The sequence below is a fragment of the Talpa europaea genome, assembly GCF_964194135.1.
Source record: "Talpa europaea genome assembly, chromosome: 1".
Lineage (NCBI taxonomy): Eukaryota > Metazoa > Chordata > Mammalia > Eulipotyphla > Talpidae > Talpa > Talpa europaea.
In genome coordinates this window covers 53,328,181-53,616,538 of record NC_140073.1, presented here as the reverse complement: position 1 = coordinate 53,616,538, position 288,358 = coordinate 53,328,181, and positions in this window count along the sequence as shown.

Sequence of the window (288,358 nt, the reverse complement as noted above, 5' to 3'; positions counted from 1 at the left end):
CCTCAGCAGTGCATTTCAATCAGTCTGTCTGTTCTGTTCCCAACTCTGTTTCTGGTGAATCCTCTCACCCCCCACACCTCTGGCCTGTACCCCAGTTCTTGTATGCATAAATAAATAAATCTTTAAAAAAATTTTTTTTCAGGTCACGTCCAAGTAGTAATTCACAAGAAGAGATAAATCTGAAATAGAAGTAACCGGTAGGTTCTTGGATTATTTGGTAATCCATTTATTGAGGAGGTGTGAGTTACTGAGGTGTGAACACATCATAAAATGTTCAATGATTTTTCTGATTTGACACAAAATTCTGACATTGGAGATTAACATGAAATTCACAATATACCACTACAGCCAGAATGTTGACAACAAACTGTTTAATGAGTATAATCAATTCAAGAATGGCTTAAAACTGAGTCACTGCAGAATGGATTTCAAAATATAAGCTCACATGTGGATGAAAATTAATAGAGGCTTCCCTGAATTTGACAGCATTGATAGCAGTTCTAAAATTTTACATGATATTGTCAATAACAAGCTTTATAAAGATGAAACATACTTTCCAAAAATTTAGGGGAAAAAAATCCACCCATGCTAGAAGAAAGATTGAATTGTCTATTTTCTCCATGAAGGTAATTTTACAAAATCATTACCATATAAATGGGCAATTAAAGAAAACACAGCTAAACATGCAGGCTCAAGGAATTATAAAAGCAGTTAATAAAAATGTTAATTTATGTTTCAGAGTTTTATGATGTTTGTAATATTTGATAGTTTTTATAAATTTGCAATTGGTTGTATTTTTTTCTCTTTGAAATAAATATTTGCTTTGGTAGTTAATTTTGTAATTTTGGATTCTTTTCTTGACAGGGCCCCTAAACTTGATTAACTTTCATTTCCCACAAAATCCAAATTCACCCTTGGGCTTGGAACACAATAGCACCTTCTGGGGTGGGGGGTAGGGGAGCCTGACATGCCTGGGAGGTTGACTTCAGGCTACCAATGTCCTGGCCCATGGCACACCCTGAGCGGGTGCTGATTTCCTTGCCTCCCCCATTCTGGTCTCTGGGTCAGCCCGCAGCTGTGTTCCTCTCTGGCTGCATATAGTTTTCTATTGTTGCCTTAACAAATAACTATTTAGTACCTTAAAACAGCACTTGTTTATCAGTAGTACCAGTAGGGTCACTGCATTCATTTCCTGCTTCAAGTTTCAAGGATTCAGTTCTTATCTGGAGGCTCAGGGTAGACGTTTGGACATCTACTTCCCAGCTCATTCAGACAGGCAGAAGCCAGTTCTGGCGCTGTAGGATTGTAGGACATTGTAGGATCCCATTTCCTGGCTGGCTGTCAGCCAGAGCCGGCCCTGCTGTCTGCATCCTTCTCCTGTGAGCCCTCCGCTTGCAGGCCAGCAGCGGCATGGACATTGTGCACAATTTGAATCCTTCTAGCTTATCCTCTCTCCCCACCCCTACCGCTTTCCTCTCTTATTACCCGCTAGAGAAAATTCTCTGCCTTTTTTTTTTTTTTTCAAGGAAGCCCAATATATTTTGTCATTTTTTCAGAGAGATTTCCAAATTGTTAGGTTTTACTATACTAGTTACAGTAAGAAAATACATTGCACAAATCAGAAAAAATTAAGAACAAAGTTGAGCTTTATTCAAGAAAAAAAATACAGTATATATACTGTGTTTTATATCCAGGAATCTGATGCTAGAACACATGAAATTTGCCTTGTAGATAGTAGACAAGTAAAAGAAGTTTGCCAAAATGTCAAAATATACTAACAACCCCTCCCTTTTTTTCATCTACTGTGGCTTTCTGCTAGAAATACACAGCACATTTAACAATCTCTATTACAACTTTACCTGTAATTCAAATAAGCCCTACAAAATCGATTTGTTTCATAAAGATGCCTCATCAAAATACCCTGTTTCCATTTGTTTTTTGCCCTGTTTATGGACGCACCTTACTCTCCTAAAAATCTATTGTCCTTCTAAGTTCATCACTTTTCAACTCTCCATTAATTTTTCTGCTTTTAAATGATGGTGTGGTTAGATTAGACCCACCTGCATAATCTCCCTCTTTAAGGGTCAACGGTGCCCTGTGACACAACACAGTGGGTGACTTATTATCTTGCCATATTCAGGGGTTCTGGGGATTAGGGAACATATAGAATCACGAGGCCACTCCTAGAAATTCTGCCCCCACAGGCTGCCTTTTCTGTTCAATGGCCTTGCTTGGTGGCTCCAGCTTTGTTCAGGCTCTGCTGTGTCTTCTCCTGGCCCTTCGTGCCTAGGGGTGGCGAAGGCGTCCCACAGTGGCTAGTTCCTGCTGTTTGTCCTCATTGGTTTTCTACCACGTACACATCCGTAGACAGGACGTTTGTGAAACCCCCTTTATTTTCTCCCTTTGAGCATATGAACTGTTCTCTGGGGAGACTCCGACTGATAGAGCTGGGAAAACACTGATGAAATGCCATAATTCTTTTTTTTTTTTTTAAAGATTTGTTTATTTATGCAGACAAGAACTGGGGTACAGGCCAGTGTGATGGGGGGGGGGTGAGAGGATTCACCAGAGACCAAGCGGGGAACAGAACAGGCAGACTGACTGAAATACACTGCTGTGGGGAGCAGCGGGCAAGGCAGGAGAGGTCTGCCGCGCCATGTGGGTAGTTCCTTGGCTGGTCAGGGATTGAACCCATCCTGCAGAGACTGTGCTTACCTTGCGCCACCAGGGAGGCCAGAGATGCCATAATTCTTGTTTATTCCTCTTACAATGAGAGGAGATTATATCTTAGGTCTGCAGGGATCCAAAGGAGAGGAAGGGATTTTGCTACTGCAGATGATAAGAGTAAAAATATATGTTCTGCAGGGCTGAGGATGGAATCTGGTGTTATATCTGTGTGATTTAAGTAGAGAACCAGGCCTAGGCTCGTATTTTTTACATTCAAAACCTGACGGCTTTACTTACTAGCAGCGCAAAAGTGGATAAGATGCTTAACTTTTCTCAGCTTTAGTTTCTTCATTTGAAAAATTGGGGTGATGAGAATATTGGGAGAATGAGTCAGTCTATACCAAGTGCTTGACAGTGCTGCAGGCTGTAAACATCACTGTAGTTGCTATTGAGATGATTTGATCTTGAGTTGGCCTTGATACTAGGCCCCTCTCCAACTGATTTGACTGTACCAAACTCAGTGAGAACAAAAAAGTCGTGCCTGATTTAGTGTTTCATTTCTCTGCTGTTTGTTCTCCTTTGTTCTTTCTCCTCCTATGTTTTCATCTTAATATCTAGAGTCTGAAATCCCAGAGGGCACAGATACAGTCTTCCTTTTCCTCTCACCTGCCAAAGGGTGAGGCATGTTATGGAATTCCCAGTTATTTTGCAGGAGCTGAGATTCTGCACATACATGTGGAAGTTGGAAAGAGCGGAAGTTGGGTTTTGACATTTACTGTGACCCAACCTAACTCACAGGCAGAGTTTGAAGCTGGGGGCAATGTGGGATCCATGCACAGAAATTGAAGCCCTTTCAAGTCTGTTCTGCCATTGCCAGGAGCAGTTGTGGGCTCTGGGATACATCCAATATACCGACACTGGCTTGGTGTTCACATTATGTGACACAATTTGTGCCCTGCTCACAATCTAGGGATATATGGCATTCCAGGCCATGTCTAACTAGGAATATGGATTTTTTTTAGGCAACCCAAGCCCCAGTGACTTCACAGTTTTGCCATTCTGGGAGGAGGAGTTGAGATTGATAATATTGAAATGGTTTAATCATGGCAAGAAAAAAAATCAATGAAAATTACTCTCATATTCTTGGACCTGAAGTGATTAAGAAATGAATCACTGCAACCATCTGCCCATTAAAAAGGACAGAGGACTCTTGGCATTCATTGCCCCCCCACCCCCAGGGACATAGCTCTCCCTGTAGTGTTGACAGAAACAATTCCATCCTGGAATATTCTTCAAAAAGATTTTAATCCCCTAATTAAATCACTCTTCTGGATTATCTAAATACATGTTCTGGGATAAAATATTTTACAAGATTTTTCTTTAATGAATCCCACTGTGGTCTAACTGAGGTCTAATTAGTTCCCCTAATTGTTGTGTTCTATACAAGGCAGCTCAAGCCAACTGATGATACCAGGGTGCTCTTACTCGGCTATGAGCTTCAACCCCAGGTTCTTGGCAGTTATTACTTACCTAGACAGCTGGTGAATAGGCTCATCATCCCAAAGATTTGTGTACTGGAAGGAGAGGAAAAATATATGCTGAAGTCAGGAATATTAATTATCTCTCCATAAAATGACTTTATGCTTTAAATAGATTTTGCTTCCAATTTTGTGGCCACCATGATATGACTCTGGGTCACTTACACAAAGCTTAATTTGCTTACATGTGCTATCACTGGGGTACCTTGAGCTGTCTCCTGAGACACTCACTGTCTCAGGCCTGATCAAATACCAGCCTTCATCATGCTGTCTTTGACTCATGAGAAGGGTAACATAGTGTCCTGGAAAGACTATGAATTTTGAAATGGCACTTAAATTTATATCCTGTTTTCTCTAATAGTTAGCTTTGTGATGTTGTGCAAATTTCTTAGCTTTTTAAAGCTCAGTCTCCTGTGCTATACAAAAGAGTTAAAATATGCTCATCCGTGTTATTGTGAAGATGAAATATAATATGTGAGGTTATATGTGAGGTTATATAAGTAGAAAATACTGTTTCTTGGGTCTCCTTGGTGGCTTAGGGGTTAAGTCTCATCACTATCAACCCTGTGGCCTGAGTTCAATCCCTGGCCAGCGAGGTAACCCACCTATGGCACAGCAGACCTCCCACATCTTGCCTGCTGCTCCCCTCAGCAGTGTATTTCAGTAGATCCCCCTGTTCTGCTCCCCACTCTGTCTCTGGTGAATCCTCTCACCCTAGTTCTGTCCTATGCCCCAGTTCTTCTATGCAAAAATAAATATTTAAAAAAATATATTGTTTCTTCCCCTGTGCTTGTCTGTGTACATGAAGCTTCACTTAACATTTACTTCACTCTGCCTTGTATCACAGTCAATTGCGTAAGCTAGACTCTGGTAATTAAAAAAACCCACATACATAATGGTTCAATGCAATAGAAGTTTATTTCTTACTCTTCTAACCGTCCAGAGTTCTGGAAGGGCATCTGTTTTAGTTCTATGTAACAAAAGACAATATGACTGGGAAAATTTGGAGTATAAGTTACGTAAAGATTAAATACAAGGACCATTAAGCAAATACCAGATTAAGGGCGATATTTTCCTATTCACGACTTTTCTTTCAAATGGTCTCAAGGCAGCTACCTTCATGTTGAAAGAGAGAAAGAAGCATGGGTGGGTGGGGAAGGGGAATAAAATAGCTGCAGAACCATGTCTAGGAGACATTCAGTTACGGCAGGCAGGTGCATGTCTGTCTCTTTTGTTAGAAGGTTTGTCAAGAGCAGTGATTTTGCCCAATATTCTCAGCATCTCTTTTTACAATGCCTGGCACTTTATACATGTGAAATTGAAATCAATTGTGGCTGTTGTGCCCTTTGAGAGTGGGTTAGGCCAATATTGGAGACTTAAATGTCAGCATTCGGACCTTGCCAGGCACGAAGGGCCTGGTGTCTGGTGATGAGAGCTGACTCAGAGTAGGATCCCGGGGTCGTGAAGCCAATGAGGGTAACTTTATTAAATGTGCTCAAGGAGGCTACTTTGCTTTATTATTTATTCACATATACTCCATAAGGCACACAGGTCATATTCAATGGCAGCAGTAGAGGGGAATAATATGGAGTTTCTGGTGGGGGGGCAGCTAGCAGAGAGGTGAGGGGCAAAGAAGGAAGGAGGGAAGTTTGCTCATAGAAGCTGGGAGCAGGTGGGTTGAATGTCACGGAGGCCCTGAGGTGCAGAGCCTGAAGGGGGAGGTGACAGGGTGCCAGCCACGCTGCTAGACGCTGCTTCCAGGATGTGCGGGGGAGCCTCCCCCCAATCTTCAGCCAAGGTTGGCAGCTTGCATGGGCACACTCAGGGAGGAATCCCTCTGAGCTTAAAGAGGACGGGTTTCCACATGAGAAAACGTAAACCAGAGAGAAATACAGAAGAGCAGGTGCTTAGAGGCAGAGAGACTGGGAGGTAAAGTCCTTTTCTCTTCCCAATATTTGTACACTCCCCCCCCCCCCTTCCTAGCATTTGGCATTGAATTCCTGTGTACCTAGATCTTCAAGACCTGGAGGCTCAGCGGGCATCTCTTCCTCTGAAGAAGGTGTCCAGGATTTGAATCAGGTGCTTGTAGCGACTGTCCTCACTCCTATGTCCCAGAAGGGGAAGGGGCAGTTTTAGTTATGACAGGACTTCGAGTCCCTAAATTCCATTTTTTATCTTACATTACTCAGGCCAGAGTACCTAAGCCGGAGGCCTCCTACTGTCCAGACTAGAGCCAGAGCTGAGCAGCCCGCCCTGGGCCCTGTGTTCCCATTCCTGTGCTCTACACCCCACCCCCACCCCCTATGTTGCCATCTTTAATTGCCCTAACTTAGGAACTGGGCCCCTCCTGTATATATTTTTAATGTAAAATAAGTTTATTTTTTAATTTTCTTACATAGTTGTTCATTTTTGTACACTATTTGATTTCTCCCCTCGGGTATAGTCCCTATAATTCTCCCACCTCCTCAACACCTGTGATCTGTCACCACAGTTCCTGGTGCTCTTCCCTCGCCTGTCTTGACTCCTCCTCCCCCTCCCCATGTTATGCCTCAGATCTATGGTCTGCCTGCAATTTTTCTCTTTGTCCTGTGGGTACCTCACACTGAGACAGATTCTAGTTAGGCAGACAGGGTAAAGGCCCCACAGAGAGTGAATGGAAACGTACTGCCCTGCACCTGGCAGCAGGAGACAGCCTACAATGTTCTATAAGAAGATAGCAGTGGTACAGATGCACAATGGAATATTATTCAGCAATCAAGAAAGATAACACATGCAGTTTGCAGCAACATGGATGGAGCTGGAACGGATCATGCTCAGCGAAATAAGCCAGAAAGAAAAAGAAAAATACCGGATGGTCTCACTCATAGCAGGAATCTAGAAAACCTAAATAAGGGAGCAGGAAAAAGACTAATTATAATAAAGTAAAAATCAAAATCAACAAGCAACTGTAGACCAGAGACACACTACAGTGGGGGGCAGGGAGAGAAGAGGGTTTAGGGTCGGAAAAAGGGGGTGGGAATTGTATGGGGAATATCGCCAAGATGAAAATGCATACATTGTGCAAAAATGAAAAATGATGTAAGAATTATATAAAATAAAATAATTTATTAAAAAAAAAGAGAGCAGGAGGGAGGGGCTGGTGATACTGGCATTTTGGGTTGTGAGTGTTAATCTCTAGGATTTCCCACATTTCTAGCTGAGTGGATGCCAATCATTTAAACTCCCTCCCTACATGAGCATCCAACAGATAGAGGCCCCCTAGTGAGCTATTGCTAGATTTGGTATGAAAGACCCCAGACATGACTATTTTGGGGGTAACCTGCTTTGGTACCCTCCTCCCTGTCATCTCAGGGAACTACCCTGCTTTCCTATTGCTGAATAAACTTTCTAAAACTCATTCCTTATGTCCTCAGTTTTTATGGCATGAAACAAAAACTCCAGAGACATCTTGCAGTAATATCACACCAGCTGCCCAAGGAATTGGGGGGAAGAGAGAACCCCAAATATAAAGAGAGAGGTAAGATGTCAACAAAAAATTCGTCTGGTCTCACTAGACACTATTTTTATCTTGGTATCTTGGTGTTTTAATGTCCTCAAGTTTCAATTCTGCCCTGGTCCCCATTTGGGAACTCTTGTTTTCCCTCTCAGTTTATTTAAAAAAAGTTTTTTAAACATCCTTGTTTATTTTTTCACAATATAGGATTTCTCCACTCAGTGTCACCACATGGGAACTCTTTCTTCACTTTAAGAGATGGTTTGCAGAGAGAAAACCTCAGGTTACTTTGTTAACTTGTAGTCATTCAGTCAATAATCCATGGGCTCAGGGACACAAGTGAATTTGGAAAGTAAATTTGTAATTGTGTGGCTCTGTTTTGGCCCATTTTGAGCATAGTTTTCTGTGCCTTCGGTCCCTGTGATCCTACTTATTTCTGCATTTAAGCAATAAATTCACGCTAAAAATAGAAATGTAGAATTTATGTAATGTTGGTGTTACTGAGGCTGGCCTTGAGTGAAGATTCTTTCATGCTCTCATGTTGAAATGAATGATGCAAAATGAGAAGGGCTCACTTTTCATAGTTAGGCGGGGAGCTCCCTGGACCCGTGTTTCTGAACTAGGGGTCAGGGTTCTAGTTATAACAGATTCTCCCTAGAATGTGCTTAATTATTCTGGGTCTGGAAAAGGGCTAAAGACACAATGGGGTGTCTTGAAATGCTGCCACAGCTGAAGTCTTCTTTCCTGTCTAACTTAAATAAATGTGTTCAAAATATGCTCTTTGAATTCCTGTGGGAAGTATCCATCCTCCGCACCCCCCCACCCCATGAGAGGTACACATAGATAAAATAGATAAAATACAAAATAGATAAATATAATACAGTACAACCTTGATAAAATAAAAGATCAGGTGGCCCTGATGTTCTCTTTCTTTAAGGACCTCAAAGAAGAATCTCAAAGAAGGTATTGCCTCTATTAACTGACTCTCCCACTGTATTTGTTGTCTGACTTGTCTATATATTAGCCGGCAGAATCAAGAGCTGCCTTTAGACTAGTTTGAGCTTCAGATTAGAGAAATGAAGAATTTAATCTTCTATTTAATTCATTCCTTACTACATGCAGGTTCAGTAAAAGCTTCTTGAATAGATGAATAGGCAGGGATACCTGCTCATTTCAGAGGCAGTGTCACAAGGACAGTTTCAGTGATGGGGCTTAGTTTACAGGATGTTTATTTAAAGTGTGCTGTTTGCATGGACGCCTTTGGAAGAAAGGAATGGAAGTGGCATAGCAGAGGAGTGAGTTGCCATGCAGGCTCAGTGATAGCTTCAGCCAAGCTTTGGGGAGTTCTGCAGTGAGGATGGCCCTTCAGAGGTGTCTCCAGTTGGGACAAGAGCACCAGACCTTTATACTGCTGTGTTGATTGGCTGTTGCATGTCAATGTATGTTAGTTGCATGTCAGCGTATGTCATTATATGTGGGTCAACCAGGGGAGGGCATGACCTTGGGTGAAGCAACTTTATGCAGCAGAGGCAATTCCTGGGGTTAGCATCTGAAGGTTGTCCACAGCTGTATGCTCCTAACAGATGGACAAGTGCTTTGCTGAAGGGGGTTGTAAGCACAGCTGAATAAACTCTCTCTCTGTGTGTGTGTGTGTGTGTGTGTGTGTGGAGGTTGAGGGAGAGGGAGGAGGAGAGAAATCATTAAATGCATCAGATGTGAATAGGAGATTTTCCTGTTTACAGGGTGCATCCGGGTGACATGGTGGCCTTTAAACACAAGGTGGTGCTGCAGTGTCAGTTCTGAGGACCTTTGCTACAGCCAGGAATTCCGGAACAAAGAAACTAGGACCTTCCTGGACTCTTTATGAAGAAAAAGCATAGGACAGAGGCTGAGATGTTGTTCTCCCCTCCTGACAACTGGCACAGAAGCGGGGAGACCCACGATGTGTGTGTGCCTGCATTGTGTGCACATTGGTAGTGCTGAAGGAAGCAGAGAGCCAAAGAGCCTTCCCTTCCTTCTTGCTTTACTTCCTTTCTAGGTGCTCACTCACCTAGTCCCAGCGCCTGGGTTCTAGTCTCTGGGTTTATCACTAGAAGAGCAAAAATGAACACTATCTGGTTTCCCCTTTGGGAGCTTTGATGGAGAAAGGGAGTGGCGTCTACACGTGCCGATAAAATAATAAGCTTCAAAGATGTTACATTCGGAAATCAGAGCTTGCTGAGTGATGGGTACAGGGAGGCTAGAAAGGAGCTGCAACTAAGCCTGGAAATAGAATATTTAGCTCTTCATTCAGGCGGTGGCTGTTGCACACGGATTAAGTCCCTAATTCTGGGATCACATGCCTGGGTTGGTCTCTGACCCCGCCCACTTTCCAGCTGTGTGAACAGGAAGCAGATGACATGATCACTGTATGCCTTACATGATCTCTTGCCTGGAGTTATAATTATAGTTTCTTCGTCAGAGGACTTGGTGAGGATGAATTGAGACCTAATACATGCAAACAGTTAAGATTAGTGCCTAGCATGATAGGACTAGCTATTATATTTGGTATTTTTATTATTTATAGAATAAATAAGCGTGCCAACTCCTAGGCTAATTGCTTGGGGAGTGACGATGAACACAAATCCCTCATGGAGCCCGACGGGGATAGGTGTACTTATCTACCAGGAGATTAAAATGAAGGTGTGAGCAATGGAATACTATTCAGCAATCAAAAAGATAAACTCATGCCATTTGCAGCAACATGGATGGAACTAGAAGGAATTATGATCAGTGAAATAAGCCAGAAGGAAAAAGAAAAATATCAGATGGTTTTATTTGTAGCAGGAATATAGGGGAACCTAATAAGACATCAATGTAAAAAAAATAGTAACAGTACAAAACACAACAAAGCAAAAATGGACAATTATAAATCCGAGACATCCTGCAGGGGAGGGGGCAGGAGAGGGATCTGAGGGACGGAGGGAGGAGCACAGGGGACTGAGGTGATGGTGCACGGGTGCCTTGGGGAAGGAAACTCTATGGGGACTACACCTGAGGAGGGGGGAAAAAGTAAACATTGTTTAAAAATGAACAATGATGTAAAATATATATAAATAAAAAATAAATAAAATCAAGGTGTGAAGTCCTGATATTGAGGCACACACAGAGGTTGTGCTAGCAGGGATGGTAGCCAGCTCATTTTTGGTGGAGAGAAGGAGGGTGAGGAGCGTGGGGAAAGTTACCTGGCTGAGGTGCTTCTTGGAGTGAATTGTTCAAAGATGAGTAAGAGTTCAGCATGTGAGGGCAGGAGTGGACGGCTGCATAAGAGCCATCCAGGGCGAAGGCATAGAGGAAACTAGTGGCAGATATTGATGAGCAGGGAATGGCTAACAGTTTAGTGCTGTCGGGTATTCACGTTGAGTAGGAAGAGCCAAGGGTCTCTGCTGAGGGGGACCTGCATTGCAGACTTTGTCTCAGCTGGTGAGAAGTCATCAAAAGCTCTAAGCCATACTGTGCCTGAGTGGTCGCCTGGCAGCCAGAGGAAATTCGGTGTTAATGAGGAATGAATAAAAGCTGAGTAGGATTTTAGCAAGTTAGTGTAGGGAGTCTCAGTTGGATTAGACCTAGGCTAGGTAATGGTTTCAGTCCAAGTCTAAAGACTCGATGCATTTGCGCTTTGTACATTTGTATGTATATAAGTGGATATGCATGGATATGTGTGTATGTATATTATAAATAATGGATGCTCATTATAAAAGCAGTGAAGTAGTACAGAAATTCATATTTAGTGAAAAGGTAAAATTTCTTCTGTTCCTAATCCAGACTCTTGAAGTGACTGGTGTTACTTACCTGCACCCCTATGTTTATTGCAGCACTATATACAATAGGTAAGCTATGGAAACAACCAAAATGCCTCAAAATAGATGACTAGAAGATGTGGTGTATATACACAATGGGATACTATTCAGCAATCAAAAAAGATAAACCCATGCCATCTGCAGCAACATGGATGGAGCTAGAAGGAATTATGCTCAGTGAAATAAGCCAGAAGGAAAAAGAAAAATATCGGTAGATCTGCCTGTTCTGCTCCCCACTCTGTCTCTGGTGAATCCTCTCACCCACTGCATCTCTGGCCTGCACCCCACTTATTGTATGAATAAATAAATAAATCTTAAAAAAATGTTTTCTTGGGTATCTTTCCAGACAAACATAGGCATACTCAGAAAAATGCAGAATTGCATGATGCTGAGATGCTGGACTATGCAGCCATCCTGCCTGGGTTACAATTACATTTCTTAGTCCCTGCCAACTTCATCTTTTCTTACTTACATAACCTCCCTATGCCTCAGTTTTCCTGTATATAAAATGGATGCCTACCCCTTGGAGTTGTCATGGGTATTAAAGGAGTTAATATTTGTAGGGCAGCTAGAGTGCCTTCAAATAGTGTATGTTATTTTCATAGAGAACCTTTTAAAAATGATAAAGGATATTATAATACTGCTTTGCACTATGCTTTTTCTCATTAAAGAATCTTGTACATATTTCCACATCAGTAAACATAAATCTACCTCATTCCTTTTAATGTTATGACACTCTGTGATATGGAGATGCTAGACTTTAGTGAGCTGCTCTCACATCTGTGGATATTTGCATTATTTCCAATTTTTCACTCCTACAAACAATAATACAATGACTATCTTTTTACACTTGTTCAAGCATTTCTGAAAAGTAAATTCCTGTAGATCACAGTGCTGGTATAAAGGGCAGCCCTGCCAGAGGGGAACTGATTGTTTCTTTTTCAGTGATGGCAGCTGCTTGTTGCTCTTATTTGGAGGCACATCTCAAAGGACACATCTGAAATCTGCACCTGTTTGGGAGCCCATCCTGGGCAGGTGGTAGAGTGGAGGCAATGGGAGTTCTGGGAGGTTTTAAGGCTGGGATCCAAGAGGTCTGTGAGAAGAGAAGTTTCTGTTACTCTTCCCTTTTCTTCCCACATTCATCTATCTTCTCCCTGATATTCAGAGTTAGGGAGAATTGTCAGCACTAACTGTGACCTCGCGAGGGGGCGACTAACAAGCACCCTGAGCTCAGCACCCCTGCACTCCCTCGCTCTCCCAGGAAGTGGCCGAGATTGCTCAGGGAACAGCAGAGCCTGGCACTTGCCTGGCCTGGCGAGGAGATCACAAAGTTTCAAATAACCACTGGCACAGTTTTCCCCACTATCTGAAAGTAGAACTCTCCTGTGAAAACTCTTGCCAGCTGAAATGGTCAAAAAAGAAGCAATTATCACTCATTTATTTGGAAAAATTTGGAGCATTCTCAGAACCCAGCAACACCAAATCATACCAAATAACATATCACACTGAAGCCATGCTAGTACATAGGAAAAGCAGGAATATGGTAAATATGAGCCTATACAAAGGCGTTCCCAGGGAGGAGATTGGCAGGTCTCTCTTGCTGCTCTGCTCCGGTGTCCTTGCTTCTAGAAGAGCTGCTGCAAAACAAATGCCGAAGGCTAATTTTGTTTCCTACTTTTTTTCTTGTAAAGGTGGAAATTCCATTTGAATTTCTTTCTGTTAGGTACTAATGTAGGTCTTTTGTAAAAATGACACGGAGCAACTTGCGTTTTCAAAAAGTGGAACCTAGCTGTGTCTGCTGGAGGCCCCACACTGGACACTCTGGTAGGAACCAGATCTCTCACTACATTCAGGACACTGTCTCCTTCACCCCCAAACTCTCTGGGAAATGTTTCCTGGTGCCACAAACTCTACCGCTCCCAGCTCATGAAGGATAGCGCCCGGACCCGGACATTTTCAAAGATGGAGCCGTCTCTTGTCCTGGAATTGACCTGTGAGGAAATCCTAAGAGCTTTGATCTTGAGGGTTCAGGGTGACAAGGAGCCTTCTTTCGCAAGTTGCCGCTTAGATGTGGACACTTCACACTCTTAAAGAATCCCAGTGACTGAGATAGAGATCATAAGAGCAACAGAAGCAGTGGGTGACAATTCTCTGAGGAACATTCTGGAACTACCTTTCAATAGTGATTCAGAGCTGAATGAGAAGCAACAGTAGGAACAAACATATTCAGTTTTCCAGTTTTATTTCTGCTGGAAGTAGTGGCCAGGGCTACACCTACTCTGTCTTTCTGATGGGGGAACCCTTGAAGTTTTAACAAATTGGGTCAGGACCTCGGGAAGGACATTCTGGACCTCCACAAGAGAGCATTTGTGTATAAGAACCAAAAGATGCTGGTTTTGCAATGTGTGTTGGGGGAGTAGATGTTCCTAAACTGCTCTGAAATCTTGGACCAGTTCTATTCCCACAGGTGTATGAAAATGCCTGCTTCACCTCATCTTTGACAAGAGCGAGTATTATTAATTTTAAATACTTTGCTAAAATAATAAGGATGTGAAATGGTAGTCCACTGTTGATATCTTTTGTATTTTCTTAATTATAAGTGTAATTGAGCCTTTGAAGAGCTATTTATTGGACATTAGGATTTCTGTTGGGTTGTGTCCTTTTCTTTATTGATTTGTAACAACTTATTTTATAGGAAGGAAATTGGTCTGTTGTCTAACAAGTGTATGGTAAATATTTGCTGAAGATTTTTGTGTTCTTTTAACTTTGTTTCCTTGTGCAGAAGTATAAACATTTTATGTAGTCAAGAAATGACTTCCTTCAGGGCTTCTACTGCCAAATTGTAAAACTATTAACCCATTATTTTCTGTCATATCTATGACTTTATTCCTTTAATTTTTTTATGTTTTAAAAAGTTGCTCTGTATTTTATTACAGTATAGAAAACAAGGCAGCGCTTTAACTTTATATTCTCATATAAAATATCCTGCCCATCATATTACAACAACAAATCCTGGCAAATCCAGAGAAAAAGGAACCCTCTTACTTTGCTGGTGGGAATGCAAACTGGTACTAACCACTATGGAAAGCTGCATGGAGGTTACTCAAATTACTAAAAAGACTATAAAAACCAGTGATTCCACTGCTAGGAATCTACCCAGAGAACACAAAAACATTAATTCGAAAGGAAACCTGCACTCCTATGTTTACTGCAGCACTATTTACAATAGCTAAGATATGGAAACAACCTAAATGCTCAAAAAACAGATGACTGGATCAAGAAGATGTGGTACATATACACAATGGAATATTACTCAGCATTCAAAAAAGATACACTCATGCCATTCGCAGCAACATGGATGGAGCGAGAAGGGATTATGCTCAGTGAAATAAGCCAGAAGGAAAAAGAAAAATACCGGATGGTTTCACTTATAGGAGGAATACAAGGAATCTGAAAAAAGTGTCAAAAAAAAAGAGAGGAGACAAAACTTGCAGGTAAACTATAGATTTGAGTCATACAGCAGAGAGAGGGGAAGAAAATGAGTCAAAATAGGGGAGGGACGAGCATAAAGGACGCGGTGACGGTTCCCAGGTGATGTGGTGATAGGAGATTTGTGGGGACTACACACGAGCAGAGAAATCAACTATTGCACTAAAATAACACTGTAAGAAAAATAAATAAATAAGTAAAACGGCCCACCACTTATCCCAGTGCTAGAAACTGGTGCACTTTCCCCCGGTGGTTTGAAGTGTTTCCCTTTTCATGTATCAATATCTCACTCTCTCTGCCTGGGGGACCTGGGCTTTGTCCTCAGTTCTGCCACCAGTGTTCATGTGATCTTTGCAAAGCCCCATCTTCTCTTAACCTTAGTGTACTCTTGTGTAAAATGAAAGGCTGGGAGAGATATTTAATTCTCTTCTAATTTTTAACAATGGCACCAATTTCATAATTCTATTGTGACATCATATTCTCCTCCATTTGGGTCTTTTTCAACCCATTGCAGGGACAGACACCCAGTGCAGGAGCTTTATCAGTTGTGTCACTTTTATTGTTACCGCCTTCTTCACGAAATCATTATGTTTAAAACTCTGAAACCGTAAGCCCTCTCTTAAATAAATCCTTGGGTGGCTTGTTGTCAGTGAGACAGAGGAAATAAAAAGATCTTAATAAGTATTCTTAACATGGGTGTCTGGGCCTCTGAGAAGACAGTGATGAGAAAGTGCTATTTAAACACTCTAAAAGCTTTATGAAAATCTGGACCCACGGATTAATTCTGACCTCAACTTTCCTTGGTTTGGGTAAGAAGTTTATCTGCGTAATGAGCACACTTTTGGCTGGTTGGGGTTGGGGTCATGAACAAACATTTATTGAATCCCAGGTATTCTACAGACAGTAATGATTTAATGATCCTTCACATTCTGTCAGATAAGTACAACTCATCTCCATGTTCAAGATACAGAAGCTAAGTACTAACTTGCCCCAAGTTACCTGCAGGTCAGTAGCTTTTGAACCTTAGGATTTGAACTCAGGTCCTCCTAACAAATACACTTTTTGCTCTGTACTTCTTATACTATAGCTCCCCAGTGGGGAAGGTCTGCTTGGCATTTAAGAAAGTTCTTGATTACTTAAAAGGGTACTATACCTGTTCCTTTTGGTATATTATCGTAGAAGAAGCCTGTTTACCTTGTCTCTGGTGAATTACTGGTTTCCAGAACCTGATGATTTTGATCCTGGGATTAAGGCAGCGCTGGTAGCACAGGATGCCCAGCAGGTGGCAGTAAAAACTCAGCAATGGAGCGGGCCTCCTGCAGCAACCACCCAGAGCTCCTGGTGCCGCTGGGGACCTGCGTGCAGACTCAGCATCCTCTGACAGATGGGGTTTCCCGTTCTGTTTACTCGGAACTTTGCCTGCTGGGGCACAGCTGTGTTGGTTTTGTTTTGGGTTAAAGAGTGTCCTGGGGAATCCTTCTACCTTTCACGACCTGGAGGATGCAGGATCTTGACTCCTTGGAAATTAGGCGGCCCAGAAATGGGTTCCTGTTCTGTTGGGTGGCCACACTCCCAGTTATAGTATATTTGGCAGATTTCAGGTGGGGGAGAGCTTTCTGCCATTTCTTTTGCTACAGTGCAGGCAGGAGCATTTGCTAAATGTGAGGTGGAAGGTCCTGCTGGGAAGGCAAGGAGTTGTGTCTAGGGTTGAAGCAGCAAGGAGGAAGCGCATAAGGCAAGGGGATTATTATTTATTGAGTGCCTGCTCTGTGCCAGGCGCCAAGAGGGGAACTTAGTCCACGCGTCTTTGCTAGTCCTCACAATAATCCTATGACTCAGCTACTCTTTTCATCCACGTGTTATAGATGAAGGAGCTAAGCTTGGAAAGAGGAAGGGACTTGCTCAAAGTCACTAGCAGGTCAGGTATCAGTCAGCATTTGGTCCCAGCTCATGCTCCCAGGACCAGACGCCAATGACCGAAAGATGGAGTCCGGACGTGTCATTTTAGCCCTTTTCACGAAGATGGTGCTGAAAATCAAGAGGAAAACCCTGCCCTTCCCAAGCTGAAGCCAAAGCAAAAAACTTGAAGGCCAAGAAAGCAGTGCTGGAAGGCATTCACAACCACGAGAAAAAGAAGATCCACACACATCCACCTTTTGGAGGCCCAAGACCCTGTGACTCCAAAGACACTCCCGGGAGAATCAAGCTTGAGCACCACACATCAGCACGTTCCCTCTGACCGCCGAGTCAGCCATGAAGTAGACAGAAGACAACACCACACTTGTGTCCACTGTGGAGGTTGAGGCCAACAAGCACCAGACCAAACAGGCTGTGAAGAAGCTCTACGACATTGACATGGCCAAGGTCAACACCCTGGTCAGGCCTCATGGCGAAAACAAGGCGTATGTTCCATTGGCTCCTGGCTGGTACTTTGGATGTTGCCAACAAAATAGGGATCCACTAAATTGAGACCAATTGGTTATTTCTAACTGTATATTTTTTTCACCATAAAAAATACCTTTTTATCAGATGATTTCAGTCCTATGTGCAATTTAAAAAACAAAAGAGCAGACCAAAACAGACCTGAGAAATGTGACTTGAGGCTACCAGAAATGGTGGGTGGGGCTTGGGAGCAAATTTGGGAGAAGGGTCCATGGGCTCTGCTGGAAGACCATTGGAGCTTTGAGGTGGGTATGGTGTGGTGACCTACATTTGTAGAGGTGTGAGCCTGTGTCCCTAAATATACATAGTGCAAATCAATGTTAACTCAATAAACATAAAGAAAAATAAATTAGTTTGTAGTACAGCCAACACCAGATTCTTTCACTTTCTCAAAACCTTGGTTCCTATAGTATTCAAGAGACTATTTATAAAGAAAAAAAGGGGGGGGCATGCATTCAGTGTCATCACCATATTACAGATGAGGACACTGACACTCAGAAGGACAACACACTCGACCCAGGGACAGCAACGGTAAGCTGCGTGGCCAAGAGTCAGATAAAAGTCTGTGTGACTCAACACCCATTTTAAAAATGCAAATATAATTGAAATATGAGAACTCATTCATTCATTCAACAAGCACTGGTAAAGCAGCAGCTAAGTGCTGGGCTTGGTAGCTGCTGATTTCATTTAAGAGTAGTCCCGCAGGTTCATCATTGTATCATTCATCCTAGTGCAGAAGCCTGCCATTGTAGGCAGCCAGTAAAGGCTTATTGCATAGAAGGGAATTGAATTGAGCTGATTAGTAACTGCTGGAGCACTTGAGGTGGTCCAGGTCTTCGGACTTTATGAAACTATTTCTTTCCTTTTTTTTTTTAATATTTATTTATTTATAGAAGAACTGGGTGGGGTACAGGCCAGATGTGCGGGAGGGTGAGAGGATTCACCAGAGACAGAGTGGGGAACAGAACAGGCAGACTGACGAAATACACTGCTGAGGGGAGCAGCAGGCAGTCAGGAGAGAGGTCTGCTGCACCTTGTGGGACCCTCGAACCAGCGCTGCAGAGGCTGTGGTAGCTTCACAGTGTGGTGTTCAATCGCCTGCACCACCAGCGAGGCCCTCTTTTTTTTTTTTTAATTGAGATTTTTTTTTTTACAATGCTGTATGTGATTCAGAAGCATATGGTCTCTCCTCTCAGATGCCTGTCACCACACCCACCTCCAGTGCACAGAGTCCTCACCCTAGTCCGCTGAGGGCCCTCTCCTCTTTGCTCTCACCCCTCCTCCTTCCTGTCTTGTAGCCTTAATCCCACAGTCATATTTGTAGGATTTGTTGTGGATTGGAAGTTTGATTAAATACATTAAATCAAATCTAGTTTGATTTAATGTGGTCAGCATTTGTTGAGTGCTGGCCATTCTGTTTCTTTACTAGTTAGCCAACTTTGGCCATACCACCCCCACACTGAACTATAAAGCTACACAGAAGTCTAATCAAGGACCAGAACACCTGAGTCTCATACTGGAGGTGCTGGAATGGGTTGAATGAAATTCTAGGCTATGGGAAGGTAGCATTGTGTTTAGAACAGAACTTCATTATCCTGTTAGTTGAGCAAATATGGGCAGAATGTGTCTTTCTGAGCATTGACTTCCCCTCTTTCTGAGCATTGACTTCCCCATACATTCCTCATCTCATTGGATCACCATCAGTATCAGTTCTTTGAGGGCACAGTCTGAGTGCTAAGTGTTATATTTTCAGTCCCTGGCAGGAGTCTGGCACCTAGTAGGTGCTCAATTAATGGTGAAAAGAGGAAAACTCTTTTTGCAGTAGGTAAGGCAAATTCAATTATTCCATAGTTTATATGGATTCAGGGGTTGTATTCTTTCATTGTTGAATGAGAGGATGTAGGGTAAATAAGAAGTATCAGGCTTCTCTGCCCTCCTGCCATTAGCACTGATGATGGGTCCCTGTGGTCCTGAATGCATGCCTGATGGTGGGCACCAGGAGTGGGGTGTGGGCATGCGTAAGAGGGTACACCTGGGCTGAGAGAATGGGCTTATAAGGGCGGCCTCACGGGGACGCCAGCAGAATGAATGGAAGAGCAGAGAACAGAAGAGAGAATGAGAGCGAAAGAAAGGAGCAAAAGAGAAGCAGAACCACAAGAGGAGCAGAGAACAAGGCCATGAGAGAAGGCCATAGAGCCCAGACAGAGTGAAGACTTGCTGGGGGCTGGGAGGCCTGCCAGCCTCCCGGCCACCCAGAACCCCTGCCTGCCGTGTACCTGGTAAATCCCAATAAAAGCCTGAAGAGCCACTGAGGGCTCCAGGACTTTTCCTTTACTCCGGCTGCTTGGGTCATAGAGATCCTGCACTTTGCCCTATCCTGCCTTTACAGAGAATTAATTTGAGCTTTGTTCAAGTTTATTTACCTAGAAGTGCTAGCAGCCCACCATGTATAATACCGGGTCTGAGTTTCCCTATCTGTGAAAATGACCTCCTAAGGGATCTCTGCTCTCTTTTCTGTTCTGCTGATGCCCCCATGACGCCGCCCTTACAAGCCCAGTCTCAGCCCAGGTGTGCCCACCTATGCATGTCCACACCCTGCTCCAAGTGCCTGCCATCAGGCATGCATGTAGGTCTGCAGGGATCCATCATTAATGATAATGGCGGGAGGGTGGAAAAGCCTGATACTTTTCCACTTACACTACAGAGTGGCAGTGATTATAGGTGTAGATGAGCTCAGAGTCACTGAGGTCAATACGGGCAAGAGTGATCGTGGATGGCCCTGGAGAAGATGTGGATACAGCCTCTTAATAAATGGGCAGGATATAGGCAAAAAATAGTTGAAATGATGCTGCATTAGTTTGTAGTGCTTTGTCATCCTGTTACATCTTCAGTGGGCCATTCGGATATTCAAAGTCAGTTTGAGTAAAATCAAACCACAAGTGCTGCAAACAATCAACATGTGTGAGCTGGTCCTCCAGAGGCTGGCTCTGTGGTCAGATACATGTCACACATGACTTTTCTCTGTACAGACCTAAAGCTTTCTGCCTCTTTCTTGGCTGTTCTCACCTACTGACTCGGTCTTGATTGCTGCCTGTAGGGTAAATGAATTAATCAGCCTCTGTGGCTATTGTCCATGACCTTGATCGTGTAGATGCAGAAGGCCATGGGCGCGGGGCACTGGCTTCTGATTGAGGACACCTGGAGTATGGGTGTGCGTATGGGTAAGTGTGCACACCTGAGCCTAGAGTTGGCGCTAAAAGCCACGGCAGTGGTGGAAGTGAGAGGATGAGTAGCACGACGACAGAAGAGGTGAGGCCATGAGATGATGCTCAAGAGAGAACACCAGAGAGAGCCCAGAGAAAGAGTGTAAGGATTTGGGGGTGGGGGCTGGGAGAATCGGTGGCCTGCCTGCTTCCCAGCCCCCCTGCCTGGCCCATGCCTGCCTCCTTGCATGCCAGCTTCCCTGCCTGGTGTACATGTGGGCCTGCTTCCCTGAGAGAGCATTGAAGCCTGTAAAATCCACTGAGGGCTCTGGGACTCGTATTTATCCATCTGCCTGAATCCATAGTGAACCTGTCCTGTGCATGCTGCCACTAGGCTGCCTGTGGAATAGATATGAGCAGATTCATAGGAGTCTACTCTATGAGTAGGAACAATATCGTGTGAAGGGATTGTAGGGTAAGGAAAAATGTCAGGCTTTTCTGCCCTCCTGCCATCAGGATAGATGATGGATCCTTGCGGTCCTGAATGCATGCCTGATGGTGGGCACCTGGAATAGGGTGTGGGCATAGGTAGATGGGATTCACCTGGGCTGAGAATGGGCTTTTAAGGGCGGCGTCATGAGGACGCCAGTAGAAGCCGAAAGAGAAGCCAAGAGAGAAGCAAGAGAAGCAGAAGCTGAGAGAAGGCTTGAGAGCCCAGATAGAGTGAAGACCTGCTGGGGGCCGGGAGGCTGGCAGGCCCCCAGCACCCCTGCCTGCCATATGCCTGGGGAACCCCAATAAAAGACCTGCAAAACCCCTGAGGGCTCCAGAACTTCTCCTTTACCTGGTCTGCTTGGGATCAGAAAACCTGCACTGTGTCCTTTCCTGCCTTTACAGGGTGACCAACTGTATGGTCAAACCAGGCCCAGGGTGGGCAGGTTCACAGTTGAATTGAGCAAAAGGATAAGGAATCTTGGAGCCCTTGGTATATTCAACAGGCCCTTAATGCTGAATCAGTGGACCACGTACATAGGCAGACCAGCAGGCAGGGAGCCTCCCAGCCCCTTCGATCTTTGGCTTCCCTCTCCAGCTTCTCTTCTCTCTTGTAATAATCTCTGGCTTTGGAGTCTGTATTTATAGGTATATATGCCCCATGACCACTGGCTTCTTGGCCCAGGTGCCCATAATCATAGGTGCTTCTCGGCCCCGGGTGTCCATGTGTGACCTGTGTTCGTGCTCCCAAGTACTTTTTTGCACCAACATGATATCACAAATGGGCAATGAAACCTTGGAGGCAAGCAAGAGCGCAGGTGGTAGCCATAGACTAGTAATGAGAGGCGAAAAAAGCCTGATTAACTCCATTTTCCCTACACTAACCATCCTGGTTTGCCTGGAACTGCTATTTAGGTTTTAGCACAAAAATCCTATGTCTGGGAAACTTCTTTTTTTAAAATTTTTTTAAAATTTTTTTAATTTTTTAAATAAATTTTATTTTTATATTCCCCATACAATTGCAATCCCCTTATTTTGACCCCAATCCCTCCCCTCCCCACCCCCCCACCCCCCATAGAGTGTCTCTGGTTCATAGTTTTTAGTTGATTTTGATTTTCACTTTCTTATAGTTATTCATTTTCCTGGTCCCTTATTTAGGTTTTCTAAATTCCTGCTATGAGTGAGACCATCCGGTATTTTTCTTTTTCTTTCTGGCTTATTTCGCTGAGCATGATCCCTTCCAGCGCCATTCATGTTGCTGCAAATTGCATGTGTTTATCTTTTTTGAATGCTGAGTAATATTCCCATGGTGTATATGGACCACATCTTCTTGATCCAGTCATCTATTTTTGGGCATCTGGGCTGTTTCCAAAGCTTAGCTATTGTAAACAGTGCTGCTATAAACATAGGGGTGCAGGTGTTCTCTGGAATTGATGTTTCTGTGTCCTTTGGGTAAATACCTAGGAGTGGAATTGCTGGATCATATGGAAGCTCTATGTTTAGTAGGTCCAGAAATCTCCACACAGCTCTCCATAGTGGTTGGACCAGTTTGCACTCCCACCAGCAGTGCAGAAGAGTTCCTTTTTCTCCACACCCTCGCCAACATTTGTTGTTGCTAGTTTTTTTAATATGTGCCATTCTCACTGGTGTAAGATGGTATCTCATGGTAGTTTTTTTTTTTTAATAGAGGCATGTTTTATTTATTTGTTTGTTTATACATGCACTGGGCACAGTCAGAAGCGCGGGCGGGTGAGAGAATTCACCAGAGCCAGAGCGGGGAGCAGAACAGGCAGAAGGACCGAAGTACACTGCTGAGGGGAGCAGCGGGCGGCAGGAGAGGTCCGCGCGCCATGTGGGACCCTCCTCCGGTGGCCGGGGAGCAGCCGGGGATCGAACCGGCACTGCAGAGGCCGCGGGCAGCTTCGCAACCCAGCGCTCAACTGCTGCGCCACCAGGGAGGCCCACTCTCATGGTAGTTTTGATTTGCATTTTGCCTGGGAAACTTCTTAGTCTCATGCAAACTGGGATAGTTGAATAAGTGGCCTTGTTAGAGGAAAGTAGCCTGCAGAAGGGCTCAAACTCTATTAAGTTCAGCTGTTTCTAAGGCAATGCTCAGTAGTGGGGTAAATAAGGATTTTGGTGGGTTTGATAAAGATTTATATTTTCAACATAGTGCTGAATTTGCATTCCATGCCAGTGCCTGGGATTCTCAGCGAGAGTTCTCTGGGGTACTTTGACCTGTTCTAGGTGGTTTAACTGCAGATACTTCACTGCTAGCAGTTTTGCTGCAAACATGCTCACTTCCCAACTGGCCACTAGGTAATTTTGTTGTAAAAAAAAGCAACTAACTGGTTGACAGTTCAGTTTCATTTTTCCATCGATTAATCAATCTATCAGCCCCCTTTGGTGGGCATTATTTAATGTATATTAATTAGTGGTCAGTTTAGTTTGATTTCTCCTTTGGCAAAAAAAGAAACTGACTCTTGACAAACTGACATGTTATTATTTTCTTGTCTACTATTGTAGTATGTGATTAGGATCTCTGATTTTACACTTCCAGGAATTTTGAATACTGAAAAATACAAAAAAGTTGTACAATACTTTGAAAAAAGGGATGACTTGGAAGACAAGTGCTCAGGTAACATCCACAAAAGATCAATTCTTTGCACAGTGTCACCGTAAATGTACATGAATGGAAAAGTCACGCTGCATTTATGTCCTTTTGAACCTCCCTCTTTTATTTTTCATTCTTTTCTCTTTTATGGCAGAATTGCCTTATAGCCAATGCAGTGGAAATGCTGTGGAGAAAATGATGTGGAGAAAATGATTGTAGTGAAACTATCACACACACCTTTGATGATGTCTCTAACAAGAATGAAGGCAAATATTCACCTTCTGACTCACCAGTGGGGTGGGTCTACTATTGCTCTTTGAGGATGAAACAGACTCTTTATCCCTTTCCTCCAGAACACAGGAGCACATTCAATATCATGATCGGTTTGTCCAGTTTGGGGGAGGGATCTAAATGAAATCATCCTACATTCCCTGGAAAAAGCCATATTTCCTGGAGTTCTCTTTAATGCTCCGGAGTCTCCTGCAATCATGCGGGTAGAGCCAGCTATCCCAGAGTGGCTACACAGTTGCATTCTCTCATTATATTCACAACTTCCGAGAAATTTCCTTTCCCCAGGATAGGGTTTGTATGAAGTCCCACCAGGTACCCAGTTCAAGACAGAAATGCTTTCACCATTATTCTCAGTCAACCCAGATAATATATTTACTGCCCCTCTTCCCCAGCAGGCCATTCAACTGAGCAATGCTGATTGCCTACTTCTTCATGCAAATTGACTTTCAAACCACTTAAGATATCTCTGGCTTGGAGACTTATGAACGCCTTCTGGAGAAAATCTAATTCTAGTTTTGTGCACTAACAGTTGTTTCTGCTGATGTTTTCCTTGGTATTTGTTGGATGTGCCACACAGTAACTCTTTCATATCTAAAGATCTTGGCTGCTTTGGCTCTAACAGAATTATAAAGGGGGTCTGTTCTGCTTTTCCGTCAACAGACAATTACCCATGTTAGCTGTGTCAAAGTCCGGTAGGGGGTGGGAGGTCCTGCTGCTCTACACCCAGGATCAATTACTTATGCTTCTCCTTATGGCTCAAAACATTTCCAAGTTAGTAAAAATGCTTAAATTTTGAGCATTCTTATACCTTTAAAAAAAAAATATTTACACATACAAGAACTGGGGTACAGGCCAGGGTGAGAGGATTCATCAGAGACAGAGTGGGGAACAGAACAGGCAGACTGACTGAAATACACTGCTGAGGGGAACAGCAGGTTAGTAAGGAGAGGTCTGCTGCGCCATGTGGGTAGCTCTCTGGCAGGCCGGGGATCAAACTCATGCTATAGTGGCTGCGGACAGCTTCACAGTGCTGTGCTTAACCCCTTGTATCACCAGGGAAGCCCCTCTTATACCTTTTCAACATAGGTATAAGCTCTACTGCTCTACTGCTCTCCAACTTCCATTTCTGAGGGTGGAAATTTACCATCCATCCAGTTCATGACCATCTAATTGGAGACCTGCTGGTGCCTCAGCGCTGAGGCTTTCCCACTGCAGTCCAGCTAAATTCTTTCTCTACTTCTAAAATTATAAACCACTGGAAGGAAGGAAACTACATTGGATGCCATTTTGTATGTGCTATATGGCAATCTGCACCACCAATGACTAATGACATGTGATGTTAACTATGACATTTACTGAGAATAACCAAGCAGAAGAGTAGCAGATTACACAGGATCACTTGGGGCCTCACAGTTGTACAGTAAAATGTGATTGGCCTAAAGAGCTGGGCAGTGCATTGGAAATCACTCTGGTAGGAGGATGACATTAACTGCTTTATACATTTAGAGGGAAGGTGAAGAAAAAAAGGGGGGGCACTTAATTTTCCTTGTAACAAAGGGGTTTGGGTCAAGAAGAATTCCTGAGAATGCTTCTCAGTAGAACTAGGGAGTCCGTGATCCAACTTGTTACCATGGCAGTAAGAGTTAGCGGTGTAGTTGAATTAGCTCATTGTGAAGACCTTGTGAGCTAGGGAGGAAATGCATGTCCTCATGGCCATTGGAAACCAAATGTTTTTTTACCCCTAAAAACATCATGTCTAGGTTCTTGTTCAGCAGTAATAAATTCCTCTCAGTGGCTTACAACTTCCAGTATCTCCATATTGAAAATCCTCTCTAATTTCTTTACATGAGACTTAAATCCTAAACTATTCGCACTTAGTGTCTTTGGTTGACAACAGAGAAATTACTATTAGAAGACATGACTTTGATTGCGCTTGACCATTTGCTAGTCGTGTGGTCATGGAAAAGTCACTAAACTTTCTGAATCTGCTTTCTCATCAGTGAGATATCTTAACTCTTGAGATTGCTCCAAGAATCAAATAAAATGGCAATGTCAGTGCTATTTTCAGACTCCAAGGCACTCTACACAAGTTTCTATGATTATTGTTGTTACCTGAAAAATTCTAGGGCACCTGATAGTATATAAATGGCACAGCAGCTGTTCTGATTTTGTTTACTGCACATGGGTGAACAGTTTACTCCAAGGGAATAGTTTACTCATTACAGAGTTGTTACTGCTACAAATAGCACAGGGTGCCTCCCATGTAATGTAGAACATGGCCTACACCATCCCAAGAGCCAGCCAGATGCCAGATGCCACACTATAAGTGCAACAGAGAGTAGCAGGGCCTGCTGTTTTATAAAAATGTAATGGCAGGTATCTAATGTGATTAAGGCTCGGGTGAATGAGCCTGATTCAATGACATGTTGTTGTGAATCCCACTACAGACATTCTTGGACAACAAACTCCATTTTCACCTGATTGCCCATTGAGTTTTCCTAAATTTGGCTGAGACTTCAACTTGTTCTTCTTTTTAAGCAATATGTTTTGGTGAAATGATAGAGGATAGAGAGATGAGTTCAAGTCCCAACTGTTTCTTAAATATTGAATGGCTTTTGGTGAGTTCTTATCACTCCCCTAGTCTTGGTTTTATCATCTGTAAAGTGGGGATAATAACATCCATCTTGAAAGGTTGTTGTGAGGAGTAGGTAAGATGATGTACATAAAGCACTCAACCGATTCATATAAAAATGCCAGCTGTCCTACAAATGGCCAGTGAGCCATCTGCAGCCAACTTGACCCCTGAGTAGGTTCCACTTAGGATTTGTTGTTAAGTATGTTTCATTGCATTCAAGCTTGATGGTGCCTCTGGACCAGCTAGTAATCTTGTTAAAAAACAAGCTCAGATTCAGTCGGTCTGGAGTGGGGCTTGAAAGTCTGTGTTTCTAAAAGCTCCCAGGGGCTGATGCTGCTGTGACTCCTGGGCTGTATTTTACATAGTGACACTTTCTAACCTCAGCTGCTCATCTAATCTTGTAAGCTTATAGGACCGAACCACCTGTCCTGTGATGCTCTTGCTGAACTCAGAAGATGTCAAGCACCATTTGACCTGACCAGTGCCTATACGACTCAGAAGAGTCAACTGCAGAAGAATCAGTTGTAAAAATACAGATTTCTGGATTCACCCAAGAGACTCTGTAGGTGAGGGTCAGGGCTTGCAATCTGTATTTTAAAAATATGTATTTTTTTTATTGTGGTAATGTTGGTTTCAACACTGTACATGATTTAGGGATATAGGTCACACCTCTTAAGATGTATGTTACCACACCACACCCACCACCAAGGCACCCACAATCCTCTAGCAATCTGTATTTTTAAAAGGCATCTCAGATGGGAACCAGCCATATAACAACTGCTGCCAGGTGTTGTGCCAGCAAGTTGTGCTTCATTGGGTATTTGATCCACATCATGACTGGTATTAGAAACCCCTTTGCATTTACCACTGTTATCAAAAAAATATATGTTGAGACAGTTGTGGGATTCTGATCATGTAGCCACTAATGGCAAAATTTGGATGCTTCTGGCTTTCATTTTGCAAAGTGGCAATATGCAGTATGGACAAGTGCTTAGACTTTGGGGTCGGATAGAACAAGGCTTAACTCCTGAACTTCGGTTCTCAAAAGTTGTATGACATTGGGTAAGTTACTTAATCATTTCAGTAAGAGTTTTGTTTTGTGGTTTTTTTTTTTTACTTTTTAAATTTTTAAAATGTAATTCTTACATCATTTTTCATTTTTGTACAATGTAAGCATTTTCATTAGTAAGAGTTTTTTTTAATTGTTTAAAAGACAAAAAAATTCCCTATATCGGAGGTTTATGGTGAGGCTTAGCAAGTCCAACAATTCCATTCTTAGTGGTTCTCACATCAAATGATGGCAAATTGATTCTTCCAGCCTCTCAGACCAGAAATTATGCAGCCATTCTTGATGTCTGTCTTTCTCTTATATCCTACATCCAACACATCAGCTAATTCTGTTTTCTATTTCTTGTTTTTATGGCAGCAAATTGCATTATAACATGATATAAGTTCCAGGTGTGCCTCATTTAAAGCCACATGTGTATATTCTACATGAATTTCGTCACTGAAAGTCCTATTCTATCCTTCACCTCACAATCGGCCCCTTTCACCTGATTGACTCCAACTGACCTGCCCCTCCCTCCCTTCCATTCTGGTAACCACAAATTAGTCTTATCTTCTAAAAGTTTATTTTTGCTTAGTTCATTTATTTTTTCCTGTTTCTTCACACGTTCTTCATGTGCTTCTTTATTTTAAAAATAAACAGTCTGACCACTCCTCACTAGTCCCTCTGCTGCTCTCTGTTTCAGGCCACCATTGCCGTTTGTGTAACACCTTCCTCACTGTTTGCACTCTTGCCTCACTTTATTCTTCATGTGTTAACCAGAGTGATTGTATTAAAAATGCAAGTAGATCATATGACTCCTCTCACAAAGACTTGTAACAAGGGTAAATGTGTTCAGACTCCTCATTATTTTTTTTTCCAATCACCTTATTTTTTTTTCAATTTAAACAGTTCAAATTTAATAAAAATCTATAGAAATTTGGGAGAACCTAACAAAATGAAACTAAAACTTATTTATTTATTATTATTATTTTAATTTTTAAACAATATTTGCTTCCCCCTATCCCCTCAAATTGAGTCCCCATAGAATTTCCTTCCCCAAGGCACCCATGACCTTATTTCCAACTATTCTCTCTCCCCTGCACGCTACTCCAGTCACAAAACCCCCCTTAGTTTTTGACAAACATGTCAAGCAAGTTCCAGCCTTTGTTTCTCTGTCTGGGATGCCCTGCTCTCCGATGCTGCACGACCTCCTGTTTTGGGTCATTGCTCAGTTGTCATGACGATGTAAACCCCAGACCACCCCACTAAAAATCTCTTTTGCCCACCACCTCCATACTTAGGCCCTTATTTGCACAATTCTATCTTTATTTTTTTCCTACCCTCTTGTAACATGCCATATAAAGTACCTTTGAAGATAATTTTGCTGTTCATTGTCTGTCTTGTGTCACAGAAGTGTCAGTTCCCTGGGGCAGGAAATTGTTTTCTATTCCCTATACCTAACATATACCATCATCTGCTACATAGTGGGTGCTCACCAGGTACTTTTAGAATAAATGAATGATGCATGCAAAGTCCTGATCACAGAGCCTGGTGTGCAAACAGCATTCAGTAAATGGACCTTTTCATTATTTGAGCAACACCTGGAAAACTATTCCTGCTCAGAGCTTTGCAGAGCAGGTGTTTGCTCCTCAGGGAATCTCTGTGACCTCACAGCCCTGTGACATCAGTGGAGCCTGGTTCCCACTTTAAGAGATGGGATGAGCCACGTGATTCCAGAGATAAGCACCCAGGCACACGGGGTTAAATGGTTCAGGAAGACACTGATCAGAACCAGGGCTTAGTAGATTCTTGGTCTCTCAATTTTGAGTCCAGAACTCTAGGCTTCTATGTAAGTTACAAGAATGGGGACATGACTTTTTTGTTTTTTTGAAATTTAAGAGTGGATTTTCTTTATTTTACTATATATTTTTTGGGGGGGTGTTTCTATTTCTTTTATTTCCATAATGAGAAGAAATCTTCAGGAAAACTCCTTGATGAATTAAAATTTGCTCCAAATTGACACGTGTGGTCATCCAACAGAAAAATAACTTGCAACTTCTTCCAGAAAACAAGAAACAAATAAAAACAATTTTTAGGGTACTGTTAGAAGAGTAATTCTGTGCTCAATGGTCTAATTGTCTACTGTATTATACCTTTCAAGTTGGTGCCACATTTTCTTATATCTCTAATAATTATGTGCTGTATATTTTCTCTTCTATGAGCATATAGGAGGATACCTGATAAAATGTTTTACTTTTTAAAATTTTTTTTTATTTTTTACATCATTGTTTATTTTTAAATAATATTTGCTCTCCCCAGCCCCAGGGGTAGTCCCCGCAGAGAGGGGACATGACTTTTTATACCAAGTTTTTTGCTTTCCTAAGCCTGGTTTGTGTGTTCATCAAACATCCAAATTGCTTATGTGCTCAGGTGCCAAGAGAATGTCAGTAGTCTAACGTGAGCCTCATTTATCTACATTACTTTGGAACAAAGATCTGTAAATTTAGGCAGCATTGAATTGAATGACAAAAATCAATCACAAGTACTTTTATACAGTGTATTAAAAAAAAACTGAATCCCTAAAGAAATTGTGAATGTCTTATCTTTTTCTGTTATTTATCTAAAAGAAAATCAGTTTGAAATAATGCTGAACTCTACTTAAAATAAGTTATAATATATGTATTAAAATTAAAAAAAATGAAGACCAGAAATACGTAATCCTGCTACCCTTACAAATAAATAGTTGTTATTTTAATGTTTTCTTTTGTTCTTTGCTTATATGCATATATCATTTTTGCATGGCATAATAAGTTTTTCTTCTTAAAATACTAAGTATCCTACACATTTTACCTTTAACTATTTAGTGCTTAGAAATACTATAATTAGCAGTACATAAAATGCCATCTGCTTGGTGTACCACAGTTCATTTAACAATTCCCCTACTGATGGATTTGGAGGTGGTTTCCAATGTTTCATTGTTTTTCACTGTTTATATTGCATTGCTGTGAAATGTCTTTGCATGTGCAGCTTCTCTTTTAGGGACTTTTCCTTCCTGGAAAAGAGGGTCTCACTTGATTAAAAAGCATTTCACCAGTAAATAAATACAGTTTATTTTTTGCTCCTCTTTTATGGCTTGGGGTGGTTTCAGCAAGTAGCTAATACACATTTTATAGACAGGATCTTAGAAACAATAGATCATTATTCCTGGCTTGTTAATTTTGGCACAGAAACACCAGCTTCTACAATGACCCCATCCTGGAGATGATGCTGTTGGAATTGTTTTCTTCCCTGGAAATTTCTCAATAAATAAGGAGACTTCTCTTTTTAGATGGTTACATTGTCATCCAGACTTCAGGTCTCTGAACTCTGGGTTAGATTCCCTCAAGATATGCTCTGGTGGGAAAAGTTTGTCTCACTGCCATTCATAAAAAAATGACTTGTAAGTTTCTTTACATAGCAAGAAGTTATTTTTTTATTATAGAGAAAGAAAAAAAATGTCCAATTATCCAAATGAACTCCTAAACTCCCCAAGAATTTTCTGAGCCTTTAGCTCTCTGTATTGGCTTTTGAATTGACTTATTAAAAAGGATTGTTCTATGGTGAGTGTAAGAATGCATGTGTTCTAGAGGGTTGATTGTAGTAGAGAGATAGACCTGGATTTGACCAGGAAAATTTGACAGCTTCTCTGAAGTGGGGAGAGTAATAGGGCTAAAGGGAGAATTAAATGAGACAGTTTAAGTCAAATGTCTGGCAGAATTCTTGGCACTCAGGCATCTGTGGTGTTAGTTCTTCCTCCCAACCACCGTTTTCATGAGAGGTTAGTATGTATTTTAGCAGATTTTTTTTCCCAGAAACTTTTATAGAGTAAGACTTTACTGAAGCATCAGTGGATTTTATTTTGGTATCCATAAAATATTTAGAAGTATTTTAAGTAGTGTTTTCTTATTTCAAGGGCATCTTGAATTATTTCTGGAGATAAGCTGGCTCAGTTGGCTATATTCAGCAATTGATAGCCAACACTGCTGCTATTTATTTCAGTATATTTGCTATGCACTGTCTTTCCTGTTGGTCTAGATAGAGTGGATTTATTTTCAAGTCAAGATGAATGCTTATGTCCAAGACTCAGAGTTTGGATGCAGAATTGCAAGCATTGGTAGTTTAAGAGTATAAATTGTGCTACAATCTTTCCATGAGGTGGAAAGTAATAATTTCTCTTATCCATCACAATACTATCTAAAAAGGTCTTTGTTTTACTATTGAAAAATAAAACAATTCTTTCCATTTATATGATGCCCCATATTTTATACAATATGCTTCCATGATTTACTTCAACCAAATCTTGCTACACTCTCTTGAGATTCTTTTTCTTTTTTTTTCTTTTTGGTAACTTTTTATATTTTCTTGTAACATTGGCTAATAACACTGCATATAACTTAGAGGTATAGATGTACATCAATTCAGTTGCATGTTATCACACCACACCCACCACCCAAATACCTGTAATTTACCTGACAGTCCCTTGGACCCCTCCCCCTTTACTCCTTACTTTCACCTGCCCCCCTCCAATAACCTCAATGCTGCAGTTGCATTTCTAGTGTGTGTTTTGGTTTATTGATGTCTGCTCCTTTGTTTTGCTTAACTATATTACACAGATGAATGAAATAATCCATTATTTGTTTTTTTCTTTTTGATTTTATTTCATGTCGTATAATGCCCTCCATTTCCATCCCTATTATTGCCAATGGAAAGATTCCTTTCTTTTTCTTTTCTTTTTACCTCTGAGCAGTATTCCATTATGTATACATTACCACATTATCTTTGTCCACTCAACTGTCCTTGGGCACATAGGTTGTTTCCATAATTTGGCTGTTGCATATAGCACTGCAATGAATGTAACAGTGTATGTAGCCTTGTAATTGTTTCTGAATAGATTCTAAAAGCATTTAATATTAAACACCTACTGGGTTTTCATACTAGATACTTTAACAAAACTTTCTCAGCTAAACTTCACTTCCAGCAATTGATGAAGGACAGGTAATTGGAAAGTGTAATAACCAGGAATCAAACCAAGATCTTGGATTTCCAGTCTATGACTTTTTTGGCTACAATGTTGCAATGTTGTTGTTCAAAGATGCTGAGGGAGTGAACACTAGTGTGAGTTTGGGTTCTGGAGCTCTCATCTTGGAATAGTGTTCCTGGTGGGATCTTGAGGGAGTCACTTCCCCCGTCTGGGCCTAAATTCCTAGCTAATTTTCTATCTGCTTGATCTGTGGGGTATTGAAGTCCGTTACTGTTATTGTGTTTCTGTTGATGTTTCCATTTAGGTCTGTTAGATGCTTTAGATATTTTGGTGCTCCTTTGTTTGATGGATATAAGTTGATGAGAGTTATGTCTTTCTGATGGGTTGATTCTTTTATCACTATGTAATGTCTATCCCTGTCTCTCTTGTTACTTTTTTAGTTGGAAGTGTATTTTATCTTACATCAGTAGGACTCTCACTGTCTTTTTAGGGTATTATTGGCTTGTAGTATTGTTTGCCAACCTTTGACTTTGAGTCTATATTTAATTTGGAGCTCAGATGCGTCTTCTAGAGCCAGCAGAAAGCTGGATTTTGTTTTCTGAATGAGCTGGCCACTTCATGATTTTAATTGTGAGTACAATCATTTATGTCTAGAGAAGTTATTGATATATATTTATTAATTGCCATTTTGTTTATTGCCTGGATGCTTTCGCCGTTTGTATCCAACCTTTTATTCTTCTCTTGTTTTTTTTTCCCATTGTATTTTGAAAACTGCCTTTTATGTAGCAATTGTACTCCATTTTTATCCTCCTTTTTTCCTCTCGATTCTTTTTTCCTAAGTTTAACATGTGATTTATATATAAGGTTTATATTTATACTCTATCTTAAATTGAAAGCAATTTAATCCTAGGTTCATTCCACAAGATGCCATTTTTACTTTTCTCCCTTATAAATTAACCACGTTGGAGACATTGCTTCTAAGTGAGGTTGCTTTATGTTTTATTACAGACCCTTTAATACATCTTGCAAGGCTGTTTAGAGAGATAAATTCCTTTAACTCCTCTTTGAAAAGCTTTATATCACTCCTTACATTTTAAGTGTTAACCTAGCTGAGTAGAGGATTCTCAGTTTGAGAGTTTTTTTCATTCAGAACTTTGAATACGTCATACCCCACCCTTCTGACTTGAAAGGTTTCTGTGAAGAAATCTGATAATCTTATGAGGATCCCCTCATATGTGACTCTTTGCTTCTCTCTAGCTGCCTTTAGGATTCTCTTCTTATCTTTAATTTTTGCCATTTAATTATGTCTTGGTATGCATCTGTTTGGTTTATTTTGTATAGTATTTTTTGAACTTTCTGGGACCGAATGCCTGTTTCTTCCCTAGTTTGGCAAAGTTCTCAGCCACAATTTCCTTAATCAAGATTTCTGCCCCTTTGATCTCTTTTCTCCTGGAATCCTTTGGATGTGAATGTAGTTTCTCTTCATGCTGTCCCAATAGTCTCTTATGTGGTCTCCATTTTCCTTAATTTTTTTTTTGCTGGTCTTTTAAGATGATTTCCACTTCTTTATCTTCCATTTCACTAATTCATTCATTAACTTCATTGAGTCTACTGGTGAACCCTGCTGTTGTACTTTTCATTTAATCTATTGCTTTCCTTATCTCTGTAACTTCTTTTTGGGACTTTTTCATATTTTCTCTGTTCTTGTTGTATTTGTCAATGTGCTCATTCATTGTCCTCCTAATTTCAATAAGCATGAGTAAGACTGTTGTTCCAAATTCTTCTTCTAGAAGTTTGATTAAATCTGTTGAAGCATTTCCCCCTTCTCTATACCCTCCCCCACCCCAGGACTTTGTCTTGATCCAATGACTGGTGTAAAATTCTTCTGCTTCCTTATAAAATTTGGTGCTCTGAGACTGTCTCTATGGAAAAAGCGATGCTGCTTTCCTTCTAGTCCTACTGTGGTTGTCTTGAGTTAGAATTGCCAACACCTAGCGGGGTATTGACTAGGGTGTTGGTTTTGAATGCTATGACTTCTGTTGATGTTTAGGTTGAAACTTTATCCTTAATCAAGATGCAGCTTGGGCTGGAGGTCAAGTGTGCAACATTCACTGTATATGATGAAGATGCAGGTGTGTGGAGGTTGTTGAAGATTTTCAAGGGCATAAGACTCCTTTGATGCCATCACTGGTTGAGTGGAGAGAGTGATCTGCAATCATTCTCTGGTCAGTGTGGGTCAGGGTAGACTACCCCAGCAGTGCTGTCCCAGAACCCCCAACCTCCAACTATCCCTTTGACTACAGCCTATTTCTAAATTATGTTGCTTTAGTGTTTAGTACCTTTCCCCTGAGACTCAATTATGCAGGGAAGAGTAACCTGGGGTGGGTAGAGAACAAATTGTGGGCTGTAGTGCAGGAAGGTACTATAAGAAGCGGCAGATTATGTTCAGTCTGTCCAGGGGACTGCTCAAACCAAAAAGGGGGACTATCTGGTGCCTCTTGGACTGCTAGTTCTAGCCTCCTGCAAGGTCACACAGGGGAGTGGTGGGTGATTCTCCTGGTCCCTGAAGTCAGCTCAGGCAGTTCTGGCTCAGCAGGCTGTTATCTTCCTGGGAGTTTCAGAAAAACCTGACAAAATAAGCTTGGGAAAATGCACGTACCACTCCTGAATCCCCACACTTGCCACAAGCAACTAGGATGCCCTTTGTTCTACAGTTGTGCTTTCAGGGAAAACTCATACTTTCTGGTCACCTCAGCTGGGAGCAGCCTGGAGGTAACTCCCAGGGAGAAAGGAAGGTGTCTTTGCTGTCCACTGAAATGAATCCAAGAGCCCCTTGTTCAGAGGACTGTGTTTTGTCCAGTAGACCTACATTCCCCTGCTCTAGTAGGGATGCACTAGAGATTGTGTTGGGGCTAGAAAGGGGCCTCTCATCTCTCCAAACTAGGTACAAACAACTGTGTGTGGAATTGGTAGGTTCTTCTTCCTACTGCTGAAACCAGTCACAGGACACCAGGTTGCCCTTTCCGGGTGCCAAGCTAACCTCTCACCAAGAAGTCTGTATCTGCTCAGGGCCAGGGCTGTGGGCTCCAAGAGACTCAGTGTCTGAAGGGGGGTGACTCTCCTGGTGTCCTGGAACAATTCCTGACTCACTCTGTCTTAGTTTTTCCTACTCTCTTCAATGATCTCTCCTTCTTCCCTGTAGCGACACTGATCCTTACTTCCCAGCTCAGATCCTGAGGTAGTTGTTGGCTAATCCTCTATGTCCCTCAAGGAAGCAGTGATTCAAGGATCCTTTCTTTCCAGTCCGCCATCTTACCAGAAGTCCTTTATAGACTGAGATTTTGTTTTTTAGTCCATTTTAGTATGAGGGTAAAAAAACATAGGCAGATTTCCATGGATCCATCTCTCCTGTGAATGAGGAACTTCCATCTTTACCTTTTTATTTTTCCAATTTTTTCTTGATGCTTCTAGGGTAGATTTTTTGTGTACTTTCTGCCATTGTTTGGAGTCCAGCATCCTTCCCCACCCTATCCCCAGTGTATTTGAAGACTGAGTTTTGTGCTCATTATGCAGATGTGGAAATTGAAGTTTAGGAGTATTTTTAATTTGTTGAAAGCCATGCAACTATGAAGTAGTAGAGTCTGAAATGGAACCGGGTCCAATTTTAGAACCCAAGATCAAATCCATTGAATTACTGCATTGTATTAGTCAGCTGGTTTCTCTTTAACACCTTCATTTCATTCCTCATGCTTTTGTTACAGTTGCTAGTATATTTCTAGGGACTGTAGATGATTTTAATTTCCTTTTTTTCCTAGAAACAACAACTTTACCAAATTGAAACCCTCAAGACAAAAGAGCCCAGGAAAGAAATCTCATCATAAAAATAGAAGAAGTTTTCATGAAGTTGCTATGTGTCAGAAACTTTTAATGAATCCAGTTGTATTGTTTACCAAGTTAAAATCCTCTCAGATGTCAGGAGATAGATGCTGGATGTCAGTTCATAAAGTATAGCTCTGGTGTGATAGCAGAAATACGAGAAGCTGGAATCCCTCCGTGCTAAGAGATAATGAAGGAGGCCAAAGATAAGTTGGAAGACACACTGGTTACCAAGAGGGATAACAATTGTTTTTGCTAAAGCAAATATTTATGAGACTGGGATTTGATTATACATTGTTTAACAATTTAAGGAAAAGGTAATTTTCTAGAGATGCCCATGCTGTTGCAGTAATTCAGATAACTGTACCTGGCATGAAAAGAATTAATCATTAACATTTGGAATGCATGCAAATTGTGATGGGGGGACAGAAGATATTTTGCAATGTGAAAGTCTGATGGTATAACATATTGGGAGGATTTTATATATCCTATTGCCACAGGCACTCTCCAGTCCCATGTCAATGTACATGAGTGGTTTTTTTGATTTCACTAACATTTATTGAATGTCTAGTATGTGTCAATTTTATATTGGTATGAACTTTTAAACAACCATAAAACCATTAAAGCATATATTATATTTCATTTGTACATTATGTATAATTTATAGATTATATTTAATTATATTATTATTTCACATTTTGGAAGCAGAAACTGACATTTAGAAAAATTAAGTGGTGCTTAAAGACACAGAATCAGCTAAGGACAAGTTTGGCACAGTACTCAGGTGTGTATGACACTAAAAAATCCACAATCTTTCCCTTACACCACTCTGCCATACATTCACTCCTAAGCTATAATTTCTGGGCCAAAAGGGGGTTATGGAGACTTGGTCTGAGGTATGTATTCTTGGTGGAGCAAGAAAAGCCATACATTATTTTGAGTGAGGATGAAATAAGGGAGGTTAATACCATTCATCAAGGGTGCCTACTGATTCATTGCTGGAAAAGTCCTGCTCATTACCTTTGGTGAGAAATGAACCAAGATCTGTTAAGAGCTGAGGAACCCAGCACTCATGTGATTTCAGCTCCTCATTTTATGGATGAGTACCTTGCAGTCCATAGCAGGGGAAGTGATTTGTCCACGGTTGTTCTATGATGAATCAGTGTCAGAGCTTGCTCACCAGAGTCCTAACTCTCTGCTGCACAATCTTGGGTCTGTTCTCTGGAATGACTACATGAAAAAAGGCTGATTCTCCATCTACACGAGAGCCCTTTAAATATTTGGAGATGGTGCTCCTCTGCCCTACAGTCTCCTCTTCTTCAGGTGATGCAGCCTTTTTCTGGGCATGCATTTCTATCACAGTAGAATATCCAATTTCCAGATTCCTCATCATGCTTGATCTTTTTTCAGAGCTGCATCATATTGTCAATTTATATCTCAAATTTTTGTGCCAAAAATGAATATATCACCTCAGGTTATAACAGTAAAAGACTTAAGGAGAGTGGATACATTTTCTTACAACTTGCACAATTAAGATTGAGATTACAAATGTTGGTTTCAGAATGGTGGAGTCACAAATAAGGCAAATTGAAATGAAATAGAGTGACTACTACCTATTTCAAATTTATGAAAATATTGGATAAAAGACAATAAAAGAATATTGCCTATGTTGCTAAAGAGTAAGCCAAGAAAAGACTAAGTGCTGAAACTAAGAGGAAGCTCAAAGTTTGAGTGGAAAACTGAAAAAAAAAAAAAAAACATGTATGGAGACATTAACAGCACAACAAATTTAAAGTCTGGTTACTGGGAACTGGTATTAGTATGGTCTCAGATTCAAGCTCATTTTATGCATGAACTACTTGCCTGAAGGTAAGAGCCAAGAGTATCTGTCCAGTCTGGAATAAGGGCCAAAAAAACTGGCCTGCCTCTCCAGCGAGGCAGCAGGAAGTTTATAACCCTTTTGGGACTGTGTCTGGTAAGTGAATACGAATGACAACTCAGACCCCCGGAATTGCACTCCATGTGGTTGTGGGATATTAGTCAAAGTAGTACCAATGTAGTATGAGTGCCAAATCCAAAAGTTGAGAAAAACTAGTCTAGAGTCAACAAAGACAATGCAGAATGTCAGACGTAGACGTAACATATTCTGTACTTCCAGAGTGCACTCCCAGAACACCAAGGCTCCCAAATGCAGTTAAAATGAGTATACAATCAAGTATCAAAAATCACACAATTGAATAAATGAGAGAAATCAACAGGTGAAACTATTATCAGATGAACTTAATAGACACGAATAAAACAATCTGAAAGATATAGTGACATAGATTTAAAATTATCTAAGCACTACAAAATCAAAGAAAAATAAAACTAAGGCATAAATCAGCTAATTTGAAAAATAATGGATAAATGTTGAAGTAGAACTAAAGTAAAATCCTATAAAGGACTGATCACAAAAATCTGCAAAGAGCTGATGAGACTCAACAACAACAAAGAAAATTATCCAGTCAAAAAATGGGCAGAAGAGCTAAAAAGAAACTTCTCTGAAGAGGAAATGCAAATGGCCAACAGGCATATGAAAAAATGTTCAACATCACTTGTCATCAGGGAAATGCAAATCAAAACTACCATGAGATACCATCTTACACCAGTGAGAATGGCATATATTAAAAAAACTAGCAACAACAAATGCTGGCGAGGGTGTGGAGAAAAAGGAACTCTTCTGCACTGTTGGTGGGAGTGCAAACTGGTCCAACCACTGTGGAGAGCTGTGTGGAGATTTCTGGACCTACTAAACATAGAGCTTCCATATGATCCAGCAATTCCACTCCTAGGTATTTACCCAAAGGACACAGAAACATCAATTCCAAAGAACACCTGCACCCCTATGTTTATAGCAGCAGTGTTTACAATAGCTAACCTTTGGAAACAACCCAAATGCCCAAAAATAGATGACTGGATCAAGAAGATGTGGTACATATATACCATGGAATATTACTCAGCATTCAAAAAAGATAAACACATGCAATTTGCAGCAACATGGATGGCGCTGGAAGGGATCATGCTCAGCGAAATAAGCCAGAAAGAAAAAGAAAAATACCGGATGGTCTCACTCATAGCAGGAATCTAGAAAACTTAAATAAGGGACCAGGAAAATGAATAACTAAAAGAAAGTGAAAATCAAAATCAACAAAAAACTATGAACCAGAGACACTTTTAGGGGGGCGGGGGCGGGAGGGGAGGGATTGGGGTCAGAATGGGGGGGGCTGCAATTGTATGGGGAATATAAAAATAAAATTTATTATTTATAAAAAAAAATAAAGTTCTATTGTTTTTCCACTGGGGGAAAAAAAAAGAACTAAAGTAAAATCCTAGAAAATGAAAAAAAAAAATTCATTAAATGAAAGCTCTCAGTTGACAGATGAAGAGAGAAATAATGATTTTAAAGCTAGAATTGAGCAAATTATATAGAATGTAGCAACAGAGAAGCCAAGAGTTAAGAAATATATAAAAGAAATTGAGACAGAAACACAGAGATTCCAACATAATATAAATAACAGATGGAGGTAATAGAGGCAATATCGAAAGAAATAATAGCTGAGAATTTCCAGATTTAAATGCATAATCTAGTATTATAAACCAATGGTACCTCCATAAAAACAAAATTCCTCAGCATTAAGTGAAAAAAAAAAAGATAGTGGAAATAGCTATAGCTAAATGCTTATAGCTATTAAGCTGGGAGATGAGTAAATGAATGTTAAGAATAAAGCCTCAAAACAATCAACCAATAAGATCCAAATTGATTTTAATTGATGGATAATTGTTTTACTGGAATTAAATTGAATAATAAAATGAAAAGGTGCTTGCATGCTAAAAAATACATGAATCTACAAACTGAAAGAGTATGCATATTCTTACCATTAATTAGTTCATTAACTCAGTAAATACCTAATAAGCACCTATTAGATGCCAATGAGGTTAAATGTTAAACCAAATAGAGAAAACTTTTGTCCTCATAGAGCTAACATTCTAGTTGAGGGTGTGCCAGAGGCCAGCACCGGCAAACTGTTGTGTCAGGGGTTCCTGTAAGGATGAGTCAGCGGGGACGAATCTGAGGGATTAAGGAGGGGGAGTGAGGAGAGGCCAACACCTGATCATCCTGCTGAGGGTCTCAGCAGCCCTTTATTTATACATTACAAGCTAACGTGAGAGTACACAAGCATATGTATTAGAGTAGGAAGATAACAATTATCACACCTTTCGTAACAACAGCCAAGGGTCTATTTGCCCTCCTGCTGGAGGTCGTAACATTTATTATTCTTTGTTTTATTTTTTAATTTTTAATTTTTTTGTACTTTTTTTTTTTAAGATTTATTTATTTATTTATACAAGCACTGGGTACAGCCAGAAGCGCGGGAGGGTGAGAGAATTCACCAGAGCCAGAGCTGGGAGCAGAACAGGCAGACTGATGAAATACACTGCTGAGGGGAGCAGCACGTGCAACAGGAGAGGTCTGCTGTGCCATGTGGGACACTCGCCAGTGGCCGGGGATTGAACCGGTGCTGCAGAGGCTGCGGGGAGCTTCGCAGCCCAGCGCTCAACTGCTGTGCCACAAAGGGAGGCCCTATTATTCTTTGTTTTAAAGAAGGCACAGCTGCTAAACAAAAGTGTTCTTAGAATAGTCATTTACCTTAAACAACCAGTCATTCTATTACTAGAAAAAACTTAATGTGACTGAAACTAACCTTTCTATGTGTACCAAGGTGAACGATTAAGGGCTGGGGGAAACAAAGGACAGGAAGTTACCTGGGGGAAGGAAGATGCATTGACTTTTCCCTAGCTCCAAGCTCTAAATTAAGGGAGGAATTTTCCTAATCTAACAAAAGAGTTTTCTACCTATTACTCCTCTACTTACCTAGTCAGCCTAGTTTCCGTATCTGACTTTAAGATCAAGGGAAAATTCCTTTTTCTGTAAGATTGCTGATGGTTGTTTTAAGGAACTACAAACATTTCATCCCAGGCAGGCCCGGAGATGGTTATAGCTTTTGGTTTACAGAATAGTTAATAGGTGACATATCAGTAGTTGAAATACTATTTCCAAGTGCATTATTTGTGCTGCCATGGTTATTAGCTCGACCAGCCACAAAATTGTTGTTGACTTATTCTTGAATGCACACTCTAACAGCTACCATACCAATTGTCACCTCCAGGGGAGTCAGCCCTAAACAAACAGGAAGAATTTAGCAGGAGGCAGCTATGGCGCCTCCTGGCTTATTAGGAATTTTCTTACACTTGGAGCATGGCACACGTCTGCCACCCAACTGCTATCTTTAACTTTAAAGTAAAATAATTTATTTTTCTATTTAGCCCTTGCTTCAAATGCCTTTTGGCAGGGAATTACTAATTTTACAAAAAATGTAATATTTGTATCACGGAGTGCCATTTGCCATCAAATTGGTTATTCAATAATTGATCAAACAGCATTTGCAATTTTACTTTTAAATGCATATTTTAACAATGGTAGAAACCAGCCATAAACAAATGAGGAGAATCTAGCAGGAGTCAGCTAACGAGATTCCCGACTTTTCAGGACTGTGCCCCATGCCTGGACCTTTGTCAGAAAACATGAGTAGCATGGCTCCCAGCAAGGGTGGAGAAAGTAAACGCAATTGATTAGAAAAGTAAAGTATGGAGACAACTTTATAGGAGAATTGTCCCTCCTTTCTGGCCCTCTGGGTCCTGTACAGTTGTAGTCTGTCCTTGCTCTGTGGCATCTGATGCTGCTCATCTCTGAACAGGTTCATCTCTGTATATAGGACAAGGCATTAGGTATCATGGTTCCTGACACACCTGGAGCCCCAGGAAATGCACCATCTTATCTCACCATCATTTTTGCTCTGGTTACTCTTGATCTTACTGATTTCCAAGGCTGTCCTCATTCGTTCTTGGGAATAAATAACCAAAGACTTCATTATCTGCTGGCTCACAGTTATGCTTTAAAATTGTCATCCCCATTTTATGCCTGTCATTCATCTATATCCTTACTGCTATAATCTCAGGTTAGCCCTCATGGTGTCTTTAACTATTCCAACTGCTCCCTAGTTTGTCATTCTTCTTCAGGTTTCTCTCCCCTCTAACTCATTGTCCACAATGGCAATCAGGATGATTTCTTAAATATGTGTGAATATGTCATTTTCCTGCTTTAAGTTCATCAATGACCTATAACTTTCTTAAACTACACAAGACTATGCTTTAGCTTCTTCAATCTGTTACAGGGCAGGGAGAGGGGCAGCCCAGACCCTGCAAACCTGCCTGCTCTAAATGGGTTCTGCCATCCGCTGCATCAACACAAAACATATGAGATTTTAATGGGAAGGAACTTTAATACAACTAGGAAACAATACAGGAAAGGCAAAGAATCTAGTTTCTAAATCAAGCACCCAAAGTTACCCGTCCCCTCGTGGGTAAAACTCCATCCAAATGGGATTGGCTCAGAGCAAGGCCCCAAAGCCTGCCCCAAGTCTAAAGCATCTTCCAGTGGGGACCCACAGAAAAGGGTCAGAAACAACCAGACAAGCCCGGAAGGAAAGAGCAAAATCAAAATCAAGATAAAGCTGCCATTGTCACCTCCCCATGGGTCTCACCCACATCTGTGTCACCTCGTCCACGACCAAAAGACAAGTGCAGTTTCTTCACGTGTCTCTAGGATCCATGTTGCCTCCTCCAGTTCTCCTTCTGGCTCCATCCTGCTTCCTTCCTTCCTCAGTCTCCTCTTCAGCTTCTTCTCTTCCTGCTCAGCTCCATCCTCCCTTGGGTGGGACAGGGAAACTGGAACCTCCCCCTTTCCTGGGGACCACCCTGTTACACTACCTCCTTAGTCTCCCTTCTCTCCCTGCCCTGACTCCTTGCTACTCTATGTGCCATTCATACCTAATGACTTACAGTCCCCTAATTGGTCATATGCTTTTGACTTTGTTCTGTTCTGTTCCTTTATTTTTTCTGCTATAGTTGTGTGATAATTTTTATTTCCTTAATTTTAATTTATGACTATTGGATAAATACATATTCATCTTGAGATTAAGTTTAAGTTTCATATCCTTATGGTCTTTCTCCAAAAACTCATATGTAGTAGGGTCACTTTTCCATATTTTGAGCATCTCTGTGCTGATTGGAATTTTGTTACAATGCTGTGCTCTTGCTTTGAACTTTTTCACATTTGCTTCCTCTGCTGATCTTTCTTTTTTTTTTTTAATTGAGGTTACATTAGTTTATAATATTGTATATGATTTAGAGGAATAGGTTCACATCTCTTAAGATGTGTATTACTGTATCAGGGTGGTCCACAGGAAAGGGGGAGGTTCCAGGTTCCCTGCCCCACCCAAATGGAGGGTGGAGCTGAACAGGGAGAGAAGAAGCTGAAGAGGACACTGAGGAAGAAGGAAGCAGGACGGAGCCAGAAGGAGACCTGGAGGAGGCACATGGAGCTGAGAGACACGTGAAGAAACTGCTCTTGCCTTTTGGTCGTGGACGGAGTGACACAGATGTGGGTGAGACCCATGGGGAGGTGACAATGGCAGCTTTATCTTGATTTTTGATTTTGCTCTTTTCCTTCCGGGCTTGTCTGGTTGTTTCTGACCCTTTTCTGTGGGTCCCCACTGGAAGATGCTTTAGACTTGGGGCAGACTTTGTGGCCTTGCTCTGGGCCAATCCCATTTGGATGGAGTTTTACCCACGAGGGGACGGGTAACTTTGGGTGCTTGATTTAGAAACTAGATTCTTTGCCTTTTCTGTTTTGTTTCCTAATTATATTAAAGTTTCTTCCCATTAAAATCTCATATGTTTTGTGTTGACGCGGCGGATGGCAGAACCCATTTAGAATAGGCAGGTTTGCATGGTTTGGGCTGCCCCTCTCCCTGTCCTGTAACATTACCACATCAGATTCATCATCCAAACACCCATAATCCTTCTCTATAGATCATTTCGCCCCCTTTTCCTTTGCTCACACCTTCAAATATCCTTAATTATGCAGTCATATTTCCAGGGTTTGTTTTGATTTAGCTTTATTTATTCCTTATTTTGGTTCTCTATAGTTTGCATGTAAGTAAATCATCTGGGATTTGTCTTTATCCATCTGACTTAGCATAATCGTCACCAGGTCTTCTAATCGTGAAGGTAGATGGCATTTCATTTTCTCCTTTTTCATTTTTTTTTTAAAGATTTATTTATTTATACAAACACTGGTTACATTCAGAAACACAGGAGAGTGAGACAATTCACCAGAGACAGAGTGGGGAACAGAACAGGCAGACTGACGAAATACACTGCTGAGGGGAGCAGCGGGTGGCAGGAGAGGTCTGTGCACCATGCGGGACCCTCCTCAGGTGGCCGGGGAGCAGCCGGGGACCGAACCGGCGCTGCAAAGGCTGCTGGCAGCTTCGCAGCCCAGCGCTCAACCGCTGTGCCACCAGGGGAGGCCCTCCTTTTTCATTTTTATCTATTTACTTTACAAATATCTGACACACCTCTCATGCAAAGAAAATGCTTTCTGAAAAGGGAAATGAGTAAAGAAATGCTGTTAGGTGTGAACGAGTGCATATATTGATAGAGAATTTATTATCTGTCTCTACTTAACCCTGGAAGTCTGGTTTGTTACTCTTTGGTCATGGAGAACTAACAAACGTGTGGAATTATTTGAATGCAACTTCAAGTTTTAAAACTATGGTGTTATTTACTCTGACTTTATGGGATATCTCCAGCTGCTTGGAGACCTTGAAATTCCACCTCAAAGGTAAAGAGTGACCACATTTGCTTTAACCACAGAAGCAATTAACTCTCCAGCAGTGTGGAAAACAGCTTTTGAGCTCTATTTATTGATGCATAGATTTCACAGAGCTGTGATATCTGAAGACAAATGGCTGTGTCTATAATTAAGAGTGCTGAGGAATTGGCAAGTGTGATATGATGATGGAAGACCCAGAGAAAGGGCAAGGGAGTGAGACTGGTCAGGATGATACAGTCATTGTGACCTTCGTGCCTTCTTCCTACTCACTGATTTCCCAATTATACATAACTTTTCATTTAGTCATTTCCCATATGCTGCAAGTTATTGATGTCTCCTGTATGAAGAACAGGTGACCTACAGATAAAACTGCAGAAGAGAATGATGTCCCTTTATTTTTTCATTCAGCATAGTGAATAATGAAGACAACATTCTGTTAATAATCTTGCCCATGAATACCTTTCTTATGTTGTAAAACCTATCAAATATGTAGCAGTCACAACTGGCAAGTCTTGTTTTTATAAGGGTTTGAATTCTGACTCCACCACCTTTATTTATTTATTTATTTTAAAAAATATTTATTTATTTATTTACACAAGCACTGGGTATAGTGAGAAGCACGGGAGGGTGAGAAATTCACCAGAACTAGAGCGGCGAGCAGAACAGGCAGACTGACGAAATACACTGCTGAGGGGAGCAGCGGGCACAGCAGGAGAGGTCTATCGTACATGTGGGACCCTCGCCAGCGGCCGGGGATCAAACTGGTGCTGTAGAGGCTGTGGGCAGTCTCGCAGCCCAGTGCTCAACTGCTGCACCACCAGGGGAGGCCTGACTCCACCACATTTAAATGTATTATCTCATGGAACCCTCTAAAATGAAAGTTAAATGAGTTCTTAGAGAACTGAGTTGATTTTTCTAAATCATATAGTAAATGATGGAGTCATTGAGTGTCAAAACTTATTCCAGAGAAATGAGTGCATATACTTATGTGTTTTGAGTATGTATCTTACTAGCTACGCTAATAACTAGAGACCATAATGGCTGTTAGATTGCCCCAGTTAGAGTCCAAGATCACTGGCATGGCATCTAAGCACTTTTGTTCTGACTTCCACCTGCCACTCTGGCTTTATTGCCTCTCCTTTTCTCCCATGCTCTGTTGAAGCAACGTGGAATTGCTGGTAGTTTCTAGTACACAGAGCTTTGTTTTCTGCTTTTGTTTATGACACACTGTCTTTCTAGAATGCCCATTTCTCACACTTCTCATTAACTCCTATTCAACATTACGTGTTAAGTCAGCATAGTCAAATAAAATATTCACATCAAATAAAAAAAAGTATACTTGACCTACTTCACGTTGACTTCCTTGAACTCCCCAAGTTGGGCTAAGCACCTATCTAATATGTAAATATAATATTTTGCATATCCAAAATATTACATTCATTATAGTGTATAATTTTTTTCTCTGTATTTCCAAGTAATCTGTGAACTCTGGAGGGATTGTGTATTTGTAACTTGAGGGCTTAGTGCAGTATCTGCCACGTTGTGTGTATTCAGTGCATATTTTCTGAATGCATGTGCATTAGAGTTATCCAGAGAAGCAGGAGAAATAGGATATTAACACACATAAGAGGTGATTTATTATAGGAATTTGCTCACATGACTGTGGAGGCTAATAAGTCCCACAAACTGCCATCTGCAAACTGGAGCATGTGGTAAGTCAGTGGTATAATTCAATTTGAGCCCAAAGGTCTGAAAGTAAGGAGTTTTTATATTGAAGGGTGGGAAAACATAGATACTCCAGCCCAAGAAGAGAGAATCCACCCTTCCTTAACATTTTTCTTCTATTCAGATGCCCAAGATGTTGGATGATTCCCACTCACATTGGTGAGGGGTAGGTCTCCTTAGTCAGTTTATGGAATCAAATTTAATCTTGTTCACAGACACATCTACCAATAATGTTTTATTAGCTGTCTGAGCATCCCTTAACCCAATAAAATTGACACGTAAAACTCACCATCACAGAAGATACTGTAACATATTCACTTAATCAATTTATGATACCATTTTGACAAATTCTGTTGGGAGGATTATTAGATTTGCCAGCCAGAGGGGACTGAGGTGGAGATAGAAACTAGGAGGCCAGAATTTTACAGCTCTAGAATGCAGGTATTGAAACCATTCAGTCACTAAGCTCAGCACCTCTTGGATATGAAGTGATGAATGCCAAGTTGGGTGACATGCTGAAAATCCCTCATTAAATACCAGTGGCATTTTGACTTGGTCTTAATATATATATTGTACTTCGAATAAGAGTTGGTAATAGACATGCCTTTTGAGTGTTTGCTTTTTCTCCAACACCCTTTTACGTCACTCAGACTTTATGACTGACCATACTTTGAAACTTTCTCTCCTTAAACATATTTATTTTCCATGAAGTTCCTTGAAATCTTAAGAAAGTAAGCCCCCAAATTTCTAACACTTGAAAATTCCTATGGCCTGGGACTTGAATCAACTCACAAACCTACTACTGTCCAGCTTCAACCCAAATATAATCAGATAAACAGAGTAAGTAAATATCATTAGCATAGGTTCCTGCTGCTGCAGGATTTCTGATGACATCAGACTCTTACCTACTGACGCTTGTCTGGATTAAACTTGAATTTTCTAAGCCCCTTTGAACAGAGAGTACTTTGGACTTTTTAAGATTTTCTCCATTTTTCTTCTTGAACCATATAAGCTGTAGCATGTCTAATGACTAAGAACTTTTGGATCATGACAGAGGAAGAGGGAGATGGAAGGGAGATGGAAGTTTTCAAGGATGAAGTAGCTCCATCTGGATGAAACCAAAGCAAAAAAAAATTCTGATCAAAAGGGTAATGCTTTATGCTTTTCAGGAGATGGACATGGTCATGCAATAGTGAAGAAGAACTTAAACCATTTGAAAAATTGAGATACACAGTATTTGTGAGTATTTTGGCTATTCTTATTGTTCTTTTGGGATAGCTACAGGCAGGGATGTTAGAGCTCTGAGAACTCACTTAGTGGACAGGATTTTATCAGACTGCAGCAACTACCTGCTCTGTTTTCCTGTCATGGGTGTGGGTTTGGTCAGATGCCATTTCTCCATCACATAAGTCGTAGGCAGGTTTTTAAGCATGGCCTGAACATGCAGGTAATAGATGGTTCCTGAGATGCTTGAGAAGATTGCCTTATGACTTTGCTCTCAACAGACTGTCCTCCACAAACAGGAGACATCACCTTCAGAAAGGCGGTTTCAGTGTTGCCTTTGAAAAAGTAATTTTGTTTTGTGAGTAACATGCTCTATCATGGTTTATAACAATGGGAAGAACTGAAAGCTATAGAACCCAGGAGGCAAAAAAGGACTGTCTAAGGAATAACAAGAACTGATTTTATTCTCTGCCATGCAATGATGAAAAGGTATTTTGTAAAAGCTTTTAGTTGGTTTCCTTTCCTCCTAATCATGTTCAGAAACACATATAAAGCATTTTGTGACTTTGAAAGAAAAAAGGAGGACCATTTTAGAGGAGAATTTCCTTCACTTAAAAAGATTATATCTGACAAGAGTTGGAGACAAGAGTGCCTTATGAAGTGTACAAGTCAATCCTCTGCTATAGGAACAGAAAAGTTTGTCTGAACTCTGCTGAGGAGAATCTGGGAAGGTTTCACAGAGAGGTAATATTTGAGCTGGTCATTAAAGGGTGAACAGGAGTTTTCTAGGGGATAGAGAAGAAGAAGAGACATACTAAAAAATGGGAAAAGTGTAGGCAAAGGCAAAATAGCATTCTAAAAATCTCTACAATTTTTTGTAAGAAAACAGAATGCTTTTTCTCTTGGACTCAGTATCAGAAAAGCTGCTTAGGTTTCCAGAGATTCCAAATATTCTGTATTAGTAATAATATATGTAAATATTGAATTAGCACTGCAGTTTCAGCTGTGTTCTTTCATTCAACAAGTATTTATTGAGTACCTGACACTGTTCTAGCTGTCCAACAGCCAGGTGACACAGCACTGAATGAAATGGACAAAACCCCCTGTCCTCATTGTGGGCAGAGCTTCTTGATGCTCCTTATAACATTTTTGAAAGTTTTCCTTTGAGGATGCTGGATAAAACTCTTTCATCTCTCTCTCTCTCTCTCTCTCTCCCCTGTATCTTAGTGCAAATATGTGGCTATGTATGTCTGTGTTTCTGTAACAGAAAGTAACCCTATGTCAGGGATGGTAAAAAAGGCATATGTGCTCTTATTCTTTGTTCTTAAAGCTTTCTCAGACACAGTTAATTAACTGACTTTGTTTCTTTAAAACACTTTTTATTAATATTTTTATTAACATAATGTTGACTTATGTCATTGTTTTTTAGAAGTATAGGGCATCTCCCCTTTAGGTGTTGTTGCCACAGTGCATCCACCACCAAAGAACCTATCCTGTCCCAGAATCCTCCTCCCTAGAGCACTCTAAGCCATTTCCAACTCATCAGGACTGACTTGCAAAATGAAAGTTCTAGGTCAATTATTCTGTGTAGTTTTCAATTTGGGGGAAGAAGTTCAGTGAGCTCTGCCCTGGATGTAGGAGTAGGTATATACTCGCTAGTGATAGCAATGATAAGCATTTAGCCTTGTACTTAATTGAGTTCAACATAAGCCTCTTGGGTACATACTATGGGCATAAATTATGGTTCTTGTTATTAAGGAGGTTAAAGGCAAGTCAGCGATGTTAACCAGTCTTTGTTGTATGGCGTGAATGAGCACATGCTGTTGGGATAAGACATTCAGGCCAACAGAAGAGGAGATGACATGTCACTGTAGTGAAGGGGAATGGGTCATGGAAGAGTCTCAGGAGATGATACTTTATGTTTTAAAAACTAGAATCCATCAGGCGGGTGGGTAGTTGGAGTGAGGTAAGAGCATGGAGGAATAAAATCATGTAGGTTATCATACAAATTCTAGACTTCTGCTCGATACTTTGTCCCTGAGAGAAGAAACATTAAAGTAAGCATGGCACTGAGTTCAATATAGGGATTCAATACATACTTGTGGAAAGAATGAAAGCTGCCTAGTCTTACCTATGTCTCGCTGAGAGTGCCACATCTATTATTAATTCATATCTTGAGGTTTTCTAAGTGTTTTAAGTTCAGTGGCTTTGAGAAACTAATTTGATTCAGCTCAATTAATCAGCACTGAACACACATTCCCTGTAAGACCTTACCTTAGAGGATCAGACAAGGACCCAGAAAAGGTGACTTTTGAAATAAACCTCTTTTGAATATCTACAACAAGGGAGGCTCTATAATTTATCATCCAAGAAAAATATCAGATGGCTTCACTTATAGGAGGAATGTAGAAGAAACAAATAAGGGATCAGGGGAAAAAGTAATTATAATAAATTAAAAATCAAAATCAACAGGCAATTATAAATCAGAGACATTGTGCATGGGAGGAGGAAGGAGAAGGACTGGTTAAAGTTTCCCTAGAAGAAAATCTTCCTACCTTTGGAAAAAAGATGTTATAATTTAGGTTCTTTGGGAAGCAGAGAGTAGCATGCAGTAATTTTATTAGAGAATACCCTTGGGATCAACACTTATGCAAGTGAAGAGGGAAAAATCAGATTGTACAAAAAGAATTAGGGTTATGATGATACATTCACAATGAAACCTCTGCTGACTCTATGGGAACTCTGAGATGGAAGTGGCCCTTCTAAACTGTCTGCATTGGGATGAGGGCACTGGGTCTTTATACCGTGATGTTGATCAGTCATTGACTATTTGCCTCTGATAGGATACATGGCCTTGATCTTCTTCATCTTAGAGATTTCTTGAGTAAATCTGACCTCTGAGAGTTTTCAGATTTCTTTTTCTTTTATTTTTAAAATTTATTTACTTATTTATACAAGCACTGGGTACAGTCAGAAGTGCGGGAGGGTGAGACAATTCACCATAGCCAGAGCGGGGAGCAGAACAGACAGACTAACAAAATACACTGCTGAGGGGAGCAGAGGGCGCAGCAGGAGAGGTCTGCTCGCCATGTGGGACCCTCGCCGGCTGGCCGGCTAGGGATTGAACCGGCGCTGCAGAGGCTGCAGGCAGCTTCGTAGCCTAGCGCTCAACTGCTGTGCCACCGGGGTGGCCCAAGTTTTCAGAATTTCTGTTACCTGAATATAGGAAAATCAGAGCGAACCCATATTGTTTTAACACCATCTTTTGCCTGTGAGCAAGTCAACCTACTCCAGAAGGATATCTAAATTCATCATTGTTTCCTTCATCTATATTAACCTGTAGCCTTGAGCCATACACAGACCTAGTAATCTTAATATAACAAAGACATGTATAACATGTCCCTGGTACCCTGGAATTAATAATTTTACATAAATGCCTGCTCTTTAGTTAAATGTTATGATTCAGTGGACTTTCAGAAGACCCCTATCAAAGTGGGAGGTATGGTCCTGTCTTGACCCTGTAAGTAAGTTGCCTATTATTATCTTTATTTTATTTTTTTAAAGATTTATTTTATTTTATTTATGTATACAAGAACTGGGGTATAGGCCAGCGGTGTGGGGTGTGGGGTGGTGGTGGTGAGAGGATTCACTAGAGACAGAGTGGGGAGCAGAACAGGCAGATCTACTGAAATACACTGCTGAGGGGAGCAGCAGGCGAGAGAGGAGAGGTCTACTGCCCCAAGTGGGTGGCTCAGGCCACAGTGGCTGACCATAGTTTTACAGCACTGAGACTTTAATCCCTGTGCCACCAGGAAGGCCCCTGTTATTATCTCCAACTGTGACTAATGTATGTACCTGTATCATTATTCAGACTTGAATTACCTTCTCAACTTGGGAGAATATATTTGTTCCTATAGATAAACACTGGTAGAGAAAAATTTTAAACCTGTGATGATTAAATTTATATGTCAACTTGATTGAGCTAAGAGATACCACGGTAGCTGTAAAACATCGTTTACAGATATGTCTGTGAGGGTATTTCTTGAAGAGATTGCATCTGAATTTGTAGATTGACTAAAGAACACTACTTTCATGAAAGCAGGTGGGCATCATCCAATCCAATCATGACTTGAATAGAACAAAAAAGTTAAAGGGAGAATTTTCTCACTTTGTTTGATCTGCAATATGCACATTTGTCTTTTTTATCCCTAAAATAGCTTAGAATATATGAGTTAACTACCCATGTCTTACCAATGAAATACTAAGTTTCAGAGAACTTTATTTTATTTTACTTTTAAAAAATTATTTATTTTTATATTCCACATACAATTGTACCCCCCTTATTTTGACCCCAATACCTCCTTTCCCTGCCCCCCCACCCCATAGTGTGTCTCTGGTTTACAGTTGCTTGTTGATTTTGATTTTTTTCTTTTTTATAGTTATTCTTTTTCCTCGTCCCTTATTTAGGTTTTCTAGATTCCTGCTATGAGTGAGACCATCCGGTATTTTTCTTTTTCTTTCTGGCTTATTTCACTGAGCATGATCCCTTCCAGCTCCATCCTTGTTGCTGCAAATTGCATGTGTTTATCTTTTTTGATTGCTGAGTAATATTCCATTGTTATTAAACTCTTCATTTTCATATAATTCACATGTGGAAAATTCAAGGTTGTTTGGTTCTAAAATTCATGTTTCTTTTATAGCATTATCTTTCCTCTTGCTTGAATTTGAATAACTATATCCAAGTATTATTGTATATCATATATGTGTACATATGACTTCTGACATGTTATAGATAAAATATTATATTGGGCCTCCCCTGGTGGCACAGGTGGTTGAGCTCAGTGCCGTGAAGCTGTCCGCAGTCTCTGCAGCACGGGTTCGAGCCCTGCCAGCTGGTGCGATACCCACATGGTGCAGCAGACCTCTCCAGTCTTGCCCTCTGCTCCCCTCAGCAGTGTCTTCAGTCTGTCTGCCTGTTATGTTCCCCACTCTGTCTCTGGTGAATCCTCTCACTCTCCTGCACATCTTGGTTCTTGGATGCATGAATAAATAAATCTTTAAAAAATATTATAATTACTCATAACTCATCTTTCTGTGCTAGAGGACTGGCCAAAAGATTTTGAGCAGAAGCTCCATATCAAACATTCATTTCAAAAGAGAAGAAGGACGAGGGGAAGATGATGAAAAAGGACAAGAAAAGTATGATGAAGAGAACAATTAACTTATGGAGGGGATTTTAGGGAGGATATGATTTTGGGGAAGACAGCATAGATTATTTAAACTCACATTTGTCTTATTGAGATTATATCAGGGAAAAATGCACTGAATGCATGTTAACTGCTCAATAGTTGTGTGCTGAATGCAAATTAATTGCTAAAACCATCTGGTTATCATTTAAATCTGGCAATAAAAGTGACGAGTGAAGCATTTCTCATCAATCTGAAGACATACTTTTCTAATGGATCGTCTATCCAAGTTTTATGTTTCTATTGCAAAATTCAGAATTTTTCTACTCAAATAATTCTTCCAACTTCTATTTGTTATTAGGATAATTCTCATAACATAGTGTTAGCACTAGAAATAATATTGCAATTGGCCTTCTTTGATCAATAGAGCATCTACCTCTCGGCCGCATAAAATAATGCAAACTTTGATAAATTAAGAGAAAACTAATGAACACATTTTGATTTTAGGAAAGTGCCTTTTATAGGTTTCAGACTATACATAGACATGTGTGCATGTGTGTGTGTCTATGTATGAGTGTACATATGCAGTTGAGGGAGCATAAATTTAAATTTCTATTGTGTATCATAGCATACATATTTATTTAACCTTGATAATGGTATGCTTTCCAGGAAGATAATCCAAAAAAATAACATCTTTGGCTTTAGACTTTTATCTTTAGGAAGTGTATCATTCTTAAACTGGGGTGAGAAGGGCCTCTATATAGGGCCTTGTGCTTTATTGAACTCCACAGATGACAGTCACATTGAAATAAATATAATCAGAAATCAAAAGGAGCAGAAACAAAAAGTACTGGCGAGGGTGTGGAAATAAAGGAACACTCACACTGTTGCTGGGAAAGTAGATTAGTCCAAACCCTATAGAAAACAGGATGGGGCCTCCCTTGGTGGTGCAGTGGTTGAACGCTGGGTTGCGAGGCTGCCCACAGCCTCTACAGCACCAGTTTGATCCCCTGCCACCAGCGAAGGGCCCACCAAAAAAAAAAAAAAGAAAAAAGGATGGAGGTTTCTTAAAATATTAAGTTGATCAACCATACGACCCAGACATTTCACTTCTAGTAATCTACTGAAAATTACAAAAACCTTAATTTGAAGGAAATATGTCCTCCTATGTTAATTGCAGCATTATTTACAGCCCAATTATGGAAACAAGCTAAGTGTTTAGAAACAGATGTGGTATATACAGGAAGATGTGGTATATATAGCCAATAGAATACTACTCAGCTATAAAAAAGATAATCTCTTAGTACTTGCAGTAGTATGAATGGAACTGGAGGGCTTTATGCTAAATGAAATAAGTCAGAAAGAGAAAGACGAATCCTGGATGGTGTTCCTTATACATGGAACACAGAGAAACCAAACAAAGGATCAGACTAAGTCAAACTTTTAACAAACCCTAGAATTCTGATTGTAAAACTGAGGCTACCATGGGGAAGTGTGAGGATGAGGGCTCAGAACAAAATGCGGGAGGGAGCACAATGGACTATGGTGGAGGACTATGAATGTTTTGCTGGTGGACGTGGTGTGGTAACGACATCTGAAGGGAGGGATTCTCTTCCCCTAAGTCACAAAAATGTTTGTAGCCAATATTACCTCAATAGAAAAAGACAACACTATTTGTAATTCTAGTATTTGGTGACTGTCTATTTGCCAGTGTAAAGAATCTGCCTCATAATTCACTTGTTTCTGACATGTCCTATGTCTACTTATTCAATTAAATCTTGAATGTCTTTGGGAAATTTGAGACTCTTGAAATTAGAATTGTTTAGGGGAAAATGTGGAAAAAATGATCACGAGACTTTGTTTAGGCAAGGAATTATTAGATGACTAAATAATAATCAATAAATTTGTATTATATATATAATTTTCTACTGATTATATATTTCTATTAACAGTATTCTATTTCATATTGCTGCTGTAACATAACATAAACATATCAGCCTTAAACAACACAAATTTATTTTATCAGTTTCTATAGATCAGAAGTACAGACTTAGCCACTTTTTGCTAGTTACAAAAATCCAAAATCTTTTTGGACATTACGGGGATTGTAGGGTAAATGATGGTCAGGCTTTTCTGCCCTCCCGCCATCAGCATTGATGATGGATCCCTGTGTCCTGCATGCATGCCTGATGGTGGACACCTGGAGTGGGGTGTGGGCATGCGTAGGTGGGTTCACCTGGGCTGAGAGACTGGGCTTATAAGGGCGGCGTCATGGGGGCACCAGGAGAAGGAATGGAAGCAGCAGAGAGAAGAGCAGAGACCACCAGAGAAGGCCGGAGAGCCCAGAAAGAGCAAAGACTTGCTGGGGACTGGGAGGGCTGCCAACCTCCAGGCCCCCTGGCACCCCTGCCTACCATATAAATCCCAATAGAAGCCAGCAAACGTCACCGAAGGCTCCAGGACTTCCCCTTCACCCGTCCATTAAGATCGTAGAGATCCTGCTCCGTCCCTTCCTGCCACCACCATAGGGTAAGTGAAATGGCCAGGCTGTTGCCCCGCTGGCTTCTGTGGCTCTCACTTGTGGCCTTGATTGTGCTAATGCAGGAGGAGCTTGGGAGCGTGGGCTCCGGGTACGCATGCAGGGTTGGGTGGTGGACACCTGGAGTAAGGTGCGCGCCTGCGTGAATGGGCACACCTGGGCCTGGGGGCTGAGGCCCTAAGGGTGGCATAACACAGAAATGACTGTGGCAGGATGGCCGGAAGGCTACCAGAGGGTGAGTGACTACAGAGAAGCCAGACCACAAGATGACACTGGAGAAAGGCCAAAGGAGTAAAGATATGCCAGGGGCTGGGGGGCCTGCCAGCCTCCTGGCCCCCAGCCTCCCAGCCCTGCCAGCCTGCAGGCTTGCCCCACAATCGGTGTAGAAAGAGCATGAAAGCCTGTGAAGAGCCACTGGCTCCAGGACTCTCCTGTGCCCATCTGTTCCCATCGATAGCAAAACCGTGCCCTGCCTTGCTGGCACTGCAGAAAGCTAAGTGGAAAAGATGTTAAATGATTTGTCTCTGTGCCCCATTCTGGGCATCTAGCTGATGTGTCGCTTTCTCTGGTTGTCTCTTAGACTTGGGGATAGCATTGGGCATTTAGCTTGGATCCTTGGCAGTCTTCATGTCATGGCTTAACCTCATATTCTTTCAGTTTTGGATGACTCTGCACCTCTTCTCAATTGGCCCTAGTCTTGGAAATCCACTTTTTTCCCTCTCTCTTGGTATCACTGTATTTCTTGTCCCTGTGCATAGTCTATATATTAGTCCATATTTTTAGAAAGACTGTGGTAGAAGAATATGAGTCCCATGGTGAGAATTTATTATCATCTAAGTATATATCTTATGTTATCTAGACAAACTCTTTGAGTTCCAATTTTATCAGTTATAAAAGTGGGACTAATATACCTGGTTTTCAAAGTTGCTTAAAGAGTATATTAGTTGGGGCCTCCCTGGTGGTGCAGGGGTTAAAGTCTCGGTGCTATCAAGCTATCACCAACCACTGTGGCTTGCTCTCCATCTGGGCCAGGGAGCTACCCACATGGCACAGCAGACCTCTCCTGTCTCACCCTCAGCAGTATATTTCAGTAGATTCTGCCTGTTCTGCTCCCCTCTCTGGTGATTTCTCTTACTCCCCACACCTGCACCTCTGGCCCACACCCCACTTCTTGTATGCGTAAATAAAAATAAATCTTTTTTTTAAGACTGCATTAGTTAATAATGTATGAACACATGTTGCCCAGTATCTGACATTAACTGCTTGAAAAAAATAGTTGCTATTACCATACCTACTGGTTTATGTCCCTGATTTCTCTATATATTCTTGATGCTTAGGGTTAGAGCCATTTTATTCATTTTTGTATCTTTACTTTATCTCCTAACACATAGTGAGTAATTGATAAATTCTTGAGTTCAATTTAAAACATAATTATCCCCACATTATTTTATGAGGAAAGCAGTTGGTGTTACATTAATGTCACTGAGGTCAGTGATCTTTAGCTATTGAAAAACAGAACTAGTAGTATATTATTTTTAATTTTCTTCACTAACTTTATTTTCCCCTATCCAGGGTCATTCTTGTTGATTCCGAACTGTTCCCAGGTGTATGGTCATATTAGCTTTGTACCCACACATACTATTGTCGGGATTGCTTATTTTCTTATCTGTGGTATCTTCAGTCCTTACCATGGTCCTCATTTTTAGCTCTTTGTGTAGCATTTTGGCATCACAGATAACTCCTGCTTGACATCTATTCTCCCTATTGGCTTCGCCAGCAAGTGTCTTTTCCAGCACATCTGTGCTGCCATGCATTGATAGTTTGGGGAGCTTCTCTGTAACTGTAGTTCCCAAGCACAACTACATGCTATGAAGCCTCGAGGGATGTTTCTTCAAGTCTCTTGCAAGAACACATTGGAAAAAGAAAACATTTAATTTTCCTTTTTTAAAAAGATTTATTTATGCATACAAGAGCTGGGGTACAGGCCAAAGGTGTGGGGGGCGAGAGGATTCACCAGAGACAGCAGGGGACAGAACAGGAAGACAGACAGAAATACACAGCTGAGGGGAGCAGGTGGGAGACAGGAGAGGTCTGCTGAGCCATGTGGGTAGCTCTCTGGCAGGGGATGGAACTTGTGCTGCAGTGGCTGCGGACAGCTTCATAGGCTGTGTCTTAACCCCTTGTGCCACCAGGGAGACCCCCCCAAAAAAACATTCAATTTTTCATAGTGTCTCATATCAGGCATTTTCTGTGACAGGACAGGCATGGGTTGTTAATATATAGACTGAAATGCCAAATCCAAACCTAATGCCTTAGCCCCAGGTGTGGTCAACTTTTACTGAGATTATTGCAATGACTTTCCACCTGGACTACCTGTATTCACCCAGGCCCTTTTCCAAGTCTTTCTCTGTGCAGCATTGAGATTAAAGTTTTTGATAATGTAAATCTCATTACCTCTGTTTTGCAACACTTTTAAAATTCTAAGTAGTTTAACTGTACTGTACCCAGTGAGGTGGTTTTTTTTTTTTTTTTTTTGCATTTTATTGTATTAGGACGAATCTTGCATTTTAAACCTCTTTAATGTGCACTGGTGTCATTCCTCCTAACTGGAGATTATTGTCCATTTAATTATTAATTCTCATTGATCATTAGAGTAAATCATAACAATGTGAACTTTGTACTTATTCCAGAAAAGTGAATAAGGTGTATACTTAGACTTCTTTGAGGACTGTACAAACCAGACAGATACTTGGTTTTCTATCACAGTTCTATCAAAACTGATAGTCTCATGCCTTTAGTAACATACCTCTGAACCTCAGTTCAGTTTGTTTCCACAAAATAGGAATAATAGTACCAGCCCTCTCTCCTATGAATTTTAAATGGAATCGTAAACATGGAATACTTACCATGGTGTCTGGAATAGGAAAGTTCACTGTGTGAGATATAACAGGGAAAGTCCTTCTAATCAAAAATTTCTTTTCCACTACCTTGTATATTGCCCCAAATTTTAATTTTTTAAAAAAAGTACTCATTGTGAAAGAATGTGTTTAACACAACTGTATATGAGGAGAAATGTGGCACAGTACAGGGAACATAGACTCAGGCTCACGTAGATATAAGATTGTATTCCTATACTGTAGTTTACAGACTGGATGGCTATGGACAAGTTACTTTATCTCTCTGAAATAGTAAGTTCCATGAGAGATATTGAAATGTAACTAAAAATAATCTAGATTATCAGCAAGTATGTCATTTTGTCAAAAACTGTTTATTGACTGTCCACTTCTTGTTAGATTCTAGAGGTAGAGAGGTAAAAAGCATATGCTTATCCCTAAAGTTACTTGCAGTCTCATCTCTCAATCTAATGAGATTGCATTACATCTGCTACATGTTGGAAATTGAACAGACAACATAGGTTCATCGCCACTGGAGGTAGGCTGCTAGAACTAATTTTTCTGTGGATTAGTTGCAAAGGCACTTGTTCAGGACTAGTTGTGGATCCTGAATAATATTAAAGACTGGAAGCACCCCTGTGGAATGTTGCTATAGTCAGAAAAGAGATTGTAAACAAAGCAGTGACCCCTGATCCCTGTTGCAAACTATCAAACATCCTAATTTGTCTCTGATTATGACCTTTCCTGCTGAGACCAAAACCAGGGTGTTCATGAGTGGATTATTTAGTTAGTATCTCAGATTCCATTAACTTTAGATAACAGGGGTATAATTTTTTCCATTAGCATCTGCTAAATTTATACTTTTGCATAAATCCTTATATAAAATTGATGAGCCAAGGCTTCTTTGCCTTTTCACTTGTGAAGAGGCATTATTCAGAAAAACTCTAGTCTTTCTGTCTTGGAAATCTTGAGTCTTTCTACCCAGGTATCTTTACTGCTGTGATGATCCAAATAATCCCATATCCTATTCCAAATAGAGAGGACAATGTCCCTCAAGCTTCTGCTCCACTCCACCTACTTCTCAAGACAATGGAAGGGATTGGGTCCATCTCTTTACAGACCAACATGCTCTATCTATCATGGTTTCAAGCAATCAGGAACTCAAGGCACATATCAAGTCTCCTTAGTAAAGAATCAGGTAGATTTCAGAAATCCATCACAGTGAAGGGAGAAGAAAGATTGAAAATAGAGATAACATAGGTGTGAGCATGTTCCCATTGGACATGCCTGAACTAACTCTCACCTCAGCACATTCAAGTTACTCAGACTTGTGATCCCATCCTTCTTATTCACAAAACTCTGACATTTGCAGGTGACTTAATACATATATATATGTATATACAACCCCAAAGATTAGAAATAATAAATGACTATGGTAAAATGAGAGGCTACAAAACTGAAATAAAAAAATTTCCATTGCATTTCTGTATGCAAATAATGTACCACTCGAAAAAGAATCAGAAAAAAAATCCAATTTACAATGGCATCAAAAAGAATTAAACTACTTCCTTGGCATATGTTTAACCCAAGATATGTGTGGAAAATGATAAGAAAGGTTTTGAAAGAAATAGAAGATACATGGAAATATATTCAATGCTCATAAATTAACATTGTTAAAATGACTATGTTACCTAAAGCAATATACAGATTTGATGTAATCCCTATGAAAATTCCAATGGCATTCTTCACAGAAATAGAGCAAAAAATCATGACATTTATTTGGAAATACCAAAGATGCCCAGATAACAAAAATGCTTCTGAGAAAAAGAACAAAAGTAGAGAAATCAAATTCCCCAACTTCGTACTGTATTACTAAGTGACACTAATTAAAACAAAGTTACTGGAATAAAAACAGAGACAAAGATCAATGGAATAGAATTGCGAGCCCAGAAATAAAACCACACATATATGGTCAACTAATTTATGATAAAGGGGCTAAGAGATAAAGAAGTAGAAAGGAAAAGTTCTTCAATAAACAGTGATAGGAACACTGGGTAGTCACATGAAAAACAATGAAATTAGACCACTGTTTATCACCATACACAAAAATAGTTCAAAAGGCTTTAAAAACCTGAAACCCTAAAATACATAGAAAAAAAATAGGAGTTATGCTCCCTGACTTTGGAAAATCAAAATCACAATGAAATATCACATCTCACCTGTGTGAATAGTTACTGTCCAAAATAATACTATTGAATAGTTACTATCCAAAAGACAAGACACAACAACTGTTGTAGAAGGTGTTGAGAGAAGGGACCCATGTATAGTGTTAATGGGAATGTACATTGGTGCAGACATTATGAAAACCAGTATGGGGATTCTTAAAAAAATTAAAAATTGAAATTCCATATGATCCATTTATCACATTTCTGGGTATGTGGCCGAATCACAGACATCCATCAACTGAAGATGTATGCATGCCCATGTTTATTGCAGCATGACTTATAATAGCTAAGAGCTGGTAGCAACCAGAGTGGCCACTGACAATGAATAAAGCATGAAATACCATGAAACACTACTCATCCAGAAGCAACACGGCAAACATGATTTTATGCAAATGTGATATAGAGAGAAAGCAAATGAATGGAGGAAAAAAATAAAAGTAAACTTTTAGATTTTAAGACCAATTAGTGGTTACAGAAGGGAAGAAGGACAGGGGTTGGCAAATGGGGTGAAAGAGCAATTGTGTGGTGGAAGGTAGAATCGGACTTTTAGTGGTAAACTTAACTTAGTACACACGCATTGATTTTCAATCCCATTTTATGTGGGCATAAAACCTTGGCTCTTGCAAACTTGTATTTTTTTGTAGCTTGCAAATTTGAGCAACACCTCCTATTACAGATAGCTGCGTATTCAAAAAGGACTCTAGAAAGGATGTGAATTCTGATCTCCTGAGTAAAGATGATACTCCCACTACTCCCATAGGCTGTCAACCTTCTTTATCATAGCCTGATTAATTATCTTTTTTGGCATTACTATCTGAAGTAAACAGATCTTGAAGGGAAGCCATATTATTTTCCAGAGATTAGTCAGTACAATCCCATATCAAAGAAAGAATATTTTTCCTGTCAGCAGTTTTGTCCCGGACCTTGTGACACATAGACTGTCTGGTTACTGGGCTGAGAATCTCTTGATTTTTCCTGCCTTTATTGCTTACTGCTAACGGGCATTCTCCTTGCTAACTTAGGGGAGTGGGGACATGGCACTAGCATTTATTTGCTGTATTAACTAATTAAATCTTTGATTCTATATCTGCTGATAAAAGCTGGCAAATGGGAGATACAGGGAAAGGTTGCATAGCTTATTTTACCACACAAACAACATTGAACTCAACTTTGTATTAGTTTTTGTTCATACGACAAGAACCTAGACAGAGTTAGGTGACCTTACCTTAGGATATAACAATCTTCACTCTCTATTATTAATTTTAGGGATTGTCTGATTCACTTTCCATTAAAAGATGAATTCTTGGGGGTCTCCCCTGGTGGTGCAGCGGTTGAGCGCTGGGTTGCCAGGCTGCCTGCAGCCTCTGCAGCGCCAGCTCCATCCCTGGCCACCAGCCAGGGTCCCACAAAAAAAAAAAAAAAAAAAAAAAGATGAATTCTTGGGCACCACCCTGGTGATACAGAGGTTAAAGTCTCAGTGCTATTACCCGCTACTGCAGCATGAGTTTGATCCCTGAGGGAGCTACCCACATGGCGAGACAGACCTCTCCTGTCTCGCCCACTGCTCCCCTCAGCAGTGTATTTCAGTAGATCCTCCTGTTCTGCTCCCCACTCTGTCTCTGGTGAATCCTCTCACCACCCCCCCATACTTCTGGCCTGCCTACACCCCAGTTCTTGTATGCAAAAATAAATAAAATTAAAAAAAAAACCCCACAAAGTCCAGCACCGTAACTAGTCACTTAGTAGGTATTAAAAAAAGATGTTTGTGGAATTAAAACCGAAGCAAAATAGACTGTGTAATTTAAAACAGTCTCTTAAAAACTCTAATAGGGCTATTAAATGCATCTCAACAGTGTGAAAATATTTAAAAAAAAATTTCTCAAATTTCCCTTCTTTCCTTAAATTGATTATCAGAAGACCCATCATTAGAACCAAGAAGTGAGTTTCTTTCATCTCTGGACTCTTCTGTCAATTTTCTGTGACAGCCTCATTGGTAGTTCCACTCTGATTCCCTCTGCGAGCTCATACCGCCAGCTGCTGCTGAAAGGGTGGTGATCCTTCTGTCAGCAGGATTCCTTTGCACAGTTGAACTTTTTTAAGGACTATTTTTCCTCAATTAAGCTGCCTGGATCTTGCTGCATTGATCAAACACTTAATTGATGGCTGAAGATGTACCTGAAAGTGCAAGATAGCTTTTTATTTAAAACATTGATTTTCTTGTTCCCTTTCTCCCCCTCTTCCCACATTCAATATATTGATAAACATTTTTATGCTTGCTGTATAGGTATCATTGGGTACTTCTTTTTAAACTCATTTCTGGATTCAGAAAGAAACACATTTTTGATCTTAGAATTTCATCTTTTCATATTTTTCCAGTATGTATTTGCAGCCTGGGTGTATTGAATTAGATTTTTCTCTTTGTATTTCACTTTTCTCTCTTCTCCAGATGGTGTGAATTCATACTTCCTCTTATAGTTTTGCTAAAAGAAAAGGGAACAATCCTAATCTGTCACCTAACCTGGAGAAGGGCTGCTATTAAGCTCTAGAATGTTTATTACAAGGGTCTATGTATCTGCAAGTTGGCTCCTGATGGCCTTGGAAAAACCACCATGACTCACAATCACTGCTTTCTCTTTGTTTTAGAGGTGCAGTCCTTTGTGGCCCAGAACCTGCCCGTGGCCGTGTAACCAACAAAGGGCACACAGAGGGAGGTGCTCTGATTGGGAAGTGACATGTGAACGGACCCTCTTCTAACATTTGCAGGATCCATGGCAAGGGCAAGCTGTCTAAATATTTAAAAGCCACAGACATAACTCTTCCCACAGGCTGGTTTAAGTTTCCTCACAGAGTCCTCTAGCTGGTGACTCGGCATTGTACATGAGATTTGTAGAGTAAAGATCATTCACCAAGCTAAACCCTAGAAGCCTCAAATCTGCTGGCGAAGGTGGAGGGGGCAGAGCTCAGGAGTTCAGCCAGGAAACTGTGTCTCTCCTAGAGTTTCCGGAATGAATTGCAGCCCTGTTGTTACCTTGATTTTAGCCCATGGAGACCTGTGTTGGACTTCTAACCAACAGAACTGTAAGGTAAATATGTGTTGTTTTAAGCCACTAAGTGTGGTAATTTGTTACAGGCCCTATAGACAACTAATAGACATGGTCTCTGTCACAACGGCTCAGATCTGTTACCATATTGTGAAAGCAGACACTGGAAAAACAAACACAAATGGGAACCTCCCTTGTTGTGCAATGGGTTAAGTGTCAGCACTATGAAGCTGTCCGCGACTACTGCAGCAGGAGTTCGATCCCCGGCCAGGGAGCTAACCCACATGGCGTAGCAGACCTCAACTGTCTTGCCTGCTGCTCCCCTCAGCAGTGTATTTCAGTCAATCGCCTGTTCTGCTCCCCACTCTGTCTCTGGTGAATCCTCTCACCCCCCACACCTCTGGCCTGTACCCCAGCTCTTGTATGCATAAATAAATAAATAAATCTTTAAGACAAACAAACACACAAATGGGTGGGACTTGGTTCAAATGCAACTTTATTTACAGCCACATTTGGTCTATGGAATATAATTTGCCAACTCCTGGTTCAAGATCTAGAGCAAAATTAAGTACATTTTGTAGATGAAGACAAGGAGGTCTATGATAGAAAAAAGATCTGGGCAAATATCAATGGAAATTGTAGGTAGATTGGAGAGGAAAGATGGAAAAATCTCATATTTATTGATAATCTAATATTTATTAGATCATCTAATTGAAGAATACTTGAAATTATTCAAGTATTGAAGTATACTATGATCAAATATTGATCATATTGAAGAATACTTGAAATTACTTTAGAAATTTCAAGTATGCTTACTTCTTTAAATTTGAACTAACATGGTAGGGTTTATATTATTACTCCATTTGTGCAGATTGAGTTCAGGGAGGTGAAGAGATTTAGTCTCACATAACAATCTAGATTTCGAACCTAAGGCTCTCTTTTATAGTCCCTCCCATTTTTCCACACTGAGGAATGTCTTATTTGCTCTCCATTCTTTCTTTCAGAGTACAATAAGATATGCTGCCGATGTGAACAAGGCTGAACTGGAGGGTCTCAATATTTCAATAATTTTTTTAGACTCAGATTTAGTTACTATATTAAGCATTGGGATTCTCCTAGTTCTGCATATGTTAGCAGTCTCTTTTCTTATAGAGTTGTCCACTCTTCAAAGGAAAGCTAAAATGGTTGATGGAAAGATAGCAGCAGGTAATAGCTAATTTGATTTGCCTTGAATGTTTTATTGAAGTTAATGGAGTTATTATTTCAAACAAATGACACAAGAGATAAATTTTCAATTTGTAGAATAGAATTTGAATGCATACTTTGCCAGGGCTATTACTCCACATTTCACTGCGTCTGTGATATGAAGAATTATCAATGCATCAATCTTAAGAACATACAGTAATGGTTAGCAGGACTCAAATTTGATTTTTTTTTTGGATTTATCAAAATCCATCTAATTTGATGACAGGTAGAATTAATAAAATTGGAACCAGAGATACATTGTTATTTCCTGGAAATAAAAGTATTAACTATTTATCAGTCTCAGAAACCAAAATGATGAAGGGTGGACTAAACATCACATATATAAATGCTCATGTATGGAAATAGAATTTCTAAGTTATATTTCATAAAATGCTACTTCTGGGGTATTTAAGTCTTAGGATATTCCAATTGATAAAAGAATTCTATTATCAAATACCTCAACAAAGAAATAACATTAAACAGATTTCCTAGTTACAGAGCATCTAAAAGCCTAAAAAGACTCCAGGGAAAAAAGACGTGCCATTTTTCTAATACTTCTTTATCTCAGGATCACTTGCTTCATAGAACATCATCGGGAACCAGCATTTCCCAAACCACCCTTTGGAAAATGTGGACAAAATGCCAAGGCTGAATGCACAGAGCCTCCCCAGTCTGGGGCCCAGTCAGTAGTTCACCACAGCTGTGGTGTGGATGGCGTAGAGCAGGGGACAGAGAGCAGAGAAAGCTGTGAATAGTTTGGACTTTAGCATAAGCCACTTGAGAGCAAGTGAAATATTTTAAGAAAAGTGCACAAATGATCAGATTTAACGCTTGGGGATATTACTCTGGTTTCAGAATGGAGATTATATTTGAAGGACTGAGACCTAAACGAAGTCGGGTTAACAACTTAGGCCAGGGGCCTCCCTGGTGGCGCAAGGGGTAAAGCAATGCACTATGAAGCAATCCGCAGGCTCTGCAGCACGAGTTCAATCCCCGGCTGGCCAGGGAGCTACCTACATGGCACAGCAGACCTCTCCTGTCTCGCCCGCTGCTCCCCTCAGTAGTGTACTTCAGTCAATCTGCCTGTTCTGCTCCCCACTCTGTCTCTGGTGAATCCTCTCACCCCCCACATCTCTGGCCTGTACCCCAGCTCTTATATGCATAAATAAATAAATCTTAAAAAAAATAAACAACTTAGGCCAGCAATGTGTTAATCCATAGGCGAGATAGTGGTGGACTCAACCCCATAGCAAGACACATTCTTAGTGACTGAGGTGGACAGGGAGGGAAGGTGACAGGAAGGTGGGTTCTATAGGTAGATGCTTGGTGACTGGGAGGGAAGGAGAGAGAAGACTCTGAGTTGACTTTCAGGCTTCTAGTTTTTCAGGCTGCCTGGTTTCAGGCAAAGGACTCCAGAAAGGAGTGCAGGTTTGTAGGGAGAGACAATGAATTCAGTCTACACTGTCTTTGCAACTTTCATGGGTGTCATGTGGAATAATTTAGGAAGCAGTTGGAATCTTCTTCAGTCTTCTGTCATAGTCCATGTGCTTCAGCATTTGTGCTTCAGCTGGCTTTCCTGTCTTGGACTATTGTCTTTTCATACTTCACTATTGTGTGAATGACTTTAAAAAAGATGCTCTTACTGAAGGTGTTAACACCATGCTTCAGCGCTTTACTTAAAAATGATAGTAGTACTTTCATGTAATCTTTTGAACTACTGTATGCAGTATATATCATTATATCTGCTTTTATGAGTGAAAAATTTATACAAGAAGAATTAAAGTAGCTTGCTCATGTTTACATGATTATAAAGAGGCAGCGTTGGGATGCCAATAAGACTTTTTCAGACTATTTTAAGAGCAGTTTCAGGTTCACAACAAATTGAACAGAAGGTACAAAGTTTCCCATGTGCCCTTTGACCTTACACATGCATCTCCCACCACATTGGTACCACCACTTCCAGCATCTTCCACCAGAGTGGTACATTTGTTGCAACTGGTAAACCTGCACTGACACATCACTACCACCCCAAGCCCATAGTTTATAGAAAGGTTCATTCTTGGTGTTGTGCATTCTATTGGTTTGGGCAAATTTAAACTGACATGGATCCACTATTATATTAGTACACAGAATAGTTTCACCTCCCTGAAAATGCTCTGCCTCCTGCTCATTTGTTCCTTCCTCTCCCAAGTTGCTGACACCTAGGAACTTAACCACTACGGTTATATGAAATATTCATAGGTGTATATATTAGATCCTTCATGTTAGAATTTCATCCAGGAATCAAAATGTACACGGTCTTACATGACACAATGATGGCTCCAGGCTGTGTATGCTAGAAGACCAAGGATGGTGTTTTCTTAGAGCTCTTATCTCGTTCTTCTTGATTTTATTGCTGGTAAAGTGCTTGTTATTCTTCCTCTGACATTGTTGTCTGCTCAGGAACAGAGATTTTCTCTGATCCCTAACTTTGTTCCCAGTATCCAGCAATTTCTCAGAAAGAATGACTGATCACATATAGGAGGAATATAGGGGAACCAAATAAGGGATCAGGAAAAAATAAATAAAAAACCCCAAAATTAACAGGCAACTATAAATCAGAGAAACTTTAAAAAATTTTTTTTTTACATCATTGTTCATTTTTAAATGATTGCTTCCCCCCCACCTCCTCAGGTATAGTCCCTGTAGAGTTTCCTTCCCCAATGCTCCATCACAAATGCACTCATTGTACCTTCTACTAGCTCTACTTGCTTTGTAGACTCTGACCACTGCTTATTAACTTATCTGTTTCCTTCACTGACAATATGAACACCCAGATAGGAAGGATTTTTGTCTCTTTGGTTCATTGTTCTGGGGAAAAAATCCTGAATAATTCTTGGGACATGGTAGGGATTCAATCATATTTGTTGAGTGAATGAATTAATTTTATTGCTACTCATATCAACGCTATGAGCTGAGCTTTATTAGAGGTCAGCTGATGTGCCTACATTCTTTAGGTTAATCAAAGACAAGGTGGAGATTTTGAAATTATATTTCTGACTCCAAATGTTATGTTGATTTCAATATACCAGCTGCTTTCTTATTATAAATACTGTAAATAAGGAGGCATACAGATTCAGTGTTAGGGTAACCTTAAAGAAGCACAAAGAAGACTCCATTATACTTCAGCCTTCCCAGAGGCAATATAACACAGAAGAAAAGCATGGGCTCTTTGGGCAGATGAACTTGGGCATCAATTTGGTTCTGTTCCTTACTAGTTCAGTCACCCTGGAGAAGTGCTCTAACTTTTCTGCTTCTCAACTTTCTTATTACTGGACACCTGTAATACCTTTCTTTTGGGGTTGTTAGCAGGATTAGATATGATTTGTAATATGCTGTCTTGTAGGATGAGACAAATCAATGGCATTTCTTTTCCTAATGTAATTTCTATCTATACCTCCCAACTTAGCACTTATATTTTCTATTGAAGTTTTAACATAGAGGGGTATATAGTCTCCATGAAAGGATTCTAAGCAACTTTAGGACATAGGCAATATGTTTATCTATTTGTTCACTTCACACAACACCTAGGACTTATGATGGTGACCTCCATATTTACTTGATGAGAAACTTTTTTTATTTATTCCCAAACCCTAGAAATATTCCTGGCAATGGGGATGAATAGGAACATTACTTCTAATAAATTTGGGAGTGGAAGATGGATCACTTTCCAGGTTGAGGTCAATTATGTAAAACCTCAAGATCAACAGTTAGAACAGAGCCAAAGTTTCTGTAAACTTCTGAAATAGGATGTTATTTTACAGTTGCTATCTTGATTTTATTTTCCATTCTTTTTCTTCACCCAAACAAATGTCATTACTAGAATGAGAGTTGCTGGAAAATAAAACTTAAGAATGTCTTCTGTAGAAATCAAAAAAACCATCCCTTTTGTTATTGAAACAAAAAAAATCAAATATTTGGGAATAAATCTAACAAAAGAGGTAAAGGACCTATACAAAGAAAACTATAAAACACTGTTAAAAGAAATAGAAGAAGACACAAAGAAATGGAGAGACATCCCCTGCTCGTGGATTGGAAGAATAAACATTATTAAAATGGCCATCCTTCCAAAAGCAATATACAGATTCAATGCTATTCCAATCAAAATTTCAATGTCATTCTTCAAAGAAATAGAACAATTATTGATGAAATTCATATGGAATCACAAAAAACCCCGAATAGCCAAAGCTCTCCTGAAAAAAAAAGAAGGGAATGGAGGCATTACACTCCCAGACTTCAAACTATACTACAAAGCCATAATCATCAAAACTGCATGGTATTGGAACAAGAACAGACATACAGACCAATGGAATCGAATAGAAAATCCAGAAATAAACCCACAGATTTATGGTCAACTAATCATTGACAAAGGAGCAAAGACTATGCATTGGAGCAAAGAAAGTTTGTTCAATAAATGGTGCTGGGAAAACTGGGTCGCTACATGCAAAAAAATGAAGCTTGACCACTACCTCACACCATACACAAAAATCAACTCAAAATGGATTAAAGAACTAGACATAAGACCTGAAACCATAAAATATATAGAAGGAAATATAGGCGAAACACTACGTGATCTGCACATCAAAGACATCTTTACAGACACATCACCCAAAGCAGTGATAGTGAAGGCAAAGATAAACAGCTGGGACTACATCAAATTAAAGAGCTTCTGCACAGCAAAAGAGACAATAACAAAAACAAAGAGAAACCCCACCAACTGGGAGAACATTTTTGCACCCAACACTAATGATAAGGGACTGATCACAAAAATCTGCAAAGAGCTGATGAGACTCAACAACAACAAAGAAAATTATCCAGTCAAAAAATGGGCAGAAGAGCTAAAAAGAAACTTCTCTGAAGAGGAAATGCAAATGGCCAACAGGCATATGAAAAAATGTTCAACATCACTTGCCATCAGGGAAATGCAAATCAAAACTACCATGAGATACCATCTTACACCAGTGAGAATGGCACATATTAAAAAAACTAGCAACAACAAATATTGGCGAGGGTGTGGAGAAAAAGGAACTCTTCTGCACTGTTGGTGGGAGTGCAAACTGGTCCAACCACTATGGAGAGCTGTGTGGAGATTTCTGGACCTACTAAACATAGAGCTTCCATATGATCCAGCAATTCCACTCCTAGGTATTTACCCAAAGGACACAGAAACATCAATTCCAAAGAACACCTGCACCCCTATGTTTATAGCAGCACTGTTTACAATAGCTAAGCTTTGGAAACAACCCAAATGCCCAAAAATAGATGACTGGATCAAGAAGATGTGGTACATATATACCATGGAATATTACTCAGCATTCAAAAAAGATAAACATATGCAATTTGCAGCAACATGGATGGCGCTGGAAGGGATCATGCTCAGCGAAATAAGCCAGAAAGAAAAAGAAAAATACCGGATGGTCTCACTCATAGCAGGAATCTAGGAAACTTAAATAAGGGACCAGGAAAATGAATAACCATAAGAAAGTGAAAATCAAAATCAACAAAAAACTATGAACCAGAGACACTTTTAGGGGGGCGGGGGCGGGAGGGGAGGGATTGGGGTCAGAATGGGGGGGCTGCAATTGTATGGGGAATATAACAATAAAATTTATAAAAAAAAGAATGTCTTCTGTTAACTGTTGAATAATATATATTAAAAATAATATACTAATATATTAAATATATATTTTTTATAAATATAATATAAAATATATTTTGATACAGTAAAAATTAAGATGGGTTTGTCAGGTACTTTAAGGTACTTTAAGGTTACATAGTGAATAATCTAAACTTTATTAATTATAAAGATCTATTTAGACAAAAACTCAGTGATCTCTGGGAAAATTCTTGAAAATAGATTTCAACAAAGTAGAATATTATATGAAATTAGTCTCCCAATATGTGAATTCTAAAGAGATGGTGGTAAATTGGGTGATATGCATTTGTTATTAACAACTGAGGCTAGAAAGGCATTTTGATTTACAACAGAGGTGGATTGCAATTTCACTTTCCACTGGGTAGGCAGAAAATGGGCTCTGCCTCATTACATTGTGAGATTAGCGTTTGTGCTGAATCCCTATCCAAGTGAAAGAAGTGAGCTTATGAAGTCTGAGTTAAAGAGTTTCTTATCAGGAAGTTGCTGGCTTACATCTCAAATCCAGAGTACTGCTCTTCCTCTCTGCTTTTTGTTGCATTGGGTTACTTTTCTTTTTAGAGATTTAGTTGTGACTAGGTAAAGTGGACCTTCCAACTTTGTACATACTACTAAGTCCAAGTTACTTGTTTAGATCAAAGAACATTTCTACTCCTTTGCCCGTATCAGGCCAAATTTTATGACTAGGAAATCTAAACTTCCCAAAGACAGGATGTGATTAGTATGGAAGCAACACACATGATACTGCAAATTTCTATTTAACCATTATTGGAATAGTTATCACTTTCTATGCAATAAGTCATCTCCAAAATTAGTAGCTTAAAAATAACTCATGATTTTGTGGGTCAGCAAGGTTCAGATTGGTTGTGTGGGTCCAGATTGCACTGAACTTGGCTGGACTCTTTCATGTATTTGTGACTAGCAGGGTCAGAATGGGGTCTGGATGGTCCCAGATGGCTTAGTGGGACAGCGTGCCTTAGTTCCATGTGGCCTTTTATCATCCATCAGAGAAGTCTGGACTTGTACACGGTGAGGACCCAGGGGAGCAGGCAGAAGGTACAAAGGCTCTTTGTTGATCAAGTTCAAAACTTGCAAAATGTCATATTCATGTCTAATATAACCTGAAACAAATTACCAGCCCAGAGAGATTTTTTTTAAACAATAAATTTTATTTTTATATTCCCCATACAATTGCAGAGAGATTTAAGGATGGAGAAGTACATTCTACCATTGATAGAAGAAATTTCAAATAATTTTGGTAGTTTTTTTTTTAATCTACCATACTTGTTCTTTTGGTTTTGTTTGCATTAATAATATACTTCTGTCCATTTGAAGTCCTTCAAATCATTCTGTGCTTAAAGTAGCCTCCTATAGGGTTATTATATTAAACTTCTTATTCATTTCTAAGTTGTTCTTGGGTCTTGTCTCATACTTCTTGAGAACAAACCAGTATCTTTCTTCACATCTTTCATTTACTGCAAAGAGAATTTATATAAACCAGATCTCAGAAATAGTCACCATGAAGCTAGGTAGATAAATAAAGCTAGAAATAAATAAAAATACAGCAGATTTTAAAGCATTTTGTTTATCATTATCTCTTCCTTTCTCACAACAGTCCCATGACATGAGAGAGTTTAAATGATTTCTGTGAGTCTCCTAAAGTACATATATGGGTACATTTTTTTAAAAAGATTTATTTGTGCATACAAGAACTGGGGTACAGGCCAGAGGTTCAGGGGGCGGATTTTGAGAGGATTCACCAGAGACAGAGTGGAGAACAGAACAGATAGACTGACTGAAATACACTGCTGAGGGGAGCAGTGGGCAAGACAGGAGAGGTCTGCTGCACCATATTGGTATCTCCCTGGCCGGCTGTGGATCAGGGATTGAAGTCATGTTGCAGAGGCTGCGGATAGCTTCATGGTGCTGTGCTTAACCCCTTGCGCCACTAGGGAGGCCCCATATATGAGTACTTTTACAGGGCTGAGGTTTGAACTTAGGTTATCTGTCAGCAGATACATCTCTTGATTCGATGTGAGCCTTCCCCTTAGGTGGCTGGCTTCATTAACTTGATCTTAATACCAAATTGACTTTCTCTACTAGTCATAAACAATCAATGTAATAGTTCTTAAACCATAACTTTGGGCCTATGTGATGAGGGATGGTGATGGACTGGGCCGTAGAGGCCTCAGTGAGGGAAATAGTCAATTGCTGGAAAGATGTAAGGACTAGTCCAGCAATCTGATTTTTCCCTTTCATGCTTTCTTAACTTCAACTTTCCTTTGTCCCCCTAAACTCTGATGCTTTGAAGATGGGTAATGAGGGTGGAATGGTCGGAAGACGATGTCTCAGTTTGAGACCAGCGAGAGTGGATTGCTCTGTGTCATATTGCACAAGTCTACAGATATATCATCTGTTGCCCGTGGACGCTTGCTGTCACACTCAGATCCCTGATTGTTGTAGTACACCGGTGCCGAGTCCAAGAATGACCAAGACCCAAGTCCGATGCAAAAGCAAAAGAGACCTTTATTAGTTAGCTCGAGCTAGTGTCCGAATCCCCGGAGTGGAACCGACACAGCTGCCGCACCCAGACAGGGTTGGACCCTGAGCACCAAAATCAGGCAGTTTATATAGGCAGTTTCAGACACCTTATCAGGCAGTTACAGACACTTTATCAGGTTCCTGGAGTTTGGATTCCAAGAATCCAAACCCAACTGTCAGCTATCTAAAATGGCTGCTGTTCTAACATGGCTGATGTTCTAACATGGCTGCTGTCTTGTTCATTACATTCTTACATGATAACCTGAGGCGCAGGAGTGGGACAGTGGAGGGAACACAAGCATGGAGTCAGACACATTTCAGTCAAACTCCAAATTCCCATCTTCTTTTTACTACTCAGTCTGCTAATTTATAAAATGGGGTTAATTCTACCAACTGTATAAGCATACTGAATACATAAAGTGAGAAAATGTGCTTTGAACACTATTCAAAGTGCTTTAAACACTAATATTTTTACTTTCTCCCAGCTAGAGAAATGAAAACTCCTTAGGTGCCAACTGCTCCAGCCAGTATCAGAGACTGCTGCAGAGAGTATCTGGAGGTGCAGATCAGAGTGAGGATATGGAGATTGAGGGCCATTGGAGAGAATCATCATTCCTTGCAAAGCAAGCTAGCCACACCCTAGAAGTAATTCATTTGACAATAGCTAACAATTCCACAACGGAATAAGCCCCTCCCAGAGAGAACACTCTGTCAGTGCAATTTCTGCATTGGCTGCATGCAGCTCTCCTGCCTGCCTGTGACTACACAGGTGTTTCTTTTCACAAACCTTTTCCTGAAAGGCTTTTCTGCCTGCTTGTTTCTGTGCAATTATCCTTTCCTTTCCCCTTTTCTTATATAATAAACCTGCCCTTTGGATATAACTAAGTGTTTTTGCCTTGTGGGGAAACTAGCCACATGCCTCTGAAAGGGAAGCTCTGATGAAACTTTTCCAGAGGTAACCCAAGGATTATATTCTCCCAACACCTCTCCAAAGCAACACCAAAAGAATAACTTTTCTTCCATTTTTTACAAATACTTTCTATGTTAACTTGAAAGCAATAAATTCAATTTGACCTCATATATTCAATTAACATCCACTGTACTAAGCATTGTGTAAGGCAGTAGACTAGGCATTGGGGTAGAAACATAACAAAGTGACTAAAATGAATCTTTGTTTCCAAGCTTCTCACAGTAGGTGAGATGTGTGCACATAACCAGGGCTCAAGGGCAAGTCTAGAGCCAAAGTCTGTTACAGGTGGTACCCCCTAGGGGGCTCAGATGATGATGAATAGCCCCAGGTGGGGTATGCCCAAGCGAGGAAGAATTGGTTGGGGTGGGGACTCTGATAGAGAATATAAGGGAGTGTAGAAGCAGCCCCCTGGGTCAGCCATTCCTGCCCCCTCCACTCTGATCTTCCAGAAGGCTTTTGTGGGCCTCCAAAGAAGGTAGAAAGGTTCAGACTGCTAAAAAATCCAGTTGCTGCTCTCTGAAGAATATGGAAAAGCTTCTAGCAGCCAGCCTCAGAGGAGAAAAATTGAGAAGCTTTGTAGGTAGCTGAGTCACTGAAACTGTTCCCAGCTTTGCTGCTGTTACAGCCTGGAGGGGAAGGCGAGGACCTGGACCTGGGCTCCTCACTGAGCTGTGTGATTGTGTGACATTTGTTGGGGTTTTCAGCTGAGGCTACTGCTCTTTGCAGTGTTGCTTGTCTGATACTGTGCCGTTACCTTGGGCACATCTGGGCGGCTCTGGTGAGCATCTCCTGCCACATCTTCTGCTGCTGTAGCGAGTTGGATCCTGATCTTTTGTCTGGCTGCCGGGTGCTCCAGGCCCTCATTGGTGAGAAGATGTCATCCTGGCCTTTTATTTGGAACAGTGCTTCAGTTCTTCAGTGGAGGGATGATGTCATTTTGGGATGCCTTTTGTTTAGGTCTTCAAAACACTAGACACTATTTGGAGTGAGATAACTGGCTACTTGTTGCCTCAGTGACTCCTTGTTTTCCCTTACTGGTTAAATAAATACCATTATTGTTCCCTGAACATGAGTGGTCTTGCAATTGTGTGTGCAGCTGAAGAAATTAGACAGTGACCAGCAAACCATTTGGGCAGTGTCTTTGGCCAGTTTAAGTGCCCCTTATTGCCCAGTAACAAACATAAGGACTTTGCTATAAAATAGATTATTATAGAAATGGAAATAGGAGAAATGAAACATTGTACAAAAATAAACCATGATATAAAAATATATGTAAATAAATACATTTAATAAAAAAAGAATTGCCAAAGTTATATCTCTAGGGCAGATCTTTCTCTTGGATTCTAAACTAGCACATCTAATCATTTTTCTCCATATATTAATTTGGATTTTTACCAGACATTTCAAACTCAGTATATTCAAAGTTAAATTTACTTTCCCCACCTCCTAGTTTTTCATATGCACAATCTTCTCTAAAGTAACTCACACCAAAAATATTGAAGTCACCAATGATATGTCTCATTTTTACATCCCACATTCAATTAACTTTCAAAAAAGTGGGTAGCCACCTGCTTAATATGACTATTCTGCCTGGAATGAACTTATAGGACTCTCCATGGATAACTCTCTCATCTCATTCAAATCCCCTTCACAATAGTCTGCCTTGACAACCTTATTTGATATTATTATTATTTTTTTAAAGATTTATTTATGCATACAAGAACTGAGGTACAAGGCCAGAGGTGTAGGGGGTGAAAGGATTCACCAGAGACAGAGTGGGGAACAGAACAGGCAGACTGACGAAATACACTGCTGAGGGGAGCAGCGGGCGAGACAGGAGAGGTCTGCTTTGCCATGTGGTTTCTTCCTGGCTGGCCGGGGATCAAACTCGTGTTGCAGAGGCTGTGGATTGCTTCCTAGTGTGGTGTTTAACCCCTTGCGCCACCAGGGAGGGCCTTATTTGATATTATTACTTGTCCTTTCCCGCAACCATTTATTTCCTTTCATTCTTAATCCAATCTCCATTTTTTCCCCATTCCAGTTCTTATATTCTACTATACAATATTACTTTCTAAAATCTCAAGATCTTTGTGTGTGTTTGTTTTACTGTGTATGCTAAGCTTTTAGAATAGTGCTTAGTGCTAGATAGACACACACAAAAAAAATTGTTGAAAAAAAATAAATTCTGACAAAAATTTTGTCCATTTAGCTCCCAATCCAAGTCCCTTTCATTGCTTGTCCCAAGTTAAATATTATGCTTAGATTGACAGTTCAACTTATAGATCAGTTTAGTGTAGAATGCAGCTGTTTATAGGTGATATAAGTACACTCAATGCAATTATAACTAAGTTATTTTAAAGGAAACATCATTGTTACATAAATATTAATACAGTTTCCCCAGAATTCTGTACTGCGAAAAAAGAAATGTCTTGGGAAAATGATCAAATATGGAGCATATCATGCACAGGAATTAATAATCAGTTCTGTTTGAATAGGCTTTGTGCCTGCATAGTTTTGAGATAGAAACCTTTGCCTTTTGCTTTTCAAATCATTCTTTACAAAGTCTTAACCTGACCTGCCATGTCCACTTACTTTAATGAAACATGAAGCTGCTTAAAATGAAATTTCTCATCTCCACATTCTGTTCCTCTGATTAATTTACTGTTGGCATTTAAGCATGATTACATTCCTTTGGGAATCAGTGATGTTTTAGGCAATTTCATCTGTTTAATTTACATTTTGTTAAAAGACTTAGGAAGGCAACTGCTTTTTAAATCAAGATCCCCAAATGTCCATGCATCCTGATTATAGCTGATCTTTCTATTTTCATTATGCTTTCATGAGTTGAACTTATTAAAATATGAAAATAAAGGAAAGCAAATCCACCATGTCAAATAAAATGCACCACTGCTCTCCTCTCTCCACACAAAGATGCTTTTCCATCATGCCTCCATGCTTTTTAAATTAAATGTCAAGTTTTGCACAGCTGCCTCAAGAGACTTGATCACAGGGTGCAAAGTTTTGCTTTGCCTTGCTTTGGGTTGTATCTGACTTTGCAGTCATTACCAATAAGACTATTATATTATCAGGATACCTAATATTGGATTTTAAGGTTAGACAAGTCAAGATGGTTTTTAGTCAATGTCCCATAATTTCTTGTTTTCATCATCTGTAATAATGCATATTAAATTATTTGTTATTTTAAAACATTTGTATCCTTTTCCCTTTGTAGTATATTGAAGAAGACTATTCAGAATCAGAATTATGTTTCTAGAGTTGTGCTGATTTTTTTTTTTTGTATTCCATCCCATCCCATCACATATCATCCCATCCCCTCCCCTCATTAAGGAGTTGATGAATGAAAGGTAAAGGTCTGAGAGGAAGAAGAGCCTCTCAGACAGCAGGACTCTGATTAGAGTAACAACTCTTTGCACTTGTTTTCATTAACTTATTGAGAGCTTTGTCCTATCCCTGTCCTAGAAGTTGGGCAAACCATAAAGAATAGTACATAGATCTTGCTTTCTAAGCACATTAGAATTTATTTATCTTTTATTTGTTATATATTTAACTTACTGAATTTCATTAACTGGGCATGGGTAGATAGACTCCAGATATTTGCTCACATAATAATCCAAGGTGCCCAAGAAATTCCCACTCATATACTTCATAGTAGATCATCATTCAATCTTGGAAGGGTAGTTTTTTCACGTAAAACAAGAATGCTTTATTAGAGTTAAGCCCTACAAAACTTTAAGCTTCTACTTTTAAACTAAATCCACATCTATTTATTTTGTTTAGTTCTCTCAAATACAATTATTTTCAGTTTGTTTTCTGGGACTAATTTTGGTTATATGCCAAAATTGGTTTGAAGTATGACTTTACAGCTTCCCATCTATCAGAAGTGTCACATACAGCTATGCACACAACCCTAGGAATTGTAAAGTATTGCTTAGTTGTTCCAAGATACTTGATTTTTTGGTGCCAAGTTTTGGTTCTCTAGGCTCTTATGTGTGAGCAATTCACTTTGGATATTTAGTTATCCTATTTGAACTGAAATGAGAAGAGTAATAGAACATATATGTTCTTTAAGAGATCTATTTAGTATATTTTTACCCATCTCATGCAAAGGTACTAGCTATACTCTGTTAAATGGTACATTCTAGAATTACATAATGTGAAAGTTACAGAGCTGCACATGGTAGATAGTTCATAAGTTACCTTTGTGTGAAAGCCTACAGTCAAATATAGATTTAGAGACATAACAGTCATCCACAAGACTTCCCTAATTACTGACACCAACTGCAAAATCAGCAGGGGGAAGTGTTCCCAAAACTGCCCTCAGATTTAATATGTTTCTATAAAGACTCATAGAACTCATTGAAAGTTGTTATACTTACAATTATGGTTTATTACAGGGATCAGTCAAAAGTAGAGGTGTTTCATATTAAAAAAAAAAAAAAACTAGTAACAACAAATGTTGGCAAGCATGTGGACAAAAAGGAACTCTCCTACACTGCTGATGTGAATGCAAACTGGTCCATCCACTATGGAAAGCTGTGTGGAGGTTCCTCAAACTACTAAAAAGGGAACTTCCACACGATCCAGTAATTCCATTCCTAGGGATCTACCCAAAGGACACAAAAACATTATATCGAGAGGATATCTGCACCTTTGATCACTGCAGCACTATTTACAATAGGTAAGGTATGGAAACAACCCAAGTGCCCCAAAATAGATAACTGGATTAAGAAGATGCGGTTTGCAAACACAATGGAATACCATTCAGCAATCAAAAAAGATAAACTCATTCTATTCACAGCAACATGGATGGAGCTGGAAGGGATTATGCTCACGGAAATAAGTCAGAAAGAAAAAGAAAAATATTGGATGGTTTCACTTACAGAAGGAATATAGGGGAACCAAATAAGGGGTCAGGAAAAAAATGATAAAAAAACAAAATTAGCAGGCAACTACAAATCAGAGACATTCTGCAGGGGAGCAGGAGGGAGAAGGATCAAAATAGGGGGAGGGAATAGCAGAAGGCACTTGGTACATGGGTGAATTGGTGGTGGGAATTCTATGGGGACTACTCCTGAGAGAAGAAAGCAAATATTGTACAAAAATGAACAATGATGTAGAATATAAATGAATTTAAAAGACAAAACAAAAAACCCCAAAGTAGAGGGGCTTAAAGCAGAATCCAGGACTGTTCCAAATGTGGGCTTATATCGTCACTCCCTGGCAATTGAGTTAGTCTCCTGGCAATACACATATAGTACTGCCAAGAAAGGAACTTCATCCAAATCTTGGTGTTGGTACTGGGACTCCATTACAGAGACACAATTAATTGATGTGATTGATTTCAGTATCTAGTGTCCATTCCCTCCGGGTGTGACCCAGTTTCCTATCCTACATTGCAGGGTTGGTGCAGGTCAAAGCGCCTACTTTATCTAACATTGTTACTATTTGGCCTTCCAAGGCCCTTAGGCAAATATGTGAACTTTATCTTCCAGTTGGCTAAGATAAAGATCAGACCTCTTTTTTGGAGCAGGGTTAAGTTCTTTTCAACACATTTTGGGAACTTAATTTCCTTTTATTTCTATGCCCTAACTTAGGTGGTAAGACTGATCATTTATATTCAGGTTGTTTAGATTAATGTTGAAGTGTGTAAATTATTTAAGATTATAGAAGTAGAAAGCTTTCCTTTCATTTTATTTACCACTCCCTTTGCTAGAACATGTGGCACTACCCACCGCTATTGTGAATTTTGTTCGTTTATTTAGACCTTGGATTCGTTTATTTAGACCATAGAACCAGCACTGGTTCATGCTCTTCATTTGGGTGCTGTAATGGCATTAGATTTCTAAGTTTTGTTCAGTGATTCCTATGCTTAAAGCTGAAGTCTTTTCTCAAAGACTTTACCTCACCAAGTTCCCCATTGATGGAGTTTCTATAATCATTATTTTATAATCATTTGCAGGAATTTTCCTTTTATCAACCTCCCTCTCCCCCCCCCTTTTTTTTTTTTACTTTAAAGAGCTGTTTTGGCATAAGAGCTAACATTTCTCATTTAAGTGCTGGTATGTTTTTGCGCTTGATGAGGGTTAGAATTCAAAGGGTAGGGTCTTCTCTGACTGTTTTTTGAACTGTTTGAGAAATAAGAAAGACTAGTTAGTACCCTAAATTTCCTTATTGGTGGGAAAATCCAGATAATATAGAAAATGACTTTTAGCTGCACACAAGACTTTCTATTATTGAGCCTTTAAATCCAATAGACACTGGCAACTCTCAGGGTGTGGAGACAATGTGTGTTCCTTTGTAGGCAGGCCTGCTACAAATTGGATAAAAAGAGAAGTCACTGAGCATGCTTGTTTTACTTACATATAGATTTACCTGGGAAAAAAATCACTCTTCTCCTCCTGGGAAAGAATGAATAAAATGATGGAGAAGCTAGGAGTATTGTGTTGCTCAGTCTCTGTCGCACCTAAGGAAATGTCAGGAATGGTATGGTTTACTTATAGTAATGGCTCTAAATTGGTACATGCCTTCATGTACCCATGCCTTTCAGTGGTCTTCCCTCACATTGAGTTTGGGTTTGGCCATGTGTAGTGCCAGGAAGGCACAGAGCAGGACATCTATGATCCTGGCAGAAGGGTAAAGGAGAGTCCTGGAGCCCTCGGTGGCTTTTCAGGCTTTTATTGAGCTTTTTACAAGGGGGTGGGGTGGGTTTGTGTGTGTGTGTGTGTGTGTGTGTGTGTGTGTGTGCACGCGTGCGCACATGCACCGGGGACTTCACTCTCTCTGGGCTCTCTGGCATACTCTCATGGTCTCTGCTTCTCCTTTGCTGCTCTGCTGGTTCTGCTGCTCTCTTCTATTTCTGCTGTCCCTGTGATGCTGCCCTTATAAGCCCAGTCCAGGTGTGCTCACCTATGCATGCCCACACCCTACTCCAGGCACCTGCCGTCAGGCATGCATGTAGGACAACAGGGACCCATCATTAATGCTAATGGTGGGAGGGCAGGAAAGCCTGATAATTTTTATTTACCCTACACCGTGTGTCTTGCTTTGGTTAATAAGAAGATAACAAGCATGACCTGAGCTGTAGCTAGAAACCATCAAACCCAAAACCATCATGTGTTTTGGGTTTGCTGTCCCTTTCTGCTCCTGGAACTCTATGACCTTCATGTGAACAAGAGCAGATAGTTCCACAGAGGACAAGCCACTCCAGAGAGAGATGATCTAGTCATTCCAATGTGTCTTGGGAGGTTCTCATAATCGAATCAGGCCTACTTGATCTACCTATCACATGGGGGAGTCCACAAAAATAGAAGCCCTGCCCCAGTTACCAACCCAGAGAATGGTGGTGGAATAAATGACATGACCAGCTGTGGTGGCACGTTATGCGACATCAGATAACTGAAATACCAGGAAGATAGAATTCCTGTAAAATGGGAAGCTCATGGTCACTCTCAGAGACAGGCAATGGGAATGCCTCAGAGATTCTATAGCAAGTAGTATTTTCTATGAATGAGGAAATACCAAACAGCCTTCTTTCTGCAACCTGCAACTCTAGGGCCTTCCTACAAACAAAAAGAAAAGAGGGAAAATTAGCCTTCGCACTGATGTGCATAATAGATGCTCGATTTCCCTCATAAGTGGTGAGACATTAAAGGTGGTTGTTTTTATCCAACATTTCTTTAGCAGAGTAGCTGAGCCGTTCAGAAGGAGAAGGCACATTTAATCCAGAAAAGTATCAAGATTTCTTTGTAGCATCTCACAAAGTTAACATGCTAAGTCCTGTAGAGCTTCTTTTCCACATCATTTTAATACATCCTATATATTGGTGAATTGAGAAATTTATTTTCTGAAGTAGTTTGCAATCTCTGGCGGTAACTTACCTGGCGTTTCATTGGGATAGAGAAGTTCCTACTTTTGGATTTATAGTTTTTAGTACCAGAAACCTCATTTCAGAAGAATTCTCTTTCTTAATTTGATTTCTGACAATAAAAAGCAGTGCATATAATATAAAGTCTATAAAAAGAAATCATCAGCTGCGATTATAGAAACTGCTTTCCCAGTGGGAGAATTATGCAGCTATTACCAAAGCACGGCATAATGTGACTGCCTGAAATATAAATATACATACAAATCAATATCACCTCATATTTCAGATAAATATGCACATCACAAACACCCCGTACTGAAGACACCTTGATAAAGAGAATATAGAAAAAACATGTTTTGCAGCGTGTGTTTTGCTGGGGGAAATATTCAGGGGACTAACTTACTCATTCAACAAACCTTTATTGAGTATCTCTTCTATGTCAAGTACTTTCCTGGAGCTATGGATATGGAGATAATAGACTTGGTTATTGCCTTCAAGGAAACTGTTGTCTCTTGGGGGCAAGTAGTGTGATCAGTATCATGACAAAGACGGGCATAAGGAACATGGAGGAAGAACACTAAGTCTAGAATGTGAAGCGATCTCAGCAAAGACTTGCCAGAAACAATGAACTCAAAGCTTAGCCTTCAAGGGAGTAGGAATTTGTCAAATGAAGTTGAGTTGCAAGGTTGACCTGGACAGAAGAAATAAATTGTGCAAGATGGAATTGTATTCAGGGGATAAGGCACAGTACATTATAAAGACATGCTGAACTACAAACTAGTATGACTAAAACAAACAACGGGCTATAGTGGAGCAGTGTCGAGCTCTGAACATGACAAGATGAACATGGTCTAGACAACAAAGGAAGTTTTAGTAAAGCACTAATAAGGACAGTGCCAAGGTGGGGGAGAGGCCACTGCCTGTCTTCTCTCCTATACTGACCATTGCGAGGCCACTCAGGCTCAGGGTGCAATTGCAATGAGATTTATTTAACAAATAGGAGATTGGGGAAATGAAAGCATTCCTAAGGTTGAAAGTGGCTGGCTGTCTCATCCCAGATAGTGTCTGCAGAGTCCATGAGTCCCAAACAAAGACCACCGGTGCAAGATGGTGCAGTCCTGGTCGTGCAGGAGGTTGAGTGTCGCGCTGTGAAGCTGTCCACAGCCTCTGTAGTGCTAGTTCAATCCCGGCCAGCAGGCGAGGGTCCCACATGGTACTGCAGACCTTTCCTATTGCGCCTGCAGACCTTTCCTATTGCGCCTGCTGCTCCCCTCAGCAGTGTGTTTTGTCAGCTTGCCTGTTCTGTTCCCCGCTCTGGCTCTGGTGAATTCTCTCACCCTTCAGCGAATCTGGCCTGTACCCTGGTTCTTGTGTAAATGAATAAATAAATCTTAAAAGAAAAAATTAAAAAAAAATTAAATAAAAAAAAAAAAGATGGTGCAGTCCTGTCAAGCAGGGCTTGGAGCTGGTGGCACACTGGTAAGCAACGGACCAGGATCCAACTTAAGGGAGCAGCTAGAGGTGCTCACAGGTGAAGCCACTGAGATGACAGTGGATCAGCCCACAGCAAGGCCAGGTGGACAGCGCTGGATGCTGGACTGGGCACCAATGGCGACAATAGCCCTGGAAGGCAGTTCTGGATGATCAGGAGTGGTGGAGTCCTCTCAAAAGTGACCAGACACAGAGTGCCAGCCACATGTCAGTGGTGCAGTAGTGGTGTTCAGTGTCAGTTGCCAGAAGGTGGTATTGGAGACACAAGTGTTGCAGTTTTTTGTGAACTATTAGTGCACGCTAATAACCAACAGCTCTTTGAGGCGCCTGACCAAGACTGACCATGCTCCTTACATGTGGTGTTAGAGGCAGAGCCAGAAGCAGGTGCAGCGGCCTGGTCTCTGCAAAGGGCTACAGAGGTCTGGAGGTCTTTGGAGGTCTACTGAATCTGCTGAATCCTGCAGAGGTCATTTTCTCAATGCTACTTCTTTCAAGGCTGGCTGCTGAGTGACTCAGGCTGGCTTCTGCTCTGCCTTCCATCCTTTTCAGGGTCTCCCACCCTACAAGCCTGATTGGATCCTTTTCCACCCTAAGCAATTGATTGGTGCCATTAAGTACAGATCTTTTCACTGAATTTTTGATCCACATAATGAGCTCAACCCGTGACTGAGAACTGGAGAGCTCAAACTTGATTGGCTCATTCTTGATCCTGATGCCAGATACAAAAAGGAAAAACCCTGATGCCTGCCAAGACCCATCTGCACTGAGTTCAGGGCAGACTCAGGGTTAGTGGGCTCTGGGAGCCACAGTTGTTGCTGGAGGCCAGAGGCTCTTTGTCCTTGGTGTTTTCACCAAGGGGGCCAAGAGTGACAATGCAGTGGGAGGGTGGGGTGGGCTGCAGCAGCGCTGAATGTGGATTCCAGCTGCTGCAGGGTGGGTTCTGGGAGTGCCTACCATGTTGGCCTGGTACTCCACAGGCCGGCCTATTGCTCCAGGGAGCTGTGGCACTGGAGCTGCTCCAGTGACTTCAAATCAGGACCCATGGGTCTTGGGGTTATGTCTGCTGACAGAGCCCCAGGGCTGGCTTGCTCTGGGGTGAGGAAAGTTTGCCCATGCTGCCACAGTGGGCTGCAGCCAAAGGGAGGGCAGAGGTGACCACTGCCATGGCTGCTGCCAGCTGCTTTTAGAATCACCTGGGTGCTGGCAGCTGGAGCCACAGCCGGGCTGCTGTCACTGGGGCGGCAGGAAGTGAAGCCGTCACCCCCACCCATGCCCTGCTGCTTTCAGGACTGCCTGTGCTGGCCTGCAGCCTGCTCACAGGGGGAGGGGATGGGAATACAGTTATCATGCCCCACCACTCAGCAGTGGGGGATAATGGCTATGCTCAGCGGCTTGTGTCACAGGGGGCTGGTTTCAGGAGGACATCAGGAGTAAATAGGGTAACGATGTGCTGACCTGATAACTTTTTTTTTTTTTAGAACAATGTCATTAATTAGAATATAGAGAATGGATTAGAGACTGGTAGAGCAGTCATTGCAGAAATACAAAAAATAATGGATGAAGTTCCAAATTCAAGCAAAGGTATTGTAAAGTATAGTGGGCAGAATCAAGAAATATCTAGAATAAACAGGATTAGATTACAGTATTTGTCAGATACAGGAAATGGAGGACACACTGAAACTAGTAATTTGAGGTGTGTGTTAGTAAAGTAACTATTTACAGAGGTGAAGGCAGACTCTTGGCATATTATGAGGAAGATTGATATGGTGGGAAGTTATTTTCACCCTTAGGCTTAAATAGCTAAAGGAGTGAGTAGTTACCAGACCTAGTAAGAAATAAGTCTATAGAAAAGCTGACAGGATCTGGGACCTTTGGTCAAATGTGACAGCGCCCAGTGTTGGCGTACAGGTAGAACAAGAGGTATCACTGATGCAGAGGACAATCTCTACAAGAAGGGGAAGTTCCATGTTCCCTGTCCCACCTGACGAAGAGTGGAGCTGAGTGGGGAGAAGACATAGAAGAAGATTTGGAGGGGCCTGGAGCCCTGGAGTCTCAGTGCTATCTCCACTGTGACCTGAGTTCAATCCCCAGCTAGGGAGGTGACCCACATGGCGAGGCAGACCTCTCCTGTCTCACCCGCTGCTCCCCTCAGGAGTGTATTTCAGTCAAACCACCTGTTCTGCTCCCCACTCTGTCTCTGGTGAATCCTCCCACCCTCCACACCTCTGGTCTACACCCCAGTTCTTCTACTCAAAAAAAAAAAAAAAAAAAGAAGACTTGGAGGAAACAATGGAGCAGAGACATGTAAGAAAGAAGGATGTGTTTGTTTCTTAGCTTTGGACTTGCCTCAGGGATGTGGGGGACATGGAGGGAGACATGTGGAGCGGAGACATGTAGAGACCTTGGAAAAGACATAAGTGAGAGACCTGCGGGGAAGCTGACAACAGCAGTTGATACTTTGACTTGTACTTTGATTTTGCTTCTTTTGTCCCAGATTTGCCTGGTCCCTTCGCCTCTTTCCTGTGGTTCCTGGATAGAAGGTGTTTTATACCTCGGGGCAAGCTTTTAGGCCTCAGCAACGTGCTTTGGGCCATATCTGTTTGGCTGGGCATTTACTCACAAGGGGGTGGATAACTGGGTATTTAATTGGAAAACTCTTATTCTCTTCCCCTCCCCTCCCTTCCCCCCTTCCTGTGCACACTGATCCTATTGAAGTCTTTACTCACTAAGAAAATGTTTTGTCTTAATGAGGTAGAAGGCAGAACCCACTTAGAATGCACATGTTTGGACGTCCTGGGGCGCCCTTCATTCTGCACACTAACATAACTACTCCTACCTCATTTTCTTCCTTCATATTGATGTCTGTCTTCCTGCAGCTTCATGTTTGCTGAATGGAAGCCTACTGATTTCTTCTGTAAATTTAGGGGCAAAGAGCAGGGACAATGAGAAGAAACTGATCTAGAGAGGGCTCTGGAAGGTGCCATGACACACGGAATACAGGGGATCAGAACGGGAGTCAGGATGCCTTCTGAAAACTAACGCAGGAATCAGGGTAAATGGCGATCCCATTTGTTGCTATAGGGAAGTACAGAGCAGGTTGGGTTATGATCATATTTTTGGAAAAGGGAATCTTAGAGTATCATTTTTTTATTTAAATATTTTATTTTATATAATTCTTACATCTTTTTTCATCTTTGCACAATGTATGCATTTTCATTTTGGTTATATTCCCCATACAATCACACCCCCTCCTTATTTTGACTCTAGTCCTTCCTTTCCCTGCCCCTCCCTCCCCTCCTCCTTAGTGTGTCTCTGGTTTATAGTTGTTTGTTGATTTTGATTTTTACTTTGTGTTGATTAGTCTTTTTCCTGGTCTTTTATTTAGGTTTTCTAAATTCCTGCTATGAGTGAGACCATCCGGTATTTTTCTTTTTCTTTCTGACTTATTTCGCTGAGCATGATCCCTTCCAGCTCCATCCATGTTGCTGCAAATTGCATGAGTTTATCTTTTTTGAATGCTAAGTAATATTCCATGGTGTACATGTACCACATCTTCTTGATCCAGTCATCTATTTGTGGGCATTTGGGTTGTTTCCAAAGCTTAGCTATTGTAAATAGTGCTGCTATAAACATAGGGGTGCAGGTGCTCTTTGGAACTGATGTTTCTGTGTCCTTTGGGTAGATACCTAGGAGTGAAATTGCTGGATCATATGGAAGCTCTATGTTTAGTAGGTCCAGAAATCTCCACACAGCTCTCCATAGTGGTTGGACCAGTTTGCACTCCCACCAGCAGTGCAGGAGAATTCCTTTATCTCCATAACCTCGCCAACATTTGTTGTTGCTAGTTTTTTTAATATGTGCCATTCTCACTGGTGTGAGATGGTATCTCATGGTAGTTTTGATTTGCATTTCTCTGATTACGAGTGATGTTAAACATTTTTCATATGCTTGTTGGCCATTTGCATTTCTTCTTCAGAGAAGTTTCTTTTAGCTCTTCTGCCCATTTTTTGACTGGATTATTTTCTTTGTTTTTGTTAGAGTATCATTTTGGGGACGCTAAGTTTTACTTGCCTGGGGACTTTCATTTAGTCATTTAACTGAAGACTGTTTTTTTAGGGGTAACAGTCCATCTTCTTGGGGAGCCCCAGACAGGCAGCTTTTCACACGTTAGGTAGTAGTGGTGACTCTGAACTTTGCAGGTCAATAAAGTAGTCTAAACTGTTTACTGTGTTTAAATAAAGCTAGAGGTAGTCAAACATGTATCTATAAAAAAACCATTAAAGTAAAACCACATTTTCTTGCTTTAAATAACACCAATTTAACATACCTCTATTGAGCTGCAGTAGTATAATGAAGCGGAAAAAGCTAGGTTTGAAGTTAGACACAGGTAGGCTATGTGCTCTCTAATTTACTTATTGTGAATCCTTGGACAAGTAATATAATTGCTCTGAATCTCAGTTCACTCTTTTTTATATGGAAATATCTTACTATTTATCAAAAATCCCTAACATAGTTCTTGAAATGCAGTAGGCAGACAATGGAGGTAGCACAATATTAAAACACCCACTTAATACATATATATGTATACACACGCACACATATGTATATATATATTGCATTAGAAATAATTTTTAGACTTGGAAATCAGTTCAGTGATTATATATAATAAAATGTTGGCTGAGGAATTAATATTTAGTTTCTCTGATTATTACATGCTTACAAACATTTTTGTGTGACCTTGTCAAGCCCTGACAGTTCATTTCTCATAAAAATTGGGAGACAAGTAGATTAGCTTTTTTGTTAATTAAATTTTCACCACAAAATAATTACATTCAGGCCAAATGTGATCCAACTATCAAACGGAATAAGTGTTGTGCAGAAGTAACATTTTGCTCTCTCAAACTCAGTTTGTTGAAGTGACAATTTTTATTGGCATTTCCATAAATTGGGTGTTTAGGGATATGCTGCTTTCAACTCTATCATTAACTTGTCTCGTAGCATGAGACATAAATGTTGTTGGGATTAATTCTTCTAGATGACATAGGTGTAAGTGAACCAGGGTTCTGTTTCTGCTTCAGTGTCATCAACAAGCACTCGAATTTATTAGGCTTCACACAACTGGTGTGTTTTATTACATCCTGAGTTGGCACTTTATTTATTTTTAAATTTATTTATTTTTATACAAGAACTGGGGTACAGGCCAGAGGCATGGGAGAGGATTCACCAGAGACAGAGTGGGGAGCAGAACAGGCAGACAGACGGAAGACACTGGTGAGGGGAGCAGCGGGCAAGACAGGAGAGGTCTGCTGCACCATGTGGGTAGCTCCCTGGCTGACTGGGAATCAAACCTGCACTGCAGAGGCTGTGGACAGTTTCACAGCACTGCACTCAACCCACTGCGCCACTGGGGAGGGCCCCTGAGTTGGCACTTTAATATATGGTCTACACTGTATTAAATTAGTCATATAGTTTTACATTCAATGTATACTTTTTTTTTTTTGAGTTGATGGTTTTTTTTATTTAAATATTTTATTTTATATAATTCTTACATCTTTTTTCATCTTGCACAATGTATGCATTTTTGTTTTGGTTATATTCCCCATACAGTTGCACCCCCCCCTATTTTGACTCTAGTTCTTCCTTTCCCCACCCCACCCCTCCCTCCCCCCACCCTGCCCCCAGTGTGTCTCTGGTTTATAGTTGCTTGTTGATTTTGATTTTTACTTTGTTCAATGTATACTCTTAAAGTAACATGCATGTGACTTCTAAATGAGATTATTTGGGAACATTAAAATAAACAAGTAGTGTTCTAACAGAAGCTTTTATTAACTTGCCTTCAAGAAATAGAAACAGTAAAAAAGTGATTATAAGGTAAATGGAATTTTCTTATAAACTATACTTGGTGTAGGAGACCCAGGATGGAACTTCTGCTCGGTTGGGTCCCACTAAAACTAGCAATGGACAGCTGCAACTAAGGCAAATTTCCCATCCCTTGTCCTCCTGGGAGAACTTGTGTTCACGCCTCAGGGACATCTCTGCTTCTACTTGTGCATCTCGTCTCAGCTCTGTTTCTCTTATTGTCATCTCACTGAATGTGGCCAACAGAGGCCTGTTCTTACCTTTACCCACATTTCATACCAACCTTTAGCCATAGCTGGCCCTCCCACTTTAATTTCCTTTTATAACTGATAATGCTTCAGTGTGTCTGGGTTGAATTCTCAGTTTCATTAACTACTGATCTGAGTTTTTTGAATCATGTTTCACAAGTCTCAGGTAACTCACTGGCCAGTGGCTGACTGGTGTTGGATCCTCGTCTGCTACCAGAGAAGTGGTAGTGTATAGTCTGATGCTTGCCCAGCAGGTATTATGGATGGAACATGTAAATGTAATGACGGACATTTATTATAGAGGTAGTATCAAATAGAAAAATATTATGGAAATACATGATTCCAAAAGGTATTGTGATTCAGCTTTAGTTATCTTCTAGAAAACAAAGAGCAAAAGAAACTATTGATAATATGCACAAGTTCTGATATGTAGAAAGTCACCTTGAAGCAATGACAGCCTCCATTCTACAGCCAGGCAAGCTATTTCAGAAATCACGAGACAGAAGTGTTCAAGTTAAGGAGCTGGAATTGTATAGCAGAGAGTGAAAACAAGGAAAAAGGAGCAAAGGAGAAATCAGGTTGATATACATAGGCTGAGGTGTAATTAGTTGTATCGACGACACTACTCAAAATACGCTGTTGGTATTTTGTCTGTTTTTTTTTTTTTTTACTGCATCAGCCTTCCTTGTTGCTGTTGAGTATATGAGGATCAGAATTGGGTCTGAACAAAGGGTCCCGATCATATAGTCTGTTCTTTCTTAGAGACACAGATGCAAGAACATAATAACCTGAGGAATTATTGTGGATTTTGTGTTTTTTGGGGGCAGCATGTATATTGGGTCTAAATGGGCCCATCCTGGGTAGATGAATTTTGGATGACAAAGCTGTCAGACCAAAGGTAGCATAATCATACCTTGTGAATATGTCTTTTCATCCCTTTGTACATATTAGAAACACCATCATTTCTTCTCTTATACATTCCAACTATATTATTCCATCTTTAATATCTTTTATGAGCTATGAATTTATTTACTATTGATATTGAACATACCTTGTGGATTCTACAGATGCATACATCCTGTGTAAACTTAACACTTCTAAAGGGTTTTATCCATCTCATTTATTTTCTTTATCTTATAGAGAAGAACTCAATACTCTCAAATAATATAGCAGACATGGCTTGTAATTTTTATGGTCCATGTGCTGATATGAAATCTTCCATGAGTGTTATCTCATTTAACACCTTTCACAGTCCTTAGGGGTAAGTACCACTGTTAAAGAGGAAGCTGAACCTAAGTGAATTTCTGTCATTTGTCTGAAACTCACACGGGCGGTAAGAGGCAGTGCTGGAATTCATGAGTTCCGTTCTTCATGTGGTTGACCTATTTGAGTTTCAAGAGGCTTCTGATACAATGTTGAGGATTCTCCTAATATGGCCCTTGTTGTACATTGACAATATCTGCTTACAAATGTCTTTGCTTTGAAAATATCTGTTCAAGGACTGAGGTATACCTCAGCGTCTGTGATGCCTGGCACAGGGTTTCACATGGAATAGATTTCAATGAATATGAATACAACACCTCCTTCTCAAGGAATCACAGGGTGTTGGCTACCATCTGATTTTCATCCTTCCCTCGCCCCTACCTTAATTCCTTTCTTTCTTGCCTTCCCTCCTGCTCTTCCTTCTTTCTTTCTTTCCAAGGAATCTTAACATTTGTTAGATGATCTTGGTATTTTCTGTCAGGGATTAGTTCAAATATCTTCCTTCCTCTTTTATTACCCTCTCCTTCTGCTCTCCGTCTTTGTGTTCCAACTGCTCAACATTTGTAGATACGAGTGATCTCTAGGTGTTGTTCAGTTCTAAGGCATTATAACCTTTCTTTTCAGTAGTACAGGTTGTGGGAAATAGTTTTTCTTAATGAGGTAGAACATCTCAGTTGCTAGTCTAGAAAAGATATTAAGGAAGTTTGTTCATGTAGCTTGTTAGCTTCTTAATTTTCACTGTACAGGAAAGTCACAGTTTCCAGAAACACAAAAATGTGTCACCTTAGTAGACATTACTTACATTTTTCTGATTTAACATTTAATGAGTCTCAGACATTGTAAGAAGTTGTGGAACTTACAATTCTTATGTCTCCAGTGTTGGGAATAATCTACATGGAGCTAGAGGGTAGCAAAAGGTCATAAAAGTGTGGGTCAGTTACCACCTGGCAGAGAGTAAAGATTTTCTGTTTTATAATTTTCAAACATAAACTGGCAAAATTAGTTTTGGGATGAAAATATTTGTAGAAGATACTGAAAAGCAAGATTTCATCCTTCATTTTTTCGGGCAAGCAGTCTGAGAACAGAGAAGGTAAAGAGCAAGTTCAAAGTCATGCAGTAGTTTACTAAGATTCCTTCCCACCCTCTATTGATATTCATTATCAGTCACCAACAAACACAGTGAATCCTGCTCTGCATCACTCACAGTGAACAACAGAAAGTCCCAATCTCTCCCTCAAGTCACCTAACCGATCTCAAATTTCATTATATTTCCATCCAGTTGAAACTGCCCTCCTTTGAGCCTCACAGTCCTGTAAGTGTGCATGTTTGTACACTAATTTACTCCTGTTCTTCCATACCTTCTTCCTCAACTCACTCTTCCCCCTGCTTCCTTATTCCCCCTTATTTCCCAGAATATTTATTAAGTCATTCATGTATTTAAGGCACTGGGAGAGATACTTGCAAGACAATGGAACTGAGAATTTCCATTCTTCAGGGGCTCAAAGTCTAAATGGAGAGATGTATGTCTAGCAAAAAGTGATAATGCAATATGGTATCTTGGTTTACATTTATTTTATTTTATTTTTTTAAGATTTATTTATTTATTTATACAAGCACTGGGTACAGTCAGAAGTGCAGGAGGGTGAGAGAATTCACCAGAGCCAGAGCAGGGAACAGAGCAGGCCAACTGACAAAATACACTCCTGAGGGGAGCAGAGGGCAGCAGGAGAGGTCTGCGCACCATGTGGGACCCTCGCCTGGTGGCCGGGGATCGAACTGTCGCTGCAGAGGTTGTGGGCAGCTTCACAGCCCAGCTCTCAACTGCTGTGCCACCAGGGGAGGCCATTGTTTATATTTAATAGTATGTATCTCCTCTATCTAGCCTACGGTAATAGCCGGAATGCCTTTTTTGGGGGAGAGGGGAGAATAAGTCTTTACAAAATTTAAAATAAAAAAAAAAGAGGCTTCCTATGAAAATTTTCTGTAGGAGTTAGGAATGACTGTAAGAATGTGAAACTGCTATCTCATACTCCAGGATTTATTGGTGTACATGAAATAAAAGAGTATAAAGTTGGAACAAAAATAGAACCTGGTTCCTAATCATCTTTGTATTTTCCAGAGTTCATTGTGTATACTGGATGTGCCACAAATATTTCTTGAATTAAGATTAAGTGTACTAAAATTCTTGCCCATTAGGTGAGATACTAGGTGTGATCTTTTTTGCAATCTTCAGTTTGCTGTCGCTTTCTTTTTCTGGGTTTTGTTCTTTTTTCTGTGACATAAAGTAGGTACCTACCTTAACTATTAATTAATTTTACAGATGAAGGAATTGAGGCACAGAGAAATAAAGATCTATAACGCAAGCCACAATGCTATGAAGTTGAAGAAGTTTAGATTTCTAAACTTGGTTTAGATTTGGTTTTATAACGTAAACACTTGTTTATAATTTTTCCTAGCACAGTGTGGTAGGTAGAGTTTAGAATAGCCTTGATTATTTTGTAATAACATTAGTAAATTAACTAATCCTTCTGCATTTAGTTGGAATAGTAATATTTGATTTAAATTATTGTCTTAAGGATTAAGTCAAATAAATATCTCGTGCAAGGTCTGGTACTGAAGAAAACTGACATCTTTCCCCGACCCCTCACTTTTCCGAGATCCAGTATTCTAGAGAATGGGACCTTATAAGACATGTTTCCTAGAAAATGAACATTTTATACAAGGGTGGAATGCCTTGTCCACTTTATAGCACTTAGTGGGGAGTAAGTGATGAGGCAGCGGGGGTAATGTGCAGGGACTTTGGATCTGTAGATTTAGTGATCATATTTCAGAATTGGAAGAGGACCTCAGAGGTCATCTTACACAGGATTTGTTGACAGATCTTGGTATCAGAACATGAAGGTATTCCTGACAACTGTAAGAGTACTTCCTCAGTGATTTTCCTATGTCCTTAAAAAAATTACTTGAGAGTTGAGAATAACAGATGGTCCCAAGCCTTGGTGTCCCTTTTTACAGTCATGCAGTGGATACTGGTGTGTATTTCTTCCCTTCCCCTTGTAGGTCTACGTATCTCAATGTGATCAGTTCTCCTTTTGGAAGCTCCCTCTCCCACCCCACTCTACCACTTACTCTGTTGCTTGGGGTTCTCCTTCTTTTGCTGTTTTTCTTCTCATTTACTTCTGAAGGTAATTCCACAGGCCCTTCTGACTTCTGGGAGTTTCTGACTACTATTGAATAAAAATAATGCTAAGCAACAAATGCAAGCAAAGGAACAAATTCTGAGAACCTTAGAAAGTTCTCAGTTTGGCTTTCAGACTGCATTCCTCCCTGACATGAAAGCTAGAAGTACTATTGCTTTTATTGTAAATAGTGGCGGCTACCAACTTCTCCTGCCCTCCAGACTCCACCCTTTAATGTCAACACATTGAATAAAGAAAGGAAGGGAGATAAGAACTGATGCCAGGAGACAGTATGATGGAGGGAAATGGATCAAATTTGTTATTTTGTTTCATGTTTATTTTTGGTATATAAATTCTCAAAATGAGTTTTTATATGCATACAAAAACAAACAAAACTGCATAACAATTATACTGAACTAAAGTAATAAAAATCTTAACATGACTCAAATCTTTCAATATAATAACCAATAAACAAGTTTTTAAAATTTTTTTCTTCTGGACTAAGTTTATTTATTTTAATATATTTATTTATATACCTATTTTTTACATCATCATTTATTTTTGTACAATGTTTGATTTCTCTTCTCAGGTGCAGTCCCCATAAAATTTCTGCCAAAAGTCACCCACGAACCATCACTAGAGTCTCTTGTTCTCTTCCCACCCTTGTTTTGACCCCTCTTCCTCCCTCTGCCCTGCTGAATGTCTCTGATTTATAGTTTGCCTGCTAGTTTTGTCTTTTTTTTTCCTGATCCCTTATCCAGTAAACAATTTTAAACAGAGTATACTGGCAAGCAATTGCCGTGGCTTTCATTTCCCATGTGACAACACGTAAATTTGTTGCTAGGGGTGAATAACTACCAGGGATAGAGTTGCTCCATAGTTGGACCAACATCTCTAGACAGGAAGATCATGATGAAGTGAATAGAGATGAGACTAAATGCTACTATAATTTCAAATTAATGATGTATATCAGGATGCATTTTCAATAGCTAGAAAGTTATGTGAAAATATGTCATTCCTATTGGTGATTACTGGTATTTTTCTGGTTTATTATTGATATTCATAGCTTCAAGAAATGCTAATTTTCAGTTAGAAACAAGAGAAAATAGTGTGCAATTATACTTTGGTTTATTCATTTCTTTATAGTTCTATTGTTGGTCTGTGGACCCCAAATTAAGACCTGTCCTAGGACTTTCTACTGACTGTTCTCCCTCTCTCTGTCTCTTTATAGGCCACAATCTTGCCCTCTGGGCTTTCCTCATTGTTACATAGTTTTGTCTAAGTATGTAAAATGTCAGGATAAATTAACAGGATCTGTAGGAAGAAGGAAGCATGAGCTGTCAATTTGACTTGAAGTTGTAAAATACAATGATAAAATTTGGCTTTCCTATCCTAGCCATTTGTTTTTTTTTCTTTTTTAAAAACAATTACTTAGTGTGAGAGTAAAGAGGTAAAGAAAAGAAGATAGCAATTGCAGATGGAGCAGAAGGACCACGTAGCTCATGGTAGCTTTCCAGATGAGCAGGAATATGCAGATTATAGGCATATGATTATCAAAAGACCCGGGGGTTCCTTCCTCAATCTCCTTATATTTCACTGTTATTTCTAAAGAACATTCTGATGATCCTAATTAGCTTTTCTGCCTTATGTGTTTGGATTTCAATTATGATTGTATGTGCATCAATTTATGAATCCAAGCGGGTGCCATGTCATCTCATGGATCATCTGATCCCTGTCACTGCAGCAATGACAGACAGGGGTGTCTCTTAGTGTCAGTGCTCCATGTGTTGTATTGTCTCTGAATTCTTGTGAGCCAAAAATGCTTCCATGTTAGTCTAAATGAATGCATCTTAGATGGCTCAAATTCCTGCTTTCTTCGATTAACATGGACAAAAGAGTGCTCTCCAAATTACCAGACAAGTTATTTTAGTAATTTGTGTTTGTAAGAGTGTGGTGTCCTGAACAAAAGAGACAGAATTCTATTTTTTTTGCATACAGAGTCTTCTCACTGTAGTGAAATACTGAACTCTGCTGTCTCATACCCCGTCTGTAGGGTATGACCTTGGCTTCCGTGCAGGTCCCAGCACTCTGATATTGAGCCACCAGTCTGCAGACCCCAGACACATCAGGGCATTTTACACCTTGGTGCTCCTGTACATGTTGTTTCTAGGGGTTAGAATTCACTCATCTTGCTGCTTTCTGATGATCTCAAGAATTTGCTCAAATTGCACCTCATTCAGTTAAACTTCTTCAGAAGCCTTTCACTAAACTCTCTGGGAAGAATTAAGCATTTTCTTCTATGTGTTCTCATGCTACTGTGTTTGCAGTTTGAATATTGATGGCGTGGTTGTTGCAGCACACGTTTATTGGATATGTGCTCAGTCAAGGACTTGATCTGTAAGTGCTGATGAATAAGTCAGGCATGACATTCTCCATCACTTTTTCTTCTTATTTACCAGTTTCTTACCATCAACTCAAATAAATGACACTGTCCTCTTTTTCTTAATCTCCCCTCAAGTCATTCACAAAAGCATTTATGTTATATAGACTATATTTACATTGTATTTTTTACCTTGCATGAATGAAAACATGGAAAAATGAGTATAAAACTCAAGTTTAGACAGTTCCTCTCTTAAAAGTTCTTTTACCATGCTGCCACTAGGGATTGACTAAATTTCTCAGTAAAAGCCAATCTTTTGCCAGGCTAATTCTTCTCTTTGCTTCTTCAGGATACAATCACATCTTAATTTCTCATAACAGTTTTCCAGAACAATTTAATTTTCCATTTCCTTATTCAGTTTGAGGCATACATTCCAGAACTGAGGATTAATTGTATATGATTTATGCACATCATTCAAACTTTTAGAAAGCAGAAATATTTATATTCAGAATTCATTAAAATATTATTAAAATTAATATAACTATATATATTTATATATAACTATATAACTACATTTATTTATAACTACATAGCTGATATAACTATATATATTTTTATATAGCATTTATGGTTTTATAAAGGACTGTGACTATCTTTATTGAGAGCCAATATTAAGAGACTAATAGACTATAGTAATACAAAGTTAGCTTTGTTAGGCAGGACTGGGGCTTGCTAAAACCTGCCATATGTTTACTGAGTCAGAGTATAGGGTATTTTTATTTTTTTTTTAAAGATTTATTTATTTATTTTTTAGAGATTTATTTATTTATTTATACAAGCACTGGGTACAGTCAGAAGTGCGGGAGGGTGAGAATTCACCAGAGCCAGAGCGGGGAGCAGAGCAGGTAGAAGCACCGAAGTACACTGCTGAGGGGAGCAGCAAGCGGCAGGAGAGGTCTGCGCGCCATGCGGGACCCTCCTCCGGTGGCCGGGGAGCAGCCAGGGATAGAACCGGCGCTGCAGAGGCTGCGGGCAGCTTCGCAACCCAGTGCTCAACCTCTTCGCCACCGGGGAGGCCCAGTATAGGGTATTTTTAATAAAATGTTTTTGCAAACTTTTAAAGACGACCTATGTTATACATCTTACTTGCCATAAATCAACTTCTTCCTAGATCTCCCATTCTTTCTGATTTTATCATATGTTTCTGTGTTCTGTGCAAGTATTTAACTAACTTTTCATTATCTATTTAAATTCCTGCACCTCTGTTGAATTTTAGCTTGCTTAAAAATAGAGTTATTGGTAAAAAGATAAATTTATTTACTTATTTATTTTTGCAGTGGCTAATATATTTTCCTGGCTCTTTGGAAGAGGACTTGTATTAGTTTGAATGGGATCTACCTCTATGTGCTTAGTTTGATTTTTAAGTTCTTATAACTATTGTCATTACTATTATTACATAGTACTAATAGAAAATTTTATATGTACTTATTGTAATCAAAATCCACATATTTTGCATTTTGTTTCATTTGGTTAAGATTTGATCTGCATTTTGAACAGTTTTAGTGAGAAATGATTCACATACAACATTTTCTAAGTTTAAGATGTATAATGTGATGGTTTTATATATTGCAAAATGATTATCACCATAGCATTTGCTAGTACACCCAACATGTCATCTAAGAACCATTTATTTTGTGGAGAGAATGTTTAAGATCTACTCTCTTAGCAACTTATAATACAGTGTTACTAGCTTTGATGACCACTAGATTCCAGAACTTGTTAATCTTATATTTGGAAATTATATCCTTACTAATATCGCTGCATTTCTTCCACCAGTCTTTGGTAATCACCACTATACTCTGTTTCTCTGAGGTCAGCTCTTTTAGATTCCACACATAAATGATTTCGTACAATAATTGCCTTTCTCTGTTTGATTTATCTCACTTAGCATAATGCCCTCAAGATTCGCTCTAGTAGTCACAAATGGCATAATTTTATCCTTTCTTATAGTTGGATAATGTTCCATTGTTTATACATAATTTATATGATATTTATTCATGTATTGATGGATACTTAGGTTCTATTTCCACATCTTGGCTATAGTGAACAATGCTGCAATGAACATAGGGGTGTAGCGATCTCTTTAAAATCTTATAAAACCTAACTCTCTTATGATTAAAACTTCATGAATTGATATCTGTGCATGCTTTGCCATTTCCCCAGCATTTAGTAATTAAGTTGTTTATTTCCATTTTTTTCATCAGTGTTTAAGTGATTATGTGATTAACTTCTACTTGGATTTCCCTTTTTCCATATATTAAATTATATATAGAGATATAATTACTGGCTGTCAATAAAAGTTTTTAAGTTCTTGATTTCCAAAGTTTTCCAAAGACTTGAATCTGTATACAGTTCTACCAACTATATAGAATAATTATTTTATTGTTCATCAGTGAGAAATGTATGTGAAGTTATTTATGTTTTCAGTGTAAAGTCACTGAAAACACAAGTAATAGGAAGGATGTCGCCTCGCTGTTGTAACAAGGACCTCATTACATATTAGTATAATTGCATTTTATTACTAATATTTTACATATTTAGTTTTTCCTCTTTTGTGAATTGCTTAATTTGTGTTATTTGCTCATTTAATCTACTACAGTCTTGTGGTTTCTTATTTTATAAGACTGTTATATGTAATAAAGCTATTTTCCTTTGTAATTTTTCCTGCAAATATTTCCCACAGTTTTATACTCCTTTTAAAAATGTTATTGACTTTCAAGAAACCTTAAATCTGCATGTCACAAAATCTGTAGATCCTTTCTTTTGTGCTAGAAGTTAGAAGACTGAAGGCAAGTCATGAGCATCAGCTTTTTGATTTCACAATTATTTGAATTTATGCTTTCAGACACTCACTTCCCATTTTTTTCTTTCTGATTTAAGATGGTGGATCTGAGTGGATTTTACCCTTTTGTCTATATTTCAGAGCAGTAGCTTCTTAAAAAATAAACAAAACTTAAAATTTATATTAAAATGCTAAGAAGCATATTACCTTCCCAAACAATGACAAAGATCCAAGATATATTTATACAACAATTGAAAAGGTCACAGTGGTTTACACACTATGCGGCTATATACTTTTGGCAATAGTTAAGGAAACACAGTAAGATTATCCCTCTGGTTCCAAATCTTGCTCTTTTCCTCTGTACCTTTTGTTTTAATCATTAAAGAACTCCATTTCATTATCATTGGTATAGTAACATAGATTCAGGCACAATTAAAATTGACTGACAGCCTGTGATGTTCTGTATACTCTTTTATGTCTTGGTGACACAAATAGATAACAGATTAATCCTTTACGTTTGGAGGGATTGCTTCATACGTTAGGGAAGGATGTGTTAACTCCTCTGAATCATCTCTTCCCCAATTTTCAGCAAAGAAAACCCATAGATGGAAATTGAATTTAAATAAACATAACAAAAAAAAAACCCTTTAACAAAATATTCAGAAAATCTTGATGCTAAGGGAAGAAACCCAAGAAATAAAAAATATTCAAAGATATGTCTTTAACAGAGCAAAATCCACAAACTCTTGAAATTCAATGCTACTTTGGGGCCTGATGTATTGACATGTTATTGCTCTAATGCTCCTTATTTTTTAAAGATTTATTTATTTATGCATACAAGATCTGGGGTACAAACCAGAGGTGTGGGGTGTGAGAGGATTCACCACATACCAGAAAACTGAGTTAAGTGCCAATATAGCTTCTCAACTATTTTTCCTCTTAAATTGTGTTTTTATTTTATTTATTTATTTTTTTAGGTAACATTGGTTTATTACACTGTATCATTCAGGGATACAGGGTCACACCTTCTCACAATCTTCAATTTGTTATTAATATTAACTTCATTTCACAAGCCAACTCTTGGTTCTAACTCAGGTTCTCCTCAAGATTTCCAAATATTAGTAGGGCTATGGCCTCAGAGTCTGCTAAAAATTAGGGTTAGAATTTTGGACACTGATGTTGGGGAAAAGAGGAAGTAATGTAAAAGGGAAGTGGAAGGAATTATTTTGGATGTTTTCATTGGGTGGGACTTTGGGGTCCTTCACAGTATTCTCTGAGCGCTGATATTTTTTCTATTTACCTTTTAACAAGGTCACTCTCTTAGTGATCTTCTGGATGCATAGAACCAGAACTTTTCAAAGTAGATCAAGAAAAAAAGAGAATAACAGAATAATTCAGGGAAAATTCATAAAACTCAGTGATAGAAACACAAATAAGGAGTTAAATGATTTCTAGTTTCTGCTTTTAATTATCTTCCTGTTACCATGGTGGTATCCAGCTTTATTGACATGTAATTAACAAATAAAATTGTAATTTAAAGTATGCAATATGATGATTTGACATATGTATAAATTGTGAAAGGATTTTCCACATCAGGGAAACCCAAGAAACCTAAGAAATGAAAAAAAAAATGCATATCAAAGTTGGCACAATGGAAATACACTTTCTAAATACATGTCTGTATGTGTAGCTGTATAAGTTCCAACCCTCCTAAAGTCTTTTAATAACAAATGGTAGCTGTATTAGGTAATGCCTATAAAGTGTGTTCTATGTGTCAGATCTTCTAAGCACTTTAGAAATTTAAGCTCTTTAAACACAAGCCCGTGCTACAGGTATACTTAAGAGTGGATCTTAGAGTTGAGATGTTATATCACTTGTCCAAGGTCATACAGCTAGTAATACAGAATTGAGATTTAACTCAAATAGTCTGACTCTGGAGTCTATGGTCTCAGCTGTCACACATTACTGACTCAAATGCTATTGGAGACTTTAGACCACGGCATGTACACCATGCCAGGTGTATCTGGCTTTATTGCTGTATATCAAAGAATAGGCTAGTTAATCAGGTACTAATATTGCATGGTTCACTGTGGAATTTCATAAAACTGACATTTAACATTAATGCAAATCAACTTGTCACACAGTCATTGTATTTGAGGCAAAAGATAAAAAATTGATTGTATAACCAGGATTAAAGTTTTGATTATACCATATCTTTGTGATTTTGCTTTCTTTTCGTCATCTGGAAAATTTAGTATAATAGTAAAGATTAAATTAGAAAGTGATCTTTCCACTAGAGGAATAGCTATTAGCAAGTTATTTAGCCTACAATATTTGTAAAATGGAGTTATTAGCACTGAATTTTCTATGTGATTGTGAAGATTGAATGAAAAAAGGTAGGCAATGAGTCCAATTCTAATTAATTACAAAATAGTAGGTGCTAAAATATCTGATTTTCTTCTCTCCTATCCCATTATTAATGAAAGTCAAAGTTCCTAGTTGACTGAACATCTTTTGATAAAGTGTTTTATGAAGTATTTTAATTTATAGTATAGGGAGCAATTTATTTGAATGAGTGAGTTGTTATAAGAATTCAAGGAAGTTGAACAGAAAAGAATTGGCCAATTTTGGAATTAATGTTAAATGGCTCTAATACTAAAGCAACTTAGAATGTCTTTCCATTTGGCCTACTATAATAGGCCAATATTATAATATCCTGAAACTGATAGGCCAATAGTATAATATCCTGAAACTGATATTTCAAGATGCCTAAATGAATTACAATCTATTTATTTTAAAGCTGCTTCTCCTCCTGTATACCCTACTGATACCACTACTGAGGAGCTGACTAGTTCCATAAATGAGTTGCTGAGAAATTGATTTATTTCCCAAGTACTGTAGTCTACTTTTCATTGAGTATGAGGTCACACACCAACATCCTATTAGCAGTTGACTAGGGATGTTAGTTTTAATTTTCTTCTACATTGAAGTAGAACTTCTAATGTAAAATTGCCAAAATTTAGGGAAGTGTTAAAAAATGTTCATCCACAAATTATATGTGCTCAACCATCTATAATGCAGTGATTCATCTATGACTGGATATTAGTTTCTCCTTAATTTTTGTTCTATTAAATAATGCTGTGCTAAATATAGTCTACAAGTTGGCTTTAAAAATTCCTTGGGAGAGCCTCCCCAGTGGTGCATCGGGTTGAGCGCAGCGCTGTGAAGCTATCTGCAGTCTGCAGTGCGGGTTCAATTCCCGGCTGGCCAGGGAGATACCCACATGGCACGGCAGACCTCTCCTGCCTTGCCCGCTGCTCCCCTCAGCAGTGCTTTCGGTCTGTCTGCCTGTTCTGCTTCCCGCTCTGTCTCTGGTGAATTCTCTTACCCTCCCGCATCTCTGGCCTGTACCCCAGCTCTTGTATAAATAAATAAATCTTAAAAAATAAATATTATTTGGGAATAGAATCCTTTTAAGGATAGTTGGATCAAAATATATGAAAAACTTTACTATGATTCTTAGTACTTGTAACATATCTCCACAGAATATTTTGTGGGCAAAGAGAGAATGGAATGACGTCATCAAAAAACTTAAAAATAAAAACGGTCAACCAAGAATATTATATACTTCCAGGCTTTCATTTAGCTATGATGGTGAAAGGAAGGTAGTCACAGATAAAGAAAAGCTGAAGGAGTTGGCAGAAACTATATCCCTATTCCAAAAAATATTGAAACTCTAGTACTGTACCCAAATAGAGAAACAGACATATAGAAATGAAAAAGGAAATAGATATGCTGCACCTCCCCCTGCAGTGACCTTTAGGGCTAACTGTCCCTAGGTCCGGCTGGGCAACCAGCGCGCAGGGGGAGAACAGCAAAACCCTACCCGCTGCACCTCCTACCCGCAGTGATCTTTAGGAATGGCTTTCGCCAAGGTCCCTAGATCCGGCTGGGCAACCAGCGAGTGGTGGGAGAACAGCCTGAAGCAGAGGAAGTTCAGCGGAAGTTCCCTGAAAAGGCAGAAGCTTATCAAAAGATAATGACCACCAAGAACCATTACAAGAATGCCTAAAATCTTATCCCTCTAGAACTACAAACTTTAATCCCTTATCTGTCTTTCTAAACTTCTTTCTTTCTTCTATAATGGCCATTGTTTGTTATGTAGATCACCTCCCTGATGGTGATAGACTGAGCCCATGAGCAAGCTGATTTCATTGATATTCATTCCTGTGCTTTTGGAAAACATATATATACTGGTCACAAACTTAAAGAAAATTACACTCAGATTTTCACTCTTGAAGTGTGTCTGTTTGTCATTTCTTTCGCCGACGCCCTGACCACCCTGCACGCTTCTCTCAACCCTGAGGTGGCCTCATCATCTACTGCTGTGCTGGTCCGCGGCATAGATACAAACATAAAACTAACATAAAACTAAAGACAAAACAGCAGCAACAGACTTTCGCACATCCATGCTCACTCTAAATGTTAATGCATTAAACTTACGTAGAAAAGACAGAGAATCTGATTTGATTAAGAAAGAGTCTCCACCATTCTACTGTCTCCCACTGACACACTTAAACTCAAGTTAAAGAGATGGAAAACAAGCTTACAAGTGAATGGGACACAAAGGAAGGCAGGGACAGATATACTTATATCAAACAAAACAGATTTGCAGTTCAAAAGCTTATCAAGAGACAGAGTTGGACACTACATAATGATTAAGGGAAGAATGCATCAGGGGCACAGAACACTGATCAACATATATTCACCAAGTGAAGGCACACCGAAGTATATTAGGCAAATACTATCAACTCAGAAAATGGACATTGGGAAATACACATTTGTGGTGGGAAATTTCAATACTCCACTCTTACCCATGCTCATATCAATGAGACAAAAAGTGAATAAGGGCATAAGAGCTTTGCACAAGGAATTAGAGCATATAGGCCTAATAGAAGTCTATAATGTTCTGTATCCCCCCCAAATCAGGCAATGCACTTTTCTCAAGAGCATTTGGGACATTCTCCAGATTTGACCATATATTTGGCCACAAGATAAATGTCAAAAAATTCATGAAGATTGAAATCATACCAAGACCCTTCTGGGAACATAAAGGCATAAAACTGGAATTCAACAACAAATAGAAAGCAGGGAAAATATCTAATACATGGAAACTGAAATACACCCTAACTGAAAGACCACTTGATCAATGAGAAAATCAAAGAAGAAATAAAGAAATATACCTTGAGACAAATGACAACGAGGGCACAACCATCCAGAACATATGGGATACAGAAAAAGCAGTATATGAGGGAAGTATATATTAATACAGGCCTATTCCAAGAAACAAGAAGGAGTCCAAATAAATAACCTTGCCTCTCCTTTTGAGAAACTAGAAAAAGAACAATAACAAAACAGTAGAAAGAAGGAAATAATAAAAATTAGAGGAACAAGCAAATGAAATAGAAATCAAAATGACAGTCCAAAAGATTATGAAACCTAAAGATAACTTGCTGCAAAAATAAACAAACTTCTAGCTAGGCTCATTAAGAAAAAAAAGAGAGAAAGCTCAAGTAAATAGGATCAAAAAATGAAACAGAAGTCATAACAAACACTGTAGAAAATCAGAGGCTAATTAAAGATTGTCATAAACTTTAACAACCTAGATGAAGTAGAAAGATTCTTAGAGTTTTTTATAAGCCCAAATAGAGAAGAAATAGAAAACCTGAAAAAAATCGATCACAAGTAAGAAAATTGAAACAATAATCAAAACTCTCCTCCAAACAAAATTCCAGGACCAGATGGCTTTACAAGCAAGGTCTACCAAACATTCAGAGACAAAACAATATCTACATAGCACAAACTCTTTCAACAAATTGAGAAAGAATGAATACTTCCAAATGAATTTTATTAGACTAACATTTTGCTAATATTCAAACCAAAGAAAGACAAATAAAAGGTACAGAAAGAAATCTTCCTAATGAACATAGAGGGAAATGTTTCAATAAAGTTTTAGCAACTCTTATCCAACAATTCATTAAAAGGATTATACATCACGACCAAATCAGATTTATACCAGAAGCACAAGGATGATTTAATATCCAAAAATCAATCCATCTCATTCACTACAGTAACTTAAAAAAAAATAACACCCTTATAATCATATAAATAGATGCCAAGAGAGAACTTGTTAAGATTCAGCATCATTTGTAATGGAAACCCTCAAAAAATTGGGGATAAATGGAATATATCTTTATAAGACATATATAACAAATCCACAGATAGTACAATACTTAATGGTGAAAAACTGGAAGTCTTTCCACAAAGATCTTATGCAAGACAAGGATTTCCATTCTCACCAAATCATAGCTTGAGAAATCAGGTAAGAGAAAGACATAAAAGATACCCAATTGGGAAAGAAATATCATTATTTTCAGATGATATGATAATATACAGAGAGAACACTAAACACTCCACTAAAAAACAAATAGAAACAATAAATCACTTCAGCATAGTGGTAGGCTACAAAATCAACACACAAAAATCAGTTGCCTTCTTATATGCAAACAATGAACTAGAAGAAAAAGAAAAAATTAAGAAAGCCATCTCATTTTACAATCACACCAATTTTTAAAACTACCTAGGAAAGGCCTAACAACAGAGGTGAAGGACCTATACTTGGAAAGCTATATAACATTGTTAAAAAATATAGAAGACACAAAGACATGGAAAGATATTCCCTGCTTACGGACTGGAAGGATCAATGTTATAAAAATGGCCATCTTACCCAAAACAATTAATGCAATCCCAGCAAAAATTTCAAATGGCATTCTCCAAACAACAGAACAGATATTACTGAAATTCATACAGAATAACAAAAGACCTCAAATAGCCAAAGCTCTCCTGAAAGAAAGGGGAAAATGGTAGCTTATGCTTCCAGATATCAAACTATATTATAAAGCCATAATAATTAAAATAGCATGGCACTGGAATATAACAGACGCAGTCCAATAGAATTACAGGCCCAGAAATAAAGTCACACATTTGTGGACAGCTAATCTATGATAAAGGAATTAAGAGTATACATTGGGGGCCTCCCCAGTGGTGCAGCGGGTTGAGCACAGTGCTGTGAGGCTGTCCGCAGCCTCTGTGGCACCAGTTTGATTCCTGGCTGGCCAGGGAGATTCCCACCAGTGTGGCAGACCTCTCCTGTCTCGCCTGCTGCTTCGGTCCTTCTGCCTGTTCTGCTCCCTGCTCTGTCTCTGGTGGATTCTCTCACCCTCCCACGCCTCTGGCTTGTACCCCAGCTCTTGTATAAATAAATAAATCTTAAAAAAAAAGAATATACGTTGGAACAAGAAAAGACTGTTCAATAAATGCTGCTGGGAAAACTGGACTTCCACCTGTAAAAGAATGAAACTAAACCACAATCTTATACCACACACAAAATTCAGCTCAAAATGGATGCAAGATTTGATTGTAATACCTGCAATTATAAAATACATATCAGATACATATAGGCAAAAAACCCCAAAACGCAAACCAAAAACAAACAGGCAAAATACTCTATGACAAGCACTTTAGAGATGTCTGTGAGAATTGGTCTCTAGAAGGAAGGAAAATAAAAGAGAATATAAGCAATTGGGACTATATCAAACTAAAAAGCTTCTGCACAGTGAGAGACTATAACCAAATGAAGAGACACCATACTGAATGGGAGAAAATATTTGTACACCAGGCATCTTGACATGGGACTTAATCAAAGATCTATGAAGAGCTTATCCAACTCAGCAAATAAACCCATCAAAATGAACAGGAGAGCTAAATAGGCACTTCTCCAAAAAAGGTGCAGATGATCAACAGGCCCATGGAGAAATACACATCATCACTTATCAGAGAAATGCAAATCGAAACCACAAGGAGATAACACCTTACACCTGTGAGAACAACACATATTAACAACAATAACAAAACCAAACCAACAAGTGCTGCCAGAGTGTGAAGAAAAAGGAACCCTCTTGCACTTTTGGTGGGAATGTAGGCTGGCCCAGCCTCTATGGAAAGCTGTGTGGAGTTTCCTCAAAACACTAGTAGTGGTTCTGTCATATGACCCAGAAATTCCACCCCTAGATGTCCACCCAAAGAACACAAGAACACTAATTTGAAAGGAAATCTGCACTTCTATGTTTATTGCCACACTATTTAAAATAGGCAACATATGGAAGCAACCCAATGAGTAGACACAAAGCTGTAGCATACATACACGGTGGAATTCTACTGAGTGTTCGAGAGAAGATAAATCATGCCATTTGTGGCAGCATGGATAGAGCTGGGAGGGATTATATTAAAAAACCAGAAAAAAAAATACCAAAGGGTGTCATTTTAATGTGCAATATCAAGAAACCAAATAAAGGGTCAGGCAAAAATTAAAAGCAACCCTTGAAATTTTATCATAGAATTGAGGCACCCAGACGGGGGAGTGTAGGTGGAGCGTTAAGAATGGGGACAGGGGGAGAGCACACGGAACTATAGCAGAGGACTATGGGTGATTTGGTGGTGGAGGGCTGTGGTGTTCACACCTGAAGGAAAAATCCTATACTATCAAAATATTAACAAGGATGTATAACAATGTTATTTCATTTAAAATAAATGAATAAATAACACAGGGGGAAAAAGAATTTATGTTGCTTTATGGCAGTAGATAAAGATCTAACTTCAGGCCTCCCTGGTGGCCTGGGGATTAAGTCTCAGCACCACCTCTATGGCCTGAGTTTGATCCCCAGCTGACCTACAAGGAGAAGCAGACCTCTCATGTCTTGCCTGCTGCTCCCCTCAGCAGTGTATTTCAGAGGATCTGCCTGTTCTGTCCCCACTCTGTCTCTGGTGAATCCTCTTAGCCCCATACCTCTGGCCTACACCCCAGTTCTTCTATGCAAAAAAGGGAAAGATCTAACTTTATCAACTTTCCTTTTTTGTCATTCAGTATTTATTCTGCAATGAATGACAAACTTAAATATAAAAAGTTTGTTATGGCTCAGCATTTTTGTTTTAAATTAAATATGCAGCTTTGAAAAAATGGAAAGGTGTGGCTTCATCTCTGACCAACAGAGTTATAAAGAAAAAACTCTCCATTTTCCTTCATCATCATGGATACCCTGTTCAGGCAAACCAAATTAATAAAGTGTTAACACTTTTATATGGACGCAAGATCAAGTGTAACAGTTAGGTTTTAACATTCACAGTATGTGTGTAAAAGCACCTGGAAGGAAACAGTAAGTGTTCTCTTAATAAGGACTTTGTCACAGGAATATCATTAGCAGAGAAATACAACAGAAAAGTTAAACAAATGAAATAAAGAGCTGTGTGCCTATCTCTACCCTGTGTGCATCTCTGGGACACAGAGGGCCACCAACATGTGCCAATACATGTAGGAATACTGTACTCCATTAACTGAAGCATATCTTTATTTTTATGTATTTATTTTAAAAAGATTTATTTATTTATGCATGCAAGAGCTGGGGTACAGGCCAGAGGTGTGGGGGGTAAGAGGATTCACAAGAGACAGAGTAGGGAACAGAACAGGCAGAATGACCGAAATACAATGCTGAGGGGAGCAGTGGGCAAGACAGGAGAGGTCTGCTGCACAATGTGGGTAGCTCCCTGGCTGGCAGGGGATTGAACTCCTGCTGCAGAGTTTGCAGATATCTTCACAGTGTTGTGCTCAACCCTTTGTGCCACCAGGGAGGCCCTGAAGCATATCTTTAAAATCATGCTTCGAACAAAAAAAAGAGAGCTTAGAAGCAATATGTTGAGTGGGACTACACATCGAAATAGAGCAATCATGTCTTCAACTTCTACAATTGTATTCACATGCCAACTAACATTTAGGCAGTCTCTTAGAGATCTTTTACCATGTAGTTTGATTTTTTTAACTTATAATAAAATTGCTAGTAGTTTATAACCATGCAGAAAGCACATCACACTCACGCAGAGCAAAGATTTTGCACAGATATTTCAGCTTTTCATATTCTTCAGGTTTTGTACAATACGTCCATCTTATTCCTAATGAATCTGAAAAAGATATATCTCCATATACTATAGTTTATATAAAATATATGCTGTAGTATAGTGGTAAACTCTAGTGCTTAATATCTATATTTTTGATGATAAAATCCACAAATCTTAAAAAGAAATTTTAAATGTGGGGTTATATTGAATTTGTAAATTGCAACACAAAGTGGTGCAAAGGAGGTAAATGAATTCTAATCTTACTCTATGGGAAGCAAGCATGTGCTACTTTCCCTCCAATTTAAAGTCCTGTCAATCACTATGAGCCAGAACGCATACCTGAACCTTAACCTGCACCTTGAAAATAAGGTCTTGGCCTAGAAATTAAATCTAATGAAGCACAACCATCAAATTATATCCACTACATTAATGTCTTAATGTGAAACTAAGATGTCACTCTTCAGTTGGGTGTGCCCAACCCCATTTATTCTTCCCTTTTACCCCACAGAGGTAAAGGGACCCATTCATTTGGAATTTCACATGTGCTTCATTGTTTAAATTTGTTACCTTTCACTTCCAACTTTTTTGGGGATAGCTAAGTGCCCCAGAACAGATGAGTGGGTCAAGAAGATGTGGTATATATACAGTATGGAGTACTACTTAGCATCAAAAAAGATAAACTCATGTCATTTGTAGCAACATGGAAGGTGTTTGAAAGATAATGCTGAGCAAAATAAGTCAGAAGGAGAAACATAAATACCAGAAGGTGTCACTAATATGTGGACTATAAAGTAACTAATAGTCAAAGACAAACTGAAAAATTAATCCTTAATAGCGGACTACAGAACTGAAACACCAAGGTGGGAGAGGGGAGGCACACAATGGTCTATGGTGGTGGGATATGGGTGAGTTGGTGGCAGGTGCACTATAATGTAATGCCTGATGGGGTTACCCCAATATAACATCAGTTACAAATAAATACACTAAAAAATGGGACCGTGCAATCATCTTGTGGGCTCACCTTCAGATTTTAATTTTACAAGAACAAAATTTGGGTAATTGCTAAAATCTGGATATTGACTGAGTAGCTCTAGTTCCTGGAATTGTTGCATGGATATCTGGATGGTGGAGTCTGGGGACAGGGACACCTTCAGCAGCTGCAGGATTTGCTCATCAGTTTCCATTCATGTTCCATCTTGGTTTGCTGGTATGTTCTGAAAAAAGTCTTTGATGGTGAACCCGCAGAACTGATCCTAGCAGCTTGGCCCCCGATGTCTGTTGCTACTGCCATGGCTGCAAGAAAACAAGGAACTGCCTTGCTACTATTTATTGAATGGTCATTGATATCTCCATATATGTGTAATGTTCCCTTTGTCATGTAAATAGTATAGTTTTAAGTTCTATTTAAAAATAACCTATGTGTTGGTTACTCATTACTTACCTAATCAAAAAGGTTTTGGGCTATTCTTACTCCTTTATCATATCTGATAAGCTCTAGAATAATTTTGACAAGATAGTGATTTTGCATCTAAATAGGGAAATTTGTGCCTATCATTTCTTCTTCTCTTACTTTAATAACTAGACAGCTTATCTAGAGCATCAAGGTTAAATATAGAATTTTTCTTTCTCCCATCCACTTTGATCCACACGAACATGACCATCAATCATTTAGGACTGATGCCATGCTCAGTGAGTGGAAACCCACTGAGTCAATATTGCATTAGAGCAGGAAAGGAAAGCTAGCATTAGAGCTATCTAAGGAAGCATATGTCAATCATACGGAGGCCAATGGTGGAAATGACCTGGCAGTATGTATTATATATATTGTTTGCCTTTTTCTTACCTGATTAGCAGATCCTATAACTGTCCACTGAATTCTTTCCCCTTTTGCTTATTTGTGGTATAGCAAACTCCATCCTTAAATAAAAACACCTGTTACAATATTGATGGGCTAAGTTTTACTAACTCACTGTAGCAAGGGAGGATACCACACAAACAATTCTTAAACAATATTTTGTTAGTGGAAATAGGTGCATATTTTTTATTATTTAAAGGTTAGGATTCAGAATTCTTATGCTAGATTATCAGAAGTGGGATAAAAGCCTATGGATTTGTGGAATTTTTAAGGTCAGAGTCAATCTAAGTGACATGATATTCTAAGAAATATGTAATCGAATAATTCATGGGGTAGATTTTCAAGTTCTCAGTATTGCTTTACAGATGGGATTTGTTTTACTGAATCTCAGCCCTCTTCTGGGCCTCCCCTCGTTAGGCCAGAGTTTCAGCAACAAAATCAATTTTATTTCAGACTACACCACTGTCCTGATCTCTAGGAGACATATTTATCTCAGTCACTGCAGTTCAAGTCAAATCAGGGTCTGATATCCTTGTTCCTTTTGTCAAATGATGAGTGGTTTGATCATCCTCCAGGACAATGAGGGTACAACAGTATTTAAGACTTGACACTCGACAACTGCAATACCCATAAAAAATGGATCTGAATGCTTTAAAGCCATGGTCCCCAAAATACTGAATCTTGAAGGAAAAAATGTCCAAAATCCCTATAGATCTAACTTAGAGAGGGAGGTGAGTTTAGAAATGACTGTTCTAATTGGCAAATTGTATTTGCACAAATTTAACATGAAATATAAGAAATAGCACTGTTTCCACTAGAACAAGTTGATAGAAAATGAAAACTATTTCTACTTGGACTAAAGGGTTATTGTATAAACCTGCCTTCTGATACCTGAACTTTGGGGAGTGTCATTTCTAACTTTGACTAATTTTATTTATTTATTTGTTTATTTAAGATTTGTTTGTTTATACAAGAACAGGGGTACAGGCCAGACGTGCTGGAGGGTGAGAGGATTCACAAGACACAGAGCGGGGAACAGAACAGGCAGACTGACTGAAATACACTGCTGAGGGGAGCAGTGGATGAGACAGGAGAGGTCTGCCGTGCCATGTGTGTCCCTTGCCGGCCGGCCGGGATCGAACCGGTGCTGCAGAGACTGTGGACAGCTTTATAGCACTACGCTCAACCGTCTGCGCCACCAGGGGAGGCTCTATGATAATTTTAATAAATTTCTGACTACCTTTTCTAATTCCATAACCTTCATTGCAGAAATTGTTGCTCTGATGGTACATATAAAATGTGAATCAATGATTATTCTGACTTAATTTCCAAGGTAGCCTGTAGTAGCTTCATTTTGAAATTTCTGGGGATGCATGAGACATGAAGTATAGAGGTGCAGTGAAAAAGAACACTTGAAAGTCTCAGCAGATTCCCCAATATATACAAGTAAAAGTTGTTTATAGTAAGCAAATGTTGTCCTGATGTCCACATAAAAGACAGTACCCTCTGGACCACAGGTTTTGTTGGGGGAGTAAATGTTTAACATGACAGTAGTAAGCTAGATAGCTCTTCATTTGCAAAGTCAGGGTCTATAGACTGGGTTGAATAATTCCTGTAAACATGTTGGAGAATCTCCAAGGAGAACAGGAAAAAAAGAAATATATTTTCTCTACTCCAGAAAACAGAACCTCAAAATTTTTCCTATGCTTGTTGTATTTCTGACTTCTATTGATAACACTTTTTTAAATAATTTTTTCCCCACAGTTGTAGTGTCAAGTTCAACTGTAATCTAATTAGATGATATAGTTAATACTGTAGTTATATTTAGGTACTCAAAGGGTCCCATGGAATGACTTTCTGAATGTTTAGATGAATAGTGATTTGGTTTTTAGTGCAAGTCATGGGTGGTGTATGACAAACCCACAAAGTGTGGCTTAGGACTATAACTAAAGTCTATAAGGATTTTATAATAGAATTGGTTCATTCTATCTGGACAAAAATTGTGTATGAATATGGTTAGAGCAAGTATGTTCAACATGGTGATGGTACAGAACACCTTGAATCAGCAATTTATGACTAGAAATCACCAGTGTCAAGAAATGGGCAAAAATTAAAGTAAGAGTGCCAGACAAAGGATAGTCCTGGAACTTTGGGCATCCAGCTGGTCTAGTTTCAAATATTTTAGGTAGATGTGGTCTACATTATGTGGTTGCCAGTTTGATATAAATATCTTGGGTTAGCATAGTCCTAAAGAACATATGTTCTTAGAGAATTGTTATGAACTGTTAGTTTCAGGTCTTCAGTTCAGATAGCTTGCCTATGTTCTGAGGATAATTTGTGACCTTTTAATTGAGAGACATCAACCCAAGGATCCTCCCCTTACAGTTTTATTGGGTTGGTAATTGTTAACAGCTCCTGATAATGTTCTCGCTATTAGATCTCAAAGGATGCCTTTTTGGCATTTCTTTCAGAAGACCAGTCCTTCAGGTTTTGGGTCATTCAAGGATCACAGATGGACTTTTAAGAAGCCTGTCCATATCTGTTAATAAAAATAATTGCACTACATGATTCCCTTGTAGTATTTTGGTGATACTTACAAGTGATATTTAGAAATGCATGTTGGTTTGTTATTAAATCACAAGAAAAAAAATGGATGAACTTTGAAGTTCATAATATTATTATGTTAAGGGTAGAACTCTGACTAAGAACTCTGACTAAGAAATTCAGTGTTTTGGAAGACTAAATGTAATTTGATAACATCATTTGTCATTTTTATTGTTTATCTTATTTGTCTTTAAATTAAGGTACTCTGTTGTATGTCAGTAGGATGGGGCAGGGACTTGTAGGAGTCTAGTGACTTGGTCTAGTGACTTTGTAGGAGTCTAGTGACTGGGAAGGGTGTCTGGTTTATGTGGTTGGCACCCATGTTCACCTTCATCTCTGGTGTCCTCCATTGATCTGAGACTTAACATTTTATCTGCTGTCAGTGCACTTCCTGGTGTCAGGAAACATTTCATGGGGGTGAGGAAGGGGTGTAAGAAGATCACATTCTGTGCTGTCCTCCTTGCTATGGTCCTGGCCTTTGTGGAGCACTTTATGCACTTTGGGCTTCACTTCAGACAAGGGCATGTGCCTTCACACCTTCTCCACTCCAACGCCCTCCCCGGAAACCCCAGCTAGACAAGCAGCCCTGCTGTCTCCATCCTTTACAGACTGCTGCCTGCTCATCTCCCTCTCCATCCCCGCTCTATTACAGCAACGAGGGGATCTACTTGGTATTCCTTCTAATTCTGTCTGTGTTGGTCTCTTAGATGGAGTGGCGCTTCAGCCTCACCACAATTCTCTAGAGTCCCACTCCTACATGATTTTCAATTGCTTTTCTTGGGAGCAAAGCAAGTGGCACCATCTTGAGGTGTTCTCTGTTTGGAATAACTACTTTCTTCATCAGCATTAGAACTAGATTGGGAAATTTAGAAGTTTATTGACTACTTAATCATGAGAAGAAGAGACTAGCTTTTTTTTTTTAAGGTTTATTTTTATTTTATTTATACAAGAACTGGGGTACAGGGCAGATGTGTGGGAGGGTGAGAGGGTTCACCAGAGACAGAGTGGGGAACAGAGCAGGCAGACTGACCGAAATACACTGCTGAGGGGAGCAGTGGGTGAGACAGGAGAGGTCTGCCATGCCATGTGGGTTGCTCTGCTGCCGGCGGGGATCGAACTGGCACTGCAGAGTCTGTGGACAGCTTCACAGCACTGGGCTCAACCGCCTGTGCCACCAGGGTGGCCCCAAAGGGACTAGCTTTTATTTAGGATTACTATGTTAAAAAGTCATCAAAAGTCATAAATAGTTCCAAATCATGAGTCATATTTCCTGTGAATGGGCATTTTTGTTTGGAGGAATCCAAGATGGCATGGGGCCATTCAATTGTTTCATTTACAAAGCCATTCATGTAGTATTGGGCTTTGCTTTGTTTTTGTTTTAAGATCCTCTCAATATCTTTGGGCAAATACTAAAGGTCTGTTAGGAGAACTACTTTTTATTCTGGTATTTATTTATGCATACCCAGTCATGCATTTCTAGTGTAAGTGCAGCAGAAGCATCTGCCTGTGATGGATCCACTCCTGAATGTTGACTAAAGATATTGAAAATAAGGCTTCTAAAACCTTTGATGGATTTGCCTACATTTTGCTGGCAAAACTGGATTAGTATTTAACAATTTTTCACTGGAAGTGTATCAAATATAATCTCAAGTAAAGGTTGTCCCACATTTTGTGCTTTTTAAAATTCCTTTCTGTTTGGCAGACCTCATGAATTACTTCACACTTTTTCTAGTTTTTTCAGTAATTTCTTTTCTTTTCTTTTTTTTGCGGTTGTTCAGGCTTCAGCATTGAATATCAAATGGAATGGCTAATCAAAATTTGTTATTATATTAGTTATTTATTATATATTGTACCCTTTTTTAATATTTATTCATCTATGCATACAAGAGCTGGGGCACAGGCCAGAGGCGCAGGAGGGTGGGAAGATCCACCAGAGACAGAGTGGGGAGCAGAACAGGAAGACTGACTGAAATACACTGCTGAGGGGAGCAGCAGGCGAGATAGGAGAGGTCTGCCTTGCCACGTGGGTTTCTCTCTGGCCGGTTGGGGACAGAAATGGTGCTGCAGAGGCTGTGTATGGCTTCATAGTAGGGTGCTTAACCCCTTGTGCCACCAGGGAGGCCCTATATATTGTACCCTTTATCTCAGTTTTCCTACCCCTCTTTGCAATTGCCCTGTGGTTACCATCAACATTGCCCCACAGTCCAAAATTTTATTTCTGTTTTATTTAGTTCATGGGTTTGTTTTCTCTATATAACACATGTGAGTAAAATTGTATAGTGTCTGAGATGTAATTGATGAAGATGCTGTTTCTCTTCCTTATTTTGCTGTCATTAATGATAATTGGACCTTAATTATAATAAGAACTGTTTAGAAAGTCATTTCTCCCTCAGAAAAAAAGGGTACATCTCTTTCAACTTAAAATGGTGATGACTTTCAATTTTCATTTATCTATTCAGTTATTCAGCAAATGTATTTTTGCAGTCTTATAATATTTTAGGTATCTGCAACCTTCCAATTTGCAGATTCTTTTTTTCCACAAAAGTTATCTGACACAGAAAATATTAATGCACAATAATGTTAATTATATTGTTGTTCATAACAAAGAAAAATGGGAAACAACCTAAATATCCCATAATAGAAGTTGATTAACGAATGCATCCATTTGTGTAAATATTGTACAAGCAGTTAAAACAAATACCATTTTAATTACTCAGGCAATGATTAATGTTATGGTGTTAGATGAACAAAATAATGTTGAGCATTCAGAAATAGTAGGATTCAAGTATGTGCTAAGTAAATGCATAAGTAGATGACTTAGGGATGTGTGCTGTGATTGAACAGACTAATCATACTTTCCACATTTGTGAATGTGAATAGAATATTCTGATGGCAGAGATTGTACTTACCTCTGCATCTTTAGCACCTAGTATAGACCATTTCATATGTGATAAAACTATTTAAAATAGTTCATAAACTAATTAATTAAAAAAAGATGGAAAATATGCAAATCAATGAAGTGTCAGTAGCCTTGTGGAGAATGACTAAGTGTAGGAATTTTGGAGTGGACATGTTAAGTTTCTAATCTTGTGCTAACTGCTCAGGTATCTCCAGGTCTCTTTAAGACTCTATAAAATGAAGGTGTTTATAATACTTACCTAATAGGGTGTGATGCCAATTATATGAGATAATGTATGTGAAAAACAATGTTGGAAACAGAGAAAGTTTAGTAAATTAACTGTTATCATTATTACTTTTTTCTCACAATGTTAATTTAAATTAGGAAAATCAAATTTAAAAATAAATCAAATGGATGCATTGCATGAGTCTTCTTACTTGACCTGGCTAGAAATTTAAAATACATTGACTATTTATTGAAGTTTCCGCTACTCTTTGAAAATATTATAAGATTTTTTCTCCTCTATGAATCCCAACTTTTCAGTTTGTAAGATACCTACAAAATCATGCTTGAAAAACCTATTTTCTACAGACAATAGGTTTTTTCTAAAGTCTCAAAGTCATAAATTTTCTGACATAGAAAAATAGTTCATTGAGTATTCTCCCCACATATACAAAAGTTTGTGGAAAATCCTTTGTCATTGTATGTAAAACACAGAAAATGAATAATGGCACTTAGCATTCCAGAGATATCTATATTAGATTAAAATATAGAATTCAAAGGTCTGGGAAAATAATCTAAAGGATTCTAGACAGGAAAGTGCCAGAGCGCTGAACTCTGGGAGAATTATCACCTTTATGGGTTGTTAGTTGTGTGCACTTAGCTAGAGGGCTAACATACAGGGAGAACAAATTCCATATTCAACTCTTAACATCATCTTTGATAATATTGTTTCTGGCAAACTCTGATTCTTTCCTCAAGACTCAAATGAAGCATTATTCTGACTAGGAAGTATCTTGCAATCTCTACGCAGAGTTAAGTTTGCTCTGTTTTTAGGTTTACTATGTTTATCATATTTATGTGTTTTCATTAAAAATGTCTCTAAGGAAAAGTATTTATCTTAATTGCTTTTTGGTACCATCTGTGCTTGGCACAAATTCCTGATGTGGGGCATGGTCAGGAAATATTTATTAAATGAATTAATTAGTGATTGATTTAAAGAATCTTACAGAGGCATCCTTTTTTTAATCAAATAGGATTCAAAATTTATAAAAAAGAAACAGGGAGAATAAAACAGAGAAAGCACATATATTTATTTAAATGTCCATGCTCTGCATAAAAATTACTTCTGATCATACATTTATCCATGAAGAATATTGACCAATACTGATGGTTGTGTTTCTTATTTAGTTAATAATCAAGTTCATCTTGCCAAATCCTTGAGGGGAGGAATGATGTCTCAGTGATCTTTGAATTACCTGTATTCAACATAGTGCGTCTATCATGAAAAGCTTTCAGTTCTGTAGATGTATTCTGTGAAACTCCCCGGAGAAGACAGTTTCCTGATAAGTCTTGGTTTTCATTCTCATAAACGTGTCACATTTCAATCTAAACATCCCTCATTTTGGTGTTTATCACGTGATATTAATATAAGAAAGACTATATTTACACCCTTTGAACTAAATATATTTTAAGCAAATTGATGTGGGGAGAGTCTTTAATTACATCAGAATCACGTGAAATATACTCGCACTATGTACCGGTCTCTTCCTTAAAAAATTTCCTAGTTTACTGGGAAAAACAGACAGCTGAGTCATTGACTGCAATTACCTGAGTCTAGAAGGATGCACTGGGAGGTATGTGAAGAAGGATTGCATCTAACTTAATCTTGGAGGGTGGTGATTAGCTGAATTTTTCCAGGGAAAGTGAACAGTTGAGATGAAAACTTTTTATGGTGGAAAACATCTAGCCAGAGAAGGAAGACTTTCTAATATGGGAGGAAATATTTACATAAACAGAGAGGTAAGGATAGATCAAGGGCCCATTTTGGAGGTGTGTGTCCTTCCATGTAAGCAGACTACAGGCTGTACTCCAGGAAACAGAAGAAATTGGGGCTTTGCAGCAGGTATTCACAGAGCATAAAGGACTTAATGTGGCATAGTGGGTTAAGACTTTTTGCTGAAGGCTGGTGTATCATAGAGGGGCATTATGATGACACAGTCTGTGCAAAAATATGTATGCATTTCTTTGGAGGAGAGCAATTAACCATCAGAACAAATGGTATAGTGGTTTCTCAGTACTTTCTTTTATACCTGTAGGGATAGGGATAAACTGTATTTGGAATGTTCTGCTTCAAAGCTCTCTTCCTATTTAAGCATATACTATGATGGTAGGGATAATACCTTTGGGAGTCCAGAAATCCAAGGTTGGTCACTACTGCTCATCAGTTATATATTATTTCACAGTTTATTATTATTATTATTATTTAAAGATTTATTTATTTATACAAGAACTGGGGTACAGGCCTAGGAGAGTGAGAGGAGTCACCAGAGACAGAGTGGGGAGCAGAACAGGTAGAAAGACCAAAACACTGCTGAGAGGAGCAGCGGGTGAGACAGGAGAGGTCTGCCACGCCATTTGGGTATCTCCCTGGCCGGCCAGGACTTGAACCCGCACTGCAGAGGTTTGGGGATAGCTTCACAATCCTGCACTCAACCCACTGCACTACCGGGGAGGCCCCTATTTCACAGATTATTTAACTACTCTAAGCCTCCATTGCATCACCTGCAGAATGAAACCTGCCATTTGCATTACTGTTGGAATTAAACGAGATGATTCACATAAAATACTTAGCACGGTGCCTGCCAGGTAATAAATATTTAGTGAATGTTAGTCTATAATTACTGTTAATAACATTATCATCTCCCTATGCAATCTGCCACCAGACGTAGATCTCTTCTATGGAGTCATTCAGAACAAATCTAATTTATCTCCCACCACAAAGACTTTCAAACATTCGAAGAAGATTATATTATTTGAAGTAGATCATTTTAAGAAAACGAATGTTACACCACAGGATTTGAAATTATACCACCCTTTCTCACTCTTGATATTTATCACAGCCACTAGTAGAGTGTACATATTTTTGTTGACGTGTTCTGATATATGTTCATTTTTTCTCTTTTGCATCAGGAAACAGTGATATGGTTCTCAAATAAGAGTAAAAATTTAGAGAGGCGGAGCAACATGGCGGCGAGGAGACGCTGCGAGTGAGATCTCCTATTAAAAAAAAGTTAATAGGGAGGAAAAGAGGCAGGTCCCCAATTCTCACTGTCCCCCCCTGGGACCTGGAAGATAAATGGACGACTCCAGCAAACTACCCTAAGAAGAAAGTTGCCATAAAAGAGGACTAGAAGGGAGGAAAGCGCAGAAGCCTGCTCCCCTCCCCCACCCACAAAGTCAGCACTCTCTGACCAACAGAAAGGAGGAAAACAACAAACTAAAACGACCAACAAGCACACTACGCATCAAGAGGGACTGGGAGTGGAAAGGAACTATTTCAGCCACCACACCCCATGATCTGGAGCTGTGGAGAAGCCTGCAGGATTTGCTGCAGCGGTGAGCGAACGCTCTGGGAGCCATTAGAGAACAACAGAGACCCCCGGAGGAGACCTGCACACAGCCCTCCGCAGGCCGGTAAGCTTGTGCGGAAAAGCAGCAAGCTTGAAAAGCAAACGCGGATCGGGATCACGGCTGCCCAGGTCCCCGCGCCTGTGACCTAGGCTTGCGGGGAGATGAGCGGGGACCCTCACTGAGGTGAAAGCCCCTCACTGAGTAATCAGGAACCAGGTGCCCAGGCACTGGAGCTGGGTGCAAAAGACTCCATTCTTGCAGACACTGAACTGGGCTACAGCCCGCGTCCTGGATCTGAGGGCTTTGGAACTGAGACCCGGGGCACAAAATTCGGGGCGTGGGTTCTCCACGATGGTGGGGCACAAGGCAGACACAGCACTCCAAAGCCCTTGAGGTTTACCCTACCATTCCCGCTCTGTTCCCTGTCCCACAAGTGGAAAAATCAGCTCCCCAAGGGCTCTAGGAGAGATCTCTGGCGCCACCTAGCGAATTGAAACGAGCAGAAGGCTCCTGGAGGTGCCAGTGGCCAGCTGGGAAGTTAGCCCACACCAGGCCCCTTCCGAACAGTAGTCTGAGCCCACAGGGGGAGTGGGCACCCACAGCCGGGGCAGACCGGGTGCAGAAGAGTGTGCACGAGACCAGACATGCAGGGAGTGTGCCCCGCATCGCCATTTTAGAACAGGGACATTTCTTCAGTAAAGACTGCCTGCAGAAGGCTCCCTCAGGAGCCAGAGGTGAGCGGGAAAGCTCGCTCACGCCAGGCCCCTTCTGGCCTGCAGTCCAAACCCAGAGGGGGAGCGGGAACCCACCGCCCGGGCAGACCAAGCGCACAGGGGAGTGTGTCCCCACATCGGCATTTTAGAACAGGGACCTTTCTTCAGTAAAGTCTGCTTGAAACAGACAGATGGCCCCTGGAGGAGCCAGAGGGGAGCGGAGAAGCTCACCCAAGATGCCGGCCAGTCCCAGCAACACAGTGTCCCAATGCATACAACAAATTAGAAAACAGACAGTAGGGAGTAGAAGAACCACACGCAACCTAACAACTCCTCAGGAAAAAAGCACACCACAAAAAGAAAACCACCCCCCAGATTGCAACGAAAGTAACTTGGAAGAACTTCTGAGCCTTCCAGAAAGAGAATTTAAAATTGCCGTGATTAAAAAACTGACAGAAGTCATTAAGGAAAACAATGATCAGAAGAAGGAAATTGAGTCCCTAAAGAGGGAAAACAATGCTCAGAAGAATGAAATTGAGTCCTTAAAGAGGGAAGCGAAAGAAACGCAGGGGATCAAAGAATTAGTGGAGGAACTAAAGAACTCTGGGAAAAGCAATGAAAGCAGAATAGATGAAATGGAAGAATGAATAAGTACTCTTGAAGACACAGAAATAAAAAGAACCAAAACAGAAAAGGAAAGAGAAGTACGAAGGAAAAAGAACGAAGAAAGACTTTGGGAACAATCTGACTCCATGAGGAAAGGAAATGTAAGAGTTATAGGAATACCAGAAGGAGAGGAGAGAGATGTAGGAACAGAGAAAATATTCCAGGAGATAATTGAAGAGAACTTCCCAAATGTGAAGAAGGAGCTGAAAATTGATATACAAGAAGCAAGAAGAACACTAAACTTCCACGACGAAAGGAAAAATACAGCAAGACACATAATAGTGAAGCTCCCAAGAATCCAGGACAAGGAAAAAATAATGAAGCTGACAAGAGTTTTCTAGATTCCTGCTATGAGTGAGACCATCCGGTATTTTTCTTTTTCTTTCTGGCTTATTTTGCTGAGCATGATCCCTTCCAGCGCCATCCATGTTGCTGCAAATTGCATGTGTTTATCTTTTTTGAATGCTGAGTAATATTCCCATGGTGTATATGTACCACATCTTCTTGATTCAGTCATCTATTTTTGGGCATTTGGGCTGTTTCCAAAGCTTAGCTATTGTAAACAGTGCTGCTATAAACATAGGGGTGCAGGTGTTCTTTGGAATTGATGTTTCTGTGTCCTTTGGGTAAATACCTAGGAGTGGAATTGCTGGATCATATGGAAGCTCTATGTTTAGTAGGTCCAGAAATCTCCACACCGCTCTCCATAGTGGTTGGACCAGTTTGCACTCCCACCAGCAGTGCAGGAGAGTTCCTTTTTCTCCACACCCTCGCCAACATTTGTTGTTGCTAGTTTTCTTAATATGTGCCATTCTCACTGGTGTAAGATGGTATCTCATGGTAGATTTGATTTGCATTTCCCTGATTGCAAGTGATGTTGAACATTTTTCCATATGCCTGTTGGTCGTTTGCATTTCCTCTTCAGAGAAGTTTCTTTTTAGCTCTTCTGCCCATTTTTTGACTGGATTATTTTCTTTGTTGTTGTTGAGTCTCATCAGCTCTTTGCAGATTTTTGTGATCAGTCCTTTATCATTAGTGTTGTGTGCAAAAATGTTCTCCCAGACGGTGCGGTTTTTCTTTGTTTTGGTTATTGTCTCTTTTGCTGTGCAGAAGCTCTTTAATTTGATGTAGTCCCAGATGTTTATCTTTGCCTTCACTATTGCTGCTTTGGGTGATGTGTCTGTAAAGATGTCTTTGATGTGAATATCACGTAGTGTTTCACCTATATTTCCTTCTATATATTTATGGTTTCAGGTCTTATGTCTAGTTCTTTAATCCATTTTGAGTTGATTTTTGTGTATGGTGTGAGGTAGTGGTCAAGCTTCATTCTTTTGCATGTAGCGACCCAGTTTTCCCAGCACCATTTATTGAACAAACTTTCTTTGCTCCAATGCATAATCTTTGCTCCTTTGTCAAAGATTAGTTGACCATAAATCTGTGGGTTTATTTCTGGATTTTCTATTTGATTCCATTGGTCTGTGTGTCTGTTCTTGTGCCAATACCATGCAGTTTTGATGATTATGGCTTTGTAGTAGAGTTTGAAGTCTGGGAGTGTGATGCCTCCATTCCCTTCTTTTTTTTTTCAGGAGAGCTTTGGCTATTCGGGGTTTTTTGTGATTCCATATGAATTTCATCAATAATTGTTCTATTTCTTTGAAGAATGACATTGAAATTTTGATTGGAATGGCATTGAATCTGTATATTGCTTTTGGTAGGATGGCCATTTTAATAATGTTTATTCTTCCAATCCATGAGCATGGGATGTCTTTCCATTTCTTTGTGTCTTCTTCTATTTCTTTTAACAGTGTTTTATAGTTTTCTTTGTATAGGTCCTTTACCTCTTTTGTTAGATTTATTCCCAAGTATTTGATTTTTTTTTGTTTCGATAATAAAAGGGATGGTTTTTTTGATTTCTTCTTCTTCAGATTTATTGTTTGTGTATAGGAAGGCTACTGACTTTTGCGTGTTGATTTTGTATCCTGCCACTTTGCTGAAATGATTGATGAGTTGAATTAGTTTTTCTGTGGAGTTTTTTGGGTTCTCTATGTATATTATCATATCATCTGCAAATAGTGATAGTTTGACTTCTTCTTTTCCTATTTGGATTCCTTGTATGTCTTTCTCTTGTCTTATTGCTCTGGCTAGGACTTCCAGTATTATAATGAAAAGCAGTGGTGAGAGTGGACATCCTTGTCTTGTTCCAGATCTTAATGGAATTGCTTTCAGCTTTTCACCCTTGAGAATGATACTGGCTGTTGGCTTGTCACAGATGGCCTTTATGATGTTGAGGTATGTTCCTTGTATCCCAAGAATTTCAAAGGCTTTTATCATGAATGGGTGTTGCACTTTGTCGAAAGCTTTCTCAGCATCTATTGATATTATCATATGGTTTTTATATTTCTTTTTGTTGATGTGTTGGATAACGTTCATTGATTTTTGGATGTTGAACCATCCTTGTGTCCCTGGAATGAATCTTACTTGGTCGTGGTGAATTATCTTATGGATACATTGTTGGATTCTGATAGCTAATATTTTATTGAGGATTTTTGCATCAGTGTTCATTAGGGAGATTGGCCTGTAGTTTTCCTTTTTTGTGTTGTCCTTGTTCAGTTTTGGTATTAGTGTAATGTTGGCTTCATAGAACGTGTTTGGTATTGTCCCTTCCTTCTCAATTTTTTGGGAGAATTTGTGAAGGATAGGCACTAATTCGTCTCTGAATATTTGGTAGAATTCATTTGTAAATCCATCAGGTCCTGGGTTTTTGTTTTTGGGGAGGTTTTTGATTACCATTTCAATTTCGCTGCTTGTAATTGGTGTTTAGATGTTGTATTTCTTCTTTATCTAGCTTTGGGTGATTGTAGATTTGGAGGAATTTGTCCATCTCCGCTAGATTGTTGAACTTGTTTCTATATAACTGTTCATAGTAGTTACTGATTATTCTTTTGATTTCTGCTGTGTCCGTTGTGATTTCCCCTCTTTCATTTATGATGCTGTTTATTTGTGCTTTCTCCCTTTTTTCCTTTGTGAGCCTGGCTAAGGGTTTGTCTATTTTATTGATTTTTTCAAAGAAACAGCTCTTGGTTTCATTGATCTTTTGGATTGTTTTTTTTAGTTTCAATTTCATTTATTTCTGCTTTGGTTTTTATTATTTCTTTTCTTCTACTGGTTTTGGGTTTTTTTTTGTTGTTCTTTTTCTAGATCTTTGAGCTTCGAGATTAAGTTGTTTCTTTGAGTTCTTTCTTGTTTCTTGATGTGAGGCTCTATTGCTATATATTTTCCTCTTATTACTGCTTTTACTGCATCCCATACATTTAGGATATTGGTGTCTTCCTTGTCATTCAATTCAAAGAATTTTTTAATTTCTTCTTTGATCTCCTCATTAGTCCAGTGGTCTTCCAGTAGTGTGGTTTTTAATCTCCATGAGGTAGGAAAGTTCCTTGCCTTCTTTTTATGGTTTATTTCTAGTTTGATGCCTTCATGGTCAGAAAAGATGGTTGGTATGATTTCAATCTTGGTGTATCTGTTGATGTTTGTCTTGTGCCCCAGTATGTGTCGATCCTGGAGAATGATCCGTGTGCGCTTGAGAAAAATGTGTACTCCGTTTTTTGGGGGTTTAGTGTTCTATAGATGTCTGTTAAGCCCAAATGCTGTAGGTCCTTATTTAGAGCTTTAGTTTCTTTGCTTATTTTTTGTCTTGTTCATCTATCCATTGTTGATAGTGGTGTGTTGAAGTCTCCCACTACGTATGTGTTTTCTCTGATGTCTGTTTTCATAGATGACAACAGTTGTCTGATATATTTTGGTGCTCCTTCGTTTGGTGAGTATATGTTAATGAGTATTATTTCTTCTTGAAGTATTGTCCCCTTGATTATAATGTAGTGACCATTGGGGTCTCTTTTTATTTTTTTGAGTTTGAAATCCGTTTTATCTGATATAAGTATAGCTGTTCCTGCTTTCTTTTTTGATCCATTTGCTTGTAGGATTGTTTTCCCACCTTTATCTTTGAGTCTATTTTTATCTTTTGTAGCTAAATGTGTTTCCTGGAGACAGCAAAAGGTTGGGTTTTGTTTCTTAATCCAGGCTGCAACTCTGTGTCTTTTTATTGAAGAGTTTAGTCCATTTACATTTAGAGTTAATATTGATATGTTAGCATCTGTATTTGCAATTGTGTTTGTCTTTCCTTTGATTTTATTTATTTATTCTTTTAATATCTTTTTTTTTTTTTTTGGCCTTCTTTCGTTGTTTTTCGTTCCTCTGAGGTTCTGGCTTTAGGATTCCTTGTAGTATTTTTGGGAGTGGGGGTTTAGTCGTAATGAAATTCCGGAGTTTCTGTTTGTTTGTCCTTATTCTTTCTTCATATAGGAAGGAGAGTTTTGCGGGATAAAGTATTCTTGGTTGGAATCTGTTTTCTTGGAGTCTGTTGACTATGTCCCTCCACTCTCTCCTTGCCCATAGTGTTTCTTCAGAGAAGTCTGATGTCAGCCTGATTGGTTTTCCTTTGAATGTTATCTGTTTCTTCCCTCTTGTCAGCTTCATTATTTTTTCCTTGTCCTGGATTCTTGGGAGCTTCACTATTATGTGTCTTGCTGTATTTTTCCTTTCGTCGTGGAAGTTTAGTGTTCTTCTTGCTTCTTGTATATCAATTTTCAGCTCCTTCTTCACATTTGGGAAGTTCTCTTCAATTATCTCCTGGAATATTTTCTCTGTTCCTACATCTCTCTCCTCTCCTTCTGGTATTCCTATAACTCTTACATTTCCTTTCCTCATGGAGTCAGATTGTTCCCAAAGTCTTTCTTCGTTCTTTTTCCTTCGTACTTCTCTTTCCTTTTCTGTTTTGGTTCTTTTTATTTCTGTGTCTTCAAGAGTACTTATTCATTCTTCCATTTCATCTATTCTGCTTTCATTGCTTTTCCCAGAGTTCTTTAGTTCCTCCACTAATTCTTTGATCCCCTGCGTTTCTTTCGCTTCCCTCTTTAAGGACTCAATTTCATTCTTCTGAGCATTGTTTTCCCTCTTTAGGGACTCAATTTCCTTCTTCTGATCATTGTTTTCCTTAATGACTTCTGTCAGTTTTTTAATCACGGCAATTTTAAATTCTCTTTCTGGAAGGCTCAGAAGTTCTTCCAAGTTACTTTCGTTGCAATCTGGGGGGTGGTTTTCTTTTTGTGGTGTGCTTTTTTCCTGAGGAGTTGTTAGGTTGCGTGTGGTTCTTCTACTCCCTACTGTCTGTTTTCTAATTTGTTGTATGCATTGGGACACTGTGTTGCTGGGACTGGCCGGCATCTTGGGTGAGCTTCTCCGCTCCCCTCTGGCTCCTCCAGGGGCCATCTGTCTGTTTCAAGCAGACTTTACTGAAGAAAGGTCCCTGTTCTAAAATGCCGATGTGGGGACACACTCCCCTGTGCGCTTGGTCTGCCCGGGCGGTGGGTTCCCGCTCCCCCTCTGGGTTTGGACTGCAGGCCAGAAGGGGCCTGGCGTGAGCGAGCTTTCCCGCTCACCTCTGGCTCCTGAGGGAGCCTTCTGCAGGCAGTCTTTACTGAAGAAATGTCCCTGTTCTAAAATGGCGATGCGGGGCACACTCCCTGCATGTCTGGTCTCGTGCACACTCTTCTGCACCCGGTCTGCCCCGGCTGTGGGTGCCCACTCCCCCTGTGGGCTCAGACTACTGTTCGGAAGGGGCCTGGTGTGGGCTAACTTCCCAGCTGGCCACTGGCACCTCCAGGAGCCTTCTGCTCGTTTCAATTCGCTAGGTGGCGCCAGAGATCTCTCCTAGAGCCCTTGGGGAGCTGATTTTTCCACTTGTGGGACAGGGAACAGAGCGGGAATGGTAGGGTAAACCTCAAGGGCTTTGGAGTGCTGTGTCTGCCTTGTGCCCCACCATCGTGGAGAACCCACGCCCCGAATTTTGTGCCCCGGGTCTCAGTTCCAAAGCCCTCAGATCCAGGACGCGGGCTGTAGCCCAGTTCAGTGTCTGCAAGAATGGAGTCTTTTGCACCCAGCTCCAGTGCCTGGGCACCTGGTTCCTGATTACTCAGTGAGGGGCTTTCACCTCAGTGAGGGTCCCCGCTCATCTCCCCGCAAGCCTAGGTCACAGGCGCGGGGACCTGGGCAGCCGTGATCCCGATCCGCGTTTGCTTTTCAAGCTTGCTGCTTTTCCGCACAAGCTTACCGGCCTGCGGAGGGCTGTGTGCAGGTCTCCTCCGGGGGTCTCTGTTGTTCTCTAATGGCTCCCAGAGCGTTCGCTCACCGCCTCGGCGAATCCTGCAGGGTTCTCCACAGCTCCCGTTCACGGGGTGTGGTGGCTGCAATAGTTCCTTTCCACTCCCAGTCCCGCTTGCTGCGTAGTTTGTTCTTGTTGGTCGTTTTAGTGTGTTTTTTTCCTCCTCTCTGCTGGTCGGAGAGTGCCGACCCTGTGGGTGGGGGAGGGGAGCAGGGTTCTGTGCTTTCCTCCCTTCTAGTCCTCTTTTTTGGCAACTTTCTTCTTCGGGTAGTTTGCTGGAGTTGTCCGTTTATCTTTCGTGTCCCAGTTCTCACTGGGACCTGCCGCTTTTCCTTCCTATTAACTTTTTTAATGGGAGATCTTACTGGCAGCGTCTCCTCGCCGCCATGTTGCTCCGCCCCTCTATGTATATTTTTGAATAGATGTATACTTCAAGTCTCTAAACCACTAATATATATACACATTGGGGAAGTGGATTGTATAATACTTGCATTGATCATTCTAGGATGGTGATTACGAGCATGGTCTCAACGGGTTCAAACCTGTCTCTCCTACCTATTCACCATAGATTTGGAAGAGCTTCTTAGTTGCACTGAAAAATCATAATAACAATAGCATGTTCTTTAAGGGCCTATTGAAAAGAGTAAAGAAGATCATGCAACAGCCTGACAGAATGAATGCTTTCATAGTGAAGTAAGTCAGAAGGAAAAAAAGATAAATATCAGACGGTTTTGCTTATCTGTGGAATATAAAGAAACTGAACAAAGGGTCAGGAAGAAAACAAAACTTGCAAGCTGATCACAGATCTGAGGCCTACAGCAGGGGAGGGAGTGAAGGGGGCTAAATCGGGAGGGAAGAGCACAAGGTGCTGAGGTGATGGATCATGGGTGCTTTGGTGCTGGGAGAACTTTAGGGACAGCACCTGAGGGGAGAAATAAAATATATCCCAAAATGAACAATGATGTAAGAAAATAAATTTTAAAAGATTGTTATTATTTTTCATAGCTGATGAATGGGGAATTATACTCATATATAATTTTAAAATTTACTATGGAAAAGAGTCACAATGTATTCAATAGCATGCTGTGTGGAGATCCTGAATAACAGTAATAATAGCCACTATTGCTGATTTGTCCTACAATGCATCAGGGACTGTGCATTACCTAAATGAACTCATGTGAACTGTTTAAGACACAGAATCAAGCTCACAATTATCTGGATACAAATAGTTCAATGTCTCAAGTCTTCTTGAAAATTTAGGTCCACCATTTCATTGCAGCTAACATTTCATCCTCACCCAAAAGTACATCCACATTGACTTTTTGTGGATGTATGTCCACAGTAATCTGGATATTTGGTGCATCCACTGAAAGGGGTCATCTGTCAAATTTTCATGCCAGCTTCTCCCAACTTAAACTCATTGAACTTGCCTCCCTCCCAAACTTCACATACTCCTCACGACACCTCCACCATCTTTATCCACAGAATGTTTCCTCTTTCCTTTCTTGTGAGTTAAAACTGGTGTTCCCCATAAAAATCACTTTCTGTGGAATTCTCCTAGTGGACCTGCCTATGAACTAAAATCATAAGGATTCTGGGATTCTGGAGATGATGCCTGTTAGTTCCAACTTCACATAGAAGCTTCTTGACTTTTATTTCTCTGCTCTTGGGAGAAACTGACCCTGTTCTTCTAAAGTATGCACAGTTAAAGGGTGCTAAAGGAAAAGAAGATAGGAGTGATTCTGTAGTCACACCGATTTGTAAGGAAATCATGGTCTTATTTTTTACTGTCTGTGTGACTTTGGGCAAATTAACCTTTATAACTTTCAGTTACAGTTGGGATGAAATTAATAGCTACTTTATAAGGTCACTGTAGGAGTGACGAGATGATCTTACAGTGCAAAGGCTGTGCTGGCATATAAGAAAATTTCTGTGTTGGTCATTATTATTATTTTTATAGCTGATATCATTTATTGAACATCTGGCACAGATTAGAGCTGGCAAAAGTTACTTACTATTTGTTGATTTGTGTTTCTTCATTTAAATGTTAATCTATTCATTTGGGAGTATGGGAGGATTTTTTTTTTAATATGAGAGATAACAGATTAAAGCATAAAAATCTATTAGAGGAGAAACAGAAAATATCAGATAAGAATAACAGAATATGAGCGAGAATGAAACTCACGTAAAGAGTAAAGAAACTCATGTAAATGTAAAGAAAGCAACCACTGCTAGCAGAAGAAATGGTTCATGGTTATAATAGCAAAGAAAGAGGTATTTTTGTGCAGTTTTTTTTTTTTTTTTTTTTTTTTGTAGATTTGAAGGTGTGAGGACTACTGTAAGACAGCTTCCTTTCCTCTTGTTTTTTTTTTTTGGTGGTAAAAGGCAAAACCCTTGTTTCAAAAACATGTGTGGAGATAGTGTGTATACAGAACCTTGCTTTGTGTTAATGACGCACACTAACCAGCGGGATGGCGAGCTGGGCTCCTAACTGGTGGCCCCTACACAGACTGCCTTTTCATCTTTTATTTCTTGCTCCTTCTTTCCTTCCTTCCTTCTTTTTTTTCCCCAAAGACAAAGATTCATTTAATGATCGCATCAGCACACTGTCACTTACATTGTGAGAATTTCTATTACATTTATGAATCAGTTTTTCTAATGAAAACATTTTCAAGAAGTATAATAACATGAAATAAAAGCTATATTTTTAATTCTGATACAATGTTGCCACATGTTTTTAAAGATAAATTTTTTTTGGACTTAATTTATTTATTTCATATAATTCTTACATCATTTTTCATTTTTGCACAATGTATCCATTTTCATTTTGGTTATAGTCCCCATACAATTCCCTCCCCCCTTATTTGGACCCTAATCCCTCCTCTCCCTTCCCCCCCTGTAGTGTGTCTCTGGTTTATAGTTGCTTGTTGATTTTGATTTTTTCTTTATTATAATTAGTCTTTTTCCTGGTCCTTTATTTAGGTTTTCTAAATTCCTGCTATGAGTGAGACCATCTGGTATTTTCCTTTTTCTTTCTGACTTATTTCACTGAGTGTGATCCCTTCCAGTTCCATCCATGTTGCTGCAAACTGCATGAGTTTATCTTTTTTGATTGCTGAGTAATATTCCATTGTGTATATAGACCACATCTTCTTGATCCTGTCATCTATTTTGGGGCACTTGAGTTGTTTCCATATCTTAATAAAACAAAAAGCCAGAACTTGCAAAGTATGGCATCTTTTAGGAAGTCAGATAATTTTGTGTAGAGTAGGAGACTGAACTTATTAGCAAATATAATAGCATTGCCAGGGGGTATTGGCTTTGGGATTATTGATCATGAATATATGATACAATCTTTCCAGTTATGTGATGTTCTTCAGCAATGAGAGGGCAGATGTTGAGGTCATTCAGGGTGAGTATGAGCACACAAGAATTGGGGATGCTAATCTGAACTTGATAATAGCCATGGATCATGGCTCTCTATGAGGTCTTTATGATGGAAGGCTGGTAGGTAGAATAAAAGGAGAATCGGTAGGTTGGTGATCTTGACGAAGCTGAAAAATTATTGATATTGTGGTACTAGAGCAAATAAATTGGAAGAGAGGTAGGAGACCAATTTTATAATTTCATAGGTGTTGCAGTTTCTGGCAATGTCTAAATCCAGACTACAGGCAAGGTGAGTGAGATGTCAACCTTTATTATTGCAAAGCCCTGATTCAGAGTTGCTTGTCATTGCAGCAATAATTGACTAATAAAAAGGGTTATTTGAAGGGTTTGGACTTCCTCCACTGAAGACGTCTCTGGGACTTCAAGGAGCACAATTTAATAGCCACCAATCCAGGTAAAACTAACTGTTTAATGAAGTCACAGTCTCCGTTATTTTCAATTCTTTCAGAGGTTAGAATTAAAATGTAAATACGTCACCTATGGGAGTCAGGCCTTCTGCATTGTTAACCATTCTCTCCTTTCTGTGTCTACCCTCAATACAGAGATAGATACTCTGGCATGAGTTTTAAATCAGGTAAATTTCTAAAGCAGGTTCTACCTCTTTCACGTACAGCTGTGCAAAATTGGGTCAAATTTTCCCCTCTAAGCTTCAGCTCTTAATTCAGATAAACAATTGTGAAGATTAAATTGACACAATTATCCAAAGCATTGGTCACACAATACGTCAGTGATTGCATTGACTGTACCACAAGTCAGTGTATCATAGTTTTTCAGAGCAAAGTCTGTAGTCTCCTGTGTGAGTTCCAGTGACATTCTTCATTACTTACCAGTAAGTAGATTAAAACCGAATTCTTTGATACTCACTTTCTTCATCTGCAAAATAAGACAATAATAGGGCTTGCCTCATTGAGTGGTAGTAAGGATTAAGTGAATTAAGTTTTGTGAGGCTGTTTATAGTTGTAACCAGAATGTACTAAATGCTAGGTATGCAGTGGATCTTATTGTTAATTCCCTTTTCTGCTTCTTCCTTAAAATCCTCAACTTGAGCATGCAGAAAGTTATATGAAGTGTTAATAAAAAATCTAACAACCAATGGAGTAAATGGTTATTTCCTATTTTGTTTAGAGGCAATTTAAGGCAATTGTTTAGTGTCTAACACTACCAAGATTTAACTTGGATCAAATTACTTTTTAGAGAAAGTCCCTTTGGGCTGCTGAGCATGGTCTTGTTTAATGGGCTGAGCATCTCTCTCGGGGAAAGGATGCTGTATCACCACTGCTGTGCGCTGGGAACTAAAATTATCTTACTCATTTCTTTGCCCAGAAAACCTGGGCTAAGTTAGCAGGGCAGGTGAGGAATGGCTGGTGTGTGGTGGAGAATGGCTGGGGGCAAGCCTCAGAGGAATCGAGTACTTTTCCTTTTCTTTCTGTTCCCTCACCTCCTGCAGTTTTGGGACTAAGAGATAACTGCTTCTACTCCTCCTCCTTCCACTCTGAGCTCTTTCACTTTTTAGTGCCTTTGCCCTTGTTATTCACTTTACCTAGAATGTCCTTCCTCTCTGAAAAACTCATTTTTCTTTCTGTCTTCAATATCACCTCCTCTGTGAAACCATTCTGACGTTCCCAGGGTCATGATTCTCATGCTCCCAGAACTCTCTGTAAACCCCCACTGGTTAATTACAATTCCATCTCTTACAACAGGCCGAGGTGTCCCCTGAAGGCAGATTATGTTCACTGACAACAGTGTTAAGAGCCTCTACATCAGGACCTGCAATGCTTAGTCTGAAATGAATAAATGAGAGAAAGAATGGAATTTATAGAAATGACAGTCATAGAATTATAGTCTCCAAGCATTTTAGGGTCCTATGGGTCATAAGAAAGCTTTCCTTTTTTTTTTTTTTAAGATTTATTTATTTATACAAGCACTGGGTACTGTCAGAAGCACGGGAGGGTGAGAGGATTCACCAGAGCCAGAGCAGGGAACAGAACAGTCAGACTGACAAAATACACTGCTGAGGGGAGCAGCGGGCGGCAGGAGAGGTCTGTGCACCATGTGGGACCCTCACCAACGGTGGGGGATCGAACCGGCGCTGCAGAGGCTGCAGGCAGCTTCGCAACCCAGCGCTCAACCACTGCGCCACCAGGGGAGGCTCACAAGAAAGCTTTTGTACAGGGTGACTGATGACAGGACAAGGTTGTGCTTTACTTGGCATCTTGTATGTTAATGGGCAATGAAATTAGGTAGAAATCATCACTAGTTGTGATAGTCACAAATGCAAATAAACGCCTTTTGGTCTAGCACCCACTTGAATTTACTTATTTAAGTTAACAACAGGCTTGTGAGTTCGTGATTCAGGATCTAATCCAATCCCCTATTTTAAAATTAATAAATTTAAGACTCAAAGGTTAAGCTCTCACAACAAATCATTTCAATTGAAGATCAATTTTGTAACGATAGAGTTTTTCCTAAATAAGGATAGCAACAATGGTTCATATCCTAGAGAAAGGTTTACAGTTCAGGGGAATGTTCTTAGGCTCAGTCCCTTAGTCATGGACTTTACTTTCCATTTATGTTTGTGTGGAAATAGTCTGTGGAGTTAAGGCAATGCCTGAAGGTGGTAGAGTTTCAGATGATAAGTCACTATAAAAAAACAAAACAAAACAGAAGGAAAATGTATTTTCTAGAACTGAATTTATTTGGCCAATACTGGATCTTCAAGAAACATACCCACCAAGAATAGATAACATGTCAAGTTTCTTCCTGGACGTTAGGGAGCTTACTCCCTGATGGGACAAAGGGCATGCCAGATTCTTTTCTCTTTCTGATGTGAGCTTTACTTACTTTTCTAATGATAAAAATGCCAGGATGGATACATTTCAAGGATGTGAACAGTTTAAAATGTTGCCTGTTTAAAAATTAAAATTAATTTGCCCTGTGAGTTGTGAATACCATTTTAGTAGTGCCCTGAATAATTCAGGAACAGCACAGTTTGTTTGGAGCTCACGCTGCAGCTTTTTGCTCTCTTGCTTGGGAAGCAGCCATGCAGAAATGCTTAGTGTGTGTAGAGTGAATTCTTCTGGGGTCTGCCTAGCATGGGATCTTAGGTGTATGGCTCAGGAAGGTGTTGCTTAAAAGATTTTCAGGAACAGCCTGGAAAGGGCATACGTATGAATCCCAAACTGTAGGCTTATTAGAAACCACTTGGTCTGAGATATGGATGAAGAAGTTACTTCTGGATCAGCCATCTCTACTTAAACCTTTTAATTGTCCTTGGAGACTCACAGGCTAATGTCTAAACTTCTTAGCACAAAATACAAACAACTCAGTTTTCTGGCTCCTGCCTCTTTTTCCACCTTCAGCTTATGTCCTGAATCTTGGGATCCAGCTATGCTGAGCAATTCTCAGTTTCTGGGGGAATCCTGCTAATTTTCAACTTCTAAATCTTTCTTTTGCGTGGAAGACATTTCCACTCATTCTTTCCCTCTTATAAGACCTTCTTCGAATGTCCTTTTTGCTTCAGCTTAATTATCATGGCCTTGGGAAAGCCTTTCCTGAAACTCTGGGCTACCTTAAGTCTTCTCTGTATTTACCCAATGCTGTGGCTTTCTTCTCTCACAGGACTTTTTCTTCATGGAGAATCTAACCATTGTCTACTTACAGACTTACAGTTCTTACTTCTTCTTTTGAATCAAAAGTACCGAGAAGCTGAAAGTTATTTTCTTCATCTGGCTCATAGTAGACACTCTTTAAATACCAGACAGATTTGTTACCCTCAGACTCAAATATCTTTATCCAAGCACCAGCATGGTATTGGAAATTCAATTATTAGAGAATTATTGCTTTTTTCGATCAAGCATTGCTGCTTGTCTTCAAATGCCCCTGGTAGGTGTATAGCATACCATGGAATGTCAGACCCAGAAGGGTCCCTGAAGATTTTTTAGGCAATATCTTTATTCATAAAGATGGAACTAAAGGTCCAGAGAAAATAAAAGACTCACGCATAATCACATAGCTTATTAGTGATTAATCCAGGATTAGAGCCAGGGAATTGTGACTGCAAATTTAATATCTCTCAGCATGTGGGGGTCAAATTCTCCCATGCCATTAATTGTGAGCTCTGGGAGTATGTGATGGTTGAGAATTAGGAAAAAAGTTACAGAAAAAGAAACACATTAAATGCTAAAGACATACTACAAATAATTTTCTTGGAAACAGCCCTTGGGGTCACACGTAACTACGGGCTGTGCGGTTTTGGCAAACTGCTTTCTCTCTTTGAAGTCACTCATTAATAAAACATTTATTCAGCTTTTTAATTTGTAATGTGGCACAATCATACTGACTCCGTTAGGGTTATTGTAAAGATTAAATAAGATAGGTTGCAATAATTGTGTGACAAAGAGAAAGTAATTAATAAACGTTCATTCCTTTCCCTGAATGTTAAGAAGGGGTGGAGAGGATGAAACCATTCAGGGAATTCTAGTACAGGAAGAATCATTAAGGGGCAGCTGAGACAGTTCCATGGGCCACTCTCTTCTTCCTCATCCCCACCTAAGCAGTGTAAGCCAGAGACGACTCTTTTCCTTTGAGCACCCCATCTTTTTTTTTTATTTTTATATTCCCCATACAATTGCAACCCCCTTATTTTGACCCCAATCCCTTCTTTCCCTGCCCCCATCCCCCATTGTGTCTCTGGTTCATAGTTGTTTGTTGATTTTGATTTTTTCTTTCTTAAAGTTATTCTCTTTCCTGCTCCCTTATTTAGGTTTTCTAGATTCCTGCTATGAGTGAGACCATCCGGTGTTTTTCTTTTTCTTTCTGGCTTATTTCGCTGAGCATGATCCCTTCCAGCGCCACCCATGTTGCTGCAAATTGCATGTGTTTATCTTTTTTGATCGCTGAGGAATGTTTCATGGTGTATATGTGCCACATCTTGATCCAGTCATCTATTTTTGGGTATTTGTGTTGTTTCCATAGCTTAGCTATTGTAAATAGTGTGAGCACCCCATCTTTTTGATCTCTGTCTCCCACCTACCTTAAACTCCAGACATTGAGCTTCACTTCATTTGCTAATTATGTATAGCTATATACTACACCCTTTTATAACTCCTCCCTTGAACATTGTCTACCTTACCTGCAGTCTGAGCAGCTGTCATTAATCTGTCAAAAGTACTAGAGGTGTCATTTCCTAGTGACGCTTTCCTTTGACTGACAGTTTTAGTGTTTTTGGTTCCTTTCACTATTTTCTCCCAAAGCAGTGCTTGTCTCCCCATTAAGACTATTCGATGTTGTATTATATTTGTCAATTTATTTAATTCTCAAATTAGAAGTATAAAAGACACGAACCACATCTATTTTTCTTTGTATTCTCAATCCTTAGCAATTTGCTGGCCATGAATAAATGCTCAATGAATATTTAAGTCCTAAAAATTGTATCTAAGAAAAAATTAGTGCATGATTGGCCTAGTTAAAGAATACTTTTAACATTTATTTTAATTTTGAATATAAAGGGGAAATCAGTTCTTTTGGCTCTAGGTGTTTTTCCTTATTTATTTATTTTTTTAAAGATCTATCTATCTATGCATACAAGAACTGGGGCACAGGCCAGAAGTGTGGAGGGGTGAGAGGATTCACCAGAGGCAAAGCGGGGAACAGAACAGTCAGACTGACTGAAATACACTGCTGAGGGGAGCAGTAGGCGAGGCAGGAGAGATCTGCTGTGCTACCATGTGGGTAGCTCCCTGGCCAGAGATCGAACTCGTGCTGCAGTGGCTGCAGACAGGACAGCCTCATAGGTTGCACCCTAACCCCCCACACCACAAGGGAGCCCTGTTTTTCCTTATTTTAATGACCACTTTCTTCCCCTATTTACTGATGCTTCTGACTGCTTTTAAGGACTTGAAATTAATTCTCTTATTCAGCCATTCAGATGCTTCCTTTTTTTCTTGTGCTTACAGATTATAAGGCTAATTATGCAATACTAATTCATAGTGTGTTTCTGCATAGTGTGTTTCTGTAGGGGCAAAGAGCACCCTCTTCACTGTTTTTAAGGTAATGTCCCAAGCAGGAGCCACATCCATGTGGGTTGGTTCTTTCTCATACATACCAAAATCTTTTAACGAGTCTCCATGAAATCTTCTAGGAAAGCCTCAATTCAAAATATCAAATGAGCAAAGCAGATTCCTGAAGTGATTTATTCATTTACCTTTCTTTAAAAATTGTGATCCCTGGGCCTCCCCTGGTGGCACAGCGGTTGAGCGCTGGGCTGCGAAGCTGTCCGCAGCCTCTGCAGTGCTGGTTCAATCCCCGGCTGCCAGACAAGGGTCCCACATGGCGCGCAGACCTCTTCTGCCGCCCGCTGCTCCCCTCAGCAGTGTACTTCGTCACTCTGCCTGTTCTGCTCTCTGCTCTGGCTCTGGTGAGTTCTTTCACCCTCCTGCGCTTCTGACTGTACCCAGTGCTTGTATAAATAAATAACTAAATATTTAAAAAAAAATTGTGATCCCAATATGAACATGTATTTCTTGGGAAATCTTCCCATTTACATCAGTTTTCTTTCTTATAGAACTTGCCCCTTAAAGTTGTATTCAACGTGTGATGCAAACAGAATGTAAACAAACAAGGAATAAAAGAAGTGCAACTATTGGATGAATTTATTCTTCGAACTGTCTTTGCACTCAATTCCTCTTGAGTCACCAAAGATAAAACACTTTATCTGTCATCCCTTTTTAGGAAACAGCACTGTGAATCTGAACCTCTTGAATCCAAGTCACAGTCTGAAAGATGAAGTATTTTTGGTTATCTCTTAAAGATTTTGGAAGATGCCAGGATTGCATTTTTTGTCAGTTAAAAACGTGTTTCTTCCCATAGCGGTTAGACCAGTTTGCACTCACTCCCACCAGCAGTGCAGGAGAGTTCCTCTTTCTCCACATTCTCACCAACATTTGTTGTTGCTAGTTTTTTTAATATGTGCCATTCTCACTGGTGTAAGATGGTATCTCAGTGTAGATTCCTCAGCCTGCTAAAGATAGAGCTTCCATATGATCCAGCAATTCCACTCCTAGGTATTTACCCAGAGGACACAGAAACATTAATTCAAAAGGGCACCTGCACTCCTATGTTTATAGATGACTAGTTTCATTTTTTAGTTGAGTTACTTGCTATCTAACATATATGGAATAACTGAAGAAAACTTTTCAGTTACTGCCCACTTCCTTCTTATACAAATACCTCATTTTTCAAAAGGAAGTCTCAGAAAGACTAAAAATATCATGACTTTGCTTCTCTATAACTTTTTCATTAAAGGACTCTATTTGCTATAATTGTTAACTAGTCAACTAAGGCAAAAATCTAACATTTATTAGGATTTAGCAACTTGCTACTAACTATCACAGCTACTGTGCACGTTTAGTATATTATTTTGACTGCTTTAAAATGGAAAAAGTGGGTGTTTGGAGAGTTTGACTGTTTAGTCTCAGGATGTGTACCACTGGCAGGCAGAGCCAGGATTCAAAGTCAGGTCAATGTGGCAGCCGTAAATACCATGTTCTTTCTGCAGCAAGATAGATTTCTACATCCTGGGGGATTGAAACTTTATCTCAAGCCTTCTTGTAATCCCTCTAACTAGCAGAGTGCCCTGCATGAAGTAGGTGTTCATTAATACTTTATTTGGATTGAATTGAACCAAATGATTAGTTTATACTATGGTTTGCTTTTCTGTTTTATTCCAGTTGTATGTTTTGATTTCCCCAATAACTACAAAGACTCATTTCCCAGGACTATTTGAAATCAGGTCATCCAGCTATTAAAAGTATTTTTTCTACCTTTCCAGAATGGTCATAAGAATTTTGCAAGAACTTTCTATTAAATTTATGAACTGTGTTAAATAGGAGCTTCATGTTCTAAATTTAAAAGTATTTGAGGTAATAACACACAGAATCTTGCTGAAAAATGATTAATCAAAACATATCATAATAATGATGTATCTCTTTTAAAATATCAAAAGGCCTGGTTATGACTTCTTGGAATTAATGGAATCCTATATATTTTTAAGGAGATTGATATTTAGGGAAGGCATGTATCTAACAAACCAGTTTTAACATTTTCTTTCTATACTGACACACCTCTGTAATTTTTAATGAAATTCTGTATGAAATATTACTGAGTCTTTTATAGTTTGTTTTTTCCAGAGTTAAGAAAAAAATTTCCTTTTCTTAAGCTATGACTGGCAACAATGGTAAATTACAGCTTTTTGTGAACAGAACTGAAATGTTCTCTTTCCCTGTCACTTTCAAAATATGAAAACTTTCAGTAAGTACTCTTATAGCTCGTGGCAATACCCTTGCTTGTATATTGTATATACACCCACTCTGCAATGCACATATGGTGCTGACCTCCACCTGTGTACTCATGGCACTAGACATTGACTGCTACTGCTTGTTTTTGAAAACCTCCACCAATTTGGCATCACCATGTGCAATGATCTCCTCCCTGCACTTACCATCACTCTATATCTAGCTCACTGTCAGTTTCCTTTCAGAGTCCCACTTCCTCCTGTTAAAAAACTAAATTCATCTGAGTAAATTCATCTGAGGTCTAATTCTCTTTATTAAACAATTCTGGAATAAGGCAGCATCCCGCCTAGCATATAGAAAGACTCTGCAAGTACTTTCACAAAATGAAAGGTTTTTATAGCAAAGAGAGGGTGGGAAAAGATTAGTAAAAATAAAAGATGATTTTTTCAGGCAAAGCTACTTTCACTTAAGGGAAGGCAGGCAGGCTTTATGCAGATTATCTCACTAGTACTAGCCAGGAAACTCAATATTGATTGCTTTCAAATTCTGCACTTGGGAGCAGCTGAAACTGCAATTAGGTGAGGTATTAAGTATTGGTAGGCCCCAACATGACTCCATTTTGGGTCTCTTGTTTCTTTTTTTAATGATCCTAAGTTGCAATTGATATTTGCACTCGACCCTTTAAGGTGTGTTTTGATACCTCTGTCAGGGTTTATAACCCAGAGTGCCTTCCACATGTGTGATCTAGGTTTATGTTTGTATTTAAATTGAATGAGAGTTTATGAAGTGCAAGTGTAGCTTCTTCCTTCATCATTGAAATGAATGAAATCAAAGACAAGCCTTCCTCAATGTAAATTACATTAGCTCCTGGGAGAAAAGAGGGATACAGAGTCCCTAATGACTGTCCTCAGCCATAGATAGTAAACCAGCCAAATGGTCATGTCACTGCAAGGTTGGAATAAGTTTTAGAAAAATAGCAAAGGGGTGACCAAAAGTCTTTTTTACTTAAATGCTGTCAGGAGGCAGTAGTTGAAGTATTTCATCTTAAGACACAATTTGAAGGCTCATTCATTCTGTAACTATTTATGTGCATCTAGCTGGATGCCAGCTACAGTTCTAGATGTTGAGTATAGACTAGTGAATCAAGAAACAAGGTTGCTGCTCTTACTGGGCTTACATCTATTGGGGGAAAATAATAAATAAAAACAACATCTGATCATAATGTTAGGGGGAAAGGCTGTCCTAAAGCTAATTCCATACAGCTTTGTGGACTCCACCCCCACTCCAGACCAAAGCCATCAGGACATTGGGAAAGACAAATCCCATCACCACCAAAGGGAGGGTGCTGGAAACCTGAGGGTGGGGTTAAGCACCCAGGTTTGGTATAAAACCAGACATGTGGGCTTTGGGGGGTGTTCCCATTTTTGGCTCTCCGTCAGCTCGCGGCTCTTGGCCAGCTCTGAGAGTGCCATTGGGTTTCCAGGTCGGTGGATCGGGTAGGACATATTAAAGACTTTATTTCCCTATTTTCTCCCTGAGTTGTACATTTCCTCAATTCCTTTTCCCTTGTAAATAAACCTTTTATTAACCTTTTGTGTATGCCTGCAGTGGAGTGTTAAGTCCCTTTTAAGCGTGCGGTGAGGACCCACAGCCAGGCAACCTGTTTTATATCGGGGCTGCTCTGTAACAATAACACATGCTGTTCATAGAGCTAGGAAAGAGAGCAGGTTTCAGGAGGAGAACAGGTTTCAGGGAAGAGATGGAATCAGAATTTCTATTTTAGCCACATTAAGCTTAGGATGCTTATTTAGAAAACTATTGAAGGTGTCAGATTGGAAACTGAGGAAATAGCAGCTGTGAACTTAATGTTCAAGTCTGGAGTCTAGGGAGAAGTTAGCAGCAGAGAATAGATTTGCAGTTATCTGCATATGATCTACACAGAGCCTTCACCCTGAGGGGAGGGTAGAAAAGAATAGCGGGTCTGTGAGAGAGGATGAGATGTTGAGCTAGATGTCCATGTTTTATGTTATGCTATGTGTACCTTTATTTTTCTTTTATTATTGTATATTTTTAGTTAAATGCTGCTGAAAAAATCTTTCCTGCTCCCAGCTGGGCTGTGACATTACATGGGAAGTGGTATCCTGTGATGCCAGAGGGGAGTAACAGTTACCCTTAGGAGAAACTGGGAAAGGAAGTGTCACCTCATTGGGAGGCAACCTTGAGAGCAGCATGAGGAAAAGCAACTCAGTGTCCAAGGAGAGAGAGAGAGAGAAAGAGAGAGAGAGAGAGAGAGAGAGAGAGAGAGAGAGAGAGAGAGAGAGAGAGAGAGAGCGAGAAAGAGAGAGGGGCCTAGAGGGGATCTCTGGAGATACAGCACAATTTCTGGGTCCCTCCCACATTTATTTGGGGGTCGGATTCAGGGAAGGTGGGCAAGTCTGTTGAGGAATGTGTGGAGGGATGCAAGTGGTGGGGATGTGGACTGGGGATGCATAATATTCTGCCACAAGCTTGGGGAGAGTGAATAGGGGCTGTTGCTTGTGGGGCTCCATTGTTGCTGCTGATCAAAACATCCTATCTCTAGTCCCTGTTTATACTTACCTTCCTGTCAGAGTGGTCTAGCTGGTTATGCTATTCTGGCCATAATATCTGCCTGCTGTTTTCAGCAGATATCCTCATACCAAGACTTCTGTCCTGGTGAGAGGCTCCCTGACTGACTCTACATTTAGCTTAACTAGCAGCAACTTTGGATGCCAAGCAAAATCCCTAGAACAAGGGGGGCTGGAGGATCCACAGGAAAGAATTATTTGGCAGGTTGAGTTAGAAAAGGTATTTTCCAACTTCCCTTACCCTTCTGGAAATATTGTCTTTGGGACCACACTCAAAAGGAATGGGTATTATTCTATTAAAGGAGACCTAAGTGTACTTTTCAGTGTACATGTTGTTCATCCTGAAACCACACTTTTCAAATTGCTTTTTTGTTGTTCTTTCTGAATAAACCCATTCTGTTGGTGAAATGGCTGGCAGCAGATTTGCTTGGGGTCAGCAGGAGTGAGAAAGAGGATGATACCTAGGTGACTGATCTCAGTAACCTGGCTTTTGAAGAGGCAGAGTCTAACAGACGTTATACATTTTGCAGAACCTTTAAAAGCCATGAGGACATGCTGTCAGCGGCATTTGCATTCAAGGATGAAATAATACACAGAGAATTGAGTTTTGTATTGAACAGTCTAGACAGCTTTAACTCAGAGTCTGTCAAAGCCCATTATTGTTTTCTACTATGATGCTTGGTGAGGGAAATCATCCAGGACGCTCCGCTATAAACCAACAAACACCTCAGAGTACTTACTCCATCAAAGCTAAAGAGTGACAAGAGAGAGGATTCATTGAAATGCTACTTCATTCTGTATTTACAACCAGACAACACACATCTGTGTGTTCACACACACTCACACTCCACACTGGTGAATGGTAAGCAGTTTAGCAGGCTATATAGCCTTAGTAATGTATATTTGTCTCTATACATTTTTTAGTTCATATATCAGCTTTACAGCTTTTCCCCAATACTTCTCATAACCAGTGTGTGAGAGAGACAGACAGAGGTTCTGTTTTGCAAATGGGGAGACTAACACTCAGAGAGGTTAAAAGATTTGTTCAATGTGTCATGGCTGGTAAGCAATTAAGCCTGCTTTTGCTCCCAGATCTCTGTTTATGGAGCTGAAATTGGAATCACGTCTTTGGACGCAATATCTAGGACTTTTTACTTGAAATGTCGATGCACAGGGCAGGAATGAGGAAGCCCACACAGAAAACACCAGACAATGCCAGATGGCCCTGAACCGCTGAAACTGAGAAAAACAACCTTTTGCCGCCCTGCAAACCTTTTCCCCTCCCTGCAAACCCAGTTTCCCACCTGACCTCTCCTCATCCCAGACAAAAATGGGGCGTGACTTTACTGACCCCCACCTTGGGTCTGTGAACCTCTGTGGGGAGTGCAATAAAGTTCTCTGCCTGTGAGAAACTTGGTCTGGCACTCTTTCCTTTTAAGGCGCCAATCCTTTCAATACTATTACAGAGTGTCCATTTCTCAGTCTGTTATTCACTATGTATTTCCAAAAAAAAGGTTCTTTTTAAGCATTTCTTCCCCCCTCCCCCATAATGACTTTCATTTCATCTTAAAGACATATTGCAAACAGATCTAAGAAATCATCTAGCATCTTCCTGTTCCTGTAGCTGGACATCTTAAATCTTTTTTTATCGGCCTGCTGAACTGTTCCTTTTTCAGAAACATAGATATCCTTTCCTGGTATCCTGGTTTTTAACCATTGTGGCTTGCTGAATCAAAGCTGAATTTAATAGAAGTTCAATGTTATTTCTTTTTTTTTTTTTAAGATTTATTTATTTATTCATACAAGCACTGGGTACAGTCAGAAGCACGGGAGGGTGAGAGAATTCACCAGAGCCAGAGCGGGGAACAGAACGGGCAGACTGACGAAGTGCACTGCTGAGGGGAGCAGCGGGCGGCAGGAGAGGTCTGTGCGCCATGTGGGACCCTTGCCCGGCAGCCGGGGATAGAACCAGTGCTCAACCGCTGCACCACCAGGGGAGGCCCTCAGTGTCATTTCTGTCAAGAATTAACTCATCTCAGGCTTGAGATGTTGAACAAGCAATGGTCTAGCCTCATCTAAATACTGTGCATATGCTTTTCACCCAAGAAATTTCAGATTTCAGCAAGAGACCAGGCCCCTGAATAACCACACTGATAGGGAACTGAGTGCACACAGACTTCATCTTGTAACGGAAGCCCAGAGTAACACCCTTGACCATGTTCTGTGCTTGATTACAGAGAGTGCAAACAGCCCCCACTCCCTTTCTATGTCCCCACCATTTGTCAACATGGAGCTGCTTCTTTTTCTGTCCAAGGAGATGGCTTATAACGTTGATGTTCCTGAAGTCCCTCTGCAGGGTGCCCCTGGGCCCCTTCACAAATAAGGGTGTGACCCTTCAGGGAGATGTTGACATTTTCTGGAATGTCAAAGGTCTCATTGCTAAGAATGGTCTTCATTTTTGCAGTGGATGAGGCACCTCTTAAACATTTTCTTTTACATTGATTGGAATCTATTATTGTTATCATATCCATAGATAAGTACATAGATATATCTATATATGTCTGAAAATTATATAGTAGAATTAAATTTTTTTTTGTCAGAAATGACAGTAACAGAACTTAAATTTACTTAAAAAGCAAGAGAAAACAACGTTTCATGTAATTAGGAAGACTGAGATGGTTAGTGTTTCTGTCAACCTCCCCTAGATCCAGGATTTCTAATAATTCTCTCTTCCTCCTCTCCCCTGTCCTTTCTTCTCTTCCCCTCCCTTCCTCTCCCCTGCACACCCCGCTTTTCCCTGCCTGCTTTCCTCTCTCCCTCCTGTTATCCCTCATTCTTCTCACCTTTTGCGGGATAAATGAATTAATCAGGCTTTTTGTACCACTAGCCTCTGTGGCTATCACCTGTGGCCTTGATCATGTAGACATAGACGGCTCGGGAACATGGGCATAGGGTATACATGCCTGATTGTGGACAACTGGAGCATGGGTGTGCATGCATGTGTAAGTGTGTACACCTGAGCCTAGAGGTTAGTACAAAGCTGCTGCAGCAGCAGCAGGAGGATGAGTGGCATGACTACAGAAGAGGTGAGATCATGAGGCGATGCATGAGAGAGAATGCCAGAGAGACCAGAGAAAGAGCACAAAGATCATGGAGTCTGGGAGAATTAAGTGCCTGCCTGCCTCCCAACCCCCACTGCCCGGCCTGTGCCCACCTCCTTGCATGCCAGTCTCCCTGCTTGGTGTGCCTGTGTACTTGGTTCCCTGAGAGAACATTAGAGCTTGAAAAATCCACCGAGAACTCCGGGACTTTCTTTAAGTTTCTGCCTGAATTCATAGCGAACCTGCTCTGTGTGTGCTGGCACAAGACATTCCACCTCTCACCCCTTTATCTCTGTTTCCTTTTGTGTTGCCTGTATTTTTTAGACAGTCTCTGTAATTGATATGATAGTTTTGGGAGCTTGAAATTTACCTGTCTCTCAGTGTTTACAAACTCATCAATAAGGAAACACTCTTTCATCTGTGTGAACATCCTCCCAAACACTGATTTATCTTGTTTGGGTCATGTTTCCTCTTATGAGCAAATCTTGTTTGAATAGGGTGCTCTGATTTAGTGACTGGGATAAGGTGTTCAATGCTGTGGGGATGGAAGTGCCTCTCTGTCATTTCCCCCCCTCACCAAGACTATAGGATTGGAGAGTATTGTTCTTGAAAAGAAATTGGGTGCTGTTATTTCGTAGCATGATCCCTTCTAGCTCCATCCATGTTGCTGCGAATGGCATGAATTTATCTTTTTTGAAAGAAAACAAAGCAGAAATTGAGTGCTGTTATCAAGAAGTGAATAAAGAATTCTGCACAGGAAACACCTAGATATTTTGCCATGCTAAGAAATTTCATAAAATAGTGTTCAGCAAAGGTAAGACAACACAGGGATGCCCTCCTAAATCTTCTACTCTTTATTGTATTAAATCTGATTCATAAATTCTTTGGGGGGGGGAGATTTGGTGACAAGGAGTTCTTCAAATACCCCTCTGGTGACACCACTAGCCATTCCTCTGATCTACTCCAGAAAAGAGAAAAGAGAAGGGGATTTGCACTCAGATTGGAGGTGTCTGCTGCGTGGCTGCTTGGCTTGGGTTGGTCCCTTCACCAGAGCACCGTTTTCCCTACTTGAAAACTAGGTGAGTAACATGTGTACTCTCTTTCCCTGAACATGGAAGTTGAGAACTGTGATGAGAGTGCTTAGGATGAACACAGACCTGGCTTTAAGTTCCCTTTGTCTATTTGGGTAGTATAACCTGTTGGCACCCTGCCCAGGTCCCTTTGAATGAAACCTTTCTATCATTTTCATGTCTCTCTTCAGGCAGTGGTTGGCTGCTGCTGCTAACCGCCTGCATCTGTGACTGCTCCATGGATTACCACTTTGGCAAGTGCTGGAAGTTTCCCCTACCTGGAGGGCCTTAGTAGGTGGCTGGTAGATTGGCCCAGCTCCCATGCTCTGGGTGGTATGACTCTGGGGTGAAATTAACTCTGCAGAGCTTCTCTGTTGGATCCAGGATTTGCCTGAAGTCCATTCCTTCCTTGTCTCTATCCTCTACCCTCTCCTGTTTTCCCCACTAAGTTACTAGTTTCTCTTGGGATCTCTTTTTTAATGAATTATTTTCACATGATTCTCATCTCAAGGAGCAGAAACTTCATCTAGGAAACTTATTAATATCTAACTTTAAAGAAAGAGACTTACTCACATGGAATCTCATTTTTTTCTCATCTGGGAAAACAAGATGGTAATATGATTATTGAATCATAGCAGTTATTCAATAAATGGTAACAGTGCTTTCTAATTCATTGTGAGAACTTCTTGGAGTAACAAGTGCAGGCAGACATAACTTTATTTTAAGGTCCACCAGGGTAACCAGATTGATCCATTCAACCTGGTGCTAATTTCCGGTTCTCACGGCTGAATATTTTCTACTTTTAAATTCCAGTTGCCATCTCTTCTAATCTGTTGCATGATTTCCCCACCTTCCCTTGCCCTGACCCTAGTGCCACTAGTTTCTCTCCAGCAGGTCCTCTGCTTCAGAAAGGGCCTCTTTGAGCTGTTTGTGGAAATAGTATTTGCTTCAGTGAGCAGGGATCTCTCTTCCCTCATGTCCAGATTAAGTGCTTGCTGCAGCTTCCTGGGTGAGCAGGAAATTTATTGCTGTAGATGAACTGTGTGGCAGAACAGCTGGGGATGGCAAGGCAGCAGAGACTCCCACTTGCACAAAGCATTCAAACCCTTTCGCACCAATTTGCTGCTACCAGTGGGGAAATTGTAATGAGAATGCAAGTCACTGGCTCAACACAGGAAGACTGAAGGGCTGGAGGAAGCCTTGTCTGATCAAACACTGTGTTGCTGCCCTGCTCAAGGTGGGAAGGTTAAGAGAATATTCTCTGTTCATTCAGTTCCACACCTTGGGTGCTAGATATACATGCTTGCTAGGGGCTTTGACAAGCCCTTTCTGTAGCTCGGTGTAAGAAGTGACAGATGCTAGCAAATATCAGGTGAAAAGAAAGTCTGTAGGTCTTGACAGCTGTGCGCTTACTATGTTGAAAAAGTATAGAAAGCAAAAGACTGGAGATCATGCAATATGATGACCCACTTTATACATGAAAGAATAGTGTCCGTAGAGGAAAAATGTTGTGCCCCAATGCCACACAGTTAGTGATAGGGGAGGGAATAGAATCTAAATCCAGACAAATAGGCAAATACTTTTTCCATTACACTCTTTCTAGGGTTTATTGCTGCTTTTTTTTTTTTTTTATCTGACTTCTAACTTTGTTTCTCTGTATTATGCATGTAAGAGACACAACCTGGTGTTTGTCTTTCTCTTTCTGATTTGTCTTGATGAACATAATCCTTTCCAATTCCATCCATGTTGCTGCAAATGGCAACAATTTATCTTTTTAATTGCTGAGTGGTGTTCCATTGCTTATATATACCACATCTTTCTAATATACTCATCTGTCTTTGTGCACTTAGGTTATTTCTATTGCTTGGTTATTGTAAATAGTTTGCAATGAAAACGGGAGTGCACATATCCCTTCGAATAGTGTCTTTGCATTTTTGGGTAGAGATCTAGTGTTGGGGGAAAGGATGACCTAAGCTAATTCCATACAGGCTTTGTGGACTCCACCCCCACTCCAGACCAAAGCCATCAAGACATTGGTAAAGACAAATCCCATCACCACCAACGGGAAGGTGCTGGGACCAGAGGGTGGAGTTAGGCAGCCAGGTTTGGTATAAAAACCAGACACGTGGGTCTTGGGGGCTCTCTCGCTTCTTGCCTTCATGGCTCTTGGCTCACCGCCAGCTCTCAGAGTGCCATTTGGGATTCCATGTCAGCGGAATGGGTAGGATGCATTTAAGACTTTAACTCCCTCTTTTCTTCCTGAGTTGTACATTTCCTCATCTCCCCTTCCCTTGTAAATAAACCTTGTATTAACCTTTTGTGTGTGCCTGCAGTGGAGTATTAATAAGTCCCTTTTAAGTGAGTGGGTGAGGACCCACAGCCAGGCGACCCGTTATATATCGGGGCTACCCTGTAACACTAGGAGTGGAATTGCTGGATCATATGGTAGATATATTTTTAATGTTTTGAAAAATCTCTATAGTGTTTTCCATGGGGGTTGGACTAGTTTACATTCCCAGCAGTGTGCAAGGGTTCTTTTTTCTCCACATCCCCCAAAACATAGATTTTTTAAAATTCTTTTTGATATGGGCCATAATCACAAAGGTGAGGTGATACTTCATTGTGGTTTGAATTGCATTTCACTTATAATAAGTGATATTGGACAATTTTTTCTGTGCCTGTGGAACATCTAAATATCTTCTTTAGTAAAGTGTTTATTTAGGTCTTTGCCTATTTTTATTGGGTTGTCTGATTTTATTTATTTATTTATTTATTGGTTGTTGTATAAGTACTTTGCATATTTTGGAAATTAATCCCTAGTTGGATGTATGATGTACAAATATCTTCTCCCTATTTGTAAGTTGCCTTTTTCTTTTTGTAATGATTTTGTTTAAGGTACAAAAGCTTATTATTTTGATATGGCCCCTATTATTTATTTTTACTTTTCTTTCCTTCGCCATTGCATCTCCAAATATATCTTTATGATAAATGTCTTGTAGTATATACTCTATCTTTTAAGTATTTTATGGCTTAAGTTCTTACATCCATATCTTAATCCATTAAGATATCTTACATCCATATCTCAATCCAAACTAATCCAAAAATTAGTTTTTGTATATGAATCTAGTTTGTTTGTTTTCCCCCATCCGCTAGCCTAAACTCCAGTTCTTTTACACACAGACACAGACACAGACACACACACACACACACACACATACATGAAGAGCAAATCTAAAAAAGAGTTTGGCATTAAAATTGTATCTGCCATTGGGACCCAGTAATTCCATTCCTAGGCATCTAACCAAAAATTTAATAACATTTATTTGAAAGGAAATTTGCATACCCATGTTTATTACAATGCTATTTTTTATAACTCAATTATGGCATTATGGGGCCTCCCTGGCAGCACAGGTGGTTGAGCACAGTGCTGTGAAGCTGTCCGCAGCCTCTGCAGCACGGGTTCAATTCCCAGCTGGCAGATGAGAATCCCACATGGAGAGGCAGACCTCTCCTGTCTCGCCCCCGGCTCCTCTCAGCAGTGTATTTCGTCAGTCTGCCTGTTTTGTTCCCTGCTCTGTCTCTGGTGAATCCTCTGACCCTCTCGTGCAACTGACCTGTACCCTGGTTTTTGTATAATAAAATAAATCTTATAAATAAATAAATAAACAAACAAACAAACAAATAAAAAATAAAATAAAAAAGAGTTTGGCAGATTATATGGATTACAGCAGATATGTGAGAAGATGTAGGCCAGCTATTACTGGTATGGTGCAATCTGGTTGATTCTAAAATACTGATCTGTTATTGCTGGTTGAATAGGAAAGATTACCACTTAGACTAAACCCATACCCACAAACGAGTTTCATGTGTAGTCTCAGACTGGAGATACAGTTTTAGTGGAAGGATGTATTTGTTGGTCTCAGGGATATTCCTTCATCTTTTCTAGACCTAAGTCTTATTACTAATAATATAGCTTTAACACCTCTATCACAGGGTTAAAAAGTGTGTTTCATGTTGTAAGCGCTTAATAAATGGCAACAATGTTACTGGATACTTCCCATTAATTATTAGTGTTTTTGTAGTGAGATGCAGCTAAAAAATTAAGACAAAAAATTCTTTCAGTTGCCAAGCAGAAGAATTAGTTCCTGGAGAGAGGGCGGAGCAACATGGCGGCGAGGAGACACTGCGAATAAGATCTCCCATTAAACAAAGTTAATAGGGAGGAAAAGCGGCAGGTCCCAGTGAGAACTGGGACACGGAAGATAAACGGGTGACTCCAGCAAACTGCCCGAAGAAGAAAGTGGCTATAAAAGAGGACTAGAAGGGAGGGAAGCGCAGAACCCTGCTCCCCTCCCCCGCCCACAGAGGCGGCACTCTCCGACCGGCAGAGAGGAGGGAAACAAACCAAAACGGCCAACAAGAAAAACGGACGCAGCAAGTGGGACTGTGAGTGGAAAGGAACTATTTCAGCCACCACACCCCGTGAACGGGAGCTGAGGCGAACCCTGCAGGATTCGCCACGGCGGTGAGCGAACAGCTCTGGGCACCATTAGAGAAGAACAAAGACCCCGGGAGATGCGCACACAGCCCGGGCTGCCAGTAAGCTTGCGCGGAAAAGGGCGCGCTCTGCGCGCTTGAAAAGCAAGTGCAGACCGGGATAGCGGCTGCCCAGGTCCCCGCGCCTGCGACCTAGGCTTGGGAGACGACCTAGGCTTGCGGGGAGACGCGCGGAGGTCCTCACTGAGGTGAAGGTCCCTCCCTGAGTAAGCAGGAACCAGGCGCCCAGGCACGGGAGCGGTGCAAAAGGCGCCATTCCCGCGCCACTGAACTGGGCTACAGCCCGCGTCCTGGAACTGAGGGCTTTGGAACTGAGACCCGGGGCACGAAATTAGGGGCGTGGGTTCCCCACAACGGTGGGGAAAAAGGCAGACACAGCACCACAAAGCCGTTGAGGTGTACCCTACCATCCCCGCTCTGCTCCCTGTCCCATGGGGTGGAAAATCAGCTCCCCAAGGGCTCTAGGAGAGATCTCTGGCGCCACCTAGCGACTTGAAGCCAGCACAGGCTCCTGAAGGAGCTAGTGGCCAGCTGGGGAGTTAGCCTACACCCGGCCCCTTCCGAACAAGTAGTCTGAGCCCGCAGGGAGAGCGAGCACCCACAGCCAGGGCAGACCAGGCACGCAGAAGAGTGTGCCTGACACCGGACGCGCAGGGAGTGTGTCCCACATCACCATTTTAGAACAGGGACATTTCTTCAGTAAAGACTACCTGCAGAAGGCTTCCTCAGGAGCCAGAGGTGAGCGGGGGAAGTTCACCCACGACAGACCCCCTCTGGCCTGCAGTCCAAGCGCAGAGGGGGAGCAGGAACCTACCGCCGGGGCAGACCAGGCGCACAGGGGAGTGTGTCCCCACATCGACATTTTAGGACAGGGACCTTTCTCCAATAAAGACTGCTTGAAACTGACAGATGACTCCTGGAGGAACCAGAGGGGAGCAGAGAAGCTCACCCAAGATGCCGGCCAGTCCCAACAACACAGTGTCCCAACGCATACGGCAAATTAGAAAACAGACAGTAGGGAGGAGAAGAACCACACGCAACCTAGCAACTATCCAGAGAAAAAGCACACCACAAAAAGAAAACCAGCCCCCAGATTGCAACGACAGTAACTTGGAAGAACGTCTGAGCCTTCCAGAAAGAGAATTTAAAATTGCCGTGATTAAAAAACTGACAGAAGTCATAAAGGAAAACAATGATAAGGGAAAAATAATCAACGATCAGAAGAATGAAATTGAGTCCCTAAAGAGGAAAGTAAAAGAAATGCAGGAGATCAAAGAATTAGTGGAAGAACTAATGAATTCTGGGAAAAGCAATGAAAGCAGAATTGATGAAATGGAAGAATGAATAAGTGCTCTTGAAGACACAGAAATAAAAAGAACCAAAACAGAAAAGGAAAGAGAAGTACGAAGGAAAAAGAATGAAGAAAGACTTCGGGAACTATCTGACTCCATGTGGAAAGGAAATATAAGAGTTATAGGAATACCAGAAGGAGAGGAGAGAGAAGTAGGAACAGAAAATATTCAAAGAGATAATTGAAGAGAACTTCCCAAATGTGAAGAAGGAGCTGAAAATTGATATACAAGAAGCAAGAAGAACACCAAACTTCCACGACGAAAGAAAAAATACAGCAAGACACATAATAGTAAAGCTCCCTAGAATCCAGGACAAGGAAAAAATAATGAAGCTGGCAAGAGGGAAGAAACAGATAACATTCAAAGGAAAGCCAATCAGGCTGACATCAGACTTCTCCGAAGAAACACTACGGGCAAGGAGAGAGTGGAGGGACATAGTCAACAGACTCCAAGAAAACAGATGCCAACCAAGAATACTCTATCCCGCAAAGCTCTCCTTCCTCTTTGAAGAAAGAATATGGACCTTCCCAGACAAACAGAAACTCCGGAATTTCATTGCAACTAAACCCCCACTCCAAAAAATACTACAAGGAGTCCTAAAGCCAGAACCTCAGAGGGACGAATAACAATGAAAGAAGGCCAAAAAAAAAAAAGTTATTAAAAGAATAAATAAATAAAATCAAAGGAAAGACAAACACAATGGCAAATACAGATGTTAACATATCAATATTAACTCTAAATGTAAATGGACTAAACTCTTCAATAAAAAGACACAGAGTTGCAGCCTGGATTAAGAAACAAAACCCAACCTTTTGCTGTCTCCAGGAAACACATTTAGCTACAAAAGATAAAAATAGGCTCAAAGTTAAAGGATGGAAAACAATCCTACAAGCAAATGGACCAAAAAAGAAAGCAGGAACAGCTATACTTATATCAGATAAAACAGATTTCAAACTCAAAAAGATAAAAAGAGACCCCAATGGTCACTACATTATGATCAAGGGGACAATACTTCAAGAAGAAATAACACTCATTAACATATACTCACCAAACGAAGGAGCACCGAAATATATAAGACAACTGTTGTCCTCTCTGAAAACAGACATCAGAGAAAACACATACGTAGTGGGAGACTTCAACACACCACTATCAACAATGGATAGATCAACAAGACAAAAAATAAGTAAAGAAACCAAAGCTCTAAATAAGGACCTAGAGCAATTGGGCTTAACAGACATCTATAGAACACTAAACCCCAAAAAAACGGAGTACACATTTTTCTCAAGCACACACGGATCATTCTCCAGGATCGACACATACTGGGGCACAAGACAAACATCAACAGATACACCAAGATTGAAATCATATCAACCATCTTTTCTGACCATGAAGGCATCAAACTAGAAATAAACCATAAAAAGAAGGCAAGGAACTTTCCTACCTCATGGAGATTAAAAACCACACTACTGGAAGACCACTGGACTAATGAGGAGATCAAAGAAGAAATTAAAAAATTTTTTGAATTGAACGACAAGGAAGACACCAATATCCTAAATGTATGGGATGCAGCAAAAGCAGTAATAAGAGGAAAATATATAACAATAGAAGCTCACATCAAGAAACAAGAAAGAACTCAAAGAAACAACCTAATCTCGAAGCTCAAAGATCTAGAAAAAGAACAACAAAAAACCCCAAAACCAGTAGAAGAAAAGAAATAATAAAAACCAAAGCAGAAATAAATGAAATTGAAACTAAAAAAACAATCCAAAAGATCAATGAAACCAAGAGCTGGTTCTTTGAAAAAATCAATAAAATAGACAAACCCCTAGCCAGGCTCACAAAGGAAAAAAGGGAGAAAGCACAAATAAACAGGATCATCAATGAAAGAGGAGAAATCACAACGGACACAGCAGAAATCAAAAGAATAATCAGTAACTACTATGAACAGTTATATGGAAACAAGTTTAACAATCTAGAGGAGATGGACAAATTCCTACAACTCTACAATCACCCAAAGCTAGATAAAGAAGAAATAGAACACCTAAACAGACCAATTACAATTAGCGAAATTGAAATGGTAATCAAAAACCTCCCCAAAAACAAAAGCCCAGGACCTGATGGATTTACAAATGAATTCTACCAAACATTCAGAGACGAATTAGTGCCTATCCTTCACAAACTCTTCCAAAAAATTGAGAAGGAAGGGACAATACCAAACACGTTCTATGAAGCCAACATTACACTAATACCAAAACCGAACAAGGACAACACAAAAAAGGAAAACTACAGGCCAATCTCCCTAATGAACACTGATGCAAAAATCCTCAATAAAATTTTAGCCATCAGAATCCAACAATGTATCCATAAGATAATTCACCACGACCAAGTAGGATTCATTCCAGGGGCACAAGGATGGTTTAACATCCGAAAATCAATCAACGTTATCCAACACATCAACAAAAAGAAATATAAAAACCATATGATAATATCAATAGATGCTGAGAAAGCTTTCGACAAAGTGCAACACCCATTCATGATAAAAGCCCTTGAAATTCTTGGGATACAAGGAACATACCTCAACATCATAAAGGCCATCTATGACAAGCCAACAGCCAGTATCATCCTCAATGGTGAAAAGCTGAAAGCAATTCCATTAAGATCTGGAACAAGACAAGGATGTCCACTCTCACCACTGCTTTTCAATATAATACTGGAAGTCCTAGCCAGGGCAATAAGACAAGAGAAAGACATCCAAGGAATCCAAATAGGAAAAGAAGTCAAACTATCACTATTTGCAGACGATATGATATTATACATAGAGAACCCCAAAAACTCCACAGAAAACCTAATTCAACTCATCAATCAGTTCAGTAAAGTGGCAGGATACAAAATCAACATGCAAAAGTCAGTAGCCTTCCTATACACAAACAATAAATCTGAAGAAGAAGAAATCAAAAAAACCATCCCTTTTATTATCGAAACAAAAAAAATCAAATATTTGGGAATAAATCTAACAAAAGAGGTAAAGGACCTATACAAAGAAAACTATAAAACACTGTTAAAAAAATAGAAGAAGACACAAAGAAATGGAGAGACATCCCCTGCTCGTGGATTGGAAGAATAAACATTATTAAAATGGCCATCCTTCCAAAAGCAATATACAGATTCAATGCTATTCCAATCAAAATTTCAATGTCATTCTTCAAAGAAATAGAACAATTATTGATGAAATTCATATGGAATCACAAAAAATCCCGAATAGCCAAAGCTCTCCTGAAAAAAAAAAGAAGGGAATGGAGGCATTACACTCCCAGACTTCAAACTATACTACAAAGCCATAATCATCAAAACTGCATGGTATTGGAACAAGAACAGACATACAGACCAATGGAATCGAATAGAAAATCCAGAAATAAACCCACAGATTTATGGTCAACTAATCTTTGACAAAGGAGCAAAGACTATGCATTGGAGCAAAGAAAGTTTGTTCAATAAATGGTGCTGGGAAAACTGGGTCGCTACATGCAAAAGAATGAAGCTTGACCACTACCTCACACCATACACAAAAGTCAACTCAAAATGGATTAAAGAACTAGACATAAGACCTTAAACCATAAAATATATAGAAGGAAATATAGGCGAAACACTACGTGATTTGCACATCAAAGACATCTTTACAGACACATCACCCAAAGCAGTGATAGTGAAGGCAAAGATAAACAGCTGGGACTACATCAAATTAAAGAGCTTCTGCACAGAAAAAGAGACAATAACAAAAACAAAGAGAAACCCCACCAACTGGGAGAACATTTTTGCACCCAACACTAATGATAAAGGACTGATCACAAAAATCTGCAAAGAGCTGATGAGACTCAACAACAACAAAGAAAAGAATCCAGTCAAAAAATGGGCAGAAGAGCTAAAAAGAAACTTCTCTGAAGAGGAAATGCAAATGGCCAACAGGCATATGAAAAAATGTTCAACATCACTTGCCATCAGGGAAATGCAAATCAAAACTACCATGAGATACCATCTTACACCAGTGAGAATTGCACATATTAAAAAAACTAGCAACAACAAATGCTGGCGAGGGTGTGGAGAAAAAGGAACTCTTCTGCACTGTTGGTGGGAGTGCAAACTGGTCCAACCACTGTGGAAAGCTGTGTGGAGATTTCTGGACCTACTAAACATAGAGCTTCCATATGATCCAGCAATTCCATTCCTAGGTATTTACCCAAAGGACACAGAAACATCAATTCCAAAGAACACCTGCACCCCTATGTTTATAGCAGCACTGTTTACAATAGCTAAGCTTTGGAAACAACCCAAATGCCCAAAAATAGATGACTGGATCAAGAAGATGTGGTACATATACACCATGGAATATTACTCAGCATTCAAAAAAGATAAACACATGCAATTTGCAGCAACATGGATGGCGCTGGAAGGGATCATGCTCAGCGAAATAAGCCAAAAAGAAAAAGAAAAATACTGGATGGTCTCACTCATAGCAGGAATCTAGAAAACTTAAATAAGGGACCAGGAAAATGAATAACTATAAGAAAGTGAAAATCAAAATCAACAAAAAACTATGAACCAGAGACACTTTTAGGGGGGCGGGGGTGGGAGGGGAGGGATTGGGGTCAGAATGGGGGGGCTGCAATTGTATGGGGAATATAACAATAAAATTTATTATAAAAAAAAAAAACAAAACAGTATATTACAGGGCTAGGTGAAAAAAAAAAAAAAAGAATTAGTTCCTGGACTATTACATTGCTTGAGATGTATGAATTTGTCTATACATGAAGGCTCTTAAATTACTTGGTTGCTAACTCAATTGAAGTATTTATCTGTGTTAATATCATTATAGGAGTTGAATTTTAGATTAAATTTGGATTCCTATTGATTTAAATGCCTGAAAATAATGCATTATGATGTAATGCCAAAATAAAATTATCATCTTTCTAGAAGAATGACTGACACATGCCAGGCAATGCAATGAAAAGTAATAGGAATTGCCAAATTTCTCAGACTATATCATAAAAATTTAACTAAATAAAAATTTAGTTACATGTTCGAAGGACTGTCATTTAGGTGCCAAACTGCTCTCTCTCTCAAAAGTTGTTGGCTGACTCTCAAGAAAACTGGTTTTCAGTTATGAAAGAGAATAAAAATATGAGAACTATGCAAATGAAGCATCAATATACTTCTGTATGCCTGAAAACAACACTGGTAATTCCAAAGGCTTGAAAAGGACAATATCACGAGCACAGTTGATGAAAAATCCAAAATTGAACTCCAAACTTGAGTTCTAGGTAAATGAAGAAAAATACATGGATAGATAGAGATTATTGTTAAATTTGGAAAGGTGAATATTTACATGGTTTCCCTCCATCTCCCCAGCCTGTAATTAAGCGGTGTGACTTACAATAGACAACATATCAGAGCCTAGTGTGGTGAACGGTGGCTGATTAATTTAGCACATGTACATGGATTCCTATGAATTAAGCTATAGACTTATTCTATTGAGTTGCTATTTGATGCTTTGTGTTGTAGGTCTGAGTTTTGTTGGCATAAGGCTTAGTATTTTTTTCTCTAAAGAGATAACAAAGGTAGCGAGTTATTCACATTAACTAGCACTACAAATTTGTTTCTTGATCCTTTTGAATTTTTGTAAAATTGCAGAGATGTAAGTGATGTTGCTAATATAAAGTTTATTTATTAATATAAAGTTTAAATAGTAATAAATGTTTTCATTAAATGCTAGTCAGAAAATACAAGGAGTAACCTATTCAGAAGCTGCTGGGGTCCCTGGGGGGCCAGGAGACCTGCAGGCCTCCAAGCCCCCAGCAAGTCTTCACTCTGGGCTTCTCTCTCTCTTCTGTCATTCTTTCTCCAATTCTCTCTCCTGCCTCTACTTGGCTTGGTGAATATCTCAATACTGGGGCCATGTTGTAACATAACTTACAATAATGTAACAAAAAAGCAGGCACCGCATCAGGCAGGGCAATACTAATGGTGGGGAGGGCACAAAAGCCTGAAAACCATTTACCCTACACTTGGAAATGAATTATAACTTTAATATTATGTTTACAACTTTAATAAATATAATTATATTTTCATAGCTCCCTATAAAACTGGAAAGCATTTAAAAGAGTATCTGCAATGGACAGAGAATTCTTTCTCACTCTTCAGTATGAAATTAGGAAGGTCCTTAAGACTGGGATAGTATTTTTTTCCAGTATGCCACCTCTATCTTCATTATGTTGGTTCTGCAATTCCAACTCATGTGTGTGTGTGTGTGTGTGTGTGTGTGTGTTTGTGTGTGTGTGTGTGTGTGTGTGTGTATATATATATATATATATATATATATATATATATATATATATATAGACTATTCACTAGCCCAGATCACACCACTGTAGTCTGCTCACATCTTTTTCAGTTGTATCAACAATAGAAGAGGCTTTGTCTTATTGAAGAGTCATGGGGTCTGCAGTATCAGACTTGTAGTCAGAGAGTTGATATTTTCATTTCCCCTCTTGTGTCTCTCTTGTGGGATAGTAGGACAACAATTTCACTTTTTTATTTATGAAATGGGGTTAACTACACATGCTATGTAGCTATTCTGTGACGTTTGAAGTAAATAATTTATGTTAAAGCACACTGCTTGGCACATAATAGACTTCAAATAAATGCCAGCTCCTTTTCCATTATATCACTTTTTTCTGCTCATGATATAATAGATCAAAGTTCATTATTTACAGCAAGAATTCTTTTTTTTTAATATTTTTATTTATGCATCCAAGAACGGGGGTAGCCAGAGGGGCTAGCAGTGGGTAGGTGAGAGGATTCACCAGAGACAAAGTGGGGAGCAGAACAGGCGGATTGACTGAAACACACTGCTGAGGGGAACAGCAGGGGAGACAGGAGAGGTCTGCTGCGCCATGTGGGTCAGCTCCCTGGCTGGGATCAAATTCAGGCCCCAATGGCTGGCCATGGTTTGACAGCACTGAGACTTTAACCTTTGTGCCACCAGGGAGGCCCAGACTTCATAATTTCTGCTAATCTAATGGATGTGAGCTTGCACATATTTCCAGGTTTAATTTACATTTTCCTCATTCTGATTTACTTATTCAATTGTTGATTGGCAACTTGTATGTCTGTGAAATGCTGATTATATCTGTGGTCATTTTTGTATAAAGCTGCTTATTTTTTGGACTTTATTAAGATATAATTGACAAAATATTATGTAATTTAACTTGTACAGTATGTTGACTTGACAAACTTGTATGTGCAAAACAATTTCCACTATGGTGCTAGTAAATATCTCCATCACCTCACATAATTACAATTTTTTTTTTGTAATGAGAATATTTAAGTTCTATTCTCTGAGTAACTTTCAAGTATATAATATAGTATTATTAACTATAACCTCCCATGCCCTATATTATTGAATGGATCCCCAGAACTTCTTTCATTGTATAACTAGAACTTTGACCCTCTGATGCGCATCCTCCCATTACCCCCACCTCCCAACTCCTGGTAACTGCTTCCTGTTTCTATGAGTTTCGTTCTTTTAGATCCCACATATAAGCGATAACATTATCATTTCTCTTCCTCTGACTTAATTCACTAAGCAAAATGCCCCAAGTCGCAAATAGCAGGATTTCCTTCTTTTTCATGGAAGAATATTTCGTAATCCATATATTGGACTGTTAGAAAAGTAATGATGCATTTTTGCTTGAAAAACAGGAAAAATCTGTCATGACTTTTCTGACAACCCAATATAATATGTAATATATGTAGTGGGATATTATACTCTCTCTCTCTCTCTCTCTTTCTCTTTCTCTCTCGCTCTCTTTATATATATATATATATATATATTTCAATATATATATGCCCTCTATATACACTTAATTTTATTAAATTGTCTATGTTATCTTGTAGCTCACTGAGTTTCCTTAAAACATCTGTTTTGAATTCTTTATCAGGTAAATTATAGGTCTCTTTGACTTCGGGTTCAGTTACTGGAAGAATCTTGTGATCATGTTGCTTGTATACTTCATGGTCCGTTGAATTAGGAGTCATCTCCAGTGTTTACTATCTTTGCCATAGAAATACCTAGTATCTGCCTTGCCAGAAATTCTGAAGAGTTTTCTCAGACCTTCAATGGATATATCTATTCCAAGCTTGTTGCTCCCTCTTGTGATAGAATTTTTAAAGCTTACATGTCTTCTGTGGATCTTGCAGTGTACCAGGCCCAGTGATGAAAGTTTCTCTTTTGTTTTCCCAAAGGCAAGGCTATACCTAAGCTTGTGATCTTTCCCTGTTACACAGATTCTGACCTTTCTGCTTGTGCTCACTTGCATCTCCTATAACTCTCCTTCAAGTGGTCCCACAGGTAGCTGATTGAGTGGGTGTCTGAGTGTTTGAGGCAAGTGGGAAGATAGAAGTGTCTGGGTCAGTGGAGGAATCCATTGGTGGGGATCTCCTAGCAGCTCATTTGTGGGGTTCTTTGTAGGGCCCACTACATAGCAGGGTCGATGTGTGTTAGGGGCCCTCTGAAAATTTTGTCTGATTTCTCCTACACTCTTTGGGCTTCTCAGTCATAGATCTTTTGATTCAATATTCTGGATGGACAAGAAAGAAATGATTCTATCTGGTGAAAACTCCAGAGCTGGGAAAAGCAGGTGCCCATTCAAAAGCCTACCTTCCTAACCACAGGCTGAGGACCTTTTTCCCTGATCCTATGCTTTGCCTTCTTGAGAGAGGGTCACCTGGATAAAGTGTAACTGTTCCTCTTACTTTAGTGCATACAAAGTTGTATTCCACCCCCACCCCCCCATTGAATGCTGGATCTTCTCTGGAAACTGGATTTTTGCCAAAGAGATTCTCCTTCATGGGTGATTGTCTTAGTCTGTGTTTTCCAGGCATTGGTCCTCATTGGAGAGGCTCTAGATTTGGCTTAGGTCACTTCAAGGTAAACTCTCGGAATTGAGGTCTGTGTGCCTATTACTTCATGGACAGGTGGGTGAGAATTCTCCAGGCTTCCTTGGTTTAAGACACTGAATTCCACACATCCCATAACTGTTGTTTTGTTTATAGATGCCAAATATTTGCTGTTGGTAGGAAGGAGGGCAAAAATGAGGGATTCTTTTGCTGCCCTGATGATGACACTCCCTGCTTAGCTTTTTCTTAACGATTCAAAGGAATTCTTTATATTAGATTCAATCACATGAATTGCCAATATTTGAGTATTTTTACCTTAAATGTGACAATTTATATGGTTCAACCCTAATATATTCTGGATAAAGTAAATTTTTAAAATAAGTATATTATTCAAGTTTATGGTCATCTTTTTATTCATGTTTTCTTTTGATACAAAGATATGTTTTAAATTATAGTGTCATCAACTAATTTTTTATAGGAGGTAACATTAGTTTACAACATTACATAAGATTTAGAAGTATAGTATCATACTATGTTACCACATCACACCCATCATCAAGGAAATGAAAGTCATAGTCCATTGTAACTCCTTCCCAGAGTGGTCTCCCACTCCCTCCCCATCTGGTAACCTCAGTACTACAGTCAGAGTTTCAGGGTTTGTTATTGATTTTTGTTTCATCTGTTTCTTTGGTTTATTTTTTCTCTCTATATTTTCTATGTAAGTGATACCATCCATCTATGTCTTTTTCTTTCTGATCTATTTCATTTATCAGAATCCCCGGTTCCATCCATGTTGTTGCAAAAAGTAAGAGTTTATCACTTTTTACAGCTGAGTAGTATTGATTCTGTATATATACTACATTTTCCTAATACCCTTATCTCTTCTTGTTCACTTAGATTGCTTTCATAACATGGTTATTGTAAATAGTGCCTCAAAGAATATAGGAGTGCATATGCCTCTTTGATACCTAGGAGTGGAATTACTGGATCATATAGTAGATTTACTTTTAATGTTTTGAGAAATCTCTATACTGCTTTCCATGGGGCTGGTCCCTTTTACATTAACACCAACATTGTAGAAGTGTTTCTTTTTATGCAAATCCTTGTCAACACATGATGTTTCTAGTTTTGTTGATATGGGCTATTCTGTGAAGTGGTGTCTCATTGGGGTTTTGATTTGTATTTCCCTGGTGATAAATGATGATGAACATTTTTTCATGTGCCTGTGGGCATCTGCATATCTTCTTTGGAGAAGCGCATGTTTAACTCTTCTGTCCATTTTTTGATACAATTATTTGTTTTCTTTTTGTTGAGATGCATGTGTTTTTGTATATCTTATTATTATCCCCTTGTCAGCAGTATGCTGTGCAAATATTTTCTCCCATTCAGTAGGATGTCTTTGTTTATTTTTGTTTATATTATCTTAGCAGTGTTACCCTGGTCATTTTTGAAAATTATTATATATATATATGCACATATATACATAGATAGATAGACAGACATATATATACACACACACACACACACACACATATATATATATATATATATATATATAAAACATTATTGTTCAAGTTTGTATAATGTTTGATTTCCCCTATCAGGTACAATCCCCATAAAATTCCCACCACCAAGTCACCCATGAACTGTCATAAGGTATCTTTGTGTTAGTGATAGTTTCTTTCACTGTGCAGAAATGTTTTATTTTGATGTAGTACCAATTGTTTACATTTTCTTTTGTTTTTCATGCTGCTGGAAAAAAATCCACAAAGGCATAACTGAAGCCCTTGTCATTGAGGGTTTTGCCTATGTTTCCTTCTATGTATTTTATGTCTTCAAATCTTGCATCCAAGTCTTTCATCCATTTTGAGTTATCTGTTGGTTATCGTGTGAGGTAATGCTCTAGTTTCATTCTTTTACCTGTGGCAGTCCAGTTTTCCCAACATCACTTATTAAAGAGTATTTCCTTTTGCAAATATATATCCTTGGCTCCTTTATCATAGTATAACTGTCCATATAGGTATGGGTATATTTCTGTACTCTCCATTCTAGTCCATTGGCCTGTGTGTCTTTTTTTGGTTGTTTCATTATCATACTGTTTTGATTATTATGACTTTGTAGTGTACTTTGAAGTTTGGAGGTGATGCCATCATTTTTATATTTTGTCAGGATTACTCTATTAATCCTCTTTGTAGTTCCCATGTGAGTTTCAGTAATATGTGTTCTATTTCTTTGAAGAAATTTATTGAAATTTTAATAGGGACTGCATTGAATCTTTATATTGTGTTCAGTAAGATGGACATTTAAGTGATATTAATTCTACCTGCCTATAAACAGGGAATATCTTTCCATTTATCTGTGTCTAGTTCTATTTCTTTTAACAGTACCTTATAATTTCATTGTATAAATACTTAACCTTCTTTGTTAATTCTAGGTATTTGATTTTTTTTTGAGGCATTTGTAAATGGGATTGTTTTCTTGATTTCATCCTCTTCCAAATCATTAGCTGCATATAGGAGCACAACTGACTTTTATATTGATTTTGTATTGAATTTTTTAGCCATTTTGTGGAATGGATTATTTTAGTTTTTTTAATGAAGTCTTTAGGATTTTCTATTTAGATTATCATGTATTTACAAATAATGATAGTTTTCTTTCTTTCCCAGTTTGGATTTCTTTTATATCCTTTTGCCCAATTGCTCTAGCTAGGACTTCCTACATTATATTTAATAGTGTTCAAAGTGAATATAGTGTTCAAAGTCTTGTACTAGATCTTAGTGGAAAATTTTTCAGTTTTGCCATTATTTTGAATAAAATTAACTGTGGTTTTATTATATATGATATTTATTATGTTGAGGTATATTCCACCTATCTCCATTTTTTGGGAGGTCTTCATCATAAATGGATATTGAATCTTATCTAATGCTTTCTCAGCATCTATTGATATATTCACATGATTCTTATTTTTTTTGGTTGATGTGATTCATTAATTAACTGATTAATTTTGAAGTGATGAAACATGTTTATATCCCCAGAATAAATCCCACTTGGTCATGATGTATGGTCCTTTTAATACATTTTGAATTTGGTTTGTTAAAATTTTGTTGTGGATGTTTGCATGTATGTTCACTAGGAAAATTGGTTGGCAGTTTTCTTTTTTGTGGTGTCTTTGTTTTTTAATATCAGGGTAATGTTGGCTTCATAAAATGTGTTTAATAGTATTCCTTTTTTCTCAATTTTTTTTGAGGAGTTTGATATTACTTAATCTTTGAAGGCCTGATAGAATTCACTAGTGAAACTGTTTGGTTATGTGGTTTTGGTTTTGGGGAGACTTTTGATTAGTGTTTCAATTTCCTTGCTCGTAATTCAACTGGTCAGGTTTTCTATTTCTTCCTGATAAGGTTATGGAAGGCTGTATGCATCTAAGAATTTGTCCATTTCTAACAGATTTTTCAATTTGTTGGCATAGTGATATTTGTAATAGTTTTATGGTGCTCTGAATTTCTGAGATGTCTATTGTATATATCTCCTTTTCTATTTCTGATTCTGAATTTCTATTTCTGATTCTATTTCTGATTTTTCTCCCTCTTTTCTTTATAAGTCTAGATAAAAGTTTGTCTATATATTTTATTATTTTTTAAAGTACCAGCTTCTGGTTTTATTTATCTTTTGGAAATATCTGATAGTAAGATACAACCTTACATACGTTTGTGGTTGCATGCTGGAGAGTTGTGCTCCCTTGTATTGTCATATTTCCTTGTTGCCTGTGCTGTCATGTTATATATTTGTCTGCCCATTTACTACTTTAAATTTCTTTGTGTTAATATACGTAGAGAGTTGAGCTACATTTACATTTTCTGTAGATGGTGTTGTGGTTTGATTTGATTAGATTTTTTAGCATTTGCAAGCTTCTCTCCTAGCAACTGATATCTGTTTTGCACTTGCTGAGTCAGTAGGGTGGGGGAGGGACCTAGTGGGCTTAAGCTTCTGATGTTACTATGGTTATAGGAGGAATAAGTGACTTGTGTTTGTGCTACCACTAATATTCTTCCTCTCTGGGGTCCTAGACCTGAGGCACTGTAGTCTGCATTGTCAGTACATGAAGTCAGTAAGAACCTTGAAATGTGGGGAAGGGGAATTGCAGTTTAGAGTGCCTTCTCCTTTCCTTCCCTTACTGGGTAACGAGTTTGTGTGAGGGTGTCCAGTTCCTCTGCACGAATCTCCCCTCTTTCAAGAGTGGGTGCCTCTGCACAGCTTCTAATCTCCCATCCTCAGGTCCTCTGGCTGTGCTAGTAGCCCTGCATTCTGTGTCTCCTGCCCAGACTTTAGGCCTCTAGGTTCTTTTCTGCACCCAGCTCCTTTCATTGAAGCATGACTGTCCTATATTTCAGCTATTAAGTCTGTGTTGGTCTCAGATGTCCAAGGTGTACCCCCATTTCAAGGAAATCATTGGTCTCTTGTGTTATGTCCCCCACCCCATTAAATTTTCTCTTTTCTTTTCTTCTCTTCTCTTTTCTTTTCTTTTCTTTTTTCTCTTTTCTTTTCTCTTTTCTTCGCTTCGCTTCTCTTTTCTTTTCTTTTCTCTTTTCTTCTCTTTTCTTTTCTCTTCTCTTTTCTCTTTTGTTTTCTTTTTTTCTTTTCTTTTCTTTTCTTTTCTTTACCTCTTTCCTTTTTTTCCTCTCCTCTCCTCTCCTTTTTCCTCTCTTCTTTCCTTTCTTTCTTACCCTTTCCTTTCCTTTTTCTTCCCTCCCCTTCCTTTCCTGTCTTTCTTTTTTTTTTTTAAATTCATATTTATTTTCACAGTAAATAATTTTCATAAGATCTCCCCTCAGGTGTAATAAGCTTAGTTTTCCCACCCCCGAAGTGCCCACAGTCCTCCACCACACTTCACTGTGATCCCTTCCACCCCTGCTCTACGACTCTCTCTCCTTCTCCCTTTCCTCCCCTCCTGAGTGTCTCAGATCCACTGTCTGTTTTCAGGAGTCAGTCTTACAGTTTGTCTTTGTCTGATCCTTTGTTTGGTTGAGATTCTACATATCTGCATGAAACCACCTGTTATTTATCTTTATCCTCTGGCTCATTTTTGTTAGAATAATACCTTCCAGCTCCATCCATGTTGCCCCAATTGGCATGAATTTATCTTTTTTGACAGCTGAGTAGTATTCCATTGTGTACATGCATCACTTCTTCTTGATTGATTCATCTATTCTGGGACATTTAGGTTGTTTCTATATCTTAGCTACTATAAGTAATGTGGCTGTTCTTATATCCTTGTTTTTTAAAGGAGTTGTATTTAGCATTTACCTTTGAGTGTGCTGCTTGTTTGTTTTGTTTTGTTTGAATAGATATATTTTATTTGTTTAAGGGCATTTTGTCCAATGCCTAACTTGTTGAGAGTTAAAAGGAAAAGAATACTGAGTTTAATTAAAATTGTACTCTGCATGTGTTTAGCTGGTATATTTTCTCTCCAAATATTTTATTAGGTGTATTCCATTTAGATATTTTTGCATTCCTAGAACAGAAGAAACTTTGTTATGCTGGCTTTTTCAAACTCTTTGTAAATTCAGCCATTGGTTTTGCTAATTTGATTTTTAATTTTCTATTCCATGCTAATGCTATCTTTTTTTTAGTTTTACCTTCAAGACATCGTTTTATGTTTTATGCTCAAGAATTATTTCTTTAGATATTTATTTACAAATTTTGATATCTAGAATTGGTTCTGAGATTTCTGTTGGACCCAGGTCTATCTGACAACTCAGCTCCAACTCATAATTCTAGTTGTTAGTGACCGCTTCAGTAACCATCGGTCAAAATTCTGTTCATTAATGAAAATCCATGTCAAACTTTTATCCTCTGTAAGGTCTTTCCAGATCCTTATGACTAGAGCTAATTACTCTTTTTTAAAAAGATTATATAGGGGCCTCCCTGGTGGCGCAGGTGGTTGGGCACAGTGCTGTGAGGCTGTCCACAGCCTCTGCAGTGCTGGTTCAATCCCACTGGCCACGGAGATACCCACATGGCGGGGCAGACCTCTCCTGTCTTGCCTGCTGCTCCCCTCAGCATTGTATTTCAGTCTGCCTGTTCTGTTTCCCACTCTGTCTCTGGTGAATCCTCTCACCCTCCAGTACATATTGCCTGTACCCCAGTTCTTGTATAAAAATAAAAATAAATCTTTTAAAAAATCATACAATACTTTATTTATTTATATATTTGTCCTTAAATTAGTTCTTCTTTGTTTAGGTATCATTTTCTGTGTAGTTTGTGAAGAATTTCAGAATAAGGATGACATCTTATCCTCTTTTGTGCTTCCATTAGTAATCTGCTTTCTGTCATATAAAGAGAGACACAACTAGGTAACGGGGAGAAAATATATATATTTATATAGTCAGCCAGGATTTGACATTAACTTTATTGACTGTGACCTTCCTCTAATTACTTAATGTCCTTGAATTTAGGCTTCATCATCTCAAAAGTAGATATTATAATTGACCGATTTCTCATGAAGATTAACATATGTTAAGGATGATGAAATTAATATCACGTATAAATTGACTGAACATAGTAGATACTCTCTACTTGCTTGGTTACTAGACATGAATTGACCTCTTAGCAGAATCAGTTTTTAGTGGCAGATCTGGTGCATCATTTTGAAATTATGTTAAAAGATACACAGTTTTTCTTTAGAATCTCAAATAAAGGAAGCTGGTCTCAGCGTGGACTTGAAGCTGAAACATGAGCTTCAGGCTATTTGAAAAAGATTTTTTTCCCAGCACTGTCTGAGTTGCTGCTAAAGCTAATAATTCTGTTGCTTCTTTCTGGAGAATAGCTATAGTTTTTCTGAGAAAGAGTCAGGAGGCCTGACTGATATTTGGAGCTCTGTTGCAGTGATACTTGTGGAACCTGCCAGGGGTGCAAGTTATCTCTAAGAACATACCCAGTTTCTTAGAGAAGATCAAGGAGTTAGCACTTCTTCCATCCAGGAGCTTGATTATGACCAGGAATCCTAACACCCTTGTCTACCAGGTATGGAAACATTATATCCAAACATTTATTTAGGCATGGTTTGTTAGCTCAACACATATATCATGAAAAAGTGATCTATAATTTGGAGGGTTGGCTTAGTGAAAACACGATTCTAACACTCACTTTCTTAAGAACTTTTCAGTATCTCCCTGTGACCACTAAATAAAGTTGAAACACTAAAGACTCACTTAAATAACAACTGGACTCATCAGACCTTACATTAATGAACACTTCTCTCACTATCCTCATATCTAGGTTCTTACTTCTCAGCATATTTTGCTGTCAGTTATAAATGTCCATCATTTTGCTCTCTCTTTAAGCCAATAAAATTCCCTGGTTGATTCTTATAAACCTAGTTCAAATGTTACCTTTTCCATGTAGCCTTCCTTGATCCAACAACTTAGAATTCATATTTCCCTTAGTTATGGAACAAGTAAAGTATTTTAAAGGTGCTGTCATGTACTACACATTGAGTTGGGGTCCAAAACTGATTTCTTTCAATAAACTCAGTCCTATTGGAAGATAAGAAAGGAGGCAATAATATTGCACTGCCAAGTGTATAGAAGGTAGAAAAAATGCTAAGACAGTGTGGTAAACAGAAAATCTGCCTTCTTGATCTGTTGACCAGAGTACCTACTTGTAATTTCTGCAATACAGGATTTCCCCAAACGCTAGTTTGAGGTTATTTACAGTGTGGTATCTGAGTTTAAAAAAAATACCCTACGGAAGCAAGGAGAAATGTTATTGTGTTTTATTTATTTTTTATTTATATTTATTTTTTTTTAAAGAAATGGATTTTTTTAAAAAAGATTTATTTATTTATACAAGAAACGGGGTACAGGCTAGATGCGTGGGAGGGGGAGAGGATTCACCAGAGACAGAGTGGGGAACAGAACAGGCAGATGGACCAAAGACACTGCTGAGGGGAGCAGCGGTGGAGACAGGAGAGGTCGGCCGCGCCATGTGGGATTCTCGCCGGCCGGTATTGATCCGGCACTTCAGAGGCCGCGGACAGTTTCACAGCACTGTGCTCAACCTCCTGTGCCACCAGGGGAGGCCCTATTTATTTTTTTAAAGATTTATTTATTTATGCATATAAGAACTGGGTGTAGGCCAGAGTTACAGGATGTGAGAGGATTCACCAGAGGCAGAGTGGGGAGCAGAATAGGCGGATCTACCGAAATACACTGCTGCAGGGAGCAGCAGGCAAGACTGGAGGGGTCTGCTGCAACATATATGGGTTAGCTCCCAGGCTGGGGATTGAACACTTGTCACAGTTCCTGATGATAGCTTGATAGCACTGAGACTAACCCCTGCACCACCAGGGAAGCCCCCTGTTAATAGCATTTTAAAAGTTTATTTTTAATTGAATTATTTTTTATTGAGGTAATGATTTACAAAACTGTATGTTTTATGTGTATAGATTCATACCTCTTCACGTGTATGTAATCACACCACACCCACCACAAAAACACTTATAATCTTCCACCATACCATAGTCCATTGTGCCCTGCCCTCTTATATCCCCCCCCCCCCCCAACTCTGATAACTTTAGTTCTACAATCAGACTTTAAGACTTTGATTTGGTTTGGTTTGGTTTGTTCCTTTGCTTTGTGTTTTTGTATTCCATAATGAGTGAAACCATCTGGTATTTGTCTTTCCTCTTTGTCTTTGCTTTAGCTAACCCATATATCCCCTCCAGTTCTATCCAGGTGTTCCATTGTGTATCTACACCACATATTTTTTATGCAGTCTTCTTTCCTAGGGCAGTTAGGTAGTTTCTGTAACTTGGCTATGTAAAAGGGGCTGCAATGAACATAGGCGTGTACATATCCTTTTAAATTAGGGTTTTTGTATTCTTTAGATAGATCGCTAAGAATCAGATTTTTGGGTCAGTGTTAGATCTATTTTTAAGGTTTTGAGAAACTGCCATATTGTTTTTCTTAGGGGCTGGACTAGTTTACCTTCCCATTAACAGCTTAAGAGTGTTCTTTATTCTGCACACCCTCACCAACAGCTCCCTGTGGTTTTAATTTGTATTTCCTTGATGATAAGTGAATAACTGATATTGAATTTTTTTTTTCATGTACCTGTTGGCCAGATGTATATTTTCATTGGAAAAGTGTCTATTTAGGTCTTTTGCCTTTTTTTTTTTTGTGATCTGTTTTCTTGTTATGGATTTGTACTCTAAACACAATTCCTAAATCACAGTCTGTGAATTTGACTTCAAAATTTGTAAAAATTGGAATTGCTTGGGAGATTTTAGGAGAGACGACTTCTGAGCAACTGATAGGTATGGACCATTAAAGAAAAGAGGAAATTAGATTACTTTCTGAAGCCTGGGGCAAAGAGGAGGAAGGAGAACTTAAAGCCAGCCCAGACATCACTTATCATTTTCTTATCAATGGTTGATATAGTAAGCCCTGCTTATCTTAATTTACATGTGAATATTAGTTGCATGGTAAAGAAATAAAGAAGTTTTGCTTGTCTTATTTGTTAAGCTTATATAATCAAATAAACAATTAAAGCTTAAGTCTCATTGATTTTTATTTACACTTTAGTGTCAATGAACTTAAGCAGATTGCTTCTGAAAGGGGTGAAGGAAACATCAGAGTTGGAGATTTTCTTGGGGTTGGGATCAGAGACAAAAGATAACGTTTTGTCTTCTGAACGCATTAATCAATCTTTTAGTATTTCTATTGCTTAAAAGTGCAGCATGTCCTACAAAATCTGTTCATGGACATTTGAGTTTTAATTCCTCTTTCAATATTTAATAGCTGAGCGAATTTAGAAAACTTACTGGCTTTGAAACATCAGTTGCCTCAATCGACTAAATGGAATGATAATAGTATTTCTCTCAAAGAGTTGTTATTGAAAATTAAATATGATGTGAAAAGTTCATACTTAGCATTGTTGTTTGAGCATTTGTTCTGCATTCAGTGTTGTACAGATTATTTTCTTTATAATTTTGAGGCAGGTCGTTCAGATTCTCTGTCATCCTCCAGGTGGAACTCTTATCCTGGGAAATAGTTTTCTTTAGACTTAAAAAAAAAATATGTGAGCAGAAGCTTTCTATGAGAGGAATTTCTTTGGTCAATGAGTGGTTAGAAGAATCCCAGTCCTAATTACCCAAATGTGTACAAGGACTCTCCAGTGTATTCAAGAGCTCCTCTGCGCCTGGCATAATTTGGAGTGCCAGACGGTTATGCTGCTTGCATTGTGATGAGAATGGAGACGGTGGGTGTATTTAATAGTGTCTTTCTTTAGGTTCCTGCTCTCAATTATGACTAGATAAAACTTCAAACCTCTGAACTTTCCCGTGGGCTCAACACTTAATTCAAGCCTATTCCAACTGGCACAAGTATCCTGGGGATACGGCTAGGGATGAAGGTGGGGTTAGGAAAGGTGCAGGGACTTCCTTTAATAACTGTGTGTTCCTCAGTTAATGACTTCTTAACTGAACTGAATCTATTTTCTCATCTGTAAAATGAAGATAACTGTGCCTCCCTCACAGGATTGTGTGGGATTAAATAAGCAAAGGACTAGCACAGGGTGTGGGGCATCATAGGGCTCAATCAGTGTTATTTTTTCTTAGTTTCCTGTTCTCTGGTTGGTCAGCCATCCCAACAACTATGCATTAAATAGAAATTTCCTGACTGTAAACACATCTGGAATTGGAAGTTCTTTAATCAAAATTACCTCCTTTTGCTAGTTTTAGACTATCCTTTCACTTGCTATCTGTGGAACTGTGTAAAAATCCAACTTGTTCTGCATACTCAATGGTCTAATTTGCAAAAGTCTGAAAGAAGAGCATAAATATTAAATGGAGGAGAGCAGTAAACAGAATCTTTTTAATTTTTTTGAGTTTGGTTTAGATAATGAATTTATTGTTAGTTGGAAAAATAAACTTTTGACTTTAAATCTTTTTTCTGGGAGGACTATGAGGGCAAATTAAGCTTTTCTCACCTTGTCACATTTTAAGGTATTGTATCTTCTTGACCTGCCATTTTGGCATCCTAAGAATCAAATTTTCAGTTAAATCATTCAAAGTCACCTTTCTTTCTTGCTTCCTTCCTCATTTCCTAGTTTTTTTTCCCATGGTCTAGTCATTATATTAGACTTGGGATACATTGTCTAGCCAAGGTAATGAGAGACCATGTTATTCCTACTTAATAATTACTTAATAATTAAAAATTACTTAAATTGTCATTAAAATTATGGATACATGCTTTAAACATTTTATTTTAACTTAAAATAGTAAAAGGCATATGAAATAATCAATATTTTAATGTAGAGTAACATTTTTTTCTTTATTAACGCTGATAGCAAGTCCTGGCTATATCACTGCGTAAACCACCTACATTGCATTTCTTTTAATTTCCAGATTCCACCTCTTAAAAGTAGAACTGAAAGTTAGGTACTTGCCAAACAAACCAAATGCAAAGTGTTTGAAAATTATTTGTTTTTCTCGATCTTTTGAATTTTTTTTTCATTGCTAACTTAATAGCATTTTAAAAATGATTTACCTTCACTGAGTCTCTTCCAAGCAGTCCCTTTAGTTTTATTAATATAACAGCTCTCTTTTTTGCCCCCAAAATTTAACAGATTTATATGTTATGTGATTACAATTATGTGATTACAATTTTAAGTACAATAAGCAGAAAAAGATTTGGAACGAATACCACTGGCTCTTGGCAAATTCACAATCTAGGTGCTGAAAGCAAAAAATGTGTGAGCAGCCCACCAGTCCTTAGCAGTTAGCTTTAGTGGTCCTTAGCAGGTGATAGAGATGAATGTTATATCCAGAGGGTTGACTCATAGTTGTTGGTGTTAAGAGCTGGTGTCCCATAAAGAGAGTGTCAGGCCGATAAACAGGAGGGTATGATGCAGTGTGAGTGACAGGCTAGTTCAGATAAACTTGGGGCACAGGGACGACAGGTAACACAAACCAAGGCATCAAGGGAAAATCTAGTTCAGCAATTTACAGAGTGGGCACTCAATTCAAATCTCCCAAATAAATATTTAAATAAATCTATCCTTGGGATTTGGACTTTAGGTTGATTTAAAGAAGAAATTTGATTCACTGTGCCTAAGATTCATCAATAGTAGCTTCACTGCTCTTTCCCTGTCCAAAGAAAGAGCAGAATAGAATTCAGCACCAAGGTATATAACTCAAACTATTTTGAGAAGAAAATCATATGAAGAAAGGTAATAAAATAACTTCTTTATTTTGAAGAGCTCATTATGACCCCAGACTGTATGTACTTCATATACATTATCCAATTTAATTTGTACAATAGCCATTACTATTATGTTTATTTTAGAGATTAAGTAATATATCTATTGTTTATCTATGTCTATGAATAAGAAACCATATACTTGTAAGGGCAGGAATGACCACAGTGCAGGTTTTCTGATCCCATGCAGACCGGGTAAAGGAGGAGTTCTGGAGCCATCAGGGGTTTTGCAGGTTTTTTATTGGGGTTCACCGGGCACATGGTAGGCAGGGGTGCTGGGGGGCTGGGAGGCTGGCAGTCCTCCCAGCCCCCAGCAAATCTTCATTCTATCTGGGCTCTCTGGCCTTCTCTGCTTCTGCTTCGGGCTTCTTCTCTTTCAGCTTCTGCTGCTGCTTTCTTGGCTTCTGGCATTCCCTGTGACGCCACCCTTAAAATCACAGTCTTAGCGCAGGTGGACCCACTTCAGGTGCCCGCCATCAGGCATGCATTCAGGATCACAGGATTCCCTCATCTATCCTGATGGCAGGAGGGCAGAAAAGCCTGATACCTTTTACCTTACCCTACAATACTTTTATCCCAGTAAGTCATCCTTAGCTCACCCTCCCCTTTTGTTTCAAAATTTTAGTAGCAAGCCCTCATAAGAGATGTCTGTGCTGGTGAACCCCACCCCATTTCATTGGACAAGCTTTTGTTGACCATCTGCTCTATGTTAGATGCTAACACTATAGAGATGAAGAACCCTTTCTCAGCTGGAGACACAGCCCCTAAGTAGATAATTTAAATTTATTCTAAGCAAAAAGGTTTTGTTGCTGGTGGATCATGGAGGGACCTTCTAAGCCTCTTCACTCCTTTCATTCAACAGGACATTCTGCCTTATAAAGCCACAACACTGGGGGTGCTTAGATGTGATCTGTCCCCTGGTGTGGGACATGAAATTGTTTGAGTAACTCTTTTATAGGAAGGGCATGTGGGTAACTGCGCTCAGCAGCATTTCACAGGTGAGATTGTTCCTTCTTCTACAGACCACCCTTGAGAACTCTGACCTTGGGATCATTCATAGAACAATGTTACTCTGCTTTTCATCATTTAAGAAGTCATGTGTTTTGCTTTAAGCTGCCATAAATTGCAGTTTGGTGCTCCCAAACATTAAAAATGAAACTGTTGGTTTGACCAAAGTCTCTGTGTCTTCCCCCCACCCATCTCTTTCTTGACAGAATAAAATAGAAATTCATGCAGATTATAAACAAAGAGCGTTAGTTTCATTGAGTTGGTAGTCTATAATGTCGTGAGGGAATGAGTTTAGGATATGTTGCCAAGAAATAAAAGCATGGAACATAGAGCATCACAATTAGAAGCATGAATTTCAGGCATAGGATGTTTTTATTTTACTAGTTTCTCAGGACTCACCACTTGGCATTCACTGAAGCTTTTAGAGACTGTCTCTCATCATCCATAAGCATGAAGACAATTAGCAAGCACTTGCTTTTTGTTAATATAGGGTCCATAAGCACTTATTAAATGGAGCAGCTACCAAATACAAGATCGGGGGTCAAAGTAATTTAGATGTTACACCCTACTTCTCTGACACAATTGTAATTTCAGGTGGTGCATGAAAATTTCTTCTTTTTCCTGGGAATATAATAAAGATTCTATTCAAACTCTGAAAACATTTATTTTTAAAAAGATTTATTTATTTATTTATGCATAGAAGAACTGGGGTATAGGTCTGAGGTGCAGGGGACAGAGTGGGGAGCAGAACAAGAGGATCTACTGAAATATACTGCTAAGGGGAGCAGCAGTGAGACAGAAGTCTGCTGCTTCATGTGTGAGTTAGCATCCTGGCCAGGGATTGAACTCAGGTGGTTGTGGTGATAGTGTGATAGTGCCGGTACTTAACCCCTATGCCACTAGGGAGGCCCTGAAAATGGATTTTGTTTTAACTTGGTTGCATGTGCAAATGCATACAAAGTCTTCTATGATACAAAACTCCTTGTTCCAAAGGACATGCTGTAGGTTAGGTATTTTGTTGTTCTGATTACTCTGAAATTTTTGAAATGAACAATCCTGTATAATAAGCACTATCTCTGGTGCAGTAATCAATTCTCTGTTTCATGTAACAAGCCCTTTCTGGATTAAAAATGCTTGAGGAAAGTGATGTTTTGGAGTGAAATCTGTTGTGCTGACTGCCTGCCAAGCTTATAGCCTGCTGGGATACAAGCAGCCTAAGGAGGCTCCCATGCTTTGGTAGAATTTTGATTCTGAGTTCCTGGCCATAGCTGATTGGATAAAGGGGGAAATCTGACTTGAGGCTGGTGTCTGAATTGTGCTATTCCCCACTTGGGTGGTGGTGATTATCTTTGACAGTAACAAGCCTGACTATAAAGTTATTTTCCAGTGTGAATCTGGATATGAGACACAGCAGTTGTGAATGGAGGCTGAGAAGACAGACATCATGAGATATGTAAACAGGTGCCATGAAACAGAAGAATTCATGAGCTGTAAGAGCCAGGAATAAATAGAAGCTGGGTTTACACAGAAACCTTGAGAACAGGAAGGTGACAGAGTGTCCATTATAACAGCAGGAGCAAAATAAATGAATGAGGTGAGTGTTGAGTCACTGATGGTGTCAGGACTGGTTATTGAGGGAACAACCGTCCTAAATCATCAATGATCTTCCAATGTCCTAATCTAGTTGAGGTTTGTTTGTCCTGTAGAAATTCCCATTTTCCTTATTTTCGTTCATATAAAAGGTAGTCAGGATAAACCAAAATAAAGGGACCTAATTAAGAGGTGAAAGGTCACTTGAATAATGGTAAGGGGTGAATCTTGCTTTTATTTTATTCTACCAATAGATTTTAACCCTTCAGTTCTAATCCTGCTTATCTATTCTAGAAAAATCTTCTATATTCTCAAATGATCTATTAGGATGATTTCAAGTAACAGCAGTAATACCGATAATACAGATGTCCTGGCACTGACTGCTGTTTATGGATGGCTAATAGCAAGCGAGGTACTTTACAACCATATAGCTAATCCCACAAGAATCTTCCAAGGTAGGAGTAGAAAAACTCACATTGCATTTTGAGGAAGCCGTGTCTTAGGGACCAGCAAAGTGCTTAAATTCACATACTGTTAGGAAACAGAACATGAGGAATCTACTATTAGGGACAGGTACCCAATTCTGCTTGGCCCACAAAAGGGTGCTCTTCTCATGGCACTGCAGGACTGAGGATAGACTCTGCATGGTCTGGCTTCTCCACAACATTCATTCTCCAAATGAAATAGATGCGCAAGACAGAAAAGTAGACACTGCCAGGGCCACTGAGAGCAGCTTTGAGTTGGGAGTCGGCCGACAGCAGACACTGCCATTCCTGATAGATAGTTGACAATCCGTCATGTGCAGACGTGGTTATACTAAACAGTCTGCATTTATTAAGTTTCATGACACAGTCAGGTGTTTCATTACTGGTATCAATTTCATTTATATGTAAAAACACAATAATTTTCCTTTGCCTTGTGAGAAATGTGACAGAAAAAAAAAAAGACAAATGGAAGGTAGAATGTTCCCCAATTGTAGTGTGGATCATGGAAAATTGGACAGTTGGTCTATAGTGGTATTTCCAGCAGGAGGAAGGGGAGCAAAGTACTGAAGTCTCATTACTCCTGTTATTCAGCACAGGCTGTCTTAGGTGGAGGGAGGCTGTTAGATCCTGATTAGCTATGAAATATGCCAGCTCGTTGATCAGGGATTGATGTGACTCCAGATGACAGATGATACACCTGTGTGTCTCCATTGAGCTGACTGAAGCTTCTAAGTTTCACTTCGAGGTTGTACTTCTCCTTCCTGGCAAGAGGTTGCTAGTACTTGGTAATTTGGTCCTCGTGAGGAGTAGATATGTTGAGGAGGGAAGGAAAGCTAACATGTGTGGGTAGAGTGAGGACAGGCTGATAACCAGGTGCTGTGCTAGGTATCAGGGACAAACTGCTGCCCTAGGGCCTGGCAGTTGGGACACTGAATGAAAGCAAAAGAGCACTATTACTGTAATCTTGATTCTCCAGGGGAAACTGGCCTTAAGAAAATTCATTGGCCTAGGTTTCAATTAAAAATGTGTCTTCTCGGGGGCCTCCCTGATGGCACAGGTGGTTGAGCGCAGTGCTGTGAAGCTGTCTGCAGCCTCTGCAGTGCTGGTTCAATCCCCGCCGGCCTAGGAGCAACCCACATGGCCCAGCAGACGTCTCCTGTCTTGCCGCTGCTCCCCTCAGCAGTAGATTTCAGTCAGTCTGCCTGTTCTGTTCCCCGCTCTGTCTCTGGTGAATCCTCTTACCCTCCTGCACATCTGGCCTGTACCCTGGTTCTTGTATAAAAAAATAAATATTTTTTAAAAAATGTGCCTTCTCAAACCTGTTTCATCCCCTTGTCCCCTGTGCCACCACCCCATACAGTTGGGAGTAGAGGCTTTACATTTAACATGGGCATCTGGGCAGAAAGAAGTAAACAGAGTCTTTGCTCTGTAGGAATTCGTAGTCTAGAAGGGGTGATAGACAACTGAGCATGTGAGATAATATGAGTAGTATGAGTAATACTATAAAGGAATGACTGAAGAGATTTCCTTTGGGGCCTTCCTAGTAGGCTGTAATTGTTGCTGATATCTTTGCTACCCTCTCATTTTTGCATCCCTCCCCTTTGTCCTTCCACAGATGAGATAGCTAACTTTCCAGACCCCTGCACAGATACTTCCCTGCCCTGTCTCCTGTCCCAGCAAATTGCCTTAATTAGCCTGTGTTATCTCTACTATTCCTACCAAGACACGAGGTCCCATCACTTTCAGGCACTTGGTTTCCTATCTCTTTCAAAAATAAAGCCATAGTGTTGAATGTCTTTGACACTGAAAGGATAGAGTGAGTCAGAAATCTTTCCTCGTGACCCCCCCCCCCACCCCTTCATTCCATGGACTTGGGAGTGCAAAAAGGCAGATTGTCTGCAAAGAGCTGATGAGACTCAACATAAACAAAGAAAATAATCCAGTCAAAAAATGGGCAGAAGAGCTAAAAAGAAACTTCTCTGAAGAGGAAATGCAAATGGCCAACAGGCATATGAAAAAATGTTCAACATCACTTGTAATCAGGGAAATGCAAATCAAAACTACCATGAGATACCATCTTACACCAGTGAGAATGGCACATATTAAAAAAACTAGCAGCAACAAATGTTGGCAAGGATGTGGAGAAAAAGGAACTGTCCTGCACTGCTGGTGGGAGTGTAAACTGGTCCAACCACTATGGAGAGCTGTGTGGAGATTCCTCAACCTGATAAAGATGGAGCTTCCATATGATCCAGCAATTCCACTCCTAGGTATTTACTCAAAGGACACAGAAGCATTTATTTCAACGGGCACCTGCACCCCTGTGCTTATAGCAGCACTATTTACAATAGCCAAGCTTTGGAAACAACCCAAATACCCAAAAATAGATGACTGGATCAAGAAGATGTGGTACATATACACCATGGAATATTACTCAGCAATCAAAAAAGATAAACACATGCAATTTGCAGCAACATGGATGGTACTGGAAGGGATCATGCTCAGTGAAATAAGCCAGAAAAAAAAAGAAAAATACCGGATGGTCTCACTCATAGCAGGAATCTAGAAAACTTAAATAAGGGACCAGGAAAATGAATAACTATAAGAAAGTAAAAATCAAAATCAACAAACAACTATGAACCAGAGACACTCTATGGGGTGTGCACAGACGCTTCCCTGCGTCTGTGAGGGGAGGTCTTGGGGTCAAAATAAGGGGGTTGCAATTGTATGGGGAATATAAAAATAAAATTTATTTTTAAAAAAAGATAAAATTAAAAAAAAGGCAGATTGTTGGTAATGTTTTTGTGACACCTTTTCTCTTTGAAGTTATGTTTGCACTTTAACCTTACCTAACTTCGATGAAGAGAGAGAGAGAGAGAGAGAGAGAGAGAGAGAGAGTGTGTGTGTGTCTGTGTGTGCACAAGTGCGTGAGAGAGAGCACGAGGGAGTGAAAATGCAATGCATAAAATCTATATTCTGCTTGCCTTATAGTTAGTTGTCCCAGACCCCAAATGTAGGGACAGGGTGGGTTCTGTTAGTGGTAACAGATTCTTAAAGCTTTGGAGACAACTAGATTTGTAGTCACAGGAGTGAGATGACAACGTATGTCTTTAAAATGGTCATTTAGGCAGAAGTGTGGATAAAGATATGAGCTAGAAAAGACTATGAGAATGGGGCCATCAAAATAACTTCCCCTACTTCTAATTTTGTCTGAGTAAGTTCACTCGGGCATGTATTGGGAAAAAGGAAGAAAGAAGGAAAAAGTTGGTGAATATTTGAGTTTCCCTGAGAGATGAATGGACTCATGCTATTTCTTAAATATCGTGCATTGAGCACTCTGGCTGAGACCAGAAAATACAGTCTGCCACTTATTTCTTCAAGAAAGAAAAAAAAATAAGGGGAGGGAAAAAAAGCTTTCTAGTTGTTTAATCTGCAAAATGAACTAATCCCTGACAGACCTTCCTGTGAGTGCTAAATACCGGAACAGAGCTGTAATACACAAGAGACAGTGAGGACAAGGAAAAATATTAGAATTATCCCAACTGGCCCACTTCTTTCCTTTCAATTTTCAAAATAGAAATACCATATGGCTCCATGTGATAGCACGTCTTTAGAGTAGTGTTATATATAGTCTCTTTTTGGATAAGTTGAATTTTTTTGTTTGCACTTTCATCCCCAAATAATTGATGATGTATAGAGGTGAGGTCTGGGTGCTAATGCCAGCAGAGGATTTAACAGGAAGACGTTTAAAGCATGAGTTTATGTTATAGCTGCTTACTAGCATTTATTCCTCAATATTAAAGTATACATATATTTTCCTTTAAGGACAAGGCCAGCTACATAATTTGTGGGGCTCAATGGAAAATAATAATGCATTGCCCTGGAAGGACAGAGTAGTCAATTTCTTTCCTAGAGTCACCTGCCCTAACCCACCTTGGCAAACAGCACCTGCTGAGTTTGTAACCTCTGTGCAGTGATGCCATTGTATTGGGATTGGTGGATGAGAGGCTCCCTTTGAATTGTCCACCAGACTCACCGTGGTGCTTTTAACTGAGCAGGGGGCGGACAGAGATGGGCTTTGCCTTGCCCCATCCGAACTGTACCCTCCCCTACACTGCACCCAGCCCTCCTACAGACAATGGAGGGAGGGGCAGAGAACAAGGTCTGGAGACCCAGGCTGTCACCCTGGTGTCAACAGCAGGCTGGGTGGGGAGGGTAAGAAGGGAGCAGAGCTCTGTGTGGGGTGGGGCAAATGGCTGGGGAAGCAGTCCAAAAGCCTGCTGGGAAGTCAAGGTGTGGCAAGAGACAGGGCCCCTTGTAAGCCGAGTTTCCCAGCCGCCTATCTAGTTTCATCAAATACCACTTAAAAAACACATCTTTATTTTTGGGCATTTTGATTGTTTACATAGCTTAACTATTGTAAATAGTGCTGCTATAAACATAGGGATGCAGGTGCCCTTTGGAATTAATGATTCTGTGTCCTCTGGGTAAATACCTAGGAGTGGAATTGCTGGATCACATGGAAGCTCTATGTTTAGTAGGTCCAGAAATCTCCACACAGCTCTCCATAGTGGTTGGACCAGTTTGCACTCCCACCAACAGTGCAGAAGACTTCCTTTTTCTCCACATCCTCGCCAACATTTGTTGTTGCTAGTTTTTTTAATATGTGCCATTCTCACTGGTGTAAGATGGTATCTCATGGTAGTTTTGATTTGCATTTCCCTGATTACAAGTGATGTTGAACATTTTTTCATATGCCTGTTGGCTGGATCAAGAAGATGTGATATATATACACAATGGAATATTACTCAGCAATTCAAGAAGATAAACACATGCAATTTGTAGCAACATGGATGGAGCTGGAATGATCATGCTCAGTGAAATAAGCCAGAAAGCAAAAGAAAAATACCAGATGGTCTCACTCATAGCAGGAATTTAGAAAAACCTAAATAAGGGACCAGGAAAAAGACTAATTATAATAAAGAAAAAAATCAAAATCAACAAGCAACTTATAAACCGGAGACACACTATTGGGCAGGGGGAGAGGATAGGAGGGATTGGGGTCAAAATAAGGGGGGGTGCAATTATATGGGGGATATAACCAAAATGAAAATGCATACATTGTGCAAAAATGAAAAATGATGTAAGAATTATATAAAATAAAATATATTTTAAAAAACACATCTTCAAAGACCAAATTATTTAAAAATTCAAGATGATGACTACAGAGCATTAAATCTGCACATGCAGGGGCCCTTCTGAACAGCTATGCAGGTTGCAAGCTCCGGGATGGCTGGGCTGGTCACGACCCTTCCGGTGGGGGCTCGGCCAGGCAGGTGCTCAGAGATGAACAGAGTGCAAGTGAACCAGACGCTGGGCTTGGGGAGGCTCCATGGCTGGAGTCCCAGCTCTAGCAGCCTTTGGTTGCACACCGTGGGCGCGTGGCTCCCCTACCCGCAGGTGCAGTTGCCTGCATCTCTTCATGGGAAGCTGCGAGGCCAGGATGTCAACATGTGATTGTGTGTGTGTGTGTTTGGGTCACGGAGATAGTGGCAGAGGAGCATCACCCTTAGCCCATGGACCCGCCCAGGTCCATGCTCTTTGTCTGCAAGAGTCACTTCTCAAGGTGACTCCCCTTCAGTCTTTACTGTTTGGAACTTCAGTAAATTCGTGAACTCTCTAAATCTACCACTGAGAAATAGAAATAAAGCCCGTGAAAGTCATCTCGCATAAAATTTCAGGGGGCTCACGAGATGGGAAGCTCATCTAGGGACCAGGCTGTGCATCCCCCTCCAGGTTGCTCGCTGCCCCCCAGCAGGGCCCTGGGTCTGGCTGTGCTGTGACCACGGAGCCACCTCCGTGGCTGTCTTGTCTCAGCATGTCATGAAGCGACAGGACAAGATTTTCTAGCTCCAGATCTCTTGACAAACGACTGCAACGTCCTGACAAATAATAGCAAGAACAACAATTAGAAAAAAACTGCTCCCTGCATGTCTGACCCAAGCGGCTGGTGAGCGCTGGCTCAAGGCAATCTGCCGTTGGTGGACTAGAGCAGTGATGTCACTGAGTTTCAAGAAGTTCTTCGCCATCTGCAGCCTGGTCATAGACATGCTTTCTGCCCATATTTTCGTGATGAAAGCACATCTTCTCAGTACGTGGCTTCTGTGTGGGTCTCTCCCTGCCTGACGGCCATTCTGAGAGGAACAGGCCAGCATCCCTCCTGGAGAAAAACAAGAGCAGCTCTTTGGTGTTAAGATTTTTTTTGCTCCACATTACTTTTTTTATATTTTATTTTATTCTATATAATTCTTACATCATTTTTCATTTTTGCACAATGCATGCATTTTCATCGTGGTGATAGTTCCCATAAAATTGCACCCCCTTATTTTGACCCCAATTCCTCTTCTCCCCTCCCCTCCCATAGTGTGTCTCTGGTTTATAGTTGTTTGTTGATTTTGATTTTTTCTGTCTTATAGCTTTTCTTTTTCCTGGTCCCTTATTTAGGTTTTCTAGATTCCTGCTATGAGTGAGACCATCCGGTATTTTTCTTTTTCTTTCTGGCTTATTTCGCTGAGCATGATCCCTTTCAGCGCCATCCATGTTGCTGCAAATTGCATGAGTTTATCGTTTTGGATTGCTGAGCAGCCCTGTGAACGGAATCCTTGAATGGGCACCTGGCGCGGCCGCGAGGTGAGCGCCGCTCCGCCTGGTCCCAGCCCCACCCGGGTGTGCGGAGCTCAGGGCGCCCCGGCCGGCTGCAGGCGGCGCAGCCCCGACAGGTGGCGGCCTCGGCCCAGGGAACACCCGCGGCAGAAGCCCGTGCTGGAGGCTTGCCGTGCGTTATTTATGAAGGAAAATTAACTTTGAAATCTTCCTAGTTTGCCCCCAGCAACATATACAGTAAACATGATTTTCTCAGTATAAGGTAACAAATCGTCTTTCAAACAAATTAGATCAATTCTGAAGTCTGCTCTCTGGTACTTTGGAGTTCTGTGTATTTGGATTTTGAAAAATTAATATTCAAAATGCCTCCACTTTACAGAGAAGCATGTTCAAGTGGTCCTGTGAGGTCTGGGCGACAAGAAAAAAAGGTGAAAATCCTGATGAAATGAAAAGACTCTCAGTCTGGAAATCTGATTGCCAAAAAGATAATTCTCAGCGCTCTCCACCACAAGGTGTTGTTTTGTACTCAGATGGGTGTGGTTGTAAGAGCATTCTGCTCTGGAATGAGGCAGTTACAAATCTGAATTCCTTGCATTTGGAACTTGTGTGATTATGAGGGAGTGAAATTTCCTGAGCCCATTTCTTCAACTGTAAAATGGGCTTATGATACCTAGTTTGTAGAATTGTGTATGCTACATACACCATATAAAACAGTGGTGCAAGGTGAACATTCAATAAATACTAGTTCTTTCTTTACAACATCTTGCTGGACTGAATACATGGCAAATAACGTTTATGGTGTCTGTAAGGAATCTGCCAAGTGAGAATATGTTTGATGTTATTTGAGAAAAGTAACAGTGTTTTTCTAGAAAAATTAGGGTTTTATAAAATGGCAGGTAATAACAGGAGCCAAGGGCCGTGTGAGTCCTAGTGGTTCTGAAGAGCGTCACAAATAAAACCAAGAACTGAAAATGATTTTTGTTAGAAAACCAGCTATATTTTGCAGGAGAGCTATCACCTAGGATTGGGTCAGATTTCAGTTACAATACTTCCTGATTAAAGCATTTCTATGACCAGGCTGCAGATGGCAAAGAACTTCTTGAAACTCAGTGACATCACTGCTCTATTCCATGAAAATAAGATTGCCTTGCGCCAGCGCTCACCAGCCTCTTAGGTCAGTGCTAGGCATGCAGTGAGCACTTTTTTTCTAGTTGTTGTTGTTGCTATTATTTGTCAGGATGATGCAGTCTTTTGTCAAAAGATCTGGAGCTAGAAAATCTTGTTCTGTCACTTTATGACAGTGTGAATTTGGGTAAACCACTTAGTTTTCTCCTTGATCTGATGCAGATCATCATGGCAATAGTCACTCAACCAGACACCTCCAAGGAGTTTTGAGTAGTGGATGAGGTCTAATCTGGCTGTGAATCGAAGTTGTGGCTGGAGAGGCTGCAAATTATATTAGGAAGAGCCATGCCAGGGGAAGCCTGAGGTGAATGTCTGGAGAAGAGGAACAGCTGCAGAGGAAGGAGAGGGTAATGTGCTTGGAGCGATGGACAGCATCAGTGGGAAAAGGACTGCAGTCATTCTCTGCCTGTTTTACAAGACAATGAGAAGGGGGTGATGTCAGTTTCAGAAATGACCCAGGGTGCCAAGTATAACTGAGGCCATGTCACAGACAGTAAGCAATGAAATGTAGAGGAATCTGGACGTTTCCTAAAACTGAGCCTTTAAAATGACCCAAGAATCTGCCAGGCTCAGTCCTCTGAGTAAAACGAAGGGGTCACGAGTAAACATTTCAGCAGCATGGGAAATTTGGGGGACTGTGTGACATTACCAACTTCATTATTGTTATTTTATGATTTCTGAATTTTAATTGTGTTTGTCTTTTTAAAAATTTTATTTATTTTTATTATTTTATTTTATTTTTTTACATGATTTTTTATTTTTTACAATGCATACATTTTTATCTCGTTTATAGTCTCTGTGAAATTCCCACCACCATTCACCTGTGAACCATCATTATAGTCCCTTGTGCTCTTCCCACCCCTGTTTTGATCTTACTCTCCCCCACAGAATGTCTCTGATTTATAGTTGCCTATTGATTTTGATTTTTACTTTATTATAATTGCTTTTTTTCCCCCTGCTCCCTTATTTGGATCTTTTACATTCCTCCTATAAGTGAAATCATATGATATTTTTCTTTTTCTTGTGTAAGAGATTTTCAACACTTCAGATATTTTGGGAGGGGAAAAACCAGGGGTAGACAGCTTTCTAAGGGGAAAGATTAGCTCTGAGATATGAGTGTCTGAAAACTGTAAAGTGGCACTGCTGAATCTTGAGTAGCAGCCTGAGAAAGCAGACAGAACATAATTTTGAAATCAGGTGTCTTTGGGTTTGAATCTTGCCTAAGCCACTTATTGGAGGTGACTATAAGTTGAGAGAAATCAAGTTTAGACTGAGGAGTGGAGGAACAAGCAAAAAGAAAAAAGATAATGGAGATAAGGACACCAACTTCAGGTTCAGGCCAGAGTCAGAGGAAGGAGGTCAAACAGGAAACACTGGAGGTTCCTCAAGCAATCATGTCCCAAGCAGTAAGGTCCAAGGAAATGTTCAAGGAACCTGCCCGGAGAGGTCGAGCCAGCTCTAGGAAGTCCTCTAAGTAGTGATTCTAAGTTGCCATCTGAGTTTCTTGAGCAGAGTTTAAGCTTTTGGTGTAACTGCAAAAAGCATAGGGGAGTCCTAATCTATTTGTTTACTCAAGTAGTGTTAATGAGCTCCCCCTTCATGTCACGCACCATTGTTGGGGATACAGACATAAGGCAGCAAACACCTCTGCTTGTGGAGGAGGTCTTGGGGGTGTTAATTTTATGGGGACAACACCTGAGAGGAGAAATCAAACATCGTACAAAAATGAATGATCATGTAAAATAAATAAATAAATAAATATAAGTAAATAAATAAAAGCCACCTATCTCCCACCCAAGTGGGGAGTCCATGGTATGGTGACAGATGGGAAACAGAATTATGGTGGCAGTGATGTGGAGTATACAGATGTCAAATTATAATGCTGTACACAGGAAACATGTTGCCATAAAACAATATTACCTTAATAAAAATATATTTCTAAAATCATAAAAACCCCAAAAAACAAAAGAAAAACTCATTAGCAAATACATAAGTAAGATAGGTTAGACTCCTGGGAAAGAGACTCCGGGATGGAGATTTGTCTGCAGGACCACTCCAAGGTACAGGGTGAAGAAGCAGGATTGCGTAGTGGGAGAAATACAATGAGATCAGTCACAACAAAGGACTTGCTCAGTCCTGGCTGATGCACTAGAGTGGGGTGGTCCTTGCTCTCGTTGCAGCTCTTGTGTCCTGCGTCGTTCAGTCATTGATTTGGGCAGATGGGGAACCAGGGCTGGTGCAGGCAGCTCACTTTAGTGAAGGACAGTTCTTGTGAAGAGGCTCACCGGTGAGTGTCAGCAGCTAGGAAGACAAGTGCTTTGGCCTTGAAGTAGTATCTGGGTATCCTGCCTGGACACTCTCTGTAGTTTGCTGCTGGTGCCCTTCAGAATCCACTGGCTCTGTGTAATACCTCACGATTCACTATTGTAATAGTATTAGAACAGCTGAAAGTCTCTTTCCTGAAGATGCTGGTCCAAGATGCTGGTAGTCTCTTTCCTGCAGAAAGTACATCCTGTACTTAACAGTGAATTCTCCTTATCATCCTTGGCTTTCAATCACTGACTGGCTCATGTGGGATTCTCATGTGACTTGCTTTTCAGGAAGCAGAGGCAGAGCTTTTTGTTGCTTCTGAATCTCTGTCTAGCAGAGAATAGCCTGTGCCTAATGTGTCCAGCATACATGTGGAACATAAAGTGTTTTTCAGTGATTAAAAGAAATGAATTAATCATTTTTGCAGATAGTTGTACACTTAAATATTCAACCAAAATTATTGACAGCAACATCTGCAACAACTAATTGCATTCTTATTTTTATTCTATTAAGATAGCTTGAAATTTACAGGGAAAAAAACCTTTCATGAAACTGGCCTATGTTCCCATCCCCCACACTGCCTACTACTTCCATATTTAGTCTTTATGTTTTTCCCTAAAAGGTAATACTTTTTTTATAGAAAACAAATGATGTCGTCTCAATGGGAAAAACAAAGGAGATATGAATAAAAGGAAAGCTATGTTCTGTTCTTGGCAAGTCATACCAATTATTGTAAAGATGGTAACACTTCCTCGTTCACTTTTACACCTAGTGCAGTATTATAGTCTTTGCATGGAACTAAAAAATTTTGAAATACAAATCTATATATAACAGTAAACAAGAGTAACAAAAAGTTTTAAAAAACATTTTAATAACAACAATGTCATTGCTAGATAAGATTTTAAAACATTTTAGAAAATAATGGTTATTAAAAATACATGACATGGAGTTGAAAATGTGATTAATTCAGAAATAGAATTAAATTACTTTAGTAAATGTTTGAAATATTTGTTGAAGGCTGACTACATCTGGGGTCTCAAGAGTTACAAGAACATTATAATAATGAGAAAATAAATGATTATTGAATGCAGTTGGGCAGTGGAATGTCAGTACAAAATATATTGATATATTACTTTGAATTCACACTTTATTCTATACATTAATTTTCAGAGGGAGCAAGGAAGTAAGCATTCCTTTTGGAGTCTGCAAAAATCTGTAAGGAAGTGGAATAGTATATCTATCCTACTTTTGATGAAGGCTGTAATTTTGCAAGCCAATATGTAATAGGAGTATTTAAAAAATATAAAATACAGAAAATTGGACATATGAAAATCATAACTGAGAAAAATTACTAACAATATGTAGTGACAACTTTTAGGTAATGCCTAAAAGTTTACAAAGTGCTTACCTATTTCATTAGCTCATCTATAATCTACTCACTCAGAGTATGGTTTTCAGATCAGCAATGTTGACAGCACCTCAAGCTTATTTGACAAACAGAACTCTGGACTTGACTTCGAATTTAGTGAGTCAACATCTGATTATAACAGGATCTCCAGGTGATTAATGTACACTCTATGTTTGAGAAACTCTATTCCAAATCTTTGGAGGAAATTGAATCTTAATAATCTGTCAAATATCACAGAGGTCATGGAAAATAAAATGTTTTCCAGCTTTTCTGATTACAGATGACTTTTCAGCCAATTATTCATTTATCAATTTGACACATTGTTTGATGCCTGTTCATAGGCACTGACCAGGCAAGGGCTACACCAGATAGGAATACATCAGTGCCCTACTTGCCTGATCTTCATCAGCCCTTTCCTGAAACCTATCCACATCTTCTACTTTGCCTTGATGATTGCAGTAAATTGGTCTAAGAGGAATGAGGAAGACAAGGTGTCTGTTATTACTTTCAAATTTTCCTTAAATCCCTTTAATCGTAACAACAGCTTACATCTTTCATAGCTTTTCAAAACAATTTGTGATATGAAACTTTATTTTATTCTCACAATAGATCTTCAGTGTAGAGGATACAGTATTTTTTTTCCATTTTGATGATAAGAAAAGTGACAAACAGAAAGTTTATATAATCTGTTATCCACTGTTATCTATTGTCTATTACTAGTGAATCAAACAATAAAGTAGATTATTAAAATACAGTTTTTACCAGTTTGGAGTGTAAGATATTTATATGTGAAAAGAACTATAAAATTGCTTGAACATTTTGATTATAATATTCCACTTTTGGAAAAAATACTCTAAGGAAATAATTTCAGTGGAGAAAAGAAATGGATATAAACATACAGCTATGTTTTTTTCTTACCATGATATCAAAAGCAAAATAATACAGATGTCCAATGGCATTAACAAATCAAGAATATGTTATACAGCTAGAGGTTCAACAGGAAGCTGAAAACCCTTGCAGTTGCTTCCCTGCTGTTGCTAAGAGGAGAAAGTCTCCACTCCAACCTGGCAGCCTGCAAAGTGGTCTCCACCTTCCTTCCAGCAAAGATTCCTTGGCAACAGTTGGCTGCTTCCACCAGGCTGTTTTCCAGTACTAAATGGCTCTTCCTTGTATTCTAACTTCCGGATGCTATACAAACCCTCTCATGATTTGCTCCCTCTCTGTTTTTTTAGTCTTTGCTCTTGCCTTTCTCCTTCATGATTCCTGCCCTGATCGCACTGATGTACTAGCTAAAGCTTTGTCTAGCTAAAGCGCTATTTTGCTTCTTTGCATTTGCATATTTGCTTCTTTGCATATTAAATGGCTGGAGAGCCTTTCTTTTCTGTGTTTGCCCTGAAAACATCACTCATCCTTTGGTGCCCAGTTCACCTCCTCTTTGAAGGCTCTCAGTATCTCCATGGTATGTAATTCTATAGCATCTTACAGATCATTCGATATGGCATTTACCACATTTCCATGCTAACTTATGTCTTCTCTTCACCATTCCAGCCCTTTACCTCCCACCGTCCCTAAATGGTGAACTTTGCTCCTTTATTTATTTTTGTATTTTTGAATGTTGACAAAAGTTGCATATTTACTACCTGTTTGATGAAATAGTGAGTGAATAGTGAGTGAAGTTTTTAAGGTAAAAACTTACAATGTTTCTGAGATCCTGATGGGCAAAAAAATCAACTTGAGCCTTAGGTACCCAGTCTTAGCATTTTAGAAAATTAACTAGACACATACTCACCAATCTGATTTTTCCACTATATTTATTTTTGGTATTTTTTAACATTTATTTATTGGGTTCTTACCATGGCCAAGAAGACTGTGGGTAGCCTGGCTCCAAGTAAGACTGATCAGCAGGAAGTGGGAGATCTCTTTGACCAGGTGTTCAGGGGGAACTTTATAAAGCTGGTGTCAGAGTCCACACTTGAAGGAAAGAGGCTTAGAAAGAACTGGACAAGGAAATGCTATTGCTTCCTGCAACCATTCAGATTGTGCCTAAGGACATTTCCACAAGTGGTTAATTTTATCTATATCTACTAGTCTGATAAATCAGGTCCACTCTTGAGCAAAAATCACATTTCCTAGACCACATTTCTAGGATCTATTGATCTGCTATTTCAACGGTGCATAACCTATAAAAGTGGCAGAAAATGAGCAAAAATATGAAAGGTCTTTGTTGAAATATGCATCATTTACTTCTTCTCTGGAGAGGAGTTGAAATGGACTCTGACTGGATGATGGGGAGGTGGAAACCTATAAAAAGGGAGCAGGAGGCCAATTATAGTGCTTCTATCATTGAGCCCTGCTGCTCTGCTATGGCTCATAAATTGACTCTGTAGAACAAGTGTAGATGTAAATATTTGAGCTAAATGCTGTTTTATGTTTTAGCTTAAGGATGTTAAACCTCTGCTTTATTTAAACTTAAAATATAGTCCTAGCTTTTTTTGGTTTGTTTATGGTCATTAGCAATAAACATGCTGAATTAGAGTGGTAGTCAGGGGACAATGGAACTGCTTTTACTGAAAATAACCTAAGACTCTGGCTTGGTTGGTGCATCAGTGTCACTGATGAGAGTTTTGTGTGCATGAGGAGCAGCCAGGGAAGGACTTGCATCTCTGTAGATAGAAGACCTGGGTTTGAAGCTTAACTGTCCGGTGGTGTGACTCTCATTACAAGTACATTATAACTTCTTCGAATCTCAGATTTTTCATCTCTCCAACCTGATGATCATGATGTTCAGCTCTCCATCTTGTAACATGTTTTAAAGGACAGGATTATGTTGCAGTTGGTATTTCAAGATGTGTATTATCAGAGATTCCAAGCTTACATTTCGGGGCCATGAGGTACCACCTGGACAACAAGGTCAAATGAATGCTTGGAGGTGATGATGTCCTAATCATTAGTTGAAGTTTGGGTCCAAATCCCAAAGTATACATTTATTTTATGAACTGCACTGAGCCACAGAGGACCAACCATGTTTCAGCTGGAGTTGATCAAAGTTCTTTTTTTGTAGGAGCAGGCAAGATGACCTTGTGATCCTTTTATTAGCTCAACCCCCATACCTTGATTATCTTGGCTATTTAGATTTTGTACACATTTAAGAAAGATTTCACCAAGGTGAAATGAGGGCCTCCTCTAATATCTGGAGCAAAGCTATTATTGTAATAAATTGATATATGGGAGAACCCATGCTGTGTGTGGCTTTGTAAGAAGCATAATCTTATTTAATCTTTGCAGCAATCCTGTAAAACAGTTATTGCCACGTCTACTTTATCATGAGGGATGAGGCATGGAGAGGTGAGAGGACAAGGTCAGATACTTGTTCATCCCAGGCTTTACAGTTAACAGGTGACAGAGCGCAGATTTGAACTCAGTCACTGAAATCCAGAGCCCAAGTACGTAACAGTCTAACCACTCCCTGTGACTGTGCAAAAAGGGTCCCTGTGTGTCATCACATTTGTATTTCCAAAAGTTTGAGTGATGAAAGATACCTCCAACCCTTTTAAAATCAAAGGATAACACGAATATGTCCAGCATTACCCTTCAGAACTCTTAAAGCCTATAAAGCCATATTATTAAAATGACAGGAAACCTTTTTATCCAGTAGATGAAAACAGCCCATGAGAGCATTGGAGCAGAGGGAAGCCTCATCCCTCTTGTCGCCACCGTGATGACAGGTGTTATACTCCAGGTGCAGGAGAGATAACACGGTTGCCTCGCCATGTAATTATCATTGTTTCTACTGGTGTTATCATAAGCAATAATTATCACTAACTAACATATGGCATTTGGTAGTAACTTAGAAAATAGCCTGTCACTTTGGCTTCATAATGTGAGGTAGATGGTGATGGTATTGTGTCTGGAATCCTGCATGGCCAATTATTCTTTCTGCAAGGATCTCAAGGGGGTTGTATGCACCAGAGAAATAGCAGATCGGGCACAAAGTATCACTTTATCATTAGCTATAAAGGTACCCAGTCCTCTAATAGAAACCTCAGGTAAAGGTTGGGTAGAGATTTTGGGTCAGGCTTTAGGCCTGAGAGAGTCTCTTACTACCCTTATTTTTTCTTTTTTTTAATATATTTTATTTTATATATTTTTTACATCATTTTTCATTTTTGCACAATGTATGCTTTTTCATCTTGGTTATAGTCCCCATACAATTCCCACCTTTCTTATTGGCAGGCTGGACATGCGAATAGGGCAGGCTTTGGGGAAGATTGTGTGGAGGTGAGAGAACCGGGATCCCCTGAGAAGCCAGACTGTGTTGCTTTCTCACCTAATGCAGAAAACAGCCAAGATCCAAATTGCTACTCAATTTACATGCCACTGCCCTTGATAGTTGTCTGAATGTGAAGCCATTGTGTTAGCTCCTCTACCCTTGCAGAAGATGGTACAAGATTTATGGCTGGTGAGGGGAAGACACTGCTATAGTTTGTAGGAGAAATGCCAATGTGCCAATGTGCCAATTTAACACTTTTTATCATTTCTTCTAAAAAAACACATTGAGTGTATATTATCTATTTTTATTTTTTAAACAGCTCTGTAATCTTTGATAAGTAATTGATGTCTCTAAATTTCAGAGGATCAGCTGCAATTGTTCCTGCCCTAGATGTGAACAACATTAGGTGTAGCTTTGTACGTTCTTTAAGCTACTCAAAACTTCTGTTGCAGAAATAAATTCTAGCCTTTTACCCAGGCAGGGAAGAACAAGTGGTACTTTAGGAATGGTGAGGCCAGGAAAGTTTTATTACTCATGCATGAGGTCTCAGACCTGGATAGTGTCTTAAGGTCTGAGCACTGGGCTAGAGACAGAGTTTCTTTTATACACAACCACTTTACATTGATAAAGTTGGGTAGTTAGCATACACATTCTTGACACAGGAAAAAGGGAAGGATACAGATCTTCCAGGATGGCCTGGGAGATCAGTCAGCCTAGCAGGTTGCCAGACCTTGTTTAGATATGCTTAGTAAGGAAGCAAACTTATTATTTACTTTACATTTCCAGGTCTATGACTTTTACAGGGAAAGATTTCTTTTTCTTAGCAGTTCCCTTTCACTTCCATTTTCTAGTAAACCTATTAATCTGATATTTGTTATTCCTTACTACTTTTTTATTTTAAAGATTTATTTATTTATGCATACAAGAGCTGGGGTACAGGCCAGAGGTGCAGGGGTGGGGGGAGGTGAGAGCATTTACAAGAGACAGAGTGGGGAGCAGAACAGGGAGAGCTACTGAAATACACTTCTGAGGGGAGCAGCGTGGAGACAAGAGAGGTCTGCTGCGCCATGTGGGTAGCTCCCTGCCTGGGATTGAACTCCTGCTGCAGTGGCTGCAGGTAGCTTCACAGTGCTGACATTTAACCCCTTGCACCACCAGGAAGGGCCCCCTTACTACTTTTTTCAACAACATAAGCCGTTGTCTGCTGTGAGAGTCCATTTTTCCACACAAAGCAGCAAAGTTGGTATTGCTTTACACAACTTACTTATTAGCCACGCTGAGCAAGGAAGGCTATCCTTGCTTGAAGGGAAGTCACCAGATAGGACCAGGTTCGTTCATGAGTGAAGCAATATTGTCCTGCCCACAGGACTCTCAGCACATTGCATTCATGCCTCAGCAACAATCGCTACTTCTATAATTGCAAGTTTTCTCTAAGGTATTCTCCATAATATAATAATGTAGAAATAAAGTCTAATCACAGGTCACAAAGTTTATATGTAGAGTTGGGGCTTAAACCCCAGCTCTTCTGAAAATTGATATACAAGAAGCAACAAGAACACCAAACTTCCACGACAAAAGGAAAAATACAGCAAGACACATAATAGCAAAGCTCCCAAGAATACAAGACAAGGAAAAAATAATGAAGCTGACAAGAGGGAAGAAACAGATAACATTCAAAGGAAAACCAATCAGACTGACATCAGACTTCTCTGAAGAAACACTACGGGCAAGGAGAGTGGAGGGACATAGTCAACAGACTCCAAGAAAACAGATGCCAACCAAGAATACTCTATCCCGCAAAGCTCTCCTTCCTCTATGAAGAAAGAATAAGGACCTTCCCAGACAAACAGAAACTCTGGAATTTCATTATGACTAAACCCCCACTCCAAAAAATACTACAAGGAGTCCTAAAGCCAGAACCTCAGAGGGATGAATAACAACAATAGAAGGCCAAAAAAAAAAAAGTTATTAAAAGAATAAATAAAGGGCCTCCCTGGTGGCGCAGCAGTTGAGCGCTGGGTTGCGAAGCTGCCCGCAGCCTTTGCAGCGCTGGTTCGATCCCTGGCTGTTCCCCGGCCACGGAGGAGGGTCCCACATGGCCGCAGACCTCTCCTGCCGCCCCCTGCTCCCCTCAGCAGTGTACTTCGGTCCTTCTGCCTGTACTGCTCCCTGCTCTGGCTCTGATGAATTCTCTCACCCTCCTGCGCTTCTGACTGTAACCAGTGCTTGTATAAATAAATAAATAAATCTTTAAAAAAAAAAAAGAATAAATAAAATCAAAGGAAAGACTAACACAATGGCAAATACAGATGCTAACATATCAATATTAACTCTAAATGTAAATGGACTAAACTCTTCAATAAAAAGACACAGAGTTGCAGGCTGGATTAAGAAACAAAACCCAACCTTTTGCTGTCTCCAGGAAACACATTTAGCTACAAAAGATAAAAATAGACTCAAAGTTAAAGGATGGAAAACAATCCTACAAGGAAATGGACCAAAAAAGAAAGCAGGAACAGCTATACTTATACCAGATAAAACAGATTTCAAACTCAAAAGGATGAAAAGAGACCCCAATGGTCACTACATTATGATCAAGGGGACAATATTTCAAGAAGAAATAACACTCATTAACACATATTCACCAAATGAAGGAGCACCAAAATATATCAGAAAACTATTGTCATCTCTGAAAACAGACATCAGAGAAAACACATACGTAGTGGGAGACTCCAACACACCACTATCAACAATGGATAGATCAATGAGACAAAAAAATAAGTAAAGACACTAAAGCTCTAAATAAGGACCTAGAGCGCTTGGGTTTAACAGACATTTATAGAACACTAAACCCAAAAAAAACGGAGTACACATTTTTCTCAAGCACACAGGGATCATTCTCCAGGATTGATCACATACTGGGACACAAGACAAACATCAACAGATACACCAAGATTGAAATCATACCAACCATCTTCTCTGACCATGAAGGCATCAAACTCGAAATAAACCATAAAAGAAGGCAAGGAACTCTCCTACTTCATGAAGATTGAAAACCACACTACTGGAAGACCACTGGACTAATGAGGAGATCAAAGAAGAAATTAAAAAATTCTTTGAATTGAATGACAAGGAGGACACCAATTTCCTAAATGTATGGGATGCAGCAAAAGCAGTAATAAGAGGAAAATAAATAGCAATAGAAGCTCACATCAAGAAACAAGAAAGAACTCAAAGAAACAACCTAATCTCGAAGCTCAAAGATCTAGAAAAAGAACAACAAAAAACCCCCCAAAACCAGTAGAAGAAAAGAAATAATAAAAACCAAAGCAGAAATAAATGAAATAGAAACTAAAAAAAAAAAATCCAAAAGATTAATGAAACCAAGAGCTGTTTCTTTGAAAAAATCAATAAAATAGACAAACCCCTAGTCAGGCTCACAAAGGAAAAAAGGGAGAAAGCACAAATAAACAGGATCTTAAATGAAAGAGGAGAAATCACAACGGACACAGCAGAAATCAAAAGAATAATCAGTAACTACTATGAACATTTATATGGAAACAAGTTCAACAATCTAGCGGAGATGGACAAATTCCTCCAACTCTACAATCACCCAAAGCTAGATAAAGAAGAAATAGAACACCTAAATAGACCAATCACAAGCAGAGAAATTGAAATGGTAATCAAAAACCTCCCCAAAAACAAAAGCCTGGGACCTGATGGATTTACAAATGAATTCTACTAAACATTCAGAGAGGAATTAGTGCCTGTCCTTCACAAACTCTTCCAAAAAATTGAGAAGGAAGGGACAATACCAAACACGTTCTATGAAGCCAACATTACACTAATACCAAAACCGAATAAGGACAACACAAAAAAGGAAAACTACAGGCCAATCTCCCTAATGAACACTGATGCAAAAATCCTCAATAAAATTTTAACTATCAGAATCCAGCAATGTATCCATAAGATAATTCACCACAACCAAGTAGGATTCATGCCAGGGACACAAGGATGGTTCAACATCCGAAAATCAATCAACGTTATCCAACACATCAACAAAAAAAAATATAAAACCATATGATAATATCAATAGATGCTGAGAAAGCTTTCAACAAAGTGCAACACCCATTCATGATAAAAGCCCTTGAAATTCTTGGGATACAAGGAACATACCTCAACATCATAAGGGCCATATATGACAAGCCAACAGCCAGTATCATTCTCAATGATGAAAAACTGAAAGCATTTCCATTAAGATCTGGAACAAGACAAGGATGTCCACTCTCACCACTGCTTTTCAATATAATACTGGAAGTCCTAGCCAGAGCAATAAGACAAGAGAAAGATATACAAGCAATCCAAATAGGAAAAGAAGAAATCAAACTATCACTATTTGCAGATGATATGATAATATACATAGAGGACCCCAAAAACTCCACAGAAAAACTAATTCAACTCATCAATCAATTCAGTAAAGTGGCAGGATGCAAAATCAACACGCAAAAGTCAGTAGCCTTCCTATACACAAACAATAAATCTGAAGAAGAAGAAATAAAAAAAAATCCCTTTCATTATCAAAACAAAAAAAATCAAATACTTGGGAATAAATCTAACAAAAGAGGTAAAGGACCTATACAAAGAAAACTATAAAACACTGTTAAAAAAATAGAAGAAGACACAAAGAAATGGAAAGACATCCCCCGCTCGTGGATTGGAAGAATAAACATTACTAAAATGGCCATCCTACCAAAAGCAATATACAGATTCAATGCTATTCCAATAAAAATTCCAATGTCATTCTTCAAAGAAATAGAACAATTATTGATGAAATTCATATGGAATCACCCAAAACCCTGAATAGCCAAAGCTCTCCTGAAATAAAAAGAAGGGAATGGAGGCATCACACTCCCAGACTTCAAACTCTACTACAAAGCCATAATCATCAAAACTGCATGGTATTGGCACAAGAACAGACACACAGACCAATGGAATCAAATAGAAAATCCAGAAATAAACCCACAGATTTATGGTCAACTAATCTTTGACAAAGGAGCAAAGACTTTGCATTGGAGCAAAGAAAGTTTGTTCAATAAATGGTGCTGTGAAAACTGGGTCGCTACATGCAAAAGAATGAAGCTTGACCACTACCTCACACCATACACAAAAATCAACTCAAAATGGATTAAAGAACTAGACATAAGACCTGAAACCATAAAATACATAGAAGGAAATATAGGTGAAACACTACGTGATATGCACATCAAAGACATCTTTGCAGACACATCATCCAAAGCAGTGATAGTGAAGGCAAAGATCAACAGCTGGGACTCCATCAAATTAAAAAGCTTCTGCACAGCAAAAGAGACAATAACCAAAACAAAGAAAAACCGCACCGTCTGGGAGAACATTTTTGCACACAACACTAATGTTAAAGGACTGATCACAAAAATCTGCAAAGAGCTGATGAGACTCAACAACAAAGAAAATAATCCTGTCAAAAAATGGGCAGAAGAGCTAAAAAGAAACTTCTCTGAAGAGGAAATGCAAATGGCCAACAGGCATATGAAAAAATGTTCAACATCACTTGTAATCAGGGAAATGCAAATCAAAACTACCATGAGATACCATCTTACACCAGTGAGAGTGGTACATATTAAAAAAAACTAGCAACAACAAATGTTGGCGAGGATGTGGAGAAAAAGGAACTCTCCTGCACTGTTGGTGGGAGTGCAAACTGGTCCAACCACTATGGAGAGCGGTGTGGAGATTTCTGGACCTACTAAACATAGAGCTTCCATATGATCCAGCAATTCCACTCCTAGGTATTTACCCAATGGACACAGAAACATCAATTCCAAAGAGTACCTGCACCCCTATGTCTATAGCAGCACTGTTTACAATAGCTAAGCTTTGGATACAACCCAAATGCCCAAAAATAGATGACTGGATCAAGAAGATGTGGTACATATACACCATGGAATATTACTCAGCATTCAAAAAAGATAAACACATGCAATTTGCAGCAACATGGATGGTGCTGGAAGGGATCATGCTCAGTGAAATAAGACAAAGAAAAGGAAAAATACCAGATGGTCTCACTCATAGCAGGAATCTAGAAAACTTAAGAAGGGACCAGGAAAATGAATAACTATAAGACAGTGAAAATCAAAATCAACAAACAACTATGAACCAGAGACACTCTATGAGGGGTGGGAGGTGGGGAGGGGAGGGCTTGGGGTCAAAATAAGGGGGTTGCAATTGTATGGGGAATATAAAAAATAAAATTTATTATAAAAAAAAAAACAAAACAAAAAACCCCCCAGCTCTTCAAGTGCCTATCTTAAAAGCTGATACTTTTCCTTGTATCTCTTATAGCCTAAGCAAATAAGTAGCTTATAAATTTTATCTTCATTTTAGTTTTGTGTTAAGCCAATTCTAAAGTTTAAATTGCCCAAAAGGAAATGAGAAGGAATATGTCAATTCCCAGAATCTTTTTCCAAGCACAAGAAAATAACTGTGACGGAAAGGACAATCCATGAACTAGTGTCTCAGAGATGTAGGTAAAACAGAATGATTTTTTGCCAGGATTATTGCTCTATTGCTTTGATAGGAAAGTGAAAAGAAAGAAAAATAACTACTAAGCTAGGAACGTCACAGCAGGTTCTGATGTATTAATAGTTCTAGTTACAATTGTACATCATGACAGTGTCAAATATGTCTAGCTAACACATCTGTGATGGCAGAATAATAGGGGAAATTTTGCATTACTTGTGGAATCAAGACAGAGTGCTTCAAATTTGATGTCCAATGTGAAATTTGCTTCAAGCAAATAATTTCAAACCTCAGGAATGACAGGAAATTATTCTCATTTTTCTCTTTCTAATTAAAATAGTTATTTACTTATATCTGGGCAGCTGAAATAAAAGTGATATGTTTGAATGATCAACATTCTTTCTTTACATAATGAACAATCCTAAAGAGAAAGCCAAACAAACTTAACAATAGTTTCTGGTTTCCTATTAACCTTCTGATTTTAAGTTAATGGAAGACACACTTATCTTAGGAACCCTAAACGAACAAGTATTTCAAGAAGGAAATAAAAAACAATTAATGTTATTCTTGTTCTTGACTGGCAGATCAGTGTAGAAGGGTTGAAAGTGATGTTGGATCAGCAGCCAGAGACCCAGGTTTGTCGCTCGCTTGATATTAATAAATATAATCTTGAGCAAGTATCCTAACACTTCTTTGCCTTGATTTCTTGCCCTAAGATTAAGCTAGATCCTTTTTATGGATTATTCCATTATTGACATTCTGTGACTTTATGACAATAAAATTGCACTAGGTTGATTGTTGATGGTAGTGGTGTCACATAGGGGAGCTAGCACTCTCAGAATACTAAGTGGTATGAATGGCAGCTAACATATAACAGAATTGGACCTCCCCTGGTGGCGCAGAGTGTTGAGCGCAGCACTGTGAAGCTGTCCGCAGCCTCTGCAGTGCCGGTTCCATCCCGGCCAGCTGGCGAGGGTCCCACATGGTGCGGCAGACCACTCCTGTCTCGCCCACTGCTCCCCTCAGCAGTGTATCTCATCAGTCTGCCTGTTCTGTTCCCTACTCTGTCTCTGGTGAATCCTCTCACCCTCCCACACTTCTGGCCTGTACCCCAGCTCTTGTATAAAGAAAATAAACAAATCTTTTTAAAAAAATAAAATATAACAGAATAGTTCATGAAATTAGAATTTGGAGATAGAATTTTAATTAGGACTTTACTGCTGTTAACTCCTTCAGTGAAAATAACTTAGATCTTGGAGTTGGGAAGACCAGGTTCAAATGCCATCTCCCAGCTGTTTGACTTTGATTGCTTCATTTTTAATCTGTTACTCATCTCTGAAATGGAGGAAATAATGCAAGACTATTTCATACTGAGGGAGTATATGTGAATATGTGTAAGATGAATTTTTAAAATTAATGTTCTTATGTAAGGTATCAGTATGATTAAAAGGAGTAAAGAAGGAAAAGTAATAAAGCCTTGAGGATACTTTTTCAGACATGATTTAAGTAACTAACAGGAATCTTGATAAGTTTGTCATTTCTCTTCTATTGGGGAAAGGACTACTCAAAAATGCAGGCTTCTCCTAATCACAAAATGATTGACTTGCTGTTCTATGGGGTTCAAATGGAATATAAAGACTTTCAAATTTTTGGGAAAAGTTGGTTAAAAATCTATGTATTTTTATAAGGAAATTTTATTAAGCAGCTGTGGTGTGTTGAATACTGTGCCACACTCTTTCCAGATGTTGTTTCATTTTATTTTCACAATGACCCTGTGAAGTCAGTATCATCTCCCTGTTATGGATGAAGGGCTAAAGCTTAAAGAATGTGAATAATTTGACTAAGGTCATATCGAATCCCCAGGGCAAGTTAGGGTTAATTAGGCAGTTTTAGGGACGGTGCCAGCAGGGACTTGGGGAGAAGGACAGAGAAAATTGAGACTAACTGAGACAGAGAATTTTCGGAGACCTTGGATAGGGGAAGTAAAAAAGAGAAACTCTCAGAGTTGAGCTGGGAAAATGGGCACATCTGCCTGGATGAGTATAGCCACTGGCAGAAAGAGCTAATCACAAAATAGGGTGATGAGATTTTAGAATAGAGGAAAAAAATTGTCTACAAAACCCTGGACATGGGCCCACAATGGCTTCCTTGCCCCTCCCAAGTACAGTGTACCTGGGAGTGCTTACTTTATTCCTTTAAATAAACTTTGCTTTCTTAAACAAAGCTTGTTTCTCTCTGGTTACTTATCTAAAATGTCTGCAAACATTCCTTTTTAGGGTTTCATGGGACAAGAATCTGTGGTGGTTCAAGGGCTAAATTAACAGTGCACACTGGGGTCAGTATGATTGGGCCAAGTCCTGATTTCAAGTAATGTTTTTCAATATCAAATCTCTTACTTTGTCTTCTGTTTTATGTCAAGAGTAAAGGAAATTTTTACATAATAACATTGTGCTTCAACAATGTGATAGGCATTGGATGCTCCTTTGAATCTTGAAAAAATCTCTACTGTTGCAATTTTCATTCTACTTTTAAAGAAAGTTTTTCTTTTATGCTTTTACTTTGTAGAATGATGGTGACATCAGTAAATTGTTTTAAAAATCCAATGAACAAAGGAAATTGAAAACAAGCAGCAAAATAAGTTCAGGGTAATAGAGTGAAAATTAATGTCCTTCCATAATATGCACACATATTTTAATATATACATATGGGTGGTAATATATATATGCTACCATTTATATGCTAATTTTGGGAATGTATGGTGCCATTATTCGCTAAACTGAAGATTCATATTTAATATATAGAGAATTAAGAATTGAAGGAAGTGGTTAAAAACATCTGAATGGGCAATGATTTATGGAAAATCAGACTTCACCAAAACCATTTCAAGTCATTGGCCATCTGTAGGATTAAAATGAAGTATAGAGAGAATAGTTATTATAAAAATATATGTTCCACATTATCAGATTGGGCATTTGCAACATGCTTAGCATATGCTAATTTTTTTAACTTATTATCTCATTTAAAAGTTAGAAAAAGCCTTACAATGTACATTTCATAATTTCTGTTTTGCCAGTTCATAACCGAAGCTTCTGAATCTGTTATGGCTGTTGCTAGTCCCTGTCTACTACAATGACAGTAACCTTCATTGAGTGCCATTTTTTTTTCCAAAGAAGAAAAGTAAGATAAACTGCAATCTCTGGAGCTAAGGTCCTTAAGAACTTTTGTATCTGTTCATAATTTTTATCTCTGTCCCGATTCCTGCTGTCATTCTAGATAACTTCATGCCCAAGATGGTGAATGAGTACCAATGTGCTAGCAATTGTATTTTGCGATCAGTCATTTCTTACTCCATTGTCCTTGTCCTCAATGTTCAAGCAAGATGGCATGTACATGAACATTTATCTTTAAAAGATAGAGGACAACCAAGTATGCAATAGAGCACCTTGAACATTTCCAAGTGCTGAGGAAAGCTAGCAGAAAACAGGTGAAGACAGTATTCCTCAATCCATCAGAGCAATGACATTGTTCTAGGATGTAAGTAGATATTTGCCTTTGCGATTGTCTTTCTTTCTTTCCTGTGAGCTTCTCAAAGATATGGGCCAGAGAATGTGCATTCCTTGTCACCACAATCTCTGTTTAGAAGTATTTAAACAGTGCCTCAATGACAACTTCCTGTAAGATGAATACAACAACTCATGAAGTCTCTGATGTTCCATATGCATTCTGACATGTGACACCAATAATTCCTTAGGCAACTTTCATCCTTCAATTGTGGACCTAAGAAAAAAAGGCAAAACTCTCCATCTACCACTTATTTTAAAAATATTACCGTCTTCATTCTGCACAGTGCCGAACCTTGCTTGGTTCTACCTCTCCATTCTTTCCATAGGATCATATTCTCACTTTCTTCCTTTAACTCTGGTTCTTCGTGTGTTTACCATTTTCAACTGCAAGGCCCCAGAGCAGATACTGTTCTCTATCATTTGCGTAAAAGCTCCTGGGGATTGGGGGGTGTCTTTCAGTCTTTCAGCACCATTCTCTTTTCCCATCACCATATACAAAACATAGCTTTCCTTCTTGTCTTTTAAAGAATCTTTGACATGTGAGACTTAATGAGGAGGTGGCACAGAGTGGGGACAGAACAGGAGGATCTACTGAAATACACTGCTGAGGGGAGCAGCGGTCGAATCAGGAGAGGTCTGCTGCGCCATATGTGGGTGAGTTCCCTGGCCGGGATGGAACTCAGGCGTTCTCAGTGATGGCTCTGAGACTTAACCCCTATGCCACCAGGGAGGCCCATGGGACTTTATGATATGTGGCTATAGCAGAACTGTGGTATATACAGTTCTGATTGAGCCCCATTCTTGAATTCATGGTTCCTCATCCATATTTACGCTGGTTATTTCTTTCCTTTTTTAAAATTTTTTCTCCCAGCTGTTATTGTAGTCATAGAAAATTGCATACACTAGTGGATGATCCAGATTAGCTTTAAATATCTTGACCTCATGGACTCCAATAATTTTGGAGTCCTTGTGTGACCTATTGATTGGTCTGGTGTCTGATTGGTTCTGATGAGCCACATGCTTTTTTTTTTTAACTGCCTGTTGCCTTGGTAGTCATTGTTCTGTTATTTTACAATAATCCCTTTAGACTTTCTTCCATCTTCAGCTTTGTTGATAACTTCTGCTAGTTTTTGCTCTTCAGTGAAGCTCCTTACACTTCGTTCTGTCTTGAATGTTAACCTTGCTAGATAAAAGATTCTAGACTGGATGTCTTTTTCCTTAAGTATTTTACATATTTCTTTCCAGTCCTTTTGTACTTGTAGTATTTCTAATGAGGAGTCCTTTGACAATCTGATTGGTGTACTCTTATGCATTACCCTCTTTGTTCCTCATTTTAAAAATATTCTGTCCTTGCCATTGGTTTTTAGCACCCATATTATACTATGTCTTGATGTATGTCTGCCTGATATTTTATTTGGTATCCTTTGGGCCTCTTAGATTACAACGTCTAGTTTGTTTCCCAGACTGAAATGATTTTCAGCAATTACTTTTTAAAAACGTTTTCTATGCCTTTTTCTTTCTCTCCTTCTGGACTCCCATGATATGGATGTTATTTCTCTTTAAGTTATCTCAAAGGACTTCCAGGTATTTTCATTTTGTAAACTTTTTTCTCTACACTGTTCTATTTGTGTGTTCTTCAACAGTGTGTTTTGCAACTCATGAATTCTCAACAGTGCTTCTATTTGCTATTGAGGACCTCATTTGCACTTTTAAATCAGTTACAGTGTTTTCTGAATCCATTATTTACAATTGCTGCTGTCACATATTTTCTTTGTTTGCTCTGTTGTTTTTAGACCTCTTTTTTAAAAAAGATTTATTTATTTATGCATACAAGAACTGGGTTACAGACAGAGGTGTGGGAGGATGAGGATGAGAGGACTCACCAGAGACAGAGTGGGGAACAGAACAGGTGGATATACTGAAATACACTGCTGAGGAGAGCAGCGGGCGAGTCAGGAGAGGTCTGCTGCTCCATGTGTGTATCTCCCTGCCCGGGGATCAAACTTGTGCTGCAGTGGCTGCAAATAGCTTCATAGGTTGCATCTTAACCCCTTGGGAGGCCAGGGAGGCCCTGTTTTGAGACTTTTTTTTTTTTTTGAGTTACATAAGCATAGCTAGAACAGTTACCTTGAATTCGTCATCCGTCATTTTCTGTACCTTTGCTAGACTGGGGTCCATTAGGGTTTTCTGTTCTCACATTTCTGTTGTGCCTTCTGTTTTCTCATATTTCATATTTTTTAAAATTAAATTTTTTTCTTAAAATTAATTTCTTTTTTTGTATATATTACATCAGGTGTAGTCCCCATAGAATTTCCACCACTAATTGACCCATGCCCATCACCCTAGTCCCTTGTGTTCTTCCTGCTTTCATTTCGATCCTTCTTCCTCCCCCTCCCCTGCAGGTTGCCCAAAAATAAATGGCTGGATCAAGAAGATGTGGTACATATACACAATGGAACACTGTTCAGCAATCAAAAAAAGATAAATTAATGCCATTCTTTTTCATTTTTTTAATAGGCATGATAGGGATAGATTTTCAGACTGTTGAAGTAACCTGAGGTCTGGTACTGGTGAGTCATAGTAGGTACAAAAGTGGACTGGGACAATAGGACATTAAAGAATCACTGCCTGTAAACTTAGGAATTCAAACTTCCTACTGTTCTATCCGGGTGCCAGCACTGTTGGTGGGGGTCCACAGTGAGGCTTCTTCTAACCCAGCTCCTCAGTCTTAGTGTCTTTTATGGTCTTCTGCCCATTCCATCCTAGGCTACGTGAAAGCACTGGGCATGAATTGTAGTTGGTATGAGGTCACAGACTGGGAGTTCTCTTTTCTTTTCCAACACAGACTCTTACCCTAGAGTGTGTAATTCTGTTGTTGACAGGTATTTGAGTTCTATTTGTTCAAGGATTTCTTTGCTTTGCTTTTCCTCCTGGGATAGAGGGTTAGGGTGTTTTGAATATGCCAGCCTGGGCTTCAAGTAGGAGCCTGCTTCTACTTCAAGTAGGAGTGGGTGCTCTGACTTGCTTATCTGCTGATTCAGGCTCAAACTGTTCTATATTGAGTGCCCCAGGCTCAAACCAGCCCCTGCAGCTCTCCAACAGTGCTCCCTCTGTTTTGTGTGCCAGCTCACACACCCTCTTACCCAATGCAGCGCTGGGTCTCAGGAGTCCTCAGTGGAGGTGTGTCCCCAAGTCAGCAGCTGTAGGGGGCTGTGTGAAGCTGCCACCCTCTGTCTTATAAGTTGTGCTGCCCATTCATTTAAATGAATTTTATTCACTTAAAATTTTCCTACCTCTTTTCACTGTACTTGCTCCTAGTATGTGGTAGGTTCATATCTTCTGCCCTTTGTATTACTGCAATTTAGTTTGATTATTTAGAGGAAGTGGCTCCTGTCCTCACTCTGCCACCATCATGCCAGGCCCTACATTCTTTTTTTTTAATTTTAAATATTTTCATAATATTTTATTTTTTAATTAATTTTAAATATTTTGTGATCACTTAAAAAAATTGAAGTAACTCTGTGTCATAACATCATATAAGTTTTAGGTGTGCATCATTAAAAATTAAGATGTGTATGTAATCCATAGCTCATCACTAAATGTTCAATTCTTTCCCTCACCATACAGTGGGCCCCCATCCCCCAATTTATCCACTCCATTCCCCCTTCCCTTCTGGTAACCACTAATTGGTTTTATACTCTAAATGTTTATTTTTGTTTTATTAAGTACATTCATTCATTTGGATTCTCTGCATACCACATATGAGTGGAAATTATATGCTGTTTGTTTTTTTCCATCAGACATATTTTACTAAGCATAATGGGCCCTCTAGGTCCACCCCGATTGTTATAAATGGCAGGATTTCCTCATTTTTAAATAACTGAGTATATTCTATTATGTACATATACCAATTCTTCCATATACAATCATCTGTCAATGGGACTTAGGTTTCATCCAGCTCTTGGCAATTGTAAATCAGGTTGTATAAACATGAGACTACATGTATCGCTCAGAATTAGTATTTTTGTGGGTTTTTTTTTTGTGTGTGTGTGTAAGTATCAAGAAGTGGCAAACCTAGATACCTGATCTCTACAAAATTTCATTTACCCATCTGAAACTGTGGCTTACTGCCATAGTTCTGACTCTTAATGTGATTTCACCTCAAGTCTTACTAGTCTGCTTCTCTTTGTCCCCTAAACTTTGCTTCCATGGTACTATTTGGTTTCCTGACCAAGAGCCTGTTTTATCCTTTGTACCATACACAGCTACTTGCAGCCCCTTTACCACCTTGTCGTACAATCTTTTTAAGATTCACCTTAAGTGTCACTTGTTTTCTGAAGTCCAGTTGTATCTTTGCCTAAAACTGGCTATTCCATGCAGTTGATTTATTTGCATCTGGCATAACAATGGAGGCAAACAAAACATCATCTATTATGTTCATTTGTTTACAGGTCCGTTTGCCTATTAGACCAGGAATTATCTGAGGGTGTAGTCATGTCTTATTCATCTCTGAATACACTACCTAAGACAATAGTTAGCTCAATAAATCTATGACGAACGTTAAACAAATGCAATAGATGCTGTTTTTGAATATTAGATTTTATATTCACTTAATACAACATGGTTCACTAAAGTTGCTTATAACATGTATTTGCATTTTCATTCAAATCTTTACAGTTTTTAATAAAGTCCTAGCTCATAAATAAATACAACTCTATTTAAAAATATAACTTCATGATCTATGAGCCGATTCTCTCAATCCCGGGTGTGCTCTCTGGCAAGTGTGTGATTTTGCATATATTAGTTGATTTCTCCTAGCACTTGGAGGAAATTAGGAAGAAATTCATCTTCTTTGTCTTCATAAATATAGCTTGTATAACTATATCATTAGGAAGAAGTTTTATGTAAATTTATAAGACCAGGTTTGAGAAGAAGCAGGTGTACATTATTTCTATACTGTTCAGCCTGGTCAGATGGCAGTTACTCCACTGCAAGAAAGTACAGGGAATAAGAGTCAGAGACAGGATTCAGGTACTTGGATTGCTCTTTACTGGATTTGTGACATTGGCTAAATGATATCCAATTTATTTAGTCAAAGTTTAGATCAAAGGCTATCTCGTGTAAGAATGTGTTTTGAGTCCCACAGACAACAAGGCAATCCTCAGTAAAAAAAAACAATATGAGGGGAAGTCACATGGTTTGGGCCAAAAGACAAATTTCAGATCTTGGTTTTGCCATGCTTGTGTGACTCTGGGCCAATTACTGAACTTTTTTGAGGATTACTTTCCTTATCTGTGACACAAAGATAATACCTACCTTCTCCTGTTAGGAGTTGGCACCTCAACTCCATCCGGGGTTCCCAAAGACTACACAGAGCCAGAGATGCAAAAGCAAAAAGGCTTTATTGCTAGCTTAAGCTAGGGCCCAACTCAGTACACAGCAGTCTCATCAGGTTGAGCGAGGGACCCCCTCCGAGAGCAACCAGCTGTTTTTGTACTTTGTTGACAGGATGCGGGGACTTTTCACACCTGGGGCAGGGCCCACCCTGATTGGATAGCTCTCATGGTGCCAGCTAGGTTTCATTTACCCTTGGCTTGTGGTTTTTGCCCCAAAACGAAACTAGGGCACAGTTGTGCCCTTCAAAATGTTGTCTTTCCTCAAAATGGCTGCTGTCTTGCTATGGCTGCTATATCTAGTTCTTTAATATCTTACACTCCAATGGTGGAGAAGATTAGACAGTAATGAGTAAGGCATCTGGCACATACTTTTGCTCTATTTCTGGTGGCCAGTAGAGGGAAATAAAATTCAGTTTTTGAAATCCTGCACCCTCGACAGATGGTTTATGGATTGAAGACTGATCACTACCAATCAAGATGCATTTTTAATATGGAATAAGTCCAAGCTAGTGACCTCTGTAGAAGCGGATTAATTTAGAATTTAATGCTCCAGGAACTATTCATACTCTTTAAAAACAAAGACAAAGTATTTACTGTACCTGCTATTCTAATCTGGTATTAATAATTATTATAATTTCTACTAATTACTTAGGGCCAGGTACTGAATAGGCCCTTTTGTATACTTTACTTTGTTTAAACTTCATGTCAGTTCTGTGATGTGGGGATGATTAGCCTTTTTATTTAAAGAGGATGAAACAGTCACAGAAACATTAAACTTTATTTTTAGACTAGTGTAGGGGCAGGATGGGCCACAGAGCAGGATATCTATGATCTGAGCAGATGGGGGTAAAGGAGGACTCCAAGAGACCTCGGTGGCTTTCTCAAGCTTTTACTGAGCTTTACATGCATTGCAGCAACCAGGTACATGGCACGCAGGGGTGCCCTGGGGCCAGGAGGCTGATAGGCCTCCAAGCTCCTGGCAAGTCCTCACTCTGGGCTTCTCTGGCCTCTTTCTCTCCTTCTCTCTCCTGCCTCTCTCCTGCTTCTGCTTCTCTTGGTGACTCTCAATACTCCTCCCATGGCCCACAGAAGTAAATAAGACAGCATGCAACAATGTAACAACTGCAGGTGCCCCATCAGGCAGGGCACTCCTAATGGTGGGAGAGCAGAGAAGCCTGAAAAACCAATTACCCTACAACTAGTAAAAGGCAGGACTAGGAATGAATTGAGAATTTCTTATGATAATCCCAGTTATTTTGTCTGCTACACAATAGTGACAAATGGGCCAAGATCATTCCAACACTGTGCTCTTGCCTTCAAAATTGCAGCTGCTGAGTCAATAAATTTAGCGCCAGAAACACCACCAGTTCTAATGTCCTTCTGTGCTTAGCAGGAGTCCTCTTCTTTGATTAAGTCTCAACCCTGACTCTAGACCTGGGCCAGAATATGAACATCTGGGCTTTATGCACTTGGCTTGTCTTCTACTTCTTCATTTTGGGAGTTCCATCTCACACAACCACTGATTTGTTGCGTTGTTCAACATTTGATATGTCAGCAATGTGGCTGGAAATTGCGATAGGTATTAAGGATAATACGAAGAAATTATCAGTCTTTGTCCTAAGGAACTCTGAGACTGTTACAATAAAACAGAGATAATTATAATTTACTGTGTTTTGTGAAATCAGCAGGCATCATAATGATGTTCTGGGAGCACAGAAAAGTGCCATGGAAGATTTCCAACCAAGGGGGAGTTTTTTTTTTTTTTTTTTTTTGACACTTGAAGATGTATTTTTCAAATACAGTTGATTCTTGAACAGAGTAATATGGGTTTGAACTGTATGGGTCCACTGATACATGGCTCTTTTCCAATAAAATGCAAATTATATAGTCTCTTCTTATGATTTTTCTGAACATTTTCTTTTCTCTAGCTTACATTATTGTAAGAAATAGTATACAATACAGGGCCTCCCCGGTGGTGCAGCACGTGAGCGCTGGGTTGCGAAGCTGCCCGCAGCCTCTGCAGCGCCAGTTCGATCCCCGGCTGCGCCCTGGCCACCAGAGGAGGGTCCCACATGGCGCGCAGACCTCTCCTGCCGCCTGCTGCTCCCCTCAGCAGTGTACTTCGGTCCTTCTGCCTACTCTGCTGCCCGCTCTGGCTCTGGTGAATTCTCTCACCCTCCCGCGCTTCTGACTGTACCCAGTGCTTGTATAAATAAATAAATAAATCTTTAAAAAAAAAAAAGAAAAAATCTTTTAATAAATAGTATACAATACATATACAAAATATGGGTTAATAGACTATCAACAACAGGCTATATTAATAGTTTTCGGGAGTTAAAAGTTATACACAGATAATATACTGGATGTGGTTAGTGGCTCTAACCTTGGAATTCTTCTAGGATCAACTGTAATTCTGAGAGGGAGAAAAGGAAGGGAAAGCAAATGCATGCATAAAGAAATGGAGGTTGTAGAGTAAATGATTTTCAGGCTTTTCTGCCCTCCCCTGTAGGATTGCCCTGCCTGATGGGGCAACTGCTTTTTGTTACATTGTTACAGCTGTGTTGTTTACTTCTGTGGGCCGTTGCTGTAGTATTGAAAGCCTGTTCAGAAGGGACATTGTCAATTATGTTGAGGTAACAAATTACTATTGTGAGCAAGAAAGCTTCTCTGACATGTTTTTTTTTTTCCTGACATGTTTTAAACATGAACATCTTAGTAGTAATTCATATAGATTGATCTGACAGAGAGCTGGAAGGGGATTTGAGGATAGTTACCAGGTTGGAGTAACTTAGGTTGGAGACGCTTAGATGCCAAAGGTCTGGTTGCAGGTGGTACCAAGTGGTTGGAAGGAAGTGGGGGTTATAATTCAGGGTGCTAATGACTTAATCTGCTGTAATTAGACAACCAGATATAAGCAGGAGGCAGCCTGAGAAGATGTGTGTCTATTATTTTTGTCAAAAGGAATTAGAAACAGAAAAGAACTATGCCTATTTGACAGGCTAGAAAAGATATAATAGATAAGGCAGGAAGTTTTGAACTTGAAGGTATGCATGGAGAAAAAATAGGTGACAAGGATGAGGGAAATCAGCTTGCAGGAAGAACAGCATGAGTCTAAAAATGGAAAGGAAGAAGTGAAAGGAAGTAGGAGGGAAGAAGGTAGACTGACAAGGAGGGAGAATGAGCCAGAATGAAGTTACAGTCACAGAAGGGCAGTGTTGACTTTGTGATCCAGTAGCAAATGTTTAAATGTGAACAGACAACACCAAACCAAAAACAAGCTCTAGAAATCTGACTGTAAAACTGAAGCTGCCAGAGTGGGAGGAAAACAGGGAGGGATGCAAAGGACTTTGGGTGCCTTGATGGTGGGTGCAGTGGGCAACATACATCTGAAGAGGTGGGATTCTGTATTTCTGAATCATACAGTATTGTAAATCAGTGCTACCTTAATAAAAAAATTATACAAAAATGTGACTACTGATAACTTTTAGCTATCACATTGTGTCTGAAATATAAGTATGGAATATATCCAAACACTTTGAGTGAAATATCTTCAGAGTAAGATCTCCCATTTTCAGTGTTTTGCAGATTTCTATACTTTTCACTGAATCTCAGAAAGGAGCAAGACCAGACTCAAACATAGATCTTTTGATTCCAATTTCAGATATTTTCTAACTGGAAATGTTGTCATATACCTCCTCTTCTAACATGTTTTAATATGTAAACAATCATGTTCCATTGTGGGGTAATCCAGGACACAAAGATGGCTGAGATGGGCTGTGATCGATTTCTTGAGGATTTTGTTAAACATCTGAATAAACCAATAAAGAGGGAACAAAAAAAATGCCCCAAAAGCATCTGTGAAAGCACATACACAAATAAAAGTATATAGCTGAGGCCTCCCTGGTGGCGCAGGGAGTTAAGACGCAACCTATGAAGCTGTCCGCAGCCACTGCAGCATAATTTTGATTCCCAGCTGGCCAGCGAGCAATACACACGGCGCAGCAGACCTCTCCTGACTCGCCTGCTGCTCCCCTCAGCAGTGTATTTCAGCCAGTCTGCCTGTTCTGTTCCCCACTCTGTCTCTGGTGAATCCTCTCACCCCTGCATTTCTGGCCTGTACCCCAGCTCTTGTATGCATAAATAATAAATCTTTAAAACAAAAGTATATAGCTGAAAACAACTGGAGAGGCCATTCAACACAAGACTTCACTGTGGCTTTCCTCACAAATGGGAGTGGAAAGAAATGACTTGGGGCAACTCGATGGTGGTGCTGGAAAACTACTTCAGATCTCCTAAGTGTAGCATTTGTTCCAGAAGAGCTCAATTCCTGTGTTTTCTGGTCTCTCAATCCTCTTTGAAGTCAAAGATTCTTTTTCATGACGCTCTTGTTGAGAACATATATTTTCAGTACTTAGCAAGAAGTAAATGCAGTGTTTTAAAGCAGTGCTGGGAGGAACAACCTAATGCCAAGTTACTGGGATTTGACTTACACAACAGTGTGTAGATTGGTTATGGTGAGCTTGATTTGGGTGGTGGTTTTGAAAAAGAATTACCTTCTGAAAAAACATTCTTCTCAAACAATGGGATTTACATGGAAAAACCCTAAGACTTGTGGAATACCATGAGTTATGTAGCAGCCACAGAAAAGACCCTGAGGGTTTTTTTCTGGACACACAGAGAACAACATCAGAGCTCTGTCTATGGCAAAAATGTCTAGGAATCTATAGGGAGGTTAGCAACATCGGAGGAGAAAAAATGAAAGTCAAAATTGTGGATATGAGTAACAGTGAGTAACAGCATTCTCTGTGAGTTTATTAGTGGTTGTTTGAGTTTATTAGTGGTTGTTTGGTAACCACCATGGTAAGTACTACAGTGACTATTACTGTAGTCAGCATTACACTCTAACCCTCTCAGATCACTTACTTCATTCCCTTTACCATCACTTGTTCGATCTATTTTTTTTTTATGAGATTCTAAGATAAAAAAGGGAGTCTTTGTGCTCTTTATATCCCTAGTGCCTTGCAAGCATTCTAACAAATAGGAGGCACTCAGTAAATACCGAATGAATAAAAGGCTTGTAATCTAAGTATCTGAATGACAACAGATGGTTACTCAAGGAAGCAATGCATTATAATTGAATACAAAGATAATATCTTTATTGGCATATAATTTACATGTCATAAAATTCATTTAAAGTACATACTTTAATGATTTATTATATATATGTGTAGGGTCATACAGCCATCACACAATCTAAGTTTGGAACGTGTTCATCATTCTTCAGAAGAACTCTCTACCCATTAGTAGTTACTCCTTATGTCCCTTTTCCACCCCAATAAATACATGCTCCTGCCCTAGAAAAATCACATATATAATAGTTTTGGCAGTTGCTATGCAACATAATACATACATCATTTTTTAAATAGAAAATTGAATACTCTTGAAACTGTGGGTTTTCTTCATGGAATCCCTCAGTATCTTACATGAATGATTAGAAGGGTCTGAACCAGGCATTTTTATCTAGGGTAGAGTCTATAGAAATGTACTGATGGTCAGAAGGTAGGAGAAGAACATCCCAGAAGCAGGAGTCCAAAGATTCAGAAGGAAGAGGCAGTCAGTGGAATGAAGGAAGTTGTTGCTGAGAAGAATGTGAACTCATTCTTGGGCTTTTTCAAAGGTCTACTATTAAGCTTTCCAGATTAGACAAAATTAATGAGTGAACATTGAGAATGGGAGATATCAAAAATTAGTTAGGATTTTAGGATTAAGACCTTTTGTTATGTTTTCTGGATCTGTGCTAAGTAGTCTTTGACCCTTAGGTGCTGATGCAAGAAAGTCAGAGGACTTGTGGAAAGAGTATTGAATGTTTTAGGAACACTTGAGTTAATGGAAAAATCCAAAAGAAAAAAATTAATAAAGAGGAATACTAATTTTATTTGTTTAACAAATGTTTATTTGTTATGTAGTAGGTATTATTCCATGAGCTAGGTAGTCTTCCATGCACTGGTCACAGCAATGAATAAAACAGAAATAAAAGACATTTACTAAAAAATAACCTACATTCTGAAGATATAGAAAATAACTAGGATAATAATAAGAAAAGCACAGTATAGTAATGACAATGAAAATTGAAGAAGGAAATTTAAGCCAAAAAAGGGGAAAAGTAATTTAGGGAATAGGGCAGAGTGGAGGCAATTTTATTTGGTGACCAGTGGAGGACTCACTGAGAGGAGAAGTTGAAAAAGGGAACTCTTTGGGTATAGGGTGCAGCAAAACTAGTGGAGCAGGGAGATGTCTACTGTGATCAAGAAGCGTCAAGAAGGCTGGCATGGGGGCCTCCCTGGCGGCTCAGGTGGTTGAGCCCAGTGAAGCTGTTGCAGCCTCTGCAGTGCCGGTTTGATCCCCGCCGCCCTCGGAGCAACGCACATGGCATAGCAGACCTCTCCTGTCTCCTTGCTGCTTCCCTCAGCAGTGTGTTTCATCAGTCTGCCTGTTCTGTTTCCTGCTCTGTCTCTGGTGAATCCTCTCACCCTCCCTCACATCTGGACTGTACCCCGGTTCTTGTATAAATAAAATAAATCTTAAAAAGAAAAAGAAGACTGGCATGTCAGGAATGGACTGAGAAGATAACTGTAAGAGATAATATCAGGAGATAAGAAGGAAAAATTGGCACAGGATCTTCTGGGACCTTGTAGACTATGTAAAGATTGTGGATTTTGCCTTGGTGTGATGAGAGCCACTGACATTTTAAATTTGTATTTGAAAATCAGCTTTATTGAGTAATACTTTACATTGTAATACAATCATTTAACCATTTTGAGTAGCAAAATTCTTAGCTTACCTGAGTTCTATGTCCTGAGTTCCTTTGAATAAGAAGATATATGTACTCCCAGTCCTACTGCCATCAAGAAAGCACTTTTCTGTTTTTGCTCCGTTTCTAAATATTCAAAATTCTAGTGACTGGAAGGTGAATAAAAGGAAGCGGTCAAACCCTTGGTCATTCAAGTTTCTAAAAAATTGGAAAACTAGACAGCTAAGGGACTGACAGTTTTTCCAAATATTAATATGTGACTAGGGTTAGAAAAATATGATGTAACAAAACTTGCAGACTATTCCTAAAGCCTAAGTAGAGGAAATAATTGTATTAAAATGAACATAATAGAAAAAAGTTGAAAATTGATTATCTTAGTATCCATTTTCAGAAGGTAGGAAATGAAATGCTTTTCTTGCATATTTACCCAACAAGAATTTGTAGTCACAGTCATGGAACAGCCTGACTGGGAGTTTTAAAATAATCACCCATGAGAATAATCCATGTGCACAAACAATAGAAGGACAAATTGTGGTATATTTTCCATGATATACAAGAATGAAAGTAGACAACCTATTGCCACAGAACAACAGATGCATGGTTTTCACATGCTTAATGTGACATTAAAAAAAGGCTGTATACAAAAGTTACACTATATGAACCTCTTTATATAAATTTCCAAGTACTCAAAATTAATCTATGATTTTAGGAATTCATTTTGGAGGAGTCTCCAAACTCTAAATAAACATTCATAAACTGAATCAAGCAAACATAAAAAATGTAATACATCATAATTAAGAAACATAAATTTGTTTACAAAAAAATCTGTGTATTTACTACATCACCAAAGTGGTGAAATAGGATCGCTCAATCACTAACTCTGTACAAAGAGGAGCAATTAACGCTTCATGAATAAAATAGTTTTAAGAGATCTCAGGAGTCCACTTGAGAAGCGTCAGGAACACAGTGCAACAACAAAAAAATACCTGAGAATAAGTGCACAAAAAGGGTGGGAAAAATAGCTCCAGAGAACACTGATAATTTAATGAAATCATGAAAACATAAAAAAAAAAAAAACAAAGGGCCTTCGGGTGGCGCAGCTGTTGAGCACTGGGTTGCGAAGCTGCCTGCAGCCTCTGCAGTGCTCCCAGGCCACCGGAGGAGGGTCCCACATGGCGCACAGACCTCCCCTGCTGCCCGCTGCTCCCCTCAGCAGTGTTTTTCGTCAGTCTGCCTGTTCTGTTCCCCGCTCTGGCTCTGGTGAATTTTCTCAGCCTCCCGCACTTCTGACTGTACCCAGTGCTTGCATAAATAAATAAATAAATCTTTAAAAAAAAAAAAAAGAAAACAAAGATTAACACACAGAGAAAAGTGACTACAAAGAAGGAGAAATGGCTTTGAAATCAGCACTTGCTTTAGCTATCAAAGTTCTGTAAGACCCTGGTGGCGTAAGGGATTAAGCACAGCACTATGAAGCAATCCGCAGCCTCTGCAGCGAGAGTTCGATCCCCGGCTGGCCAGGGAACAACCCACATGGTGCGGGAGACCTCTCCTGTCTCACCCGCTGCTCCCCTCAGCAGTGTCTTTGGTCCGTCTGCCTGTTCTGCTCCCCACTCTGTCTCTGGTGAGTCCTCTCACCCTCCTGCATCTCTGGCCTGTGCCCCAGCTCTTGGATGCATAAATAAATAAATCTTAAAAAAAAAAAAGTTCTATAAGATCATGGGTGTTAGTAAACTGTCTGCTGAAAAAGTGGAAATTGCTACTCTGACAAGAGAGAATGGAAAGACTCATCAGAGTTCTCAAACAAAAGGAAATGGAACAGTTTATCAAAAAACATGAGAAAGATGCAGCTGAGGCTGAATGAGAGAAGAAAAATAACAGATAGAAAAGGATAAATAGATGACAAAATCAGAGATTTTGTAGCTCATTTGGATACAATTTCAGAGTAGAAGTTGTGCAGCTTGTGTACACTTTGACTTTTTAAAGCTGTGTAGTGGAAAATAAGACATTATCAGCTGAATTAGGTACTTGTTATTTTGTCCAATTGAATAATCTTCATGGACGTTCTAATCCTCTGCCAATCCCCTACCCCCCTTTTTTTGAATAAAACTTGGAAAGAATGGTAATGGTGAAAGGTAAAATTCTCTGTAGCTATAATTGTTAAAGATACCAAGACTAATAGGGCTCTGATCTTTACATGCTTTATACTGTGGCAGCCCTTCCAATTGCTGACTGAAATGTAAATATCACAAAACAGAGCAAGATGGGCACTGTGCACTGAAGTTTCCATTGCTGTTATCCCCTGCCATCTTGAAGAAACTATTGCACAATTTAGCAAAACTGAGAGCCCTGGCCTATGATAGAGTATTATCAGCGAGGCCCTAACTGTGAGATAAAAACCACATTTCTCTTCTAGATGTTACCAGCCTTTGACATTGATGGATATTCATACTGGTCAGTGGGAGGTTTGCATATTTGAAATTGTGCTTGTGTGTGTGCACAAAAAAATGCACATTACTCATAAAGAACTTTAAAGAACTTTAATAAAACATGAAAACATAAAAAATACATGGTTAGTTGTTTTATCTAAGCACAAAGCATAATCCTCTAGTAGATACACAGAAGATTAAGAACTGAAAAGACTCAAGATAAAACTACAGAAAATCTTCAAGACATAATGAAAGCAGCAAGAGGAAGTAACATTTTTAAGTGCTTACCTGTCAATAATTACTTTAAATGTAAAAGGATTAAGTTCTAGCAAAGGGGGTAGATTAGATAAATCACATGGAAAAATGTGCCCCATCACTTATCATTAGGGGAATGCAAGTAACACTACAATGAAGTATCACCTCACACCTGTGAGAATGACCCATGTCAAAAAAGACAAGAAGTAAATGCTTGTAAGGATGTGAAGAGACAGGAATCCCCTTACACTGCTAATGGGAATGTAGATTAGTCCAGTCCCAAAGGAAAGCAGTTTGATAGTTTCTCAAAAGACTAAGTATGGATCTGCCATACAACACAGTAATTCTACTCCTATGCATCTACCTCAAAAAATACAAAAACACTATTTGGAAAGGAAACCTGCTCTCCTATGTTTATAGCAGCACTATTTACAATAGCCAAGATACAGAAACAATCTAAATACCTAAAACCAGATAAGTGGATGGAGAAAACATATATATATATATATATATATATATATATATATATATATATGGAATACTACTCAGCAATGAAAAAGGTAAACACAAGCAATTTGCAGCATCATGGATGGAACTGGAAGAGATTAAGTTAAGTGAAACAAGGCAGAAGGAGAAAAATAAATATCGGATGGTGTCCCTTATTGTAGAATATAGAGAAGCCAATCAAAGGGTCAGACAAAGACCAACTTTAAAAGCAACTCTTGAAAGTTGCCCATTGATGTGTGGATTCATAGGGGGAGTTAGTGGGAGAAGAAATGAGACTGAGGGGCTGGGGGACTTTGGTGGAGGGCTGTGGTGCTTTGGTGGTGAGAGTGCTATGGTGAATACATCTGGGGGGTGGATATTCTATACTGACAAAAACTGGCAAGGATAGGGAACAATGGTACTTCTAACTACAACAATAACTCAGATGTTTTGGAAGAGCTGTTTCAGGCTATGGAATTATGCTTTTTATCCTTAAAAGTTTCATGCACTAATTTTAGCATTCGTCAGTGGCTCTTGAGGGCAACAATTATTATTGTCTTGCTCTATTAATGATTCCTAATTTTTTCCATTTCTTCTTTACTTATATATTCTGTAAGGAAGATTTATCCCGCCTCCTTAATATATTAAATATGGGATTATGGCTGTTTGTGTAGTTTTAGAATCCACAAAATAATTATTTATCTAGTTGCTCACATTACTCTAGATGAAGACCTTAGGAACTCTCAGGTCTCCTGCGTCCTTCTGATAAGTCCCTATTTAATGCTTTATTTGAGAAATTCCTTATTTTCTGACACTACAAAATGCTTCAGCCTTATCTTTTATCTTTCCTGCCACAGCCCTAGAATCAGTTATTTCTCCAAGAATATGTTTTTCTTTTTTTTTGTTTTCATTTAATGGGTAATAGTATTGAGATATCAAGATCAAGTGCTGAGAACATTCATTGTAATTGGTATGTCACTGCATTTCAGCCCTCTTAGTGGACAGAGTAAAAAAAAAATGTGTATGAGTGCTAACTCATGTATACGTCTCTATATCTATGTCTCTAATGTGTATGTATGTACGCATGGATGATCTACCTATCATCTATCATTATCTCTATATCTATGTATATATCCAATTTAAAGGTATATGAGTTCATACTGATATGGCTGACTCTAAAGTAGCACAAAGTTCTTCCTAGTCTTCTTGAAACTTTTTTTTCTCAGACAGAAAAATTGCTCTCATCACTTCAGTTTATTTCCTTATTTGCTTAATACTATAATAAATGTAGAGATGTTTCAGAATTGTTAACACAGATCCTAATGAGAAACAAATTTACCAGATAAGATTTTTATGTTGTAATATTAAACTTTCTTTGTACTCAAAACACCGTTTTCTTGTTACTTTACTCCTTTCTCTTCCTTCCTCCACTTATTTCATTAAGATATGACATATTTTTGGTACAATTAAATTCATGTATCACAGTCTACATTCATCCAAATTATCCTGACATCATTGGCTGATTGATTAACTTGTAAGTTTTAAGAATGTGCATTTAGTTGGAAAAAAATAACTATGAGGGAAATTCAGAAGCAGATTATAGTGAAAATTGCTGGGTTTTGCCTTGAGAGGAGTGAGAGAATACAGTGACGATGAACAACAGAAACAGAACTTCAATCCTACATTTCTGGCTTCACGTCCACTGTTAACATGCAGTATGCCAATCACAGGAACCCAAGAATTCTAGGATGAGTTGAGCAAAATTAGTATTTTCTGTGTCATTTGCAATCTACCCAGTGAAGGATGGACCTTTTTTTGGATCAGTCTTTGATCATGACTTTGGCCAGAGTTGTGATCTAGTCATATCTAAGCCGTATGAGTGGAGTCTGGACTAGATCCACAATGATGGTAAGTACCACAAGGGAGTCTGGATGGATTTTTCTCATGAATGTCTTGGTGTGAATTGTATTTCTATTATGCAGAAGTCAAAGGAACATCACAGTGTGGACAGAATGTGCATGTAGTCGGAAAAAAGGTAACTATGAGGGAAAGTATGAAGCAGATTACAGTAAAAATTATTGGGTTTTGCCTTTAGAGAGGTGAGAAAATATTTACTATCTATTTACTAACAATAATTTTTTAAAAAGATTTATTTATTTATGCATAAAGAACTGGGATACAAGCCAGAGGTGTGGGGGAGGGGGTGGGGTGAGAGGATTCACCAGAGACAGAGTGAAATAAATCACACAGTGCTTAACTCATGTGATTGTTTTCAAGATTTGAATGAGGCAATTTGTATGAGGAAACCAGATTCTTTTCCGTTTTACTTAGGTTGGATGAGGGAAGAGGACCTAGCAAGCAAGTCTTCCTGAATGACCATGGGAGAGGGTGGCTGAGGTGGAGAGGAGGGAATGATCTTTGAAGAAAAGATTAAGGAATCGAGACCCCAAGGGAGTTGCATGGATGTCAGACACATTTGGTAGAAAAGAATTATTAGTTGAGTATATAACCAAAATATCAAGCAAAGGTAAATAGCTGGGAAAGAGTTTAAGGATTTGTGAGTGGTTCAAATGTCTGATGGTAAATCCGTTAAGTTGACGGCCTCCATGGAATGTAAACTTCACGAGGGGAGGGATTTTAGTCATGTTTTGTTCACTGACGTGTGTAGGACACTACCCAGTGTGCAGTAAATGTTCAATAAATATTTGCTGAATGAACTGAATTAATGAATGGTTATCATACAGAGCCTTTTTTGACCTCAATCCAAGGAGTAGGGATTCTGTTGCAGCAGTCAGCCTGGGGGAGCTTCTGTGAAGGGGCTTGAATAACTTGTATGATACTTCAGGAAGATTTCTTCTGTGGTGGCAGGAGAAAGACACAAGTGAGGAAGAGGAAGATAAGGATTTACAAAGGGGCAAAAGCATTAAGGAGCAGAAAGGAGGAAAATGTCAGAAAGGCAGATGAAAAGTGGGTATGGAGACATTAAATTGTGCCTAATATGCATAGCAAATTGGAAGAGATTACCTAAATGTGATTATTTATTTTAATATTTGACATTCACAAGTCCTTTTCTTATAGCCTGCTTCTCCCATCAGTACCTTCTACAGTTGATTAAATACAGGAAAGAAAATGGAATACATTAGCTTGACATTTTTCTGAATTGAGGTTCTTGTCATAGTATGAATATTGTCATTTGTCATTAAAACACTCCTATCTGCATCTCCTATTGGTGAAATAACTTTTACCACCACCTCCCCCAGTCAACTGGGGGTTTATTTTGTCCTTCAAAACACAATCTAAAAATTAGCAGTGATCCCATAATTTATCTCAGATGCTTTGCTCCTTTTATTTAGATTCCAGAAGCAATTAAATTCACTTTTATACAACATTGTCCTGATGACAGATGTGTGACTGCTACTTCGACACATGATGGCTGACATAAATCATTTGACAATCAAACTGTCTGTTGACTTGCTGGTCTCTAGTTACAGCAGATGCCACCCCAGATAGACTGACAGGGACATTCTTCATGGGAGCCTCATTTAGCTAACTGCTTTACCCTGTTCCAGCTCTGGAATCTTGACAGCTTGGCTAGTTTGTGACAGCTTGGAAATTTTTCATGTGGCTTTCACAAGTCACCAAGGGTCAATCTATCCCTTATCCCCACCTCTGTAGGTTTTCAGTGGCTTTCTAGTAGGACATTTGAGGGACTTCACAATCTGGAACCAATCTATCACTTTGGCCTTGACATTAGTCATGCATCTCCTATCTCACCACCAAACTCCCCTTATCCATACACACCCCAGTCTGCTTGCAGTTCCCTGAACATAACAATGTATTTCCTAATTGTGACCTTCTGTAGGAGGTTTCATAACCTTGGAATGATTTCTTTCTTGCATTCACTACCTAGTATAATCCTGGTTCTTCCTGAAGACTCAATTGAGTTCTAATTGTCTCTGCATCCACTTCCCCTACAACCAGTCACTCCTTACTCTAGCTTTCCAAAACGAAGTAAATTTTTTTTTTTTAATCAGGTTCACTGAATTGATTAAATCATGTTCATCTATTCATGGGATTGCAAGCATCCTTGAGCAATTCTAGAGCCTCTCCTTTTACTTCACTTTATATTTTCATTCTCCATCTCAGCCTATTTCTCCTAGTCTATCTGACATGGACAGTTACTTTGATGAATTTATGTTCTAATGCACAAATTTGTGAGATTATATTGTGAAATTAACTTCTATGCATATAAATTTACATATCATATACTCAAATATATTTTCTCTACATTTTCACTGTATAATTAGATTTTTATATCTCTGTATTATTGTATATACATTTAACAGATTGCTTTAGAAAGAAATTTGGAGAAAGATAGATAAAACATTAGTATTTTCCTGATTACTACTATGTGTTGGTATCTTTTCATATGCTTATAGTCATGTCATTTTTGCCTCCTGTGAATATTAGATCTTCCATCATATTCCCATTGAGTTTTCTGCCATATTCTCCTATAGCTATGCTGAAATCCCTTAGTTTTCAGTTACATTTTTGTGTGTGCCTAACTATTCCATCAAATTCTAAGTGAGTGTGTGTTTAAAGATTGAAGCACAATTTTATTTTATGCTTTTTCTACATATCTCTGTCAGTGTTTATTAATATAGATTGAAACAATAGTATTGAATTTATGTAAAAAGTCTGATTGCCTATAGTTAATTTATTGCTCATTTTATCAGAATGTGACATCTCTATGTTACTACTATATTTTATTAAACATAAATTTAATATATTAAATTATATTTTGACTGATACAAAATTGCTACTACAACTTTTGCTTGGATTACATATATTACCTATTTTTCTATCTTTTTATTTTCTACCTTGTATATTATTTTGCTTCCAAATTATTGTCAGCAGTTAATGTATTTTAGTGTCTTGTCATCAATCTGTCTTTGCCTTTTAATGTGTGTTTAACTCATTTATGTTTCTGTAATTAATACACATTTTTTCCCATTTTGTACAAACCAGTTTTATTTTTTTGAAGTACCAGTGTAGTGCTTGGAATAAGGATTTCCCCCCTTAGGCATCAAACAGGTTGCACTCCCACACCAAATTATCATGGTCTTCCAACATAGTTTTATGTTCTGTGAACTTCTCAGTTATAAGAGAAAAATATTTTCCTCTTTTCAGACTAAAAAAAATCTATCTTTTATATCTTTGAGGTCCTTTGGGAGAGTTTCTCATCCTTTGGGAGAGTTTCTCATCTTGATATTCTCATTAATTAATTCATTATTGGTATCCATCCTGTTATTCAAACAAGATATTGAATTCTTTATTTCACCTATTATAGTTTCCTTGATGCATGTTGCTCTTATTAATGTTCATTTTATCCCAATATATTTGATAATATTTATTATGTCCTTTTTGAGTTAATTTGATTGGTTCATTAGTATTCAAATAATGTAGGTTGTTGATTTTTAAAATTTTTTCTTTATGTTTGTAAACTGTAAATGTTACATGATGTTTTTGGGAGTCAATAAATACATGTTTTTTATTCTTTTTATAGAAGAACTGGGGTGTAGGCCAGGGGTACAGGGGATGAGAAGATTCACCAGAGACAGAGTGGGGAACAGAACAGGCAGACTGACGAAATACACTGCTAAGGGGAGCAGCAGGCGAGTCAGGAGGGGTCTGCTGTGCCATGTGGGTCAGCTCCCTGGTCTATAATGAACTCAGGCCCTAGCAATGATAGTGCTGAGACTTACCCCTAGATCACTAGGGAGGCTCATAAATAAATATTTTTCTGAAATTATCTGCTTTTTTGGTGTGTAATATGTACTCGCAAAGAGGAATAAATTATGTGGCAAACAACTTGCTTTTGCTTTAGCCTGTTATTTCTCTCATTCTTTACACACACACACACACACACACACACACACACACACACAAGCCATTACAACATTCATTGATTTTAGATGAATGTCTGATATCCATAGGAATCCATCTCATACCTCACTTCTGTGATATCTCTAATTCAGAATTCTGGAAAGGGAGTCAGCAACTCATGCTATTTCACTCCAAGTTGTAAACTAATCAGAAGAAGATTGACTCTAAATACATAGCTATCTTTTTCATTATATATCCCGAAGGCCAGAGACTATATCTTATTCATAATGAGCACCATATATGGATACACTGTAATCACTCATTATAGACTTATCTAATAAAGAAATAAAAATAACATCTTAAAAATAGTCTAATTCTTAGGGAATACCAATCAATACAATCACCATTAATTACAACATGCCAGAAAGAAGAATTTGATGACAGATTTCTACTATTGCAAACCTGGTTGTTCAAAATTCTAAAATTATTTTTCTTTGATTGGTTTGGTGAAATAGGTGTGACTGACTCTTAGATAGTTAAATATTTTTAAGGTTTCAGGAATAGAGTTATCAAGACATTTCTGGTGATCTGTAGCTATCTGACAAGTGAAAACTCAAATAAAAATTCATTTTAGACTCTGTAGGACTATTTGCATATTGTCTGTGGTATGTCTTCAAAACTACCATTACCTCACTTCCTACATGGTTCTCTCTGCTACATCTGTGTCTTCCTGACACTGCTGTCAGGAATACTGGAGAGGGACTCTTAGAGTAGGCAACAACAGACCTCGTTATTGGGACACGTAGATTCATTAAAAAAAAACAGATGGGAAATGAACAACTCAGGTACCAGAATAGCATGAAATAGGTGCTATATTTTTGAAAGAGTGTGGAATATTTTAAGAACGAAGAGACAAGCTTTGCAAATGTAAGTCTGGTCCATAATCTGAAGAACAAAGTATGACATACACAGAAGGTACATGCACTTTGTCTTCTCAGAAACAGGGGACTCTCAAATATTTTGGGCAGCTCTGTGTTTGAAAATTATAATGCCAGTGATAATGTGGACATTGAATTGGATGATCAGGAGGAGGTGATGATTGGTCATCATGGAGGAATTCAAAAATCAATTCAGAGACTAATCTATCACCTCCCCCTGAGGCCATCTATTCACTGTGACCTTTCTCTTTCCTCCCTAGATGATATAGTTTAGAGCTCCATTTCTTGTAAAAACTGCTTTTCAATTTCTAAAAATTATAGTCAGCAACACTGTGGTCAAGCATCTGATCAATCATTTGACACATTTCCTATCCATCTCATGTATTGCCATTGAACTAGATCTAGCTTTGAGTCACTTCAGGGAAACTCTCTCTGAGTTTGTACCAGAAAGCTATGTAACTCATGGTCAGTGTCATTTAGTGCTCAGTTTTAACTATCTATCAAGAGCGTCTCAATTAATTTTGCTAAGGCTAAAAATCATTTATAATTACAGTCCTGTTATCTGGATATGTCTTCTTTATCTTTTACTACCCGTGCTTCATTCTTGGCTCAATTGCTGTGGGTACCATTATTTTATTGGTGAGCTTTGGTCCTCCAGCAAGTAGCTCAAATTGATTAACTGCTGCTCTTCTCTCATAGCTAAAGGACATGACTAGATTTTAGATTTTTTCTGATAGAGCTTCTATACTACATTTATTTGCTCTAATGTCTCAGGAACAGCTCTTCTACTGCAGTTTGGAATGATCAGACATTCTCTGTCACAAAATCTGATAAATGATAGTTCTCTCTTCTGGCTAATCAACAAGTCTAGGCATACTCTAGGATTGAGAATAGTCTTTATCAATCTCAGTGATTATTTTCAGGTCATGGTGATAAGGAGAGATGCATAGCTATTACATTTCTACAATTTCTATCATTCATATTCTCATTAACAGGCACAGGTTGGAAACTTAGCTCCTCTAGAATATTATGAATATTTGGGTGGTTTTACATTTCAACTTTTAAAATTTTTATTTTTAAAATTTTATCATTTTTCTTTTATTGGCATAGCATTGGTTTACCACACTCTATATGATTTATGGATATAGGTTCACACCTTTTCAGATGTAGGTTACCACACCACACCGCATCATCAAAATACCAAATAGCCTTCATCATCGTCCACTGGACCCTTTTTTCCACTTCTTTCTTTTTAAAATTCATGTATTTTAATGAAGTACCATTTTTAATTTATTTTTTGAGCACTTTAGATGATATAATATATGGAAATACCAGCAAGGTTTTCAGTTATGAGTGCAGAATCCATATCGAATATAAAAGCACAACATTATTTATGTATCCACTGAAGTTGCTTGCATGGCTCCAGGTTTAACTTGGAGCACCAAGCAGCAGAAGGCATCAAGGATGTATCTGTTAATGTGAAGTTAAAATCAAAGTAAGCCTATTATTGTTGATTAAAAAAAAAAGAAGTACCATTTAAAAAAATATCCTTGTTAAAATTTTGGCATAAGATTTCTACCTACCCTCAGGAGTGGTCGCCTTAGCTCTCCCACCACCAAAGCACCCATAGTCCACTGTTCTCTCCTGTTCGCAGTTCTCACCCCCCCTTCTCTCGGGGGGTGGATCAGATTTCCCCCTTCCTTTTTCTCCCATCCCCACTATCCCTTTCTGGTAGCCTCAATTCTACAGTCATATTTCAAGGTTTTGTTTTGGTTTATTTTTGTCTCCTCCTGTGTTTTGTTTCTTTATATTCCACATGTGAATGAACTCACCCATTATTTATCTTGCTCCTTCTAACTTATTTTGCTTAACATACTGCTCCCTGGTTCCATCCATGTTGTTGCAAATGGCAAGACTCCATCATTTCTTTTTAAAGATTTATTTATTTAAGTTCTCCCTGGTGGCACCACACTGTGAAGCTCTCTGCAACCTCTACAGCACGAGTTCAATTCCCCCTGGCCAGGGATCTACCCACATGGTGCGGCGAACCTCTCCTGTCCCGCCTGCTGCTCCCCTCAGCAGTGTCTTCAGTCCATCTGCCTGTTCTGCTCCTCACTCTGTCTCTGGTGCATCCTCTCATCCTCCCATGCCTCTGGCCTACACCCCAGCTCTTGTATGCATACATAAATAAATCTTAAAAAAAGATAAAATAGATAAAATCTTAAAAAAAGATTTATTTATGTATGCATACAAGAACTGGGGTACAGGCCAGTGATGTGGGGGGTGGGAGGATTCACCATAGACAGAGTGGGGAGCAAAACAGGCAGACTGACTGAAATACACTGATGAGGGGAGCAGCGGGCGGGGCAGGAGAGGTTTGCTGCGCCATATGGTTAGCTCCCTGGCTGGCTGAGGATTGAACTCATGCTGCAGTGACTGCAGTTAACTTCATAGGTTGCGTATTAACCCCTTGCACCACCAGGGAGACCCCTAAATAAAGAATTTTTAAAAGCCTAATTTAATAGCAAAAAAAAAAAAGGGCTTGATAGCTACTAGGAAGCAAATTTCAAATCAAATTAAAAAAATGGTGCCACTTTCAGGAAAAAAAAATAGTTAAGCTCTCCAAATTAATGTTACAGATATTAAATAATACCTGGAAAATATAAAGTAGCAAAATGGACAAATACATACACATGGCAACTTGAGATCTCAAGGGAATATAGAACATCACAAAGAGAGATCTCTCCAAAATCCAACCACATGGGAAAATATATCTCCTTGTTAGAGTGTTCATAACTGCTATAAAAAAACACAAAGAAATGGAAGAAAATTCAGAAAGGCAAGTTATAGTGATAGAAGAGAACTCAGAAAAGCTTATAAAAAGATACAAGAATATTTAGAGAAACAAATGATTGAACTCATGAATAAAGTTAAAGAACAGAAGAAAGAAACTGAGGCTGTCACTAAAAAAAATGCAGCTTTTTCAAAATATAGGAAATAAAAATAGTGTCTTTGTCACTGGGTTGTTTTCAGGATCAAATGAGGCAACACATGTACAGCACTTAGTACTATTTTCTAATCCATCATACGTGATTAGTAAGTCTTTTCTTCCATGTAATTCAATAAACATGTATACTAGACTTTTTTGTATGTCAATGTTTCTGATAATTGTTGGTGATATAAATTTAAGAAATATATAGGTCCCCATATCAAAGGAGATTATAGCTTAGTGGGGGAGATAAACGCGGAGAGAGACATTCCATTCTCTGTGACAGGTACAAACATAGAGATGGAGCAACACATGCATTAGGAACCTGGCAGATTGGTGTTTACTACTACCTGGGGAATAAATCTTTCTATAGTTGATGATAGGGGAACTGAGCCTTAACTGGTTTGTAGGAAATCATCAGATGAGCCCTTAGGGATGAATGGGATTTGTGAGCTGGAGAAAAGGAAAATGCAGTCTAAGGGAATGGCATTTGTGAAATGAATTTCTCTTTCCTTCCATTTTTCCTCCTACTTCATAAAACACTCACTGAAATCTGAAGGTTAGTCATGCTTCCAATTGTGGCAAAGAAATAATACATTTGAAGATCATAGATTTTGATTAATTGTATCCCAGTTAGAAAGCAGAGGAGTATGCATTTTTTCCTCTGTAATTCACAGTGTTAATCATAATTACTGACAGTATTAGAGTTTTCAAAGTACTCTTTCCCTTATATTATTTCATTTGATCATCTAAAAATTATTATGGGGTAGGGATTATTCATCTAGTTTTATTATGAGTGAAGAAAATGCAATTTCAAGACATGCTCAATGTCTCATAAGTAGCAAACCATAGGGCCAGGACTTTGAAGTCTTTTAGAGTTAAAATTCAGTACTCTGTCCTCTACTACCAACTATTCTCTTGTCAACAAAGTCATTAAATTACTCAGAGATCAAAAAATAGAAACTGGCTATGAGTGAGACCATCCGGTGTTTTTCTTTTTCTTTCTGGCTTATTTTGCTGAGCATGATCCCTTCCAACTCCATCCATTGTTGCTGCAAATTGTGTGAGTTTATCTTTTTTGATTGCTGAGTAATATTCCATGTGTATATGTACCACATCTTCTTGATCCAGTCATCTATTTTTGGGCATTTGGGTTGTTTCCATGGCTTAGCTATTGTAAATATTGCTGCTATAAACAGAAGGGTGCACATGCCCTTTTGAATTAATGTTTCTGTGTCCTTTGGGTAAATACCTAGGAGTGAAATTGCTGGATCAGATGCAATGCCATTTGTGGCAACATGGATGGAACTGGAAGGAATTATGCTAGCCGAAATTAGTCACAAGGATAAAGATAAATAACACACTTATATGTGGAATATAGAGAAGCCAAACAAAAGCTTAAGAAAAAGTCAAAAACTAGCAAGCTGACCATAGAACATACAGCAGGGGAGGGGTGGGAGTAGGGGCAAAACAGGGAGGGATGAAAACAAAAGAATATGGTGATGGTTCACAGGTGATGTGGAGGTGGGAGAACTATGGGTATTACAAAGATGTAAGAATAAAAATAAAAAATGGAAAGCCTTCCTTCTGGTGCAGGCAGTTGAGCACTGCACTGTGAGGCTGTCTGCAGTCTCTGCAGCACCGGTTCAATCCCTGCTGGCCAGGGAGATACCCACATGGCACAGCAGACCTCTTCTGTCTCACTCGCTGCTCCCCTCAGCAGTGTATTTTGTCAATCTGCCTGTTCTGTTCCCTACTCAGTCTCTGGTGAATCCTCTCATCCTCCCACACATCTGGCCTGTACCCCGGTTCTTGTATAAATAAATAAATCTTTAAAAACAATCAAACAAACAAAGAAACAAACAAACTCAAACAACAAGCTTACGGAGCTGGTGTGTGCTGGTAGCCCTTGAACCATCACGGTTCTTGTCTCATGAAGTTGTAAAAAGGAATTCATAGACAGACTTTTAGATAAGTGGAGAGATGCAAAACTTGTTTAGAAAACAAAGGAGAAGTTTATTTAGAAAAAAAAAACAAAAGTGAAGATTCAAGGCAGCGATGCCAAGGAGGGACAAAAGCTGCCGCCTTGGGCCTTGTGTCTAGGGGATATTTAAACCTTTTTTCCTTTATTCTAAAATGTCATCATCCGACGTTGTGATGGGCTCTCTTTCCCAGTGGTTATACTCCTCTGGGCAGATGTGCCCGTTTTCCCAGCTCTGATCTTAGATTTTCTCCTTCTACCTCCTCTGTCCAAGATCTTGTTCTCTCAAGATTTACTGTCCTTGTTTATTTAGTCCTCTTGGACTTTCTGACCTCATGGCTGGGGTATGTCTTGGTTAGCACCTCTTAGAATTTACTGTCTTTATCTCAGAAGCCTCTTTAACTCTCCCAAAGTCCCTGCCTGTACTGTTCCTGAAGCTGCCTACTTAACCCTAACTTGCCCTAGAACTCACTTGTATCTGGCACAAATATTTGTGTGATAATCTTTTTTTTTTTTTTTTAAAGATTTGTTTATTTATGCATACAAGAGCTGGGGTGCAGGGGGTGAGGGGATTCACTAGAGACAGAGTGGGGAACAGAAACAAGCAGAGTAACTGAAATACACTGCTGAGGGGAGCAGCAGACGAGATAGGAAAGGTCTACTGTGCCATGTGGTTATCTCCTTGGCCAGCCAGGGATCGAACTCATGCTGCAGTGGCTGCGGACAGCCTCACAGTGCTGCGTCTTAACTACCTGTGCCACCAGGGAGGCTCAACTCAGCCCTTCTTTCCCTTTTATACACACCATGGCTTTTATGTACTAAATCCTTAGACAACAAATACTTGTAAATACTAATATTCATTTATTGCAAGATTGGTGTTGGTGGTAAAAATGAACCCTTGACAAATACAAAGGGCTCTCAGGGATTCCTTATTCTACTGCAATGTCTCCTGAAAACTTTCCTTTTCAAGGATATATTTTTTTTAAATAATAAATTTTATTTTTATATTCCCCCATACAATTGCAACCCCCCCCATTCTGACCCCAATCCCTCCCCTCCCGCCTCCCACCCCCCAAAAAGTGTCTCTGGTTCATAGTTTTTTGTTGATTTTGATTTTCACTTTCTTATAGTTATTCATTTTCCTGGCCCCTTATTTAAGTTTTCTAGATTCCTGCTATGAGTGAGACCATCCGGTATTTTTCTTTTTCTTTCTGACTTATTTCGCTGAGCATGATCCCTTCCAGCGCCATCCATGTTGCTGCAAATTGCATGTGTTTATCTTTTTTGAATGCTGAGTAATATTCCATGGTATATATGTACCACATCTTCTTGATCCAGTCATCTATTTTTGGGCATTTGGGCTGTTTCCAAAGCTTAGCTGTTGTAAATAGTGCTGCTATAAACATAGGGGTGCAGGTGTCTTTGGAATTGATTTGTGTGATAATCTTAATCAAATTTTCTTTGTATCCTTGGAAGGTCAAGAAAGGGAACACTTGTTTAGATTAAAGTTGAAGAAATTGGCAAAAAACAAAAGATTGAAACAGTACACATAGGATCACCACATAATTTATCATTCAAACAACATCATTCGAGACTAAATGAACTGAGAACACAAGGATCAACTATCCACAAACTTATTTATTCAATTAACAAACAATTATTGACTCCCTACTCTGTGCAAGGCTCTGGACCACTGCAGATATATGGACAACTTTGGTAGCTTAATGAACAACATGAAAAGATACACAGACCATGAATGAATAATGCTACCAATTATAGGATATGTATATATTTTAAGAACTCTGTTAGAGGTTGAATATATACTATCCAAATTGATGCTAAATAATTCCATGAAATATTACTATTATAATTCCCATTTGGCAGATTATGAAACTGAGGTTAAATTGCCTACTCAATTATATTATTCAGGGAGCTGGTCTTCAAAATCACATACCTCTGCTTAAAATTTGAGGAAAATTTGGGTTTCCCTCTTCTGAATGAATCTCTAGAATACTGAAGTTTAACTGATAGCATTTGCTGAGTCACACTCTCAGGTAGGACTCATTGGCTTGTGACAGGAAAATCTTGATTCAACTGACATATACAATGAATAAATTTAGCAACTTACATAATATAAAATTCCAGAGGAAGAACGTGGGTATTGTGTTTAATATACAAAAGTCACCTCCGTGACTTGTTTTCCTTTTTTTTCCCTTTCCATCATTTGACCCAGTCTTACTCTATCTTGACTATATTTAGTTTTCCCTTAAGGTTTTTTAAATAGCTCTGAGCTACATCTTTCCAAATATAAATCTACAAGAAAAGAGTAAATGTCTTTCTCTGCCACTGCAGAATCCCCAGGATCTGCTCTTATCAGTCCTATTTCCTTTGGTTCAGGTCATATGCTTCTGTGTCTAACATAATGGTGGAGGACCAGGTAGTTGACTAGACCTCATGATCTGATCCTGGATGCTGAAATTGGAGGCTCCACTTGAAGCACATTGTCTAATAATGGAAAATGGAATTCCCAAAATACAAGTCAGAGCGAATGCATTCTTGTTGGCCAAAAAGCAACTGACATCTACTATATTTTCTGAGTATGACAGGCTTTGAATGAAATGTACCATATAACTGTCAAGTTTCTAGACTCTAGAAATTGATGGGAAAATACTATTTTTTTTTCCTTCGATAAGACCATGACCTAAGAAAGTATAGGCAAGTGCCAATTTGCCTTGGCATTCAATTCACCTATTTTTCCTTTCATGTGTCCTTGAGACAATCAGTGTTTCCAGAAACATCTTTTCTGTCTTGAAGATAACTTCCCTTTGTTGCAAGATTGATCTCTTCAATTTTCTGTTCTGTGAGGGTATATCAAGCTTTAAAACAGAACTGAAGTTACTCATTTCTTTTTATGGATAATTAATTCACTCTTAGAAAATAGAATTTATGCTAAGTAAGGAATCTAATTCTGGGTGTAGAATCATTTTCTTAAATGGGCCAAGATCAAATTTCTTCTCTTTCAACTTATGATTTTGAAAATAGTTCAATGAAGAATTAAACTCTCTCGTGTGTGATGACAAAGAATAACCACGCAATTAAATGGCATGTAAGTTTCTATGAATTTACTCTATTTCTGCGGATGTTTCATTAAGATATTATTTATTATTTTATTAAGGGCTTCAGGGAAAGTCTGGGTCTAGATTTTTCTAGGACCATGGAGAATGGTTCAACTTATTAGACTTATTAATCTCAAAGACATGTTAACCGATTTAAATGACTGAGCACCAACTTTAGAAGAGATTTTGTATCCCCACTCTGTATGCTTTTCTTTTTTTTAAATAAATGTTTTTTTTTTTTTAGATTTATTTATTTATTTATACAAGCACTGGGTACAGTCAGAAGCGCGGGAGCATGAGAGAATTCACCAGAGCCAGAGCGTAGAGCAGAACAAGCAGAGTCTTCGCCATATGGGATCCTCGCTGGTGGCCGGGGATCGAACCGGCGCTGCAGAGGCTGCGGGCAGCTTCGCAGCCCAGTGCTCAACAGCTGCGCCAGCAGGGGAGGCCCTCTGTATGCTTTTTCTAAGCACCACAGGTAATGTTGGGACCAAACTTATCAGTCCTCCAGGGTGAATCTAATGAACTAAATGAATTGAACATTTATCGTTTCTAAATTCCATCTATTTTAAAGTTGAATTTGAGGTTGTAGGGTCTAGACTCAGATCTGTATTTTACTATCAGTTCATCCATTTAGATTATTTGTGATTTGGGTAAGTTACTCACTCTTCAGCTTCTCATCTTTAAATAAATTAATAATGATATTCACAATTGCATTATTGTTGTGATAAATGTACATTGAATGCTAGAAAATTCAAAATTATATTCTCACCTTTTTCAGTGTTAAAACCGTTCGTTACTTTTCAAATTTTATTTTTTTATTTCTTTTTTTAAATATTTATTTATTTATGTATATAGGAACTGGGATGTAAGCTAGCGGTGCTGGGGTGAGAGTGGGAAGCAAAACGGGCAGATCTACTGAAGTACACTGCTGAGGGGAGCAGCGGGGGAGGCAGGAGAGGTCTGTCGTGCCATCGTAGGTTGCTCCCTGGCAGGCTGGGGGATCGAACTTGTGTTGCAGTGGCTGTCGATATCTTGATAGCTCTGTCTTTAATCCTTATACCACCAGGGAGGTCCCTACTTTTCAAATTTTAACAACATTCAGTAGAAGCAAAGCTGTTCATTGCACAGATATATCAGGCGGTAGTCATGTCTTTATTTTCCTCACATCTTCAGCATAAACCCAACACCACCTCAATGACTTCATTATTCATCCTTATCTTCTCATCTTCGATGACTTACTAGCAGGGAGGTAATTTGAGCCTTTTATCAATTGCTAATGCTTTTCTAAAACTTATTAATTCAAATTTCACACTTTCTCTCTTCACATTTATCTCCTTCCAGCCTCACTTCCTCTCCCTATGGCCATGCTTCAGCTTCAGAAAGACCACCATTCCACTGACCCTTCTGTCTTCATGCAGCCATAAAATACTTTCTATATTCACTTTCCTTCTTATGCAATCTTGGTTCCATGATGCTTTTATTTAAATAACACTTTAGGGAATGACCTAAGTTTCCTTGCTTGGCAGTGTTATATCACCACCCTCTGTCATAGCACCAACCTTGGGCGAACTCAATAAATCCAATCATTTGTTTTTTTCATTCCTCCACTAAACAGCCAATTCTCCAAAAGAAATTTCCACTACACACAGATTTATTTCTTTATAATTTAAGTCCACCAGTCTCAGCAAATGGGCTTTTGGTATTCCGGGGCAATCTTGTTTTTTTTTTCTAGACAACTCTTCCTTTACTCCCTGTAATAACAATTTTGAATATTTTCTCCTCATATTCTCACAAGATGACCCTAGCTCTACTTATAATAGAAAAAAATCAGGTTATAAGAGTAAGTTTTCTGGGCCTCCCCTGGTGGTGCAGCGGTTGAGCGCTGGGCTGTGAGGCTGCTTGCAGCCTCTGCAGCGCCGGTTCGATCCCCAGCCACTGGTGAGGGTCCCACGTGGCGCGCAGACCTCTCCTGCCGCCCGCTGCTCCCCTTAGCAGTGTGTTTCGTCAGTCTGTCTGTTCTGTTCCCCACTTGGCTCTGGTGAATTCTCTCGCCCTCCCGTGCTTCTGACTGTACCTAGTGCTTGTATAAATAAATAAATAAATCTTTAAAAAAAAAAAAAGAGTAAGTTTTCTTATTTGCCATAATAAGTACAGGGCTTCACATATCTGCATGTAGCCCATCTTTCTTTCTGTCTTTTGTAACAGAGACCAACAGTCCTCCTAGCTCAAGCTAATCTCTCCATTTATGCTTCGAATTCCACTCTTTCCAACATAAGTTATTTCTTTTCTTCCATTTATATTCACCTTTACCTGTGGATCCAGATTTTTCTCATTATAAATAACAATAACAACTAACAATTTTATGTTTCTTACTGGGTGGTAGACACTGTCTTATTTCTTGCCTCTATTTCCTTATCTTCTGCTTTGTTCTTACTCCAATTTGATTCTGGCTTAATTATTGCACTGAAACAGAGTACACGGATCAACTTTAGGTCGATTTATCCAATGCATCTTACTTAAATTCTCCTCAGTGCTGTTGATTAACTTTTCCTCTGCAAATGTACTTGCTCTTTTGTTTTACTTATTTTGACACGTTATTCTCTGTTTTCTTCCCATTTCCTTGACAACTTCTCACTAGCTTTCAGCATTCTAATCCTCTCTGCCCAGCATGCTGGGACCCCTCAAGTCTAAAACCCAGACTTGTTAGTCTCTTACTATATACTTTTTTGACAAATTATTTCATTCACAGCCATAGTTTCAGTTGTTATCTGCTTACAGATGATAAATTTATATTTCTAGCCAAGACCACCCATTCGAGTTCTAAAGCCTTAGAACCCATTGTGCGTTTGTTTTCAACTCCTATGTATTCTCAAAGTACCTCAAAGTCAACATGTCCAGAGCCAAATAAATGATTCTCTTCCAAAATTGGGCCTATTCTATTATTTTCCAAGTCAGCTGATGTCAATGCTAATTGCTTGTTTGTAAAAGCTGGAAAACCAGGATCATCCATGACACTCTCACAGGCATCAACCCTCATCTCCATTCCATTATTTTGTCTTAATGGATTTTTCTGTTAAGAATCTCTTAATTTGTGTAAGACATCTCTCCATTTTCACCACCATTAACCTATTCTAATTGCAAATTATCATTCACCTGGACCACTGTAATAATTTTTAAAACTGATTTTAATGTGTATAATTTCTGTTCTCTGCACCCAGAGAGATGTTTAAAGGCACAGATATAATGCCCTCCTACTTCCAGTTTCAGTGGCTTGACAGTTTTCTTCCAGTTATTACAATAACACTTCCATATCCACCAGGTCTTGCATGATTATGCACTTACCTACCTCTCCAGCCTCTTTGCACTACTCTTACCCTTAGCTTCAACACTCCAGTCATTTTGGTCTTCTTTCGGTCCCTCATATTCACTATCTTGCACAAAGTCTTTATTCATTATACCCTTCCCAACCCACCTATTCATCTAATTAATGCATCTTTCTGAATTTTTTACATATATTACTTCCTCAGAGAGGTCACTGTGATAGTCTGATTATTCTTCTTTTTTAAATCTCTCATTTTTATTTATTTATTTATTTTACAACATTGTTCATTTTTTGTTGAAACAATATTTGAAATAATATTTGAAACAATATTTGCTTCCCCCCACCCCCACAAGTGTAGTCCCCACAGAGTTTCCTTCCCCAAGACACCTGTGCACCATCACCTCAGTCCCCTGTGCTCCTCCCTCCCTCCCTCTGATCCCTCTCCCTCCTCCTCCTCTGCAGGATGTCTCTGGTTTATAATTGTCCGTTTTTGCTTTGCTGTATTTTGTACTGTTATTATTTATTTACACTGGTGTCTTAATTGGTTTCTCTATATTCCTGCTCTAAGTGCTTTTTTAATTATAGGTGCATAGCTCTGTGTGCTTCTCCTTCATAGACATTATGGTTACAAACTTGCAATTAATTTGAAATCATATAATCAATATCTCTTTGCAAAACTTCACAAAGGCAGAAAATCAGGCCTGTCTTTGCTCTCCATTTTATTTCTAGCATGTAGATTTATAATAAAATTGTATGTAAAGTTTTGAGGATATAGTAGTAAATAAGGCACAGTTCTTCTGCTCAAGGAGATCCCAATATAAAATCATAGACTCACATAAGTAAAGACAGGTAAAGACTCAGATATCCACAAAATTTGGGAGGAATATCAAGGTTGCTCATGTCTTATTGTATCTGGGGAGGTATTATACTTCAGGCAGGATTAGTTATTAAAAAATTAAAAGAAGATGCCGTGTTTGAGTTGTTGTGAAGGAAGACTAGGATTGAAAAGTGACTATTCATTCCAGTTATATTTTATATAAAGTGTTAAATAGACAGAGATGAAAAGATCAACTGGACTTAGTAACCAGAGCCAAACTCAGGGGGGCTATTTCAGCAAGGGATGCTACTGAGGTTTCATGCCAAGCGGGACATGAAAAGAACCAAGATGTTAGCAGCTGAGTAATTATAGAAATATCAGAAATGGGTGGAATAAAACAAAAAGCAGAATTTCTCAAATAATAGCTTTTTGTCATAAGGATTTTTGAAATAATATACCATTTTTCACATGACCTTTTTTCAATACAACGACTTTTCATCATCCAATTCACTGAATCCATAAGCACATCAACATTTTTTTCTGTTAAAAATGTTTAATTTACAGGGCCTCCCTGATGGCACAGTGGTTGAGCGCTGGGTTGCGAAGCAGCCCGCAGCCTCTGCGGCACTGGTTCAATTCCCAGCTGGCCAGGGAGATATCCACATGGCGCAGCAGACCTCTCCTGTCTCGCCTGCTGCTCCACCTCAGCAGTGTATTTCACCAGTCTGCCTGTTCTGTTCCCCGCTCTGGCTCTGGTGAATCCTCTCACCCTCCCATGATCTGGCCTGTGCCCTGGCTCTTATATAAATAAGTAAATGAATCTTTAAAAAAAAAGTTTAATTTGCAGACTTATACCCTCCCCCACATGGGAAATAACAAACTGTTTACAGTTGTTAATGTCTATAGATTTGGTTTTTCAGGTCAAAAGGGTATTGATGGCAGGGAAGCTTTTATCTTACTAAAATTTTCCTATATTTTTAAATTTTTATATGAGACTGTATTAACTTTATAACAGAAAAACTGTTATTTTATAAAACACCCTGCATACTCTGAAGGAATGCTAAATCCAAAATGTTTACATTGAATCACTTTCACCTTCATTGTCAAAAGAAAGGCTACTGTTTCCCATTTGTTTAGGAGAATTCTTTTTGTCCAAGTACTGTTTATTATCTTCATTTGAACTTGCTGTTAAACTAGAATATTTTCATATGAAGATGCTTTACTAATTTTCCATACATGACACTTCCGTGGCTGGAGCAGCTTCTTGCCCTGCTTTGGCAGCCTATATTTCTGCTTGGATTCTTCTCGATTTCTTCCCTCCTTTAAAAACACCACATGGTTTCATTTATAGAAGGAAAATAGGGGAACCAAATAAGGGATCAGGATAAAAAATAACAGTAGTAGTAGTGATAGTAAAAACAACAAAACTAGCAGGCAACCAACCATAAACAAGACATTCTGTGAGGGAAGGGGAGGTAAAGGGATCAAAACAGGAGACAGAAGAGCACCAGGGACTGTGGTGATGGTTCACGGGTGAACTGGTGGTGGGAATTTCATGGGAGATACATGATGATGTAAAAGATATAAATTAAAAAAATAAATTATATAAAAAATATAAGACCACCTCTTTGCCACTGTGTTCACCACCTTCATTGGGGAGCTGAAGCTAGCTTCTCTGTGTCAAGTCGTTTCCAGGAATACAGCAGCATTCTGAAAACTACACAGGGCTTCCCAGCAGTAAGAGGATGGAGCTGTTTGGCACAGACCTGGTTGTGTTCCCAGGTTCACCTGAATGGGAACCAGGTGCTAGGTGAGGAAAAGTCCAGCCGTCCCGGGCCTCCGAGGCCATCCAGAAGTTGCAGGCCGGGTCACATTTCTGAGGTAATGGCCCTGGCCCCGGCCTCCCTGGTCTCTGCCATGGGCCCTTCCTTGGAGCCAAACTGTTCCTTGAAATGGGCGGAGAATGTCAGCTGGGTTGGCCCACTGAGGACACCTAGTTCCGCTTGCTCGTCACAGCCCTGGGGACAACCAACCTTCCTGGACAGCATGATTTATCGGTGTGAACCATCCTTAGGCACGTGGGCCTCTCCTCTAATAGAGAGTTAGACTTTTCAGAATTCTCCAGACTCATCAGTTGCTATTGCTAATATGGACCCCTTACTGTTTTCCAGCATGGATTTATTAGTTTCCTACACTACTAGTAACAAGGCACTGAGGAGTAAAGCATGGAATCTATTTCATCCATATTAGTAATGAGCTTCACAGTATGACAAAAACCATTACTTTCAAATACATTTGCTTTGGCACGCATCTTCCCCGGATGTCCTCCAAGTTTCCACCTCTGCAGGCTCTTCTAGGAGAAGAAAAATCTTCCTGAAGCTTCTTGAATTCTGCTGTTGAATATTAGTCTGAAACAGTGCTCTCTTCACCTTCCAGAAGGACTCTCTTGCCTGTGCCCCACTATCTGCTACACACACGCACACACACTCAGAGCTTCCCTTTCTCTATTGCAAGACATCAAAGTTTTCACTGCATGAACTTTCACAATCAAAGAGCACCTATCTCAAGCTTCCTGAGGTGTGTAAACTTATTTCTATTGTTCAGTGGTTGAATTTCTTCTACCTGTGATCATTGTTTCAATGTTTTTGGTTGAGATGAAATATCAAAGTTTTTACATTAAAACTAATATATTCTTTTATTTAATGGCCTTTCACTTAACAGCAAGTATTTTAGGAATGAGTTAAAATAAAAAAGCAAGGAATATTCATAGCCATATCTGGATTCTGAAGTTGGACTCCAAAGTAGAGTTATCTGGGGAATCTGGGAGCCATTTGGGTATAATTTTTGACAGCTAAATCCTACTTCTTTTTTGACTGCACTCTGTTTATCTTGAAGTAGTCTTACCAGTAAGTTTCCTCATCTATATGTATGAGCTATTATTAAGAATTTACAATGTTGTTGAAAACTAAATCTTCTCATGAGAAATTTAGTTCATCCTGAAATTCTTTTATAGGACTATAGACTTAATTGGTTAATCCACTATTATTGATTTAATTGGTAGTCTCCATGGATTACACAGATGATGCTGGAAATGATCGAACAGATAACAAGGTTTTCTGAGTTCTCCAGCTGGACATGAGGTTGGGACGATGTACTAGTAGGAAATAAGTTTGACAAAAATATTCTAAAAAGATCTTTTGGATTACATGTGACTTGAAGTTGCCATGATCTCATTTTTAAAAAAAAATTAAATAAAAATTTCATTGTTGTTCAATACTGTACAATATTTGGTTTCTCCCCTCAGGTGTAATCCCCATAATTCTACCACCACCACATCACCCATGAACCATCACTATAGTCCCATGTGCTTTACCCTCCCCTGTTTTGACCCTTCCCCTCTCCCTCCCCTTTCCATATGCCTCAGATCTACCCTTTGCTAATGATCTCTTAGTCAACTGAGTATGCATTTTGTTACTTGAAAATTGGTAAAAATAAAATCTTTTTTTCAATTCTAGTGAACAAATGACTTTAATTTTTATATATGATTAGAGAGCATTTGTATCCTTTAATTGGCATGGTTTTATACTTTAATTCTCAGGTTTTAGATTTCTACTGACAACTCTAAATCAGTGATCTGCTACGAATTCTGGTTGCCATGTTACCCTGAGCAATTTGTTAGACTTGACTGGTCATGCACACCTAGAGAGACAGTTGGTATTTCTGAAACTTTGGTGTAGAGAATGATTATTAGATTTTGATCAGTGTTTCTTAGATTGATGGTTTTTGGTCAATTACTATTGTTTATGCCACTTAAAAATGTTATGCCTTTATATTTTTACATTGTTTCCTTATATTATTACTTAGTGTTAAGTTAATTTCCAATTCCATAATGGAAAAAGGAGGATAGAAAATTTAAAATACTTGAAAATTGTAATATATTTTGAGAACATTGATTTATGCTGTATGACCCATTCATACATATTTTACCTTTGTCAGCAAGGCAAAGTGCAATGATACTCTTTTTTCAGTTTTCACACATTACTCCATGTCCTTTTTGGGGAGCATTTTTACTAAATTTTTAAAATATATTTTGGAAGTAGAGAAATATGATAAATAGGAAGAAAACACGAGGCTTTATATGACCTTGCTATTTTTTTCTTGGCTATGTGTTCAAATACTTGAGAATCTGGGAAAAGATCTTGAATCTTGATTATCAGTTTAGGGCCAATGACATGATTCTGAATTCTATGCCATTGTAAATTTATCAAGATCAGAAGAAATCAACTGAATTGAATTTTATCTTTATTTCTCATGACTCTAACATTTATACTTTCCAGATTCTTCCATCTAGAAGGTTATCCTTATTTTTTTTTAAATTTTTTTTAAAGATTTATTTTTATTTATTTATTTTATTTATTTATACAAGCACTGGGTATAGTCAGAAGCGCGGGGTGGGGTGTGTGAGAGAATTCACTAGAGCGGGGAGCAAAGCAGGCAGAAGGACGAAAGTACAATGCTGAGGGGAGCAGCGGGCGGCAGGAGAGGTCTGCGCGCCATGTGGGACCCTCCTCTGGTGGCCGGGGAGCAGCCGGGGATCGAACCAGCGCTGCAGAGGCTGCGGGCAGCTTCGCAACCCAGCGCTCAACCGCTGCGCCACCAGGGAGGCCCTAGAAGGTTATCCTTATTTGAGGCAGCTCCAGACAACCTACTCCTTCACTTCATTTAGGTATTTTCTAAAATATTACTTCCAGTGCAAAACCTTATTTGTCATTGATTTCTTCCTCCATCTACTTTCCTGTGCTAATCTTTCTCTTTAGAATTCATCACTTTATAAAATGTATTCATTTGGTTTAATATCTGCTACACCCCATAGAATATAAGCTACATGAAATATGTACACACATATATATTTATTTTTCTACTCTGAATTTTGTTTTTCTTTGTATCTAGAAGAATGCTGGCATAAATAGGTATTCAATAGCTTCTTTGATGAATGAACTGCATGGGTCAACTATACACAGACCTAAGTTGAACCTGAGTTTCTATTGGGAAAGATGGGAGTCACAGATGAATCTTGGTAGTTGAGTCGAAAAAGAATCAGCATGATGTCAATTCTGTACACAGAACAAATGAGTTGCCCTACCTGTGCCACTGACAGCAGAAGTCTTTTGGAAAACTGTGTGGAGATTCCTCAAAACATTAAAAATGGATCTGCACATGACTCAGCTATTCCACTCCTTGAAATATAGGCTAAGACCACAAAAATACAAATTCAAAAGGAAACCTGCACTCTTATGTTTATTGCAGCAGTATCTACAACAGCCAAGATGTGGAAACAACCTAATGTCCCAAAACACATGAGTGAATCAAGAATATATGGTATACATATGCAATAGACTGCTAAGTGATAAAAAAGATAAACTCTTGCCATTTGCAGCAACACGGATGGAGCTGCAAGGGGTTATGAAAAGCAAAGTAAGTCAGGAGGAGAAAGGTAAATATCAGATGGTTTCACTTTTTTGTGGAATATAGAGAAACCAAACAAAGGGTCAGGCAAAGACAAACCTTGAAAACTGACCATAAAGCTGGGGTACCCAGGAGGTGCAAAGGCTGAAGATGAGTCGGGGAGAAGAGCACAAGCAACTAAGGTGATGGACTATGGGTATTTGGGTGGTGGGAGAACTTTGACGACCCTACCTGAGGGGAGCAATTATATACCGTCAAAAATTTAATGATGATGTAGGAACAAATAAAGAATCAGAATGAGAACAGTCAGGGATGAGATCATGAAAGAAAAACTGGGTTTATTGCTACTAGGAAGAGGAAATATTTTTTGGCTAGTTTTCACTGGTCTTGAGAAGCATAAAGACTAATTGCATAAAACAGTCTAAAAGGAACAGGTCATTATAGCAAGATGGCAAAGTCTCCTTGCTAGCCAGCATGTTGGCTTTGGAGCAGCTAGGCATTACCCAGTGAGGGTCCCAGGGTTGGAATTTAGCATCCCACAGAATCATAATTTTCTTTCTGGGGGAGTCCGTAATTCTGGGGAATATTGTATTCAGGGCAGAATACTTCAAGGCTGGTAAATTAATTCCTGTCCTTGCATGTTCTGTGAGTATTTTGGAGTGATAATTTCAAAGTAGGACAAAGACAAGCTAGAACTAATCTTGAAGATTCTGGTGGCTAGTTGTGGCTTACTGAGATTAGGTCTTAGAATGAATTCTTCTCATTTTTTATGTGTAATCTGGTAGGTGGCCCAGATGACATTCTGAGCAGCAAGATTGCGAGTTTTGCAGCAGATTGCATATTTGATATTTCAGACACAAGTCCATTAATGGTATTATTCCAGTTGACAGAACAGCATTTTCATAGAGTTGCTAGATTTGATGTTGTAAAGGAAACACACCACTTTGGAAATGAATTACACTTTGTATTAACCAAATGATATATCAATCTTTCCCACCACTGAAGCAGGAGACCGAGCAGTGAATGTTAACACAGCATTATATGGATATCATTTGCAGTTCCCACTTTGATATTCATGGGCATGGGATTCAGAAACTGTCTTGAAAGAAAGTTTAACTTGCTGTGATATTTATAGCAGTCTTTCTTTTGATATCTAGTCAATTAATGTGAGAAACTTGCAAATTCAATCTTCTTTGGGTTATTGAGTATCCCAACTTTCCAATTTTTATTTTTTATTATTTTTTTAAAGATTTATTTATTTATGCATACAAGAGCTGGGGTGCAGGCCAGAGGTGTGTGTGTGAGGGGAGAGGATTCGCCAGAGCCAGAGTGGGGAGCAGAACAGTCAGACTGACTGAAATACATGCTGAGGGGAGCAGTGGGCAAGTCAGGAGAGGTCGGCTGCGCCATGTGGTTGCTCCCTGGCCGGCCGGGGATCGAACTCGTGCTGCAGAGGCTGTGCTGTGCTTTAACCCCTTGCGCCACCAGGGAGGCCCCAACTTTTCAATTTTTAAAAGTGTCTTCAGGAAAATTTTCTTTGGATCTGGTTTCTTTCTGAAGTATTTGAGAATATTAAGATATCTGCCATTGAAGAACAGTCACAGTTCCTGTCAGAGTGGGAGATTGGAACTGACACAGGGTTCCAAAGATACAAACCTGTATTCCCACATCCCCCAGCTCTTCAGCCTGGGTCAGGCTGTGGAAACTGGGTCTTGCTTCATCACTGGGAAAATTAGAAAGCTGGTTTCATTTTGCAGAGAGAGAAATGGGAAATGAGATATCGTATGTAAAGGTAGTTAGTATTAGGCATATCACAAACTGATTTTCTTCTCTCTTTTGGGTGAACAGAGAGGGAAAGTGCCAAGACTAAACACACTTTTTCTGGACCCTCTTCTCAACAAGGGTTTGAACTGGAGGAATCATTTTTAACAGAATAAAGGTGTTATGAAGAAAAAAAAAAACTTAAGCCAATGGGTTCTGTGTTGACTAGCTTATTTCCAGGCTTCCAGAATAAAGCAATTTATTATTATTGTCATATTAATTTTCCTGCAGATGGGGTTTAAAAACTGCTCTATAACAAAGGATGTTTTCATTCAGAACCCAGAAGGTAAGTGGTCTTGTGCTCACTCCATTCTACCCCACACTGCTAGTTTACTTCCGTGTTAATAGGTTGTATTTTTTCCTTTGACCAGAAATGAAGCTTCAAGATGGCATACCTCACATCGCACTCCCAGAGGCTGACATAACTAAAGGCTTCATAAAGGGGCTTAAGGAAATGAAAAGGAAGACAGCATCATGGTGGAGGGGGGCAGAGATCCTTTCTACTTTTCATTTAGGGTGATGGAAGTGGTGGGAAGGATGCTATTAGTGGACACAGAGCAATAACATCTGCTGCATCTATTAGCACCTACATACTGTGAGCCAGACATGGCACCTGCCATTTTAATTTATTATCATTTGATACCCATAATGGCTCGATGACACAAGTACCCTGTTCCCAGTCTCTTAGTAAAGAAATAAGGATTAGTGAGGTTTCATAAATTCCCCCAAATTGCACAGCTATTGAGTGGCAGAGCTGGGGCTTCAAAGGTCTCGAATGTGGCGACCTTCCAAGCCCATGTTCTTGACCACTGCACTTGAGGACTTGTGACCAGCCTGATGTATTTGGCACATGTCAAAAGCCTTCAGAGGCCATTAGAGAAGCTTGCTTATCATGCAGAACTGGAAAAATAAACTTCTGAAGACAGGAAAGCACCATGTGAACAGAGTCTTAGCATTGTCTCCAAAGGAGGTGGCTACAGAAAGAGGTGAGGAGGGGTGTTAATTAAATGAAAGTTATTTTATTTTTAATTGTGGTAAAGAACATACAACAAAATTTTATCATGTTGCCTTTTTAAATGTGCAGTGCAGTAAAGTACATTTACATTGTTGTGTGATGGACCTCAACATTCTTTTATCTTACAAAACAAACTGTACCCATTAAACAGTTCCTCTGCTTTCCCTTCCCCGAGGTCCTGGTAACTACCAGTCAATTTGACTACCTTATAAACCTCATATAAATGGACTCATGCAATATTTTTTATGACTGATTTATCTCACTTAGCATAATTTCTTCCAGGTCCATCCATAGTGTAGAGGTGTCAGGATTTCATTCATTTTTACGATTAAGTAGTACTTCATTGTGTGTATAACATTTTACTCATCCATCCACTGATGGGTAGTTTGGTTACTTCTACCTCTTGGTTGTATGCAATTATTTCTTTATCATCTTGCATATTTACCCAGAACTAGGTTTCTGGATCATATGGTAAATCTATTTGTAATATTTTGAAGGACCATCGTCCATAGTGATAACACTATTTTACATTCCTTTCAATGGTTGAAGTTAGTTATGAAGTGGTTTCAAGGTATATATTAATACATAAGTTCTGGGCAGGGTTCGTATTGGTAAACTAGCTGAGTTGCTTTAAGTTAATGATCTTACATTTGAGATGCACAATTCTGGGAGATTTACTGTCCAAACACTGATTGGTCTTTTCTTGGGACACTACTTCTGATTAAGACAACTGGTGTTAAAATAATTTGCTTTAGGCAGTTCACATTGCACACCATGTTTGTGAGTTATGTTGCTGTTTGATTGTCTTCTTTCCCCAGGTCACTTCCTCATGCCTCACCCGGTGCTCTGTACAACAATCTGCAGGCAGGGGTCTATGCTTCAGCTTTAGTTAAGAGAAAAAAAAACACAGTTCTTGATATAGTGCTTGGTACACAGTAATTGCTGATTAATTACTAGCAGTTTGCTAATAGTGATAGTTATAGCTTAGAGATCATAGTAAACGGTAATGTGGTGATTATAGCAATAATTATAGTTATTGCAGCTATTTATTTCAAGTCTGTACTTGAACTGGTCCCATTACCAATATTCTGCTGTGGAAACTGATGGTTTCTTACTTAGATCATTAGTTCCCATCTCCTCAATCCTACCCAACCATAACACCATTGGTAGAATGACTTTCCTAAACCCCAAGTTTGCGCCAGTCACTCTTCTGGTTACAGCCCCCCAGTGAAACTCCCTTGACCTCAGGATAAGATCTAGGCACCATAATATTCTGCATTTTGCCTTTCTTCCTCAGGCCTTGGCTTAGCTCTCCCACTTCATCTACAACTCCATGACAGTATTTGTTCTTCAGAGCTCTCAAATATTTTAGTATCTCATATGCCTTACACAGTATTATTCCTCTTAATATTTTGATTTGTATATATGCATATAAAGGCTTGCATTAAAAGGATAAAAGGTATGATATATTTTATGCTACCTTTAGTTCATTTTTTCCCTTTTTTTGCCTCCTTCTCCCTTTCCCCACCTTACTCTCCCTCTGCCCTAGTTCCATCTACTGCTTCTGTAATAGCATGTAACACTTTTGGAAGTATCCTATTGAATGTCTGTCATGCTCATATAATGGTATATAAACACACACTTTGTCTATGTTACTGAATACCTCCAGTTTCTATTGTCAATTCTTGCCAAATTTAAAACCTCTTAAACATCTCTGAGCTTTTATTTTAGGAGAGAAAATTGGATAAAATGCTATTGTTTGCCCAAGTCACCTCCTATCTCTCTCTCAGTTACTGAACTCAAGGCCCTAGGATCTGTAAGAGCTCTATGTTTTTAATTTGAAAGTTCCATTGTCATTTCTGTCACTTTATATGGGAGTGTTAAGAAGAGGTCATTGGCAAATTACTGACTCCAGAGGAACAATTTGCTCTTAATTAAAAAGCCTGATGAAACTCTCTGGGAAATGAACTCATTCAAATGGGAGATAATTTAAGCTCATCCACTCAGCCATTTTCTTTTTATTTTTCCTTCACCTAGTACATAAAATTTTTATTTAGTCTTGTGATATAAATTGAATTTGACAGAAGCAAATTTTTTTTATCCAAACCATAAAATTATTATGTTGTCTGAGTTAACATTGTGTTTTTCCTTCAAGAAAATAATGAGTACCACTTTCCCTAGAGTGATTGTCTGACAGCAATGGCGGCTGGACAAAATTACTCCCTGTTGGCATTTCAGGATGGAAAAGAAACACTGTGTCATTAAATTCACATGGACTCTTAGTCAGAAGACTAGAGTTCAAGCCCATATGTCACTTAACAGCTGGGGGACCTTGGACAAATATCTGAAACTGGTTTTCTGGTCTGTGAAAAGGATAATTATCCCTGCTCTATATTGGTTATTTCAGGGGTCAAATGAGTAATGGCTGTAAAAAGGTTGGACAATAGCAAAGTGCAATGCTGATATATGGGTTGTCAATATTCATGCCTCCTGCAGCTGGTGCGTATGTGAGAAATGATTTCTTACCTGACAGTCTGATAGACAGTAAATCCACCACCTCGTCAGAACGTCATTAGAGTGGAAACTTTAGCCCAATAACTCCTTTCTTTGCTCTATATTCCCCGAAATAAAATGAGGAATCTGAAGCCCAGAGAGGTGAAGTGCATTCATCAAAGCCACACAGCTAGCTACGAGCAGCGCCAGGACCTTATATTTTACTTCCTGTGCAATAGCTTTTTCAAAATCCCTGCTTCTAACCTTGTTAAATATATAATAACACTTCAGCTTTATATGAATGGTTATCAAAAAGAGAAGTGGGAAGAGAATTGGAAGTTTGCTTTATCTGCTGTCTCCCCAGTAGTTCCTGGAGGTTCCCACTGGCACATAGTTGTGTAACAGGATGGTCCCCGCGAAAGGGACCACCCAAAGGCATGGAGTTTCCAGGTTCCCTGCCCCACCCAACAGAGGATGGAGCTGAGCAGGGAGAAGAAGAAACTGGAGAGGAGACTGGAATAGGAAGGAAGCAGGATAGAGAGCAAGAAGGAGCCCTGGGGGAGGCACATGGTGCAGAGAGACATGTGAAGAAGCTGCACTCGCTTCATGGTCCTGGACTGGCTGACACAGATGTGGGTGAGACCCGTGGGGAGGTTGACAATGGCAGCTTTTATCTTGATTTTGATTTTGCTCTTTTCCTCCCAGACTTATCTGACTGTTTCTGACCCATTTCTATAGGTCCCGCTGGAAGTTGCTTTAGACTTGTGGCAGGCTTTGGGGCCTTGCTCTGGGCCAATCCTATTTGGGTGGACTTTTACCCATGAGGAGACGGGTAACTTTGGGTGCTTGATTTAAAAACTATATTTTCTGTCCTTTATGTATTACAGACTAATTGTATTAAAGTTCATTTCCATTAAAGGTCTTACATGTTTTATCTTGATGCGACAGAGGGCAGAACCTATTTAGAGCACGCAGGTTTGGGGTTTCTGGGGTGGCCCTCTCCCTGCCCTGTAACAGGAAGTAGTGTAAAGGAGAATTTAGAGTGAAAGAATGGCAAATTCTTAGACACAATCTACTCTCACACCCTTGTCTCTACCCTGACTATTTCTGTGATTAAGAGAACAGTAACGACAATAAGCCAATAATGACATAGTATATTAGAACTATGGTTCCCTAATTCCAGGGACCACCTGTTCCAAGACAACTGCTCAAATAAATTTTGCAGCACTGATACACTCAATCTTGGTGATTCTTACTGTGCACCTGCATCTTCAAGCTCCTAAGAAATGTCCCAACAAAGAAATATGTTCAATTTAGTTTTAAGTTGAAATGGACAAATTTGCACAGAGATTTTTTTTCCCCCTTAAACATCTAATATTGTCACTGACTGATAGGAGCTAGGGAGTGCAGCAAGCAAGAAATCTGCATGTACACACAGTACTTTTGGTCTGTCTACTCTTGAGTTAATTTTCCAGCTCAGGCTATGCCGGGGGAGTGCTGAGAACCAGAACTATCAGATACCAGACTCAGTGAACTGGGACATACCTGAGTCCAGATGTCCAGAAGAGCAACAGTGAGCTCTGGGGGAGGGGCACATGAATTCCTGACCAGAGTGGAGGCTTGTGCACTGATGAATAACTCTCTTTGTCTAACTCACTATAAAAATCCAGCTGAAGATAAAATGTTAAGGTGGTTCTTTAGGATGTTAGCCTACCAACTCAGTCTCCATAGATTGCCGGTCTTCTGAATGAAGTTCACTTTAAAGATTCAAATCCTGTCTCTACTTATTGGCATTCGGTGGTGGCAGGCTGCAGGAGCCTTAGAGTTCTTGTTACATGACTAGTCCTTTCTCTTTCAGCAAAGAAGAAAGGAATATCATTGGGTATGAGTGTCTGTCTCCATGAAGGGACTCTGAACACTGCTATCCTTGCCACCCTTTCCCTATCTTGTGCAACTGTGGGTAAATCTTGCAAGTGTAGCTGGGACTATTAAGGAGAAAGGATGTCCTGAGCAAACTCCATACAGGCTTTGTGGACACCACCCCCACTCCATCAAGACACTGGGAACTACAAATCCCATGATCCCCAAAGGGAAGTTGTGAGGGCCTAAGGGCGGAGTTAAGCAGCCATTTTCTCTGTTTGTTAATAAAAGCAGTCATGTGAGTGGGGTCTCAGGCACTTGGCTTGTTCTCTCGGCCAGGAGGGTCATTTGGGATGCCAGGTTGGCGGAAGGTGTAGGATGCATTTAAGAAATTATCTCCCTCTTTTCTCCCCGAGTTATACATTTCCTCATTTCTCTTACCCTTGCAAATAAAACTTTGTTAACCTTTTGTGTGTGCCTGCAGTTTCAGTCCCCTTTAAGCATGTGGGTGAGGACCCACAGTCAGGCAACCTGTTTTATATCAGGGTTGCCCTGTAACGGGATCACTTAACTGGGGACTTGCTAACACCTTATAGAGCTGGGGCCTGGTGGTGTGGGCCCCAGGGCCTGGAATGATGGTAGAGCCCTTAATATACTAATCATGGTTGTTTTAGATTCCTGGTATGATAAATTCACCACCCCTGCTATATTGGTGTCTATTTTTGATGCTTGCTTTTTCTCTTCAACCTGTGTCTTTCTGCCTTTTAGTATGCTTTGTAATTTTTTGTTGAAAGCTGAGGATAATGTAATTGGTGAAAAGATCTGTAGTAAACTGCCCTTTACTAATACAGTGGTAAGATGTGTGTGTGTGTGTGTGTGTGTGTGTATGTGTGTGAATCCTTCTATAGATCTATGATTCAGTTTTAGTCTTTGTGAGCCTATAGTCAGGACCTATAAGCTTTGTAAGTTTGTCTCATTTTCTCTCTCTCTTAGTTGAGTCAGGATGACCAGAGTGGGTTGGAGTTTGGTATTTTCCTTCACCCATTTGGAAGATGAGAGTGCACTAAGTTTGGGTACTTTTTTTCTGGATCAGTTAGGTCCGATAAAACCCAGTAGTGAAGATCTGATGAGATAATTTCTTTTTAGGTCAGACCATGTTAAGAACAGAATTCTGACAGGAAGGGAAATAGTAGCCTCTTTTCTTTTAACAATGAAGGTGAAAATGAGTAACTGTAAATATTTTGGATTTAGTCTTCTTTAAGAGCATAAGGGGGTTTTATAAAATAACAGTTTTTCTATTATAAATTTAATGCAGGCTCATTTATAAAAATTATAAAATACAGGAAAAATTTAGTGAGGACCTGGTAGATGTCCTGCAGATAAAATTCACAAAAAATTTTCTCTCTTCATGACTGGTCCTTGCTATGGTCTGAATATTTATGTTCCCTACATATTTCCCTACATATTCATTATTTGAATCCTAATGCTAAATGTGATGATGTTAGGAGCTGGGACCCCAGGAATGTGATTAGGTCCTGGTGGCAGAGTTCTTATGAAAGACACTAGTACTTTTCTAATAAAGACCACCAGAAAGCTCTCTGGCCTCTTCTACCATGCTAGAGATAAGACAAGACATCAGTATTCTGAAACCCAGAAGAAAATATTCACCAGAATCCATTTATGCTAGTTTGAAAGACACAATATATCAACATGCCAGTATACTCTGTAGCCACCTTCTTGTTGTTCCAATTATAGGGGTGGTGGTTTGCTTATGACCTCACTTTTCTAATGGATTTAATGAGAATTGATAACGTTTTCAGTTTTTTATTTATTGTTAGGAAGGAGTAATGACTTCTAAACTTCTTAATTGCTGGACTGGAAACCAGAAGTCTTAGTTTTATATTTTTTAGATAAGAAAATAAAGGTTCAGTGAGGCTTTTATCACATAGCTAGTTACAGAAAGAACCAAAATTCAAAAGCCCATGTCCTTGCTCCATGCATTAATCATTCTCTCTTTCAACTCATTTGACATGCTGTTGTCATCTTTTAAGAACACATGAGGAAAATAGAATTGGAGCATGTCATGGGTGTTTCAAGTAAAGAACCTGTACTTGATTCATCCTTGACCTTTCTAGAACAGAAAATTGCCAGCTGTGTGTAATATACTGTAAAGAGTCTAAGTTTTGTAATCAAAGAATTCTGGATTAAAATCCAAGTGCTGTATTTGCTTGCTGTGTGACCTCAAGTAAATTGTAACCTCTGCAAGCCTCAGATCCTTCATCTATGAAAGGGGGATAAGACTATCAAATGTACATTGTGCTGTAAGAACTAAGAAAAATGAACACAGAGGCAAAAATTCTAAATTGAATACTATATGATCATTTGCGATTTTTAAAAGATTTATATTTATTTATGCATCAAGAACTGGGGTGTAGGGTGTGAAGGGTGAGAGGATTCACCAGAGAATGTGGGGAGCAGAACAGGCAGATTGATTGAAATGCACTGCTGAGGGGAGCAGCAGGCAAGACAGGAGAGGTCTGCTGCACCATGTGGGTTAGCTCCCTGGCTGGGGATTGAACCCATGCCACAGTGGCTGGTGATAGCCTAACAGCTCTCCTCCAGGGAGGTCCCTCATTTGGGATTTTTTTTCAGAAATGTAAAGTTGACTTAACATCTCAAAAATCACTTAATAAAATTTAACATGTTTATAGAAAGGACACAGGCCTTATGATCAACTCAATATATGCAAAGAAAAACATTTGATATAATTCAGCTCCTTACATAATAAAAATATTTGTCCAATATTTCTAGCAATCCATAATCTTACTTTCATATTGTTGTTATCCACTCATCAAATCTAAATAGGATTCAATGGTCTACTACAGAGAATTTGTTGATTTGACTTTTAAAAATCCTTAATGGGAAAATGAACTAAAGACACTATCTTTTTTTTCTTAAAGATTTATGTATTTATGCATACAAGAACTGGGGTACAGGCCAGAGGTGCAGGGGTTGAGAGGATTCACCAGAGACAGAGTAGGGAACAGAACAGGCAGACTGACTGAAATACACTGCAGAAGGAAGGAGTGGGTGAGTCAGGAGAGGTCTGCTATGCCATGTGGGTAGTTCCCTGGCTAGCTGGGGATCCAACTTGTGCTGCAGAGGCTGTGGGTAGCTTCATAATGCTATGCTTAACTCCTTGCACCACAAGGGAGGCACCAAGACAATGTCTTATAATTTTTTTTTTTGCTTGTCTATTTCATTTTTCCTTCTAGGACTCTCATTTGTAGAGAGAGAAAAATAAAAAATTCTCCCTATCTACCATGTCCTAGTGTTGAGATTCACCCATGAAGAAAACCAAGGCATGAATTCTGGAGCACAGTTTTGTTTTTTAACAACAGCAAGAACCCTACAGTCAATAAAGGAAAAGATTTTACCCAAGCATGTTCCTATCACATGGGAAATGGAAAATTTTTCTGGCATGCGGAGGAGGGTAGAGGTTGGTGATTAGTGGGTATAGGAAGGTAGAGGTTAGAGAATTCACCCTCAGTTTCAAACCTTAATAAAAGATTAAGAAGGTGGGTAGATATTCTCTGATAAGTTTCCAAGGAATGTAAAACACAGGGACTGGTTTCCTGTTTCTTTGGGTGTAATTCTGGGCAGACTGAAACCCTCTAGAGGAAGTTTTGTGTCCATATGTTCTAAGAAAATTTGAATAACAAGTTTGAGGAGAATACATCAATGTGTTAATCAAATAAGTCTAGCAGAATACCACACCCTCCACTGAGGTGTAAGGAAAACAGCCATTACTTCCTTTATCTCCCAAGAAATAGTACTGAGAAGATGTGTGATTGGAATGGGCCTGAGAATGGAGTAATGAAGCTGTAGGGTACATGGACCTCCTCTCTGCCTGTAGAGAGGGTTCATTCTGGAATGTTCTCCCTGATGGAGTCCGCTCACAAGGGCAGACTCTACCCATCTGAGGGAAAGCTGGTGTTGTCCATCTGTGTTAATGAGTAGGAATTCCCTGCCTTTCAAAGAACCCATTGAAATCTATTTCCTTCTCTTGGTATCTGTAATGGAAACATTTTTGTTTCATATATTCTTTAGTTTGATATCTGTTCTTTGTGATTAGGTAATCTGATTTCCATGTTATTGTCTTTCTAATATGTAAGGACAACTTGAGAATTTTCCTTAGGCATTCTTCAATTGTTTATCCTTTGATCTTTTTCCTACTTTTGTTTTTCAGTATACCTCACTTAATATTTGTCAATTAGTATAAATAACACTTTATGTGGATCAATATAAAGCCCAGTGGGACTGTCATTTCTTTCATTTGGATCCAACATTTCTGCTACCCTAGGTTAAGTTTAAGTTAGATATTTTGATGTCACAATACCAACTCATATAGAGCTTACTGTCATCTTTTGTCTAGGATTTTTATACATAAATAGCAATTACTTACTGTCTTAATCATCATTCACTGTGCATTTGATTTTTAGAGTCTCAGTGGGTTGTTTACATTTATCTTCATTAAATTTCAACATGGTAATTTGGCTTGTTTTACAAGACTGGTGAAATGTTTCATTCTATTGTTCTCAGTAGCATCCTTCTAATTTGATTTGATAATCTTTTCCTCCGAATTTTTTTCCATTGGTTTGATTTTAAAAATTCACCAATAAAGAACCAAATACATATTTGTAATTCATTTAGATATAAATATGTTAATTAGCATTCTAATGCTGTCATTTATTTATTCATCCTCCCATATTATCACATCCTGCTAACAATGTAGCATGAGAGACATCAATATAACATATAGACATGGTGGGATATCTGTTAAGAATATTCCCTGTCTCCTAATCTTATAGTACTTTCAAAATAAGTATTGTTTCAAGTAGAATTTTTTTCCAGTGAACACAGCAATGACCCTTTTAATATTTTCTTTTTATATAAGTAGCTACCAACTTTTCTTTTTTTCACAATCTTGGTGCCTAATGAAGTTCTATGTCTTATTAGTTCTGTTTTGAAAATTTAAAATATGTAATGTATCTATGTCAAGTGAAAGTCTGATATGTTTTTGTAAGAATGGAAAACTTTGAAAAAAAGGTTTAAATTAAATTGCTGCTTGTACACTGATAGTTCAATTTTATTTAAATTTATTTAGAGTGACTAACTGTCTCAACAGAACAGTTGGAAGCTTTAGTGGTAGTGTCACTGGATGCATAGTCCACAGAAAAGGTTTCTTTTCAAGGTTCTGATACAGGGCAGTAAAGGGGCACTGAACTGTCCAAGGACACTTTCTAAATAGTTAACCCATCACTCTTGTCCGGAGCCGTCTGGAGTATGTGCCATGTTGCATATGCGTGCCATGAGTTCGCTTTACCGTTTCGCCTTCGGAGAACCACAGGTTTTTCCTGTAAAGCACATGAGACTGGGAGGTACGGGGGGAGGAGCTACGAGGGTATAAGAGGAGAACGCGGGAGAGAGAGAGGAGAAGAAGAAAAGAGATTTAAGAGGAGAACCACGAGAGAGGAGAGCGCTTCGAGAGGAGCAGAGAGAAGGCCAGGGAAGTAAGAAAGACAGGGAAAAGTAAAAGAAAGGAAAAGGAAAAATAAAGAAGCAAACGCTAGCGTCAAGTTGTCAAGCCCTTCATTTCAATCCTCAGCCCTTCTCTTTTCGTGCCTCCGAATCCCGCGGGTCGGGACAACTCTCTTGTGTTCTTCACCCATGCGCACAATCGCAAGACTACTCAAGCTCATGGAACAAAAACAATGGGATTTATTTAACAAACTAGGGAAAAACAAAGAATTACTGAGATCAAAAATGGCTGTTTACCTCACCTGAAGCAGTGTCCTGTGTTTTTCGGTCCTAAACAAAAGCAGCTAAAATTGCATCTTCCCGCCACTGAGGACCTGGAGATCCTCTACTGAACAATAGGCCACATGTCCAAGATGGCGTCTTCCTGCCACTGCTGACCTGGAGCACTTGGCAGCCAGACTCCAGGCCAGGTTCCAACTCACGAAGACAGCAGAAGAAATGACAGGAGATACTCCCAGAGCTGCTGTGGTGCCTCAGCACAGCACCAGACAAGCGACACCAGAGATAGCAGCTGCAGCGGCAGAATGACCTGACAAATGGCCACACTCACGCAGCTCATTGAGGCACCTGGCTCCAGGCCTTTGCATTCTCTGGGAGGAGGTAACCACAGCAAAACCGGGAACAGTTTTTTTTTTTTTAAAGATTTATTTATTTATGCATACAAGAGCTGGGGTACAGGCCAGAGATGCGGGGTGTGAGAGGATTCACCAGAGACAGAGTGGGGAACAGAACAGGCAGATTGACCAAAACACCTTGCTGAAGGGAGCAGCGGGCGAGTCAGGAGAGGTCTGCTGCACTGCCATGTGGGTATCGCCCTGACCAGGGATCGAACTTGTCCTGAAGAGGCTACAGATTGCTTCATAGTGCGGTGCTTAACCGCTTGAGCCACCAGGGAGGCCCCAAACCAGGAAGTTTTAATTGTTGACTAATTGCAAAGCCTCCAAACTTTTCCTCTATGAGGTTGGCTGCCAGAGGCCTTCACCTTCAAAGTCCCACAATAGCCTTCTGGGAGATTGGTGTGGTGGGGGCTGTAATCTGCTGACCCCAATGCTGAAGATTCAAGAATGTTGAATTCCCAAATTGAATCCATCTGTGCCCCTTTCTGCAGCCCCTTATATTCTTATTGGTAGCCCCATCCCAAAATGTGATACTTTTTAGCATTTCCCCTAGGGCTATCTATCCATATATAACAGTCCATGACCTCAGCCACCAGTTACAGTTCCTCTCTATAATATAATTTACCACTCAAGCTTACTACTGCACAAGAATCTGAAATGTTCAGATCTCACTTTGTGTCTTCTGAAAAGGTCTAGTGAAATAAAAGAAAATGTAACTTTTAATCTCTAAGACTCAAATCCCAGCTTTGAGTCTAAAATCTGATTCACCCTGGGCCATCATCTTTAATTTTGCTGAACTCTTTTCTTCAACTCTGATAATAACCCTGATTTTAGGGTTATTGTAAAGATGAAGTGAAATAATGTATGCAACATATCTAGCTGAGTTGGTGACCCATATAGAGGCTAAATAATTGTTCATTTCCTTTATTTTCCATTATCAAAGGAAATTTGTAACTTTCTTTTTTAATTAGATCATCAGTATGTATAAGCTCAAATATAGATTTATTTATATTAACCATGTTTCATAATTGCCATTGTACTTTTCTAAAAGTAATGATAAAGTGTCTCATATAAATTGGTGTCAACAACCACTGTTTTAATTCCTCATATAAATCCACCATTATTTCTCAGTGTTAACGACTTAGCTCTGAAAAGCTTCCCTAGATTGATATTTGCTAGTCAAATTCATAAGAATGTTTGTGCTGTGATTGGGCCCAGAGTACCTCGTAATTTTGCTATGGAAGAATGAGAGCTGTGGTTATGTAATTTGGTTAAAAAATTTCCCCACCTTCTACCTATCCTCTGGCAAACTTTTCTATTTCATACTCTCTCATATAAGCTTTCTCTTTCCTTATTGATTTAATAACATATAATTATTTTCTAACTCAATGTTAAAATTGTTATCACTATTAAAATTTTATATTCCCATAAAACTCCCATTATTGTAACTTTCATGGTGAGTATAAAAATGGTATTTAAATAGGTATTAAATATTTGATGAATTGAAATGAAAAGTTTGCAAATACCATAACTCAAAAATAACACATTTTATTAATTGCTTTTTACAGAACAACTTTCCTCCACATTGGTAGGAATAACTTCATAGAGGCAGATAAAAAATGAATGGTGAAGGACACTGTATATATGATGGAGAGAATATTTTATTTTTCATACAATGGAGAGTAATCCAAAAGTTTGGAGAAAGTTTTGCTGAGGGCATAAAGGTATTTTGGGAAGGTTGAAACATTTACTAGGGTCTAGATAGAGACTGGGTGAAGTTAGATTAAAGATCATTCATAAGTGGTAGAAATGGAGGGGGAAAGAAATATGAATAATGTTATGAAAGTAAATTTTGTTCATGTATTTAATAATTCAGTTTTTGGAAAATCATTTATTGATTGCTAATATGAACCTGATATTATAATTGACACTGAGGATACTCCATTGATTAAGAGATGTTTCTTGCCTTGCTTTAGAATTATGTGGACAAGTGGTTATAGAAGTGTCTTACAGTGGTTATGACAGTACAATTATGGAAACAGATGTAGAGGACCCCTGAGCCTGCAGTAGTGCTCAAAACTTGGCTTAATTATTTCATTTAAAACTTTGCTTGAAACTGAAGTTTCAAACTAGTTTTGGTTTTGGAGTTATGAGAAAATTTTAACAAATACTCCTTTCATGCAGTCTACACCTTTGCATCAGCAGGTATGAAATGAAAGCAATCGTATTAGTGGATACCATTTAAAACTTATCTGCTGGTGTGCACGACCAAACCAGTTCATACTATGTTAACATTTTGAATGTGTGTTGTTTTACTGTTATTTCACTATTTCCAGCTGCAATCAGAATGCTAGACAGAGTAGATGCTCAAGGAATGTTCATTGAAATGGCATCACAAGATTTGATGGTATTTTAATTTCTATACTATTAGTAAGAGACAGATAAATGATTAACTTTAACCCCTGTATCATAATAAAAGCCACACCGTTGTAGTTTATTATACTTGCACTTATTTCAAGCTTTTATCTTATTAAATTAAGGGTACATCATGCTGTTTCTAACTGCAGCTGAATTCTTGAATTTTAAAATAAAGTAAAATTCATGTGCTATAAAAAATTCATATACTGTAAAAAAATGGCATCACAACACCAACACAACATTCACTGTTGCCATTCTTTATTTTTCTTCTCTCCACCTATTGAATGTTGGTATGTTGAATGTTTCAAGGAAACTTTTATGATTTAAAAATTCATCAACTCTACAGTCTCATTTAATTCTTCCCACTTTGGCTAAGGCTCAGGTCTTGAAAGACAAACCATACCTTTTCATATTTTCTTAATTTTTTTTTTCATGTATCTCAGTTGCAAAATATAGGTCCCTGACCAGTATTCATGTGACAGCTTCCCGTATGAATGTTAAATAGGCAACTATGATGCTCTATAATTACAGTGCTTGAAATGATTGGAAATAAATTGGCACTCCAATTATAGATGCATGAAAGAGGCGCCAGTATATCACAGTCAGTCCATTAATTTCTAAAGTGGTTCAAGCCATTTCACTACTTCCGAGACATCCCTTATTCACGGCTGCCATGTATCACTCCGAATTGTGGCGCCTCCAAATTAACAAGCTGAAGGACAATTTTTTTTTTTACCTAAAATATTCCAGGTTATTTTATCCTAAGGGAAAAAGAAAAGACAGATGGGGAGTCAGGGGTATACAATTAAATTCTATAATTCTGCATAGTATTTGGAACAGTAAGGTTTTGATAAACTTTATTTTTATTCTTGTAGAAAGAATATGAAAAATTCCCTCTGAATATACTAAAGTCATAAACTTTTCCAAAACTGTCAAAATTAAATTAGCAACATTACATTATTCAATGTTGAATTTTTGGTCTTTGAATGGATGTCAGTTTGAGTTGGTAAAATATTACCTGTTGCATAAAAGCAACCTAAGATATACCCTGAATACTTATAAAGTTGTGTCTTTAGTGACCATATGTTGCTGTACTTTATAGGTTGAAATTACTATCAATATGCCTTCAGAAATTTCTCTAGACGACTGATTGTCTTAGTGCTAACCATGAATTTCATGAAAAGTTGACCTTCATTTTGTTCTTTTATCTTCTTCCTTTTTCCTCCATCCCTCCACTATCACTTACTGGTTTTTGTTTTTTTTTAAAGATTTATTTATTCATGCATACAAGAACTGGGGTACAGGCCAGATGTGCGGGAGGGTGAGAGGATTCACCAGAGACAGAGCGGGGAACAGAACAGGCAGACTGACAAAATACACTGCTGAGGGGAGCAGTGGGCAAGGCAGGAGAGGTCTGCTGCACCATGTAGGAATCTCCCTGGCCCGCTGGGATTGAACCTGCACTACAGAGACTGTGGACAACTTCATAGTGCTGCGCTCAACTGCCTGCACTACCAGGGGAGGCCCCTCACTTACTGTTTTGACCTTTTGATATGGGTCATTCTCAATGGTGTGAGTGGTACCTTATTGTGGTTTTGATACAGATTTTCCTGATGTGAAGTGATGATGAATATTTTTTCATGTGCTTATCAGTCCTCCATATCTTCTTTGGGAAAGTATCTAACTTTACTGCTTATTTTTTGATTGGGCTATTTGTTTTCTTTTTGTTTGAGTTGTATGATCTCTGTGAATCTTGCATATTAGCCTCTGGCTAGACGTATATTGTACAAATATCTCTCAGTCAAGTGTCTTTTCATTTTTTTTTAATATTTTATGTTATATAATTCTTACATCATTTTTCATTTTTGCACAATGTATGCATTTTCATTTTGGTTATATTCCCCATACAATTCCCACCCCCCTTATTTTGACCCTAATCCTTCCTCTCCCTGCCCCTCTGCAGTGCATCTCCAGTCCACAGTTGCTTGTTGATATTAATTTTTACTTTATTATAATTAGCTTCCATATAATCCAGCAATTCCACTCCTAGGTATTTACCTAAAGAACACAGAAACAATTCCAAAGGGCACCTGCACCCCTATGTTTATAGCAGCACTATTTACAATAGCTAAGCTATGGAAACCACCCAAATGCCCAAAAAATAGATGACTGGATCAAGAAGATGTGGTACATATACACAATGGAATATTACTCAGCCATCAAAAAAGATTAACAAACATAGTTTGCAGCAACATGGATGGAGCTAGAAGGGATCATGTGCAGCAAAATAAGTCAGAAAGAAAAAGGAAAATAGTGGATGGTCTCACTCATAGCAGGAATTTAGAAAACCTAATTAAGGGGCCAGGAGAAAGTATCTTTTCATTTTAATGAGATTCTTTTGCTGTGCTGAAGCTTTGTAGTTTGATGAAGTTCCATTTGTTTATTTTTGCTTTTGTTTCCCTTTTTGCTGGAGTCTAGTCCTCAAAGACATTCCTGAAATCAGTGTTGTGTATTGTTTGACCATTCTGTTACTTTAATTTTCCTATTTTATTTAAAATATTTGTAGCAGTAACTTAGACAGTTGAACTACTTTAATTTCCCCACAGGTGGAACTGTGGCTTGATTTGATTTCATTTGATTGGCTTTTGCTGGCTCTGTAGGTACTGAGACCTGCTTTTGCAGTTGCTGCGTCAGCAGGGCATGCGAGGAGATTGGAGGGGTCCAACTCATGTCGCTGTTGTGCTGGGCGAGGGGACTGGCTTGTGTTTGTGACACCCTTGCTGTCCCTTCTCTCTGGGTTCCAGATATGAGACTCTTCTGTCTGTTCACTGTAAATACCAAACTCAAGCATTTGGGAGAAGTAGTGTAATCAATAGCACTTTCTCTGCTCTTTCCATACCAGGAGTACATCCTGTTTGGCATAGCCCAGCTGCTTCCTATAGGTTTCCCCTCATTGAATGGTGTGTACCTTGACACCATATCTGCTCTATCCTCCCCAGGCTGAGCTGACATCCCTGCCATCTCTTCATTCCATACCCCAGCCTCCAAGTGTTTCTCTCCACCACTGTGTGCACACTGAAGCATGAACATACTCCATGTCTCCTTTGGTGCATTTTGTGTTGGTCTTAAATGTTCAACATGTGTGTCTGATGTTTAATGGCATCAGTAACACTCTGAACCACAGGAATCCCAACATAGTGTCCCATTGGTTAAATGTTAGATGTTCTTATTGGTAGTGATGCAAGGAACATCCTTTATCACCATCCTGGTCAAAACCTGCAGCATCTTTTTATGTATTGATTAACTAAGTATCAATAATTGCTAGGATAATACACTTAAGAAGAAGTTTTCTAAATATGCAGTAGCAAACAAGTAAGAATTTACCTGTAGCAGAGAAAAAAGGTGGGTTTGGAAATGACCACGCTTCTAGAATTTGTCAAGGCAAATGTTGTTCAGATTTGCTATTGAACAGATGTATGCCTCACAGGAGAAAGCTGAGCTGGGTCATCTTTAGAGAAACTGTCTAAAAACAACCTCTATCCTGCTTTGCCAGTCATGGAGTTTTGGACAATTTTTCCTTAATTAGCTTATTTCAAGACGGGGTGGAGGCTGTTGGTTGCCTTCCAAGATTCACTTCAAATCTTTCTTAATAACAAGTCTTGGCCCCACTTTGACAACATTTTTTTTTTTTTGTCTCAAATCTTGTTATGGGTCTATGAAAAGATTTCAATTCGAAATGGCCTATTTTTAATAGAAATGATATTGCATTTGACTTTACATATTTCAGGTGTTCACACTGGGAATTAACATGAGTATATATTATAATAAGTTCACTGCCAATGTAGGTGGGAAGCAAACCAAGAAGTTTTAAGAAGTGGCTAAAAAAATGTAAAAAGAATCAGTATAAAATCAAAGAAGAAATCAAATGCTATATAGGGTGAGGGGAGAGGAGTGGGTGCTGTGTGGGCAGAAAAGAGAAGATGGTTTGGAGGAGGATTTGGTTGATATACTTATTTTGGACTCAATCATGGTCTCGATTGTGTTACCTTCTGAGTTTCTGGAAGAGGTGACGACTAGGTGATATATTGAATGAAGAGTAGATAATAATGGGTTGGGGGTGAGTTTGATAGAAACATAGAAGAAATTTTATGAAGAATATCATTGGCGATAAAACGGTATGAGAACATGAAAGGGAATACTTTCAAGAAGTTTTTAAAGGGTGGCAAACAGAAAATATATATTTAACACTTATCTCTGTATCCATTTTAGCTATCTAATGTAACTGGGGTGATGGTAGTGCTCTTAATTTACGTGGAGTATACAGAAGGAGGAGGACATTACTATGAGACAATGGGGATTTTAGTGCTTAGTCTGTTGAAGGAGAGGCATAGCTGGGCTATCAGAAGAGATGATGAGTGGATAGTAGAGTAAATGCATCAGGAGCTTGGGATGAGGACTAACCTGGCAATATGGACCAGGCAGTAGGGAAGGTGGTTAAAACCACCCCAAACTAATGAGTATAGTGTGAACAGTGGTCTAGTTATTCTCATAGAAGAAGATAAAAAATGATTCTATGTGATGACAGCTTGGTTCTCTTCTTGCATTTAGCCTGTGTACTGTGCCAACCATAGTGTAAGATTCTCATTACATATAGAGGAAAATATGTTAAGGAAATAGAAAAAAGACATTTATAACTGGTGTGCGTGCAGAGAAGATTGACTATGACTGAGAAATCACTAAGCCAAGAAACATAAGAAAAAGAGGTGATTCTTTAGCTTGGAGAAAAGAACATCTCCTGGAAAATAATAACGACCTTCAAGTATTGAAGTGTTGTCATGAGGAAACGCCACTTCCATTTTGTTTCTTCCAATTCAAAGGAGGCATTTTCTGAACATATGTGCTCTTTGAAATTGGGATGAGCTCCCTTTGGGAGAGAAAGTGTTCTCTGTTCCTGACTGATTGAGAATAAGCTACAGGGATGTTGCTGAGGCAACTGAAACTTCAGGAATGGGGTTAAGGACCTACATACGTTAAGTCTAATAAAATTGTGTGGTTCTTTATTTAATAACTTTCATACTCTGGAAATTTAATGATTTATATTGGCTTCCTTGACTCTAGGATTTAATCTTTAAAATCATGGGATTTGGTTTAATTAAAGATTCTGACTCTGAATAAAGTTGCTACTTTCTGACTAAATGCTGGTATATTTTCTTTATACCTTCTTTTGTCATTGACTATAACAAATCTCTCAGTACTATTAAAATTATATTATTGAGGATTGACAGTCTTTTTTGCTGACAGTTCATGCAACCAAGAGCTTTGCAGGGTAAAATTCTAGTGGCTCTGATAAATTCCCATGTCAGAATTAGATTATTGTTAAGTGTACTGAATCAGGTCTGTAGGCATTCTAGTGGGGCAGCCTTGTGGTTTCTTTATTTCATCAAGTTTCTCTTCCCTGTTCTATCATTCTTCCACATCCACACATTGGGTTCATCTGGCTTCTCCAGAGTTGGAGAGAATTGGGTTGGGGACAGAAAAAAGGAGGAAAAAATTCATACAATTATAGGATTGCCTCAATGTCTGTAGCTGTCTGGGTATTATTAGGAGATAGAAACCACCAGTAGTTTAAACATGGGAAGTTTATTTAATAAAATAATTATTAAGTATGATTAAAGAGTAACCATAAAAGAATTATTAAAAATTATTAAAGAATAATTGTAGGGCTTCCCCTGGTGGCGCAGCAGTTGAGTGCTGGGTTGTGAGGCTGCCCGCAGCCTCTGCAGTGCCAGTTCAATCCCCGGCCACCGGCGAGGGTCCCACAAAAAAAAAAAAAAAAAAAAAAGAAGAATTATAAATGTGCGAAAACTATGAAACCTTTGGGTTCAGGGAAGATGACTTTGGAAGGAGGTCAGACATTCTTGGAGAGAAGGAATGTTTTGAACCCCTGGATAACAGAGGTTACCTGGTTTGGTCAATCTGGAGCTGGGGGAGGTGCTGGCAGGTAATGGGTGACCTTCCAGAGTGTGCACAGGGTGGTAGCACGGTGTGTGTGGGGTTGCAGTGGCAAACCAGCACAGGTTTGGGCTGGAGGCCCTTAGTGTGTGGGCTGAGTGGGGCTCTGATTTCCAGAACGAAATGGCGGCAGGCCATTGAGGGACCGCATTCTGGGTTTATGACTGGGGTAGTTCCCTCACCGATGATTTCACACCCGCACCAAGTACCCCTGACCCCTGGTGGAAACCACAGGGCAGTCTCTTCCTCCTGTAATGTCCCTCCAGTATCCTGAAGTAAAAGCCTTAACTTTAAAGAAAAATGCTGAAAGAAATCTCATTGTTTACCAGAGAACATATATTGAAGGGGGCATTTGAAGCTAAGAGCCAGCTGATTTACAACTGACACTGACTGTGAGATTCAGAAAATGATAAAAATGGCTTTTATTTGTTCTCATGATGTGTTTTGTGTGTGCCACATGCTGTCTCTTGCCTCTTCATGTTGGTTGTTTATGACTCCTCCTCTGCCTGATGCCTTTCAGCATTTGCCACTCAGCTTTCCTGCAGCTTCAGTAGGGGCTCATCTAATACCTCTGTCCTACTTTCCGGGAAATACACATGCTCTCATTGCAGCCCTCTTTTAGCTAAAGCTTTTCACATTCAGGTGAGTCGGAAGCCAATCCCAGGTCCTTCAAATTCCAGAATACCTGCAGGCCCTTCACATGAAGTCCCCTCATCTGGAGAAGTATCCCCCCTTCCATCCTTGTAACTGCCCCCTAGCACTGATGATTCTCTCCAAGCATTTATTTACTTGCTGTCACACTCATTAATTTTCCCATGATGAAGCTGCGATGTGCATGATGGGTGAGCACTAACGAACTGATCTCATAGTCTCCTAGTATGTCCTGGGTAGGGATTCTACCTAGAAGTGTGTGCCCCACTTGCCAGCCTTGAAATTCACCTTGGAGGTCTTTCTCAGTAACAGGATGAAGGAAAAGTCACCTTTTGACACCTGAATAAAAGATCATGGTGTATGCTCTCATGTTAAGTGTTCTCACTAGCCCATCGCTGTAGTTAAAAGGCTCAGTTTTTATTCTCCTCTCGCAAATCTCCAGATGGAAGCTTTGCTTTATCAACTCAAACACCTGCCCTTTTCCCTCATGTCTTTAGGAGTGAGTCTATATTCTGTGTCTTTTTAAATTTATTGTACCACAAGCTCAGTTTAAACTTTTCCCTTGAAGAATTCAATCTCCAGCCACTGGATGCTGACAGTGGGCAGTAACCATGGATACATCCGAAAGCGGGATCAGTGTCGATGAGAGGTGCTTCTACCGAGTAGCTCAGACAGATTTACCCCCAGTGATCACTGGGGAAAATGTCCAAAGTGCAGATTACTATCGAAATCTCTGGAACAGTTCTTTTACTCTATGTATTTCATATGTGGGTGAGGGTCAAATGCTGATTTTTTTGTTTTCCGAGTACAAAATACTTTTAATTTGGCCTCCTAAATCCTGCATAACCTGGTCTCTGATCTTATTTGCTATAACATTCTTCCTTACTCACCCAGTTGACTTTCTGCTGCACCATTTGCATGTGAATTACTTCCTTCAAGTATGAGCATTGTTTTCTCTTTTATTTCATCAAGTCTCAAATGTGAGTTATTCTCAATGATCTATCTTCATTTTATACAACTAACATTATATTCCTAAATCCACCTACTCATTTGTGTTCTTTATGGCAGTTATCATTAATCATTCCATCACTTGATTATTTTTCTCTCTTCCTAGTCAAATGCTGATATTTTATGCCTCAGTGTATCCTATTACCTCACTTTAGGGTATGGGGTGCTTGACATTTTTTAATTTTTTTCTACTTTCCAAGTGACTGGAACAATTTGCAACTGTTTTCGTAGTGGTAAAATAATGACTACTGGTTTGGAATTTCCAATAACAAAATTTTTATGTTATATTCATGAAGAGCTGGATGACCATATTGCTAAGTAGACTGAAGTACATTTGAAATCCAAAGAAGAGCTCTCCAGTTATCACAGTGACAATTATTCACATTTTGCATTCAGCACATGGCTGGTCAGTTGACAGGCACTGGAGCTGTCAGGCCATCTGTGACTTGACTCAAATACCTATTTGAAGGCTTATGTTGTATATCCCGTACTACCGCTTCAGTAGGAGTCTTGTTATGTTTGCCAATTCATGCCATAAATTTTATTATAACTTCTATATTGGGGATTAAGAAACACTGATCATTGTAAGCAGGAAAAACAAAAGGCTTTATTGAGTTTATGATGAAATCTTCCCATATTACCTCCCTATTTAATGCACTATTCACCCAGAACAACAGATTCTATTTCCTCTGAAAAAGATGTGGTGTTTCCCAGGTACCAGTTGATAAAGAGAGAGGGTAAAGTTTTTATATTCTTCTTTCTTTGGAACTCTAAGGAGCCTAAAAATATTAGGAGGTTCCAGAAATGGGTTGACAATACAGGAGGGCCTCCCTGGGAGCGTAGGGGCTTAAGTGCACCTCTGTGAGGCTGTCCACAGCCTCGTAGCTGAGTTTGATCCCTGGCAGGCCAGGGAGCAACCCACATGGCGCAACAGACCTCTCCTGTCTTGCTCGCTGCTCCCCTCAGCAATGTATTTCAGTCAGTCTGCCTGTTCTGTTCCCCGCTCTATCTCTGGTGAATCCTCTCACCCCCCACACCTCTGGCCTGTACCCCGGTTCCTGTATGCATAAATAAATACATCTTTAAAAAAAAAGGGGAAAAAAAAAAGAAAATACAGGAACAACTGAGTCAGAGATCATTGACTTTGACTTAGATGCAAAATGATTATAAATTAAAGGAACATATTCAAAATATCTTTTCCTTATGAAAAGCACATGAGGAAGTCCCTGGACTTCCTGAAGGGGATGATACCTTGGTTACTGCACCATGGCCTCCAATCTGGCCTGTATCCTACTTAATACTGATTGTGTGTCCTTGTCCACCTGACTCCTGTGTTGCCTCTTATTGGACACATTTGGAATTTCCTCCCATTCTCTTCTGTCTTACACCCTTTCATTTTTCAATACACGGCTCACACAGACTCCTTCTGTGTGCCCCCTGGCACCCTAGGTAGAAACTGATGATCTAGCTTCTCCCTTTACTCTGACAAAATTCTTTTCTACTCTTTCATTTGAGAATCCTTTTTTCTGACCAGTTCTCTCCCCAAGCTCTCTTTCTCCCTCTCCCCATCATTTATCTGTCTTTATCATTTGTTTATTATCTCTCTTTTTAAAAAAGATTTTATTTATTTTTGTGTAGAAGAACTGGGGTACAGGCCAGAAGTGTGGGGGGATGAGAGGATTCACCAGAGACAGAGTGGAGAACAGAACAGGCAGACTGACTGAAATCCACTGCTGAGGGGAGCAGCGGGCGAGACAGGAGAGGTCTGCTGCACCATGTGGGTCACTTCCCTGGCCAAGGATGGAACTCAGGGCTTAGCAGTGGTAGAGCCGAGCCTTAACCCCTACCCCACCAGGGAGGCCCTATTATTTCTTTCTTACCTGTTAAAATGTGAACTCATTTCATGTTGGATTTGTACTTGATTCATCTTCCTGCCCTAGAGTACCTGGTGCATGGTAAGTACTCAAATTGACTGTGAGAGGGTTTATGAGCAATGAAGTCAATTCTCAACACCCGGTATCTTGAAAGGAAGTTGTAGGTTGTTTGGCTTCTTTTTTTGCTTTAGTCTCTGTGGTTTCATTAACAAAAACAGTTGGTTCTGGCTGCTGTCAAGCTCTTTAAAGCAGGGACAAGAGATTTCAAAACAGTGTTGTATACACAGCACAGATGCTCTTCAGTGTTTTTAGCCCAAGTCCCTTATTTTCAAGGCCACAGACTTTTGCCAAGTTAGGAGGAAGCCAGCAAAAACAGGAGGCAAGGCATGTGTCCACTCAGTAGCAGCTCCCCTGATTCATGTGACTGAGCAAAAGCAAATGTCTTGGGTATTGATCCTGTTTACCATACACTAGGCAAAATGTCTACCTGAAAGAATCATGTGATGGTACTTTGCCATCAACGACGGGCCAGTGCAGGGAGCGCAAGGGCAGTGCTGCATGCTTATAGTGAATGATGCTGGGGGTTGGATTGATTTGGATACTGAAATAGAATGTGAAGTAAACAAATTATTCATTTATTTGTCATTGCCTTAATTCAGGTCTTTTTTTTTTCTCTCTTCAAAGACTTACACCTTAATTTCCACACTCACTTTCCTTACACCTTTTTGTAGTAGCAGCAAGGATTATACTTCTGATCAAAGCTGGTGGAACACAACCCAAGTATTGTATAATTTGATACCCCAATGCAGAGGGTAGAGAGAGCAAGAAGGAAAAAGCAGATTTGTAGGTGGTAATTTCAGTGAACAAGAGAATTGATGTTGCCTGTGCCATGGTAAGACAAATAGTTTTCCACCATAATCCCACACCCTGCCAAATCATAAAGCTTATACAGCAGGCCTTTGAATACAATAATTTTGTTTTTAATGTGATCCAGGAGATTTTTTATCAACATGATAGTAAAATGACATTCAAAAATGCTGACATTTAAAGATCTGTTTAGTTATACTGGTTTTGTTTAGTCCATTTCTTAATGCTTCAGTTTCAGTCAAGGATAGTAAGTGATAACTGTATAGAGCTTTAGCTATGTCCAGCCACTTATGTAAGACACTTAGTTTCAACAACACATTGCACATTACAACACATAGTCTCAAGATTGTATCCTTGGAGCAGCTTCTGGAATACAGGATCCCAGAATAAAAATCTTCTGATTGCCCTCAGGCAGTACACCAGTGGTCACATTCTTTGGACTGCCTTTCCCAATTATATCATTGCCCTGGTGAAAATCTCCATGGTTTTCCACTGAATTTCTTAGCATGACTTAGAGATTTCTGTATTATTGATTTCTTTTTTTTTTTTTAAAGAACTTTATTTTTTTTTTTTATAGAGGCATGTTTTATTTATTTGTTTATTTGTTTGTTTTGTTTATACATGCACTGGGTACAGTCAGAAGCGCGGGAGGGTGAGAGAATTCACCAGAGCCAGGAGGGTGAGAGAATTCACCAGAGCCAGAGCGGGCAGAGTGGGGAACAGAACAGGCAGACTGACGAAGTACACTGCTGAGGGGAGCAGTGGGCGCCATGTGGGACCCTCCTCCGGTGGCCGGGGAGCAGCCGGGGATTGAACCGGCACCGCAGAGGCCGCGGGCAGCTTCACAACCCAGCGCTCAACTTCTGCGCCACCAGGGAGGCCCTATTATTGATTACTTATCAACTCTTCAGTCTCATATTTGTCACTCTGCCACTCTCTGCTTTGTATAGTAAATAATGTTTAAGTCTATTTACATTTGCTGATAAATAATTTAAACAGAGATGGTCTAATTTATCTTTTTCTCCCTAGCTATAAACTTACTGTTGATGATTTAGCAACCTTTGTCTTTTCCATATAGGAACGTAATTTCTTAATATTTAATATCGTGACATGTAGGTGGAGTATCTATATTATTTTATGCTTTCTCTTTGTTTCACCATTTCCATAATTTTCCCCCTCCCCCTATTATTTTTCTATCTTTTGGATAAATTGAATAATTTTTATCATTTATGTATTCTATTTGATGATGTAATAAATTACCAAAATTTAGTGATTTAAGATAAAAAATAAATGTATACTTTTATAGTTCAGAAGCCAAAAGTCAGAAACCAGTTTCCCTAAAGTTAATGTGTCAGTCTTTATAGAACATTCAATTCTGTCTAAAATGTCCTTTGAGACATTTGGTCCATGCCTAAAATTCCTTGAAAGTTGGTACTATCAAAAATGTACAGTAGTACATTTGGCTCATAATTCATTTGATAATACAAAATTTTAATGTCATTAAAATTTTATTTATGTTGAATTTATTGTAACTCATGGTGGATTTCAGACTCTTGTTCTTCCTTATCCTCAAGTTCATCAAGTTTAATCTCAAGTCAATAAGAAATTGCTCTCAAGTATATATGATTGATTACTGGTTTTATATTTTTTGTATCTGTTAACAATTTCATTTAAATGAATTTGATATTGTTGGTGTTGCCATTTTTATCAGTGGCCATATTTGAGTGTGACCACCAAGAACTGGTGATAACTTATTCTTTCCTTTGCTGTTTGTCTTTTTTTAAAAAGATTTATTTATTTTTACATTCAAGAAGTGGGGTACAGGCCAGAGGTGTGAGGGGTGAGAGGATTCACCAGAGACAGAGTGGGGAGCAGAACAGGAAGACTGACTGAAATACACTGCTGAGAGGAGCAGCAGGCGAGTCAGGAGAGGTCTTCTGTGCCATGTGGTTCACTGCCCTGGCTGGGGATTGAACTCGTGCCACAGTGGCAGCAAATAGCTTCATAGTGCTGCCAGGGAAGCCCCCTGTTTGTCTTTTAACACTTCATTACATCTCCAAATTGAGGGATAATGTACTACCATCAAGGTTTTGAAATTTGTTATTCCATCTTGCTACTGTGCTTAAATTCAAACGATATGAATGCATATTACAGGTATTAGTTTTTGTTGTCATACATTCACGTTAAACCTGTATTTTTTTGGCATTGTGATTGTGAAAAGCAAAGGAAACATGCTTTTACTTGTGTATTTAGTGGAATAGTTAATCACATTCATATTTACAATCTCAAAATCCATCATGCATAATAAAGTCATGATTTCTTTCCTGTGCAAATGCAAGTGCCTTTTATAGATATAAAGTGTTATAGATACAGATATGTATCTATGTAATATAGATATATTATAGATGTCTATATGTGTTTTCTAGTTTTTTTTTAATTGCAATTGCATGAATCAATGGCATAGTATAATCCAATGCTACACTATGTACAGTAAATAATTGAGTGAATTGCATGGGTATCATCTTGAAGGATCCATGACTGAATAATGACTGACACTTAAATGTCAAATTTATAATTTGTGTAAGTAAGAATTCTTTTGTCATCCTTAACAATGGACAGTACATAAGAAATAGTTCTTCAGATCTGGTTACCTTATACTCCTCTAGAATTCCAAGTCTGCAATGAAGTTGGGTTTAGAAGTTGATTTATGTTTTGAATTCCACTATTTGCCATCTAGTGAGTTTTTTTCCTGGTAGTATCAACATAACCTCTTCACTATGAATATGATGGAAAATTCTTCAAATTACCTGCAATGGTAGTATTTGGTTCTTTGTCTGTCCTTTTAGTCTATTCAAACCTACATCTTCTTCAATACAAGTGTTGTTTTAATGTTTTCTTTTTTAAAAAAGATTTATATATTTATGCATAGAAGAACTGGGGTGTAGGTTAGAAGCATGGGCGGTAGGTGAGAAGATTCACCAGAGACAGAGTGGGGAGCAGAGCAGGTGGATCTACTGAAATCCGCTGCTGAGAGGAGCAGTGGGCGAGACAGGAAAAGTCTGCTGTGCCATATGTGGGTCAGCTCCTTGGCCAGGGATGGAACTCAGGCCTTAGAGATGATAGTGCTGAGACTTAACCCTTAGGCCACCAGGGAAGCCCTGTTTTAATGTTTTCTTATCTCATCTTAAATGATTGTAATGTTATCCAAATAATGAATAGTTGTGCACTGGGTACTGCAGACTCTCCTCTCTTCATAGTGCCAGTGTCTTTTACTTCTCTGTCTCTCTTAAAGGAATGGCAATGTGTGGACCAAACATCTCAGTGCTTTGGCTTTTATTTTTGGGAGTGTACTGTTTCTGTTCTATTCCACTGAGCTTTGTCAAGTAAAGGTCATTTGGGGAGGCAGTAGAAGTCACTATTTTTTTCCATGTGAGCAATGCTTTCTGGTTACTGGTAGAGAAAACCTTACTAGTGTCATATAGATTTTTAATTTTTTACTTAACTCCTAGCACATGAAATATTATTTTATTTTTTATATTAGTTTTTTACATCATTGTTTATTTATAAACAATATTTGCTTACCCCCATCCCCTGAGGTGTAGTCCTCATAGAGTTTCTTTCCCCAAGGCACCCATGCACCATCACCTCGGTCCCCTGTGCTCCTCCCTCTTCCCTCTGATCCCTCTCCCTCCTCCTCCCCTGCAGGGTGTCTCTCATTTATAATTGTACATTTTTGCTTTGTTGTGTTTTGCACTGTTATTGTTTTTTTACACTGATGTCTTATTTGGTTCCCCTATATTCCTGCTGTAAGTGAAACCATCTGATATTTTTCTTTTTCCTTCTGGCTTATTTCACTGAGCATAATTCCTTCTAATTCCATCCATGATGCTGTGAATGGCATGAGTTTATCTTTTTTGATTGCTGAATAATATTCCATTGTGTATATATGCCACATTTTCTTGATCCAGTCATCTATTTTTGGGCATTTGGGGTTGTCCATCCTACCATAAGCAATATACAGATTCAACACTATTCCAATAAAAATTTCAATGACATTCTTCAAAGAAATAGAACAAATACTGATGAAATTCATATGGAACCACAAAAAAACCCCACAAATAGCCAAAGCCCTACTGATGAAAACAAAAGAGAAAGGAGGTATCACACTTCCAAACTTTAAGCTATACTACAAAGTGTCTTATAGATTTGACACTGGTTTGGTTAGACTGCATCAGACAATAAGTAGTCAGTCACCAGCCAAGAGATCAATTGGCAAGTAAGCTTGATAATTGCACCCACTAAAACCTCTCCAAAGAGCAGCAGATTCTTCCTACAATCTACTGTAATGGTACCTTTATTGAAAATTGATTCAAGGGAAGAATTTTTCCTTAACTCTGGGCAGTTGGATGATTGTAGTGGGCTTCATTAGTTGCCTAGTGTCTTAGTCACGGTGGCTACTACACACAATATTATGTGGTAAGATTGTTTCCTCTGTTCTCATTCCTGGTGAAGCTAGATGCTCTGTAAAGTGCTCTGTAAGTGTATATGTTTCTGTATTTGCTACCTGATTTATACAGTGGCTTGACCAAGTTCCTTCTTTCAAATTTTACCCTCATTGAATACTCCAGCCACATTCAACCAAATGATTTTTGACTTATTAATGCACCACACATTGTGAAATTCTATCCTCAACTTGCTGTCTTGCATTTCTCTTATTGTAGGACTCCACATATAGTTAATATAAATCTTGGTATTCTGCATGATTCAAAACTCAATCCATCTACTTAATCCCGTGTGTCATAAACACAACAAAATAATTAGACCAAGAGAAGTATTTTTTATGTATGAATTCTGTAAACCAAGATATAAATAAATGTTATGGGTTATTTGAATGCAGGTCTATTTTCTAAGCAAAAACATTGTTGGTAAGATCAAATTTCAAGGATCTTTTGACAAGGATCAAATGTTCAATGCATGTAATTTCTTCTGATCTAGTTTTCATTTCTCAACTATTCTCTTTACATATATGTTTAATCAGTTGCTCAGCCTTAATTATTACCTTTTTTTTTTTTTAGGAAAGCTTGCATATATGTACCTACATACCTTACTGTATAATACAAAAATATAAGTATTTGGTTTGATGAGTTTTGACAGATGTACACACTTTTGCAATCACCATCCGAATTAGGATCTAAGATATTTCTATATCCTAGTAAATCCTAAATTCTGTTGTTCCTTTTTCTAGTCTATGACTCTTTACTGGGCCACATGGTTTTAATATTTATAACCAAATATTAGCTTGTCTGTTTTGTTCTAAAATTTTACATAAATGGCATCATATGAACTATATTACTTTATACCTGGCTACTTATTCTCACCATATTATTTTTCAGATTCATGAATATTACTGTGTTTATCAATCATTTCATTTGTAGTAGCATTCCATTGTTTAAGTATGCAACAATATGTTCATCCATCCACCTGGCTTCTTTCCAGATCTTTGCAATTATTATGCTTCTTTTTTATTTTTATTTATTTATTTTATTTTGTTGCAGCTATGGTACCATTTCTATTGGTTACAAACTAGGAGAAGAATTGTTAGAACAACTTATTTCAAAAATTATTCACTGGACATTTTCCAAGTGTGATTAAAAGAATAGATACACTCCAGTAAAAACACTGAAAACTTAGCAACTATGTCCATGCAAAAATCAAACAGAAGACTGTGAAATGACATTATTACAATGTTGAAAGAAAGGTATTGGTTAAGTTGAAAAAGTCTATATCCAATGAAGAAAAGAAACTTGATATAGGCATTTCCAAACATAAAAAATTGGAAAAAAATTTCAGTTGCTTATCTGCATTCCAATATGTACTAAAGGCTGCTGCACTTGCTGTAGCACTTGTCATAATATTTCCTTGCCTCCTCACTGCCCCTGTTCAATTGCCTGACTCTTGGGCACACCACAGGTCTCTCTGGCTATGTCCTGCCCTATCACGTTCTCGAACTTCTGGTACTATCTCCTACTACTTCTCCTGCTTTAGAATAGTTTAGTCTTACTTTCTAGGTTCTTGATTCTACCTTGACTTTATTTCATTAAACATTGAACACACATTTTTCATACTGTTTCATTTCATATCTGAGATCTTTGGTCATCTAAAGAATTCATTATTTCTTATTCTGCTGAATTGATGGTGATTTGCTTCCTTTTGTGTTTATTAATATTTTATTGGTCCAACTTAATCTGAGTGCACCCTGAGGGAACAAATTGATATTTTCCTTCAAATGGTTTTATTTGTCTATTTTGAGAACTGGTGGGCACAGCTAATTTAGTGCCACAACTAGTCCCCTGTGAGTCTCTAAGCTTAAAATGGGGAACTCCCAGGTTCATTCTTTCCAATTTCATGTGGGGTCAAGATGGCACAGTGCTGGTGGAGGTATTTGTCCTAAGATTACCTTGCTTCCATATTCTCTTACAGCTCACTTTTTTTAATTCTTGTTTCATTTCTCTGCTTCATTTCTCTTGTTTCATTTCTTCCTTCTTCATATGCATACAATTTTTAATAAAGTTTGTGCCAGCACTTCTAGGAGTTAGTTACATTATCACAGAACAGTTCTTTTAGATTGACATACTGCAGAAAGTGGCATAAAAGTGTCTAACTTTATTGGCTAGAAATATCACCCTGTCTCAATTAGTCTAAATTAGATTTCCTTATGTGAAGTGGAGACACTAATGAGGTCACCTCAGGATAATGCTGAGGATTGTCAAGGGAGTGATTGTGACATTGCTTTGCAACCATTAGGGACAGAGCAGTTAGCTTGTGAAAGATGTTCACTTACTCTTCGTCAAACTAACCAGTATTTGAACATGATGGCTCTACCTCCTGTGGACTAGAGAGAAAAAATTGGAGCATGCTTTGCAGTTTTCCTCACCAGATTTACAGAAAGTCTTGGATTTCCCCCTCCCTCTGAAGATATGCTGGAAGCAAATGAGAAATAAAAAAAAAAAAAAAAAAGATGAAGAGAATGCTGCTTGTGTATATGGGAGTCTACTGGGGATGATTAAAAAAGGTATATGGGGGAAGATGGGAGAAACATGTCAACAAGATAACGTATAAACACGATGGCTAGTGAACAGCTGCAAAAGGAATGAACACTGAATAGCAATCAGAAATTGCTTGAAAGAGAAAATACAGAAATAGGTATATGTTATCTTTTCATCTCCAGCCCCATAAGTGGTATACTTGCCTGTGGTTCTATTTGCCTTTCTCTGCTCATGAGTAAGCCACTGTTGACCTGTTAGATGCTGTTTGTGTGATTTTGTTTCTATTAACATTTTTAACACCCAGACTAGCATAACGATTATACACATTATTTTAATTAATACTTAAAATGAAACAGTGAAATGGGCATTTTAAAATTCTTCTTTCCTACAGTGAATAACTTGAAGTTACTTCTTATTATTCTTTCCTTTGATTTGCAAAATGAGGTTTAGAATCTTTCCAGTAACATATTTTTCCCTTATGTTGTCTCCCTTTGACCCGCAACTCAAATTTCTCAGGAATAATCATGGCATAAAGCAGATTCCACTTTTTCTGTGCCTGGATTCTATGATGAATTTTTATGTCTTGATTTTATTAAAGGGAATTGAGCATTTGGAGTTTAATTATTGGTTTATTTGCTTTTATTGTCTTTAGCTGACATATTTTAAAGAATCTGTTTTTTACTTCCTTTTCTTTATTCCTTTTTGAAATAATATATCAATGTCCACACAGAAGACTTTAATCTTTTTGAGAAAAAAAGAAAAGAACTAAAAAGTTGTGCCAATATATAGAATGTATACCATGAAAACCATTGTTTTAAAAGTTCTGAATTTGGTAGAAGTAACCCATGAAAAGAAAAAAATATGGTCCGTTGTGTGATTTAGAGTCCACAGGGTAAAAACAAACATATTATTTATACACAGCTATCATAATACTGATATTTCTCATCTTTATCCTCATAAAAAGGATATTATATATAACATGGTGAAAAACTCATTCAACCTAAAAAAAATGACAATGCACACATATATCAAAACATTATGAGGCATAGCTTAAATATATACACTTCTACTTGTCAATCATACTTCAATAAAATTGGAGAAAAACAAAAGCATCTCTCCAGAAAATACAACTTGAGTTGATAAGGTTACTTATATTTTTGCTATATCTTTTGGGGGCTTAGGAAAAAAAAACATAAAAATAAAGTACAATTTAATAAAACAATTCTATAGACAAATAGGATGCAGTTTAGGTGTACAGTTCTTACATCAAGTATATAGATACAAAATTTTGCGCAAATCTATAATTCTAATTTATATATAATATCTACATGCATACACGTGTCTATAAATATGCACACATTTATATGTATGTATATAAATGCACATATATGTATATGTGTATGTAATATATTTTAATTAAAATTATTGAATTATAATTTGCATAAAGTTAAAGAATATCCATTTAAAATAATAATTTTGAAGAGATTTAGCAAACTTATATACCAGATATTCATATATTAGCACAAGTTTTTTGTATCAACTCAGTTAATGATGCCTATTGGCTGGCAAAAAAGAGTTTAAATTCACAATTGGTGTTTTTAGGTGGCTACTTGGGATTCTTGGTTTGAGTGGCTGGGAGAATTGTTGATAGGGTTCATTTGATTCAGAGTAGAACCCCAATAAAGGCATCAGCGGCCTTCATTCCACGGCAAGAGTGAAGTGGCAAGAGAGTGAGCTATGAGGTCCCTAATCAAGCTGTGGAACTGGAGATGGAATTAATCATGGGAGATTCAGAAGACAACTGAGCCCAGGTGGATGTGCAGGTAAGAGCTGTTTATTCCACATGCTCTAGATAACAAGGTAGAGGAATGAGTTGCAGAAATATTTCATCTTTACAATGTCATCAATATTGCTATTGTCAAAGTCACTAATAACCTTCGGGTGGAAAAAGCCTATGATCTGCTTGCAGTTGTCATCTTTCTTGTCTCACCTTGTACTTTGATATATTTGATCCTTCCTCCCTTTCTTCTTGAATCATATTGCTCACTATACTTCTCAGGTATATCCATTGTGGTGGGACTTTCTTCTCTCTCTCTCTCTCTCTTTTTTTTAAGATTTATTTATTTATGTATTCAAGAGTTGGTGTATAGGCCAGAGATGCAGGGGGATGAGAGGTTTCACCAGAGACAAGAGTCGGGAGCAGAACAGGCAGATATATTGAAAGACACTGCTGAGGGGAGCAGTGGGCAAGACAGTGCCGTATGGATCACCTCCCTGATCAGGGATCGAACTCTTGCTGCAGTAGCTGCAGAGAGCTTCATAGTGCTGCATCTTAGGAAGCACGAAGGAAGCCCCACTTCCTTCTATCTTGATCTCTTCTTAGTTTCCTTTACTCTAGCTAATTTTATTTTTTTGGAATAGCTTAGGTCTCAGTCTGCTTGCTTATATAATTCTCTATTGTAATACATTCTCTAGGCAATTTCAACCATTCCATACTTTAAATACTGTTAAGCTTATTTTAAATTTGCTGCCAAGCATCCCAATGTATGTTTTTATGTTTAACCTTTCCATAAATTCCAGTATCATATCCTACTCAACACATCATCTGGATGATTTCTACCTTAAAATCATTCTATGTCCCCTGGTCTTCCTTTTTTTAGTAAATGATAGCTCCTATCTTCTTAGTACTGAGGATAGAAAAAATGACATATTACATTTTTTATTAGCTGAATTGTGTATCCAAAAAATGTGTATGTTGAATCCCTAACCCCTACCACCTCAGACTTTGACTGTTTTTAGAAATAGGACTTTATTGAAAGAGGTAATTATGTAGGTTAACCTTAATTCAATATGACTGGTGTCCATATAAGGAGATGAAATTAGGAAAATTTCACACAAATTCACAGTCCAAAAAAGAGGTTCAGAAGAAACTAAGACTGGGACCTCCCTAGTGGTGCAAGGAGTTAAGATGCAACCTGAAAGCTATCTGCAGCCACTGAAGCCCGAGTTCCATCCCTGGCCAGGGAGCTACCCACATGGTGCAGCAGACCTCTACTGACTTGCCTGCTGCTCCACTCAGTAGTGTATTTCAGTTATTCTGCCTGTTCTGTTCCCTATTCTGTGTCTGGTGAATCCTCTCACCTCCCGCACCTCTGGCCTGCACCCCAGTTATTGTATGCATAAATAAAAAAATCTTAAAAAAAAGAAAGAAACCAAGAATGCTAATGCCTTGATCATCAACTTCCATTCTCTATAACTGGGAGAAAAGAAATTATAGTTGTTTAAATCATCCAGTCTGTGAGATTTTTGATGGCAGCCCTAGAAAACTAGTGAAATCCAAATCCATAAGGAAATTCTGTTGTTTCTGGCTTAAAATATATCCCAAATCTGATTATTGCCACCATCCTGTGTTTCTATCATTGTCCAAGTCAACACAACTTTAATTTGGGTGCCCCAATACCTTTTCAATTAAAATCCCTGCCTTTGTTCCATATTTTAAAATTATTTCTATAAAGCAGCAGAATGGTTTTCCTAGGCCCAAAACCTTCCAGGGATAAATAATAAATGTGTACTCAGGTTTTTAAGGTCTTACACGATTTGTTTCCATATCTTACCCCAGTACATTTCTCTTATTTTTAATTAATTTATTTATTTATTAAGATTTTATTTATACAAGAACTGGGGTACAGGTGAGGTGCACGGAAGGGTGAGTGGATTCACCAGAGACAGAGCGGGGAACAGTACAGGCAGACCAACTGAAATACACTGCTGAGGGGAGCAGCAGGCAAGACAAGAGGTCTGCTGGGCCATCTGGGTAGTACTATGGCCAGCTGGGGCTCCAACTTGTGCTGTGGAGGCTGCAGATAGCTTCACGGTGAGGTGCTTAACCCCTGGAGCCACCTGGGAGGCCCTATCTTTGACCACTTTTAACTGAACTTCTTCCATTCTGTTTCTTGATTATTCCATGCTCTCTCTCACCTCAAGAACTATGTATCATCCTCTCTGCCTGTAGCTCAACAGTTCTTTTCTTCTTTTACTTTCTGTTAGTCTTTGTTCAAATGGTAAGTCCTCAAGGGACAGTCCTGACTTTATCACATAAAAGGACATTCCCATCCACCTCACTTCACTCTTAATCCCTTTGAATGCCTTTTCTTTTTAAAAAGTACTTTAAATTGATGTATTTATTATTTATTGTTAGCTCATGCTACTAGAATGTAAACTCTAACATTGGCAGGAATCTTATTTTCCTAACTGCTTCATTGTCAGCACAACATCATGGTTCCTGGCACATGATCAATGTTCAATAAACATTTGCTGATAAATTAATGTTGACTCATGACAAGATTGGTTCAGGAAGGGTACATAGTTGACTAGTGGGGACTCTGGTACTTGTTTTGGGGAATAACCACAAAATCCAGAGAATGGCATTGAATTCCAAACTCAGTTTTAATTGGTTAAAAATTTTTTCAAAATTGGGGGCCTCCCTGGCACAGCTCCCTGGCGCAGCTGGTTGAGTGCAGTCCTGCGAAGCTGTCCGCAGCTTCTGCAGTACTGGTTCGATTCCTGGCCGGCCAGGGAGCTACCCACATGGCACAGCAGACCTCTCCTGTCTCGCCCACTGCTACCCTCAGCAGTGTATTTCGTCAGTCTGCCTGTTCTGTTCCCCGCTCTGTCTCTGGTGAATCCTTTCACCCTCCCGTGCCTCTGGCCTATACCTCAGTGCTTGTATAAATAAATCTTTAAAATAAAACAAAATAAAATAAAATAAAATAAAAAGTTTTCAAAATTGAACAATTCAAAGTAGTTATCCAAATAGCTATTTGCTTGCTTAAACCAATGGCTATAGAAGGTCACTAATAATACCGCGCTCTTGGTTGATTTGCCAAAGGCAGTGGTTTTATAGGGATCCCTCCAGTTTTTGCATCTACATGTTTTCCCCCCTTTTTATTAATTCTCCTTATTAATTTTCTCCTATTTCCATTTCAGTACATGGAGATTTGAAAAAACTCTAGAAAATAGAATTGGTATCAATAAATGGAATATAGACTCCATCCCAACTTTATAAACTGCTTTCTAAAAGTCAGGACTTCTAGGGATCACTAGGCTGCATTAGCAGGCAATATGTTCTCTGTCAGTATCAGACTTGTAGTTGGAGGAGCACTTGTAGGAGTATTGTAGAGGGGGAGATAATTACTGGATTTTTATTTCAGATGTGCTTAGGTTAACTAATCCCCTTACAAGCCTTTCTAAAAGCAGGGGGATAAAAAAAGATAAAAAAATATACCGGTTAATACTGATGGAATATAGGGTAGCCATTTATTCATTCATTTATTTATTTTATATCTAATATATATATATATTTTCTTTCTTTCATTTCTGTAGTATGGGTTTGTAACTGGTGACTGAAGCCAAAGACTGTTGCAGGTGGTGCCCCCCCCCCCCCCCCCCCCCCCGCAGGGCGTGCTGGTGAGGATAGAGAGCCCCAGGGAAAATGCTAACAAAGTATTGAATTTTGGCATGGAGATTGATAAGAAGTATAGGGATGGCTTCTGCAGAAGTAGCCCTCAGGATTTAGTGTTTGGGATTCAGCCTTTTTTTTGGATCTTTAGTGATTCCGGGGTCAGCAATTTTGGCCCCCACCACACTGATTTTCTAGAAGGCTGTTGCAGGCCTCTGAAGGACATGGATAGGCTTCTAGCAGCCAACCTCCGAGAGAAAAAGTTCAGAGACTTTGCAGTTAGCCGAGCAACTGGAACTGTTCACGGTTCTGCTGCTGTTATCACCTGGCCGAGAAGACGATGACCCGGAGCAGGTGCCTGGCTGAGCTGCGTGAGGTGAGTGTGGCCGCTTGTTCAGGTTGCTCAGCCGCTGTAGCTGCTGTTTTGAGCGTCCCTTGTCTGGGCCTGTGCTGGGGCATCTCTCGGCAGCTCCTCCCGAGAGCATATTTAGTTGTGTCTTTTGTTGTCTTTGTGAGTTGAAACCTGGTCTATAGTCTGACTGCTGTGTGCTCCAGGTCCAGATTGGCAGGAAGATGCCATCTGGGGAGCGTGGCCTATTGTTGAGGAGAGGGGCTCTGCATCCTCAGTGGAGGGAAGACACCGGCTTAGATGTGTTTACTTTAGGACTTGAAAACACTGAGCGCAACTTTGGGTGAGGTTGTTAGGGGGAAATGATGTCCTGAGCTAATCCCATACAGGCTTTGTGGACCCCACCCCCACTCCAGACTAAAGCCATCAAGACATTGGGAAAGACAAATCCCGTCACCACCAAAGGGAGGGTGGCTGGGACCTGATAGTGGAGTTAAGCAGCCAGGTTGGGTATAAAAACCAGGTTGGGTATAAAAACGTGGGCCTTGGGCTGGCTCTCTGTCGCTCGCCTCCTGGCTTCACAGCTCCTGGCTTGCGGCCAGCTCTCAGAGTGCCATTTTGGGATTCCTGATCGGCAGATCAGGTAGGACTCACTTAAAACTTTGTCTCCCACTTTTCTCCCTGAGCTGTACATTTCCTCATTTCCCCTTCCCTTGTAAATAAACCTTTTATTAACCTTTCACGTGTGCCTGCAGTAAAGCATTGATAAGTCCTTTTAAGCGCGTGGGTGAGGACCCACAGTCAGGCATCCCGTTTTTATCGGGGCTGCCCTATAACAGTTTGGTGCCCAGCGTGGTTTCCAAGCTACACCCGGGGTTGACCAGCCCAAAGTAACAATCCTTGGTCACCATAAGCGCACTAGTTCTGCAGGACTTGCAGTGTAATATTTGTCTCAAGTCCTGAAAAGTCTGTTTTTTCCCTGTGTGTACAGCCCTTGTGGGTGCGTTTTTGACTCAAATATGGCCTCAACCATGAGCCTATACAGTTTCATCCCTAGCTTGAGTTCTTTCAGTTTCCTTCTGGCCTTGAATTTAGGTAGCCTTCTTCCATTAAATATCACCACCAGTTTCATTAATGTAAATAATTTGATGAAGCCTGGTGTATGGCACGTGATTTTACTATTGTGTACATACATGGGCGGTTTACAAGCCATCCCTTTACAGTCTGTGCTTCTGGGTGTTTTTTTTGGTAATATGTGTAAGCTCAATTTGCTACATTCTTGTTTCTGTGAGAGGTAGATGTTCTACTTCACATTCTGAGAATGTGCAACAACACGTTCAGGCTCTTAACTTAGCCATGCAACAACAAATTCAGGCTTTTAACGTGGCCATACAACAACAAAATCAGGCCTTTGATTTAACTATTAAGTGCATGAGGGATGAGAACCGTAACATCTTTGAGTCAGTTTATAAAAGCATACAAGATCACGCTTTTAAAAATATGCAGGACCGGATAGAGGCCGCCCTCCATAAATTGGATATGGCGGAGGCTCGGCTGATGGCACAGAGAAAGGATAAACCTTCCCCTTTCCATGAGGACTGCCAGAGGGCAGAGTTAGAAGAGGAAGAGCATCATATTTTAAATACTTTAAATACATCAGGACAAAGTCCTCTTCCATATGACAAGGCCCCTCCCGTGCAGACTCCTGAGGCTTCACAGCCTCCACTGCCCTCTGGGGAGGACACTAAAATGGCATCTCCTCCCCACACTAGACTCAGCACCCATTTTGGCAGGAAGGATCACCCTGAGGCAGGACAGTTTCCCCTTCGCCAGATGACAATGAGTGGCTTAAATGAACATGGGAGACCTGCTGGGTACTTTTGGTCTCACCATCCTTTCAGTACTGCGGACCTCCTAAATTGGAGGAGCTCTGTTCCCTCGTACCGGCAGGCTCCTAAGAGGATGGCAAACTTGTTTGCCTCTATCTTCGTCTCCCACTGCCCTAAATGGGCAGATATACAATCCATGCTACATACTTTATTAACTCTGGATGAGCAGAGGATGGTATTCAGGAAAGCCAGGGAGGAGGCTGACCATCTCCACCAACAGGATAGGCAGTACCCAGAGCCAGAGGTTGTTGTCCCAGAGAAAGATCCTGGATGGGACCCTAACAATGGAGGAACGGCGATGTTGGATCTGTATAAAAATTGTTCATTGGGGGCCTCCCCGGTGGCGCAACGGTTGAGCGCTGGGTTGCGAAGCTGCCTGCGGCCTCTGCGGCACTGGTTCGATCCCCGGCTGCTCCCCGGCCACCTGAGGAGGGTCCCCCATGGTGCGCAGACCTCTCCTGCCGCCCGCTACTCCCCTCAGCAGTGCACTTCAGTCCTCTGCCTGCTCTGCTCCCCGCTCTGCCTCTGGTGAATTCTCTCACCCTCCCACACTTCTGACTGTACCCAGTGCACGTATAAACAAACAAACAAACAAATAAATAAAAACATGCCTCTATTAAAAAAAAATGAAATTCTCATCATCACCATTAAAAAAAACAGTTTAAAAAAAAATGTTTATTGGTAGGACTGCAGCAGGGAATCCCCAAACAAAAAAACTTTAACAAAATATTGCAACTCGAACAAGGAGCTAATGAGGATCCGTCAGAGTTCCTTGAGAAGATTATTCAAACTTACACTAACCGCACGGATATAAACCCAGATGCCCCAGAAAATTCTCGTCTGATCACTATGGCTTTCATTACCCATAGTGCCCCAGACATAAAGAAAAAGTTAGCTAAGGTGGACAGTGTCACAGAGATGAGTCCGTCCCAGGTAGTGGACTTGGCATTTAGGGTTTATAATAATAGAGAGGACAGGAGACCGAAACCTGCGACTGCTTTCTTACAAAGAGAACACAGAACAGGGTTTCAGGGAAACAATAATGGACAGAGACGTGAACCCCTAGGAAGAAATCAGTGTGCTTTCTGTAGGGAAGAGGGACATTGGAAGTACAGTTGTCCCAGATTACAGGGAAGCGGCAGATGCAATAATTATAGAAGGCAGGATAGAAGATAGAGAACACCAAGATATGATGATTCACGTAGGGGTTACAGGAGGGAATATAGAAGGAGCACACAGAACCAGGAACCAAAGAGAGAGGAAAGAAGACAAATGTTAGCACAGAGTGGAGGCTCAAATGATGACAGGGAATACAGACAGAGAAGGAATCGAGAGCCCAGTACAGAGGAAAGGAGACAAATGACAGCACAGGGTAGAGCCTCAGGTGAAGATAGGGGGGAATATAGACAGAGTAGAAGGAATCTAGAGCCAAGTGCAGAGGAAAGGTGACAAATGATAGTTCATGGAGAAAGTTCAGATGCAGAATAGGGGTGCCCGGGGGCTCCACTAGATCTAGAGAAGCCCATTAGAATAACCCCCTCAGAACCCCAGGTAACATTCGCTGTGGGGGATCGTCTCATTGATTTCTTGGTGGACACTGGAGCGACATACTCAGTTTTGAATTCAAAATTAACTAAAATGAGCAAAGAGACTGTAGCAGTCACTGGGATTATGGGACGGCCACAACAGAAAGCCTTCCTACAACTTTTGGAGTGCCGGCTGGGCACCACACAGCTCCAGCACAGCTTCCTATACATGGAAGAGTGTCCAATCCCTCTACTTGGTCGCGACCTTTTAAGTAAGCTCAACGCACGAAATATATTCTTACCAAAACATCAGAGGCTTCACCTACAGGTGCCTCCAGAGCATGCTCTGCGGTTCCAGATGTTGCTTAGTCAAGATGTTCCACCGAAAGGTGAAATTTTACCTCCAGAAATTGTTGAAAGAGTAAGTAAATAGGTATGGGCTGATGGAACCCTAGGACGTGCGAAAATGCAGAGCCTGTAAAGAACCTTTACAGAACCCCGAGCAGAACCCCGAGGAGGAAGCAATACCCCTTAAAGGAGGAGGCCTTGTGGGGAATTGAGCCAGTATTGAAAAGGTTCCTTCAATCTGGACTCATTTGGCCCTGTCGCTCACCGTACAACACTCCAATTCTGCCAGTGAAGAAACCCCATACAGGCAAGTACCGTTTTGTCCAAGATTTAAGGGCCATTAATGACATTGTTCGGGATTTACATCCCACTGTGCCTAATCCCTATACCTTATTAACTGCCATACCTGGTGACTTTGGGTGGTTTTCGGTATTAGACCTGAAGGATGTCTTTTTCTGTATCCCGATAGATGTCCAGGATCAACCGCTTTTTGCCTTTGAGTGGCAAGACCCTAAGTCCAAGAGCACTCTCTAGTATTGCTGGACTGTGCTTCCACAGGGGTTTAAGAACTCCCCAACTATTTTTGGGGAAATACTGGCCAGGGATCTCAGGAAGGTTCAATTAAACCAGGGCGTCTTGTTGCAATACGTAGATGATTTATTGATTGCAAGTCCAGACTACAAATATTGTCTGGAAAATACCATAGTGGTACTAAACCACCTGGCAGAATGTGGCTATAAGGTGTCACCTCAAAAGGCACAGATCTGTAAACAAACGGTGACATATTTGGGGTTTGAAATTAAGAAAGGCAGACGGAGCTTGATGACGGAAAGGAAACAAGTAATTTCAGCCCTTAAAGTCCCCAGCAACTGGCGACAGTTGCGCAGATTTTTGGGTATGGCTGGGTTTTGCAGGATTTGGATTCCTAACTTGGATTAATAGCAAAACCCTTGTATGATGCTCTCAAAGGCCTGGACTCTGAACCTTTGTCTTGGACCCCAGAATGTCAAAAGGCCTTTGATGAAATAAAAATAAAGTTGATCTCAGCACCAGCATTAGGGCTTCCAGATCTTAGGAAGCCATTCAAACTTTATGTACATGAGAGACAGGGTGTTGGCCTTGGAGTACTGATCCAATTGTTGGGGCCAGAAATGCAGCCCGTTGCATATCTGTCCAAACAATTGGACCACACCACTAAGGGATGGCCTCCATGTTTGCGTGCTGTGGCTGCTACTTGTGACCTCCTACACGAGGCAGAGAAGTTTACATTGGGTCAGCCCATCACTGTGTGTGTGCCACATCAGGTCTTGACATTGCTGGAGCAGAAGGGTGGACTTTGGTTGACTGCCGAGCGAATGGGAAGATATCAAGCAGCTCTGTTGGACAATCCTAATGTGAAGCTGCAGGTTTCTAACTCCCTGAATCCTGCCACACTGCTTCCAAGCAATGTAGATGGACCTGAGGATGACACTTTAATCCACAACTGTTTAGAAACCATAGACACAGTGTATGCCAGCCAACCAGATCTGACTAACCAGCCTCTGCCAGACCCAGAGTGTGAGCTATTTACAGATGGCAGCAGCTTCATGGACCAAGGCCGTCGATGTGCGGGATACGCAGTGGTGACGCTCCAGAACACAGTGGAAGCCAAGGCTCTTCCGGCAGGTACATCAGCACAAAAAGCTGAATTAATAGCCCTAACCTGTGCATTGGAACTCTTGAAAGTTAAAAGAGTCAATATATATACTGACTCCAAGTACTCTTTTATGATTCTCCACATGCATGGGGCCATTTGGAAGGAGCGGGGACTCCTTACTGCCAGTAACAAGGATGTCAAACACCCATTAGAAATCCTGGCCCGGTTAAGGGCAGTAGCTTTACCATCAGCTGTTGCCGTGATGCACTGTCCTGGCCATCAAAAGGGTGGGTCTGACATGGCAAAGGGCAACAGGGCAGCCGATCGGGTGGCTAAGGCCGCTGCCCATTCTGCCCTCCAGGGTGCACTCATCCCACTTGTGGACCTGACTCAGTATGCTCCTGAATACACCGAGCAGGATGAGGAGAGAGCTCGTGCATGGAGATTTACTGAGTTTGACCCCAGCTCCACTTGGAGAGTAAACTCCCATGGGATGATACTCCTCCTGGAGGCCCGGGTATATCAGGTGCTAAAACATCTTCACGAAGGATCTCACTGTGGGAGAGATGCCTTATTAGAAACAGTGCACCCATATTTGAAGGGCCCGTATTTACACAAAATAGCACAACAGATCACCCGAGGTTGTGAATTATGTGCCAGGAATAACCCCAAGACTGACTCCCACCCTAAAGCCATTGGGATTCAATATCGGGGCAAGTGTCCTTTTGAGAACTGGCAGGTGGACTTTACACAAATGCCTAGAACAACAGGCAACTTCAAATACTTACTGGTTTTTGTGGACACGTTCTTGGGATGGGTGGAAGCATTTCCCACAAAGACGGAAAAAGCTT